The 268,669-nt window shown below is 42.0% G+C and overlaps 2 protein-coding genes across 2 annotated transcripts; both read right to left on the bottom strand.

Moving 5' to 3' along the window:
- Nucleotides 1-26,081: 26,081 nt before the first annotated feature.
- On the bottom strand, nt 26,082-161,637 carry EFCAB6 (EF-hand calcium binding domain 6). The gene is made up of 30 exons (XM_077807448.1): nt 161,496-161,637; nt 155,724-155,944; nt 154,153-154,241; nt 144,768-144,834; nt 131,366-131,502; nt 117,676-117,794; nt 112,743-112,915; nt 110,680-110,828; nt 102,744-102,854; nt 102,368-102,488; nt 95,790-95,960; nt 93,512-93,583; nt 93,205-93,365; nt 89,559-89,726; nt 86,948-87,119; nt 83,413-83,527; nt 78,048-78,181; nt 75,283-75,518; nt 73,461-73,557; nt 72,312-72,430; nt 70,193-70,420; nt 64,435-64,590; nt 60,822-61,017; nt 54,805-54,993; nt 45,397-45,609; nt 36,952-37,179; nt 34,244-34,421; nt 33,225-33,409; nt 30,019-30,168; nt 26,082-26,204 (listed from the first exon to the last, which is right to left on the bottom strand). The coding sequence occupies exons 1-30, from the start codon at nt 161,635-161,637 to the stop codon at nt 26,082-26,084; spliced, it is 4,620 nt and encodes a 1,539-aa protein (XP_077663574.1).
- A 35,853-nt stretch (nt 161,638-197,490) lies between these two features.
- SULT4A1 (sulfotransferase family 4A member 1) lies at nt 197,491-236,494 on the bottom strand. The gene is made up of 7 exons (XM_077807447.1): nt 236,326-236,494; nt 212,569-212,699; nt 209,411-209,491; nt 209,175-209,301; nt 206,074-206,168; nt 205,346-205,484; nt 197,491-197,603 (listed from the first exon to the last, which is right to left on the bottom strand). Exons 1-7 carry the CDS (start codon nt 236,492-236,494, stop codon nt 197,491-197,493), a joined length of 855 nt encoding a protein of 284 aa, XP_077663573.1.
- Between the last annotated feature and the right edge of the window lie 32,175 nt (nt 236,495-268,669).

Here is a 268,669-nt window from a genome sequence, read left to right as displayed (position 1 = left end):
CCTAATCACTGTTCTGTAATGCAATCGCAACACATCTGGCATTACAGATGGAAGGGGAAATGGTGCATACTGCCAGTGTGTGGGAAACAGCTGAACGTTCTAGAAAGGAGATGGTGTTAAAGGCAGTACAAACTCAGGCATTTGTAAGCTCTGAAAAATGTCATTTCCCATTTTTTCTTTAAAAAGATCCATGTGGTTTAACATGAGAGCTGATGTGTGATTGGATTTAAAGTAAAATAGGAAACCTGTGATGTTCAGATGTGGTTTTAAAAGGTAGCCTAGCGGGACTGTTCGGTTTAAAGAACTGATAAAGGGATGGACAGCGTATCATAAGGCCACTGCTTTGAATCTGGCCCAGATTGGGAATGATTAACAGTCTGAGCTAATTCATCCCTGGGTTAATGCCCCTGACTTTGATGGAGTTACCCCAAGGATGAGTTTTATCGAATATCAGGGTTGGAAGGGACCTCAGGAGGTCATCTAGTCCAACCCCCTGCTCAAAGCAGGACCGATCCCCAACTAAATCATCCCAGCCAGGGCTTTGTCAAGCCTGACCTTAAAAACTTCTAAGGAAGGAGATTCCACCACCTCCCTAGGTAACGCATTCCAGTGCTTCACTACCCTCCTAGTGAAAAAGTTTTTCCTAATATCCAACCTCCCCCACTGCAACTTGAGACCATTACTCCTTGGCCCTTTACCTTCTAATAGTTGTTCAGTAGCACAGGTGAAATGAGTGACGAGCTCACTGCAGTTCGTCTAGCACAGGTGTCCACATCACAAGCCCCATCATGGCTATTTGCCCCCTTGTGGACAGTGGTAGTAGAGACCAAGGACTAAATGAGCCCAGGAGACTGAAATCTTTTCTAACCCCCTATACACAGCCTATCCAGTTGTGAGAACTAGCACTGCTCATGCTCCGCATCCATGGATTCACAGAGGAGTTGAGTCGGCAGAGTTTTCATTCCAGCACTTTACACTAGCCTGAAAATTCACTTTAAAAAGCAAACCATGAAGTATTTTAACCTCCAAAATATGCCCTAAAGGAAAAGGGGCCTCTGTCCTGCCCTAACCCAATTTCTCCAACTTCCAAGAAAGCAAAAGGAGACCTCTTGCCTTAACTGCCATTATCTAGGTACAATACTTTGGATATGGATTTTCAGAATTGTGGTACTAACAGGATCTATGTGTTAAATAACCTTCACACACATTAGGCAAAGCTCATGGGTGAGACATTCAGACACTGATGCTAGAGAAAAAAAAAAACATGCATGTACCCAGTGCATTTGCAGAGCCCACATTTTCACACACAGATTATGTAATTGTGCATGTTAGTGCCCTTTTGCACACACACTTGCTCAATATGAAGACATAAATGTGAGCTTTGGATGTAGCAGCTGTATGTGCTATATTTGCATGCACAACTAGGGCCGCTATTTCTGAAAGCTTGCGCCTCAAAATCAAATCTGGGAGGGACACTAGGTTCATTTCCAATGCTTCACATGTGCAAAAACTCTTCCCCCACCTGGTGCTGGGAAGCATTAAGTTTGAGCCTAGTAACTTCATCCAAACTGGTATATCCAAAAACATGACATGCCACAAATCTCTCATTTCTTGTAAGCTGTTTGGTGAATTAGGACCTAAAATGGTTTGCTGCTCTTTGCTGAAACTAAAAAGCAAACAGTGGGCCCCATCCTGTAACCCGGTCTTATGTGAATGGTTTATGTGCACATGAGCGGGCTGCAGTAGATTTACATGGGACTATTTTTGCAAGAACTATTTGTGGAAGGGTTGTAGGATCAGGCCACATCAGCGAGGCTGGAAGTTAATAACCTATTACTGATTTCCACCATCATTGGGAAGAAAAATGATACTGTGTCGTTAGACTACAAGTGTCTTAACCAGTCACAATTCAAGTGTTTTATGAAACAAGGGTGGCAGGAAACTGGCTGTATGTTAAAGAAGTCTGAAATGTTTACATTCACTCTCAGCACTTGTTACTAGAATGTTAAGGGGGGGAGCTTTTATTAGCTGCAACAACATTTCTATTCAGAATTCTATTCAACATTCAGAAAATATGCTCTTAAAAACTAATTTTTCCTAAGGTATCTTCAAAATACTGTGTATTTTATGTGAAAAAATTATTTGAAAGCAGCTGTTACTTTAAAAGTTATCATTAAAAGACTTGCGGTATGAAAGCTTAAAGGTTATTTAATCATTTTGGCATAACTTGATGTTGTAATTTTTTTGTCAAGCATGTTAGACAAATAAAATCTTAAAAAAACAAATTCTGTTTACATCTATCAGACATTCCATTTGGCATGGTAGTAAAATATTTACTGTAAAATACAACACATCTGCCCTTTATTTTAGGTGCCAAAGCGCTCCGTACTGTGGATCAGTTACCATACAAACCTAAAAGCTACTGGTGGGATATCAGCTGGACTTGAAGGTGTTAAGCCTTGTGCATAATTGTGTACCAAACAATCTTGCAATAGCTGCCATTGCAAGGATGTCTGTGCATACTGGCTTAGCAAAAGATGCACTCTTTACTGCCTCCAGTTTAATAGAGACTTCCTTGCCTTACGGCAAAAAATAAAGAATGAGTTGGAACCAATGGTTGCAACAACAGAAAAATAACTGTTTCATGTAATTAAAGATCCCCATGGATGGAATATATGAAATGGTTCTATGACCCAATATGGTGTTTTAGGAAAAGCTAATGTGGCTAATTTAGCAAAAATAGCTTTGGAAACTTTTGATTGTGGGGCCCATAACGAGGATGTGGGTAAAATCTTTTGAGGAATGTATGAGTGTTGGAGATATTTGAGTATATCGTCAGTATGGCCCTCAAAGAGGAGATTAAGAAAGGTGCGCTCCCCTTTTTTTTAACTCCATTCCAAAGTATTAATTACTTAGGAAAGATTCTACATAGCTCCAGTTTTGAGAATGCATGAGGGTTTTTTTTAAAAAAGAAGTTAAGAATGTTTAGCACCTCTGTCAAGGCAATGGTTTGTGCTCCCTTTGTTAACTTACACTGGTAGTTAATCAGCTAACATCACTCCCAGAGCTGTGCTGATGTCTCTTCATACTTTGTGAAGGAATGCATGCTTTACCATAAGTCGGCAGAGTTGTTAAATACTGTGGTTAATTTCAGTTCCTTTCCAAATGTGGAAAGGGTATGGGGGAAAATATCACTATGGGCTAATGGATAAGGACAAAAGCGATGTAAAGACTCGCTCATCCCCAGGATTATGAGAGTGTTTTAACAACTAATGACTTGGGAGAACAGGAAGGGTTTGGCTGCCAGGAAAGAAAGTTAGTTGAGACTCTGCGACCAGGCCCAGTGTGACCTGCTTTCCCCCATCCCCAGCCTCCCTAGGAATACACCTTCCTTCTGTCACCCACTTATCCTTGATGCTCGTTCTTGACATGTATCAAGCCTGGGAACCAGATGTAAGAAGATGGTTCTCAACAGAAATTGAAGCCGAAGACCCGGAGAAACTGTTGCAGACCCCAAACTACTGTTTGGAGAAGTGAGGCTGATGTCAAGAAATGGTAGCTAGAGCAGTGATGCTCTAGACCTGCTGGGTTGGGCCTTGAAGGTGTCAGACAATTTTGGGACTCAGTGGAATGGGCAGGAAAGCAGGAAGGACTAGCCAGATAGCAGTGGGCTTGTTTGACTCAAGGGAAAATGAAGGAGGCAGAGGTATAGAACGTGAAGAAACATTGGAATTGTGCAGAACAATGGTCCAGCCCATCCAGGATCCTATCTCTGGCAATTGCCATTAGCAAATGGTTCAGAAGCACATGCAAGAAACCCCTTAGTGAGCAATTCTGGAATAACCTGCTGATGGGGAAGTTTCTTCATTACCCTTCATTATCAATTAGTGGTTGGTCTGAGGGTTTAGTATTTCTTCTGAAAAATATATGAAGCCTTATGTACCCATGGCTGATCTTAACATCTAGACAAATGCCTAGTCTGTCCCTGAAGCCTACTAAGATCCTAGACTCAAAGAGATCTTGGAGCAGTGAGTTGCTGTCACGGAGTCACAGGCTCAGTGCTCTAGAACTCTCTGAATGAAGTCAGGCAGGACTCTAGGGTAGTCTCTCCCCCTGCAGGGCACACTCACCAGGGCAAGCTGCCTTGGCTCCAGCACCTCCTGGGTCTGACCTCTGAGCATTTAGCACCCCTGTTTGCACCATGAGCTCCCTGCAGTGAGTCCACTGGGATGGGACACCTGGGGAAGCCTTACACACTCCCCGAAAGGGGCCCTGCACCCCACCTCTGCAGTTAGCGGTGACTCTTCGCCAGCTTGGCAAACAGATGGGTTTAGTAGTTGTCAGGAACACAGTGTAGAACAGACCTTGTTAGCACAGAAATTAGGAACATTCAGCAAAATCCATCTTGGGGAGATCCAGAGCCCAGGGCTCCCCTGGCCCCGAATCCCAAACCAGGAGACTGACTTGCTTCTAACCACCCAGCCTCAGTAACGCCCAGCTGCCCCTCCTACATGCTTTGTCTCTTTCCCGGGCAAACCGGTCACCTGTTCTCCCCCCTCTTTGTTCTCCAATACCTTTGGCTGGCTGGCTGGCTCCTTGCAGAGGACGGGCTCTGGCCATCAGCTGCCAGCATACAGAGTGTCAGCCATTCTCTGTGTCCAGGCAGCCAGTCAGCAGTCACACCTGCCCACTAGGAGTCTCTGCAATTGTCACACAGCCTTACCTCACCACCTAGATACTTGTGCAACACATACGGGAAACTGAGGCGCACACATAGTATTTAGAGAAAACATTACGAACATTCCCACTTTGTCACAATTCCATGGGCTAATTATACACTGGGTGTTTTAAAAAGAAAAAGAGTATTACCTTGTATCCATTTAAATTAGCTGCCCCCTCAGTTTCATTGAATGTCCTCTTGTTCTTGTATGAAGAGCGAGCATAAACAGCAGCACTGATTTACCTTCTTTATGCAATTCATTATTTCACATGCCTGGATCATGTCATCTCTTATTCATCTAGTATATAAATTATACAAGTTACAATCTATTCAATCTTTTTCTATAAGGAAGTGTCTCTCTCTACCAGTACACATTTTTGTTGTCCACCTCTGAACCCCTCTATTCCTGGTATATCCTGAGAGTGAAGTAGGTAGGCAGATTGCTGTATTTCAGATTAGGGTGTACCATTCATTTATATCATGAAATTAGAATATTTTCCATATGATTTTCTATCCTGTTTTTATACACTTTAACATTTTGTTTGATATTTTTAACTGCTGCTGCTCGCTGAGCAGAGGGTTTCATTTAACTGTCTATAATGATTTCCAGGTCTTTTTGTTTGAGAGGTGACATTTAATCTAGAATCCAGCAAAGTGCACAAGTATTTCAAATTACTTCTTTCAGTGTGAATTTTTTAGCATTTGTCAACATGAAATTCCCTTTGCCATCATGCTGCATATTTCATGTACCATGTGCTAGGTGAAAATATGAAAGCAGGGCTGGATTTAGGGGCCAGGGGGTGCTGGGCTTGGGGTGTTGTTTTTGTTGTTAGCAACAAAAATGAAAATAGAATGTTTGAAGTAACGTTACAGGTATTACGTATTCATTTCACCCCATCCTCCTAGAATGTTCTGGACCTTTGTAGAATCTTGTGGAACCTTCCTGACTTTCTGAGAACTACATTTTCCTCCAATCTTCTGGAATGTTGTCAGCCATGCCCTTGCCAGTATATGAGACACTGACACATGGTGAGTGTTCGGACATCAAAGACCTCTGTCAAATTGGACAAAATCAGTCATATTTTGCCACACAGGAAGCAGTCTCCACTCCAAGTTCTCCAATTCGTTCCTGATGAAGAGCTGAAGGAGACTTTTCCTAATGTGTGGGTAGCTTTGATGAATCTGCTCACGCTGCTGGTCGCAGTCACGATTGGTGAGCACAGCTTTTCAAAGTTCAGGCTCATTAGAATGTATCTTCGATCAACAATGGCAAACAAGAGACCGACATCGCTTTCTATTTTATCACTTGAAAATGCCATTGGCCAGTCTTTGGATCTCTGACGCTGTGCTTTGGTTTGTGAGGGAAAAGGCAAGCAAAGCGACCTTTTGAACTACAGGACTAGGGTTAACAGTCTAAGGCTGTCACCTACGGTAACACTGTTTAATACTGGTCCACCCAATGTTGGTGCACAGTTCAATTTGTTGATGTTACAACATTTCAGTTATTCTTCAAATTAAAAAGTTTCTATAAGCTTAGCGGAAACAATTTTTTAAATTTGCTTATAAATGAATACATGAATAAATACCTATTTACAGAGGCTAGCATGCAAATTTATCATCTTATACGACAGAGATAAATCATGCATTCAAATCGTTCATCAAAGTCATGAAGTGGGCTACAAATGGCATAAAAAATAAGGTATTCAGAAGTTTAACAAATGGGAGGGAGTACCATTTGCTCTAGGGTGGTCCTGCATGAAAGGACTCCATGCTTGTAAAATTAAGCTGGCTCTTTTATCAGAAGAACTATTGACAGAGATGCTGCAACTATAGGTAGCATTCTAGCCTTGTGCACACAGACTGACTTCCTACCTCCAAATTCTTTTTTCCTGCAACCTGTGCTCCTCCCTACAAGTTCCATGTACATTACTGTATCTCTCCTTTTACCATCTTTTGCTGTTGTACTTTTTTGTGCTAGCATTTGCTGACATGCTGGGACTGGAGATTACTAGTACAAAGCCCGCTATAGGGACATGGCCTTTACCACCAGCCTATTGCAGCCTATTGGCCTCATATTCCTTCAAGTGTGCATGTCTTTGAAACAGTCTCCTATTTCTTGTTTGTGTTGGTGGTGGTGGAGGACTTGCTTCCATCCTATTGCTGCCTTCATTCTGTTGGGTGGCATCCTGTAGTTCATAGACCTTTTTCTTCTGACAATCCTACACCAGGACATCTGATGGCTGAGGCTTTTGCTATGTCTTCCTGGGTCCTGACCTTGGCCCCATCTCTCTGAGTGTGTCAGCTGCCTGCTACGACTCTGCGGTTTTCTTCAGTTATGTCTCTAACACCGTCCTGAGTCTGTAGCTGCCTCACCTGGCCTGTGCCCCACTGCAGCTTAGATTGTTGCCTTTTGCCATTGCTTTGTATGTCTATTTGATGGCTGGACCCAGACCTGCTCCCCTGTGTGTGTAGTGGCCTCAGGTCCTTGGCTCCTTTGCCGCTTAGCTTGGTATTATCTTCACTGTCTCTGTGTTCTGTCCATCATTCCTCTAGCTGGACTGCAGCAGACCCTCAGGGAAGCGGAGTCTTGAGACTCTGGCCCATCTTTCCCTGTGCTGGGCCCTTGGGAGGGTGTATTGCAGTGGTTCAATATTGCCAGCTAGTGATCCCTTCCTGTCTGTTTTACCTTTGCAATTAGTCTTCTTGGCTGTCTTTACTGCCAACTCTGCCTTCCTGTTGCTTTGTGGGCACTCAGAGGAAGCTGCCTTGTTCCCAGATTCCCATTTGGTCCTAAATCATTTGAATCTTGCTGCAGTGTTTTGTGGCCCATTGTCTGAGCATAGCCTGTCGGTTACGTTGGACCTTGCAAAATTTGCCTTCACTTTTCCTGAGCATAGTTCTTGCCTCTAGCTAGTCAACCTCCCAGAAACCGGAGTAGAAATCTACTAAGCAAAAGCTATTTTGAAGCAGCACGAAGAAGCCATTCTTGAGTGCATCCAAATGACTACAACACTTGTTGAGACTCCAGAGCTATGACGTGCAGATGAGCTCCTGCGCAGGAAAGTCACTTCAGCAGGGCCTGCCTTCCAGCCTATAACATGGGTGGCTCTGTAGAACAAGAGTTAGAGTCTATCAGCATGTCTGCAATAGCTCCGTATCACTCACGGGAGGCTCCGGGGAAGCCAACGCGCGCTGAGCAGGATGAGGGGCTTACAGGCACCAAAATACTCCAGGTTTGGCCACATCACAAGGAGCAAATGGCCAGGCGCAAAAGCCCAGTTGAGCACAGACATGGGTCAGCATGAGCGTAGTGCCCAACAACAGAGACTCTTTACAAGCTCATGAAATCCCAACCCGGCTCAGGAGAAGGTTTTCTTCACCTTTATGATGGGAACTACGTGATCACATCCACCTTGTGCCCAAGGGAGAACTGATGGAATTATTCCGTTCCAAAGATCACAGCTCCGGCTCGCTCCTTTTCTATCTGAGCCAATCCCCTTTCTGTGTCCGTCAGGGATCTAGTAGCACATGCTATGGGCTGCTGGCTTTGCATCAGTGCTGCTTCTTCTGAGGCTTCACTCTGTAGCTGCACCACAGGGTTGTAAACCGTTAGGACTGGTGCTGCACTGTGTTTCCTGTAAGCTGCGCGGATGGGCGGCTGCCTAAGAGAGATTCAAGTGCCATGCAGTTGATTAGCAGAGCGCACACAGTCATCTGGAAGCATGTGTTCAGGTGCCCCTCCCCCTGCTGCTTTGCAGCCACATTGCTCCTGCAGCTGCTCCCAGGACCCTCCTGCTGGCTGTGCAGAGCAGGGAGATCGGGGGGGCTGATGTCAGGGTGTCCCCGTCCCCCCGCCCCTGTACCCCATCTCCACAGAGCAGGGGAGAGGGAACAGCCTGGCTCAGGACTCAGAGCTGCTGCGGTCTGAGGGCTGAACGACTTGGGGGTGGTGAGTGAGTGCCTTTCTTAAAAGAGACAGTGCATAGTCTCTGAGACTTCCCTAGCAGCCAGCTCACACAGTCTGTGTCTCACACTCTCTCTCTTTTTCTCCCTCCCCGACAGGGCTCAGGACGGAGCAGGAGAGCTTTCAGTGAGTGTGTACAGCATCACTCAGAAACTTCCCCAGCAGCCAGCACACACACTGTCTCTGTGTCTCTCTCACATACACACGCTGTTTGGGTCACACACACACACAGAGTCTCTTTCACACTCACCTCCCAACACATACTTGAAATAACTGTTGTTGTTACTTCCTGCAATGCACATATATTCTCTGTAATTTTATTCTTTCAAAGTGTGTTATTTTAGCGCTTTGACTGGTCTATGCATTTCATAATTTTTATTTCTCTTACACTTAAATTTAATTTTTTGAGTAGGGAGTTCTAAAATGCCTAACCTTTCCTGGCTGGAGTAATTATCCTTATGGTAACTTTTAAAAAATATATATTATAGCTAGGTTTTTTGTTTCTACTGGTGGTGCACATCCGCACGCACCTCGGTGCACGTAACAAAATGTATTCCACGCATGGATGGAAAAAACTAGAGGGAACACCGGTGCTGCACTTATATTCTTTACTCTTTCAAATGCCTTTTCTTGGGTGTCTGACTATTCCTAGTCAGTGTTACTGGGTGTGAACTGTTCCGAGGGTTCGCAGGTGTCTGATTAGAGTGTTCAGAATCTGGAACGAGAGTTGGCCATCCCTATAAATTGCTGAACTCCCTTCGCGTCTTTGTTCTGGGCATTTCCCTAAAGACTCAATTTCTCAGGGTCCAGCTGGAGTCCCTCAGAAGTCAACAGATTTCTGAGGCAGTGGACTTCAGTTCACCTCTACTTCAGATTGTCTACATTCAGACTAATATTCTGCTCACAGCTCCCATTTAAGAGTTGCCCCAGCTTGGTATCATGGTCCTGTATTGCTTCTTTTTTGACATCTCTTTCTCCTACAATAAGTATGTTCTCAGCTACAGTTCTGATGCCTGGAAATCCCTCTTGTGCCCACTGGAACACCTCTGGGGCTGGACTGATGCTCAGAGACATTCATATCCAGTTGTTCTGCCAGAAGATGTGACAAAGGTTGTCAAATGGCTGGATAGCTCATCTTGCTCAATATGCCAGACCCCATTCTTGACATCACAAACAGTGACCACTTTTGCCCTGGATAAATTGGGTAGTATGTTCTTAATCACTGGTAATGACTTCTTTTCAATGCTCTGTTCAGTGCCTTTTGGTCTATGAGGATTGTTCATGTTATCGGCAGGTTTTCCCAGTACTATTAGGCTTCTAATCCATTCTGCACTAGTTTCTATGGTTGTAATGATGTCTCTTCTTTGCAGACTCGCCAGTTCCTTCTTCAGTGGTTCCAGCAGGGCTAATGGAACTCTACGTTCTGGTAGGCTCACAGGCTGGGGGGGGGGGGGGAGGAGGGGCTACTTCTAACTTCACTTGCCCTCTAGGTGTCAATCTCCTCAAAATATGTCCTTATATTCTGGACATGGCCCATGGTGACTGTTCTCCCTTCTCTCACGTTCAGGATATTGTGGTACTATACTACTATCAAATGCATAGCTTGCATTGGCCCTGCTGCCTACTATAAACTCCAGGTGATAATGTCTCTTGTTTCATGGGTTTCTTACTGACAGCTTGCATTTGCCCACTGGCCTCAGAATGGTTTTATCGTACATCACCAGCACCTGGTCATATTTCTCCAGTCTAATATTGCTAATTATCATTGTTTGCTGGGATTGCATTGCAGCTGACTCCACAATCCATCTGGGACTGAACTGGCTGTTGATATAATAGCATCGTTGCAAATATACTATTTGAATGGCTGGCAGCCTTCATTTAGCAGTGCATGTATATTAAGCATCTCCAGATCTGACAGCTCACTGCAGATATCCTGGTCTTCATTGGAAATCTTCACATCCTCAGTCATTGTGTGAACTGCTGCTTGTTTTTTTGAGGGGTAGCTGCACCACTGGAACATAAAATACTGCTACCCATAAGATGGGCATTCCTTTTTCTGCCTTTAGTGTTGCTTTCCACAGAGCATACACCGTACCATAATGCCTGTATTCTCACTCAGTCTCTGCCCTGCTTCTTGGATTCCTTTAGCTTGAGCCTATGTTCTTGTTCTGCATTATCAGCTGTTATGGTTTTGATCCAGTTCAGCTGCCCTTGCCATTTGGAGGCATTTCTCCAGGGCGAGCTCTGTTCCTCTCAACCATCTCTTCTGTAAGATAAAAATCCTCTCTCTAATAAGGGAATCTTTAATGTTTCCAATGTTACATGTAGATGGAAGAGTCCTCAGCTCTGTAATGAAAGTATCTCTTCTTCGGCTTTTTGGTTTGGGGTAAGAATACCAGTTTTCTGTTTACAGTCTCATTCTGTCTGGGGGGACAGAACTCATGAAATACTTTTATCAGCCATTCCATTGTTTTGGGCATTATTCCTGGTAACAGAGTCTCACTTATTGTCCTTCGTTTTCTCTTATCTCCCATGGTCAGCTCTGTATATCGATTCAATTCTTGCTTCCATGCATGTGCAAGGTGTTTTGTCTGAAAATCCAGCATTCCCAGTGTCTGTCTCTCTCCATGCTGCTTTTTTGCTCTCTTTCTAGGTGTTTTGTTTGTTACTACACTGTCCCTTGCTGTAGATCTCACTAGACTGACAGCCACCACCTTCCATAGTACTATATGCTAGGTAATAACATGAAAGGACTCGTAAAATAGTTCTTTATTAAGAGAACTATTTTCAGAGCTGTTGTATCTGAAGTAGCATTCTAGCCATGTACACAAAGACTGACTTCCTGGTGCCTCCTCCAAACTCTTCCCTCCTGCAACCTGTGCTCCTCCCTTCAGGTTCCATGGTGGTTGGCACATTGCCCATTCATCTAGTTTTGTTTGGACCCTCTGAAGTCTTCACTAACATCAAACATTTTATGTCACCTTCAGGTTTAGCCAACTATCCATTCATCTCCTTTAATACCTGTATTAAACAACTCCTGGGCCCAGTATAGAAAGTTGGGAGGCATTCCAGTGTTAGCCTTTGGCTGTGTTCTAAGTTGACCATTTACTTCTACTCTTTGTTTTCTGTATCTTTGCCAATCTCTAACTGATGACAGTACTTTGGCCTCTCCCCTCATGAATTGCCCCTTTTGCAAGGGACTTTGTCAAAACCTTTGCAAATGTCCACATAATTATATAAACCAGGCCTCTCTTACCCACTACTTTTTGGACATGCTCAAAAAAATTGAGTAGATTGAAAAGGCAGGATTTTCCTTTACGGAAACTATGCAGCCCTGGGAGGGTTAAACCTGTGCACATGGTAGTTAACCCCACTTAATATCAGCTAAGCTAATGGAACACTGTTTCCATGCACCAAACCATTTTGCACTAATCCAATGCAATCGTGCCTGCTTAACGTTAACTGACAAGCTGGTTCCTGTCAGCTGAAAATAACAGATTTCTTGCTCACAGAGAACTTAGTGTCAGTTATTGCATGCGGTGATGCAATGGCTTTTTTCCCAGCCTAATTGCATGGTTCATGTAGAACAATGATGGGAATTAATGACATGGGCAGGTCGGGGTGGGTATTTCACTTACTAGCATTACAGAGGGTTTTTTTAAAAATGCTTTCTGCTTTGTTGATATTACTGTGCAGCTTGGGGAAGGTGAGCTCACTTATGGGAAAATCCTGGAGAATATAAAAATGCTGCAACAAACTTAATATTAACATTAAGCTGATGCCTGTATCAAAAGGAAAGGAATAATTAAAAAATAAAAAGAAGTAAGGCTCTGATCCTCAGGAACAGCCAAGCACCAGTCAGTGCTGGACCAAAGGAGAAGAAAGCCAAACATGCCTTATGTCACCTTTACACCAGTTCAGCTCCAGCACACTTAGAGCAGCCTCAGGGCTACTCAGATGGGGGGTTGTTTGGCCAAGTGGGAATCAGCCATTGTGCAGCAGCAGCCTGGCAAGCCTCGTGCTTGTGACCACCCCCTCAACAGACCTCCTACCCCAGGGGCTGTAAATGGAAACAGTGAAGCACTACAACAGAGGTCCACCACCACAGTGTAGACGGGTCATAGCGGGGACTAGGATCTATCCACTAGAAATGGAAATGTGTCATCTTAGATTACAATGGGAACATGTAGGCGGGCCTGTGTGGGTATGCTGGAGCCTAAATTTTCCCGCAGTTGCACTGGGGTAAATGTGGGATCAATCCATTGGCCACCCTAGGTTTATAGCTGGGTTACCTGAATGTGCACTTGGGTCCTGTGATTAAAAAAAACAAAAAACAAAACAATCCAGCATATGACCAAACAGATAAATTACTACATCACTTCCATTTTCCATTTCAGCTAAATAGCAGCGTCTCCACAGATACAAGCAATGAACACAACAAATTGGTAGGCTCCAGCCTTGCCTTGCCTTCCAGCTGCACGGCATTAAGTCTTGCCTTTTATGTGCGGATTGAAAAGTCAGTTTAAAAGAATATTCTAATCTAAAGCACATAATATGCCACCCCAGTAGGTTGATGCTGTTGTAACTCAGGGTTTCATAGACTTTGCAAACTTTACCTCCCACCAAAACACCTTGGGCCAGATTCCTCAGAACCAGTGAAGTTAACCAGCATAAAGCAGTCTAACTGCAGTAGGGAATCACACCCATGTTTGTATTTATTGCATTGTTTTGTAGCACATTTGCATAGCACAGTCACTGTGACTGACATCTGCTGCCTGATTTTAAACCAAATGAACAGCTACTTTTAAAGACTGTCAGAGGCAGACTGTTTTCCTTTTGTCACAGACTTCTCTGCTCAGCACATCCCAGGCCTTCTTGTCACTGTCCGTCACCTTGTACAGCTACCAGCATGACTCACACTGCATTGCAGAGAGTGCAATAATGCAGTGACCTGCCCTCTCCATTACTGGCCATTCAACAGCTTTGAGCGATGGAACCTGAATCGTTCACAACCCATGGCTCAAGTTCCTCCTTGGTGTATCTCCATTGACGTCACACCTCTGACAAATTCAGGCCTCCACTTCAGAGTATGTCACAAGCTAATGCAGGCAGTACGTGCTGCAGGTTTACGAAAACTTCTGGTTGAACTAAAACCACAAAGCACCTCTCCTAGGCAATGAGAAGTTACAAAGCAAAGGCCACAAAGACGACTGAATGTACTCACAACCTGCAGGATCATGAACGCGTTCACCAGTGGGTCTTACCACACGGGCTGTAGGCACGTGGCCAGAGCCACACGGGGAAAGAGAATCTGGTATTTATGCAGACAAAAGCTTCAGTCTCAAACCCTCCCATGAGGCATCACGGCCAGTTCACTCAGGAGCCGCCTCCCCCAGTGTCAGCACAAACGGCACTGCCCAAACTGGCCCCTACAATCAGCAGATTGCACACCTGTGACGGCAGCTCCCCAACTCCTTAGCACTGCTGGAGCACACAAAGTGAGGGACCACACATCATTCCTGTTGCCAAGACATTGCCTTTTTCGCTGCTAAGGTCTCCAGACAGCTACCCCCAGTGTGTAATTTCCCCATGTTTGGCTTTCTTGGAAAAATACACATTTATTTTAATGACACTGGGCATATTAAGCATAATCATTTCAATACGATTGTACTCCTACAGCTCATTCATTTCAAAATGTCAGAATTTACATCAGGCTCGACTTGTGGAAAGAAGCAGGGATTTGTGGTGGGTTATTCCCGGCTGCACAGCTATAGGTGCCATGCTCTGTGAAATGTGTTCAGGATGAAATGACACTGAGAAACACTAGCTAGTGGAAGGATGTAACTAAGATCATGGGTAATGGTTTGCGAAAATGGCTCCGTGGGGCTGAATAACAATATTTCATGTCACATGCTTACTCTTAAAGTTAGGTTTAGTGTGTTTAAAAAGTCCAATTTACTTCTTTGGCAATCAGTTGAAAAGCTCTTGGTAACTTAATTATGGTATCGGTCATCATTTAAAACAGGAAAGCTGTTATTACGTTACACTCATGAACAGTGCCAAGGAGATTTTTAGAAAAATACCTGCCTTCTAAAAAGGTTACTGACTGTTTAAATAGGAGGTGTGGTGTCTAGAAAGCATGGGAGCTGTATTGTCCCCAAAACACTGCACATGAATGCAAATCTATATTTTTTGTAAACATTTAAAAAGAATTATAGGCCAGATGCCCCAGTCATAATGATGGGGAAGAAAACTACGTCTAAGTTTCAGGCCTGCTCTCAGACAGCTACAACAGACTGCCAGTTGGAGATCCTTGGAGGGCTGTGCTCTCTATCCATGCCCCTCCATCTTCTGGCCATGCCACTAGCCTAGCCAGGAAGTTCCCCTACCCCTGGAATGCGGGGAGGTGGCATAGAGTGGCACCGATTCTTACCTTCCAGCACACAGAGGATTCCCCAGTGTCAGCGGACCACCCAGCTGCTGTCCATAAAGCCGGACAGCTGGCAGTGGTGTGCTACGCACCCTCATAGATTTCCTGGGACCGCTACCTCGGAAAAGGATGATCATGGGAAAACCTGGCCAGATAGCAACCTTAAGTGAGGGGCAAGCATGTGGGATTGGTTTGGAGTGCAATTTATACCTATACAGGGCAAGCACAAGGCTATGTCCACTTTAGTCACACTTAAGCCATGTTTGACCAGTACAATTGATGCAGTTATTTAAAAGACAATTTGGGTTCTTTGTGGATGGGATGAAAGACGGTGCTCCGCTATTAGTCACTATCATTTGTTCTCTTTCTGCTGTCCCAAAATACAGAGCCTGACCACTTGGGGAGGGTGCAAAGGACTGGCACAGGGGCAAAGAGATGCGGACAGACCAGAATCTTGGTTTGCTTTTCTTTTCTTTTAATCACTAGCTGTTATGGTTGCAAACCAAACCCTCAAGATGAGTGTAGTCAATGCAGCAATGTATACCTGAGTTTACAGAGAGCCTGAACCAAGGCCTCCAAGTTGTGAACTGCCTCCCTTCATTTCAATGCATGCTAACTCAGATGCCAATGTGATTCATCCTATGTGTAACAGTAGTGCCTCTGGACCAACCAAGATCCAGGATCGAACTGTACAAACAGAAACTAGTAGATAGTCGCTGCCCTGAAAAATGTCAGTCCTGTGAGCCATTTCACTGCTCATCAACAGCATGTACAAATGGAGAGGAAGTGTCACATTATCAAGATCTTCACCATCTATTCTGGACCTACATCAATAAGCTCATCCATCCTACTAACAGACTGCGGGTCACAATAATGTAGCCACTTACCCATTACAACAAATCACTTTCCAAAGTTACAGTAGGATTATAGAACACGGGCGTTTTGTTTCAGTTTTAAACAATAACATTGCATGTCTCCAACAATTCTTAACTCGCAAACATTTAAGGACAAATTTTATTATGATGCTAAGGTCTGGGTAGGCCTTTAGTGAAAGGTTTGCAAGGGTTGTGCAATGGTTTCATATTTTAAGGTGGGGGAGGGGTCAGTTTTCTAAAGTCTGAGCAGCAGCAAAAGCTAATGATGCTGTTCCCACAGTTATGCTGAGGTGAGTCACCGATCCAGTGGTGCAAGCAAGCAGATTGTGCTAGGGCTAAAGCCATGGAAAGTTTTTGTTACGTCAAAGCAGCCATATTAAATCCAGCTCAAAATCAATATTCGCTTGATGGAAAAATTGACAAAACTGGTGGGATAAAAAAAAAAAAAAGGAAATTCCAAACTTGGGTTTCATATAATAGTAGTAATAATAAAAAAAAATCACAAATCCAAGACTAACAAAGTGTATAAACCAAATGACTTGACAGAACTGGCTGTTACATTGTTTTCTGCTTTTTGGCTCCATTTCTGTTTCTAAGCTAAAAATGATAGTGTCCTTTTAAGTGCACTATTGTCTTGATAGTCACCACATCCACATTATTAACAGTGGTTGTGGTCTATAATTGTGTGGTGTTAACCTCTAAAATTGTCTAACTCAGTTCATCAGAGAAATCACAGCCCACACACAGTCAAAAATAAGAAAGAGAAGTGTTTTTTTGTTAGTAAGGAAAATAAGGCAATTTTCCTGAAAATAGTTCTTTTTAGCTTCAAAGGCACCCACTTTTCTAGACATCACATAGTGTAAACCAGTATTTAGCATCAGTTTCTAGTCCTGTGTCCTGCACTCACAAGTAGTCCTGCTGAAGACTGTGGAACTATTCCCATGAGTAAGGGCTACTCCTGTCAGTGAAGCTGCAAGGTTTGGCTCTTGGTGATTGCCGGTTTTATGGCCCAAGTTTGCACAAATGCTAACACAACCTAAAGGCTCCCTCTATACTTAGTAAACCACTGAGCCTGCTTATAACTCCTTATAACTTGTAACTCCATGGACTTCAATGGAGAGTTTTTTCAGTATACATAAGGTATGCGAAAGCAGAATCAAACCTATTGTGAAGAAAAATACATTGTGTGACATCTTGGTCCCACTGAAGTCAATGGAAGTTTTGCCATTGAGTTCAGTGATGCCAGGATTTCACCCAAGGACTTTGGCCCAGATCCTCAGAGATATCTAGGCACTTAGCTTCCATTGATTTAATGGGAGTCAAGTGCCTAAATACATTTAAGAATGTGGTCTTTTAAGCCCAGAGTGTAATAAACTGTACATACTCAGCCACTGTGTTGGCTTTTCCGACTGGAGGTTAAGCAACTTTTAGGAACTTTTTCAATAATAGCTCCGTTTCTCTCTGCAAACTTTCGTTTTCTAATTGTGGTTGGATAACTCGAGAACTATTTGACATGCTGGAGCATTGCTTCTCCTGGCAAAGCAGGGAAATGGCATTCTTTCTAGAAGAAAATACTCTGATCATTTTTTAATGAAAGACTATGTCTCATTATGCCTGAAGATACGCTACCTGCTAGTTTTATTTTTGTTGCTGTTTTCCAGAAGGCATTTTAGCCGTCCAAAGGAACAGATCTTCAAAGTGAAAAATCAACTCTGCAGCATGGCCCAGATGAGCACCCTCATGTTAATCAAGGAGATGAGGTTTTATGTTTGTAAGAGAGTCAGACAGGTGAGGTGTTGGTTTTTGTTTGGTTAAACAGTGGCATTTTGATTTAGCCTTTGATGGAAAACAAGTGACATCAACAGCTGGATACTAGCTGTATAACAAGGAAAAAGATTCATTCTATTGAGCAGAATTCTGTTTTAGAAGTTATTCAGTGATTCCTTAAAGTAGTCGATGGCCTTTGATAAGTAATATGGTACCTCAATCTGCACTATTCCCTATGGACACTATGTATAGGAAATATTGTATTCTGAAATAAACTTAGTAAGGGTCTGATTTAAAGCCCTTTAAAGTTAATTGGCATCTCTCAACTTATTTCACTGGGTTTTGCATCAGGCACTTACTTACCAAAAACAAAACTGGAAAGTTTTTAAGGGTGACCATTGTAGATCAATCTATTCCCCTACCCAAACCCCAGGGTACTTCAAACCACTAAGCAAAATGTTCTCTTACCTAACCATGTCATTTTACACCCTGACAGGCAATTAAAATGCAAATTAAAAATGGTAATTAGAACAGTTTCAACATCTAGTCTAATGTCTGAGATTAAAAAGATGGGAACTGAGTATAGGGTACAGAGAAAGATGCATTGTTCCTGAGGTAAAATCAGCTTTCCCTTCTTGTGCTAGATTGAGCAGAAAGAGCAGCTACTTTCTGAGAAACGGATTTCAACAGAAAGAAAATCAAATTTGTGGGCCTGATTCCAATCTCAGATGTATTGGGGTAAACCCACTGAAGTCAATGGAGTTACAGTACATTGATGTTTTAATGAGATCAGAATCAAGCCCCATAAACATATTTTCACTGAAAGTGGGTGTGAAAGCATATTTACAGCACAACTGCATATTGTGTTATCTTATTTTTTCATAGTTTATTTTTTATTGTAACCAATCTCTAAGTGTGGTAATAAGACAGATACTAGATAAAGCAAAACTCAAAACACCTTGGACTGCGGCCACTGGACACATGATCCATATAACTGAAGGAGCAAGGTATAGAAATCCTGCCAGACCTTAACCTCCAGAATTGACAATGCTACATCTAAACAAGAAAGGAAGAGACCACTGACAGCTATCAAGCAATGACAAGATAAGACTGAAATGCAAGGTCAAGACAGAGTGTTAGACTTTAAAAGCACTAGGAACCAGGGACTAGATCTCTGTCAAAATCTCAAAGTGGAGGTCCTTGACACATATGGCTGAATTCAGCTTTGATGTACCTAACACTACTGAGTTCAAAAGAGTCATGTCAGGGATGAATTTGGCCAGCCTGGTGGTAAGCAGTGAATCTCTCTCTCTGGATGTATTTTTCACACCAAAGTGAGATGGCCAGTGTTGTCAGTCATCAGAGGAGGTGCCACTTCCTCAAGTAATAGCAATGAAAAATAGGCATTTCCGACTGCTTGTTTTGAGTAGCCTTATGGCAGCTCATCCCTTAAAAGGGAACACCCTAATGGCATAATCTCCACCTGGTCTCACATGAGGCTGTTCCCTGTCACCCTTTACTCAGTGCTGTGATCACTACACACAAGCTAGCTCTCTGTTGCTCTACAGAAAGGGAAGCGGCGCCTGGGAAGGCAGTAGCAAGAGATGCAAGAAAGATACCAAAAATCCCCTGCTTTCCCTTAACCTGAGGCAGATTAACTAATCCTGGCTGTAGAACCCAGACACTCCCTTTACAGGCAAATAGTTTTCCATGTAGAAATATAATTTTCTTACGGCATTGCCAGCCTCTCTATACACGGAGGTGTGCACACTCAGGGCACACTCAGCAACATGAATTAATGCTTAAAAAAGGAGAAAGTATTTGCCTTTTACATTGTAAAAGTAAGCTGTCTGGTTCACTCCCTCGCAAACCTGGCTTTAAAAACCAGAGAGCTCTGCAATGGGCCAGCCAAGGCTGCAGTACCATAGTGCTGGCTGGCAGGAAATCAAGGAGTGCAGCACTCTCTGTCCCTGGTATGCTTTCTGCAAGTTTCTTGTTCTTTTCGGGAATCAAGGCTGCTGTCATTGGTCCCATGATGAACATTGCTGGGATGGGCAGGGGCGTGCACTGGGAGCAGGTTGTGTGTATATTTCAGGTTGGAAATAATAAATCTTGTGTGTTTATCTTGATTTCTCTTCTGATTTTTGATCTCTGGGTTTAACAACACTGCCATTAGCCAACGGGGCATCAGTGCTATGGATCCATCCCCAGCCAGCCGCCTAATTGGCTGATGCTGCAAACAGGCTCACTAATTGGCAAATTCAGACCCAATCAATCTAGTATCCACTTGGCTCCTGCTACATAGCATTTAAAACGCACCCAGTACCTTGCAAAGAAACCATAACACTGCAAGAGGATTTCACCAGCTAGCTGAGCCATCCACTTAAATTCTGAACTAACGATAATCCATTATGGGACAATGAAGACTCAAGCTCTTTGATGGTTCTGTATATATACACACGTTAGCAGCTTGCTTTCTAAATCAGGTTAAATATGCAGCAGTTCCACTAAAAGCTGACCTCAATACTTGTTGATATTAACTGGGTTTTGTTTTTGTTGTCCCTGTCTTTCTATTCCTATTTAAAACTACCTGCATCCAAAGATGAAATCTGCTTGAACAGTGCTAACAGTAAATGGATGCTTCTGGAACTGTGATGAGGTTGTTTTTACAGCTGCTTGAGCAACATGTTATACCTGCTTATTTGAAGATGATGATATTTGTATTGTTGCTACGAATTCATGCCAAGCATAATTTTGGGGCGTTGTGAAGACATCATATTTGCATATTTTAAGTATTGATATAATACAACATTCCTTTTATGTCTTTTTTCACAGCATAATAATGCTAATTCTATTGCATGACAGCTTTTGGCATAGAAAAATTTAGAAACTCAAAGATTTTCTTTAAAAAATTTTTTTTATTTGATTTTCAGTCTGCAGCATTTGGAGCTTTCTTTACAACTTGTGACCCAATGTAGATCAGTCAGCTAAAAACAGTAATTGTGTATATATTAGCTCACCTCAGTACTTTAATCAAACAGAATTGAAATGGCGGTGTTCCAGCTACAAGATTTTAACATGCTGTATCTCCTTCTCTGTCCTTATAAGGCAGGCTTCAGGCTAAGCCTTTAGAATTAAAATTAAATAAAAGCTAATGCGGTAAGAGAAAAATGGGTGATCAGCATGGATTGTGTGAATTCCCTTCTCCTGCTTTTTCCCCATCCCCAATTTCCTATTTCCCTTCTATCAGCCCAGAAAACCATCCTTGCTTGCCTATATTTTCCTTCAGGTAGCCTTCCTATCTTTCACTAAGGTACTGGTCTAAAAGAAGGACGCAGAAGCCCCATATCCATCTAAAAACAATAGCCATTAAAACTATTCCCTTGCTGCTCAGGCCCCTATTTATAATAGCAGCAACCTGGCCTGAGGTCAGGGTTTATAAAGAAGCAGAGCCGTGCAGGTAAACTTGAGGAAGTGCTAATGAGGAACAGATGTTTACAGTTAAAATTCTTGATTTAAAGGCTCCCTTGAGTCAGGAAAAGCAAAAGGCAGGGGAATGCAAAGCTCAGCTTGGCAGGCTAGTTAGGAAACCTGGCTGAGGGTGATACTGCACCGCTGGACTCTTACTGTGTGTGAAATTCACTACTGGGCAGGATGATGGCTATGTTCCCACTTAGAGCTGCATAGGCCTTAAAAATGCTTAGTTTGTGTAAACTGATGTAATTCCATTGGCTTTAACAGAGCAATAGTGATATACACTTGCTGAGAATCTGACTCCTTGTGCTGTCTGCTAACAGAGGGGTGAATTTTCCCTTGTGAGAGCAGATGACTATTGAGCACACTCAGCCCTTGAATCTATATTTGGGGTTTGGTTTATTGAAGTATATCTAAATACATTTTCCTCCTCTGTAGTAGTCTTGAATAAGCAGAGACCAATCCCCTTCAGATGCTCCAATGCATGAGTCTTTTCTCTGCATTTGATGCCTCAGCCTATATTTAGCTGATAGCAGAACCCATCGGGAGGTATCTGGTGATGGATGAGTAGTTTAACAATGGTCTGACTACTCTCCTTTGCACTGGTTATGATTTCAGTCACTTCAGCCTCCTTCAGATAATTTGTGAAATCAAAATGAGGAAAAATTAAAACCCACATTGATATTAAAACTGTATTAAAACTGATATTAAAACAAGTCGTCTTGGATGGTCTAGGAAGGGACTCAGTGTGGAAGAGTCAAACTCTGTGCATAGGGCCTGGAAATTTTAAAATCTTCTATTTGCTTTAAACCTGAATTGCAGCTTCATGTTCTGCCTGGACAAGCCTCAAAGGCTCTGTCCACCCAAGCCTTTCCTTTTTTGAAAGTCTCCTGCCCTTGGACCAGCAGCGGTGCAGTATTAGTACAGACTGGTGCCATGTTAGCTAGGCCTGTCTGAGCAAGGCTAGACATCATGGGAGTGAAAACACCAGCAGCTGCCTGAGCTTGGGCTACACTGACAATCGCAGATTTGCTGCCAGGTGGAGCTGCACCTGCAACGGTGGGAGATTTCCAAAAAGATCCTGGAGTACACAAGTCCGAAAGGGGCTGTCAAAGTGCACATCAGCCCCACTAACTGAAATGGGCATCGTTGACTTACCTTAAGCACTTCAGAGCACTTAGCGCATCATGGTTTCTTCATCCAATCAGATGCTGGATGGCCATCCATTGCAAGGTAAATATTACAGGCTAGACTGTGACTTGGACCATGTGCCCAAGCAAGTATGAGTAAGAACCCTACCATTCCTATGCAGATTACCTGGGTGGGTGCAAATGCAGCTACTCACCTGCTTATTCCCTCACTAGAGAAGGAAAACTGGGAGGGAAGGGGAAGGGAATGGGTGGAGCCTTTGCTCCTTACCTTCCAATCACTCATGAGAGTGAGTGGTGCAACACAGAGAGCAGGGCAGGAGGTGGTAGTTGACTATTGGTATAGGCCATCACAAGTTCCTATCCACCGAAGAGCAAGGGAGGAACAGAGGGAATTGTGCCTTAGATGCTCTTCTAAGGCACAGCTACAGTCAGACTCAAGCCCTAAAACTTCAGCCTACAAACTGGTTTGTATTTTATAGAGGAGTATACTTAAAAAAACTCATTACAATGGACAAGCTACTCTGGCTGGCTGAAACATACCTCGGTAAGTCAATACGGCAGGTCCGTAACAGCACTGGGAGCAATTGGTGTAGCATTATCAGGCCAGTACTGGTGCTGTTAGAGTGACAGCCGATGGCCTAAAAGAAGTAAAGCTATTGTAACAGGCACAGGATCAATGTCCTTCTGCTTTGAAAATAAATTTCTGAGCTTCGCCTTGACATTTATTTTCATAACTGCTTCAGCTTTGCCTCAGCATTTACATGTAGCAGCAGGAGACCATCACAGGATAGTGTTCAATTTAATTGACATTATCTATCTCTTAGCGAAAACAAATGGAATCAGTGCCAGCCAATCATTGCTGAATGACTGACCATTGTTTACTGATAACAGTTGCAAAAAAACATCAAAGAAAGCAAACCCTCTTCTATCGCAAAGTTTATGTATGTAGCAGTTTACCCAGATTATTTCAAAATGCTGGCAGTGGAAATTCAGTTTGTTTTTGAGGTTGGATAAACAGTTGGCAAATGCCATCCATGCCTTTAAGAACTCACTAAAAAAAACAGCATGATTTGATTTGTTTTTACAGCAAAAAGATTGTTCTTTAATCCCTTTGGAGTTGTTGAGTCTGATTTTCCTGCCAGTAGCACTAATGAAAAATATACTGGCATAAAGTGTCAAGAAATCCTAAGACGCCCCCTCCCGGAGCCATTTCTCCCAAAGACAACACAGATCCTGAGATGATTGGAAGCAAGGAGATGAATCCTGTCTCCGACATGAATCACAGTAGCTGCGCTGCATGCCATAATGTAGCAAAGAGATGGAGATGTTCGTATTGCTTTTGATCTAAAATCGGACCAAATTATCACACTCCCATCATAGGAACTCGAAAGAAAATTTACTGAACTTCTAGGTTTTTTTCTTTTCTTATTAGTAAGTAATATATCAATAAAGAAACATCCCTACTTCCAAAAGAATTATGTCAAGTTTTGATTTTTATTATATTTTGTTTAGGTATATTCCAAATAGTAAATTTGGTGAAAATTAATTCTTTTACAACTGCAAACAGCATAGAAATAACAGAACTCAGTATGGGTATATTGCATTTGAATTTCATTGACTGATGTACATTAAGTGTGGAAAATATTCATAAAAAAGGAATGTCTTGAGCAGTTTTCAGAATAAAATTAAACATAAAAAGGTGAAATGGATTTTAGATTCTTTTATTTATGTGAATCCGTATAAATTACCTGTAAATGGAACTTGGAACTTTTGCACATTGGGTTGGTAGAAGAGAACCCCTTACATCATTCTAGTCATATACCTAAGCACTAAATGCAGTTCTGATGTATGGATTTATATGTGGCAAATACTTTTCAAAGAAAATGTAACAAAGCATCCTTTGTGTTACTATTTCAAGTGTATCAATTTTCAAGTATAATTCCTTGTGTATATATAACAAGTGTTCCTGAAGTGTGTATGATAAACAAAATACAGGTCATATTGATATTAGAGATCAAGAACCAAAATCACCAAAGCCCAACAACCCCAAGTCTCATTAACACTTTTTATTTAAAATCCACCAAACATCTTCTTTGAAGTTTCAAATGAGAGTATTTCCTCAGATAAGGCCTGTTTCAAAGCCCATTAAAGTCAATGGGAATCTTTCAGCTGACTTCAACAGTCTTCGGATCAGACCCATAGTAATGGCTGGCAAGTTCACCAGCAATAAAAAAGAGAAATTGTTTGGATGTGCATTCCCAGTTAGTAGTTACTCTGCTTTGTATTGAAGTCTTTGATGCTACTTTACCACCTTCTTTTAAGATGTTGCTATAAATGCATGAAAAATGTTAGGTATAGAACATGTTTGCACCTTTTATGCCTTCATTCAAACATCCTACCACAGATCACTTTCTAGACAATGACTGTGAAGAGACTCACTTATAAATGTAGAACTTGTTCTTTGAGATGTTTCTTTCCCTTTTTTAAAAAATTATTTTTGATTTGAAGGAAAGCAAAGAAACATGGAAAGCAACCACATATCGTGGTGACATAGAGCTCTTCAGTAAATCAGTGAAAAGGACTGGGCGGCAGAGAACACATCCAAGATGCCACAAAGAGATGTACTGACCTAATGGTTACTGAGAGAATGTACCCATTTGAGTCTTGATAGAAGCCCAGAAAACAGAACCTGCTTATCATAAGTTCATTGCTTACCAAAGAGATTGGCAGTCAAAATAATTATCTTTTAATTTCGCTTTTAAAATCTACATATACCATAGACACACTAGCTGTGTCTTGGCATGTTATCCTTTTTCCATTTAAACCTTTTCCCATAATTTTCTAATAGGTGCTCAAACTATTCACTTTTGCAAAACCAATAAATCTAACTGGATTTTTTACTTTTAGTGCACTATATATTATAAAAAATAGTTTATCCATAAAAATAAACCTCAAGGTTAATATGAGGAGACACACGTTAGTGGTAATACACTTCCACATTTGCAGTGACAAATACAATAGTGAATAGCGAATTAGCTTTTTCTAATTTTATTTTTAACTTCCATGTGTATGTTATAATATGGGAAAATTATGGAGAAAGGTTTCAGTGAAAAAGATGACATGTTAAGGCACAGCTAGTGTATCTGTTCAGAGTAGAGTAGCTGTTCCATGTCAACATATAAAGCTACTGGAGAGATAAATATGTCACTGCATAATCAAGTGGGGAGGGGGGGGAAGACAGATTGTAAAGCAGACAATTTTCTAATAATGAAGGATAATATAATTTTCCAAATGTATTATTTCTATTATCTTATAAAAGTGAATAGTAGGCCTTTCAAACCTTTTTACTGAAATTAAAAAAGGGGTTTTAATTAATAAAACTCTTTAATTAGAAAAAAGATTTTTCTTAAATGTATTTCTTTTGCAGATGCCTGTAAGGTCTTAAGAATCATTACTATAACAACTTTAAGTGGTATCATTTTTCTCAGATAAATGGATTATGTGACTATTAATAGTTCTGCCATGTAGATTTCCTCTACAACCTGTGGCCACTGTATTTGTCAGAATTGTAAGTATTTTGAGATTGCTGATGCAAGAAAGGCTGTAGTTGGTTAATTTATTAATTAGAAATCAGAAATTATAAATCAGTCCTTAGCTCTGTTATCTGTAGTTTCTTGCATTTGATGACACCTTCCATTTCCTACTGCAGGAATGCCCGGAGGAAATCATTATAGGAAATTTTTGAAGATAATGTTTTATCATAAAATTCCAAAATGTGAAAAAACTCTTCCTCAGTCAGGTTGATGTGATACTGACGCAGCACCTGCAAAATACACAGAATGTCATAAAGTCATAGAGAGGCAGGGCTGGAAGGAACCTCAAGAAGTCATCTACTCCATCTCCCTGGGCTCAGGGAGGATTAAGTTTGCCTAGACCATCCCTGACAGGTGTTTGTCTGCACTTAAAAACCTCCAGCGATGGGGATTCTACAATTTCCTAACACCCACATTGCTCACGTGAAGTTAGGAGCCAAGGGTGAAATTCAGTGCTGGGCACAGGGCTCGCACAGGCTAATGCACCACGTAAGTCTCTCTCATAAACCCTTTGCAAAACTGCCTGAGGGTTCAGCCCCACGGTCTCGAATTTCATAAAAATCTGTGAAGACCAGAATCTTCCTGTTGCCTCCCAGCTTTCCTGTGCCAGCATAGCTACCCTGGCGGCTGCTCCTGAATCCTCCCTTGGGTAGTGATTTATTGTACGTTGGCCCAAGCAGCAATTGCTCTCAGAAGCTCTGCAGGGATCCAGGTGATGGTGCCATTGAGAATAGCTAGCAGCCTACCCACTTTCTCACCACAGGTGGAGATTGAATTACATAATACACCCACGAGAGGGCTTCCACATGAGCAGATGATGCTAACCACTGTGGCTTCTCCCTTTGCACCCTCCTTAGGGGATCAGGGTCCCCCAAACCTGAAGAAGCAGAAGGAACAATCCAGTCCAATAGATCTACTCGCTCCACCTGTGAGAACCCTTATGTATGTGGTGATATGCATTTCTAAAGGGGCACTGAGTGCCGTAATTCTCCTAAGAGCAACATTAAGAGTTCTTTCCTTAAACTTTAATGAGAGCACTACTGACCAGGTGGTACCTGATGTGACAGACATTAAGGGCCAGATTTTTAAAGGTATGGAGGTGCCTAAAGCGCAGACAGGTGTACAGTGGGATTTTCAGAAGAACTTAAGTGCCCAATTCCCATTGAGTTCGATGATTGTTAGGTGCCTAGGTGATTTGAAAATCCAACTAGGCATCTATCTGCATCTTTAGACACCTAAATACTTTTAAAAAACTGGCCCTTAATGCCTTTGACACCAAGGCTAAAGAGAGGTTTATTTCTTAGTATTACTTTTAGTTTAAGGTGCTTCTAAAGCATACATCCTGCAGGGTACCTGTAGGTGCTGTCCACTGGCTCTGCAATAGGTTGTTTTCCAGCAGGATCTCCCCCAGCACCTGACATCTTCTGATCTGGGTAACTCCTTTTGTACTTTACTGGTTGCCACTGATTTTATGTGAAACTCAGATAAGTCTGAGCCAAGCCAGTATCTGAAATCACTAGACTGCTGGTGTTAGAGTAGCCACATATACGTATGTGTGTTACTTCAGTGCTTATGCGGAGCACTGGTATCAAAAGTGGTCAGCCTGTTCGCTCCTCCCTTTCATATATCTCCCAGCCTTGATAACTACGAGAGTGCTGATAGCAGAGAGCTTTTCCCTCCTGTAAGTTATCCACATATCTCTCTGCTCAGTTCTTTTATCTTACATCATCGCACTTCAATCACTCCTCACTGCAACCCCATTTCTGATTTCTCCCTTCTTTGGGGGGTAATTTGACTGTCTTAGCAAAACATTGCCTGGCTCAATGCGTATCGTTTAATACATATAAATGCACTTCTATTGCTTATGCTGCAGTTAATTCTTGACCTCATGAAATCAACTGTCATCTAAGGAGCCGCTGAAGCCAAATACTTGCCGAGCACAGTCTGTTATGCAACACATTTATTTTTTGTCTGTAATACCTTAAGGAAAACTTTTTAAGAGTAGCACTTACGTATTGCAGGGGGAAAATCAACTTCCCTAGTAGATCCTATCACAGAAATGGGGTGGTTTCATTTTTCTCTTAATGTAAATAAATTGTTTGAGATAGAGCGGCCTGAGTTAAAAAATTATTACCAAATGCTTGACAAACTTGACATTACACAACATTTTTAAAAAATACAGTGGGCCAGATCCTCACCCCTAATGCAGTAGCTATACACTCCTGAGATAGTACAAAGCAACCAGAAAGCTACTCTCATATAGGGGAAACCTCAGGCCTAAAGCTGACATAGCTCTATGTATCTTGCTCCCCAACCTTCATGTAGTGGCATGTCTGAAGAACATATATGTGGTAAGGCTGGACCACACCTTGCTCTAACTGAGCCCAGCCCATTAGAGCAATTTCTATGGGACCTCTGCCCTTAGGTCTTCAGTTTGCTTTAAGTTACACCTGGGGATGTTTTGGCTCCTGGCAGCCTCAGGAAGTGGGGAGCTGAATGATGGCTAACTACCTGGTGCAGTTGAGGACTGACCCATTATTTACCAAATGTTTTAAGTGGCAAAGACAGCAGGTGGAGAAGGTCAGTGGTATCTCATTTGGACTCAAGGTTAATTAAACAGCTTCATGCATCTTTTTTTTTTATCCTTGCAACATGACTGGTGAATGGAGGTAGTTCCCATAGTTCATATTATGAGTTTGATTTCTATTTACAGAAATGTCAAGGATCTTGAAACAAGAAGTAAAATGTATGCTAAGCAGCAATCAAACTCCCCAGCAGTGTGAATCCAGGAGTACAGCACTAATCCCTGGCCTCACAGTGCTATAAGGCACTGAAGGTGGGGAGCAGCCTTGAAGACACTGAAATTGGTGTGGTTCTGCTGTTTGGCAAGGTGCTGGATCTAAGAAGCCCATGCAGAGGATACATATCCCTATGTAGCACAGATCTGTGTTCCACTGGCAAGCACAGGGGCAGAAAGAGAGGATAGAGTCATTCCACCTATACAAGGGTGTTTGGCCCCTGTAAGCGAAGCAGATCCAGTGGCCTTGTGCCAGAACAGGTGCTCCCAGTTTGGCCAATTAAAGGGCTGTGGCAGCACCCGGGAGCAATAAAAGATCAGTGAGAAAGAGGTAGATAGGAGAAGTCAGGAGAGTGGTAGTTTCTAGAAAAGCTCTAGTGAATAGAAGACTCTCAGTAGGCCCTCTTGGGAAGGAGGAAGGAATTATTAGGAAGCTACTGGAGAGGCTAACCTGCTGACTCTCAAGACAGGCAGAGCCAGTGCTAGGAGACCTGACCAGGGCTGAGGTCTAGGAAGCCAGTGGAGGGGCTACCTAGCTGTCTGTCCTGAGCCAGGGAAGGCTGGAGGGGGATGAAGGCTAAGAGCAGTAGAGGGTGATACTTAAAGGCTCTTGGAGCCAGAGAACTGAAGCCCCAGGGCCAGAGAGGGCTGTGCTGGAGAGCGCTGAGGGGTCCTGGTGCCGTATTTAATGTATAGCCTGGATTACTGTGTTGGGATTATGTGTGTGGAGTTTTCTTCTGTAATAAACTAACCCACAAGGGCTATTTGCACTAAAAAAGACTCTCTGGACTGTTTGCGGGGGACTTGAAGGGGAAACTGAGACAGGTGTACCTGTCAAACTGTGGCCTGCAACAGGATGGTACTCTAGCTGGGCTGTCTTATGATAAGGAGGAATACACAAGGCTACTCCCCTCCTCATAAGTGAACATACCAGCTCATCCTGAGGCTGTAGTAGTGGCTGCAGAGAGGCGTGGTAGAAAGGATTTCTCCTCATCAGCCTGCTTCCCTCTCTCCCTCTTGAGCTTGTAAAGAACTCTTTTCTCAGTTCTGGTGTGAAAGAAGTCATGCACTTGCATATGCATTGGAAAGAGGGTGATTGCCATTATTATTAGTACTCAGTATTAATGTCACAGCAAATAAATCTGCAAATGTATAGTTGACAAGATTTTGGAAACTGTTTCAGTAAGGTTATTTAGAGACTTTTTGGTTTTCAGTTTGTTAGTTTTAGATTAGTAAATGCAATTTACCTGCCTGAAATCCTGAACACTTAACAGCCCGCTCCCACTTTCATCATAGGATTTAAACGTTCGTCTCATCGGTCTCCAGCAGTGCAAGATCTGGGGTTGAATTCTTAGCATTGCATTGAAGAATGTCAGGCTCTGTGGTCCAGGACTCCTCTAGCAAAGTGGGGTGGGTGGGGGAGAAAGATGGGCATTTGTTAATATAAAGAGCATGGTAGAGGAGTGCAGGCATATGCTGAAATGTAAAGGTGTTACAGTGAAATTCTGATTGTACCAAAGACTGACTGTACCCTTGAGTGGTGCAGAATAAATGCTATTAGATTCTCTTCACCTTCTAATATTCTTCAGCAAGTGAAGTCGAAACACTTAAGCACTGTTAAAGCCCAAAATTTGTGTGTGTTTGTAAAATTAATGTAATTCTTTATCAGATTATATATATATATTTAAACAAAGGCCTCTGCTTTTATACACATTACAGAGAAGCCGCAATTAAAGTCACGCAACTGCTCCCCTTCCAAGCCTCTGTTTTCAGTTACTTATAACTCTTTGGAAAATTCACTGTTCAGGTTGCAAGTTTTCATACTCAAATTTTGCCTGAAGGTAGCTAAATTCATCAGCCAAGCACAGCAGGAGGGTAAAAAAGAATACTTGCCCCATTATATAATATTTCTTGTAACCAGGTTCTGAACAGTTCTAGAGTTGGGGCAGGACAGTCAAAATCTAGTATGGGAATAACTGGGAGAGAATTTATTGCCTCTTGTTGTTTTTCACTTTGGTAGGGGCTGCTGTTTGCCCTCCACCCAGCTGTTATTCCAGCCAGTGTGCAGGGTTGGAGACCACAGTTGCTTTATGCAGGCTGCACAGGGTACTGGAAACTCCAGTTCTACCACAGCATGCAGTAAGTGCACAGACAGCACTGTACACTGTGCTGTGCTGGTGCAATGCCCTGAGCACTGAGGGTGAAATTCACCTTAATCTCAGGAAGTCTAAAGCTAAGGAAGGATTTGCTGTCCCATCACGACTAACTCAGCTGCCTAATGTAAATTTACGTCAACTATCGTGAGGGCCCCTGTGGACCGTTTACAGTATAAATAGAGCCCTTCACCCTGGCGGTGGGACCCAGACTGTTCTCTATAGCTCAGCGTCTGCATGTCTCCACAGAAGCTAAAGGCCCAGCTTCTCATAGATTCCAAGGCCAGAAGGGACCATGGTGATCATCAGTCTGATCTCCTGTATAACAGGCAATAGATAATAATTCCTTTTGAACTAGACCATATTTTATTTTCATTTTTAAATCCACTGTTGATTTTAAAATGGCCAGTGATGCAGTATCCACCACAACTGTTGGTAAATTGTGCCAATGGCTAATGTGGGGTTAATGTGGGGTTAACCTTGCTGTTGAAACTGACCCCTCCCATTCTGTGGCAAAATCTGTGCATTATCCTCGCTTAAAAATGTACACCTTCTTTCCAGTCTGAAGTGTCTAGCTTCAACTTGCAGCCATTGGATGGTGTCATACCTTTCGCAGCTAGACTGACGAGCCTATTATCAAATATTTATTCCTCATGTAGGTTCTTCTTTGTTAAGCTAAATAAAGTGAACTCCTTGAATCTATCATTATAAGGCATGTTTCCGAGTCCTTTAATCATTCTCATGGCTTTTCTCTGAACCCTCTCCAATGTATCAATATGCTTCTTGAATTGTGAACACCACACCTGGACACGGTATTCTAGCAGTGGTCACACCAGTGCCAAATGCAAGGTCATTTTACCTCTTTTACTCCTACTTGATATTCCCCAGTGTATACATCCAAGGATTGCATTAGTCCTTTTGGCCATAGCATTGCACTGAGAGCTCATTTTCAACTGATTATCCACCCCCCTCACCCCAAAACTTTTTCAGAATAACTGCTTTTGAGGACAGTGTCCCCCATCTTGAAAATATGACCTACATTCTTAAATTGTTCCTCAATGTATACTTTTACATTTAGCCATATTAAAAAACTCAGATTGTTTGCTTAAGCCCAGTTTACCAACCAATTCAGGTCACTCTATTATTGACCTGTCCTCTTCATTATTTATAATTCCTGAGTCTCTGTGTTGCCTGCAAACTTTATTTGGCTTTTGAGAAAAGGAAGGGGTTGAGAGCCACAGGGTATTTTTATTATTGCTCCTGTCATGCAAAGGGTTTTATTTTATTTTTATTATGCCTATTGGTATGAATTTGTATACAGTGGAGCAATCTCTTATAAAAATGTTATTGTGAAAATTACTGCATGTAAAGGTGTCCAGAACATGGGATGGGCACTTCATTATACTTTATAAACTTAAATGAATAAATAGAAAATGATACTAGACAAGAGCTCAAATTATGGCTCTTTCCATCCCAAGCTCTGAGACAGAATTTCACAGTATCAAATCTGTGCATAAAGGGAACTTCATGTGAAAAATCTGAAATTGTCTGAAGCAAAATCTGATAGTTTTGCCTTAATTTCCATACTGATAATGAATGATTGATAGTTCCTATGAAGCCAGATATGCCAGGGGGTGCCATTGCAGGTTAAACTGCCTGTAACTTTCCTGCTGGGGATGCCCAGCTGGGAACAGCTAGGTTCTATGCATCTCTCTTCCCTGTATCTGGTACAAGGGGCACGCTGGAAGCATGTGTGCTGGTGCTGGGGATGCAGGGTCATGAAGAGTAGACAGAGTACAATGCACACTGGCTATCCCCAGTTGGCAGATTGTCCTTAAAAGACCATTGACAAGAGGCACAGATTACAGCTGCTCTCTGGCTGGGCTGGGGCTGAAGCAGAGACTCTGGGAGTAACCAGCTTCCTGACAGTCCACCCCCCCTACTTTCTGTTGCCTTCAGACAGAATCTAACCCTGAAACTCATCAGCCCAGACTGTCTTCCTCTAGGCCTTTCTTATACCTCTCAACACATTTTTTAAAGTTTATAGATATGGTCAATTGCTGATAATTAATCAAACTGTATCTAGATTGTACTATGAACCAGACACATAGGGCCTGATTCTGCAGATGCTCCGACTAAAGTAAATACCACATGAATAAAATAAGTCAACTGAAGTCACTGGACTCCATGGAAAGTCACTGGGATTCTATGCATACAATGACTACAGGCTCAGGCTCTAAAATACTCTGTTTCTGCATCAGAAACTGTCCACAAATAGCTAGACAAACCCATGAATGTACCGATATTCGTGGCTTCTGAATGATCATCCTTTGTAGCAATGAACTTTCTTGTGGTTTCATTAATAGGACACAACTTTGGAGAAAGTCGCAGTATGCAAATTTGTCATTGTTCTTAATGTCATATTTTGTTGCTATTTGGCTAATCTCTTCTTTACTTAAATCCAAACTGAACTTCTCTGCAATGGCTGAAAGAAACACAGAAATAACAAATGATAGTCAATTTGCCATCCTTGCAAATAGGTGACTTTTGTTTTAAAATAAAATTTGGATTGACTAGTTATTAGGTATATGTTGACAGGCCACCAGTTCCAGTGACTGTCACATAAATGCATTATCTGGATCCTGCTATACATAGGGGTGGAGGAAACAATTCACATTTAGCAGGATAACAGGTAAGTGATAAAAACTTTAAAGACAATGCAAGAAATAAGTCCAATATTCGTTGAGCTGTAACTGTTCCTATACAAATGGTATACGAATCTATATGCTATTATTTAGGACAAAAGTCTGTCCTGTCCATGCAGATACCCTGATTGGGGAAAGAGGGCACAGAGAATTGTCCTCCCACGACTCCATAGCAGAAGAGCAGCATACCTATCTAAGAATGAAATTCTGCTCCCATTGAAATATATAAAAGTCTTGTCATTGACTTCAAGAGGACCACTTGAGGGAGCGCTAGGAAAAACATCCGGGGCCTGTACTTACTATCGCTCCCCGCTCCACAAGGGAATATTCTGCTGGGGAGTGTGGCCAGTCTTCCAGTACATATGCTATGCTGTGTTACAAACACCACCTAAAACCATGCTCTCCCTTTCAAATGAGCAGCAAAGTCTGCCGAGCAGTGCATTCCCCCAAACCTCACTTGAGCAATTCTGCATTACAATAGCATAATAGAACCTGGATCACTCATGCAGCTGATACCACTTGCTAAGGGCAGGGTTATCCCATAGATTGACACCTAGAAAAAAACTGGAGCACATTTTAACATGAGGTAACACAATTTTCAGATGGCAACAAACCTAAGAAATCGGATGTTGAGATTTCTCCTAGCCGGTCAACATCCTTCTCTCTACAGTCTTTCAGTATTTCTCTCCAGGAATGTTGAATGATCTTTCTTATTTTATTTTCTATTGGTTCGCAGTTCAGTAAAGGTGGGGACCATGCCATTGCAGTACGAGGCCGGCTGGACACTGGAGTCTAAAGTAATAGACAAATTTGAATATTTATGTAGACAAAACACTAAAAGAAATCCCAGTTCTAGTGCTTCATAACTTTAGCATACCTCACTGTTTGCAGCATCCTTATTTATGATCTGATTTGTGTCAGCATTAAAGTAAAAATGCTTCTACTTTGAGGAACATATTAGTAGGCTGGAAATTGATTTACCTTGAATCTACCGAGTGTTTTTCTGTCTGTAATTTCTTGAGTCTGCTTAACTCATAGCTCAGTTGTATATATTCCCCCCTTGAACCCATTGTTCCTTAACTGGCAGATATATTTGTTTTAAAAATGTCATTTGATGTCAATCTCACAATAAATAGATCGATGCACAAGTTCTTGGATAGTGACAATTTAAAGCAAGTATACTAATTTGCTTACTATAAATTTTAACAGTAAGTGAAAGAACCTTATAATTAGGCTTGAAAGTATTCGATTTTTATCAGTAAATGTCAGTAAACAACGATTTCATCATATACACATAACCCAACAAAAATATTTTATAGATTATAGCTGAAATTTACAGACAGGCAAAGTAAGAAAAATACTGCTTAAGAATTTAATACAGTTTGATATAAGAATATTTATTTTGTAGATTTCGACATGTAGTTTTTGTGTTTTAATGGTTATAAAACTAACTTTTAAAATCTCAATATCTACTGTTATTAAATAACTGCTGTCTGCCCCACCTTGTATGTTCTCCCTGTAATTTCCTGTAACTATGAAAACCTAAATTAATAGATGTCAAAAATGCTTAAACATAAACATCAATATTATGTCAAAATTATAAAAAAAAACCCCTGAATTCTGCCAAGCCTACCTAAAATATGGTCATATATTCCCCTCCCTTTAGGCAGCATGGAGAGGAACAGTAAAACCCCATTACAAGAGAAAAGGATTGGAAGGGTGCAGAGTATGTTCCCTGTATATTCTCCAACCATCTCTTTCCCTTCACAGATCACCACAGGGGAGTTCTCCTCAGAAGCAGAAGAGGGAGAAGGGGAACAATTATTCTTTGTAGTAGGTTCCTTACTCAGTAGAATTTATGATTCATTCTGAGAATAAGGAGGGATTAAGCATGGGCTTGTGAGCCCTCAGCCTTTAGCAGTATAGTGTGTGCTGCACTGACATTTGTGAAGGGAGCCAGAGTATAATGCAATATTCACTGGGTCTTTGCTGTGTATTCTTGCAGATCTCAGGCTTACATCATAAATCTTGGCCATGATCCCCACACCGATTTTATGCACAGCCACGATGGCACTTCTAGGGAGATGAGTGGTGATAAGGTTGACCTGGGGATGTTCAAGAGATGTGCATTTTGGGGGGCCTCTGCTCCTCTTCTATGATCTTTCTGGGTCCAGCTCATAAGCTAATGAGGAAAGTTCCGTTGACTTCAGTGAGAATTGGATCAATCCCTTGGTCATAAATGAAGCATGTGACCAACTGTCAGGCCTCTCCGATGGAACGACTTACAGATAGTACAATAATCAAGTTCACAACTGGCCAATGCTTTTAGACTTACCAACTGTGGGAAATTTGTTGCATCTTTAAGTCTATTCAATTGGCTAGTGTTTTTTCAACAGCTAACCATCTAAGTATAGTCAGCAGTAATATGAATATTTTTTTCCAAGCACTGAAGAATTTATAAGTGCTGACTAGAAGAATATACAGCCAAGAGATTCAAACTGTCAGGACGAATATTGGCTAACTCTTTCATTCTTTCTCCTTTTAAGATTTTCATAATCTTCTATGAAAGTTAGTGCTTGGGAGAGATGCCAGAGAGATATTCCGGGAGACTGCAGTCCTGGAAAGCTGGAAAAACTCGCCTACACTGCCCTGTCAAGGTGCTTCTAACCAAAATGGGAGATGGGGCCTGGTTAGTCCCTCAGTCCATTCAGTCTTTGGCCTCTGTGCTGAGTCTGAAGAGAAGGCTGCCAATTATGATGGTAGATTTTGTGACCCAGGTAAACATGTACCAAAAACTGGACTCAGACCACCAATACATTTCCTAGAGACTGCCTAGCAGCTATCAGAGGGTAATAACTTTTGGTCAATACTAGCTTGGGCTGGTAACCTATGGTAAAAATCTTACATTTTTTATGTTGCTTTTTCAGCAGCTGAGCTTTTATGGCTGGGCCTATTCACTTTGTTCCCACAAAGGTGACTGTCCTATCTTAAATAACAGGTATTTATTTACAATATGACTCATTTGTGAGTTCGTAAGACAATGGCCAAGATCCTCAGCAGGTATAAACAGCATAACGCCATTGGTTTCAGTTGAGCTACACAGTTTATACCTACAGAGGATCAAGTCCATTTTTTTTATCATCCCAAATTCTCTGCAAAGTGCCAAAGCTTTTCTCAACAGACATTTGGGCCTGATCTGATGCCCAGTGAAGTCATTTTCATTTTTCATATTTTCATTTACTTCTATTGGTATTGGATCAGGCCCTTAATAAACCTAGAAAAGTGAAAACCTAGAAAAGTCCTTAAGTGATCAAACACCTACTTTTACTTGACCTAAAGGAGAAGATGCTGTCTTGGGACGTGAAGGCTGAGAAGGTAACCGTGACCCAGGCTCAGCAGGGGTAGCGGGCTTGGAAGAAAATGCAGCATTGTTCGCGGCTGGAGTATCTGATGGCATTGTCACTACTTCAGAGTTGAACTTCTTCAAAAAATCACAGTACTTCAGTTTTCCATTGGCATCAGCAGGCACTGTTTTCCAGAGGTTTTCAAACTAATGGAGAAGCAAAAGACCATTTTTGTAAACACTAGCTGGAAAAGTATATTGCATACTCAGACTGTTACAGAGAATGTTGAAAGGAAAATGAGAAAGTGACTTGGAATGACAGGAATCCTAGGGCCCAATTTAATAAAAAAATTACAGCTTCTCTGTAGAAGTCAGTGTAAGTCTGGGAAAACAATGAAAAAGGGATTTTGTAGGACATTTTTTAATTGAACTGGACCCTTAGTGAGCTGTTTAAGACCATTAAACCTTCTGATTAGACACAGTGACTGTGCTACAGTATATAAGAATGCTTTAACAGAAAATGTAGATCAAATGCATGGTGCACCTGCATCCTGTCTAAGTACCATAAAGCAAGTTTCTCATTCTACCAGGTGCACCTCAATTCTACTAACATCTCAACAGGCTGTTCAGATTTTTCAGTTATTGTATTTGCATCAACAATTTGTTTCACTCTGAGGGCAAAAATGTCTCCTCGCAAAACTTAAATGAATGCTGTAGGAAAACTTTACAGCAGTTTACAGCCTTATATAGGTAAAATACAGTGTCATGAACTGCATCGGTATAATACACACTATTATTTCAGAAGAGATGGGGCCAGATTATGGTACCCTTATCATAGGTCCTGGAACTAGGGGTGCTGGGGGTGCTGTTGCACCTCCCAGCTTGAAGTGGTTTCCATCATATACAGGGTTTACAATTTGGTTCAGTGGCTCTCAGCACCACCACTATACCAATTATTCCAGCACCCCTGAGCCTTATTATTCATTCTGAATAGCACGTCACTGCATGAATGGTCCCATTGATTCCAATGGGATTACTAGTAGAGTAAGTTAGTTGAACTACCTCACTATTCCAGACTTGTCTATTTCTGTCAAAACTAAAATTTCAGCCTGTCTTTCTCTCATGAATGTCTAGCCATAGCTCATGAGCCATCATCCTCATAGACTCACCCATCTCCTTTCCTGATCACCATGGATAACACCATTATCCTGACAGTCACTGAGGCCCACAACCTGGGTGCCATCTTTGACTTGGACCTCTCTCTAGATCCTTACATCCAGGCTATATCTACATCTTGCAGATTCTCTCTGCATATCATCTCTAACAGATAGTCTTTCCTATCCATCCACACACACTCTTGTCCATCTCACCCCTTGATTACTGCAACAAACTTCTCCCTGGCATTGACCAATGAAATCTTGCCCTGCTCATATTCATTCAGAATGCTGCTGCAAAGGTCATGTTCCTAGCCTGTCACTTTGCGTCTTCCCACTGGTTCTGTCTTTTCTACCATACCAAACAAAAGCTATTTGTCTTCACTTTGAAGGCCCTTCACCCCACCCATCTTCTCTCACTCACTATCGAGACATCACACCTGCCTTTGATAGACCCATTATGTCAACATCCATGGTCCACTTGTTAAATTTTCAAACAGGCACCTTGTGGTTTCTCCCGTGCTGCCCCATATATTAAGTGGAGCTCCCCATAAACAGCTGCAAAACTATCCTTAAAACTTTCCATTTCTGTGATGCTGACCAAAAAAAAATAAATAACGGGCTGCTGGTATGCTGATACCACTGCCTTGCATGCTGACCAATACCATCTCATGGTTTCCTTGTATTCTCTGGTCTATCTGCATTCATCTGTTGTCTCTTGTCTTATACTCAGATTGCAAGCTCTTTGCGGCAGGGCTCTTTTTGTTCTCTGATCAGACCCCAAGCTATGAGCCCAATGGGATCTGATCCATGACTAAGGCTCCTAGGTACTACCACAATCAAATAATAATAAAGAATCTGGCCCAATGGCAACATACAGAATTCTAAGGACCAGACTGCAATAAACTTATCCACACTGAATAGTACTTTATGCCACAAGTAGTTCTGTTAACTTAAATGGGACTACTCATGGTATAAAAACTAAACAATGTAAGTAAGGGTATCACACTTCACAGTCAAATGAGTCACACTAAACCATGCTTCAGTAGGCAGTAACACTCCTTTTAAGGCCTTCATTTCTGATTTTTTTTCTAAATATAATCAAATTGTGAACCTTAAACTGCTCTTGACTTAAATCTTTTTTTCAGCAGTGCTTTACAAACATTAAATATTACAGCCACTTTTGGGATGGCATATAGCAACAGTTGAGTTCAAGAAGAGAAGAAGAATGTTCATACAATGGAAACTGCAGAAAAGGAGGGAGAGAGTTTTAGGTAGGTACACTATAAATACTTGACTGGAATTTGGCAAGAGCACCATGGCTAACCCCTCTACTTTTACAAAAAGGTCCATGACAACAGAGTCTTGATTTTTCCATTGCCTCATGAAGAATGACCAGACCACGTGAAACTTATTTTTAATATGAAATACTCCATCTATAGTGTTACGCGGATTCCAGCTGAGCCTTTCTAATAGTAATTAAAAATTGGGCATCATCCAGAAAGGGATAAAGGTACCTTCCTTCGTGTCCCTATCCTGGCTATGACCATTAGTAACACTTGAGTAAAGACTTTGAGCAATAACAGCCTTAACAGCAGGGTCTTGTGTTAAGAGCAGAGATTGCTGTATACAGATTGGAAAAATCTGCCATGGCAATGTCATATAGATATATATAAGCATGCCTTTGCAGTGCCTTTCAATATTAAAATATCACCTGGAGAGACAGAGCTTGATTCTTTCTTACATAATATCTGGCAGTATAAAGGGGCCTTTGTATAAATGAGAATCAGGCCCATTCTGCTAGTTGTTTTAGGGGTGGCAGAATTTCCATCCCAATATTTTTATTTTGTCATCTGCTTATTGAGCCTTTTTAGCTGTAAAACACTCCCACTCCCCCTTGACTACTTTTTTACTCTAAAGACTATGGAAGCCAAGCTGGAGGTTTCTTCAGCTGGAGAGGGGAGGGTTTTTGCTCCGAAAAAGGGAAAGTGAAATACTTCATACCTTGATACTGGGCACTGCCCATTCTCCCTCCCAACCTAGGGTCTGGTTTTAGGCCCATTCTTTAACTGTCATGTTGAGTGTTTTACTTGGAATGAAGAAGTGTTTGGGGTTTTCTGTCAGGACTTTCCTCTGGGGTTGATGTTCCAGGCTCATTTCATAAGTCATATTAATTTTATATCGTTCTAGTTTTTTTAAATCAAAATGTAGTCCAGGGCTCAGTCAAATGCCTCGTCAAAATCTAAGTATTACATCAACACTATTACTTTTGTCATCCAAACTTGATATTACAAGTTGTTTCACAGAATGTATTTCCCATAAACTCATGTTGATTGGCATTAATTATATTACCCTCCTTTAATTCTTTATTAATTCAATCTTGTATCAGCTGCTCCATTATCTTGCCCAGAATCAATGTCAGACTGACAGGCCTATAATTAATGCTAATGTTTTGTCACAGATATTTTTAGTAAAAGTCACGGACAGGTCAGGGCAATAAAGAAAAATTCACAGAAGCTGTGATCTGTCCATGACTTTTACTAAAAATATCTGTGACAAAATGGAGATCTGCAGGGCAGCTGCACAGCAGCTAGGAGCTATGGGGGGTCCCCACCGCCTGCAGCAGCTGGGGGCTGAAGGGTACCTCTACTGCCCGCAGCTCCAAGGGGTCCCCCCACCAGCTGCGGCGGCCAGGAGCTTCTGGGTACCTCCTACAGCTCTGGGGGCCCGCAGTGGCCGGGAACGAGGTGGTTCTCCTACCATCTGTGGCTTCAGGGAGCTTGTGGTACCCTGCAGCTCCCTGCCCCCATGGGCAGCAGGGAACCCCCGGGCTCCTGACCATCACAGGCTGAAGTCACAGAGGTTGTTGGAAGTCACGGATTCCGTGACTTCCACAACCTCTGTGACTAAACTGTAGCCTTACCTATAATTACCCAGGTCATCCCATTTATACCTTTTAAATACTGGCAGAATATTAGGTTTCTTCCAGTCTTCCCCATTGTTCCATTGATTGTTATCTGGATGATAGTTACCTGCTGATTCAAACATGTCTAACGTTAGTAAATGCTGTTTAACATCCTCCTGAGATGGAATGAAAAGTGTTCTCATATGATATGACTACATCATCTGTTTTTTTTCTCATATACAGAAGAGAAATATTTATTCAACACTTCTGCCTTTTCTGCATTATTATTGATCATTCTACCATTTCCATCTATTAAGGACTGATACCATAGTTGGGATTCTTTTTGTCCCTAATATACTTAAAAACCGTCTTAGTGTCATCAACTCTGTATTAGCCATAGATATCTCCTTGTGTCCCTTTGCTTTCCTTTTCAATTTTCTATAATTCCTAGCTTCTGATTTATGTTCATTACTATCAAGTTCCCCTTTCTTTCATTTATAAGATATTATTTCCTCCACTGTTGGATTGTGGCTTTTGGAGCATCTAGTAAAGTGTCCTTAAACAATTCCCTCTTATCATTCACATTTTTCTGCTTAAATTCTTCCTCCCAGCTGATTTGGCTCACGATTGTTTTCAGCTTTGTGAAATTGGACCCTTTAAAGCACCAAGTAGAGATAGTTCTGATCTGGACTTTATTCTGTTTGCACATAAGTATGATCAAGTCATGATCACTCATACTTAACCTACCATTAATTTTTAGTTCTGTGATCAGTTCCTCTTTATCTGTCAAGACAAGGTTTAATACAGAATCCCCCCTTTTTGAGTTAGGAAATTGTCATCTATAACATTTAGAAACTCCAAGGATGTTTTAGTACAGGAGGCCTGAAACCTCCAGCATATGTTACTCTACCTGAAGTCCCTCAAGTTCACACAGCTTTTTTCACTATACATTATAGATAAGTGTATGAGAAGTCAGTTATCCTGTTTCCTAGTGTCATCTGGTGGTCTGTAGCAGACACCAACTCATAGCCATCTTGTGCTTTATCTGTAGGACATTAATCCATAAGCATTTAAGACACTTTCTTCTGAGTTACGAGTGACATGGAAACAGGTAATGCCATTGTTGACATAAAGAGCCACTCCTCCTCCCATTTTGCCCACTCAATCCTTCCTAAATAGGTTATAATCATTATTTTAACATTCCAATCATCCAAGTCATCCCACTAGACTTCAATAGTACCAACTAGATCAAATTTATGCCATAGGGCCACAGTCTTGGCCACAGTTTGTAGTCCAGCCTTGAAATGCAGGGACTTGGAAATCCACAGATGTATCTGCTATGAAAAAAGTCAATCAGGACATTTTGTAGAAAGCAGTGAGGAATTCTTTATAGTTTGGAGGATCCACATTTTTTCAGGGTGTCGCATCATGACATGGCTGCTCTTGTGAAGCAGGAAGGTTGGACAGCTGCTGAGCTGCTGAAATCTCAGCTCAGGCTGCCTTCTATTTTTCTATCCACCCTGCCTTTGGAGCAGAAATCCCATTCTGACAGAATAACAATAACTCCAGCCAAGGAAGCTGCAGCACTATCCACATTTGGTTTAGCAGATACAGAATCTGGGAGGAGGGCGAGGGGCTGGATTCCATTGTCTCAGCACTGCAGGCTAATCAGAGTCATTCTTGCCAAATTCAAGCTGCAGTCAGGGCATAAAAAGCTCCACTGAGGCTGCAGCTGATCCAGTGGGAACTTTAGAAATGTAGCTGAGCAGTGGAAGAAATTTCCTAGAGAGAAGCCCCAAACCACTGTCACTTCCTTAGCCCCAGGAGGATGAGAGAGCAAACAGCTGCTGAGAAAGAAGATTAGTTGCTTAGCAACCAGCCAGCAACTAACTCTTACGCCTGCCTCTGTTGTTATTTATTATTTGTGTTATTGTAATGCCTGGGAGCTCCAGTTGTGGCTCAGGATCCCATTGTGCTAGGCACTGGACAAACACAGAACAAAAAGACAGTCCCTGTCCCAAAGAATTTACAATCTAAAGTCTATGACAAGAGATAACAGATGGATACAGATAGATCAACAGTACAAGAAAACAATCAGTCTGAAAGAAGCAGCAACAGAAAACTGCAAGTACCTGCAGTACCTTCATGCTGCATGACAGCAGGATAAAGAGCACCAGTTTCAACTTCAGAGAACCAAGGAACCAAGGGCACCCCAAGCAGAAGGAACCCAGAGCAAAACGTCACACTACCTCCCAGCCAATGCACCTCAGCTGAGGGGACTGAAGATCAGACATAGCAGCATACCCTATCTGCAAGGAACCCTTGACCAGATGTCACTGAAAACACAGGCTCAGGGACCTGTATGACCAGGAAAATGGCCAGTAACTGGACAGTTTTCTGTTTACAAATCACTTATTTCATGGGGAACATCAGTACAATCCAAAGAAGAATCTGCAGCAGTGTCCATCCAGAAGAGGTTAGAATGGAGCTGCTGAACTGTGCCAATAAGTCTTGGTATTCGAAGACTTTCAACTTTTATTTGCCTTCCCCCTGATTGTTAGTTTTCCCCCTGCTTTGAATTTGTTTTTAGAATGCTAAGGGGAGCATGGAAACCAAAGCCACCAGCTTGCTGACTGATGCTGGTGAAGCCTCCTCTGGAAGCTCAGTCAGACAGTAACGTTATTAACACAAGTAAATGACAGAAGACACTTATGAAGACTCCAATAAAGAAAATGAAGGAGTCCTTGTGTACCACTGCCAGACATCATGGATGAATTCCCACAGTTCCCTCTAGGAGCTGATCTCTTAGCCAGTGCCTACAGAAGTAATCTGAATACTCTTGAGTCATTCTCAAGAACAAGAAATATGGTTATTCAACATATGTGAATATGAAGAGTCAGAGAACTGAAAAATTGCAAGGAACGCAGCTGTCTATGAAGTGGGTGAACTATAGTTACCTTGGCAACAGTAAGTCAGTGCAGCACATGGTCCTATGGAATATATTTCTGAATCAGGGGCTATCGAAAGCACATCTTGCACCTGAAAAAATATTCACTGAAGCAGTCAAGCAAATGTTGGAAAATACAGTGGCCAAGAGGGTATCTGTCCAAGAGAAAAACACCTGATGGCAAACAAAAATCACAAATGATAAAAGGACTTTTACAGATTTCTCTGTTGATATGGAAGTACAGGAATTTAATGGAATCAAGATGGGATAAGCTCTTCAGTCAAATTGTCTGCAGATTTTGCTAGGGAGCAGGGCAGAAACTTGCCACTCGAGCAGAAACTCCTGGAGTCCTTGTGGCTCAGACAGATACAATGTATTCAGTGTCCCTTGGAAAGCAAGGCCGTTATGCCAGCCTTGCAGAGGATGTAATCTCTGTCTCTGCATGACAAAGTCAACTCAGCTGACCTGTATGATGGCTGATGTGGGAACAGCAGTACACCTGGACTTGAGAAGTCCTTGGCTCAGGGAGATATAAAGACTACTACTGTATCCAGACACTGCACAGGGCACAAGGATGGAGGACTTGCATCCTCTCCCATCTTGTGCACCAGTGTACAGTGCAGACCTAATAAAGTCCTTTGAATAAAACACTTACAGCCAGATCCTCAGCTGGTATAAAATGATCTAGCTCCATTGACTTAACTGGAGCTATGCCTCTTTACATCAGCTGAGAACCTGACCCTTAGACCAAGCTGTTTTGACTTCCAACCTGGCTTGCAGGATCTGGCACATAGAAAGCTTTACAAATAGTCAGAAGATGCAAAAGAAAAAAGTAGACTTGGAGCTCAATTTTCCCTTCATATAAATGGGTGTAACTTCCACTTAAGTCAATAGGAGTTGTGACCATATATTTTAGGGCAAAATTGGACCCCTGGGACCAAGTTCTGCTTTCAGCTACATGTGTGCAATTCCATGACTTCAATGAAAGCTGCACTGTGTATCTGAGAACAGAATTTAACCAGTAGAGATCCTGTTGAGGCACCAGAAATGAATGGTTATGCAACAAAGACAGAGAGAATCCTCATCAGGACTGTAGGCCTAAGAGTGTGGCTAAAGATTTTTGCAACTGAAATGTGAATGTATTCTGCTGGTACACTAGTGTAGGACGTACTACATACTGCTTACCTTTAGAGAGCTTGCAATTATTGTAGTTCACACACATACTCAGATAATATTGAAAAAGCAATCCCTCATACTTGCAGCAATAAATATTCATGAAATAATGTTCTCCAATTCTTTTTGTTTTGCACCGAAAATATCAGGTTACTTGCATATACACACTAGCATGTGTACGCACATCCCTATACTCTATGCCAATTTAGTTAGCTGTACACTTAAGTAATCAATACTTTTCGTACTTGTTTGTCTGTCAGAAGCAGAAAGTGACGGTTGCAAATACCCCGGAAGTCCTCTTTTGATACTGTATTAACTTTCTCACAATCGATATCTTTGAACTCTTGTGCAATGGTATTAAAGCGAGCAGTCACTACTTCTTGTATACGCGTAAGGATTTCTTTCTTTGACAGCTCCTGAGAAGATTTAGGCTGAGCGACTTTCTGCCCTTCCTCAGTCTAGACAGAACATACACACAAAATCAGTGATGGATTCACAGAATAAATTATAAATCGTGGTGTGGCCTTCAGCCAGTCATAGTGGGGAAAGTCGATGGAGAAGGCAGCCTTATAGTTCAATCTATTCCAAGTAATGCCGGCATATACCATGAAAGAGAAAAAGGGTCATGTTAAAAAGAAAAAAATCTAAATTGACATAACATAAAGGGTGAAACTTAAGCCAATAAAAGCAAAGAAATTCATTTGCTTTTACAGAGGTCTAAAAAATGTCTGAGCTTAAGGTAGCATGTCCCTCAACCTCTGATGGAGGTGCCACTGGCTACAAATTACTACATCCCATTATGAATTCTAAACATTCTTAATAATACTTTATCTTGGAAAAAGTAATCTATAAACTTGAAACCATGTCTGCTGTAAAAAACTGGTCAAAAAATGGTATATTGCAAAATAACCTTCAATAGAGTTTTCATCTTGTATTTATCATTGTATTTATTACTGTATGCTTTTGTGGGCAAACTATGGCTCAGATCCTTAGTTAATGGAGCTATACTGGTTGACATCAGCTGAGGATCTGGCCCCCACTGAAATCGAGTGATAAAATACAAGCTTAAAACTTTTTATGTAACCATGGAATCTTTTAAACATAGTCCTAAAATCAAAATTTGCTATCAGATGAGCTGCAGAATGCTTTGCTGGTCATTTGAGCACTAGGACACAAGCATTTTCATCCATTACAAGCCTAGACAGCAATCTCAGCCACTCCCACATATCTTATTGAAAAGTATTCTTCCCACAAAATAATAGAACAATGTCTTTTGTTGTAGTAACTGACAGACCAATCTTGACCCCAATTGTCATGGATCTCTAGGGCACGTAAGACCCCCAAACTGTGTAAACTGTACAATGGGATGCTCGATGTTAGTAAAAGTTAGCTCAATGTGCAAAGTTCATTGCCTCATTGGTTAGGGTTAGGGTGAAAACCGATGAAGTGAGCTGTAGCTCACAAAAGCTTATGCTCAAATAAATTTGTTAGTCTCTAAGGTGCCACAAGTACTCCTTTTTGTTTTGGTGAAAAGACACTGTCTTTGGCCCATACAGATCCTTTAAGGTTCCCCCAGATTCCTTTAAGAAAGACAGTGAAGAGCCCATGTCTTTCCGGATGTCAGAGAGGTATTGTGCATGCTCAGCACCTTCCTAGCATCTGATAGCCATTTGAGACTCTCATGTGGGCCCTGCTACTCCAGTATCTAGGAAAGAATTTGGAGCCCATGTAAGTGCTTCATGGGTGCCCTAGAGAGGTGCTTCCTCCTTAGGAGTTTCTGTGGCTGTAGAATCCATGCAATCTGCAGAGCTCCTAGGTCCAGGCTTGGGCTCTGAAATCCTAGAGGAGGTCCGTGAAGCAAACTGCCATTAATACTGGCAAATCAGTATAAAAAATAGTACTTGTTCCTATCTAGCACTTTTCATGAATGATCCAAAAGCATATAACTGATATGAACTACGCTGCACAGCTGCTCTCTGAGGCAGATTAATAGCTGTTGTTATCCCCTTTTATACAACTGGGTAAACTCCGTTACAGAAAGGTTAAGAGACTTACTGAAATCACACAAGTTAGTGGCAGAGCTAGGAAAAGTATCCAGGACTCCTGACTCCCAGTCCAATTTTTTAAGCATTGGACCACAACTCCACTGTATAAAGCTTTTAGAGGTGTTCAAGGTGGGACAATGAGATGTATATTGTAGATTGTCACAGCTGGTGCATTAAGGTGTAACTTTTTCAGATTTTCCAGTTGTCAGAGGGAGCTTTGCAAACAGATCTAGTAGCCATCTTTTTTGTTGCTGTTATTCTAATTTTCCTTAACATTAAGATGGATCAAGTCTTATGTAAAACAAAATTAAATGAAAGTTCTTGAAATAAATAAGGAAAGCTAGACCTCCAAAAAGTGTCATTCTCTCAAACACTCCCGAGCAGTTAGATTTTTATTAATAATGTCCTTTGCCTTATTACAATAATTAAAAACAGAAGTGCAGTGCTTTGCAGTTTTCAGAATGTTTTCGAAACCTAGAAAGATCTATTGTACAATGCCTGGCAGTCTTCATTCCGTAACTGCAGCATGGGCTCGATTCAGTGTCTGCATGCATAATTCCACTTCTCATATTTCTTCTCTTAATAATGCAGCTGTAATTCTTATCCTGCAGGTACATTTTATGTAAAGTGTGGTTAATACTGAAAAGTGTTATTTGCAGTTGAAGATAGTGGTGTCTTTTCTGATTAGGTGACAGGTTTCTTGTAGTTATGGAAGAAACATATTTTCTGTTCCATTCAGTTATAATGATCATGTGAGAAGTGACAAGGAAACTAGAGCACAAGACCAAAAGCCATCTGTTTCTTTTTTTGGTATTTAGTATTGCTTAGAGTAGCAAAACTTGTTCTTTTAAACTTATAAATGTATAAAATAAAATACTTACATTTAACATATTTTTAAGAAATGTCCTTGAATTAAAAATGGAAGTGTTCATAATAGCTTTTTTATATATTAACAGTACTTGCTAGCATAGCTATAGTAAAGACAGTTGCCATTTGTGTTATGAAAATCCTGCTTTCAAGAGTTTAGAAATTGCACTGGGTTGAAGCTTAGCATGTAATCCTGAAAACAAAGTATTTCCTTTTCAAAAATAATTTAATTATTTTAAATATAACTCCATATTTTGTAGTCGCTGAAACTGAATTTATAAAGAGGACTTGGCTTCATTAAAAACTGAAGTTTTCTGCTGCTTTTTAGAGGTAAAATTTGAAAGCGTTGAATATGCTTTTAGCTGCACAGTTTTAATTAATTTTAACTTTTTGAAAACGTAACTCTTTGGCAGCAAAATGGACTTCTGTATTCTGTTGTTCATAAATAAATAACAAAACACAGCAGTTATTTACTCTGAAAACTGGCTACTCCAAATACACAATGTTTGGTGGGTTTTATTACTATGCATTAGTCTTCCACTATATCTACCACACAGTGTAGATTTTCAGCTTGCAGAATGCTACTGATCTGAATAGGAGTTTAGATATAGTAATATGTACCAGGGTTAAGAGTGTGTCAGATTTGAAAATGATACACTGAAAACGAAAGTTTTGTGCGTCTCATACACTTGTTTTGAACACAGTTGCACTGACACGCACCCACGCATTCCATCTCAGCAATGTTTAGATGCAGTATTATTAGTATGGAAGATCAGATCAAAAAGAAACACAACCATTATACAAGAGACTTTAAAATAGGGGAAATATTTTACTATGGGCCCAATTCTGCCCTCCATTACAGTAAATGTCTACAATTGCTTTTTAAATTAATGAGATTTACACACAATCAGCTGAGTGCCTAAAATGTTTTTACAAAAGAAGAACATATTAATAGATTTGGACTGATCAGCCCTTACCTCATTCCTCATCCTCTGATGGAGGTGTCACTGAATACCTCTCTCACCTGAGGTCAGAGAACCCCAAGTTCTTATAAGTTTAACTAAAATAACTATGGAATTAAATAACAATATTAGTCAAATTCTACTTGTAATCAATTTTCAAAGCATTTACTGTGGGCTAGATCATGTCACAATGATCTGCATCTGTAAAAGGAGGGGGATCAGCAACCTCCATTATGTTTTTGACCACTAAGGGTTATCTAGAGGTTCAGGTTAAGAATATGGAGGTTTTGGGCAGACAGGGGGTGAAGTTGTAGGTAGGGGGAAGATGAGCTTTGCCTCACTTAGCAGCTTGTAGGAATGCCACAGGAATGTTAATGCAGCCTGAGATTGTACTAACTCTCCTACAGTGGCCTCTCAGCACTGGAGAACCCCCTGGCTCTTCAAGGAGGTCTGGGGGAGTGGAGACTGCCACAATGAAGATAAACCTTGTGAGTGTTAATGTTGCCAGGAAAGGAAGCCCAGAGCCAGTGGAGCAGCTAATTGCAGAAGCCCTGGCCTGTTGGGGGTAGCAGGGAAGAATTCTGTCTTCCTAAGCACTACACAGGTCCTCTGAACAAGGGCTATTGCCTAGGGCTTTGCACAGAGGTCAAGGTCCTTTGGTCACAAAATAATATCAGAACTAACATGACAGATGAGATGGTTCTCAAATCTCATACATTTGTGTTTATGTATGCATAGGATTAATATACCTGTTTCACCACTCCATTAACCTCTTGTTATACTGGTGTAACTACCAAATTACACCAACATAAAACCACTTTAAAAAAGTAACTTTTTGGGTTTGTCCAGAGACAGTTTTTATAGCTGTGCAACTCTTCCCTCCGGATCCTCCCTCTCTTCTCCGGCATTTCTCTGTCTCCCCTCTCTGACTGTTGTGAACCCTGATTGTTGCCCCTGAATCTCCCTTTCTAGCTTTTTCATAACCTCTCTCGTCTTCTTTAAGTTTTCCTGCCTTCTGGGTAGTGAAATCTCTTATGCAGACCCTGTCAGTCACCTCCACCTGTCCTGGAATCCTCAAGGCCCAACATTCTGCTGGCCAACTTTAAAAGGGCCATCAAGGTAAGAGAGGTGAACTTTTAGAAATCTTCCATACAGGTAAAAACACTGAATGAGATGAAGGCTAGATGGACCTTTGATCTGATCCAGTATGGCCGTTCTTATGTATGTTTTCACTTTTCCTCCCTGAAAATCACTTTACTAGTTTAGCAGATCCTTGTATATTTTATCCAAGGCTTGATCTTGGTCAAATGCAGCTCCCATAAGCTAAATCCTGAGTGGTGCATTACTCCCTTCTTCTAATGTAGGGGAGCTCCAGCCTGGCCCTATTAGCCCTGAGGCTGGCAGGCCCTAACCCTATCCTCAGCTGCTCCATGGTTTAGACTAGTGGTTCTCAACCCACTGCCTACAGGCGGCCCAATCAGCACACAGCTGTGGCCCGTGTGTCATCCTCAGGGCTGTAACTAGGGTGGGGTGGAAGGGGCACTTGCCCCAGGCACAGAGCCAGCATGAGGGTGCAAAAATTGGGTGATGCAGGATTGGACCCCGCATCAGCGCCCTCCCCTAGCAGGATCAGGCCCACCAACATCAGCCCTCCCCCAGCAGCATTGGCAGGAGGCCAGCGTGCTCAGTGCCCCCACACCCTGCTGGTCCAGTGACCCCGGCTGGAGCAGGCTCCCGGCACTAGGACTGCAGCAGCAGGGGAGCAGGGTGGGCTGCAGCCAAGGTAGGGGACCAGCGCGCGAGGGGAGGGAGGTACAGAGGGCTAGGGCCATAGGGGGTCAGGGAGGGGGGCAGGTGACTGGGATCGCAGGGAGATGGGAGTAGCCGGTGCATGTGGGACAGATTCAGGGCCGGGGGGGGACGGGACTGGTGGCAGTCTCTGGATGGGGGAATTAGATACTGGGGCAAAGTTCCTGGATGGATGGGTTGAGTGCTGGGAGGCAGTCCTTGGGAGGGCAGTTGCTGGGGGGCAGTCCCTGGGTGGGGGGACTGGATCCTAGATGGGGCAGTCCCGAGGTGGGCTGTTCTGCCATGGATAAGGTACCCTGTCTCTGCAGGGCAGGCATGTGTGCCAGTCCAGTGTTGGGGGGTCTGGATGCTGGGGGGACAATCCCAGAGGGGTTGGGTGATACGGGGCATTCCCTGGCTAGGGGGTCATTCTGAGGAAGGGCTGGGAGACAGTTTCTGGCTGGGGGGGTTGGAGGGGCTGAGTGCCTGGGGGCAGTCTCTGGCTGGGGAGATGGCACACCACACTGTGCAGGGCTCCCATCTTTGTGGGCAGACTCTGCAGCCATGCTCTCCGGGCGCTCAGCCCAGCCGCTCCACCAGCAGCAGTGCGGAAGTGAGGGTGGCAATACACCATGCCCTGCCACCCTGGCAGCAAATTAATTAATTTTAAATGTTTTTGGTAGACATTTGCCAGTGTTGAAATCAAAGGTACTATATCGATTTGAATCATGTTGCTGTCATATAACAAATACTAAACCTTTTTTTTTTTGGTAGATGTACAGGTAATATACATATTGTGTGGATACAGCTCACATAACACATAGAGAGCTACGTATGTGCCCACAGTGGTAAATAGTCCAGTGGTCTGGGCACTTTACTAAAGGCCCTAAGATGTGTTCTTCATGGGTTAGCAGTATCACAACATAAAATGTGGTCCCTTTCTCAGCTATTACTGTACCACCAGCTCACTTTTAGATCGCTGCTTTGTAATATCAGAGGTAAATGACCCAACCAGAATTCTTTCTCACCTCCTTATCTTTATCCCACTCCAGTCATAGTGCTTAAAATGCTTTACATTTCTTTAATCTTATTTTTGACAGTATACTCATGCACCTCTACAGAAAACTCTGATTCAGTTGACATCTCATTCATCTAAATCAGATCAGACCTACTGTAGTTTGTATTATAGAGAATTAATCAGAATATAAGTCTCATTAGCTTACATCAAAACCATCCAAAGACCCTAACGATGAATACAATTTTGAAATAATTTCCCCAGGATGTTCTCACCTCCTCTTATTCAGCAGTTTTCTAAGCATAAGATATAGTTTAAACCTGTATAGCTGCTGGGCTTGTAAATATTTGCCTTTGTGGTTGAGGGTTTTATTTATGAGGTGCCATTTGAGACAAAAGTCATCCCAGGCCCATATTTTACTAGTTCAGTAAATTTTCCATACTCTAATGATCAAGCTAAATACTTCACTAGTTACTTTTGCATATGTTTCAGTGATCAAGCTGTATAACATAATGATCAGACTTCATAATGTGATTGAATGAGTTGCAAACCTCATTAATTTAGCTAAATACTTTACAAGTCAAAATTATTGCATATTTGGAAGAGGTGAATAGTTTAATGACCAGCCTCCCCTTGCAACTTGTGCTCCAGCCCAGATATGAGTGTGGGCCCACAACGGGATGAAATTGCAAAGGAATAGAATTTTCATTTGAACTCAAATTGAAAACATCAGATTTGATGGGATCTAGAAGCTGACCTGATACTATGGATCTGGTTCATATTTTTTTTAAACAAAATTCTCCCATCTGGCGAGATTTGGAATTTTACTGATGGTTTTATCTCATCTATCCCACACACAGCACATTCAAGAGCCAGGAGAGTATTGATTCACTGAGAAAAAAATGCTGTTCAAACAGAAGCAATTTAAGGTTCAATCTTGTGAAATACCAAGCACCTCCAGCAAGATATTGAGCATCTTATTTCCTGCTGAAGTAAGTGGCTTAGCAACTTCCAGGAGTTACTCAGCATCTTGAAAGATTCAGCACTAAAGAAGTTTCTGATGCAGTCTTCTTATGGGCCTGATCCTGTGAGGTCCTGAGCTTTTTCAACATGACTTAAGGAGTGTGGCACCTTGGAGGCTCAAGATATACCAGAAACAACACTAGGTATCAAAAATAGTTATCTAACGTTAAAGCTTGCTAAAGGATGATTATTGCTGCATACGAACACACTCATAAAACAAATACATTATTGGGTCTGGACTAATGGAGTTGTGAATAAGGTATTTTAATTCTATGCATACATGAACACAAATGTAACAAATCTGAGAACCAAATAGTCTATCATGTTAGTTAGGATATCATTATGATGAAAATGTAAATATTTAAAAATCTTATTTTTTTAAAGAACTGTAATTAAAACTACTTTTACTCTACCAGTACTTAACTAGGCTTTTCCTGCTATTATGAACAGTGTAACAGACACAGTACTATAAATGTAAATGCTAAATTTACAGACAGTAAATGTATTTCAAGCCATCCTATTAAACTATGGACACAGTTGCACTTATAATAAACCCTAGAGTGAATCTAAATATTCCTATTGATAAGTGACATATACATATTACAAACATTTTGAAGCTGTTTGTGGGTTCTCCTTTGTTTGAAAATTGCAGTCCTTTTCTTCCTCTTAAGAAAGAACCTAATCCTGCTATTCTTTAATGCCTAACAGACTTTTTGATTTGGAATATAAACAGACACGAAGTAGAAATCTCATTGGTTTTTCAGTTGCTACATTATGACATAATATTTAATTACCATATAGTTCTGTGTGGATTTGTTTTGCACAACATTCTATTATTGCCATGGTAATAAAATAAAAGGCTTTTTATATGGTTTTCCATTGGATGACAATTTTTTTTCATTCTATTGTCCTGCAAGCATATATTTTGCCAATGAAACAGTCGCTGCTTTTTAAGGCATAAGATGCAAGTTATTCTATTTTTTTCAAGGACTACTATATTAACTGATACAAATAGTTTTTGATTCTCTTGGCCAAATTTAGAAGTGAACTGCAAGGGGGCATAATTTAGCCTCCCTTGCACTCAGTTAGATTTATTTACACCCATTTATCATTGTGTAAGGGAGTCTATGGTAGGACATGCAAAGCAACTGGAAGAAGGTGTAGGAATGTGTAAATTAAATAGAATGGAAACCTCTGTATACCGTCTTACCTGCTCTTACTTCCTACATCTGGGTGGGGGCAGGGAGGTTCCAAATTGTTAAGTGGGTGTGAGTGTAAATCTAAGGTCCTCATCCTACGTCTGTGTAGAGTCCCATCAACTTCAGTGGGAGTCCAAGTGGGTGTAAGTATCAGATAACACAACTGGGCCACAATTAAATGTAAGTGAATCTTAAGTAAGCCTAGAGTGAGGCTAAGTTTGTGTAACACACTCTTTGAGGGTGTTGGAAGAAGTAGTAAATTTCACCAATTGAGACTTCCTCTGTACTTAATCAAACTCACCTCTGAATTTGGCCCTCTGTGGTGTATACATACCACTCCCATTTTAATACGTTTGTTCAGAGCAGAACATTGGATTAATGACTGAAAAAATGAATGAATTAAATAAGCCTGTTCAAGATCCAAAATCAGTCATCTTTCTGTAGTTCCCTATCCTTACTAGTTACCCTATTCTAGCAAAGTCCTCTGTTCCCATGGAGTAATTTGCAGAATCAGTGCCATAATTTGCTAATTCTAATGAATGTTCTTTCTTATGAGAGACCCTATTCACTTGTCCTTACTCATTGCTTACTCAACAGAAATTCCCAACATCCCATTGACTGCAAGAGACATTCAAAGGGAGAAGTTGCACCTTACGATTTATTTAGAATTAGCATGCTTATTGAATTCATTCATTTTAAGGCATTTGAGTTCATTTTTAAAAGAAACAGCTTACAGCTTGGTAGCTAGACTTACCTCTAAGAGGAGATTAATATTTTTCATGAAAAATTTCCAGTCTACTGTATGATTTTCATAAATCCTTAGCTTCTTGAGTAGGTGCCTGAATTGCCTATCCGATAGTTTAAAGCAGAAATGGTCAAGTACCTGGCGGAATTCCAGTGCTTTAACTGTCCCAGTGCCTTCTTTATCAAACAGAGAAAATGCCTGAGAAAGCAAAAAGGAATGTTTCTTAAAAAACACTGACTCTTTCAGAAGTGATTTCTCTTTAGCATGGCCATTACTGGGTGGCTACATAGATAAAGATATATGTATAGATAAAGGCATATGTGACATGTATTCCTCTTTTAGCTACAGGTATTTTAGATTTGAAGAAATGAAAGAAGTTTACTGAAGCCCCACTGGAAATGAAAAGTTTATCATTGTCTTGAAATCCAACAAGTTTAAAAATCAACCAAATTTATCCTATATTTTTGTGTATTAAATAAATAATTGTTTCTCCAATCAATAGAATCTTCCAAAAAATAAGCATTCAGTGAGAACAGATAGACATTTTATATTTGATTGCTTGGATGCCCAAATATACAGACCAGGTACAGGTTAATATGAATTCCCCTAAGCCAAACAAGAAAGGATACAAACAAAAATGTTTGAGACATCCACCCCCTGTAGAGTGCCCCCATAGAGAAAATTTGAGTTGGCTATGCATACTAGTTTGTTTTCTTTCTCCCAGCAGATGGAAACTTTTGACTAGATAAGCTAATGTTGCTTTTTTCCCATTCTCCCCCCTCCAAAGCACTCTGTGGGAAAGATCTCCATTCTCAGTATCTCTTGGAGATGCAGAGGTCAACCTGTGAGCAAATAACCTCTCATCTTGGTTCCCACATTCTTGCTCTTCCAGGTATTAGGGTTGCCATCTGTCAAGGTTTTCCTAAGTTCATTCCTTTTTTGAAGGTAACTGTCCTGGGAAATCTGGAAGGGTGCTCATTACACACTGCCATCTGTCCAGTTTTATGGGCACAGGATCTTCTCGGATGTTCCAGTTTTTTGTACTTCAGAGGTGGCAATCACGAGTTCCCGAAGATTCTTTCCACAGGAAATGTATTAGACTGAATTCTGCTTCTGGAGCGGACACTGAAGAGAGTGCAAAGGACCAGAAGAGGTATCGAATTCTGTAAGCAACTGGTGCAGTGAGAGTGAATACTGGAGTGCAGGGGAGCCACTGTGTGTGGCAGGGTATGCCCACTGTGACTCCACCCAACTAACAACCACTTAACCAACTTTATCTCTGCCCCCTTGTTTTGTTTTACAATAAAAATATGCAGTTGAATATATAAACAGTGATTTTACATATGTACATATTTTGTACAAATTTGACAAGAATACAGTCCGAGTCAAAGTTCTATAGGTTCTTTCAGGATGTGATGTTTTGGTTTAGTAAAATAATTTTATGAATAGAATTTCATAAAATGACTTTACAAGATGGTGTTTTTAACTGGACTGTATTGTGTAGCAAATAACAGGTTTTTTTTATAAAATCATGCTGTAATATATTTTAATGTTAGAATACACTGGAAATAGATCCCTTGAATAGGAAATGGGATTCTATGAATTCCTAGCAACTTATTTTGATCTTTGCCTATACTTATGAGAAATTTTAGGGGCAAAAATAAAGTTGGGTTGGGCAGAGTGAGCCAGGTAAGCCAAAAGTGATTGGGGAATGATTACATGGCAATGAGGACTCCGCTGACACCCTTCTGTATTCATTTTCAGATTTTTCAATGGTTGTGTTTTGTTGGCGATGTAGAATTTTTTTGAAAACTGTATGATAATTTTGGAAAGTTAGCTAAATTCTGCTGAACCACACTTTTGACCTCCCCTCTTTCTAATGAAGGTTTTCCTTTTGAGGCCAGGTGGATTAGTATCTCTTATTACACATGCAGCAGCAACCCTGACTTTGAAAGTGACTGCACTAAAAGCAGAAGCAAAGGAAGACTATTCTATTCTTCCACATCAAAGGAAATGGGAAAAGATTTTGCCTCTCCACAAGTCCACCTAGGACATGTTGGACAAGGGGTGATTCTCCAAGGATAAAAAGTCTCAATCCCTTAAATTATTTTAGCTGTCCTGTAGCATCCTAAAAGACAAAACAGATGCCTTATTCAAACCCAAAATGTAGATTCTCAAATCACAAAATCGAAACATTACATTCTCAGTAGACAGAACAATGACACCCAAAGACCTCATGGATTAAAAAGTGGATATTGCCCTTAACAGGACACATAGTGGGAATCATTAAAAAGTTAACAAATTCTATACCAGGCTATTGAAACTACTGCAATACTTCCTATATTAATAATGTTCAGTGCAGTAAGGCATTTATACCTTACCATGGGAAATGCTTACTACTTAAATGTGACCATTGTATGAGAGCCCTGGTTTGCTAAACAGTATATAGGATCTACAGTAATGAGGGCTGCCCCTACAAAAAATTAAAGGGTCCAGGCAGACCTAAATGGAACTCACCTTTAAGGAAACTGTGCCCCTTTTGATACTGGATCTCACTTTTCCTCTATGACATCACCAGTGCTGTCCTCTTTAGAAGCATGTGTCATCAAGGGTGATGTCGTGGTGGGAGTCTGCTATAGACCACCAGACTAGGGGGATGAGGTGGACAAGGCTTTCTTCCGGCGACTAACAGAAGTTACTAGATCACAGGCCCTGGTTCTCATGGGAGACATCAATCACCCTGATATCTGCTGGGAGAGCAATACAGCGGTGCACAGACAATCCAAGATGTTTTTGGAAAGTATAGGGGACAATTTCCTGGAGGAACCAACTAGGGGCAGAGCTCTTCTTGACCTGCTGCTTACAAACCGGGAAGAATTAGTAGGGGAAGCAAAAGTGGATGGGAACCCCAGAGGCAGTGACCATGAGATGGTCGAGTTCAGGATCCTGACACAAGGAAGAAAGGAGAGCAGCAGAATATGGACCCTGGACTTCAGAAAAACAGACTTTGACTCCCTTAGGGAACTGACGGGCAGGATCCCCTGGGAGAATAACATGAGGGGTAAAGGAGTCCAGGAGAGCTGGCTGTATTTTAAAAAATCCTTATTGAGGTTACGGGAACAAACCATCCCAATGTGTAGAAAGAATAGTAAATATGGCAGACGACCAGGTTGGCTTAACAGTGAAATCCTTGCTGATCTTAAACACAAAAAAGAAGCTTACAGGAAGTAGAAGATTGGACAAATGACCAGGGAGGAGTATAAAAATATTGCTCAGGCATGCAGGCGTGAAATTAGGAAGGCCAAATCACACCTGGAGTTGCAGCTAGCAAGAGATGTTAAGAGTAACAAGAAGGGTTTCTTCAGGTATGTTGGCAACAAGAAGAAAGTCAAGGAAAGTATGGGCCCCTTATTGAATGAGGGAGGCAATCTAGTACCAGAGAATGTGGAAAAAGCTAATGTACTCAATGCTTTTTTTGCCTCTGTCTTCACGAACAAGGTCAGCTCCCAGACTACTGCACTGGGCAGCACAGCATGGGGAGGAGGTGACCAGCCCTCTGTGGAAAAAGAAGTGGTTTGAGACTATTTAGAAAAGCTGGATGAGCACAAGTCCGTGGGGGCCGGATGCACTGCATCCGAGAGTGCTAAAGGAGTTGGCGGATGTGATTGCAGAGCCATTGGACATTATCTTTGAAAACTCATGACGATTGGGGAAGGTCCTGGACGACTGGAAAAAGGCTAATGTAGTGCCCATCTTTAAAAAACGGAAGAATGAGGATCCGGGGAATTACAAGCCAGTCAGCTTCACCTCAGTCCCTGGAAAAATCATGGAGCAGGTCCTCAAGGAATCCGTTCTGAAGCACTTAGAGGAGAGGAAAGTGATCAGGAACTGTCAGCATGGATTCACCAAGGGCAAGTCATGCCTGACTAATCTAATTGCCTTCGATGATGAGATAACTGGCTCTGTGGAGGCGGGGAAAGCAGTGGACATGTTATTCCTTGACTTTAGCAAAGCTTTTGATACGGTCTCCCACAGTATTCTTGCCAGAAAGTTAAAGAAGTATGGGCGGGATGAATGGACTATACGGTGGATAGAAAGCTGGGTAGATCATCGAGCTCAACAGGTAGTGATCAATGGCTCCATTTCTAGATGGCAGCTGGTATCAAGTGGAGTGCCCCAAGGGTCAGTCCTGGGGCCAGTTTTGTTCAATATCTTCATTAATGATCTGGAGGATGGCGTGGACTGCACCCTTAGCAAGTTTGCAGATGACACTAAACTGGGAGGAGTGGTAGATACGCTGGAGGGTAGGGATAGGATACAGAGGGACCTAGACAAATTAGAAGATTGGGCCAAAAGAAATCTGATGAGGTTCAACAAGGACAACTACAGAGTCCTGCACTTAGGAGGAAGAATCCCATGCACCGCTACAGACTAATGACTGAATGGCTAGGCAGCAGTTCTGCAGAAAAGGACCTAAGGGCTACAGTGGACGAGAAGCTGGATATGAGTCAATTGTGTGCTCTTGTTGCCAAGAAGGCTTAACGGCATTTTGGGCTGTATTAGTAGGGGCATTGCCAGCAGAACAAGGGACGTGATCGTTCCCCTCTATTCGACATTGGTGAGACTTCATCTGGAGTACTGTGTCCAGTTTTGGGCCCCACACTACAAGAAGAATGTGGAAAAACTGGAAAGCGTCCAGCGGAGGGCAACAAAAATGATTAGGGGACTGGAACACATGACATACGAGGAGAGGCTGAGGGAACAGGGATTGTTTAGTCTGCAGAAGAGAAGAATGAGGAGGGATTTGATAGCTGCTTTCAACTACCTGAACGGGGGTTCCAAAGAGGATGGATCTAGACTGTTCTCAGTGGTAGCAAATGACAGAACAAGGAGTAATGGTCTCAAGTTGCAGTGGGGGAGGTTTAGGTTGGATATTAGGAAAAACTTTTTCACTAGGAGGGTGGTGAAGCACTGGAATGGGTTACCTAGGGAGGTGGTGGAATCTCCTTCCTTTGAGGTTTTTAAGGTCAGGCTTGACAAAGCCCTGGCTGGGATGATTTAGTTGGGGATTGGTCCTGCTTTGAGAAGGGGGTTGGACTAGATGACCTCCTGAGGTCCCTTCCAACCCTGATCTTCTATGATTTCTCACAGCATATCAGTGTCCATTAGCCCTGTGGTTGTGGGTTGGGATAGGCAAGTTTCCTCCAAAGTCTGTCTGATTGTTCTTGCCTATGCTTAAGACTGATTCTAGCATGATCCCATTGGACACTAAGAACTTTGAGAGAGAATCCATTTGGCTGCAGGTTTTTGGTAGATTCAGGCATAATTATAATAATTATACAATAACGTATGCACTTTTCATCCACAGAATCTCAAAATGCTATATAATGGTGGGTAGTGATTATTAATGGGAAAATTGAAGCACAATCGGTTTAAGTGATTTGTCCAAAGTCTCACAGACAGTCAAGAGCAGAGCTGTCAACAGAACTCCTCTGGATTCTTTGTCAAGTGTTCAACCCTGCCTCCCTGGGATGACCTGCATAACTCAAGTGTAGCATGGCCCATCTCAACTCATGCTGGTAAAACCAAAATGCTCCACCACAGCATCGTGTATTCCCTATATGTAATAACTCACAACTTGGGGAAACCATGCACTATGCACTCTCCTCCCAGTTATTTGGAAGAGTTTTGCTCCAAAGATGTCTAACACACAATTTACATGCACCTAATTAATTTGGTGGGGGCTCTAAGATCCTGTTTTCCCCTTTTACTCACCAACTTCTATTCTCACACGGCCATACGCTGCAGTGACTTGTCACTGCTATGTCATGTAACCACCACAGGTTGATGCTGCAAAGTGCTTTCTCTGGTGGGGGCCGACCATGCTACTTTTATACTTATCCCTGCTCTTGCTGGCCTGGCATTGGGGAACCCTATTTAGCAGCAGAAATGCTTCTAGACAGCTAGGCTAGCCCCAGCCAGGCATAAAGAAATTAAATGAAATGTTATGTCCACATGTAACCTACCTTGTATAACAAATCATAAGAAGATGTAACTATTTCTTTTATCTTAATTAGGGTCTTTTCTAAGCTGAGCATTGCAAAGCTTGCAGGTGGTGCAGCATGCTTTTGTCTCTGCTGGTATTTAGATGCTCTGCCATCATCAATCGCTCTCAGGAAATCAAAATAAGAGAGCTTGCTGTCATGAATACTGATTCCTAAGCTAAGAGAAAAAGCAGAATAGTATATCAACATTTTGTAAAAAAGTATATCTGCTACTACAATTGCTACTAAATAATAATTATTATTTGTCTTGTGGTAGTGCCTAGGAGACCCAGGTATGGGTCAGGACCCCATTGTGGTAGGTGCTATATGAACCCAGACCAAAAAAGATAGTCCCTGCCCCCATTTTGCACTTTGCATAGTGCCTTTCATTCCAGGATCTAAAAGAGCTGTTAAAGTATAACATGAATCTCACAATATCCAAGGAAGTTTTGCTATTACAGATAAGGAAACTGAGGCAAAGAGAGATTACTGGACTGACTTTTAAAAGTGCTGAGTCCCTGAAGTTCCTGTGGGCTTCCGTGAGAGTTGTGGCTGCTCAGCATCTCTGAAAATCAAAGCCTAAGGTATGTCTACACTGCCGGTGGGAGGGAGCCTCCCAGTCTAGGTACACAGACTTGTGCTAGCTCAGCTCAAGCTGGGGCGCTAAAGATAGCACTGTGGGCACTGAGCCTCTAGCAAAGACTCGGGATAGCCACCCAAACTCGGACAAAGGGGGTCAGGTGGGCTTGAGAGCCTGAACCACTTCCCAAGCCACAAAGTCCACACTGCTGCTTTTAGTATGCTAGCTTGCTGCCAGCTGCTGTGTAGACATATCCTAAGTGACTTCCCCAAAATCACAGTGTGCCAGCTGCAGATGGAACCCAGAGTTCTGACTCCAGGTCTCCTGCTATAACCAGTGGATAAACTGCCTTCTATCACATGGTAGGAAACAAAATCAATTTCCATACAAAGCTTTTCTTGAGTTTATAATTGAAGGGCTCGACTGACCCCTGCATTTGAGCTCCACTGGGCACAGGGTGGCAGGCTATCAGGGAACAATTGTACAGCTCCTGATCCTGCACCAGCCTGGCTTTGGTATCCATGAGAGCAACATAATGGCTGCTCTAACCTAAGCCACGAGCATAAGGTGTCTGGGGGATGTGGACGACTCGTGTAATGAAGTTCCCCTTCACTATGCCTCTGATACATGCCCTTCCTCCCTTGGCGCATCCACTGAGTTGAAGGGTGGTATGTCTGACCCAGCAGATGCCATCTCCAACCAGTGAAGAGTTCCCCTCCACAAGGGGAATTTGCTGCTAAGCTTTCATTGTCAGGTTACACTGGAGAGTCTGGCCTGAAGTCTCTCAAATCTCCTCTCAGACCTTTTAAATATCTGCTTGCCAAGTGTAATATCTGGTAGATCACAGAGACTATGGAGTTTTGTACTTCATCATATAAGAAATTCAATGAGCTGCACATCTAAATGTAGATAGCTCCAGGTATAAACAGTGAATACATTTTTGCGTCAAATATCAGCCTGGGGAAAAAGGAGTTCTAACATACGATTTTGAGGTTTTTTTGCAGAGGACTTTGTTACAAAACCAAATTCATTTTTACTCAAGGATGTTTCACCACATAAGATGAGAATTAAGTCATGATTTACATACGGAGAGAAACTGCAAAAATAAGGGTTGTTAGTACAGGAAGTAGAAGAGTCAGAGGGGGGAGGACTGAAATTAATTATTAATTATTAATTATTTATTTATTCCACTGCCCCATCAGACAAGAACATTTAATTAAATGATGTCAAGTAGATTTAAAACAATCAGAGAAAAGACTTCAGACTTGTGTGGTCAACCTGTGGAATTCATTACCACAGTAAACCATAGCATCAAAGGGCAGATTCTGCTCACAGCTACCCCAGTGGAAATTCAGTGCAGTCAGCTTATGGAATTACCATCAAAAGTCAGTCAGAGAGACTCTGATAATTTAACCTGGTGCAATCCATTGGCTCCATTGGAATTATTCCAGATTTACACTGGGGTAATTGAGATCAGGATCTGGCTCAGAGACTGTACATGGAGTTTTAATAGGCCAAGATAATTTTATGACCAGTAATCACATTTGTAGACACTGAATGCATGCTTTGATAGAGGTAAGCAAATCTCATACCACAGGGGCCAGGGAGGACTTTTTCTGTCCTGCATTCAGCATTGCACACTTGGCTAAGGATATGATGCTAAAATGTGCTCTGAAGCATCAAGAACTTGCCAATGCCAGAGTGGATTGCCCTATGGTCTGACCCAGCATGGCAAATCTTATATTCCGTATGTGAAAGTGAATTACTGTAATGTACTTTTGTCATCTTTTTTCACAGTAAATCACTGAGGACCACTGCCTATGCCACCAATCACCAGAATATCCACTTACTAGAATGTCTAATTAATGAGGAGAGCCAGTTAAACAAAAAGGAAGCTTTATGAAAAGAGACTGGAACAGAAATTAACCATAGACCCAATATCCGTTACTAAGAAAAATACATTCAAGAGTCCTGATTTTGTGTCTTGCAGCTGCACAGCACTCCCACAGATTACCAATGTCAAGCTGGCTCCAATACTGGAGACACCGTGGAAAAGGAAATAATCAACACCATTTCAGCAGAGAAATAAATTGCCAAGTTGGTATTAAAATTTTAGTAATAAAACCAAATGCAAATGCTAATCTACTCTGTATTATTTAGAAAAGTCTATTTTGGATCTAGAAGGGAACAATCTGCACAAAATTACAATGAATGGAGGTGTTTATCATCAAGAGGTCTTTGAAGAAGAAACAAGCAGAAGATTCTTATTAGGGTTTCCATTCATAAAAAGTTGATCACTCAACAAAAGGTGAACTGAGAAAAGATTTTGTAAATTCTTTTTAAAGAGTCTGGTCTAATAGTGTTATGAGAACATAAAGCAGTGCCACATAGGGATGTCACTTCTGGGGCTTGTGAAGTGCAGAAAACTATGGATATTTTCTACTAGATTAGGTCCTTTGTGTTCTATAGACCTTATAAAAGAGATTCTATTTCTTGATATTACTTGATGATATTAAGACACAACACAGAATGTATGCCTTTGCATAGCAGTAGCATTTGAAAATTAATACTTTTTAGCCTGATATGATTCAATTTCTGCTTTTGCAGGGGTTCCCTCCCCCTCCCCGCATTCTTTTTTGTTTAATTAAATAAAACTAATAATTTAAATACAAATTTTAACATACACTAAAAAAACTGACCTATTTTCAGATCTGCTTAATTTCCTCAAATAATCAGCTTGATTTCAAAAGCATTTAAGTTGTTACAACACTAATGTTATGAGGAAGACAGAATAAATTAATCTGTTTTTAATTTTATCTAAAAAGCAATTTCCATCTTACTTATCCTCAGAACCAACCCTGATCAAGCATAGCGCTTCAGCACATGGGCACCTTTAAGCATGTGTGTAATTGCATAGGTTTTAATAAGACTACTTATTTTCTCAAAGTGAAGCGCATATTTAAGTCCTTTATTGGCTTGGGACAAAAGAGAGACCTATGACACAATCATAAAAACCTGTTTAGAAGATTGTTGAACTGTTCATCATCAAGATAATAGTTGAATTCTTGCAGCATCCTACATAGGTCATCTACTGTTATATAGCCATCTTTATTTTTATCCAGTTTATAAAAGGCCTTGTTGAAGTCTTGGAAGTAATCCCTAAATTTATCCCTGAAAGAGAGCAGATGTTTGTTTTAGTTCTCCTGTTAAATATTAGAAAAAGATAAATACAAATATACAAAAATAAAAGGCAGAGCAAGAATCTCGGTTTACTTGCATTTGTTAACTTGGTATCATTTGTCCAAAGAATGAAACAAAAATTATTAGGATGTCTAATTTTCCAAAACCACTTTTAAATTTTCTCAAGCAATTGCAGAGATAAGCCACCCAGATATATGTGTACAAATGACATTTGGATTTGTAAATCAATTAGTTAGAAGGTTTAACTACCTGCTTTTGACCATTCAAAATTAAAGATACAAAATCTAGATCCCTCTTTGAAAACTTGGCCCTATAGAAGATATACAATGTTTAATATAGCTGTTATGACAATTGACTTCCAACAAATTACCCTCTGCAATATTGGGCTGATAAAACTTTAACAAGAACAGAAAGTCTTGCTGTTTAATTGAAATTATTATATCAGAGCAAGAACTATACTATTTGAGGGCCAGATCGAAAACTGACGGAAGTCAATGGAAAAATTCCCAGTGATTTCAGTGGGCTTTGGATGAATCCATTAGAGCTGCTATCAGGTATTTAAAACATCATCTGTTTCTTCACAGATTAATTAATTCAGACCCAAGACTCTTTTCTCCAGCCCCCATTTATTTTGTCATTTTTATCCCAGAGAAGTTGGGGATCTTTTGAATACCTTTTGGAGCCCCAGGCATCACCCCTTGCTTTCCCTTTACTCTTAGTTTAACACCAACCTGTCCATACTTTACTGCTGCCTCCACAACCTATCACTGCAACTCAGCTGGCTGGAGGAGTCACTAAAGATTAATGCAAGGTTTAAAATAAATGAGAATTATGATCAGATGTAGATTATGAAACACGGATCAGGCATGTAGGGTCAGAAAGTGATGGGCTCTTACACAGATGCATGGAACGAGAGCACAAGGAGCCGTTCCCCTCTTGCTTGACACTTCTTAAGGGCCAGCCACAACTGCAGGCTGGATGAAGGAGGTGGGGGCATGGTCTACTTCTCCATACTGGTCTTCAAAGCAAGACAGGTGCATCAGAGAATCCTTTAGGCTGTTGCCACCTGCTAATATGGCCTACACACTCTCAAAAGCACCAGGGTGCTCAGTGAGGAATCCCTCCCCATGAGACAGTGCGGCTCCACACTGCCCACAAGGAAAGGCTGTGCTTTAAAGGCACCATGAGGCCCTTAATCTATCACAGCAGCACCATTATTTTAGAATCCTTCACAGGGGTATGTTACATTCCGACCCATGCTGCTAAATGATAGCTCTTCATCACCACTATTATCTTCCACTTAAACCTTCAAAATGAAAGTAAAGGAAGACGTAAAATCAAAACAGCTTTTGAGATTCATATTTTTAGAAAATTGAGGCATTCATCATTTCTTGGACTGAGTAATGGTTTCCAAGCAGTAATTATTCCACTTGCAGCAGTAAATATGTGCACTGAGTAAATGAGGATTTAAACTATGGATTCGGCTATGCTGCCAAAAAATAATCTTGTCTTGCAAATGTTTTGTATTTCTCTTGAAGAGCTGGAGAGCTGCTGCTCAATGTCTGTTTCTAATTTGGGGTATTTGTTCCTGTGAGTTAAAACAAAACCAAAAAAATTATATATCCAGCCTATATTTTGAATGTTAAGATGCTCAGAGTCACAGTTTTACTGTGTCTAATCACAGGGCATAAAACTGCTACAAAGAATTTAGGGTGAAATTCCCAACACTTGAGGAAAGCCAGAGTAAATGGGCTGTGTAAACTAGCCTGAGCCAGACTTGGACAGATGGAAGGAATGCATTTCCCAACTCCCAGGGAGTGAAGTAAGGGCCAGGACCATTGTATACCATCTGTGTTGGATTTTGTAGCCACTGGAACCACTAAATCCTGTAGCCATTGGATCTGGCCTCCCTCCATCTTCAAACGTCTTTATGCTGACCAACATGGTGGAATGGGCATGGTACCCAGCTCTGCTGCTCATGACCCTCTCATGAAGGGAAACATTGGTGGTTCTGCTGGATCACTGCCTTCCATTGTGTCTATGCACACAATGGACTTAATTCTTAAAGCCATGACTCCAACCTCTGGCTCAAAAGACACTTACAGCCTTCCTATGTAAAACTTGAGGAGTCCAAGGGTCTGGGTTCAACTCCTCTTGTACTGCTTGCTTTCAGACAGAGCAAACTGAATGTGAAGGACCAGTGGGTGTGCAGAGCAAACAGACTGGAATTGCCACTGGAGGATAACTCCTGGCAGTCAGGAAGTGGGCAAGGAAAGAGACAGCGAATAAGGTCATGGTCAATGAAATTAACAGGTGTGAAATTCAAGGCTGACAAAGGAAATACTTTTTCACACTGCTTGTGATTGAACTGTGGAACTCATTGCACATAGGGAGTCACTGAGGCCAAGAACATAACAAGATTCAAAACGCAATTGGACATTTATATGGGTATCAAGAATATCCAGAGTTATAATAATTAATAACAAAAATTGTAGAAGGGATATTACACCTCATGCTTCAGGTCTTAAGCCAATCTCTAACTATTAGAGACTGGGATAAAATCTAATGAGGGAGGGGCCACTATCATCTTCCTCTGAAGCATCTGGACCCAGATCCACGAAGATATTTAGCTGCCAAAACTCCAGATTTAGGCACCACTGCAACCCCCAAAACTGGCGTTTGGCTGCTGCCTGACCCAGTGGACAGCTAAACTCGCTCAGCACCTAAAAGTTTGCAGTAAAGGTTCCCCAGGAGCCTATGTTTCTGCCTCTAGACGTGCATACTGTTGCCTCACACTAGGCATCTGGATGCCTATCTCCTGCCTAAGCTCCACAGCAATCCATGAACTGGGGAGAAATAGATGAGATAACCAGAGGAGCACCTGTGGGCCCAAACAAATAGGTGTGCTCAGAGGCTGCCCGCCAGATCAGAAAATCTGGCTTGATGATGAAGTGGTCCCCACCTTACAACTTTGATCTCGGAGGTTAGAGCATTCATGCAGGATGTGGGAGACCCAGGTTCAATCCACCCTCTGCCTAAAAAGAGAAAGGATTTAAGCACTAACCACAAGGCTATAGGATATAGCCCTCAGTCTCTCCTGTTGAAGCTGTTCCACTGTGTATGAATAATTAAAGAGTCACTGGACAAGGGGAGTGGACTCTAAGGGCATGTCTACACTACGAAATTAGGTTGTTTTTACAGAAGTCGATCTTTAGTAAGCAATTTTATACAGTTGATCATGTGTGTCCTCACTAAGCGCATTAGGTCGGCAGAGTGTGTCCTCAATACCGTGGCTAGCATCCACTCACAGGGTGGTGCACTCTGGGTAGCTATCTCACAGTCCCCGCTGCCCTTTGGAATTCTGGGTTAAGCTCCCAATGCCTGATGAGGCAAAAACATTGTCGCAGCTGGGTTTGGGTACATGTTGTCAGTCTCCCCTCACTCCCTCCTTGAAAGCAACGGCAAACAATCATTTCACGCCTTTTTTCCTGGGTTACCCATGCAGACGCCATAGCATGGCAAGCATGGAGCCCGGTCAGCTGCACACTGCTTTCGTGAACACTGTAAATATGTCGTGCATTATCCTGCAGTATGTGCAGAACTTAGCTAGGAGCCACCAGCACGAGGAAGATTGTGGGGAGGACATGGACACGGACACAGATGTTCCTGAAAGTACGGGATGTGGTAATTGGGATATCATGGCGGCATTGGGGCAGGTTGATACAGTGGAACACCGATTCTGGGCATAGCAAACAAGCACAGATTGGTGGGACCGCATAGTGTTGTAGTATGGGATGATTCCCAGTGGCTGCAAAACTTTCACATGCGTAAGGCCACTTTCATGAAACTTTGTGAGTCCCACCCTGAAGGGCAGGAATACGAAGATGAGATCTGCCCTGACAGTTGAGAAGTGAATGGCGATAGCCCTGTGCAAGCTTGCAACGCCTGACTGCTACCGGTCAGTCGGGAATCAATTCGGAGTGGGCAAATCTACCATGGGGGCTGCTGTGATCCAAGTAGCCAAGGCAATCAATAACCTTCTGGAACTGTAAGAGGGCAACAGGATTCTCCTGTTGCCTCACTCTGTTAACGGTACTGGAACTCTACAGGGAGCTGCAGGTTAATTACTTCAGACTCACTGGGGCAAATGGGGATCATTAGAGTCTCCTCTGAGTCCAAGGGAGATGGGAATAGCCTCCTCTAGTAGAGAGAGCTAAAACCTGAGATGGTCTTGTCCTGAGAGAAGGAGTCCGGAGAAGACTTTGGTGGCACGAAAGGAAGCTTAGGCTATGGCTACGCTAAAGAGCTTGCAGCAGCACAGTGCACTGATGCAGCCGCACCGCTGTAGCAAAACTAGTGCAGATGCTCTAAGCCGACAGGAGAGAACTCTCCCATCACTTAATTACCTCAGCCCCTGCAAGCAGCGGTAACTCTCCCGCCAACGTAGCACTGTCCAGACCGGCACTGAGGTCAATGTAACTTACGTCGTTCGGAGGGTGGCTTATTTACACCCCTGAGCGACATAACTTATACCGATGTAAGCTGCAGTGTGTCCAGAGCCTTAGGAGCAGCAGCCCAGAGGAAAAGACTTAGTTGGCAGTAAGGGAATCCTCTGAGCAGTCAAACCAGGGAAGATGGCATTCATTTACTTTACCTTTTTGTTTGTCAGCCAGATCTCCCAGGACAGATGTCTTATCTCTGAGGACGTAGAGTTTGTTTGAAATTACGTGGGGACTCCACCAGTTTAGAGACAAGATGTTTGTTGTTTGCTTCTCTTATATAGGACCAGATTTTGGACTCTGCTAGGGCAGTTTTGTGTGGCTGCTCCAGAGACACAACCCTGCCATAATTTTACTTTAACAAATGTATAGATTCCAAGGCCAGAAAGGACGAGTGTGATCATCCTCCTGTGTAACACAGGCCATAGAACATCCCTAGAATAATTGCTAGAGCAGATCTTCTAGGAAAACATCTAATCTTGATTTTAAAATTGCCAGGGGTGGAGGATTCCCAGTAGCATAGCAGCTCTTATGCTTTCCACCCACCTCCATGCACTGGGCATGGTAATCAGAAAGGGTTTGTGACTAAGGTGTCCTCATGCCCCACTGATCCCAGGTACCAGAAATGCCCCTTTGGGTCAGAAACAGCTGGGTGTACATTAAATCTGCCCTGAGGCTGCTCTAATTTTTACTGGGACAGGCCTACTCCCAGTCACCTCTATGATCAGAGAACTGCAAAGGAGGCTTGGCTTAAAGCTACCTTTGCTCTTCTCCCCCAGTTTATGTCAATAGTAGTTCTGACACAGCCCAGGATTGGGGCCATAAACTCTACAAAATGAATGACATACTTCCAGGGAGAATATTTTAGAATTGCCTCAAACAACTCAATGAGTCAAACTTATCCCCACTGAAATCAATTGAGTTACACTGGGTATAAATTTGGCCCAGTATCTAGTAGGATTTATCTTCAGAGAAGGTTTGTAAATACATATATGTATGCTTAGCATTACTTTTTACCACAGTAACGATAAACACAGCATGAAAGTTATTCACTTCACTGATAAATAACTTACTTGATCTGCTTTTTAATCTCACTGACATGTAGGGCTTTAGTTTGCTGTTTCTGCTGCTCTTCCATCTCCAAATGCTTCTTTTGCTGATTACTGTAATGCTCCATTAAACTTGCATAATTGTCTTCCACAATATGTCTGCTTAGTCCAGTGTGAGCGGGTGCAAACTCTAACCCCAATTTCTGTAGAAATTCTTGATGAGTAAGGTAGCCTTTTCCAACTGTATCATACCTTTTAAAAGAAATATTCTTTTAAAATGAAATATTCATATATTCATCACTGCAAGGCATTACCATAAATTTTTCAAAATGCCTAAGTCACTTAGCCGCTAAAGTCTCATTGACTTTCAGCCCTTATAGATGACATGCCAAAAGCGTGTAAGAGTGACTTTCAATGGGACTTGGGGTACATCTACACACTGCAAAAAATCTCCTACAACAGTGAGTCTCAGAGCCTGGGTCAACTGCCTCGGGCTTACACTACAGGACTGAAAATGGCAGTGCAGACAATCCCGCTGAGCAGTGAAATCCAGAAAGTGGGGTGTGTCTCAGAACCCAGTCTCCAGCCCAAGAGGTGAGAATGTTTACACTGCTATTTTTAGCCCTGTAGCGCGAGCCCCATGAGCATGAGTCGGTTGACCCTGGCTCAGAGACTGAGTGCTGCAGGGCTTTTTTTCCAGTGTAGACATACCCTTAGGCACTTTTGAAAATTCTACCCTAAGGAGAAAGTTGACTGAAATATTATCTACCTCATAGTGCCTTATTTTTAGGTGCCTGACTTGAGATACAGAAAGGCTGACTTTCAAGAGGTGCTGACCACTGATTTCAATAGGAGTTGTGACACTTCTAAAAATCAGGCCCTAAATGTTAAGCCACTCTTAAAAAATCTGGGCCTCACTGTATTAAAACTGTTTATGTCTTTTTAGATAGAGACCTTGCTTTAGGTGTGCTCCGTGCAACCCCTTCTTTCTCGAGTGCACCCATGCAGGGAAAAGCCTAATTTAGGCTTAGTTGTTATTCCAATTCCTTTATTCTACATACAGTCACAGAAGGTAAATAAAAGATTTTATATCCTATAAATGCGTGGTGGCTGGGAATGAAGTTATGCAGCAGATGACTGAATGGAAGGGACATATTGTAGTGTGGCATGACATCCATAAGGAATAAGAATAGAAAGTAAAATGTAATGAAGTAGAAAATAGTTCAGAGATGAATCAGTGCTAGGAAATAAACCATATAGTTAATGCAGTTTGAAACCAAGACACCATACACCTGAGCCTTATACCATAGAGAGTCTGAGTTTTTAAAGACTTATAATGAAGGTGGATTTTATACAATGTCACATGCATCTGACATTCTTCTGTTTCAGACACAATTTACAGCACTACTACTCTCAGCTGAAATAGGGCTAGTGTTTTTCCCCCCTTCACAACAAATTACTTGTCTATAAAAATGTATCATGGTATTACTCACAATTTTTACACCGCATGAAACAATCTTACTTTTCCTTGTTATGTGTTTGCTACATATCATATTTCTTTCCAGTGAATCATTTTTATTTCAGCTGAAAATTTTGTGAGTGAATTTAATCTCATGAAAAGAAGCAGCTGATAGCATTGACTTCAGACACACCTATAGTACAGACAAGCTTCCTTCAAAGAGCTCTGCCAATGCACCTCCAGTCTGACCTGAAACACTCCTGCTGTTCCAGTCCTAAGCCTCCCTGCAACTGACTGCCAACTAGGAAGAACTGGTGGGCATCTGTGTATATAAATAAGGTCCTAGCAGAAAACCAAATTACTTCACTTGCAATCCAAGTCATCATCAGAGATGAAAGGGTAGCTCAAATTAAAGGGGGCAGGCAATACCATTAAACCCAATAGAAGTTAGACTCACTGACTTCATTGAGAACTGATTAGGCATTTACCTTATTTTGTTAGTGATCTTAGTGTGATAAAAGGCTGTATTTTGGAACACGGCATCATGATGAGCTGATATCAACATAATAAAATAAGTCTCCCTTAGAAAGTAAACAATTGTAATTCACTGTCCTCGATAAGATTCCTGTGTCAGGTTAAATACATATGTTGTTGCTGAAGAACTAATATTTAGAGCCACCTTACCTTGCCCAAAGCTTTTCAAATTCTTTTGGGGTGATTGGAATGGCGAATCTGAACAAGACAGCTCTCAAATCCTCTGGCTGCACAATTCCATTGCCTTCACTATCAAACTCACGGAAAGTCTAGAATTTAAGAAACTTTTAATAACAAGAGCCAACAGGCTTTACAAAATACTTGATCTCTTCATACGCAATAATAGGAATTAGGGAAGAATGAAAAAACATACGAAGATGAATTCCATTTTTAACGAGTTTTTGGGCCTGATTATCAGCCTTCACTGTGTGCATGGATCTCTTGGTGAAGTAACACATATGTATGCTGGCGATGTGTTTTGCATATGAAACTTCTATCACCTGTGTACACTGGGGTTTGAGCATTAAAAGTGTGCATACAGCTGTGGGTATGCCGAACCTTGATGCATAGAGGTGGAAAGTACAGACTGAAAATCCACACTGAGGTGTCCAATTCTGCAGATGCTGGCTCCAGCCTGTTGTGCTATAAACTAATATAAAGCATTCTTTAGTTGCAGCTGTGCATGCTCATCTTGCAAATTTTAAGTAGCAGCAGTATGGACTCATTTACTGAAATTTTATAACAATGTAATGAAATAACAAAGTTTATTCTCCCCATTCATCTTTTTCTCAATCCACGACTATCTGCCCTTCACTATCCTCAGAGTATACAATAATTGGTTCAGATACATGAAATTTTAATTATTTAGTTTTTATTAAGATTGTTTATAAGTTTCTCTTTATATAATTATTGGTATTTTGGCACAGACTAATTGCCTTAATGAGGACTGTATTGTGAGTGCAATTTTCTGTGTGCATGTACAGTGCCTAGATCCCGTGATCCATCATTGGGGCCTCTCGATACTATTACAATACACATATTTAATAATAAAGAATAAGAAATAACAGTAGTAATATAAAGAAAATTTTAGAAACAATTCTAATAGCAACTACTAAATAATTAAAATTTTAAAAATCAAATGCTCCAGCACTTTAGTTTTATACATATAAGTTTTTATCATTAATGAGCTATTTTACAAATGCCTTTTTTGAATATTTATATAATCTGAAGATCGAGATTGCATAATGTTCTAAAATCCATTAGTGCAGCTTATTTATTTAATGAAAATGTTTTTCTTACCCTTGCTAGGTCATGCCATCTGGTCTGTGCTTTGATAACAAGATAGTAATGAGCCTGATCACAAGCTAGTTCTGCATCCGGTATTGTCTGTTTTGGTCTCAGAAAGAAAAATAAAATAATAACTAACAGTGTTCTACATTTAATAGAATCTTTAATCTCTCACAAGTTTGTGGAGGTTTTTTTTATTTTTTGTTTTAGTTTCTAAGAAACCCTTAAAGACTATTATTTCACATCTGTGTAAACTTAATTCTTTAAATACTGCCTTATTTCCCCAGCTGCAAGTTAGGGAAGACATCTTAAATTTTGTAATTCCCTGTTTATTTTCAGATCAGTGTTGTTCAACTTGCCTCCAGACTTAATAGCAAACACGGATCATTTATCCAGCTAGAAGGAAATGTTAACTATCTTAGAAACAAAAACAATTTAGTCACATATCACAAGACCTGGAGTGACTCCAATAAAGGTATTCCTGATTTACTTCAGTAATTTAGATCAGACCCCACTGAATCTACAAAGTTGGTAACTTTAGAGCAGGGGTGAGCAAACTTTTTGGCCCAAGGGCCACATCGATGTTGAGAAACTGTATGGAGGGCTAGGTAGGGAAGGCTGTGCCTCCCCAAACAGCCTGGACCCCACCCCCTATCCGCCCCTACCACTTCCTGCCCCCTGACTGCCCCCCTCAGAACCCCTGACCCATCCAATGCCCCTCCCACTCCTTGTGCCCTGACTGCTCCCTCCCAGGACCCCCCACCTCTAACTGCCCCACCAGGACCCCACCCCATCCAACCCCCACTGCTCCATGTCCCCTGACCGCCCCCCCCCAGAACCTCTGCCCCATCTAACCGCTCCCCGTCCCCTGACTGCCCCCTGGAACTCCCCCCCCCGCCCCCTTACCATGCCACTCAGAGCGGCAGGACCGACTTATTGGAAAGCCTGGGAGGTGGGTGGGCGCAAGCCCGTGTGGCGGCGTACCTATGGGGAAGGGGGGACAGCAGGGGAGGGGCTGGGGGCGAGCCTCCCCAGCTGGGAACTCAGGGGCCGGGCAGGATGGGCTGGATGTGGTCCACGGGCCATAGTTTGCCCACCTCTGCTTTAGAGAGACAGACTTATATAACATTCTACTTCATACCACTGGTAATTGGATTTCCATTATGCGAAACTACTGACCAATTAAATGATATAAAGAGTTAACTGGAAAGTTTCAACGTATTTTCACCTCCTCTCCAATGAGGGTCCAGTTTTGGGTGCCACACTTTCAAAAACATATAGACAAATTGGAGAAAATCCAAAGGACAGCAACCAAAATGATAAAGGTTTAGAAAACCTGACCTATGAGGACAGGTTAAAAAATGGGTATATTTCGTTGTGAGAAAAGAAGACTTGCATGGGGGGAACCAGATAACAGTCTGGAAATATGTTAAGAGCTGTTATAAAGAGGACAGTGACCAGTTGTTCTCCATTCTTATTGAAGGTCGGACAAGAAATAATTAACTTAATCTGCAGCAAAGGACATTTAAGTTAGATATTAGGAAAAACTTTCTAACTATATGGATATTTAAGAACCGGAATAGGTTCCCAAGGGAGATTGTGAAATCCCCATTATTTTTAAGAACAGGTTAGGCAAACACTAAACAAACTGTTTTAAAGAAAAGGTTACTTAAATGCCTGTCAGGGATGGTCTAGGTATATTTGGCCCTGCCTCAGCACATAGGGAGAACTAGATGACCTCTTAAGGTCCCTTCCAGCCCTACATTTCTATGATTTTAACTTCTATAAATGTATACGATCAGTATAGATACTATAACATTGCTGTCCTTCTTACTTGTGAGATGGATTCAGCCAAGGATGTGCCTCTTTTGTTTCTTGGGTCTGGAAAAGTTGAAGGAATTCCTGGTAATTTAATGTAGAGTTCAGGTTCATGCCCAATATACCAAGCAGGCGTGAGTACTCCTCATCTCTAAGGATGAACACAAAGCTCTCCAGGAGGCGTCGAAAATCAAGCATGTTGATGATACCATCACGGTTACTATCTGTTTTATGGAAGGCAGAGTAGGTGTCCTAACAAAGAATATTTAACTGAATGTCAATGCTTGAACTTTCAGATAAAACACATTAGTTACACATTTCAAAATACAAACACTGAATTCATTATGGATTTATTTTGACAACAGGCAAAATATGGCAAGGCAGTTTGATGGTATACAACACCTATAACACCTCCTTACTAGACTCTACATTGTCAACCTACTTCACATATAAAGCTAATGTAAAATCTTCTATCATTGTCCCTAAATGAACTGAAGTCCTATCCCCCCTCATTACAAACAAGTACTGAACTGATGCAAAACCACTTGGCAGCCAATCTGCAAGCCTTCTACACATATGGCCAATTGGATCCTGGCTCCCATCAACTCTATAATGATAAAACACCTTACTTCTATGTTTTTTGTTACATACTTAGATGAAACCATTATGAGAAGAGACCTTTCAAAAATGAATGTCCCTCCAGAACGGTTTCCCTCCGTTAAAATGCGAAAAAAAAATCAGAGTGAATTTAGAAGTGATACGTTTTCAGAAATAATTTATTATAGAATGGCCAGCTTTGCCACAGAGCGCTTTAGTTGGTCTAAACAAGGATCTCTGAATATTGGTGTATTTATTGGTGTATTAGTCATGCCAGGAACATAGATAGAACTGAATTCAGCCAAAGGATAATGATTAAATATTCTTTTGTTTTGCAAATACTAAAAAAATGATAATTTCTCTTATTCTATACATGTCTATGTTAGGATTTCAACTGATAAATGTTAATGATAATCATTTAACAAAATGTAGAAAAGTAATGACAGGTTTCAGAGTAACAGCCGTGTTAGTCTGTCTTTGCAAAAAGAAAAGGAATACTTGTGGCACCTTAGAGACTAACCAATTTATTTGAGCATTGTGCTGGAAATGGCCCAACTTAATGATCACTTTAGATAAGCTATTACCAGCAGGAGAGTGAGTTTGTGTGTGTATGGGGGTGGGGGGGTGAGAAAACCTGGATTTGTGCTGGAAATGGCCCACCTTGATTATCATGCATATTGTAGGGAGAGTGGTCACTTTTGATAAGCTATTACCAGCAGGAGAGTGAGTTTGTGTGTGTGGTTTTTTGGAGGGGGGTGAGGGAGTGAGAGAACCTGGATTTGTGCTGGAAATGACCCACCTTGATTATCATACACATTGTGAAGAGAGTGGTCACTTTGGATGGGCTATTACTAGCAGGAGAGTGAGTTTGTGTGTGGGGGGCGGAGGGTGAGAAAACCTGGATTTGTGCTGGAAATGGCCCAACTTGATGATCACTTTAGATAAGCTATTACCAGCAGGACAGTGGGGTGGGAGGGGGTATTGTTTCATGGTCTCTGTGTGTATATAATGTCTACAGCAGTTTCCACGGTATGCATCCGATGAAGTGAGCTGTAGCTCACGAAAGCTCATGCTCAAATAAATTGGTTAGTCTCTAAGGTGCCACAAGTACTCCTTTTCTTTTTGTAGAAAAGTAAGTAATTCTTACCGCAATAATACCATGACGGTGGGACAGACGCTAGGCTGGTATAAATGAGCACAGCTCCATTGTTTGTTGCCTATATACACATCAACAGAAAATCTGATTTGGCCCAGTAGTTCTGTGCTGTTGTCACAATACCTTGTCTATATTCAGTGGCTGGCCATGAGAATAGCCCTACATTCCTATCATGGCAGCAGCCAGCTCTTGATTGCATCAAGTCCTATCAAGAGGATACAATGCTGTGTTGCCATTGGTCAGTGCACCAGCCAATCATGGTGGGCTCCTATCCCTCAGGGGCACTTTTCACCAATTCACCTTTGTATTTTAATGTTATTTTAATAATAAGCTGTATTATTTCAATTCCTTTTGAGACCAGTGCTTTCTTCCAGGACCTCTAGATTTTTACTGGTGCCATCTCTGGAAAAATCTGCTTTCTTGCTTAAGGGCACTGCATTGCTCATTGAAATCTTTAGGCATCATGGGTCTGATCTTGCAAATCTTTTCTTCTGTTAGCAATCACACTAATGGGGCTACTCAAGTGTTTAAGAAGTGCAGAAGAGCTGTTTACTTTTGTTGAAATGTAAATAAATATTTTCTTAAACTGTGGCTATAGCTGAAAAAGAGGGTATGTAAAAAACTGCTTTTATTTTCCCAACAAAAAAGTTTTTTTATTTGTAGCAGTGCTAACTCAATATAGATATGGAAGATTCATCTGGACTTTGTTCTTTGTGGACCATCAACATGTCAGTTCTGATTCTGGTTGCACAGTCTTTACTACTAGTGACAATAAAAGAATTGGAAAAAATATTTTGGATTTCAGATCCCAGGAAGAGTTTGCAGGGATAGCAATTAGAAAATCAGCTTTTGAATTGTAAACTGAGTATGTTTGCTCGGAAGTCACTGAAAGAGAATAAACATTGAACCCCAATATCTTTTTTATAGAGTCTCTTTTCTGACAACTCCACTTAAAAATACCTTTTAACAAATATTTTTAACATAACTAGCTATATTGTCAAAAGCAATCAACAGTTGCATTTATTTACCCCATATCCTTCCATCAGCTTATCATTAAATTGACTTAGACATTCTTCAGCAGTCATGTAGTGAAATTTAGTGCTATTTACTAGGTGGTTTGGACTGCAATATAATGTAGCTCCTGGTCCATTCAATCTGGGATCTGAAATAATTAAATCAGAGTAAAGCAATCTGTGACTTGAATATCTTTTTCTATGGTATTAAACATACTGGACCAATGGAGTTGTCTTATTTATTTATCATATACATTGTTTTAAAAAATCCTATCACATTCTTTAGGCTTCACACATTACATACTTCGATAGTTGAATACAGTATTAGTAAATGTCCCTCTGATTTACAGAAATTGCCTCAGCTCCTGCTTTGCACCATGTGAAAGCAAAAACAAAAACAAAAGCAAAAAACTCCAGGCCCCTGTGGGTAAGCTCTAGTGCAGAAGGCACAGTTGAGGTGGAACTTTTTGTTATCGTTGTTTTTTGCTTTTACTTTAGCCTTCTCTGGTTCCTGAGTGTTGCGCCGAATGAGGATGGTATGAGACTGGAGAAGGAGAGGATGGAGTCCAGGAGAGCTGTGACTGGTCTAGACGGGCACTGGAAGGTGTAGGTTCCATCTCGGGTTGACAGAGTCATACGACCTGGCATTGAGCTAGCACGCTAAAAACAGCAGTAGAGCTGTGGCAGTGCAAGTGTCGGGAAGGGCTACCTGCCTCAAGTACATACTTAGGGGTTGCATTCAGGGCGGCTAGCCTGTCTAGTTGCTCCTGCTCCAATGGCTACACTTCTGTTTTTAGCAGCATGCTAGCTCGATTGGAACTAGCATGGGTATGTTTACCTGAGCTGGAAATTACACCTTCCAGGTCCAGTCTACACATACTCTGACATACCCTGCGTGAGAAGGAACACAGATTCTGCATTGCTGCAGACAGTGCCACAGAAATGCGTTACAGGTTTCAGAGTAGCAGCCGTGTTAGTCTGTATCTGCAAAAAGAAAAGGAGGACTTGTGGCACCTTAGAGACTAACACATTTGTTTGAGCATAAGCTTTCGTGAGCTACAGCTCACTTCATCGGATGCATTCAGGGGCCTGAACATCTCCACTGAATGTCCACTGAATGCATCCGATGAAGTGACCTGTAGCTCACAAAAGCTTATGCTCAAATAGATTTGTTAGTCTCTAAGGTGCCACAAGTCCTCCTTTTCTTTTTGAGAAATGTATTAGTGACCCACTTTCAACTGCACCACCACTGCCCACTCACTGCACACTAACCCAACTCCTTTGAAGTCATTCTAACATACCCAAACCTTCAGTAGCTTCAAACAGCCACCAGCAACTAAATAAATCTGCCAGCAAAATATTTCTTCCGTCTCAGCCCAACTGTGGAATTTCACCCCCAAAATTACCCCACCTGAGGACCAGGGCAGGTGAGATTCAATCCTGCACAAGTGCCAGTTTTTCTCTGTTTATAATCTCACAGACCTGCAAGATCACGAACAGGAGATTGCTAGCTTCCTGGGGGGGACACTATATTTGCTTCTAGTCCTGGAAGGGCCATGATATTTTTAGGCAATAGAAAATCTATTTTGAGTCACTGTTACAGGTTATTACAGCTCCTTCTGTTCCCTGTGCAGCTGGACTCATGGTAACTAAGGTATCTGGTTTATGAGAGAGAGAGAAATGAAAAATAGTTTAAATAACATGTTTTAACTCTCTAAAGCATTTTAAAAATAGTTTTCCTGGAACATTAGTGGCATATACAGAATAGATGGCAGTGCAGTGAAGTGGAAAGGTTTTATTGGCACTTGTTTTGGAGAACAAACTCTTGTTAATTAAACCTTCCCATACCATGCTGTCATGTATTCTCTCTCTCTAGATATAGATACACACTGTCATCATAAATACACTATGTATAACTGAACATATATTTATATAATTTAATTTTGCAATATTTTTTTCCTCATGTTGATAGGCATAAATGTGTGTGTGTAAGGGACTGATCCTGTAACCCTTACTCATATGAATAAACCCATTAAAGTAAAAAGGATTGCACACAAGTGGGGTGTTGCAGGATCACAACCTATAGGTTTTGGCCTTTCAGAGTCATGAAACCAGAAGACCCAATGATACAAAGGTAGTTCACCCAGTAGATTAAATACTGTAGCAGATCTGTAGGTTCATCATCGTCCATATCTTCAACAAATTCCTCATGTTTTACAATTTCAAAGTATTTTTGTTTTACTTGAACTTTAAAAATGAGATAAACCTATACAGAAAAATGTACCTCCTGACATTTCTTCCCCTCAGAATTTTTCTTATTAATCAGTTAAATAAACAGAACCTCCCAACAGAGTACTTCTTTTCTTTTTAAAATATATTTGTACTTTAACCCACTGAGACACAGACATGAGGACAAAAATAACTCGGAAATATCAAAAACACAAACAAACAAAGAAACCATCAAAAGCCATCTACTGTGGGCCTTTCTGGTTCTTCAACTTGGACCTCTCAAGGTCCCTTCCAGCCCTACATTTAGATGATTCTCATTTTTATCCCCTACTTCCCCCTGCTTTATACACATCCAGTTTTTTTGGGATCTGATTCTGCACTGTTCATTCAGGCAACATTCCTATTGAAGTGATCATCTCACTAAAGTCAATGGGAGTTTTACTTACATAAAGGAAGTAGAATAATGCCAGATATCAACAGTATTTCTAACTGCAAGTGCTCAAAACCCAAGAATCTTCCCCCCCCCAAATTCATGAGATTGACTTAAAATCATATTTTAATAAAATAATAATTTCATTTTTTCTCTGCCTTCCGTTTTTTTAAATCTCTATGTCAAATCTGGGTAATTTTCCTCTGCAACTATGATGATTGGTAACTTTAAAAAAAATTGAAAGTAGAGACTCACAACTCCTAGGAACTGGGGCTTTAAGAAAAAGCCCAAATACCACAAAACTCCTGATTAAATCACTGCAACACTGCTCTCGAGAATATGTCCAGTTTTACTTTGATCGTATTGATGTTACCTTGCTTTCAGGCATATTTTACTAGGCTCTTTGAGACAGTATAAGATGTTTTGATGGACAGATGGTTGGTCAAGGTCAAAATTATGAATGTTAGGGCAGATACAAGGAATGCCTTAATACTGCATCGGCCAGCTACAAGTCAATTCTTCCCCTTCACCTATATCTAAAGCCAGGTGAAATAATGGCAACTGCTAGCAGTGCAGAAATCAGAACTGTACAACTTTGAGAAAAAAGATCAAAAGAGTCATAATACAGAAGGTGAAACAGACCCCACAGCAGTCAATGGCAAAACTCCCATTGACTTCAGTGGGGTTAGGATTTCACCCAGAAAATCTGGAACTAAAGTAGAAAAGGAACAGAAAAATATATAAAGGAAAGTTGGAATGAGTTATTGCCTATGACACTCACATTTCACCTATGGCTCCTGGATCTAACTGTTGCCTGGGAAAATGAACTATGATTGTTTCTTGCCTCTTAAGGACCAGATTCTGCTACCCTTGCTCACGTTGCCCTGAAATCAATCTGACTGCAGATGGAGTGAGGTTGGTACTACTCACCAAGAGTCAGGGTGACAGTATGTAGATATTCACCTTGCCTATCTCCCTAAGAAAAGCCAATTGCAAAGAATAGCAACAAAAATCAAGTTAAAAAATGGGAAGCTAGTGATCCTAGCAGGACACATCATAAGGTTATTGTAGGGGGGTCGCAGTATTGGCATCCTTACTTCTGCGCTGCCTTCAGAGCTGGGTGGCCAGAGAGCGGTGGCTGTTGGTGGAGGACCAAGGTCTGAAGGCAGCAGCGCAGAAGGGTGGCAATAGTGCGACCCCCCTACAATAACCCTGCAACTCCCCCAACCCTCTTTTAAGTCAGGACCCTTAGAGTTACAAGAGTGAAATTTCAGATTTAGACAGCTGAAATCATAAAATTTAAGATTTTTAAAATCCTCTGACTGTGAAATTGACCAAAATGGACTGTTAATTTGGTAGGGCCCTAATAATGAATGATTATTAATAATATTACTGATAAACACACTTTTTACATTAAATAATAAACTTTAAATTTGGACAGAACAAAAACTATACAAAACCAGTCCAAATACAGCATCACCCAGCTCCACTGCCTGTGTCAATTTAGATGAAAGTTTGTTAAAGTTTGTTCCTGAGCTGAGAACATTTATTATAGGTGAGGTACATTATAACCCCCAACAGGTAATACTGAAACCAATGACTGATATAATCCTCGCCTACACTTTACTGATTTATTGAGATGCGCATGAAAAATAAGAAGAGTTGCCTCTCCAAGGTTCAGGGCACCCCTACAATAAAACAAATGAAATTAAACTCCTGCAGAATCCGCATTCTGCTTCCTACTACAATTCTGATTTCCCTCAACGGTCCACTTCTGCAGCAGCTTCTGCGTATACATGTGCCTTGCAGCATGCACTGAAGGTGAACAGATTTCGGCTATCACAGATCAGGGGGAAGCCTGTTCAAGAGTGGAGTGTTTTTCATGGAGCACCCTCTACTTCCAATCTCCTTTCGTTTAAATGAAGGGGGATCCAGCTGAAGCACCTCTGCTGATCACAACAGTGGCACTATGGCAGGAGAGGAGAGGAAGTCTCTCAAGTAGCAAAGTCCCAAGCCATTTATGTCTTTATAAATTAAAAGCAATACCTTCAATTCAATCCACAAACCAAAAGATAGCAGTGCAAGATCATGGAGCACCAGGGATATGTGCTGTCACTGAGAAGCACCACTTAATATGCAAGCCACTATATTTTGCACCAGTTTACGTTTTCAGGTTGACCTGAAGTGTACCTCCACGTAGAGCAGATTGCAGTAATCCAGTCTTGAAGTGACAAAGGAATGGATCATGGTACAAAATTCCATATCTGAAAGAATTGGTTGCAATCTTTTGGCCAGGCTCAAGTGGTAAAAAAGACTTCTTGGACCATGCTTCTGTAAAATCATCCAGCAGCAACTGGGTTGCCAATACTACAGCTCTTAGGATTCAGAGCTCAACTAATGGATACTGGGACCCACCCTCAATCAAAGGGGGAGAGATCAGCCTCATCTGGGGTTGCTGTCCACACCCGACAATTATCATCTCAGTCCTATCTGTACTGAACTTTAACCAGCTCACCCTCATTCATGTTCCAGTCTCACTCACATACTGGGTTAGATGATCAACAGCTTGGCTGGATCAGGAGTGACAGGGATATGTAGCATCCTGACAACAACACAGCCTATATCTTCTCAATTACCCTCCTAATGACCCTATACAACATTGAGAGAGAAAAGTCAATGAAAGGTTTGTTTTATGTAAGATTGTCATTAATGTTCATCTACCTTCAAATACTGCTACAAAATCAAGATAACTCAGCCCTCCATTTGGGAATGCTAATTTCTCAGTCAGTAAATTAAACTGGCTATCATCCATTGGCATCCCAAGATCTTCCAACACCTGTCAAAGTGAAAAAACAAAACAAAAGGGAAATAAGAAAATGTTTGTTCCTTACATGCCATCCTTTCAAATAAAATGTCTGGGCTCCTAGGTGTACATTTTCAAAGGACTGCATGGGGTTTTGATTATATAGCTAAACCTCGATAGCTCTGAAAATTTACCTATTCTCTTCATATGTATGGTAACCATGGCTTATATAGAATTGAAATTATAGTGATTAGATATAAATTTAATAAGAGGAACCACATTCTTCAGCAAGTGAGAGTTCCCAGACCATATACCATCCAAGTACTCGTGAAGCCTGAACCTGCCTAGCTTATGAGATCTGATAGTAGCACAAATGGCTGCAGTTATATGATTATTTTTGTTCTTTATTCTTTGTGTACTAGCAACCCTTAAAAGAGCCATCCATAGTCTGTAGGGTGTCAGAAGAACAGTGAGGTTAGTAAAACAGTCAATTAAGGGCTTTCAGTGTTATACCAAAACCTTAAATCCAACTTTCACACAGACAGCTAATGCAAAGAAAAAAGCAGCAGGTAGGTGGAGTTCCCTCTGCCTACCACTAATGTTAATCATGCTGTTGCATTAGCTGCAGGCAACAAAACAAAACACATTGCAGTAATCCAAAGCCAATGTCCCAAAGGTATGTTGCACAGATCAGCATGTGGGAGGTAAGGCTTCAATTTTATTCTTAATTCATGTATTAATTATTATTATTAACAATAAGACAAAAAAATAACATTTTACAATTACTTAGCACCTCTCATTTCAGAGCACTTCTGCAATGCACACACAGAATCCACCTCTCAGAAGAGGAGAGCAGCCCGATGAAGAAGTGCACAGCATTCTGCACACTGATGAGAGATGAAATTTCTACTGGCAAACCAAGGAAAACCTAGTCTTATAAGAAGTCCTAAGGGAGCTACACTGCCATTTTTTAAAGGTCTCATTGCCATGGTAAATCCTGTTTTCACCACAGCTGTCTCCCCCTGCTCTTCCGAATCAGCATCTGGATAAAGACAATGTGCAGACTCTGCCCACACTAGCAGTCGGAAGCACCTCCTCTTCTAATTGTAGGAGGCCCAAGGAAATTCCCCCAACACAGGCACTGCATGTGCATGTCTCAGAGCAGGGACATGCTAGGGCAAAGTCAGGAGCAGGAGGGAGTAGGGCCACAGAACTATGAGGGTTCCAGGCAGCAATGCTGACAAGGGGCAGTTCAGGACAGGCTGTTAGAGCAACCCACTGGCTGGCTGTTGTGCTGGCAGCTGTTTTGTCTCCCAAGCCAGCCCTGCACGTGAAGAGTTCAAAGGTGGCATAAAGCCATCTTGGTCCGCCCTCCCTAAGGCTTCTCAGTGGTACAGCACAAAATTTCACCCTACATTTTTATTCACATTAATAATCAGTACATTACTGTATGTGTATGGTGTTTATCCATTAAGCCTCATTGCAGCACAGTATTTTAGAATCTGCATACACAGCACTAATACTTGGAGTATTATGATCTGGAATGGAATAGCATGGGAAGCAACAGTGCAAGATTCCCTGGATCACTTCATCAATGTACTTCAAAATCTGACCTGAAGATGAGAAGGGACTTCAGCTTCTATAACCATAAAATTGTTTTTATGTGCTTAATGTACTTATACAATGACACATAGCAGTGGCCTGAATGACCAGCAGCCAGCTTGGTCTTCACTTCAGAGAGGGTTAAAATTTTAACAAGCAGGACCAGCACTGGAATTTTTGGTTTGCCTACAATGTTTTGCTGCCTTTCTCCACCCAAAGGTACTCAGTTTCTCTCAACTATGATGTGATCACACCATAATGCATGGGGCATAAGGATTTTGGAGACGGCTAACTAAAAAAAAATTTTGGGAAGCACCTCAGATGCAACTAACTCATTTTACAGAGAAGGTGTGTAGTAGGTTGGAGTCTGGTTCTATAAATTCCCCAGCCACCTGCTGCAGAGATGGAGTCTAGCAGCATGTTCTTTTTGACATTAGAAATCAGTTTGGTTTCCAGGCAATCTCTGCAAGAAAAGTTTCAGAGTAACAGCCGCGTTAGTCTGTATTCGCAAAAAGAAAAGGAGTACTTGTGGCACCTTAGAGACTAACCAATTTATCTGAGCATAAGCTTTCATGAGCTACAGCTCACTTCATCGGATCCACAGCATGCATCCGATAAAGTGAGCTGTAGCTCACGAAAGCTTATGCTCAAATAAATTGGTTAGTCTCTAAGGTGCCACAAGTACTCCTTCTGCAAGAAAAGAGACTAGAAATTGACTTTTTTTTTCGTTTGAAATTGTCATAAATATAAAGGGAAGGGTAAACCCCTTTGAAATCCCTCCTGGCCAGGGGAAAGCTCCTCTCACCTGTAAAGGGTTAAGAAGCTAAAGGTAACCTCGCTGGCACCTGACCAAAATGACCAATGAGGAGACAAGATACTTTCAAAAGCTGGGAGGAGGGAGAGAAACAAAGAGTCTGTGTGTCTGTCTATATTCTGTCTTTGCCAGGGATAGACCAGGAATGGAGTCTTAGAACTTTTAGTAAGTAATCTAGCTAGGTACATGTTAGATTATGATTTCTTTAAATGGCTGAGAAAAGAACTGTGCTGAATAGAATAACTATTTCTGTCTGTGTATCTTTTTTGTAACTTAAGGTTTTGCCTAGAGGGGTTCTCTATGTTTTGAATCTAATTACCGTGTAAGGTATCTACCATCCTGATTTTACAGGGGGGATTTCTTTATTTCTATTTACTTCTATTTTTATTAAAATTCTTCTTGTAAGAAAACTGAATGCTTTTTCATTGTTCTCAGATCCAAGGGTTTGGGTCTGTGGTCACCTATGCAAATTGGTGAGGCATTTTATCCAACATTTCCCAGGAAAGGGAGGGTGCAAGTGTTGGGAGGATTGTTCATTGTTCTTAAGATCCAAGGGTCTGGGTCTGTAGTCACCTAGGCAAATTGGTGAGGCTTTTTACCAAACCTTGTCCAGGAAGTGGGGTGCAAGGTTTTGGGAAGTATTTTGGGGGGAAAGACATATCCAAACAGCTCTTCCCCAGTAACCAGTATTAGTTTGGTGGTGGTAGTAGCCAATCCAAGGACAAAGGGTGGAATATTTTGTACCTTGGGGAAGTTTTGACCTAAGCTGGTAAAGATAAGCTTAGGAGGTTTTTCATGCAGGTCCCCACATCTGTACCCTAGAGTTCAGAGTGGGGGAGGAACCTTGACAGAAATGAAAGCTGATTCTTCCTTATGCTATTAACAAGCAGCTCATGTGAGCATGCTCCAGCTCATTCATAACTGAAACAGCCCTGGAGACTTGGCTGTAGGTGTGTGAATAGGCACCACTATAAAACGATAAATCACCTTCCAGGAAAAACAAAAAGATAAATAAAAACACCAAGCATTTCTCCTACCTTCCGGAAAACATCTTTACTAATTTTTCCATTTGGTTGCTTGTTGTAGGCAAGAAAGCTGTCTTTAATAGTTGCTTCCTGTTGTATCACACTGTCCTGGAGCCTTTCAATTACTTCATCAACAGTTCTATTCTTGGTATGCTTATTGGCCTGATCTTCAATCTGTTTCATTCTAAAATTGAAAGACCTGCGCATGAAAACAAGTCATTTGTGTTTTCTACTTTAAAACTTTTGATTCAATAATTAACTGGATTATTTTAACAATAAACAGGACAATAACACCAGAAATATTCTTTTTGTGCCTACACAAAGTTATAGTTAGCACAAATTAAGGCCCATGCAGATTCCAAGGGCCATACTGTGCAATCGGGTGTTAAGTAGAAACCTGATGTTTGTAAAAACTGATTGCATGATATTGCCACAGGCTATTTATTTTTGAAGTGGAGACCATTCACATCCAAATGTGGGAGCTGATTACCAGTTCATTTTGGATCTTCAGATTTCCCAGCCTCTGGGGAGCCACTTTTACCCATTAACATTTTTAACCACCATCATGGGACCCAATCCAATCCCCCAAAAAGTCAATGGGAGTCTTTCTGATTGACTTTAAAGAGAGATGAATCAGGCTAATGTTGTCTTACCACCTGCTGGAAAGGTGTAACAATTGGCGGCCTTTGGAAATGGCATCAGCGATATTCTGTATATCTGCCCATAGTATGTGGTCATATAACATCATGATTCACAGCTTCCCACTCCTAGTAACCCAAATAAGCCACCTCCACTATTTTTCCTTTACATGCAAAGAATGGATTAGCATATCCTTTCTCAATCCTTAAAAGAAAAATCCCCAGACATAGACTATATAACCCTCCCTTTGAAATACTACAATCTTCATCAGCAAACTATTAAAATAACTCGTGATTAAATATGCAATAACTTTTGAAGATAGAGAAGATGTACAATAAAAGTGTGTGTAATATGTCCCGGTTGCATCCATTTCACATTTGTTATGGATTTACTATTGTCCATGAAAAAGTAAGTTAACACAATTATTTTTGTTAAGTCTGAAAGCATATATTTCTGTATGAGCAAAATGCAGAATATTCAGCAGTCTAATTTTTTACAGATTTATTAAGTATATTTTAGAGTACTCCCTTAACTTGATAATAACCTTAAAATTTTAACTTCTAGCACTAAAATATTTTAATGAAACACTTTCATTAACTGCTTTTAAATAAAGTATCAGTAGTAGTTCACATAGAAAATTAACTCTAACATGTCTGAAATTCTGAAATGCATAATGGTGAAAGTAAAGATGAGTGACTTTGCTGATAAGCAAGGCTCTCTGATGATGTACTCTATAATCTTTGACAGGTTTCAGAGTAGCAGCCGTGTTAGTCTGTATTCGCAAAAAGAAAAGGAGGACTTGTGGCACCTTAGAGACTAACCAATTTATTTGAGCAATGCATCCGATGAAGTGAGCTGTAGCTCACGAAAGCTTATGCTCAAATAAATTCGTTAGTCTCCAAGGTGCCACAAGTACTCCTTTTCTTTCTATAATCTTTGCTTTTCATCTACCACCAGGACTAGAATCCAGCTCTCCTAAATTCCAGGTGTGTGCCTTTTCCACAGAGCCACACTGCTTCAAGCATGTCTTGTTATCCCCAAACCCTAGGAATGGCTCACTGTACTTAGCAGACAGGGCTGGAGAGAAGCAAGTATTGTCCCCACTAACACACAATTGAATAGCCACAATCTGAATTAACTTTCCCATAGTCCTTCCTTACTGGTGAACCCCCTTTAAGGGATGTAGCCCAGGGATTAGCAACATTTAGGGAGCCCATTGGAGTTGTGCTGTAAGTGAGTAGCTGCAGAGCCACTGAAGGCTCAGAGCCAGTGTGGAAACCAAGGATCCTGGAGATCCATGCAAGATCTCAGAAGATTCATAGTTTTTAGGCTGAACTCACATTTTTTGTGGAGAAATATACCCCACCCCATTATGGAAGATTTTACTGGCTCTTGTACAGGTATTTCCACATAGACCAAAGCTTCAAGTAACTGAAGAGAAGTTGAATCGATGATTCAAATATCCTCATAGCTTGAGTGCAAAAAGGCATGCACTAATGCTATAGACTGAGAAGCCTTGCACACAGAAGCTACAACCATCAGAATCAAATCAGTCTTGATTTGTGGAGCTCTGAGAATGCTCAACCCCAAAAGATGAAGTCTCAACGATTCCCTGGAGATTCATAGTCTATACTTTAGATGCTGTGTAGAAAAAACAAACCCCGAAAGCCTTGCATATCAGCAAAGTCACTGATGACTTGGTGGGATGTACCCCTTTTGTAACATGTGAAGTTAGCTCAGCAGTTCTTACTTGAGTCCAAAAGATTTTGATAAATAAACCATACATTTGCTCTTCTGATACAATACTTTGGAGGTCAGATTACTTAGGGATTATGCATAGATCCCGAGCTCTGCATAAGATAACACTTAGCATTTCACATATAGAGCAAATGTTCAGTCTTTTTGGAAATTTCCTTTATAATGGTATCAATATTTTTAAAATTTAATAGAGAATCATCCGTATTAATAAAGCATTGCTCAGTACCTTTCTGAAAGATCTGTTTGTCTTTTTTCTTCTCTCTGTTGACTTCCCTTTGAGATCTGTGTGCTAATACCAGTTAAGTCACCAGGTAAAACAGCAACTCCTAAACTCTCCAAAAGCATTCTGTAAAGGATCCCATCAGAAGAAATATCCTGAAATTTATGGCATAGCCTAGATAAAATAAAGAACTGAAATTAATGTGCACAGATGGGAATAAGGCACAATATGCATATTTTAAGGCAAAGATTACCAAAATAATGAACTTCCTTCCCAGAGCGAGACAGTGTGTGTCCAGTCGTTAGAGAAGGAGACTGGGGTCACTCTACCATTGACTCACGGGGTGATCTCTCTGTTTTACTCATCTGTGAAATAGGGAAACTAAGATCCAGCTCACAGAGCTCAGTTTAGCTTTATGAGACAACTCATGTCTGTAAAGCTTTTGGGGATTCTTAGATGAAAGAATGGAAGGGAATGGAAGTGCATTATACTGTGAATCTGCAGCACTCTGTTTAGTCTACAAAATCATTATTTTTCCCCATTTAGACTTTTATTTAAAAACAAAAACAAACAAACATGTGATACAAAATGACTTGTAACTTAAGATATAACACCCCCTCAAGCAAGCACCCTCCTTGTGATAAATCCACATCAAAACTTTCTTTTATTTTAATAAATCTAATCTGCTACCCTAAATCAATAACAGGAGTGGAGGGGAGGGGGCAGTGGGAGAGGATTGTGGAGAGAAAAGGGAGTCACCATGCTGTAACACCATCCAACCAGCTCCATTCAAAGAAGTTTATCCTGCACATAGAAAATGAAACTCAGACACAAACACTAAGGAACAACATCTGCCTTGGAAATGTAATCTAAAAAAGGCTTCCAAATGTCCTTTAAAATTGTCCCTTCTCTTCCTCAGTCTGAATGTCATCTCCCAGGAAGCCATCTGGGACAGGCATGCCAACCATTCTGCCTCAATAAAAGCAGCATTGTCCTCAAGTGCCTCAGGATGAGTCACATCAGTGCCAAAAGCCCAATTATAACTGAAGCCCCCAACAGCAGGAGTATCATTTAAAATCAATAAGACTGATGTGGACGAAACACTGGAATTCAGAATGTAATTTATTCTCTTCATCACCCTTGCTCAAAAACCTAGTGTAATGCAACATCCCCAAAGCATCTGAGTTAAATCCCCAGCCTGGTTATGACAACTTCGACACAGATTTGACAGTCATATGTCCAATTTGTGCATGTTTAAAGGAGTCAATTATATTTTACTTATTATTTTAAAATACTGCATCCCTAACCACTTTAGAGCTGTGAATGAACAGTGCCATCCACTGTTTCTCTGCGTAATCTTTTCCCACAATATTTTCCCAGGATGGTCTTAAATAACATATAACATATAAATCTCCATTTGAAAAATGAGTGTATTGGTGGCCTGATGTGAGTAAAAGCATCTTTTTTAAAAGAATAAGGCCCAAGTCTGGTAGAATATAAGGTGAACAGCAAATCATTTGCCAAGCAAGTTTTTATCCATGGATTTCAAATTTAATCAATCCCCATTTCTTATTTAGCCCTTAAAACAAAACAAAACAAATAAAACCAATCAAATAAGTCTTCAATAGCAATAATACCTTGTTGAATATAAAACCTGCATTCATTTTAACCTCAGAATTGAATTTCATCTTTGGAGTGATGAGATGCTCCTGGATATATATATATATCTTAGCAAAGGCCCGGATTCAGGATAGCCCTCAAGCACGTGCTTAAGTGCTGTCCTGAAAAGAGATGCTTTCCAGAACCAGGAACAAAGTGTGGGCTGAGTGAGAGTTCATACTCCATGCCTGTGTTTGCTGCACAAATATATTTAAACTATCCATAGCTAGCAAAACTGGATATCCTTAGAAAGTGGAATTTATGCAGCTTGTACAAAGGCCTCATGAATGCCCTCCACAATGGAAGTCAAACACTGTTGTCAGGTATACATTGCGTCGTGTTGTGTCAGGTCCTATCAGGTCATTGCAAAATCATCCCATCTAATGCTTCTAAAAAGTCTGATCTTGCAAAGCTCTGAGCTTTTCAGCCCCAATCCAACAAGCACATAAGCATGTGCTCAATTTAGGCCCTGTTAGCAGCCCCATCCTCTAAGTATGTAAGTAGTCCCCTTGAATGGGACTGGTACCATACTAAAACACTTTTTATGTTCATTGTTGGATCACAGTCATAGTGCTCAGCACCTTTCAGGATGAATCATTCAGGGCTTAGTCCTGTATCCACTGAAGACAATGGCAAAATATCCCTTGACTGCAATGGTGGTGGATTAGATCCTAATGATCATGTTTTTTCTGGTTTTCTTTTCTGAGCTTTCCCTCCCCAACATCTTTTTCTCACACAAGATATTGAAACTTCAAGTAGAAATCATTTTAGAATTTAAATTGGTTGTAATTCTGGACTCCACCCTAAGCACAGCTCTCTCATTGTCACAAATAATGGTTGAAAATAATGGTAAAAACATTATCTAGAGAAGTGTGTGAATGATGAGAACCAGTTATCCAATACTCAAAGGATAATTAATTGCTCACGATCAGTGATCAATGTGTATATATTATACAACACTGAGGCATAAAACTGACTGATGACAAAAAAGATATTTTTAATACAGTGTGCAGGAAATTAGGTGCCTGACTCCTATTAACCCCATGCATGGCACCCAGTTTTCTCTACAACATTCACAAAAAGGAAAACGGATACAGTGGAATTTTATCTCAGTGATCACACTTGTACTCGTTCATATTTCAAGATCAAAATTATTTTCTAAAAGCCATTTCCTATTGATGCTGTTGTGTTTGCTCCTCGCTTATACAGATCATCAGGACACTGGGTGACAAGGTTCAGGCTGGCATGGATTTCTTTGATTTTCCTATGATGTTTTGAAAGGTAGGAAAGAATCCCACATCTTTTGGAGAATCACAGGGCTGCAGATAAAGAATGTTACAGCTTGTAGGAGAGCAAATTAGAGCCAATTAGAGCCTGACTGACATGCCATGGCAATAAAATGCCTAATACAATCCTCTCCTCTTTTACAAGATATAGATTTTGATTCCATACACATATGTGATTTGGGATGTTCATTGTTTTTTAGATTGAGATGTAGTTAGCAATTGGCCAATGATCAAAATGAGAGTTGACTATGTCAGGTCCCAGTTTACAAGGGTTCTCCTAAAATCAAGGCACTCGTTGTTCATTACAACAAGATACTACTGTAGAAGGTTACAACAAGATAATATGGGCGGTTATAATCATTTCCATTTGGAAACAGTGAATACTTTTTTTAAAGATAAATTTTCCATCACACCAATTTTCACTTTGAAGAATGGGCTTGTTTTACCTTTTTAAATTATCCTTTGAACCGTACGACCCCAATCTTGCCAGTGTTTCATTAATGGAACTTCCACAGAAATAAAGAGGAGATCTGCAAGTTGATCACTTGCAGAATAGGGGTCACTGACTGGCCTGGTGGCATTTTATTTTCTCTAAAGCTTAAGGCAAATTGAAGTATCCCGGGATTCAAAACACTACTTTTTTAGAAAAATATGGAGAGAAAGTTAATAAAGTTACGTAAATTAATAGTCAGATGCCAGCAGCTTACTTTGTAAATTGTTCATCGGACAAAGAGGGACAATATATCTGTACAATTTTTCTTAGCTGATTTCTGCTAATAATGCCTGTACATTTAGGGTCACAGGTCTGCAAAGCTCTGTGGAAGTCTTTCCAATTTTCCATGATTTTATCCGAAAGAATGTCTTCCACCTAAAATGCAAGTATATCAATCATTGAAATAAGAAGTGTCCGTGAGGTTACATTGCCATATGTCAGTAATCAGATAGTAAAAATTAAATAAATCCCTTAATTACAGAAAATCAACACTTACTGAAGATAAACTCATTATTACTTACAGTATCCCAAGCTAGAACAAGAGAAGGTGACTTCTTAATTTCCTTTGTTCCATTAAGCCATTTATGAACCATCTAATTTAAAAAAAATGTTATTTGTATTAAAACTTTTTAGCACACTGTTTCCTAAATAGTGTACAATGTCAGCCAATGCATATATTCTCAAGGGTCTGTTTGAAAGTGTGGCTCTAATCTGAAAAGTGACTATGCAAAAATGGCACTTTACTACACTCATCTGCTCCTTTTGTGAATTAAAAGTCACAGCTACTGACTTTGATAACAAAACAACCTAGTACTGCTGGTTACCCTCCAAAGTAAAAGTCACTAAGACTGACAGCTGTAAGTTGGGTAGCTGTCTCTGAGGGGATAATTTGAAGACAATGGGATGGCACAGGTGAATGTGAGTGCAAAATCTGGTTCACAGAACGTAGATCAGGTTCAGTTTGTGGCACTGGCAGTTAGAATAAAAGCATCTTTTTTCTTATAAGCCGAGTTCATTTAATGCGAGAACTACTGAGTTGCAACAGACACATGGAATCTTATTTTTCCAGAGTAATTGGGGTCAATACTCAGATCCAGCTGAGCTCTGTTCAGTGCAAAATCCAAGGGGAGACAAAGGTGCCTTTATGCCATTTTCAGATGCCCCAGTCCTGGGGGCAGCGAGGAGCTGGTTTGGCTTGTTGGGGCCCAGCTTGGTTCCCAGCACTACTAGCATCTGCCTCAGAGCTGCTTTGACTTACATCTGGCTGCAAGAGTTGCCATGGGGCCATTCCCTCAGTCAGAGAATGATAGAGCACCGCAGCATTCTAGAAAACCTCCCCTTCCTCTGGGCGTGCCCCAAAGAATTCCCCTATGCCACAGAGTGGGCAGGAGAGAGTGTTACAGAGCCGGCTATGCCAGCTTTACACCACCAAGGGAATGTGTGGGTGGAGCCTTTGTATTTGGCTAGGCTGGCTTTGCAGCTGCTTTGCACCAACAGATTGGCCCAACAGAGGCCAGAATCTGGCCCACTCTTCCGAGCAGAATCACACTTCAAGTGTGAAATCCTAGCTAGCATGATTATCTCTGGTTATCAGCTGGTATCTTATCCCAGGGTGGCCATGATCCCTGTTGCTCTGTGTTTCTCTAGCCTGCCCTTCTTTGTGCTAAAATTTATTTTATTTAGAACACTAAGTAGGCAGTAGAATATCAACTCTAAAATGAACCCAAATAAGTTAACTTGAGCATCCAAATTCATTTGCGTAACGCATTAGTATTTGCACTTTGACAGTGTTTGTACTTTTCCCCTCTGACATGTCAGTTTTATAATTATCAAAATGTGTCCCAGACTCTCAGCGTGACCATTATTCAATTCAAGAATAGGTAGAAGGGACATGAACTGATGAATCAAATGTAACTATTGTTGGAGCCATCAGAACAGGATGCAGCCTATTTCAGTTCTACATCAAAGCTTTTCTCAAAGCAATACACACCATTCAAGAGTATTCAGTAGGAATCTCTTTTTGTGCATCTAGTGCATCTCTTGACACTGCCGGGTCCTTTGATTCTTTCCAACTACACTAACTACACCAGCTTAAGACAAAAACTAAATAAAGATTTATTCAGATGACACACTAATGTGAACCTAAAAGTGATCTAATAAAAATATTATGAACAGCTCCAATATAATAAAGCAGTTATGAAAACTATAGATTAGACTAGTTCTGAGTATAATTCAGCAAGCAAAAAAAGAAACTGACATACTGACTAGATATTCCGGTCAAAAGATACAGGATATAACCTCACTATATGTATGGTAGTGGTTCTAAAGGAAGATATTAAAAGATGACTACAAAACTCCAAAAATTTCTAAGTCATATTTATGAAAACACACGATCAATGGGTATTGTAAGTCTCAGAACCTATGTTTTATTATCTAGTATAAATAGATAGAGCTCTTCTGGAAAATATCTGCAAAACAGTTTTGATGATTGAAAGCTGGAAAGAGATACTTCCATCCCACACCTGCTACACACATGTACATGAACTTGCGATTACATTCCAGAGGGAGTTTCCAGAAACATGAGGTAACTGTGAAATTTGTTCTCAACCCCTGCTTCAGAGGCAAAAGAATCCAAGAGTGTGAATTATGTAGGAGTTTTACACTGCTGAAAAGCATATGCATTCACTAACTTAGATGAAGATTGTTCAGAGCTTAGGGTTTTATTAAGAATTGTCCTGACACCTTGCTATAGACATTACAAAAAAGAAAATCCTTAGAAAAGTATTGATAAACACTTACTAGAGATTCCTTTTCTTCAAACAAGTCTAAAAATTTATGGTAGCTGAGGTACCCAGTGTGTTCTGGATCAATTATCTTGATTAGGTCTTGGAAGTCCTTGTCACTTATTCGAAATAGGATGCAGTCCAAAATGCGACGAAGCTCATTTCTTGTGATCTTTCCATCTTGTTTCTAAAACAAATGTTCATGTATGTGTAAAACAGAGTGAACAAATTTACTAAAAGACAATGTCTATTTTAAACCACTGTTCTGAACCTCTAGGTCACACAACCCATAGTGACTGAAAGCTTTTACTATTGGTTAGCTTTTTGATAGTCTAATCAGTGGTTCTCAACCTATTTACTACTGTGGGCCGCATATGCAGCTCTCTGTGTGTTATGTGGGCTGCATCCACACAATATGTATACTACCTGTATGGTCCTGAAGATGTCACATGGGCCACAGCTGTGTGCTGATTGGGCTGCCAGCATCCCGCAGCCCACGGGTTGAGAACCCCCAGTTTACATAATGTGAATCTGGTGGTCTCAGTCCAGTTCCCAGTGGACAAGAGGATACACCACAAATGAGCCCTTGTTGGCAGTCACAGCAGAGGGACTAAGGTTATAGAAATTGAACGATCCTCTTACACTAAAAGTCGTACCCTAAGTTCAGGTTTGTAGTATGTTGGTGGAGCAGTATTAGGAAGCTTACGCTACAGCTGCCTGTCTGGGACCTGTTCTGTGGAGAAACAGACAAAAGTCTTTGGTCTCCAAGATTGTTAATTCAGCACCTTTCTGCAAAAATTAAATTGATGATTTATGTTATGTAAGCATATATAAACATAAACACACACATACGGAGAATTTTTTTAAATAAAAAGGATGTTTTTGTTACTTCCCACCAGCTCTGTTATCCTACAGTGACTTGATGCTACCACTGGCCCCATCCATTGCCTTGGTGAAGAAGGGGAGTCCTTTAAAGGCTATTTGTGACTGGAATGAATTCCCACACTGCTCTCAGCACAGAACATACATATACACACACCCTGGGTTAGTGTCCCAAATTCACCCCTATCAGGGGATTTCTTTTATTCTTAATATCAGAACAATAAAATACAAACTCCAACCTAAGCTTTTTTCTTGAGCTTATCTTTTCCTAGGGTTTTTTCCTCCTTGATCTCTCTGTCTTTGCACCTAGGTCTCTCTGCCTTGCCTGAGTGCTAGGCCTCTCACATGCCTGAGAGTAATGCTAAGTCTTTTATATTCCTGGGTTGGAGCTAATAGGAACCATTGGGTCTGACAGTGAGAGTGACTTAGTAGAAATAATTCCGCATTTCTATACAGAGTCCCAGCATGTGGCACTCTTCATGTGCACTTTTTAAAGCATCTTATGCAATAAACAATGGAATAGGTTTATACAACAGTACTATTATATTTGTGTTGTTACATTTAAGGCATGATTTTTGTTTCAGTCCCCATGACATATCTCCATAAGGTTTGAGGGAGAGTTTTAAATAGAGGTTAGTCTGTTTTTATCACAGTCTGTTAGATCTTAGAATTTTATATTTTTGCTTGGACTTTTATTTTATTTTTATACTTTGCTTCCCTTAAAAAAAACTGGTGGAAAAAAGAAGAAATGTAAGGAATAAATGCCTGGGAACAATAAAAAAAAAATTAATGGTAAACAGTTTCTCCAGTGATTCATTCCTGCCTAAGCACAAGACAAATATTTTGCTGCTCATAAACCTCACACCAAGAAAAATTCTGTTTCCCTTTAGTCCCCTATAGAGATCCAGGTTGGCAGTAGTAATATACAGGATGAGCAATTATTTACTTTATCAGTTGGTTTGGGAAACACTTTGAAGTTTTGTAATCAAAAGATAATGGTCTTGTGAAACTGCTTTTCTGCCATCTGAATTTTCTTTAGAGACTGTTGTCAGTGCATTAAATCATATGGAAAAGAAACTTGATAATATATCTCCCTTAGTGAATGAGTTAAGAAATTTGGTACAGGAGCTACAAAAATTAGTTCTACTTTACATAAAAATATGTACCATATCAGTGGAAGCATTTTCTCCACAAAGCTTAAACACATACTGTGGTTAAAGATATCTTGTTTTTTAGTCATTGCTTTAATAATATTGAAAAAATAATATAAATTATATTAGCCTTCAATCAGTGAACTTTTTGATTGTTTATTTGACACCTAAAATCTCTAAAATGTTTTCATTTATGAGCTAGATTGTCAGCTGGTGTAAATTAGCATAGCTCCACTGACCTCACTGGGGCTGCACTGATTTATACCAGCTGAAAATCTGTATGTATCTCTATATGTGTAACAGTTTTGGATGTTAGGGATGAAGCTGTTCCTCCTGCAACCAGAGTTCTCTTTCTGTTTTCTCAACCATCGGTATCTGTGTAAATAATTTTATTCATTGATGACCAGTACAACAAAGTGCATAAGCATGTGCTTGAGTTCATGGTTAAGTGCTTTGCTGAATCAGGGCCCTAATGCTAGTATGTGTTATTATTATCTACTGCAATGGAGGAAACTAAACTCTCTTCTTTGTAAATTGCTAGGTGAATTCTTTCTTTTGTAGTGATTGTGTGTGTATATATACAAAATCACTACAAAAGAAAGAATTCGCCTAGCAATATATACACACACAAACGAATATATACGCACACAAACATATATGTAAAAACAACGAGGAGTACTTGTGGCACCTTAGAGACTAACAAATTTATTTGGGCATAAGCTTTTGTGGGCTAAAACCCACTTCATCAGATGCATGGAGTGGAAAATACAGTAGGCAAATATATATACACAGTAGATGAAAAGATGGGAGTTGCCTTACCAAGTTGGGGGGTCAGTGCTAACAAGACAATTCCATTCAAGTGGAAGTGGGTTATTCTCAACAGCAGAATACCAAGTGAGGAAAAATCACTTTTGCAGTGGTGCAGGTGAACGAGCCCCTGATGGTGTGGCTGATGTGGTTAGGTCCTATGATGATGTTCCTTGAATAGATATGCGGACAGAGTTGACAACAAACCCAATGGGGCTTGTTCACCTGCACATCTACCAATGTGATATATGCCATCATGTGCCAGCAATGCCCCTCTGCCATGTACATTGGCCAAACCAGACAGTTTCTACGCAAAAGAATAAATGGACACAAATCAGATGTCAAGAATTATAACATTCAAAAACCAGTCAGAGAACACTTCAATCTCCCTGGACACTCAATAACAGACTTAAAAGTGGCAATTCTTCAACAACAAAGACTTCAAAAACAGACTCCAATGAGAAACTGCAGAACTGGAATTAATTTGCAAACTGGACACCATCAAATTAGGCCCGAATAAAGACTAGGAGTGCATGGGTCACTACAAAAACTAATTTCACCCTCCTGTTACTCAAACCTTCTTGTCAACTGTTTGAAATGGGCCACCCTGACTACTTTAGCCTCATTACCACTACAAAACTGATTTTTTCCTCCCTTGGTATTCTGCTGTTGAGAATAGCCCACTTCCACTTTAATTGAATTGTCTCATTAGCACTGACCCCCCACCTGGTAAGGCAACTCCCATCTTTTCATCTATTGTGTATATATACTTGCCTACTGTATTTTCCACTCCATGCATCTGATGAAGTGGGTTTTAGCCCATGAAAGCTTATGCCCAAATAAATTTGTTAGTCTCTAAGGTGCCACAAGTACTCCTCGTTGTTTTTGCTGATACAGACTAACACAGTTACCACTCTGAAACAAATGTGTGTGTGTGTGTAATTTATACTGCAGAGTGGGAAAGAGCAATTTTTATGTAATTATATTGGAAAAGAATTGTGATATATCATCTGTATAAAAATTTGTAATAAAAAATGCCAGCAGTACCTCTGAAGATATGCCCAGTGCTCATTTTGCTTGTGTCAACCAGACTGAAAGCTTTAATTTTTTCAGTCTATTATTTGCTCATCCAATCCAAAAATATAGACTGTACAATTTAAGAAGAGCAATCTGTAGCAAATCAAAGTATTAAAAAATTCCATCTGTCCACTAAAGGAATGATCACACAGCCCAGTGTATGGATCATATATATCATGACATTCCATCAAAAATGACAAGAATGCTTTTTTTAACATAGTTCAGTACATCATGAAAGCCATAGAATAGAATAGACTGACAGTTCTTTATTAAGAGTGCATTCATTCTAGAGCTAGACATAAAAAGAATGCCCAAATTCTGTGCAAAAAATCAGATTAAAATATTGCTGCAAATAAAGTGAGTGATGCAATGGAGTGATCCTGGTCAATCTCACAGGTCTGACATTATACATCTGTCAGATTATAGACCACAAACAAATTTTTTGCAAGTTCCACATTTTCTATTTATATTGTATAGCATGGTGCTGTGACAATGACTCCGTAGTTGCGGTTCTATCTTACTTTACATTATCATACTGATTTTAATCCCTTCCCTCACTTCACTAAAATACAATAATTCTGCCTATAATTTCTCATGTGTGGTCATGTGCCAAGGTGTATTTATTTATTTAAGTTTGGGAATAACTGGATAAGGCAGTTGAGAAATTTGAGAAGTTGCATATTTGCATTTGTTAAATTTTCCAAACTTCTTTGAAACATTTTCCAGAATGGCTTGGTATAGAATTTGAGTCTGCAAACAATTATGCATGTCTTTAATGTCAATTACAGTCTAATGGGTGTAATATTAAGCATGTGCATAAATCTTTGCAGGATCAGCAAGTAATTTTGGAGCTAGCTACCGTTCTTTTGAACCTATGACAACTTCAGGAGCACCCTGAGATGTTTATAAATTCCATAGGCTGTCTGGTTTCATGGGTAGCTGGAAAACACTTTAGTTTCTTTTCTTGGGCCTTGATGTCTTCAGGGGACTTCATTTAGGAGACTTCTACACACAGCTTGCACTGCTTGCCCAGAGATGCATCACATTCTATCCTTTTTAAAAGGGTTTTACAAATAAAAGTAATGCTCTTGAAAGATCCCAGACTGAATTTCTAAATTTATCCACACAACAGGAAATGCAGCAACATGGAACTCTGGAAGTCTGAGATGGACTTCTTAAGTTTGCACTTTAGCAATCCTTTAAGCAACTGGGACACAACAGACAATCAATACTAAAAACTAACATAAACAATGTGGAGATTAACAAAAACAGTACAGCAACATACTAAAATTGTTCTAACAATAGAAATGCACTACCATTTGTGGAACTTAATTGCACATAAGTTTACAAGATGAAAAAAGAACAACAAAATAAAATATAATTAACTCAACTGAAAGCTTAAAAACTATATAGAGTATATGGAATAAGTGTACGGAGAGTTTCCAACCCCAAATATAAAAAAAAATGAATGATACTAAAAAAAAAAAAAAAAAATCAAAACATTTCCACCTCTGGCTTTTCATGGGGAAGGGGACAATTTAGCCTCATGTATGTAATATTCCCCTCCTATTTATAGGACTTGATTAATAAAGAATTGAAGTAGGGTAATATAATTAATGCCAGGCAAGATGGGTGTTTGGAAAAAATAGATCTTGTCAAGTGAATTTGATATCTTTTTAATGACATTTTGATTAAGAGACAAGAATGATACAAAATTGAATATGGCACACATTAAATGGATTAAAAATTGGCTAACTAACAGGTTTTAAAGTGTAATTGTAAATAGGGAATCACTATCAAGGGTCTGTGTTTCCAGTAGGGTCCTGCGAGAAATTGGTTGCTGGCCCCAAGTTACAAAAAAATTTTTATCAATAACCTAGAAGAAAAGAAAATCATCACTGATAAGTTTGTAAATGACACAAAGATTGGGGGAGTGGTAAATTACTGATACAGAGAGATCTGAATCGCTTGGTAAACTAGGCACCAGCAAACAATGTGTTTCAATACAGCCAAATGTCAAGTCATTCATGTAGGAACAAAAAATGCAGGCCGTACAAACAAGATGGGGCTTTGCCATGAGCCCTGTGTATGGGGCAGCATGTTGTTGTGTTGCCCCCAGGAGTAGCCTAGGAAGCAGATTGTGTCTCAGCCACAATCTACCTCCCAGTTTCCTCCTTCTCTGGTGGGAACATGGCCTTGTATCTGGCATAGCATACATCCTTTGGCACGCTTTCAAAGCTGCGCTGCCTGGCATATTGTGAGGATGGATTGTTAGGAGTTGAGGGAGGGGCAAAGTCAGATTTATGACAAGAGGGTAGCAAGAGGGAAGTGGCAGCTGGATCAGGGCTTGAGTCTTGGTGAAGCACATTTGTTCCAGCACTTGCTATGAGTGTAAGTGGTCATGGCTTTTTTTATTAGGGTGGAGAACAGAAGGCAAGGGAAGGCAGCAACACCTGAAAGCAAGTGATTCATTGACGGAAGGTATAGGATGTTTGGGAGAAGGTTAGGAAACCAGATGAAGGGAAAGACTTGCTTGGCAGGAGGGTTAAGATCTGAGAGGTTGCTGGGTACTTGTCAAGAGGGTAGCTTGAGAGGTTAAAAACTCCATCAATCTCTGAATGTGTTAACTCATCCACAGAATCTCAGCATTGTAAGAGTTAAAAATAAGGTCTCTTACTGTATCAATCATGAGAAATGCCTGCTTCAGTGATGGATATGCATTTTGGATGTGTCTGTGCAGCTTTAGAAGGACACTGTCACTTGAGAAAACTTCATCCATTCCTCTGATTGGGTTTACTCTACAACAGGAAAACATGGTTGACACAATGTTCTCATCTCTCATCCTCTTACTCTTCAGGGTAGGGAGAAAATGTAAACTCATTAAGGCCAAAATCTTAGTAGGACTCAAAAATATGCTTAGACATTTATATGGATAATAAGAATATCCCCAAAAGATTACTTGAAGTAAATTTAATCAACGATTATTTCAGTGGACATAATTTCCCATCAAGTTCAAGTACACCTTGAACAAAAAAATGTAATCTCCTACTTACCTGTGTTTTTTTCTTATAGGAAGTGTCTGTCCATTTTCATATGTCACAGGGTCCTGAAATTTCTCTAAAAATTGATGCCAAGCAATTTTACCTGTGGCTTTAAATCCAAATCTGGTCAAACAAAAATGTAAGAACTGTTTTAAAAGACTTCCTTTTGTAAACACTGCTATAACTACATTTTCCAGAGAGAATTTTGGCTTGTGACAGAAATTTATGCAATCTTGTCTGAGTTTGCATAGCTTAAAATTTTACAAAAAGTATGTGGCAAATTTCAATGATAAAACAAGTTGGGCCAAATTCCCTTCTGAGTTTCACCAGTCTAACTGAAGAAAGAACTAGACCTGATCAGATGGTTCCGGTTTTATCCAAACTGAAAACCCTTAAATTTAGAAGTGTTAGAATGCATTTATAAGGCATTAACGGCCAGATTCTGTCAACTTCACTCATGTTGAGTAGTATTTTACTCTGTGAATAGTCCCTTTGAAATCAACGAGGGCTTGATTTTTCTCCCATTCAAGTCAGTGGCATAGTTCCCATTTAACTTCAATGGTGCAGGATGAAGCCCTAAGTAAGTGTGGCAAAACACGTTCCTAAATTAGATGGTGTCTTTTAAGCACTGTTACAAACTTATTTTGCAAAAATGTGATGACTCACTGCCTTACTCATTTCAGCAAACTTTTAAATATCTATTCCTGAAGCCTCTTAGAATGGTGTTATGTTGTGTTTAGAGCATGACTATCAGGGTGAGGTTTAAACAACAATAAAATGTAATAAGGAGTTAACAGGACAACAAATGGTGGAAAGACTTTTGTGGAGCTCCCACAAAAAACTCCATCCTCAGAAGTTCATTAAGTTTATCAAGCTCAGCCAGTGAAATTCCAAGTTGGAAGAATTACACCATCAAAACAATCATTCATTGGCTGATCAAAACCTGAGGGTAGAACAGTTTTTCTATGAGGTTCTTCTTAAAGCTGACTTTTTTCAAAATTAACCCACTTACAGGTGACATACACACCACAGCTCACTGGCTTGAGGGAAAGTTTATTAAAAAAACTGGGGGAAATAGTTTCATAATCATAATATTTGTCTGAAACCAATAATCACATATGAAATAACAGATAAATAATATCTTTAAATAAAGATAAATAAATAAAGATAAATAATATCTTTAAAATTAAGACCCAGACAACTGATATTTTCAACCCCTAACTGAGATCTTTCCCACATGAAATTTCTGTGGTTCTACTAAACTCAAAAGTACACTGTAGGGAACAATTCTGCATTGGAAACAAGCAAACAGATTGATCTTGGTCTGCATCATTGTCCCCGAGATCCTCACAAACAGAGGCCCTTTCCATGTGTGTGACTACCCCCTTCTTCAGCTACCTCAACAGCACCTCAGAGGGTAACTGCCATGGTGCCAGGGAGCTGGGGAGAGCACAGCATGGCTACTAGGGGCCAGAGCTGATGCAGCAGTACAGGGCATCAGCATGGATCCCTGAGGATCCACACAGTTTGTCGGCAGACTCCATTTCTGCAGAATTTCCACCCCAATTAGATGATGTAGTAGAATCATTACAAAATGATCATCACTAAGATTGTCTCCCACAAAGCCTCCTCCCTTGGGTTTTATCATGGGAGGGGATGAATAAGATCCAAGACATACTTAGCACCTGGAACTCCCACGCACCTCAATGGGAACTACACATGCTCAGCACTTCTCAGTACTGGGCTCTGCCTGACAACACCTGTCTTTTCCATCCTTAATTTTCATGGGTCAAATCCAGAAATCTTACATATGCAAAACACTCATTGAATTCACTGGGAATAAAACCTGAGTGAAGGCTTCAGGATTTTGTATTCCAAAGCAATTCTATGTTTAGTAGGAAATAGTTAGTTCTTATATAGCACTTTTCATCCACAGGTCTCAAAGTGCTTTACAAAGAAGGTAAGGGGAAGTTACTCATCTTTGAGATGTGTTACCCTAAGGGTGCTCTGTTGTAGGTGTGTCTGCGCCCCTGTACCTCTAATTGGAGATGTAGATAGCAGTGTCCATTCAGCCATTTGAGCTATCCACTACCCTCTTAGAAAGGTCTTGAAAGTATCTAAAATCATCAGCTGGTGATAGAGGAGGGGGCATCGTAGTCTCATCTGGTGATGATGAGGAAATGTTTGCCTCCATTTTGAGCCTTTCCCCCTGTCCCTCAAAAGTTTTCTCCTCTGATTCTGGGGTTCTGGACACCGAAGCTGTAGGAGAAAGTCTGGTGGACTCTCTATGAGAGACACTGGATGCTTGAGAAGTGTAGGGTCTGTATATTGCACAAGGATCCCAATATGGCCACTGGGGGGGGGAAGGGTATGCTTGGGGGCCCTGTTGATATTGGGCGCCATAAGGAGCCTGGGAGGAGTACTGTGATGCCACATCCTGCAGTTTGCTATCCCAGGCCTCACTAGAGAGCCGGGGGTGTGGTAGGGCAACGGGGAAGACTCCCGTGCCGGGCGAAGACTCAGTGAGGCGGTCCCAGTACCAAAAAGAGGAGCCTCCAGTGCATCAAGTACATGGAGGTCTCTTGAGTGCCAGAATTCCAGCAGTACCAACCGATTCGGTGCCATTGGCGGTACCAGCGGGGGAGGGGGATCTCGCCCATACCGGTCATTTTGGTGCTGGATGAGGTGTTGATGATGGTACTGATGGAGCACTGCATACTCAGCAGAATGCCTTCTCAGCAGAGTGCTTACTCCTGTCCTTGTCCCTCGGTGCCATTGACTTGGTGCCCAGGACCATTGGATACGTATGATATTGTCAATGATACCTGAGCTGAGACTGTCTTGGTGCCAATGGTACCGAGGACATCACGCATGCTGGAGATCATTTGCAGCTATCTTGGGGCTCACTGTGGGGAGTTCCCACTACCTTTTATGACAATTTATGAGAGGGGTCAGTGGTTTGTTTCTTCAACCCACAGTCTTTGGATATTGAGGGCTGTGGGGAAGACTCTGGTCTGCCAAGTGACTTGTGGTGCAGATCCAGAGAGGGTTGGAGAGCTACCTCCATGAAGATGACCTTCTGCCTGAGCTCTCTATCCTTATGGGATCTGGAACGGAGTTGCTGGCAAAGATCATACTTTTGTTGAATGTGGCCTTACCCGAGGCAGTGTGTGCACTGGAAGTGCTTGTCTGCAACGGGGATCACCTCTTTGCAAGAGAGGCACTTCCTGAAGTCTGGTGAACTGGGCATAACCTGTTGGGGGAAGGGTCCCCAACGAGGAAAAAACAGGAGGAAAAGATAAAGTTTCTCTCTCTCTTTTTTTTTTTTAGGGAGAAAAGATAAGAAAAGAGAAAAAAAATCTTACAACTAGAACTACAACTAAGTACTAGTAGGCTAACTAACTACAGAAATGCAAAATCAAAAGTAATGGCCCTCAGAGACTGCGAATAGCTCTGTCTCTAGCTAGGGGCAGCGGAGAAGAAACTGCGGCGCAGCACAACGAGCGAGAGAGCGCGCGTGTGCGGTCCTAACGGACACTGATCCGATCAGCAGCACAGGGATGTCAGCACAGCTACACTGCATCACCCACAGGGACACGACTCAAAGAAAAAGAAGAAGTTTATGTTACAGATGGGAAACTGAAGCACAGAGAGGTAAAGCAACTTGCCCAAGGTCACCCAGCAGGCCAGTGGCAGAGCTAGGAACAGAACCCAGGTCTCCAGAGTCCCAGTATAGTGTTCTATCCAGTGGACCTTATATATTAAACTAATTTTGTTTTTAAAGTGTTCATAATTTTACAGGACTTTCAGAAATTCATCTTCCATTATATCCTCTTTTAATTACCTAGAATATAAATATTATAAAAAGAGGGACATTGTTTGATGAAGATTGTAATAGCATGCGTATTGGGCAAAACCAGATGATTTATGGTCTGTTAGTCATCTAGTACAAAATGCCATATATTTAAGAGTGTTTAAGAATTTTTAAGCACCATTGCCTAGCATCTGGGATCTTTACAAAAATATTAAATCATGGAAATCAGACACTAAGCTAACCAAAAAGGATAGCTTAAAACTACAATCACTGTTGTCAGGACCAGGAAATATCGGCAACCAAATTGCCCTGACTCTTTCAAACAGATATTAAGTTCACTGAAAGCCTGACCAAGTAAGCATGGTTTCCATCATGACTTAAGTGAAGGCTGCCAAATGGGGGTCTGGCATCTCACAAGAGGAGCAAGTTGCATAAGAGAAGGCCTCACATTGGGAAACTGCTCACTCTAGTCATGGAACGTTTGGTTTTTGGAACAGACAACAAGAGTATCCTTCACTCATACTTCTCCGCCTGTCAAGGAACATGCATGGCAAAGACCCAAAATAAACCTAAGACAAAAAAATATTACTCATGCAGGAAAGTTAAAATGTGGTGGGATTCCTTTGTTCAGCATAAATAGCTCTGCCTGTAATCTTGGTTCCATTCATTTTTATTTCTGATGCAAAGGAGTTTCAAAAGGAAAAATGATGGGACACCGAATTTGTGTGAAATGGAGAGAATTTGGGACTAACATTACTGATATCCTTTGAAATTAAGTAAATATGAATGGTGTATCTACAATATATTTGATCTGGCTTCAAGGGGACATATTGTGAGAGATGAGTTCTTAGGTAACAGGGTCCTTTACTGTTCAGGGGTGAAATTCTAGCCCCATTAAAGTCAATAACAAAAACACCATTGAAATCAATTGACTCAGGATTTCACTCCTGAGGTTTAAGACTTGCAGATATCTAGAACAATCATAAAACACTGTCATGTGTTCTTACCTATAAATAGTTCCCTGCCCCATCTAATGTGGGCAATAGTGATGGGGTGTCCACCCCACAAAAGGCCTGAGCAGATTAAAAAGGGACAATTAAATGTATATGCTTCACCAAAAGAGCCAGGGACAGATAAAGTCTAACTGAAGATGAAGCCCAGCTGGGCAGGGGCAAGCTGGGCTTGTACAAAGCCAGGAAGTTGAGAGCAAGAGGCAGGTCAGGGATGAGCTCTGTGGTCACTCTCTAGAGAGAAAGGGAATTGGCCAGGGACGAGGAGGAATTCTGGGAGGAAAGTAAGCCCTGAGATCCTGCCCTGAACTACAGAGTCAGGCAAGAAACCAAGTGTGATGGAGTAGCCACTGGGAGGAAAGGAAGCTCAAGTTGGCAAATCCAGAAATGAGCCAGGAGATACAGAAGTGAGGTAGGAAGGAGCCCAGGAAAATATCAACAGGGTCTGAGATTGACTAGACCGTGGTTGCGAGGCATAGGGTCCCCCAGCTGGAATCCGGAGTAATGAGTGGGCCTGGGTTACCCAGCCAGCCACTGGGAAAATGGCCCTGGACCTGGACTTAGACCAGAAAACTGCCTGGCAGGGCATATGGATAGCTTGCCCACTGGGACTTTAACCCCCAAAAGGGGAAGCCTAAATAGTGACTTAGTCCTCTGGCCAGGTCATGAAGAGCGAGCAACCCACAAAGAGAGAAAGCCCATGAAGTGAGCAACCAATAGAATGGGGGGCTAGACCAGGCAAGAGCTGATCCCCAGACCTAGTCACAAGTTGTCCCAGTAGTGAGTGAACCATGTTACAACGATATTTAAATATCATTTTAATCTTTACGTCATACAACATTCCCTATTAGTTATTGTTGTATTCATTATCAGCCTACATGAAGCCATATGTACATTAGTACAGCCACATAACTACGAGAAAGCTCTGTGGTTGTTTTCACACTGGTGCATCTTTTGAATTACTTTATCTGAGAAATATCACCTGAAAGATATGGTATATGTAGGGTGGAATATTTCTGTTTATAGCATCATTAAAGTGACACTATATTTTGTCAATGTCTAGAGAAAACTCCAATGAAAAAATGCATGTAGAAATCTTTCCATTATGTGCTTATGTTTAAGAGCAAGATTTACTTTAAGATTTAAAACTCGTGAGTGACATGAACTGAAGAAAGTATGATAGCAATATTTTTTGACAAAGTAATAGTTGATCATTGTTATATCACATTGTGAATGACTAGAAGCAAATCAGATTTATCTGTTGAATGCACAAAATAATGTAGTTACTGCAGATGATACTCTCATACAGCACCTGCTGATATAAAATGTATATCTGCAGTGAGACCTTTAAAGTTAACTAGTGCATTCAAGAAAAAAAAAATCCAACTAATTATTTTCATGGATGATCTTACTTTCACACAAATGAGTTTAAATATATAAACTATGTTATGGAATCTTTAAATAGTAACACATGATCTGGTTCCTGCTTTGCTCACATGGTAAGAACTGACTTGTGTGCCTTGTGTGCCTATTTAAGACTCTCGCAATCTCTGTCTTTGTTAAAGAGCTCGTTAAAAAGTTAAGTTTTTGTTCTCCCCTTCCTCTTTGATTTGTCCATATGCTCTTAGTATTGCTGCCTGTGAATATAGGCTATCTTCTGCCTATTTTCCTCTTGCGGGTTTGGTCTCTGTGTATAAGGGTGGGTCCAGATTGAACCAAAATACCGAAGAATGTCCATATTCTGGCTTTAAATGGGAAATGTGGGTTTGGGGAGTTGGCTAGCAACATTTGAACTCAAATCAGGTCCAAAGAAATTAGATTTTGAAAAATTTCCTTTAACTTAACTCAGGTGCCTAAGGGCAGGCTGTGTCCCAAAAATCCTTTTCTATCCAAATATCACTGCTATATCATGCTTATCACAGTATCTGAATTCTGGCCATAATGCTGCAGTGTCTGGTTAACCTGAACTAGTACCTGGGTTTTAATCTAGGAGCTGGCCTGATTTGCCCTTCTCTCAGTCCAGTTCAGGTTCTAGTTTTGCAATGCCCCTCCAAATTCAGAAGAGTTTTATCTTAATTTAATTTAAATTCAGTTGTCCAGAAGTGACATCACTACATCATCTAGCTCCCCAGTGTTCCTATAGTTAATCCTATAGTGATTACTGGTGACCACTACATAGTCAAAGTGGTTAGCATTAGTAAGTTTCATTGAAGGTATGCTGTACTTCATACTTTCATTTAACCCTTTAAACAGAAGTACCTTTAAAAAGTGCAAGCTTGAAGCACACAAACATGGTAATAAAGTGGTAATACTGGTCAAATTGCTCTTCCAGTAATTCATCCCATCCCTTGTTTCTGGGGTAAAGTAAGTAGCACATTAGTTTTACATTTAAAAGTAAGTTTCAAATGCCTTTTGCCAAGTTGTAGCCCAGCCAAGATCAAAATCTTTCTCAGGAACCAGCAGTCACCAGCCCCTCAGTCAACACAGGTAACTGCCATTGGTGTCAAGGTACTATCATACTGCCCTCAATCCACAGTGGTTGTCCTAAATTTGACTAAGACCTATAAGTAAAATGTATGCTCTTCAGGGCAGAGACTGTCTTCAGTTGTTTTCTTATATAAGGCTGACCACATAGTTAATGTTTAACAAAGAAATAATTAATAAAAATAATAATAATATTTAGTAATAATTATCTGAATCTAAAAGGCATTTTGGAAAAAAAGAAATTTTGAAATTTGAGTATTAGGTTTTGAACATGCCAAGGATTAAACTTTAGTTATTTTTTAGTTATGATGATTTTTATGCAGTAAATTCCTCTTAAAGTACCAGTATTTACTTCAATGAAAGCGCGTACCCTTCCCACTAGGAAACTAAATATAAAATGACATACAAATAGAAGTAAGGCAATTCTGAGTGAAGGCTATCACTCTATTGTGCCTGGCTAGCTAACTGCTGCAAACATGGCCCTCTAGCTAGTTCAATCAGATTTTACATTATGTTCCATACATGCTGCAACACAGGCACAAATGAGGCAAATTAACAAAGGAAGTCACAAAAAGCAATAATCAAGTTATGAAGTTGCAATGTTAAAAAATGTCTCTAAAGAAAACAATATGACGCTTACCTACTCATTAGCTCTTGAAAAGTTCCATTTGGTAATGGAAATATAAAGCCATTTATGACTGACTTTAAGTAATCCAAAGACACAAATCCACTCTGACTAACATCAAATGCTCTGAAGGCTTTTTCAATGTCCTGATAGGCTGAGTGCAGCTGAAATGAATACAATTTATAGTGTTTTGTTCAGAAAAATCAAGCTCATGAAGTTTTAAAAACAATAATGTATTTTTACAAGACCTTTTTAAGTGTTCTTCTCTGTAAACTGATCAAATAGGTTACCATGGCAAGCTCTGACTGTCAGATGTTTAATTAATAGGCTCACTACAAAACAGTATTTCCCAATCACAGAGACTCAAGTGACAAGGCAGACAAGTTTCTCACAGAAATATAGCACATATAATACCAGGGTTGGAAGGGACCCTCAGGAGGTCATCTAGTCCAACCCCCTGCTCAAAGCAGGACCTATCCCCAATTTTTGCCCCATATGGTCCCCTCAAGGATTGAGCTCACAACCCTGGGTTTAGCAAGCCAATGCTCAAACCACTGAGCTATCCCTCCCCCAGGGATAATAACTCTACCTCAAAATTCAGGGCTAAAAATATTGGTGGATCTGCCTGTTTGAGACATCTGTTTTAATATACTTTTAAAGACATCCCTAGTGTAACTTAGTAGCAAGCTCCTCTTTATTAAAATGGATCATAATGAATGCTAGAAAAAATGTTAGAAGAAACAGAATGGTTAATATACCTGTTATATAAACATATTGCCCATTTCTTTGGTTATTCTTTTAGTTCATGGGCTGTTACAAAGAAACTAGGGGAGTGCGGTTTTGCTTATGGGACTTACTGCAAATTTCAGTAAAGATAATAGAACAGCAGGAAGATTGGTTTCATTCACCAAAAGTTCAGTCAGTACTGTTTGTTGAATAATACAAACATTCCTTGGGCTTTCCATCACCCTTTTTGGTGCTTTACACTACCTTTTTCTAACCTGTTTACTGCTAAATGAAAACTGCAGACATCACAGGGCAGAGATAATGTATGGCGAGACCTCAGAAGTCCAAAACAAATATCATGGGCTGATAGGGTTTACAGGGTGATGAGATGTACCCAGCCACCAACCCAGGCCTCAATCTGTGTGGCTCTGGAGGACCTACCCTGACTTCAGAATCAAGAACTAAAGGGGAAAGAAGGTCAGGTGATGTCCCTGCAGCCTTAGTGCCTGCTGACCTCCAGCCTACTAGAACTCTCCAATCACTTCAAGGCTGAGGAAGTACAGTTATAGGATTGTACGGCTAGATTTGTACTAAAACACTAACTCTGGTCCATAATCCCGTCCCCTTACTTTCTCTATAGCCTTCTGAGAAAGGAGGGAGGTTCTTGAGGTTAAAGGACAGAACCGACTGTCAGGAGATTTGGATTCTATTCCTCTATCCACAAAATAGGTAGAACATACATATGGAATTGGCGGTGCAAGATCCTCCATGTTGTCCCTCTACCGTGCTCTAGAAGGATCCCCTCAAGGCATAAGGAGTTAACTCCTTCTCCATGCCCCTTCTCCATGCCCTTAACCTCTGTTCAAACTTCCAGCATGGGTGCCATTTATGAGCTTCACACATATCGAACAAGGGACTGCACTTAGGCCACTAGCTTATTTCATGAGCCTCATGAAATAATTGCCAAATGATGACAACTTTTAAACATTACTGAGCTGGGTTGGGATTCAGTCAAGTGATCTAACAGTGAGAAGTGATAGATTCACATACGATTTGCCTGACCCATCGAGTTTCAATATTTTTATTTTGTTTTAGTCTAGAAAAATGGTGCTTTCCTAGGTATTTATATATATTTTTAAAGCTATGAGCCTGGCAAACAAGATATGAAACCTTTAGAAAGTGCAATGAAAAACAAACTGTCATTTCTATTAAGGGCTTTTTAAAAAACAGCACAAATATTATTAATTTATATGTTGAACACCAAAACTTTCTGTGTAATCTCCTCTCTGTGTGATGCCTGGCTCAACCTCTCCATATTTCAGAGCATTCAGACACATTAAGGACTCCCTTACCTTTTTCCTAAAAGCCATCTCAATGTCATCTAGTGTGCATTCTATCACACTACACTCAGCTGGTGAAGTCTGTAGTGACAGCTTATTCTGTTTTGGCATCTTCTCTTGTGTCTCCTGCCAGTTCGGTGCTGGTAACGAAAACTTCATTTTAGCAAAGTCACTGCTATTGTCACCTTCAAAGAAATAAAAGTAACTGGATTTCTTTTTGAAGACCATTTCTTGTTAAATCATGAGAGAAGTCTTTATGGAAAACATTAAAATAAGCCCAAAATACAATTGATTTGTATTTCTCAGACTGGATTTCTAGGGAAGAATAATAGGTACAAAGCTTAGCATTTATAATAGTGCTTTTTATCTTCACTTTTCTTTAGGAGAATTAATTCATGTAGCTTACAATCTTAACAAATACTCTTATTAGCATGTAATATCACAGAGTATTCTGATAGTTTTATCTCTTTACCAATATTGTTACAGAGTAATTAGGCCCCTAAAAACACATTTTCAGTATATGTATGACAACCCACCCACCAATCTCGGACAGCTAACCTTGAAAGACACTGGTTTCTCTTGACTGCTCCCTTTGTTTCTTTCACATATTCCTAAATTTGTGCTCTTTCATATTGCCCACAGCCCTTGAAAGAGCCTTTAGTTAATATATGCCAAGTGCCCTCCCCATCAAAAAACTTTCCTGTGAAGCATTCAAGCTAGAATAATCACCATCCCACTTTCTGCTTTCTCTGAACTATATTGTGCTCTATATTATCCACACTGTGCTTTTAGAATGTAAATTCTTCAAGGCAAGAGCTCTGGTATACGTCTGGCATAATTTGATCATTGTATAGAATCCAAGCGTGATCACTGTGCTAGACCGGATCCAGATTTTAACACCCTTTCTCACACTGAGTAGCATCTTACTTCTGGAGTACTCCATTTCAATAGGACAACTCATGAAGTAAGGTGCTATTCAACATCAGCAAAAAAAGTATCAGAATCTGGCCATAAATAAATAAAAGTGACAACTGTTAATACTCGTGTAATGCTTTTCATCGGTAGGCCTGGTCAACTCACAAAGTCGCACCTGATTGATCAAGGGCATGTTTTTAAATTGATTTAATTAAACTGGTGCAAAAAGCTATGTGGACCCTCTTAATTCAATTTAAAACAGGTTTATAGCAGTTTTTCTTGTGAGGTCGGTGATATAAATCAGTTTTGAACCAGTGGAAGTGCCCACAAGGCTTAACTAAATTTTTTTTAAAACCTTTTCAAACTGGTTTAGCCAAATCAGTTTTTACATCATTTGTATGTAGACAAGACCTTGAGCCTCAAAGCACATTACAAAGGGGGTAAGTATATTTATCCACATGTTATAGATGGGGAACCTGACAAACAGAAGTTAAGATCCTTGTCAAAGATCACCCAGTGAGTCAGTGTGGTAAAAAGGTGTTTAAGGAACAGGTTAAAAGGGAGACTATGACAGGTCATACTGAAAGTTGAACTGTTAGGCTGGAGGGAGGTTACTAGTGGAGTTCCTCAGGGATCTGTCTTGGGACCAATCTTATTGAACATTTTCCTTAATTACCTGGGTACAATAAGTGGGAGTGTTTTAATAAAATTTGAAGATGACACAAAGTTGGGAGGTTTTCTCAATACAGAGGAGGACCAAAATATCACACAAGAAAATCTGGATGACCCTGAAAACTGGAATAACAGAAACAGATGAAATTTAATAGTGCAAAGCGCAAGGTCATGCACTTAGGAACTAATAATAAGAACTTTTGCTGTCAGCTGGGGATGCATCGGTTGGAAGAGACAGAGGAGGAGAAAGGCTTGGATGTATTGGTCAATCACAGAATGACTATGAGTTGCCAACATGATGCAGCAGTGAAAAAGATTAATGCAATCTGAGGCTGCATCAGGCGAGGTATTTCCAGTAGAGACAGGGAAGTGTTATTATCATTGTATGAGGCACTGGTGAGACCTCATTTGTAATAGTGTGTGCAATTCTGATCTCCCATATTTAAGAAAGATGAATCCAAACTGGAACATGCGCAAAGGAGGGCTACTAGGAAGATCAGTGGAATGGAGACGCTACCTTACAAGAGGAGACTTAAGGAGCTTGACTTGTTTAGCCTAACAAAACAAAGACTGGGGGGAGATATGATTGCTGTCCATAAAGACATCAGAAGGAGAAACACCAGGGAAGGAGAGGACTTATTTAACTTAAGGCCAATTTGGACACAAGAACAAATGGATACAAACTGACCATCAATAAATTTAGGCTTGAAGTTAGACAAAGGTTTCTAACGATTGGAGGAGTGAAGTCCTGGAACAGCCTTCCAAGGAGAGTAGGGGAGGCAAAAACCCAACCTGTTTCAAGGCTGAGCTTGATAAGTTTATGGAGGGGATGGTTTGATGAGTTTATCTACAATGGGATATGGCCCATCTGTGACTGTTAGTAGCAAATATCTCCATTGGCCAGAGATGGGATGCTAGATGGGGAGTTACTACAGAGAACTTTCCCAGGTGTCCGGTTGGTGCATCTTGCCCACATGCCCAGGGTCTAAATGATCACATTTGAGGTTGGGAAGGAATTTTTCCCCAGCTCAGATTAGCTGGTGGGGGGGTTTCACTTTCCTCTGCAGCATGGGGCACGGATCACTTGCTGATTTGAACTAGAGTAAATGGTGCATTCTCTGTAACTTCAAGTCTTTAAATCAAGATTTGAGAACTTCAGTAACTCAGTCAGCGGTGACTGACCTATTACAGGAATGGGTGGGTGAGGTTCTGTGGCCTGCAGTGTGCAGGCGGTCAGACTAGATGATCATGATAGTCCCTTCTCCCTTAAAGTCTGTGAATGACAGAGTGGGAGGTGAAAACCCAGGTCTCCTGACTCACAGACTTGTGCTTTATCCATTGACCCATCTTCTTCCCTAATAAAAGTAGGATTCTGTGAGCTTGCCCATTCGAGTTCCCCTGTTGCTGAATAAAAACATTATATAATAGGAGGAGCTGTGGAACAAACAGCCTGATGACACTGGCCATCAGAATTTCAATTTGGAGGTGAACTGTAATCCTATATCAGTATAGAGCTAAATAGACCAGAGGAATTTCTGCCTTATTAAGAAAAGGAGTACTTGTGACACCTTAGAGACTAACAAAGAAGTGAGCTGTAGCTCACGAAAGCTTATGCTCAAATAAATTTGTTAATCTCTAAGGTGCCACAAGTACTCCTTTTCTTTTTGCAAATACAGACTAATGCGGCTGCTACTCTGAAACCTGCCTTATTAAGAGTACTACATATTTTTCAGGCTTCAGATATAGATACGTATTATAACATTACCACGTGTGATAATAATTCTGATTCTACTGAGAGCCTCTTGCAAGGTGTTTGATATGCTCAGCTGACGTCAGTGGGAGTTGACGGTGTTCAGCTACTTTCAGCACCAGGCCCAATTTAATTAACCACTCCAGTGCACCATCTTCAATGTCTCTTCTCCCACTACATCCACCCTTCTCCTCCTTTTATCTTTCTAGTTTACCCATTCTGATCTCTACCCTAAATACTGCCCTATGTTTACTAGGTGAATGGGTTTATCTAAGATAATGTTCACCTTTACAACTGCTTTGTTGATCAAAGCAGAGTGGGATTTGACTTTGGAGCACCAGCTTTGGTTATGATGTCAGTTGGCCACACTATGTAAAAAACCAAGCGCTTAGCAGCTGTGGTTATTTTACCAATTATTTTCTAAGCTATTTTATTTTGTAATATTTCATAAACTTTACATCATTCTGTGTACACACAACCCTGTTTCAGAATGAAGAGGGGGAAAGTACAATTAAATAAAAAAAGATTCTAATGGTATGATTTTCAGAAGTGCTGAGCATCCACTGAAGTCAATAGGAACAGCCTGTACTCAGCACCTTTGAAAATCAGGCTATCCATTTAATGTTGGTTTAAAAATAAGTCCCACTACCCAATGGAAGACTTTTTGTCAGGCAGTGGATCAGTTCAGTACTATGACTGTTGGCTGGGCTTTTCTAGACAACTGTGAAAGGTTAATTTGTTCTTTTGTGACTCTTTGTGAAGTATTAAGTCTGAATAGTAGAAATGAAAGGCGCAATGTTTCAAGTTGGTAGGCTCAAAATTTAGCTTACGGTCTTTTCTTCAGGTTGCAAAGTCTGTGTAATTCTTTATTGGCTTTTTTTCCTCTGATATTATGTTTAAATACTATTTTTTTTAAACAAAGAGAAATGAAAACTCACTTGGCAGAAAGACCAGCACTTGCAAGTAACCCTACAACAACAAACCCAGCTGCATACATCAAGTAGAAAAATAGGTTTTTAAAGAAACAGATTTTAGTTCCAAGCTTCTAAGGGTTTAATGCAAACATAATTATTATTTTTAAATTATAAAAAAAACATATTGACAGTGTCCTTTTCTTAAAATGCATTCAAAAGTCCGTAGACTCTGATATACATTATGGGACATATTTTCAAAAATGAAGGCCAGAAGGTGATGCACAAAAAACATGACTGAGTGTGCAGCCCTTTGATTGTACATACAACCACATTAAGCACAGTACTCCAATAGCTATTTGTACATGAACTCTTAAAATCTAAAGGCATAATTGCAGCAAATAAGCTTCAACTGTGACTATACTTTTTACACATGCACTTGGGTGTCACTTTTTGAACCCTTGGCCCTATGAGCAGTGTTGATACACTGTGGATGAGCTTTTCAAACCACTCTAAGAGAGACCATCCCCTAAATGGCACATAGTTGTCTTGGGCTTCTTTGAAAATTTCAGACTAAAGTTGCCATGTAAGGGCCCGATCTAACTCCCATTGATTTCAGCAGGAGTAGAATCAGGCCCCAAGTGAAAACTTCGCTTTCCCAAAGCCTACACTATACATTCTCCTTATGAGCACCTACCTAGGCATTGGTTTTCTGTTGCATTTTTCTTAATTGTACCCATATGTATACCAAGGTTCTTCAGAAATTCTTTATAATCCAATGTATTCGTTTTACCAACACAGGAATGATTCCACAGTCTGGAAAAAAAAGCAACTCCTTTCAGTGAACAACATTATTCTCTGTCAAATCTGTAGTGAAACATTGGAAAATAAACATATATGATCTTTACAGAATATTATGTAAAAATTAAGAGAGGGAAGGTGGTATTTTTTGCATATACACATTGTATTATTTCCCCCCAGAATTTATATATGTGGTGTGTGAGTCATCTGCATACTATTACTCAATGCCACACTACCATGTGATTTGGCTGACCAGATACCTGATACAAATGTTAATAGATGTGCACAGAAATTAGTTCAATTACATAAGAAAACTATGGAAATTCTTAATCAAAGCCTAGTGTAATCTATGGCAAATGGAACCTAAATTCTATTACAATGTGCCTGGGTTTTGCAGCAGTCAGATCCAATGGGCTGGATATTCTGCAGCAGCTTTATTTGAATTAAAATTTTGAATTTTTTATTGAATTAAATGTGGAAATGAATGTTACAATTAGAACCATATCCCCGGTGTAATTTATTTTTATATTAAATTTTCCAGTCTGAGAAACAATTTGGGATTGGGATGAACATATTTGCTAAATATTTGTGCTAATCAATGGTGAAATAGTTAATAGAATGAACAGTTAGGTTGTCCTCTTTAGATTTAAGTCAACCCATTGAAATCAATGGGTAGTTCACACCTTTCGAACTATGGTTTCAGGTTGGCTGAAGGTTTGTGTGAGACAACACACACTTGATGTTTCCAAGTTTATCTTCCTAATCACTAAAAATATGTAATTTTTTTAAATGAAAGCGGAGATTTTTGTAGTACAATTCAGAGATGCATAGAGTTTAAGGCCTAACTATACCACTAGATCATCTAGTCTGACCTAGTGTATATCACAGGCCAGTTGTCCCTGTATTGAGACCAATAACTTGTGGTACACTAAAGCATATCTTCCCAAAAGGCATCCAGTCTTGATCTGAAGACAACAAAAAATGACAAATCCACCACTTTGCTTGGTAGTTTGTTCCCATGGTTAATCACACTCATGGTTAAAACTTTGTGCCTAATTTCTCATTTGAATTCCTCCGGCTTCAGCTTCCAGTCACTGGTTCTTGTTATGCCCTTCTCCATTAAATTAAAGAGCCTGTACTATTCTCTCCCTGTGGAGAGAGACTCTAAATGAAGCCACCCCTCAATCTCCTTTTCGATAAGCAACTTGGGCAAGTCACTTAACCTCCTTTTACCTCAGTTTCCCCATCTATAAAAGTGGGATATAGTGCCTACATACCCAAAGGAATAACTAGTTAATATTTGTACAGTGGTTCAAAATCTGTAAAGCATGACAGAAAAACTTATTAATAATAACATGGATAGACCATCTTCCAATTTGAAGCAAACTTCCCTGTACAAATTCAAAATAAAGGAAATACTTCACAAACATTGTGTGACTGGCTTATTTGAACACTGACAGTCCAATCATGACAAAAAAAGCCATGTTAAAGATCAGGTTAATGCTATATCTTGGTATAAATGACATGTCACTCATGATATATCTGTTTGCAATTCATACTTTTTTGGAGCTCAGTTTTTGTAACATTCAAATACTGTTAAACCCAGATATACACACAAATTATCAAAAATGAACACTTCACTCATTATCTACCACTAAAAACAAAAGTGACAGTTTTCATCAACACATGGATGCTCCAATTGCTAACACCTGAAAAGCTCCATCCCCCATAAGCTGTATTGTTACTGATATCAGGCAGTGTCTGGTGATTGAACAAGAAGGCTTTTTCTGGATTTTCATATGTCAAAGTTAAAAAATCAATTCCGTCAACCCAAAAATGGAACAACACCACTAATTATTTGTTCAGAACATCATTATGCATTACAAGCTGCTCTTAGCATTGAACCATTAAAAGGGAACCAAAAAACCCAAGCCGTAAGTGTGGATCAGAATCATATGCTGCATGCTTTATCACTACCTTAGGTTACTATGAAAAGGACATGGTGCAGCTTGAAGATATAGTAAATGGAGAGTGAGCTTTTCTTTACAGCATCCACAAACAATGGTGCAAATCCTGCTCCCACTGAAATCAACAGGACTTTTGCCATTGGCTTCACTGGAAGTAGAACTGATCCTTGTATTTACTGAAGGAATTAAATAATGAAACATTCATTCCTGGGGCGGGGGAAACCATGTTTATAGGCTTTAAAACAAGAATTCTTGAGCAGAATCATCCTGATGGATAGACTGCTTTTAAAATTGAAATCACTAAGTGGCATTCCTTTTTATTCCAGTCTCCATGTGGAAAAGTAATAAATAGCCTCACTGATGTTTACCGTATTGTGATATTTATAGTACAGTACTCAGAATTATTTACATAACTTCTTTGATCCTAAAGGTACTATGAATTATACTGGTTACTCATAACTGCAGTGGTGGTGATGCTGGAAATGAAAAAAATAGATTAGATTAGAATGGATAGATAAAATAGGGTGGCAATCCACTGATGCACAGCACAATGAACATACTGTACTCAGAAATGTTGTCCAAGGACACAAGGGCAAACCCATACTTAAACAAAAAGTGCCATCTTTAAAGGCAGGAGTTCTCAAACTGGGGGTTGGGACCCCTCGGGGGTTGCGAGGTTATTACATGGGGGGTCGTGAGCTGTCAGCCTCCACCTTAAACCCTGCTTTGCATCCAGCATTTATAATGGTATTAAATATACTAAAAAGTGTTTTTAATGTATAAGGAGGGTCACACTCAGAGGTTTGCTATGTGAAAGGGGTCAACAGTACAAAAGTTTGAGAACTACTGTTTAAAGGGATGTTTGCTGTGCCTTGTATGTAGTAATATTTCAGGTTACTACGACTGAAAGATGTCAGCTGACAAATAAAACACCTGTATTATTTGTGTGTTTACTTTGTATATTTGACAGTACCATGTGTAGTCACTTTCACTGTTTCCCCTGTATTCTCAGTAATCCAAAGCCAGTTAAAGTCAATGGAAAGTCATTGTCTTAAATGGGCTTTGGATCAGACCCCTAATTAAATCCTGATGTTGCAAACACACATGTGCTTAATTTTGAGCAAATAAATCCCAAATCAGGAAAGTACTAAGGCCCTGACCCTTAAACATTTATGCACATGCATAACTTTAATACTATCATTGATTTAATGGGATTTAAGCATGTGTTTAAGCATCCTTCCTGAATATAAATGCTTTTTCTGAATCAGAGCCATGAGTAGTCCCATTGAAATCAACAGGACTACTGACTTCCTTAAAGGTAAGCCTGTTCCTAAGGGTTACTAAGGGTCTGGGCTGGAGTTATTTTTCCACTATTGAAAAGACCTTTACACAAACATGAACAAGGGAGCAAAAATATCCTTGTACACATTTTAAAGTGTGCATTTTTTTAAAATTTCAGCACATTATTTAAAGAACACCCAATCACTCCCTACCCTTTTAAAAAAATTAGCCAGTTACAGAAGATTCAAATTAAATGTAATGTGGACATAAGGCAGTGCTGATTTTCTAAATATCAAAATTTTGTCATTACTAGAATTATTTTGTTATTTTTCTACTTTCTATTTTTAACAAATATGAATGCTATTTTGTCATTATAATTAAAAAAAAACAAATGTACCCATTATTCTTTCCAGCCCATTGTTTAAGAACATTTCACTTTTTACATAAAGATTTGCTCTGAAATGCTGACAAGGAAAATAACCTTGAGTTATTTGCTGCATAACTGCCAGATGAGTACACTAAAAGTGCCAGGGGACAACTTCATCTTGAGCATCTGACTCTTAAGAAAAATCTTCTATGTGTGGTATTTAAGAATTGGTACTGTATCTGCCCACTACCCTTCCTACAATATCTGAGCACCCCTTCCACAATATAGGAGAAGAGATTGCCTTGTTCTCAGACAAATCCAGGATACCAATGAGAGAGTCAAGGTCCATTGCTTTTTGTTAAAATAGCCATTCCAAAACAGGGAAGTGTCAGCACTGATGAGAGGCTTGGATGAGTTTAAAGTCCACTAGGACCATTGGACTGTATAACTGTGAAAGCCTGAAGGTCTAAGTACTGGGTACAGGAGAATGGTATTTGTCAGGTAGGCATAAAGATCTATGGATGGGAGGGAGAAAGCTAGGGACCATTCTTTCCAGGCAAGATTGTGCCGGCACAGATCAACTGGGAGCTGGTTTGCCTTTTTTTGTGAGAGGACAAGACTTCAGAGCTGCCAGACTTTTTCTCTCATTGACAGGTACTTAGTATCATTTCAACTATACTACAAACTACTGACTTGTCTATCTAGAGTAGGTCTGGCCTATCTGAGAGAAAGTTCCTGAGGCTAAATAGTGTCCTTCACACGGCTCTTGGATCTCATGCATTTATATGGAGCCTGATCATTGACTATGACCATTTTCCCAAAAGCACACAGCTCCTTTTGTGTCTCCCACCCTAAAGACTGACATTTGTGGTCAGAGAAAGCCCTCTTTATAATTATAGTCCTGATCCAAAGACCCTTAAAGTCAAGGGAGAGATTCAACACGGTCCCAGAACACCACAAGAGAAGTTTTGTCTTGGGCAGAAACATTTATCAATCACTCCAAGCCAAATATTCAATGGGCTTGGGCTTGAATCAGAAACAGCTGCAGAGTTCTGAGCACAGAGTAGACATGAACACAGGAAACTACCTTGAAGGAGAACACCAGAAGGCAAAGTAGCAGTAGACTCCAGTAGAAGGGACAACACTGAAGACACAGAAACACCTGTATAGCCGTCTTTTCATTCTAAGTTGGTCTGGAAGTTATCTCTCCGGTTGACTAGGCTCTGCTGTAGTTTAGAACAAATTCCAGAGACAAAAAGGATGGTAAGAGCCAGGAGCCTGTTAACTGGGAGGATTGGAAAAAGTTTCAGGTCCTCCAAAGCAAAACTTCAGAACTAGTCTGTTCTGACAAATGCAGCCTTCATCTGAAAAACCCATGCCATTTAAATCTATATTGCCCAGAGCTATTAAAGCGATACAGTATACCAGCCAATTGAGAATCTAATGGTTTAGTTCCTCTATGGGTTCATGTCACTGAAAGTGAGGCTCCTAATATCTAAGGAAACATCACTGGGAACCTCAGGAACAGAAGCCAATTTAAACTAGACTAGCAGTACAGAGGATACTGGTTTCTTTTTAATGCAGCTGGCTTTTTAGGCTCTTTAGTGAGGCAGGATCTTCCATCTAGGCTCTGGCTTTAACAAATTAGGAATGAAAAACAGGAAGAAGAGAGGGAGGAATGATAATATTCTTAAAGAAAAGAAGACCTCTCGGCCTACCTGATCTCAGACCCTGGAATGCTAAAGAAGAGTGAAAGTTGCCCATGGACTTTAGTTAGGGGGTGGCTGTGGATTTTTGGTGGGGACCTCCACAGATAATTGCTCTGAGACTTGGACTGTTAGGCAAAGAAGTATAGGAAGTGCAGCTTTTGGTGTCTTGCCACAAGAGTTACATTTGCTCAGTTTCCTGCTAGCCTTTTCTAGTTTCTCAGCTGTTATCATCTCTCACGGAAAAACCTTTTTAGTTTTTTATTTTATTTTTTTGGAGCAGCCTAGCTAGTCATTGAAATTTCTGGAATGTGAAAGTGGAGGCATTTCACTTGTGCTGATCACTCCTGGGAAGTCAGAAAATGACTAAGGCACTCAGGAGATACATGAGAACACCTGGACTTTGCCATTTTATTTGTTGCCCTTTCCTATTTACCTATGATGTTATACGCAAAAGCCCATTAATAAGTGAACTAAGTTTATGCACTTGGATAATATTCACTTAAGACATGCTGGGTCAGGGGAAGGGTGATTTATGAGGATGGAGTATTGTGGAGGAGGGCCAAATCAGGAGGGCCAAATCGCACCTGGAGCTGCAGCTAGCGAGAGATGTCAAGAGTAACAAGAAGGGTTTCTTCAGGTATGTTGGCAACAAGAAGAAAGCCAAGGAAAGTGTGGGCCCCTTAATGAATGAGGGAGGCAACCTAGTGACAGAGGATGTGGAAAAAGCTAATGTACTCAATGCTTTTTTTGCCTCTGTTTTCACTAACAAGGTCAGCTCCCAGACTGCTACGCTGGGCATCACAAAATGGGGAAGAGATGGCCAGCCCTCTGTGGAGATAGAGGTGGTTAGGGACTATTTAGAAAAGCTGGACGTGCACAAGTCCATGGGGCCGGACGAGTTGCATCCGAGAGTGCTGAAGGAATTGGCGGCTGAGATTGCAGAGCCATTGGCCATTATCTTTGAAAACTCGTGGCGAACCGGGGAAGTCCCGGATGACTGGAAAAAGGCTAATGTAGTGCCAATCTTTAAAAAAGGGAAGAAGGAGGATCCTGGGAACTACAGGCCAGTCAGCCTCACCTCAGTCCCTGGAAAAATCATGGAGCAGGTCCTCAAAGAATCAATCTTGAAGTACTTGCATGAAAGGAAAGTGATCAGGAACAGCCAGCATGGATTCACCAAGGGAAGGTCATGCCTGACTAATCTAATCGCCTTTTAACATGAGATTACTGGTTCTGTGGATGAAGGGAAAGCAGTGGATGTATTGTTTCTTGACTTTAGCAAAGCTTTTGACACGGTCTCCCACAGTATTCTTGTCAGCAAGTTAAGGAAGTATGGGCTGGATGAATGCACTATAGGGTGGGTAGAAAGCTGGCTAGATTGTCGGGCTCAACGGGTAGTGATCAATGGCTCCATGTCTAGCTGGCAGCCGGTGTCAAGTGGAGTGCCCCAGGGGTCGGTCCTGGGGCCGGTTTTGTTCAATATCTTCATAAATGATCTGGAGGATGGTGTGGATTGCACTCTCAGCAAATTTGCGGACGATACTAAACTGGGAGGAGTGGTAGATACGCTGGAGGGGAGGGATAGGATACAGAAGGACCTAGACAAATTGGAGGATTGGGCCAAAAGAAATCTGATGAGGTTCAATAAGGATAAGTGCAGGGTCCTGCACTTAGGACGGAAGAATCCAATGCACCGCTACAGACTAGGGACCGAATGGCTAGGCAGCAGTTCTGCGGAAAAGGACCTAGGGGTGACAGTGGACGAGAAGCTGGATATGAGTCAGCAGTGTGCCCTTGTTGCCAAGAAGGCCAATGGCATTTTGGGATGTATACGTAGGGGCATAGCGAGCAGATCGAGGGACGTGATCGTCCCCCTCTATTCGACATTGGTGAGGCCTCATCTGGAGTACTGTGTCCAGTTTTGGGCCCCACACTACAAGAAGGATGTGGATAAATTGGAGAGAGTCCAGCGAAGGGCAACAAAAATGATTAGGGGTCTAGAACACATGACTTATGAGGAGAGGCTGAGGGAGCTGGGATTGTTTAGCCTGCAGAAGAGAAGAATGAGGGGGGATTTGATAGCTGCTTTCAACTACCTGAAAGGGGGTTCCAAAGAGGATGGCTCTAGACTGTTCTCAATGGTAGCAGATGACAGAACGAGGAGTAATGGCCTCAAGTTGCAGTGGGGGAGGTTTAGATATTAGGAAAAACTTTTTCACTAAGAGGGTGGTGAAACACTGGAATGCGTTGCCTAGGGAGGTGGTGGAATCTCCTTCCTTGGAAGTTTTTAAGGTCAGGCTTGACAAAGCCCTGGCTGGGATGATTTAACTGGGAATTGGTCCTGCTTCGAGCAGGGGGTTGGACTAGATGACCTTCAGGGGTCCCTTCCAACCCTGATATTCTATGATTCTATGATGGAGATAGAGAACCAGATTTACTGGCATGTCTATTCCTTTGTGCTGCAAACAACCATAAACCCATCTTAACTAGAGCAGTACAAAACTGCTGGTGTAGCAGTGAATCTGGCCCATGATTTTAATTGCCCTCAAAAAGTTAAAGCTTTCTCATCCCTGGAACAGGGCACTAATAGCTTTCCCTCAATGCACTATCATCATTAATGATGTCACCCATGTACTTTCAGTGGAGAATAGACTCCAAGATGCTTAATGGTCCATCCTAATAAGGAATTCAGGTACAGTTTGGTTACATATAAAATCTCTCAAGTTTAACAGGCTTCTTTAGGAGAACGTAACTGTAGTTTTGTGATTTTTACTAAGCAAGATAGGATGAAAGCAATTTTTAAAAGAAGTAATTCATTATTTCTGATCTTCTGTTCTCCAATATAAAGGTGAATCTGTATCATTATTTTATATGTTAAGCTTCAGAAGTTTTATCTGAAACATCGTCATTGTTGAACATTTAAAGAAAAACCCAAATAAAAATCTGTGATCTTTTTTATTATTCAGTACTTATGGAGATCTAGTAACATTTTTTATAGATTTACTACCTTTCAGATTTCAGTGCCAAACACAAGCTTTATTGTCAAATAAAGCATTGTTTTGTTTGTTGATTGCTGGCTTTAGAAGAGTATTGCTTCTGTTCTATAATTGCATGTACAAAATTATTTAATTGGTTTTGTTGGGATGTAATTCTGGAGAATGTCCCAGTCAGAAAAGATATAAAAATTGAAACAGTAAGCCCAACCAGCAAAGACAGGCTAAAAATTATTTTGGAGGTTGCTTGTGGTGGGGACAGGGGGACCAACAACAAAAGAACGGCCCATCCTAATTTGTTTAATTTTCCTTTAGGCCCTTATCCAACAGAAAACAGCCTCCAAGATTGCTGCTGACAAAAGCTCCATGGACCTTATGGCGTATGCATCCGTGAAAGCAGTTCCAAATTCCAAGAGGATATATTGGAAACTGCCATGTGGTAAACACACAGCTAGATTCTCCTCTGTTCGTGGTGTTAATTATACCTACCTCCACCAGCTGATATTCCTGAATTCCAGGGGCAATTCACCTGCCCTCTTTCAAAATTTCCACCGAAGAGGAGCAGCTTTAAATCACAGCCAGGGCTCCACAGGAATCCACAAGCAAAGAATGGTAAAGAGATGCACGGAATTAGTGTATCCTCCAGTTGCCTTGGATGCCCATCCTCCTGGGGCAGTTTAGCCCACCTTAGGACTGCAGGCACTGCCTTTTGAAGACCCCCAGTAGAATAGAGGCAGTGGCCACTTTTCACTTCCACACCTGCCCTCTGACAGAGGTACCTCTGCTAGGGTTTATGACAGTAAAAGCTGGCAGGGACCCTGGAATCATAATGCCAAAAGTATCAAGTGGACACTTAATTAATACTTAGCACTTACAGGGCAGAGCGTATTATATTTTAAACTCCTGTACAATCATTAATTAATCAATCCTCATATCACCCCAGTGAGGTAAGTATAATTATCCCCTTATACAGGCGGGGAAACTAAGCACAGAAAGGTTAAGTGATTTGCCTGAGGTTACCAAGCAAATCAGTGCTGATCTGGGATTACTCAGTGTTCCTGAATCAAAGACCCACGCTCTGTCTGCTGACTCATATTCCCTTTCTAACTACCCCCTTCCCAGAGACAGAATCTGTGTTTCCAGCTCACTTAATTACCATGCTTGGCAATCAGGCTTAGGGCATGATATCAAAGCTCCAAGCTTTCCCTGACATCCCAATGGGGAGAGTATGTTCTACCCTGCTTGAATAACCTTCTGAAGAGGACTCATAGTTCAAATATCTCCCAGGACTCAGCCAAGGAAAGCAAGAGGATTGAGCAAAAGATTGTTTTTTTCACCTTCAGTGACTGGAGCAAAGAAGGCCACTCCATTGCTCATCTCTTCTCTCCCTAGAACAGGTTCAGATGGGTCTCACTGTTATCACCATTCAGCATGTAATCAGGGTGGGGTGGGAAGGCACCAGCAGTACCATTCCTGGAACTGGTGTGAAGGGGGGAAGGAATGTCTCGTCAGACAATCTTTTGGAGATCAAGACAAAGAGGTTCTACCCCAAAAACACCAATCTCCTTAAAAAAAAAAAAAAAAAAGGAGTACTTGTGGCACCTTAGAGACTAACAAATCTATTTGAGCATAAGCTTTCGTGAGCTACAGCTCACTTCATCAGATGCATGCAGTGAAAAATACAGTGGGGAGATTTTATAGGCACAGAGAACATGAAACAATGGGTGTTACCATACACACTATAACAAGAGTGATCAGGTAAGGTGAGCTATTACCTGCAGGAGAGGAAAAACAAACAAACAAAAAAAAACCTTTTGTAGTGATAATCAAGGTAGGCCATTTCTAGCAGTTGACAAGAACATGTGAGGAACAGTTGGGGGAAGGGGAATAAACAAGGGGAAATAGTTTTACTTTGTGTAATGACACATCCACTCCCAGTCTTTATTCAAGCCTAATGTAATGGTATCCAGTTTGCACATTTAATTCCAATTCAGCAGTCTCTCACTGGAGTCTGTTTTTGAGGCTTTTTTGTTGAAGAATTGCAACTTTTAGGTCTCTAATCAAGTGACCAGAGAGATTGAAGTGTTCTCTGACTGGTTTTTGAATGTTATAATGCCTGACATCTGATTTGTGTCCATTTATTCTTTTACGTAGAGACTGTTCGGTTTGGCCAATGTACATGGCAGAGGGGTATTGCTGGCACGTGATGGCATATATCACATTGGTAGATGTGCAGGTGAATGAGCCTCTGATAGTGTGGCTGATGTGATTAGGCCCTATGATGGTGTCCCCTGAATAGATATGTGGACACAGTTGGCAACAGGCTTTGTTGCAAGAATAGGTTCCTGGGTTAGTGGTTTTGTTGTGTGGTTGCTGGTGAGAATTTGCTTCAGGTTGGGGGGCTGTCTGTAAGCAAGGACTGGCCTGTCTCCCAAGATCTGATGAGTTGTCCTTCAGGATAGGTTGTAGATTCTTGATTATGCATTGGAGAGGTTTTAGTTGGGGGCTGAAGGTGATGGCTAGTGGCGTTCTGTTATTTTCTTTGTTGGGCCTGTCCTGTAGGTAACTTCTGGGTATTCTTCTGGCTCTGTCAATCTGTTTCTTCACTTCAGCAGGTGGGTATTGTAGTTGTAAGAACACTTGATAGAGATCTTGTAGGTGTTTGTCTCTGTCTGAGGGTTGGAGCAAATGCGGTTATATCATAGAGCTTGGCTATAGACAATGGATCGTGTGGTGTTGTCTGGATGAAAGCTGGAGGCATGTAGGTAAGTATAGCGGTCAGTAGGTTTCCGGTATAGGGTGGCATTTATGTGGCCATCACTTATTAGCGCCGTAGTGTCCAGGAAGTGGATCTCTTGTGTGGACTGGTCCAGGCTGAGGTTGATGGTGGGATGGAAATTGTTGAAATCATGGTGGAATTCCTCAAGGGCTTCTTTTCCATGGGTCCATATCATTAAGATGTCATCAATGCTGTTCAGAGGTGTGTTGGAAATACTCCTTGAGTCGGAGACGTCGAAAATAGGATTCTAGGTCACCACAGAACTGTATCATGTTCATGGGGGTGAAGGGGCAGAAGGAGAGGTCCCGAGATAGGACAGATTCTTCTGCGGGGCTAAGAGTATGGCTGGATAGATTAACAATATTGCTGGGTGGATTAAGGGAACCACTGTTGTGGCCCCTTGTGGCATGTAGTAGTTTAGATAGTTTAGTGTCCTTTTTCTTTTGTAGAGAAGCAAAGTGTGTGTTGTAAATGGCTTGTCTAGTTTTAGTAAAGTCCAGCCACGAGGAAGTTTGTGTGGAGGGTTGGCTTTTTATGAGAGTATCCAGTTTTGAGAGCTCATTCTTAATCTTTCCTGGTTTGCTGTATAGGATGTTGATCAGGTGGTACTGCAGTTTCTTTGAGAGTGTGTGGCACAATCTGTCAGCATAGTCTGTGTGGTATGTAGATTGTAATGGATTTTTTACCTTCAGTCCTTTTGGTATGATGTCCATCTGTTTGCATTTGGAAAGGAAGATGATGTCTGTCTGTATCTGTACGAGTTTTTTCATGAAGTTGATGGATTTCCGCTCCATACGGCTAAATTCAGTGCCTTGCATAATGACAGGTTTCAGAGTAGCAGCCACGTTAGTCTGTATCCGCAAAAAGAAAAGGAGGACTTGTGGCACTTTAGCGACTAACCAATTTATTTGAGCATAAGCTTTTGTGAGCTACAGCTCACTTCATCGGATGCATGCAGTGGAAAATACAGTGGGGAGATTTTACAGACACAGAGAACATGAAACAATGGGTATTACCATACACACTGTAACGAGAGTGATCAGGTAAGGTGAGCTATTACCAGCAGGAGAGGGGGAAAAAGAACAAAACCTTTTGTAGTGATCATCAAGGTGGGCCATTTCCAGCAGTTGACAAGAACATGTGAGGAACAGTAGCGGGGGGAAAATAAACATGGGGAAATAGTTTTACTTTGTGTAATGACACATCCACTCCCAGTCTTTATACAAGCCTAATGTAATGGTGTCCAGTTTGCACATTTAATTCCAATTCAGCAGTCTCTCGTTGGAGTCTGTTTTTGAAGTTTTTTTGTTGAAGAATTGCAACTTTTGCGTCTGTAATCGAGTGACCAGAGAGATTGCCAACTGTGTCTACATATCTATTCAGGGGACACCATCATAGGGTCTAATCACATCAGCCACACTATCAGAGGCTCGTTCACCTGCACATCCACCTTTGTGATATATGCCAGCATGTGCCAGCAATGTCCTCTGCCATGTACATTGGCCAAACCGGACAGTCTCTTCGTAAAAGAATAAATGGACACAAATCAGATGTCAGGAACTATAACATTCAAAAACCAGTTGGACAATACTTCAGTCTCTCTGGTCACTCGATTACAGACCCAAAAGTTGCAATTCTTCAACAAAAGAACTTCAAAAACAGACTCCAGTGAGAGACTGCTGAATTGGAATTAAATGTGCAAACTGGACACCATTACATTAGGCTTGAATAAAGACTGGGAGTGGATGTGTCATTACACAAAGTAAAACTATTTCCCCTTGTTTATTCCCTCCAACCCTGCACTGTTCCTCACACGTTCTTGTCAACTGCTGGAAATGGCCCACCTTGATTATCATTACAAAAAGCGTTTGATTTTTTTTTCTCTCCTGCTGGTAATAGCTCACCTTACCTGATCACTCTCGTTACAGTGTGTATGGTAACTCCCATTGTTTCATGTTCTCTGTGTCTATAAAATCTCCCCACTGTATTTTCCACTGCATGCATCTGATGAAGTGAGCTGTAGCTCACAAAAGCTTATGCTCAAATACATTTGTTAGTCTCTAAGATGCCACAAGTACTCCCTTTCTTTTTGCAGATACAGACTAACACAGCTGCGACTCTGAAACCAATCTCTTTGAGACTGTGTGGATGAGACCCCCATTCCCACCCACAACAATCAAGCTGCTTGAAGCTAGGAGGAGTTCAGATGCTATGACCCATTCCTTTAGGAACCAGACAATGGAATTACTACCTCCCTCAGAGTATAGGAAGTTTCGGAGGCTGCAGTGTGCATCTGGGTGATTAAAGGGATAGGTCCATAATATGGAGCAAGGCTCTTGGCAGCCAGTCAGCTTTTATCCTAATAAGTCAGCCTATTGCCAAGCCACTCTCCAGAATCTGACAGCCTGTGCAGTTCAGAATGCCACATAGGCCCCTTAACTTATTAATTTCAAGAAACATACAGAAATCTTTGACTATTTCCTTACTTACTTTTCATACTCTGCATCCTTCATCTTGAAACAACTGATCTCAAGAATCCGTCTTAGCTCATGCCGCTGTATTTGTCCTGTTCGGTTATAGTCAAAAAGTCTACAGGTCTTGAGGATGCTTTTCAAATTCTTTGAAATCTATAAATGACAAATGATCAAATTAACAAGAAACAAACACTGATGCAACCTGAAACACAGGCACTGGACAGCTTTGCTAATATAAAAAATGACATTTTATACCTTTTCCAACAATGCAAAAAAACCAACTTTTTGAGCACAGTGTTACAAAATGACTAGAAGACATGAACACTGTGCAGTTATTGAATGTTTTAAAGGCAATTTCCTCAGTAAATGGTGTTGGTAAAGTTAAAAAACTTTTAGGCAAAGTAATGAGTTTCAAATACAACTCATTCCTTTTAAGCAGTAGATAAAAGACATCTTCCTCCAATGACTGAAACCTAGAGATTTGCCAGAAACCAAATACTGCATGATTGTGGCAGATCTGCTTGACACTGGTATTTATGTTTATTAGAAATCAACAAATGATTACTGTTCTTCATAAAGTGGAGTGAATCTCTTTTTTATTCACTTCAAATATTTACCAAAAATAAGGGGGTATGTTTGAGGGTGAAAAAAGAAAACATGGGGTTTTGCTAGTGAAGGTGGTGACATTTGCAATTGCAGCCCTTTCCTCTGTCCCTGCTGAAAATCTGTGCAAATTCTGAACCTGAAAATGTAGTCATATATTAAAACATGACATTGTGGGGTGCCAAGCTTACTGTTTTTCAATTACTTCTATGTCGAATTTTGCTCAGTTTACAAGTAAGAAAGTTTTCTTAAAAATACTGCTTTTTTTAACTACTGTTCCTAAAAATTCAAGCTGGGAAATGAAAGTCAAGTTGTGTACTTTCTGGTTCACACAACAGGAGCAACAATATAGATTCTACAACTGGAACTAAGTTGCTTGTTCTGATGATGGTACATGAGCCAGAATAGAATCCTATAGGCTATGCAGTGCTAGCAGGAATATAAAGTAGCAAAACCTTGGGTGAAATCCTGCTCCCACTGAAATCAATAGGAGCTTTGCCATTGTGAACTCCTTATTCCCATTGCTGAGCAGTTAATCCCATGAGTACTTTCTTTGACTGCAATGGCACAATCTATGGTTATACCTGCCCACCAATGTAAGTAATGGGCCCACAATCTAATCCAAAGTAAGCAGAATTGAGGCAAACAGTCAGGTTATCACTGGTCCTTGGCACAGGCCAGGATGATGGAAGGGGGCAATTTTTTGTTTTGGATGGAGACAAGGAGGAGGGAAAGCTGGTTTTATTCATAAAAATTGCCTTTTGCTACTATGAACAGTTAAGACAACACAATAAAGTTATAATATAAACAGGATTGGCAAAAATCCAGAAATTTCCCAGTTTCACTGGACTGGGAAAACATTTCCACACATCTAGTCCCACACAACCACAAGGTTTTCATGAGAAAGGCTGTTTATTAACATTTGATATCTTTTGGTAATCAGATTTTGTTAAAGAGGGTCACTGTATGGTCAAAGAATCAAGCTTTAAATACTTCAATTCCCCCAGAATCAGAGATTCATTTCCCAGAATGTTGAACTTAACCCTACATTCTTATAAGTCAAATTGAGTGCCATGCAGTTACTACTGTGGCACTCTGTACCTCCAAGCAGCACCCTAGAACCGCCATATCCACCACTGTCATACAATCATGATATGTTTTGTACAGTGTATGCCTTGTGAGGTATCATTTTAAAGGTCATGATCTGCTGAAACCTGTTCTGTCAAAATATGTATATCATTAGGGTTTATGAAGTGATGAGATTTTGCTGTATGGTTGTTATTGAAATATGTTGTAAATTTGGGAGTCATACATTGTTAGTTCTCCAGTGACAACAAAGCTGGTGATCCACACCCAGGCTGCCATCAAACCACCATTAATCAGCAGGTGAGTTGTAAACAAGGAATTTACAATTCTGTAAGAGAAACACCACACAATGGGAATTGCTCAACCCTGTGACTCAGGAAGCCCAACCAGGCATGCCTGGGTTAGTTTCTTTCCAGGGACATGGATTAAGAGTATAAAATAAGGGTCAGTGGCATCATGAGGGCACCTTTCTCCTCCCCACCTACACTGAAAGCAAAAGAATGCTGGGAAAACAAAGACCTGAACTGAGGAGACTGGTCCCAGGCTTAAAGGGAAAGCCTGTGTATTAAGGACTGTAACCTACCTGCAACATCCAGTAGGGTGAGAAAAACTGCTTGATACAAATATTGTTCAGCCTAATAAAGTCTAGGATTTAGACTGCATGCTTACCTTTTATTTTCTTTGGTAACTATCTCTGACTTCTTGTGCCTACCACTTATAATCACTTAAAATTGATCTTTCTGTAGTTAATAAACCTGTTTTATATTTTATCTAAACCAGAGCGTTTTGGCTGAAGTGCTTGGGAAATCTCAGCTCAGGTTACAAAGGCTAGCGTGTATCCTCTCCACATTGAGGGAGGGGCAGATTGGGTAATGAACATGTACAGGTCAGGCTTCTGACTAGGGCAAGACAGTTACTGTTCTGGGCTGCAAGGCTGGGGGCTTGGGAGATTTGCTGGTGCCTTTCTCTGTGTGATTCGTGAGTGGCTCAGGGAGCATTCATGCAATTTAGCTGGATGTGGGGCTGTTGTACTGAGTGATAACAGCACCTGGGGGGTTTGCTGCTTGTCACTAGCAAAGCATTGCGAGAGAGAGCCTGTGCTCGAGAAAGAGCCTGGGCTGGAGAGATAAGAGCATAACAGTTCCCCAGTACCCCAGGGATCCTGTCACAACTACATAAAGATATTTCAGCTGATCATTGAACATGATCAGCTTCTTTCAACATTAGAAACGTTAGTCCTGTTTATTCTCAATAGACATTAATGAGCCAATCACACTTTACATTACAGTAGGACCTTGTCTTGGTGCCTGGCCATATTGTCCTCTCTTACTACTGTTGCGTATCAGTTGGCTACTACATTCCACCCCAGAAGTAACTGCATTTCAGCAGTGTTACAAGAAGGTAGTTTGTGTAGCACTGGTGGATCCCTCAGGATCAAAAGGCAGTTATTGGAGTTGTCATAAATATAAAGGGAAGGGTAAACGCCTTTAAAAACCCTCCTGGCCAGAGGAAAAATCCTCTCACCTGTAAAGGGTTAAGAAGTTAAAGGTAACCTCGCTGGCACCTGACCAAAATGACCAATGAGGAGACAAGATACTTTCAAAAGCTGGGAGGAGGGAGAGAAACAAAGGGTCTGTGTCTGTCTATATGCTGCTTTTGCCGGGGATAGAACAGGAATGGAGTCTTAGAACTTTTAGTAAGTAATCTAGCTAGGTATGCGTTAGATTATGATTTCTTTAAATGGCTAAGAAAAGAACTGTGCTGAATAGAATGACTATTTCTGTCTGTGTGTCTTTTTTGTAACTTAAGGTTTTGCCTAGAGGGATTCTCTATGTTTTGAATCTAATTACCCTGTAAGGTATCTACCATCCTGATTTTACAGGGGTGATTCCTTTACTTCTATTTACTTCTATTTCTATTAAAAGTCTTCTTGTAAGAAAACTGAATGCTTTTTCATTGTTCTCAGATCCAAGGGTTTGGGTCTGTGGTCACCTATGCAAATTGATGAGGATTTTTACCAAACCTTTCCCAGGAAGTGGGGTGCAAGGGTTGGGAGGATTTTGCGGGGTAAGACGTGTCCAAACTACGTTTCCCAGTAAACCCAGTTAGAGTTTGGTGGTGGCAGTGGATATTCCAAGGACAAAGGATAAAATTAATTTGTACCTTGGGGAAGTTTTAACCTAAGCTGGTAAAAGTAAGCTTAGGAGGTTTTCATGCAGGTCCCCACATCTGTACCCTAGAGTTCAGAGTGGGGGAGGAACCTTGACAGGAGTACTAGGTGTTTAAAGTATTTTCTTACACTTTGATGTGTAAAGAAAATTCAGTACAAATCACATCCAGCACCAGACACAGGGAGTTCTAAATACAGTTTTTATGCAGACCACAGATTACCCTGCAAAGACTGAAGTACTCTACCTCCAAATACAAGGCTACCCATCTAACAGTATTTTGCTAGCAACATAATTATTAATGATCCCCATACTTCCTTCAACATATGCATTCCAAAGAGAGCCTGCACCCATGGATCTGAACTTGGGGGATACCACCTGCATAATATTCTCCTTCCTGCTCCCTTATTCTGTGGAATCCTCTCTGCATGGAGAACACAGTTTCACTTCTGAATGTTTGACAGGGCAAGCAGAGGAAGGTGGAGAGGGTTCACTGGTTTGCACTGCATCACTGCATTCTCCCCACCCCAAACCCTCCGATTCTGTCTATACTAACTTACACAGTCTTCCCCCCTGTGTGGTGTAGAACAACCCTTAAAGGGGTTTCAGGGGAATCCACAGGACAAGTGAGTCCCTTGTAGCACAATTCATAGAGAGATCATGTTGTTCAAGGGAGGCAAAGTGCTGGAGTGAGGAGGCAAGAGACCTCTGTGCAGATTTGCTGAGATTCCCTTGCATAGCTTGGGGGATATAGGGAGGGAAGAGTCTGAAACCCATGGCTTCTGCAGGTAGCAAAAGCTGCTCCCCGCTTGTAAGAGAATCTGAAGGAAATTCTGCAAGTGCAAACTAACAGTTGCTGCTCCTCTTTAGAGCAAACACCCTAGTAATGTAGGGAGTACAGCAAGTACTGAAATATTTATTTGAAGTAAAAATGGCAAAAATTTAAGGGTTGCAACTGTTCATTCTACAGAACTCTATGCTGAGGAATGAGGCAATGGCAGGACTGGGATGTAAATCCAAGTCTCCTGATTGCCAGCCCACTGTTCAAACCAGCAGAACATTCCACCTCTCTCATTTTAGTGAAAATGTGTCAAACATCCCACCGCCACGTTGTCATTCCTGGGGGCAAAAGAATGAGAAGTCACTTGTGCCTTTAAGGCACGGCCTGCAGCAGGGAATAGCTTGGAAGTACACTGCCTCTGCAGCAGTCACCAGAGAAGCACAGCTTGTGCATCATACATTTACAGGATGCAAGATGTGCTTTCCTTCACAAAAGGCAAAGTCTGCTGGTCTGTACAGGGCAAGAAAGGGAGAAAGGCCATAACCCGTCCATTTCCACAGCCCTTCTGGGGAAGCTACCATTGCTGGACTGAAGCACTCCTGGCTCCTGGCATCCTCTTTCCCTCAGCCTCCACACACAGGCAGAAATTCTCACATTCTACCCTGGAATGGGCTTGGAGAATGAACCACCTTCTCATCCCTAACGGGTGGCTTCTCCAGAGCAGGGTACCAGGAAAGGCAGGGTGAGCAAGCTTTCACAGCCAGAGCTCAATATGGTGCCTGTACTGCAGACAAACAGAAAACTTCAGCCTGCAAGGCCGTCAATCCAGCACATTTCATGCATACTTTTTTTTTTGCTTTGTTTAAAGAAAAAGGAAAAATAAATGCATGAAAAAATATTCCTTGTGCAATAAACACATCAATGCTCATTTTCCATATATTCTACTTTGGGCCATTTTGTGTAAAATCTTTAATTAAAGTTTTTCTTTGAAATTGTCATCATCAAACCAGAAGAAAGAAAGTAAAAAACAGAAGGACACAGCTGTGCATATATGAAGTGCTATTCAGTACCAAATGAATTGGAACAAAATAAGTATCGTGACTGTTATGCTCTTAGTTTTGGCTCTGTATTCTCAGTAGCACAGTCTAACTTGTCACTTTATATTGATTCCATCTGTTTACACTCTGCAGAGTATTGGCTTCCTATGGTGAACATTTCCTATTTACCAGCTGGTAGAGATAGGCCAAATCAGATAGAAAAGAATTAGACTATTTTCAGAGCCTCATAAACATAAAATCAAAAATTTGTGGGGGAAGGGAAGTAGGAAAGTGGGGAGTGAGGAAGAGATACTGGGCCTAATTCTCATTTTACACTAAGGCCCTTTATACATTCTAGCTATTTAGAGGGCCCTTAAAATTGGTGTAATATATTTATGCGCACTTTAAGGCCTTTTTACACCACCACATTTTACGGGAGTGTAAAGGCGGCTTAGTGTAAATGAGAAACAGGCTCAGTATGTTGCTTACCTTTAAAAAGACACTAGCAGTTTAGGTCCAGAACTAAGGATTAGTTAGTATGAATACTTATGCACAAACATCTCCATACAACAGCTAGAAGTGAAATGCCGAAATGTAAACCCTGATGCATAAGTGCATTATGGAGCCATCATTGTATCCTCACAACCCTTCTTACAAATTTGCTTTTCCTAGTGGTTGATTCTCTTCTTTTTCTGCTTTTCCGAGGTGGTTTCAACCCCATAGCCGATAACTCCTTGTTGGATCAACCAGGCAAGGTACTAACAAGCTTCAACAGGACTTTATTTTCAAAGTGGAAACCTCTTTACCAAGCTGCTGCTGCACCCTCTGTAGCTTTCTCCCAGCCTCTCAACTCTTCCCCCCTCCTTCCTGTTTCCTGTCCTTTCAGACTCCCAACAGCCAGTGCTCCCAATTCTAATAATTACAAGAAACATCTAAACACCACATTCCCTCCTCTCTTAAGAAACTCTCCCAATTAAAATAAACATTATTGTTCTAACCACAGGAACAAATATGAAACAAGACACTATACTGTTGGCAGAAATATTACACTGAAAACACTGTAGGTACTACATAACATAGTCTCTAGTCCACACAGGTGGTCATCTGGGTTTGACAGGCCATCTCTCAAGCCCCAGTTCCAATGCAATGTCTTGTTGTGTTGGTACTACGGTGAAGTCATCCAATGCAGACTGGGTGTTGGCATAATCTCCTCTTGGTGCATATGCAGGTGCAAGATAAGAAGCATTCCATACCCGCCCATCAGAAAGTCGATAGGTGTAAGATCCCTTCTTCTCTATGATTTTAAGAGGAGCTGTGAATTTATGGTCCCCTTTGCGTAAAATTCCAGGTTTTCATATTCTAACAAAGGAACCACACTCAAACTTTGGTTCCTTAGCACCCCGCCGCTTGTCTGTGAAAGCCTTAGACTTTGCTTGGTTCTGTTCAACTGTTTTTCTCACATCATCCTCTGCCTTTAACAATCCAGCAATGTTCAGTTTAGTATTCATCTGTTTGCCATGCAGTAACTCTGCGGGTGATCTTTGCATAGTGGCATGTTGTGTAGCCTGGTATGCTTGCAAGAAATCAGTAGTGAAGGGTATCCACAATCGCCCTTCCAGTTTAGCCATTTGCAAACTCTTTCAAACTTCTGTTAAACCATTCAATTTCCCCATTGGCTTGAGGGTAATATTGGGATGACCTTCTGTGTAAAATGTTCCTCTGTGCTCGAAAAGTTTCAATTTCCAGGGAACTAAATTGACTACCATTATCTGAAACCAGTTCTTTGGGGTTACCTTCCTTGCTAAAAACTGAAGAGAGCAGCTTAATTACTGTAGCAGAAGAGATTTGCGATGTAAACGCTACCTCAGGCCATTTACTGAAATAGTCTATTAAAGTGATGGCATAACGGCAGTCAATTGGAGCAGTATCAAAGGATCCTACAATGTCAATCACCACTTTTTCCCATGCAGATTCAGGAAGAGAAACAGGCTGTAATGGAGGGGTACATGTCACTGCTGTCTTATCATGCATTTGGCAAGTGACACAGGATTTTATGAGTGCTTCAGTTTGAGAGTCCATCCCTGGCCACCAATACAGATCCCATAGTCATTGTTTGGTTCGGACAATTCCTTGATGAGTATCGTGTGCCAGGTTATGAGTTTTGACTGTAATTCTTCTGGCACAAGGAGCGGGTGTGTACCTCGTCGCAAACGGCCATCAAACAAAGAAAGTTCACCCCAAACTCTAAAATAAGGCAGCAAAACTGGGTCAAGGTTTTCAGGGTGACTGGGTCATTTCTTTGTCAAAAATTCCCATAGTTTTTGTTGAATTGGACACGCTGAACAAGCAGCTTGAAATTGTTCTCTTGTAACTGCAGTGAGAGTGCTTGTAATAAGTGCAACCACTACATCCTCATCCTCCGGTGGACCATCTGGTGAAGGCAAAGGCAGGCGAGAAAGGCAATCAGCGACCATATTTTGGTTTCCAGGCTTACATTCCAGTTCATAATTGAAAGAGAGTAGTCTGCAGACCATCGAGCAATATGATATCCTGCTCTTCCCAGTCCTTTCGTGGTGAGCAACGTCGTCAAAGGGCTGTGGTCTGTGCGCAACTTGAACGTGTGGCCCAACAGGTAAGTTCCCCATTTTCCAGTAGCCCAGACACAAGCAAGTGCTTCTTTTTCGACTGTAGAATATTTTCTCTCAGCATTACTTAGTGTCCTTGAAGCAAATGCAACAGTCCTCTCTGTGTTGTCCTCATGCAGTTGTGGGAGAACAGCCCCAAGTCCATAATCAGAAGCATTAGTAGTTACAATTGTGGGCAATGCAGGACTGAATAGTGCAAGTATTGCACTATGTACAATAAGTCTTTCTGGTGCATCCGTTGTCCACACTAAGGTTGAACTTCTCCATAGTAATTCCCGTAACAGTTCAATGACAGAAGCATAATTGGGAATGAATTTTGCATACCAGGAGATAAGACCCAAGAAGGAACATAAGGTTTGCAAATCTGTTGGAGGAGGAGCATTTGAAATTGCCAGGATATGATCTGGATCAGGTTTTAGTCCAGCCTGTGAAATTGTATGCCCCAGAAAGGATAGTTCAGTTTGTCTAAATTTGCATTTGGACCTATTGCGCTGGATGCCTGGTGTGCTGATGCAGTTTAGTACAGGCTGCAGGTTATTGTCATGCTCCTCAGAAGTATTTCCAAACACGATAATATCATCCAGATAGCACTGAACTCCATGTTGATTCTTCAGAATCAATTACATCATTTTTTAAAAGGCACTTGGGGCAGATGCGAGACAGTATGGAACATATTTAAAACAAAATAGTCCCTCATGTGTAATAAATGCTGTGAAGTCTCTGCTATCTTCATGCAACATAACCTGGTGGTATGCGCTCTGCAAATCAAGAGTGGAAAACATCTTTGCTCCACGGAGTTCTGCAAATATTTCTTCTATGTGAGGAAGAGGATGACTGTCAATCACAATTGCTTTATTTGGCTCCCTTAAGTCCACACAAAGGCAAATGCCTCCACCCTTCTTCTGCGTCACTACTATGGGTGAAACTCATTCCGAGGAGTTGATCTCTTCAATAATGTCCTTTCAATAAAGTTTGCTAAGTTCCTCTGAAACAGCTTCCCTGACTGAAAATGGTAAGCACCGTAACTTCTGTCATACAGGCATCACATTATTCTGCATTTTAACTTTATGCAGAAACCCATAAGCACAGCCGAGTTTCTCCTCAACCTGGTGTTGGGTCCCAGCTGAAACTGGTGAGTGTACCGCAAGAGTGCTTTGCTGAGGAAGATCAACTCGTCCATTAATTACCCTGAGATTTAAAGCAGCCAATAAATCTCTGCCAAAGATAGGAGTGCCTTTGTGGACAATGTAGAACTCTGCAGTTATACAGCAATCGCCAAAAGTAACTCTTACTGGCAGGGAGCCATGTACTGGAATATGGTTTTTCAAATAGCACACCAAGTGAAGTTTGGGTTCAGTAAGAGGCACATCTTTAAAGTAATGCAGATACATGGAATCAGGTAGTATAGATACTGCTGAGCCAGTGTCCAACATCAGCTGAATAGAGTGTGGTTTGCCTGAGGGTATGGCAGAAACGTTTACAGTGTACTTTATCTGTTCTGGAATATGTGCAGTAGTGATTTTGTCCACGCTCAGCACAGTAACATCTGGTATTGTAACTGCATGCACCTGTTGATTAAACTGGCTACTGCGACATACTTTAGCAAAATGTCCAATCTTTTTACAATGATTGCACTGAGCTACTTTTGCCGGACATCCTGTATAGCTTACAAGGTGTTGTGGGGATCCACAGCGAAAACATGCTTTTACTGTATTTTGAATTTGCTGATTCGGTGGTTTTTCATTAGTTTTCCTCTTGCAATTGTGTGTCTGCAGTGGTAGTGAACTTTTCTGCAAAGCAGTCACAGTCTGGACTGTGCCTCCTGTATCTATACTCCTTATTTTGGCTTCAGCTGTAGCTGACTCAATCTGAGTAGCAATGGTTATTGTTTTTTCTAGTGTAAGTTGTGGTTCTAAAAGTAAGCGTTCTCTTACATGAAGCATGGTTGTTTTCTCAATGAGCTGGTCTCTAATCATCTCATCTGCCACATTCCCAAAGTCACAAATTACAATCAGACTCCTCAGTGAAGCAATATGCTGCATTAAAGTTTCCCCTGGTTTCTGCTCACACTGCAAAATCTATAGTGATTAGCTACTACATTCACTTTTGGCACAAAAAAATTCTTTAATGCAGTCTCATATTTATCATCTGCAAGGGGAAAAGTGTAAAATATACGCTGCCCTTCTGCTCCAAAGCAGTGGATTAGCAGAGCACGCTTTCTTACTTCAGAAATCTCTGTAGCACTGATTGCAAGCAGATAAGTCTCAGACATATGGATCCAGGTAGTAAAAGCAATTGGAGGCTCACCTGGGCTTTGCAGAAAGGGTGCAGGTGGGTTCAGAGGCAGAAGATCCATCCTCATTGCCAAAATGTTGTATCAACCAGACAAGGTACTAACAAGCTTCAACAGGACTTTATTTTCAAAGTGGAAACCTCTTTACCAAGCTGCTGCTGCACCCTCTGTAGCTTTCTCCCAGCCTCTCAACTCCCCCCCGCTCCTTCCTGTTTCTTGTCCTTTCAGACTCCCAACAACCAGTGCTCCCAAATCTAATAATTATAAGCAACATCTAAACACCACACTCCTCAGGTGAGTATTTTTGCTGCTTTTGTTAAAAGCTGTTTCAGGTGGCCAGTCTTACCTGAATCTAACTTTTTTTTTAATGTTTGGAGACACTTCACTGTTTGAATCAATATTTCCTTCCTTGCTTTTTTGTGCTTTTGTATAAAGTAATCAAGGAGAAAATCCTGCCCCTGACTCTGAGACTACGGAGGCTCTCTTAGCAGCAAACCCACTGAACTTCCATTGTGCAAAGGAACCACTTTCCCTTTGAGCAGTGCTTTGACCCTCTGTATTCTCAGGATTTGGGTACAAGGGATGAGCACCCCTGTGGGGCACAGAGCCCTGCTCTGCTGGAGCACTCAGTGCAGTAGCATGCAGGCAGTGCACCCTCTAGACTTCCCCTTCCCATAGTGAGGGGAGTACAGAAAGGACTACACAGGCTGCTCCAGCCATTGGGCTGTCTTAACTTCTTCAGATTGGCTCTTAAGCCACTCACTAAGTAGACGGAGATGATTCATTTTGTTCATCTTCATATACATCTGCTTAGCATCTGGCCAGCTTCTTGCACTGAGTGCTGTATTTAGGATGTGCCACAAAAAATCCAGAATGTAATGGCCATTCTCCCCATACAGTATTACTTCCCTCCCATGTTTTCACCAGCTCTTCTGATAGTGGTCTACTGGAAAACTGTTATTGCAAGTGGCTAGAAAGAAAATAATCCCATATTCAGATCTAGCTTCATAGCTTTGATCTTGCATTTGAAATATTCCAAATCTTTTCCTAGCTTTTCTTTGCATTTCTAAATATTTAAGAATTATTATGAAGGTGACTAGGCTTACTTATGGAAAATAAAAGTGGTGATTGTTATGTCACAAAATCACTTGGACTAGACGGGACATCAAGTGGGTCATGTAGTCCATCCTCTTGCACTGTAGCTGCATGTATTTCATTATAACAACACTCTTCACTTCTATAGAACCTTCCATCTGAATATCTCAAACTGTTTTACAAGCATGAATGAGTTCAACCCTTGTGAGGTGAGAATTATTATCCTCTCTTTTACAGTTAAAGAAAAAATGGCATTAAGACCCAATTTTTAGAAATGTGTGTGCACAAATTCCCACACAATCACAGTAATTGATACAAACATGTCCCTGTTAAATGGATGAAGGGCATATATGGAGGAGCAGAGTGAAGTTTGGTTTGGGAATAATCAATGTGCCATTTTATAGGTGAATATTTATTTAAGAGATTGTATGAATACTAAATCTGAACATTTATTTATTTCGCTGGTTAATTTCCATACATTGAAATGCTTGGTGGTTTTAACTAAAATTTTCCTGGAATATATATGTAGCAGTAACCTTACTTTTAAATTGATAGCAGTTTCTATTAATGTACTTGAATATACATATCACCTCTGTTTCAGAATTCCTTAAAAAAAAAACACAGAACCTGGGAAATTAAGTGTACCAGAACCCTAATTAGGACTTTGGGGGATATTTTCAATTAATAAATTCCATAATAAGAAGATATCTAAGCTGATTCTTTTGTGATATGACATACTCAACATGAAAATGTAAATGTTACTCTCCAGTTAGTTGCATATAGCCAAATGAATAAAAGCTATGACATTAATAATAAACTATATTCAGCTATGATTGATAGGCTTTTCTGCAGTGAGGAAAGATTGTCTTGGGTACAATCTGTCCTAACAGCTCTGCGATATGTTAATATTTTACTCAGACTAGAGAAAAGATATATTCAGATGTCCACCATATAAGAGGGGTACATGGGCTGAGGATGTTACTGCAGCCTTGAGGTTGCAACAGAAGCTGTAAAATAGGAAGGATTTTATTGTCTCCTCCCAATATATGTGCCAAGCCTGTGCCAATCAGTGTAGGGAGCAGGATTTGCACGAGGTTATGTCCTAGGATGCTTTTTTGCTTACATGAAAATCTTGGGGTGAGGTGGGACATGATACATAATGCTCCAGAGGGCATAGAACATTCTTCTGGTGAGCTCTGTGCCATGGCAAATATTTTCTATGATACGGTATCTCTGGTTGGCTTAACTGATGTCCAAGTATAAAAAAAGGTTACTACATTGATGTTGGATATTTTTTACTCCATCAGAGAAAAATGTATCTTACACATAGCCATTCCTCTATTACCTGAATCATCAGAAGAAGGTACTAGAGTTTTTTCCACACAACATGGAGTCCAGAGATCTTAGGCTGGATAGTTCATAGCCTGTCCCCTTGTGTCGCTGTTTACTTTCATGCAAAGTGAATGGCCTAAAATGCTGTTTTTCTGACTTGGTATCTTTTTTTTTACAACTCTGCACAAATTTTACTGATTACCCAAGATGCACTAAAGTGAAGAATCAGGCCCCTTAAATGAATCCAGCCCTGTTATTCAAGCCAGCAACATCTAGAACTGAGAGTACCAGTACCATTTATGTAATGCCAGAACTTAACTTATAAAGTAAATAACCATTTTAGCAATCAGTTTCTGGTACTATCCACCCCTACGGTACCTTTTCCTTTAAGAGGGACTCCAGCTGACTTAATGTCATGGTTTGGCTGTCTTGGCTATCATTCCATCTAAAAATAAACAATATTAGCAAAAGGATTAGACATAAGGCAAATGCATTACATTACTGTTGTAGACCAACAATGGCCCAATTATTGATATCAGTGAGAGTTTTACCTAAGTATGGAATGAGTAAAGACTGCAGGAATGGGCCTCCACACTGATCCTGCACAGGGCTCTGGGCCTGACTGCATTGCACTGCTCCACTGGCACAAAGTAGCACTGAATCTGGTGGATCAAGCTCCCAGATGATCTCCCCGTGCAAGTGGATTCTTGAGCAATGTAGAGACATTGTAGCTCCTACACCTTGCACCTGACAATGTGGAGGAAGAGGCTGGAGGACAATAGCATAGCTTCCCAGTGCCTAAGCAATCCCCAGCTGTTATAACAGCCCATTGGGACCATTGGCAGCTGATACTGATACGTGGCTGGGGCAGGGAACAAGACTGACACACACAGGAGTCCTAGAATCAGGTGAGCACAAAGGACATCTCTGTACCTCAATGCCCAGCTGCATTGAGTGCTCCTCAGCCATAAATGAGGATCTAGCCCTTTGCATTTATATAATCATTGTCAATGATCTTTTAACATGTGAGGTCTTTTAGAAAAAGAATGGCCAAACTTTCACCCATTTACTTACATCAAAATCACAGACCAAGTCATTTTCACAGTTAACAATTAACAAATTTTATTTTTCTCAATGGATCCAACAGATTCTAAATTCCTGTTTTCCCACGCTCTTCCCCTAACTAAGGGCTTGACCCTGCAAATACTTATGCAAGAAAGTACTCAGGTGTGTATTTGCAGGATCGAGTGCTAAAGACCAAATTCTGCCCTGACTTACAGCCTACTGGGTTCATTGAGATTGTGTGGGCTTTAAATCAAGGCAGGAACCAGCTCTAAGATCCCTCTTACAAAATTTTTCTCTGGAAAAACAGCACCTGCAGTGCCCTCCTATGGAAAACTCCTGTAAGTGAAGCTACAGCTATCCCACATTTAGTTTTCTTCACAACATTTTCTGATTTACATTGCATGTAGTTTTAATACAAATCTACAAGTATTTGGCCGGTCAAAATGCAGCATTTTCTAATTATAGGTTTGATTCTGTTCCCTTTCACCAGTATAAACCAAGAGTTTATGAACTAAACTCATTCAGATTCCATGCGGAAGTGAGAGGAAAATCAGGCCCCACATGTTTAACCTATTCATTATTTTTTCCATGATATAAAAAGGGATTAATCTTTCATTTTGAGCATGAGCCTTCATTCTCTATTTAATTAGTTTTTGCTAATTAATCACAATCCCTTGTTTCTTTGGAAGAAAGCAGCCTTAAATTCCCTCCTCCCATTTTCTGCCTCCCTTCCTCTCCTCCTCTCCCTTCCTCCTGCTTCCTTTCAGTGGACTACTCCCACTGTTGTTTCCCCTTCATTCTCTGGGAGGTTAGTTAACTTTACACTTGACGGTAAAAGAGCTGGGTCAGAATCTGTAGAATAATTTCTAAGGCAACTGTCTGTCAGAGCCTGGATCATCTGCTCCCACAGTCAAACCTGCAGGAGAGGGAATCTATGAAAGGAAATCTCCATGAGGATCCCATTGCAGAGACCTTACCCTGTCATCCCAAAAGGGAGGGGGAATGAGGGGGGAAGGGGAGGAGGTTAAATTATATCATGCTTTTGGAGCAAAGTTACTTGGTAAATGTAGGATTCGTTTTACAGTATAATGTACAGTATGGTACTCAGAGAATGCTTTGCATTATACAGTACCTCTCAGATGTCCCTCATGTGACGGGAAGGCACCCATTTTAATCCCAAAGTTACCTACCTACCACACAAAATTGGTACCTCCACACTTTTATTGCTGAAAGTGATTTACATCAGAAGTAAAGAAGGATTTAAAAGTGAAGCTCCAGAGAGGAGAAAGTTACTCACCTTGTGCAGTAACTGAGGTTCTTCAAGAGTTGTCCCTGTGAATGCTCCACGCCAGGTGAAGGTATGTCCCTGTGCCTTTGCTCGGAGAGTTTTGCAGCATGTCCATATAGGTCATGCACACATGGTGCCTATTTTGCATGCCGTTGGCACCTCAGTAGTGCACGCATGACCCAGACTCCTCAGTTCCTTCTCTACCACGGAGCCTACTCCAAACTCCAAAGTAGAGGGGAGGAGGGTGGGCAGTGGAGCACCCACAGGGACACTCATCTAGAAGAACCTCAGTTACTGTACAAGGTGAGTAACTGTCTCTTCAAGAGAGAGAGATGTCCCTGTAGGTGCTCCACTCTAGGTGACTGAAGAGCAGTGCCCACCTAGGATGGTAGTGGCTTCGGAGTTGGTAAAATAGCTGTTGATAGTACAGCTCAGCCAAGTCGAGTATCCACCTGAGGACCTTGCATAACAGCATAATGTTTAGCAAAGGTGTGTTCAGAGGCCCAGGTGGCAGCTTTGCAAATGTCTATACGAGGAACATTGCTTAGAAATGCCACTGATGTCAATATTGATATGGAAGAGTGCATCTTGATTCCCATTGGAGGTTGTGTGCCTCTTAATTGATGACACAGTTGAATGCAGCCAGATATCCATTTAGATGTTCTTTGAGTGGATATAGAGTTACCCTTAGAGCATTCGGCAATAGAGATAAAAGGTTTCTGTGAGACTCTAAATGGCTTGGTCCTATCGAGGTAAAAAGACAATACTCTCCGAACATCAATGTGTGCATTGTGGCTTCAAAAGTGTTGGCGTGTGGTTTAGGAAAGAAAGTTGGTAGTTGACTGGTTAATTGATGTGAAGGATGAATGTACTTTGGGAAGGAATTTGGGATGGGTTGGCAAAGTGACTCTATCTTTAAAAAAGATAGTATATGGTAGGTCTGCCATCAGTGCCCTGATTTCTCCCACACATCTAGATGATGTGATTGCTATCAGAAATGCCACTTTCATGGACAGGTGTAGTAGGGAGCAGGTTGCTAAAGGTTTGAACGGTTTATGCATCAGGACCAAGCTTTTTGTTAGGACCAAGCTTAAGTCCCATGGTTGCTTGGGTGGTCTCACGTCCAGACAGAGAGTTTGGATACCCTTAAAGAATTGCTTTGTGATAGGATGAGCAAAGATTGTAGTGTCACCAATTTTTTGGTGGAAGGTAGCAATAGCTGTAAGATGCACCTTTACTGAGCTGAGGGAAACACCAGATTGTTTCAGTTTCAGGAGGTAGTCCAATATCATTGGAAGAGGTGCAAATGTTGCAATGGTTTGTCTGGTGGAACACCATGTCGTAAATCTCCTTCATTTGTGGAGATAGATGCTATGTCTAGTATGTTTGCTACTTTGTAGCAGCACTCTCTGGACCTACTCAGAGCAATTTAACTCATCATTAGAGAACCATGCCTTGAGATGTAGCATCTTTATGTTGGGTTAATACATCTGTCTGTAGAGGGAGTGTGATTGGGGTATGTCCAGACATCTGTGTTACGTACAAATACCACGCTTGTCTCGGCTATGTGGGGGCTATTAAGATTACCGTGGCCCTCTTGATCCTTCTCTTCAGCACCACTCTGGTTAGTAATGGTATCGGTGGGAACGTGTATAGAAGGTCTGAGTTCCAATTGATCATGAACGCATTCCCCCATCGATTCCTCAGACTGGACCTGGAGCTGAATTTGGGGCATTTCATGTTGTGTGCTGTCGTGAATAGGTCCATTTGTGGGTAACCCCAAGTTCGGAATATGTCTTCCAAGATGGCATTGTTTAACTCCCATTCGTGATTGAGGAGAAAACATCTTCTGGGTTCATCTGCCATGGTGTTATGGCATCCAGGTAGGTAGGAAGCTGAGATAGGGATATTGTGCTGGATGCACCAATTCCAGAGTCTCATAGCCTCAGCACATAGTGAATGCAATCGGGCTCCCCCTTGTCTGTTAATGTAAAACATACAGGCGATGTTGCCACTCATTACTCTGATGTTTGGGTTTCTTATGAGTGGCAGGAAGTGGAGGCAGGCATTGCGAAGTTCTGGCAGGTTTATGTGTAGCCTTGTCTCTGTTGTGGACCATAGTCCCTGAACTGTGTGATGTTGGATGTGTGCTCCCCATCTGATAAGGGATGCAGCCATTGTGATCATAAGCGATGGAGAATCTTGTGTGAATGGGATACCCGAGAACAGATTGTGTGATGGAGTCCACCAGGTTAGTGAATCCTTGACCTTGGGGGCATACTTAATCGTATGTTAACCTGTGTTTGGTTGGTCTGTAAATGGTTGCTAGCCAGCCTTGTAGGCAGGGCATGTAGGCAGCCTTGTAGGCAGCGCTACAAACATGAATGCCGCCACGTGGCCCAGTAGTTGTAGGCATTTGTGGTCAGTGATCTGTGGACTGTTCCGAACTGTGGATCGGAGTGTCTTTATAGTGTTGAATCTGTCTTATGGAAGTGATGCCATTGCCACCCTCGAATCAAAGTGAGTGCCAATGAACTCCAGTCGTTGAGTTGGTTTTATTGTAGATTTGTTTATGTTTATTTATAGGCCAAGACTCTGGAAACAGTGTATGGTCGTTTGAGTGAATTGAATGGTGTCCGATGGGGTGCGTGACTTTAGGAGACAGTCGTCCAGGTAAGGAAAAATTATTATTTCTTGTTTTCTCAGGTGCGCCATTACTACCATGAGAATCTCTGAGAAAACATGAGGCTCTGTTGACAGGCCAAAAGGTAGAACCTTGTACTGGTAGTGGTCTGTGCCCAAAGTAAACCTCAGAAAATGTCTGTGGGCAGGGTGTACAGTGACATGAAAATAAGCATCCTGCAGGTGAAGGGCTGAAAACCAGTCCCTCTGCTCCAGTGCTGGTATTACTATTGTTAAGGTAACCGTCCTGAATCTTTGCTTTTTCACGAACGTGTTCAATTGCCTGAGATCAAGGATGGGTTACCACCCCACACTTTTCTTTTGTGTTAAAAAACAGTGGGAGTAAAACCCCTTCCCTCTGTGTTGAGCAGGACAGTCTCCACTGCCCCTCTTCTACCTCTTGGCGAAGCAATTTATCGTGAGAGAGGTCCCTGAAGAGGGACAAGGAGGGGGTGGGAAAGGAGTATAGACAGGAAAGGAATGGTATAGCCAATCGGATGACTTCTAGGGCCCATTTGTTTTTGGTGCTTGCCACCCAATTGGCATCGAAGGGGAGCAAATGGTCTCCAAAGAGCTGGATGGTTGGTGGAAGCTCTGGAATGGGTGAAAGGTCTTCTAGACCCTCGACCAAGACTTCAGATTTGCTTATTTGAGGAAGGTGGTTGGGACGTTGCTGGTAGTGGAGGGCGTTGTCGTTGTGGTCTCTGTCTCTGTCATTGTTACTGCTGTTCATTGTATAACCTTTGATGTTGCTGTGTGTATGCCAGCTATCTAGGGTACTGATACGGTTGATACGTGTATTGTTTCCTTCTTGTGGCAGGTGTATGGACACCAAGGGACCGAACGGTGGCCTGTGAATCCTTCATGGTGTGCAGCACTTCATTTGTTTTGGCTGAAAACAATTTTTCTCCATCAAAAGGGACATCTTTGACAGTATTTTGTGGCTCCCGGGGGAATGACGAAGAACTGAAGCAGGAGGCTCAGCGCATGACTACGTCTGTAGTGGTGGACCTGGCGGCCATGTCAGCGGTATCCAGTGAGGACTATAGAGCCATGTGTGAGATCACCTGCCCTTCAGAGACCAGAGCTTTGAATTGTTATCTCTTTTCCTCATGAATGTCATTAATAAATTCCATAAATTTACCATAATTCTTGTGGTCATACTTGGGAAGTAATGCTGCATAATTCACCACTCTGAATTGTGGCGTAGATGAAGAGTATACTTTGCAGCTGAATAGGTCCAATCTCTTACTCTCCTTATTGGAGGGAGTGGACCGAAAATGTTGTTTACTCCTTTGGTTGGCCATTTCCACTACCAGCGAATTGGGTGCTGGGTGTGTGAAAAGAAATTCAGATCCCTTGGAGGGAAAGTAATATTTTCGGTCTGCCCTTTTGCAGATTGGGGGTATTGTGGCTGAAATTTACAACACCGTCTAGGCAGGTTCCATGATAGCTCCGTTGATTGGTAATGCTATCTTGGAGGAGGCCGATGTCTGTAAGATATCAGTTAACTCATGCTGAGTTTCCGGCACTTCCACCAGAGCGATCTTAAGCTCGTTAGCCTCTCTTTTGAAGAAGTCCTGAAAGTGGGTAAAATAGTCTGCTGTGGTTGGTGGTGGAGGCAAAATAGCCTCGTCTCATGAGAAAGATGAGTTGTTATTGGTTGGCGAGGTGTCACGAGCAGTGTCCTCTATCTGTTGTACCATGGGCTCCTCTCATGTTTCCAATGCTACAGACCATGAAGGTGGAGGTGGAGATCTGGTGTCATCCCTACGTGGACTGGGGCAGCTGCTATGGTGTCTTCTATAAGACTTCCAGGGACTCCAGTATGGCCAATGACCTGGGAAGGGCATGGTGGTCCCATCCATGGGTGGCCATACCAAGGTGGTACATCATGAGAATATGAGGACCGTGATCTTAATAGTCCGGCAGCAATAAGTGTCTTAATCAGGGAAGAATGGTGTTGGGAGAATGCCTCTTCAATCTCAACATCTTCATGTCTGGAAAACTGTGATGGTATCAGAGACAGCTGACGATGCAGTACTGACGGTCCCAGTGAGACATTCGGTGCCCAATAAAGGAGATTCTGGAGTTGGGGAGACCAACAGATCTTTCTGATGCATGAAAAGCCACTGTGCCGAGAGCATCGGTGCCAAGGGGCAGGGTGCCAATTGTACCAGTACTCAAGTAACTCGTGCCAGCACCGTCACACTGAGCACATTAGTCTGCAGCACAGGAATAGGAGCGGTTGTCAGTACCATCTCCTTTGGCGCTATTGACGGTGCCATGGTGGAGGTAGGCAGTTTAAAGCTATTAGCCTTGGCACTGGAGCAGGGGGTACTGACGGCGGCCGCTGCATGGACCGTGCCAGAGGTGCCTGGAGCATTATAGGTGCTGAGCTGTGGAGCAGTCGGCACCGATTTGGTCGGTGACCATTTTGAGGTGATGTCCTCTCTATGAGGCGAGGAAGCTGGCTGCTATTTTGCCATTTTTTTGTCCCTAGGGAACAATGGTGTTGAGGAGACTGGTGACCTCTGCCGAGAAAAGGGTTCCTGCCCAGGGTTGGAGGCTGGTCTGAGGGCCTTTTCCATGAGGATGAGTTTAAGCCTCAGGTCCCCATCTTTTCGTGCCCTAGCCTTCAGTTTATTACAATGGGCACATTTCTGGAGAATGTGGGATTCCCCCAGGCAACAGACACATTGAGAGTGTCCATCTGAGATAGGCATCGCCTCTTTGTGCATCTTTTAAAACCCGGTGCACCAGGCATTTTCTAACTACTACTAACTGCACTATGGGATGTAAAATAATTTCTTTGTTTACAGGGGCTGTAAGTCTAACAACTGAAACTTATCTGACTAAAACTAACCCAATTTATTAATTTATATAATCTGTCTAATTGGAAAATGAAGGTTTTCAACAGGACTGCTGAGCTCCATCTCAGGCCGGGGACAGTAGAGAAGGAACTGAGGCGTCTGGGTCATTCACGTGCTATTGAGATGCCAATGGCACGTGAGGCAGGCACCACGCATGCATGACCCATACAGGCACTGCTGCAAAACTCTCCAAACAAAGACGCAGGGATGCATCTTCACCTGGAGTGAAGGACCCACAGCTACATCTCTCAAAGAAGAACGTTATTTACATTGAAGGAATGAATCCCACAGCATTTTAACTTTCCTGCCGGAATAATGTTTGTGAGTCCCTCAGATTGTGTCTTTGTAAGACACGGCATCCTGCAAGTTGAGTGATATGTTTTGAGTATCCCTAAAAAATGTTAGCCTCCGCTCACATCTAACTTCTCATATACTCACTTACACTTACTACTAGTTCACAGAATATACCAATTAGGCTTGAAGCTCTATATGTTTACATTACAAGATCAATGGCCTGACAGACACCTCCCCAGAGACAAACACCTACAAGATCTCTATCAAGCATTCTTACAACTACAGTACCCACCTGCTGAAGTGAAGAAACAGACTGACAGAGCCAGAAGAGTACCCAGAAGTCACCTACTACAGGACAGGCCCGACAAAGAAAACAACAGAACGTCACTAGCCATCACCTTCAGCCCCCAACTAAAACCTCTCCAACGCATCATCAAGGATCTACAACCTATCCTGAAGGATGACCCATCACTCTCACAGATCTTGGGAGACAGGACAGTCCTTGCTTACAGACAGCCCTTCAACCTGTAGCAAATACTCACCAGCAACCACATACCACACAACAGAACCACTAACCCGGGAACCTATCCTTGCTACAAAGCCCGTTGCCAAGTGTGTCCACATATCTATTCAGGGGACACCATCATAGGGCCTAATCACATCAGCCACACTATCAGAGGCTCGTTCACCTGCACATCTACCAATGTGATATATGCCATCATATGCCAGCAATTCCCCTCTGCCATGTACATTGGTCAAACTGGACAGTCTCTACGTAAAAGAATAAATGGACACAAATCAGATGTCAAGAATTATAACATTCATAAACCAGTCGGAGAACACTTCAATCTCTCTGGTCACTCAATTACAGACCTAAAAGTCGCACTATTACAACAAAAAGACTTCAAAAACAGACTCCAATGAGAGACTGCTGAATTGGAATTAATTTGCAAATTGGATACAATTAAAACTTAGGCTTGAATAGAGACTGGGAGTGGATGGGTCATCGCACAAAGTAAAACTATTTCCCCATGTTTATTCCCACCCCCCACTATTCCTCAGACGTTCTTGTCAACTGCTGGAAATGGCCCACCTTGATTATCACTACAAAAGGTTTTGTTGTCCGTCCCCCCCTCTCCTGCTGGTATTAGCTCATCTTAAGTGATCACTCTCATTACATTGTGTATGGTAACACCCATTGCTTCATGTTCTCTGTGTATATAAATCTCCCCACTGTATTTTCTACTGAATGCATCCAATGAAGTGAGCTGTAGCTTACGAAAGCCAATGCTCAAATAAATTTGTTAGTCTCTAAGGTGCCACAAGTACTCCTTTCCCTTCAGTGATCATATAAGATCCAATGGCAACTACACCAATTGTTTATATGGAAAAGCGACATTGGAAAAGTACTTAATGTATCTGGAGCCATTTGTAACACAATGTAACAGCTGGAAACAAAGAGAGCTAGAACCATTTAACCAGCCTGCTCTCTGCAGACTGTTAGCAAGTGATCCATTAGTACAGTTGGGAACAATGGGATTATGTAATAAGAAGCTCTTACCTTCTTTGCATATTGGTACTTTTGGCAACCCTAGTGAACTTTGCCAGGAAGTCAAGATATGGTACAGTAACTTTGCTAGTCATCGGAATCTATATTTCAATAAAAAGAGTGTTAGATAAATGGATTTCTAGATAAATCCTGTAATGAAATCTCATGGGACTAAAAAAAACCATTCACTTCCATTATTAGTTAATTACTTTATTAAAACACAAAAATAATCTCCTCTAATAACCTCTCTTTTGTTGCATGTACTGCATGTCATTTCTTCTCACCTTTGTTTAGGCTCGAGTATAGTATCAATGTATATCTGATAAATCCTCCAGCAAGAGGCTATATCCTACACTTACAAGTGACAAGGATCCCTAACCCTATGATCTTCTGTGTCCATGTGTAAAAATATATCTCATCTAATCTAACCTGTGAGACAATCTTTCCCTGTGTACCACATTCATATGTAAGGTATTTCCACATATTGATGCACATATTGCTTGTGGATCCACATATTTCTTATTTGAAAATTCAGCACTGTTTTCAGTTAAAATGTAAGTAATTAGGGTCCTTGATTATACCAGAGACCAATATTTTTAAAATGTGAAGATAACACCTTGTAACAGCTCAACATACATGAAAATCAAACATCAAGCATGTTGGAAAGGATATAAAACCTAAAATCTGTGAAACCTTTGGACAGAAAGTCACGGCCGCAGGGGCCAGAACTGGAACTCCAGAGGGCCAAAAATCTGTCTTCCCTTACTCATTAGCATAATAAACAGTGGGGGAGAAGGGTAAGTATGTTGAAAGCAACTAGAAACAATGGCTTGGAGGTGTGTGGTATAACTCTTTGCAGTTCCCCTTCATTTTTAAATGTTGTTGTACCACAGTTAAGTTACTAAACTGAAAAAATGAGAACTTTACAGAGCTGATACCAGAAAGCAGACCCCATGGACAAAGAAGTTAAGATTTTCAAAGTTGCCTAGAGGAGTTAGCCACACAATTCCATTTGAAGTTAATGGACATTGTATAGCTATCCCCTGGTGGGTTTTGAAAATCTCAACCAGTGTATACAACTAGTGGTCTTTAAAGAATATATTCCACCCTAGCTATGGCTTAAAGGTGGTGAACAGACAACAATCCTTCCTCCCAATTACTGATTATTTTACAGTGCTCAAAAGTGTGCTAAGCTCCTTACAATATAAATGAGAACATGTTCCACCATTACTCAAAGGGTTTTCAATCTGATCTTTCTCCAGGAATAAGACTGCATAATTTGATTAATTATCACAAAAGCTACTTATGCATTGTAACTTCTTCAGACACTGGGAGAAATAATGCAGACAGAATCCTTTAAAAGAAATACTAATGGCCAAATCTAGTTCATTTTACTTGCATAAGTAATTCTACTGTCTTCACTAGAACTACTCAAATAAGGCAAGAAGGATTTGGCCCCATCTATCATCATTTTGGTAAAACAAGACCTGCTCCTGCTCCCACTGAAATCGAGAGGAAATTCTGCCATTGACGTGGATAAAAACAGCCCCCAAGTGATTATACACATCTATAACATAGCATACCTGTGCCAGCACAGAATCAAACTGTGCTTGTGTCAGAGGAAAAAGAAAGATTTCAATCACTCTCCTGAATTCACCTTTTGTGACTGTTAGGGTGTGATCAATGTCAATTGTCTGAAATGCTTTTTTAAGTTCACCTTCTTTTTCAGCTGTCCTTTTAAGTAAAATCTGCTCAATGTCTGAGGAGGACAGTGTGGGATCTGGGACAGAGCGCACAGATGCAGCTGTAAAACATATCAGACAGTTACCATACACTCTTAAACCTGGCAAAATCAAATGTGAGGGTTTTTTGCTGAGAATTCAACATAAATCAATCCATCTTCAGAGATATCACTGTAAATTAATTAACATTTGTGCAGCACTTTGAAGATCAAAAGCAATATAAAAGTGCTAAGTAGTATTAAGAAAATTCCCAACTCTTTCTTTATAACATTATAGCCAAGACACAGGTTAACTTGGAAGATACTCTAAAAGAGCAGTTAAAGTTACAAAGTAAAACATATGTAAAGTAACTCACAATATATTTGTCCATCCCATCCCCACTAGCACTCTCCCTTCAGACTATAGCAGGAACAAAAAGACCTTGAATGTCTTTGGTTTGTATCATTTAAATGCTTTATTCAGTTATCAAACTCCTTAGTGAAGTCATCTGCCAATGATGTGTCAGCACCAACTGTTTGTGTGCAGACTCCTTTGCAGATAAGCATGTTACCATACAACAGCCAGCTTGCTGTAAAAACACCCATGGAAAAGGAGGGCTGGAGAACTGGACAGCATGGTGACAAATCGTGTAATCCCTACTCAAGCAAATTCCCCTTGACTTCAATTAGAGCTTTGACTGAGTAAGAACTGAATAAGGACCACAAGATTTGGCCTGCTATTTCTCCTGCATTTATAGGGCCAAATTCAGGCATTGATACTAATGTAATACTTCCTTTGAAGACAATAGGAGCTGAGCACCCTAATCTAAACATTGAAGTTAGTTGTGCATTTACATTTTTCCGTATTTTTGAGGCAAGTCCTGCCATCAATTTGTACACAATATTTCAGTTGTCTACAATGGCAGAATATGGCCCTTTATATTATTTGCACTTTACTGCAGTTTCTCCTCCACACATCTCCTCTGTGACAGAGTGCTGAGAACCAGCAGCTGAACTAGCACTCTGGTCACTATAAATCTAATTAGTTCCCCTGAAGAGGGCCTGATTGAGGGAAGGGATGGCTAATTACCAGATCAGCCTGCACTGGGAAAGACCTAAGGAGCTAATTTGCCCATTAACTGAAAGAGTAGAAAAGAAGCACAGGAAAGCCATGCAAGGGAAAAGATGAGAGAGAGGGAAAGAAAAGTTAGCTAACCAACCAGGCCAGAGTAAAGGGAGATCTCTGCATGGGGAGATCTTTTCCCCCTCTCATGTTTGTAAAATACTGTAAATAAGAATTTCTGCACTGGACTGTAAGAGGATGGTGGTTAATAAAACACAAATAAAGTACACAGCAGGGGTTACAGACCAGGGGTGTGAGAGCCATTTATATGAGAAGACAAGAACTGAGGGTTGTGCCCTGTCTCAAGTGGGGACTTGTCCTGGAGCTGCCTTATCTGTACTGAGAGAGAACCTGATGGGGGAGCCAGTGCAAAGGTTCAGCAGTCCAGGCAATGGAAGAGACATTGCAATGGCTCGTAGAACAGCAGAAGGAGATACAGAAGACCCTATAGAGAAGACCCTCCATCACCTGGAGAAACAGTGCATGCTTGCTTGCCTGGCAAGCTGAGCAACAGAAAAGCCTACAGAACTTTATTCGAGACCAAGCCCATGTGCAGCAGCAGCAGATAATGTTGTGAGTCCTGCAGCGGGGAACAGTAACCAGACACAGGTGATAGGTGTCTGTAAGATGGGCCCTGCAAATGATCCTGATGCATTCTTGGTCAAGTTCAGACAACCTATATGGCTGTAAGGCCAGGTCTACACTACAGACCTGTATCAGTATAACTACCTCACTCAGGGGTGTGAAAAATCCACTCCCCTGAGCAACAGAGTTATACCAACCTAACGCCTTATGTAGCCAGCTCTATGTCTGTAGGAGAGCTTCTTCTGTCAACAAAGCTCCTGCCTCTTGGGGAGGTGGATTAACTATGCTGATGGGAGAAGCTCTCTCATGGGGGTAGCAGCATCTTCACTTAAATACTATAGTGGCCCATCAGTGCAGCTGCGTCAATGCAGTGTTTTAAGTGTAGACCTGCCCTAAGTAATGAGCAAGCATGGGACTATGATGTGATTAAGGCAGTCATCCTAGATCAGGTGGACTTATCCACAAAAAAGTTCCCTGCAAAAGTTTTGGGCCACTAGATCAGTGGTTCTCAAACATTTGTACTGGCAACCCTTTTCACATAGCAAGCCTTTGAGTGTGATCCCCCTTAAAAATTAAAAACACATTTTTATATATTTACCACCATTATAAATGCTGGAGGCAAGGTGGGGTTGGGGTGAAGGCTGACAGCTCACGACCCCCAATATAATAACCTTGCAACCCCCTGAGGGGTCCTGACCCCCAGTTTGAGAATCCCTGCACTAGATGGACCTGGGGGAGGTTACAAGCCTAGGCATTTCCCCAGAAACTGACAGACTGGCTACCAGCTGGTCAAGGCCAGACACTCAGATTGCAGGTGACATCATGGATGCAGTAATTCTAAAACAGTTAGAAATCACAGAATCATAGAATATCAGGGTTGGAAGGGACCTCAGGAGGTCATCTAGTCCAACCCCCTGCTCAAAGCAGGACCAATCCTCAACTAAATCATCCCAGCCAGGGCTTTGTCAAGCCTGACCTTAAAAACCTCAAAGGAAGGAGATTCCACCACCTCCCTAGGTAACCCATTCCAGTGCTTCACCACCCTCCTAGTGAAAAAGTTTTTCCTAATATCCAACCTAAACCTCCCCCACTGCAACTTGAGACCATTACTCCTTGTTCTGTCATCCGCTACCCCGAGAACGGTCTAGATCCATCCTCTTTGGAACCCCCTTTCAGGTAGTTGAAAACAGCTATCAAATCCACCCTCATTCTTCTCTTCTGCAGACTAAACAATCCCAGTTCCCTCAACCTCTCCTCATAAGTCATATGTTCCAGTCCCCTAATCATTTTTGTTGCCCTCTGCTGGACGCTTTCCAATTTTTCCACATTCTTCTTGTAGTGTGGGGCCCAAAACTGGACACAGTATTCCAGATGAGGCCTCACCAATGTCAAATAGAGGGGAATGATCACATCCCTCAATCTGCTGTCAGTGCTCTTACTTATACAGTGCAAAATGCCATTAGCCTTCTGGGGAACAAGGGCACACTGTTGACTCATATCCGGCTTCTCATCCACTGTAACCTTTTCTACAGAACTGCTGCCTAGCCATTCGGTCCCTAGTCTGTAGCGGTGCATGGGATTCTTCCGTCCTAAGTGCAGGACTCTGCACTTGTCCTTGTTGAACCACTGTAACCCCTGAAGAGAATCCCTGAGATCACCTGATTATGGGTCAGGAGGCATCTGCTGGTCACTTTAGATTTTGTGGTCAAGCTCATGGAAGAGTACATGAAGGTGGACATTCCCAGGAAAAAGGGTTGGCAGTTTAAGGGACCAGATCTGGGGAGGAGGGTTGGAGAAACCCAATCTGGAAAGGTCACAGAGAAGAAAAGGGAAGAACCTAGGGGGACTCCAGCTGGGACTTGGGGTATTGTCTGTTATCTGTGTGGACACCAAGGACACATAAAAAGAGACTGCCCTTATACACAATGGGGGTTTTCAGAGTTCTGCAGTTGGACAGGGACTCTTGGACATGGAAGGAAAAAGAAACTATCTATGGTTTCTGTAAAGGTGGGGAGAAGGTGTCAAAGGGGTCCAAAGTGGACACTGCCTCAGACTGTTCACTGGTAAAACAGGAATTGGTGAAGCCTCACTGGATGCTCCTGGGAGCAAGGCTGTGGCTTGAATGCGTCCATGGTGATACGACACTTTGCCTTACGGCTGATGGACCCCTGGAGGTGCAGGGAAAGCTTAGATGGAAACGGGCTGGGGTAGTGCACTTGCTGTCCCACCCCAACATAGGAGCCACGGAGTGCAGCTCCTCCCACTAGGGAGGAGAAAGAATATAACATTTGGGGAAGCAAAAGGAGAAGCTAGACTTAGAGGGGTTGGAAAACACTAGACAAGGGAACACAAACCATGGGGACAGCAAAGAAAAGGGAGGCCTCCTAAAGAAAGAGGGGGAGAAAGAAGAAAACACAGAATTAGCCTTGTGCAGTTAGGAGAACCCGAACTTACTGACAGGGGTTGGGTAGTTATTGGAATCCCCCTCACCCGAACGTCAGGAGAAGGGACCCCAGGAGCCATTCGGAGGTGTTGGAGAATTAGAGACTCTGGGTAACCAGAAGGGTGAGGGGTGCCAATGGGTCCTGCCACAAAACAAAGGGGGCAAGAGTGGGGAGAGTATTCCACAAGGTTGCCCCTGATGTGAAGACCTCTGGGCCAAGACAGAATTATGGGGGCATCCCCCACCCAAGAAATGTGATTTTTCAGGTAGAGAATGGCTGGACTCCATAAAGGGACCCGGGAGGAACACCCTGGGGGTGAAAGACTCCAGGAGAGTAGCACCTCCAGTAAAGGAGGGAGAGCCCATGGAAGGAAAAACTTTTCCACCAATCAAGGGGGAAAGGTGTGACAGAGTGCTGAGAACCAGCAGCTGAATCAGCACTCTGGTCACTGTAAATCCAATTAGTTCCCCAGGAGAGGGCCTGATTAAGGGGTTTCTTGCACATATCATTAACAGTAATCAGTTCTGACAAAGGAAAGTTGAGCATACAAATTCACAGTGCGACTCCACTGAAATCAGTGGAGCTGTGTCAATTTATGCCAAGAGTGAATTTACCCCTTAAATTAAAACTTCATGGCAAGGAAGAAGGAAAAAAGGCATGAACTGTGAATCAGGAAGCCTTAAACACCAGTAACGCTCAATGTTTAATTCTTGCAAATGAGATATTCACATCTGTATTATCAATTTTTATTTCATTAAGTGATTCATAAATCTTACCAGTATAAAATATGCATATGCTCTTTCAGGGGTAAGCATATAATAATTTCAAGTGAGTTCCTATGGCATAACAGGATATACATGAAATCTCTGACATTGTCAATAGTACATACCTAGCAGCTTTAAGATCAAGGGCTAGATGGTTGCCCAGAGTAGTGGGGAGAAAGACCCTGTTCCCCAAGTGCCTGTGCAACTGCAATAAACCTGCATGGACTGCAGCTCTGGGTGCAGGGATGGGGAAGAAAGCAGGAGCTGTGCTCCTAATACCCCTTTCCCTCTCTACACGTAAGTGGGTAGGGAGGGGATTGGACAAGAAAGGGCCATGGTTCCATCCCTCCTATGCATCACCCAGTACAGCTGGATAGATGCATCCTGTGTGTGTGTCTGTGTGAGTATAGGGAATGGGTAGGGGGAGTACGATGCACCCTGTAAAAGGCTGTAGCAAATTACTCCCCTAAGAGTGTAAGAGGGGAACACTGGAGACAGTGTGCATCAGACAACCCTCTGAGGCACTGTGCATCTTGGAGCAGTGCAGCTTGCTCTGGACTGTGTCAAACAGCACAGTCTAGGCCTAAGTGAATAACACAACTGAGGTGGCCAAGAAGGCAATGCCAGATTCAGGCTGCATTTGTCTTGTGGACAATACGGGGATTTCAGTTTAAAATCCTGTTGCTTATAAAAACTAGAACTCGACAATCTCTACGTACATGAGGCCGATTTCATTGCGCTTTGCCTGCTTCTGCATGATGATGCTCTGCCTGGTATAGACTGTGGTCTTGCAGTAAATCTGATTCCATGAGAGTAGGGGCGTAAGCCACTGAAGTCTTCTGCACTCACCACTCTGGCCATGGTCCCTTGGGAATTTAAAAACACAATTATGACACTACTTTAGAACCTATGACACAAAAGGAAACAATTTGACTGGTGGCAGTATCAAGAAGCATAAAAGTTGACTTAATGAAAAGAGGCCCAAGTTGCTGTTCAAGATTCTGACTGACAGAGAATCAAATCGGACCACACAGATGTGGGACTCTTTTAAATTGTGCATTGGAAGTTAATTAAAGTTTGTCCTATGTGGGCACTTTCAAATTTGTGTTTCAGAGCAGAAAATATAAATAGACTAAATCATGTCTCAAATAATAAATAATTAGCTATCTGAATTTTTTAAATGGCATTAAGTTATCTTAAAGGTTATGTTTATTAAAAGACTAAAAATAAAAACATTTGCTTGCCTCTTTTTAGCTTTTTTCTACAAGCAATAATATACTTCAAGATGAACAGTTTTAAATAATTACAGTTCTTGGGGGTTTGATATATATTATTGCTAAAGGAGAATGCAAAAACTGTGCATTATACAGTACATTAATGACTGCTTTATTTACAAGTGTTAGATTTTCTGGTGAGGAAACTTGAGGCAAACTACACAACAAGCAAAAACAGCAGGGTGGACTTCTGAAAAAAAATGGTGCTTTTGTCTCCTAGACAGTGCTCAAACTGTGATGGTATAATGTGACATATTATATGTATTTCTCTAAAGCATACTGGGACATTTGGCTCCATCCATCTGAAATAGCTGTATGTTTTCACTGCCAATAGAATCAAAGATTCTAAAACAACACCACTGTTCAACCCTTTCAGCACTGTTCCTTGATCATTATTTATAAAACTTCAGCTATTTTTCCCATAGACATTGGATCACATTTATCTTTAGTGGAATTCTATTGGTATCAGTGAAGTTACACCAAGGATGAACTTGACCCCAGGTTACATTTTCAAAGACCCTGTCTCCCTTTTTTTTTTTTTTTTTTTTTTTGTTCAGGAGTAGTTTGCACCCAGAAAGTTTGCACTCTACTCAAATGAATGACAGGAACAAGTTAGAACACTCGTGCCTCTAGCTTCCTGATCTCTGCCCATGATCAGCTATTTAGAGGCAAAAATACTCCTTGTTGTGTCTGCAAATGAATTGCAAATGGCCCCTGAATTTCAATTACAGGTGCAAAATGAAGGTACAAATTTTGGAAATGCAAATAGCATTCACAGTAAAGGAGGCTGCCTTTTTGAAAATGTGGCCCATTTAGAAAAAATAACTGTGGGCATATTCCTAAATCTAGGCTAAGCCATCCTTATGCACAACCAAGCAGAAGTGACAGAACAAGCACAAGACATTACTCCTATAGGGAAAAAAAAAGTACTGTACATCATTTCACTAAATAGATAGGGGAATTGGAAGTAACACAAAAGGGTTGAGGCTTGAATGGCCTACAGGCTAGGATTATTCAAAGAAAAGATAATTTGATAATTAGGTGAATTTATTTCCATGTTTCAGAGCAGGAATTAAACACATCTTTTCCTGAGCAGACCATCCCCACCATTTCCCAGACAGCAAACTAATTGTCCAAACTGTACAGAAGCAGTTTTTGGCTAGTATCCTGCCTCTATAGCCATCAACAAAAGAAAAATTAGCTCCAAGCAAAATGTTGCTTCTTTCTTCACCCTTCAGGTGGAAAATATCTTTCTTCTCCACTTGCTCCAAGACCTAACATCACCACCTGAGCAACCAAATGTCTGACACACTTCCAGCAGCTGCCATGAAATCTCCACTCCTTTAAACTGTAGATAAGTAGGGTCTGGTTCCCAGGAGGTCATGGAGCTCAATACACACATCCCTAAATTGCAAGATCTATTTTGCCACAAATACTAGCAGGCAATGAAAGTACTTGGAACAAACAAATGTGAACCCACTTTAGGACTGCCAACTTGAGTTGGATGAATTCCTGGAGATTTCATCACATGACAGAATCTTTACTCTTTAATTAAAGGTTACTCTTTAATTCCTGGAGACTCCAGGATAATCCTGGATGGTTGGCAACCCTAACCCACTCATATTTCTGTCTCAGCCACCATCAAGACCTACCTCTGGCATGTGGGATGTGATGATAAAAAGAGTATGACAGCTATTTGTAATCTGCCCAAGACAGAGGGAAATTTGTGGACCCAGCAATACTGCTCTGCCCTTTTGCCTTGTTGCCAAAGATATATATCAATCAATTTGCTAGCAAATGGACTGTTCAAGCAACTGTGGCATAAATAACTGCATGTGCTACTATCTAGGTTAAGACAAAGAAGTGGTAACTATTGGCACAATTCTGTTCCCAGCTAAGTCAATGGCAAAACTTCCTTTGACTTCAGTAGACCAGGATCGAGCCCTGTGTTAGTCCAGCAGAAAACAAAAACAAAGAACCTCTTAATCTGAGGTCCTGATTCACTTCTCACTTTCACCAGTTTTATATCTGAATAACTCCAGTGAATAAATCAGGATTAATTCAACTGAGTTCAATGGAATAACTCCTTGGAGCTATTCCTGATTTAATGGAGTTCTTCCTGGTCTATACTGGTGCATATGATTAGACTCAACTGAGGATTTTTTAAATACACTATCAATAGTCTCCAGGCCAGATCCTCAGGTGGTATAGATCAGCATAGATCCATTGACTTTGATGACTTCAGTGGAGCTACAGCAATTTGCATCAACTGAGGATCTTGCCCTCTATTTGTTCCAATTTAAATATATTTATTGGCATGACAATGTTTATGAATGTGTTCCCTAAGTCCATACATCAAGTTTCTGTGTAATGGGTACTTTTCACAGTGGTTATGGGACAGATGGGTTTTACACAATCATTCCATTTTGTATTCCATTTCTGGTTTGGTGGCAGATTGCAGAAACAGCTTGATATGTGGCAGTCTTTTTCTTTTCTCCAAATACAAACTGATTTCCTGGCTTGTTAGGTTGTTGTACTGCTGATACTTCTTCACACTATCTTTTTTGTACTTATTATATTGTTTATGGTGAGATAGAGAAAATGCAGCAAAGACGTTTTCTATGTTTTTAAAAATCCAAGTCCTCTTATAATATCTAATTCAAAGGAAGGGGATCAGAGTCCTGTATACTTATTTACACATTGTTTTATCCTCCCTCTTGCTTGCTTGATAGAGCCTTTTGTCGCTGTAATCGACAAAGAACAAGTAAGGACACAAACTACATCTCATAACTGAGGTTTTCACAATCTTTCTTTGCTTATCTGCATCTCTGAATTTAATCATGAAGCCTTGAATTAACATACTGCTACTCTATGTCTGTTACCCCACCTCGTTCTCTTTCCATGACTTGATGGGGAGAGGTTGATTCTTGAAAGCTTGCATATTTAAAGCTGGATTTTGCTTTATCCTTATGCTGGGTGAACTGAAGTGAGAGTTTAAGAACCATCTTTCCAACATTGTGAGGTATTGTAAAAGCCAGGCAAAATAGTAGCTTCGGCTCTTTGCATAATGCAGCAGCTGCACCTTTCCTACTCCTAGCAGGGGAACACAGCACCCCAAAGAAAAAGGCTTACTGCAATAATTCAACAACTGTATTAAGGTCATGCCTGGTAAACAAGAACAGTGTGAGGGGCAGACTGGCTGTGGCCTGAGTTTGGAGAGGGGCTGGCTGGGGTGGAGTCAGGCTTAGTGCTGGTGTCTGGCTGATGGTAGTGAGGCTGGGGTGCAGGAGCAGGCTGGATGGAGGACTGTGGCAAGCCCTGCCCCGCCCCAGCTGAAAGGTGACTGAACACTGAAACTGACAATGGAAGCAAGTGGGGAAAGAGAAAGTTGTCTTGGAGCATGAAGGAGAAGCAGCAGGGGATCAGGAATGGTCTCAGGTCAGGAAAAAGCAGGGGTCGGGGGGAAGACCAGCTATATCAGGATTTGAAGAAGGAATGCATAGAAATGAGAAACAAAAACAGGACAAAAGTCAGCATTTCATAACTGTTGAATCAGTGTCAGAAGATGTGAACACAGGAAATATTAACCCTCTGAAAATGGTGGAACGGCGAAAGTAAAGTGATGATGCAAATCTATTGATAGAATGTACACATAAGGAGCAAGCTGAAAAACTTCTTAAAACTATATCCTTAGGGAAAATGGAAGTTACTTGTGAACTGCCTCTATTCCTGATAGAAGCCAGAGAGGCTATATATGGAGTGCCAATAAGATTCTCTGTGGATGACAGTAAGAAGAATATAGATGAAGATAAAGTATTGTTTGTTAAACAGCTACTTATAGAAGAGAGGGCGAAAACTAGCCATCTATGGTGGTAGGCATATCACTTAAAAGTGGGACACTTCTGGATAGGATCCAAATAGGGTATCAATTCTTTCTGGGTTAAAACATATATTCCCTGCTCTGCCACCCTCCTGTGAGTGCTATAATTGTCAAAGGTTTGGACACATGGCAGTCATTTGTAAGGGAATAATGAGGTGCAGTAAATGTGGAGGAAATCACTCACATGAGAACTGTGTAGAAGGAACAGCACCTAAATGCAGCAATTGTGGGGGAAAGCACAGGCAACATATAAATGACGTGCAGCAGCAGAACGAGTTACAGAAATACAAAAGATTAAAATAATTTAAAAAGCATCAGACATGGAGGCTATCAAATGGTATCCACTGCAGAAAATAGAAAAATATTCAAGATGTACGGGGGCAGCAGAACATATCTCCGGTCAGGGAGGAGAATATGAGAGGATTACTTGTAGGTAAAGAGAAATTTATAGTGTTCATTACAGAAATAATTGACTGCAGTTTGCAGATGGGGAAAAAAATGAAAGGATTAAAATCATAGCAAAAGCAGCAGAAAAATATCTAAAAATAGACAACCTCTTGATACTTGAACCTCTTGACAGACTGTATTCATGTGATTTTACATGAAGGCAATAATACAGCTTAAATAACATGGTCTTAACTATCCTTAGCTGGAATATGCATAGTTTAATATTGCAGGGACAGGAATTTAAGAAAGCCATCATTGAAATGGGAAAAAAGCCTGATATGTATGTATGCAAGAAACATGGCTAATAAGTAAATTTGAGTCTATCTACAAGGATCTGATCTCCAGAGGGATCAAGAGGCTACCAGAGAAGGGGGGGGTTCTTTATATTTACAAATGAGGGACTCCATTACATAGAAATGAATGTGCATAAACTAAATTTTGAATATAATGCTATTGAGATTCCCATGCAGAACAAAAACTCTGAAATACAGATTTATAATGTTTATAATCCATGTAAAAATTAGTTATTTTGGAATTAGAAAAACTAGTTAATAATGTCAAAAACCCATTCATAATTTGAAGAGACTTTATTAGTCTTAATGAGCTATGGAGAAGTAAGAAAACTGACCTAAATGGTAAATGCGCAAAACAATGTATTGGTTTGCATAACTTGGTGATATTGAATACAGGAGCACCTACTAGATTTAATTCAGTGGATGGATCCTTTTCTGTTTTGGAATGGTTAATTGCAACAAATTAATATAGCCAGTAAATGCAACTGGAAATTCATAAAGACGACAGAATGGGAAGTGATAACTTCCCTATGCGGATTGAGTACCAAGGAAGAGGAAATATTGAAAACACATAAGGAGTTCCTAGATGGAATTTTCAAAAAGCTGACTTTCAAAAAGCTGGGGCCTTTTCAAGATTGAATGTGATGAATATTTATGTAGTAACTGTACAAGTGACAACCTAGGAGAATTCTACAACTATGTAATAAACGGAATTACAGCAGAAGCTGATCTGGCCATCTACAAAACATCAAATTGCCCCTGACTTAGAAATCCAGTTCCCTGGTGGAATGAAGTTTGCAAATTAGCAATTAAGGAAACAAATAAGGCATACAAGCAAGCACAACACAATGAATAGTAAAGACTTAACAAATTATAAATAAATTGTAAGGCAGTGGCACAAAGGATTGTCAAAAATGAAAAAAAAGAAAGTTGGAGAAATTTCTGTGTGAAATTCAACATAGATTTAAAGCTTTCAAAAATCTGTAAGTAAATTCAAAAAAATGAATGGAATTTGAAGTAAAAGTAAATGTATACCTGGTCCCATTGTAAACAATTAAATTGAGGTCTCAAGCTTAGGAAAGGAAGGCAGACATTTTAGCAAAAGAATTCCAAAAGGTCAGTAATGATACAAATCAAAACAATGAGTTTCGTGAGAAAAAAGGAGGTTTATTGAGGAAAACTATGAACTAATAAATGGCTGGAGAGAATATACTGATGATGTGTGAAACAAAAAATTTAGTATGCAGGAGCTTATTGCAGTCATTAGAAAAATGAAAACTTACAGCTCCAGGCAAAGATAATATATGTAATGAAATGCTTCAACACTTGTCAGAAGGGAGTCCAAAGATTCTATTGAGGTTATATAATGGTATATGGGAGAAAGGACTGCTACGAATAGAATAGAAACAAACATTGATGATACCAATTAGGAAACCAAGCAAGGTAGTGGAATATTTGGAGAAAAATAATATTATAACTGAGGTACAAAGTGGTTTCAGAAAAGGAAGGTGCACAGTTGACCATGGAGTGAGACTAGAAATGGAGATACAAATAAGCATAAGGACTAAAATCTTCATGATAACAGTCTTCCGGAAAATTGAAAGAGCGTCGGATATGCTGTGGAGGGAAGGGACTCCTATACAAACTAGCCAAAATTGGAATAAAAGGGAGAATTTTCTGGTGGATAGGGGACTTTTTAAGTGAAAGAGCTATACAGGTCAAAGTGGGAATAAATGTATCAAATACCTACAAGCTTACAAATGGAACTCCACAAGGGAGTTTTATCAGCTCTACTTTGTTTTCCATTACGATAAATGACCTCCTGGAAAGTGTACAGATAGGAATAGGTATTTCCCTTTTCACAGATGATTGTGCTATATGGACTAAGCACAAAAGACCTAAAGTAGTCATGGAAAAGAGAAATGAGGCACTGTAGAGAATTTCCAAGTGGGGAAATGAGTGGGGATTTAAATTCTGTCAATAATAGAATACAGTATCATTTATATAAATATTTTGGATGTTTTCTACATTTTCAAATATATTGATTTCAATTACAAACAGAATACGAAGTGTACAGTGCTCACTTTATATTTATTTTTGATTACAAATATTTGCACTGTAAAAAAACCAAAAGAAATGGTATTTTTCAATTCACCTCATACAAGTACTGTAGTGCAATCTCTTTATCATGAAAGGTGAACTTACACATATAGAATTCTGTACAAAAAACCTGCATTCAAAAATAAAACAATGTGAAATTTTAGAACCTACAAGTTCACTCAGTCCTGCTTCTTGTTCAGCAAATTCCTCAGACAAACAAGTTTGTTTATATTTGCAGGAGATAATGCTGCCTGCTTCTTGTTTACAATGTCACCTGAAAGTGAGAACAGGCATTCTTATGGCACTGTTGTAGCCAGCATCGCAAGATATTTATGTGCCAGATGTGCTGAAGATTTATATGTCCGTTCATGCTTCAACCACCATTCCAGGGGACATGTGTCCATGCTGATGACGGGATCCGCACGATAACAATCCAAAGCAGTGTAGGCCAACACATGTTCATTTTCATTATCTGAGTCAGATGCCACCAGCAGAAGGTTGATTTTCTTTTTTGGTGGTTCAGGTTCTGTAGTTTCCCCATCGGACCGTTGCTCTTTTAAGACTTCTGAAAGCATGTTCCACACCTCGTCCCTCTCAGATTTTGGAAGGCACTTCAGATTCTTAAACCTTAGGTTGAGTGCTGTAGCTATCTTTAGAAATCTCACATTGGTACCTTCTTTGCATTTTGTCAGATCTGCAGTGAAAGTGTTCTTAAAATGAACAACATGCATTGGGTCATCATCCGAGACTGCTATAACATGAAATATACGGCAGAATGCTGGTAAAACAGCAGGAGACATACAATTCTCCCCCAAGAAGTTCAGTCACAAATTTAACTAACACATTATTTTTTTAACAAGTGTCATCAGCATGGAAGCATGTCCTCTGGAATGGTGGCCAAAGCATGAAGGGGCATACGAATGTTTAGCATACCTGGCACATAAATACCTTGCAATGCCGGCTACAAAAGTGCCATGCAAATGTCTGTTCTCGCTTTCTGGTGACATTGTAAATCAGAAGAGGGCAGCATTATCTCCTGTAAATATAAACAAACTTGTTTGTCTTAGCAATTGGCTGAACAAGAAGTAGGACTGAGTGGACTTGTAGGCTCTGAAGTTTTATATTGTTTTTTGAGTGCAGGTCTGTCACAAAAAAATCTATATTTGTAAGTTGCAATTTCACAACAAAGAGACTGCACTACAGTACTTGTATGAGGTGAACTGAAAAATACTGTTTTTGTTTATCATTTTTACAGTGCAAATATTTGTCATCAAAAATAATATACACTTTGATTTCAATTACAACACAGAACACAATATATATGAAAATGTAGAAAAACATCCAAAATATTTAATACATTTCAATTGGTATTCTATTGTTTAACAGTGCGATTAAAACTGCAATTAACCGTGATTAATTTTTTTATCATGATTAATATTTTTGAGTTAATTGCGTGAGTTAACTGCAATTAATTGACAGCCCTAATTATGACCAATGAAATATCTGAATTTATTTAGAAAAATGGGGACAGCTTTGTCAAGTCTATACAGATGGGTCAAAAGATGACAGCACAGGTAGATGGGAACAGCATTCTATGTTCCTAGGAATCCAGAAATCTAAAAGGCTATTGAATTATGTGACTGTTCTGATGGCTGAATTAATGGGGATAATATTGGCAATAACCTGGATGTGAGATGTACATCTGGCTGCAGTTGTAATTTTATCTGATTCCTTGTCTGGCATTATGATAATTAGAACAGGGACTTTGGAAAGCATAATCAGTGAAATAATGTTCCTAACTACAGAAATAATGCAAGCAGGTATCTGTGTAACAATACAGGTAGCATGAATTCTGGTGCATAGTGGCATACCTGGAAATGGATGACAAAGCAGCACAACAAGCTCAAAAAAATACCCTTAACTTGACAAGAATTTTAAAGTGCGGTCACAACGGAGCTTGCGAAGGAATGGCAAGAACTATGGACCAAGGAAACAAAAGAACCAATGTTTTATGAAGTATGCTCAAAAATCAAAGATAATACTATACTCCACAGTCATGCTAGAAAAAGTGAAGTAGTCATTTACAGAGTGTAACAGTTCATTGTACCATAAATGATAAGTTAAACTTATTAAAAAGACATAAAGATGGGCTGTGTAATGTGTTCCAAACCAAAGAAGCTGTTGATCATGTCTATGCCATTGTGGACAATATTCTATGGGAAGAAAGTTTCTTTATGAACAACTGAGTTGGCTTGGAATCAAAGATTTTTCCCTAAAGGGACTGGTGAGAATGTCAGAGAAATGGAATAGTGCAAAAAAAAAAAAATATCCTGGCTGTGTTTCTTTCAGGATGCTACACTGAGTGAAAGGATATTTTTAAAAACCACTTGGCTAAAATGAATCAAGAAAGTGGCGATCATAGCCTCGCATGATGAGGCTGCTGCACCAAAAAACAAAGACAAAGAACAGAGTGGGATCAGAAATCAGTTAATCTTGTAATTAGACTTAACTGAGGGACAAAATAACTAGAGGATGGGCTATACTGTCCATCGCTCCCTTTTGGGGTCCTCAAAAAGAGGCTCTGAAAGGAAAATTGACGGACGAACAGACTGAGGCTACCGCGATGCTGGGTTGACTGAAAGATTAGAGAAGGGAAAGGAGCAAGCTTCACCATCATGGCTGCCACCCCCACTGTCTCCTAGGACCCCAGACCTTCTTTATCCTAATCCTAAGAGATATCCTGACTAGACTGGGCTAGAGAGAGGGACCCAGATAAAAACTGCCATCTCCACTGGCTCCAGCTGAATCCCAGGTATTACCTGGGATGTGAGACATAATGTGTTCCCCCCACCTGCTATGTTTCCTTTCCTTTCCCCACCTTATTTCTTCTCTTTCCTATCTCTCTCCTCTTTCCTTCCATCTGATACATTTATCCAAGACTATACATTTTCCAATACTGGTGTAAGCCTGTGACCAGGAAGAGGCAGCAAAAAGCAATGCCCTAGAGAGCCTGATGGTGGTACGTTTGTTAGGTCTTGGAATGGGCCCTATAAGACCATGTGCTGTGCCTGTGTTTCTCCCGCTGTGAGGTTCCAAGTGAGAGTCAACACCAGAAACAGAAGCTACACTTTTTTCTGTCTTTGCTGTTCCTTTCATTCATCTTTGTATATGTTTGCTCTGTTTTGTCTTCTAATAAATGGGGTTGGACTTTAACAAACAATAACAGCTCCACCCATCTCAACTAGCTTCTACTCTTTTCCCCAAACGGACACTAGTTATCATCTGAGACTGAGAGATTTTTTAGAAGGAAAAAAAATCCCTTGTCTGACAATCTAAAGAAAAAGGGAACAGGGGATAATGTTAAAATGAAAACCTTACTTAATATTTTACAGTTCAACTGTTTTTTCCTTTATCTTTAATAAAGGGTTAAAAGGATTTTTTAAAGTATGTTTTCCATGATACTAAGCACACTAAAGTCTCTGTATACCAAACCCCAAACCTGGTTTAAAACTGTTTAATATTGAACAGTAATTGGATTATGTTAACATCTTTTACTCTTTGGGCCCACATATTCCAGCTAAAATAATACAACAAAGCTTCCCAGGGAAAGAATGGACAGTTGTGGAATAACCTGCACATAGGGAAAGTTTCTTCCTAATCCAGGGTAACTAGAAGATGCTTTATTTCCTGAAGTATGAGGGTTTATATCCGTTTGTAAAAAAATAATTTTCAGTCCTATCCAATGCAATTGTGGATGCTCTCATTAGCCATATAAATGTCTACTTTTTTTTTCAGTCCTGCTAAACTCTTGGAGCCAGATCCTCAGCTCCAGTGGTTGGGGAGCAGACAGCTAAAAGCTACCTTTCTTTCCTACTTTGCTTAACTGTTACTCCTGGGGGGAATCTGCACCAAAAAAAAAGAAACATTCTGCACAAAAAATTCAGTACACAATATTTTAAAATTCTGCAAAATTGTGCATATTTTATTTGTCAAAATAACAAAATATAGATCACGCCAGTTTCACTTACTTTGGCAATTTATTTCAAAATACCTGTCAGCAAGTATGTTTGTTACAATATAGACAACAAAAAAGATTCAGGAAATGTTTTTTTGACATATTCCTTAGTAGGCTTATTAATACAGAACGTTGAGTAATAATTCATTTAAACACAATACAGAAATGTATTTTCCACACCCCTCAGAAGCAGTGCAAAGGCTTGGGATAGTCAGAGGTAATGGAGGAGCTAAGGGAAAGGGAAGTAATTGCTGTGAGTAAACCTGGAGGGTTGTTGGGTGTGGACAGGAGAAGAATAAAACAGGTTGGGGGGGAGGGGTTTGCTAGGGAGCCTTCCCCATGCAGATCTTGGCTGACCCCTAGTCTCTCCCATTCAGTCAGGCACATCTGCCCCTGTCCCCATGTGTCCCTGCACTCTTCCCTCCCCCCTTATCCCCATGTGTCCCTGCACCCCCACTCAGCCTCCCCTCCACCCTGTCCCCATGTGTCATTGCACCCCTCGCCCCGTCTCTATGTGGCAAAGCACTCCCACTCCAATTCAGCCCCTGGCTCAGTGCTGTCATCCCACTAGCTCCTGTGCGCCTGGCACACTCTGTCCCCTCAATCCACTGGCCCTTCTCAACCCTCCCAGCAGCCCTGTATGCCTTGCATTGTCCATGTCCCACCACCCCATATCCCATACCTCCTCACTTGGCCCCGCAGGCAAGGTGCTATGAGGAAGGCAACCACTGCCCCCTCCCTCTCCACAGCCTGCTGCCCCCACCAGTGAACTGGCTGACCTCTCTTCTGCTGCCACAGCAGCCCCTGGTGGGCAAAAGGTATGATTTCAGCACCAACTCGCAGAATCTATTTTCTGAGGGGGGAAAAAAATCTGTGAGTGACATAAATTCTGCCTGTGCACAGTGGTACAGAATTCCCTCAAGAGTAAATTGTATTGAGTTTAAACTCAGCACAACTGAGGATCTGGCCCTGGGCCTTAATGATATCTAGTGAAAATGAATTGCACAGGCAATTATATGTTGTGCATAGAAAGTGTTTGCAGAATTAGAGCATTAGGCACCTAAATAAGAGGCCTGAAGTCCGTGCCAGATGTCTCTTTTCTTGTTATAATTAAAGAACAAAAGTGCAAAAAATCGCTGATATAATTATATAACCACAATCCACTTTAACCTACTAAAAGCTGCTTTCCTTTCCAAAAACATCCCCAATCCAGCACTCCTTGCTTATCATTCCTCCATGAGAAAACAGTGGGAGGTCCCAAGAATGATGCCGCCAGCTTTTGACAGGGGTTAAAATGGGGCAAATCAGACGGCGGGGGGTGGCCAGGGTCTGAGCAGGGGCAGAAATTGACTGGCTGGGGGGGTCAAGGAGCTGGAGGCAGGGTTAGGATAGGGGCTGAAGGGCAAAATCAGGGATGGGGGGGAATAGGAGCCAAGGTTAAGCCCAGGGGTGAGGTGCTGCCAGAAGGCAAAACCCTGGCACAGGCAGGGGTAGAGGGGTAATAGTTACCCCCGTGGACTGAGACACCAATATTTGCAAAAGTAGGGTGGGATGGGCAGAGCGGCCTTTTTATTTCCCCTCTCACAAGACAGTATGTCTCAGCATGGACTTCCCAGGGCTGGGTTCTTAAAGGCACAGGCATCCCAGTGCCTTCCCTTAAAGCAGGGATGGGGAAACTTTTTCTATCAGGGACCACTGACCCACAGGAAAAAACAGTTGTGGGCCTGACACAGCCCTGTGGGGGAGGGCTCAGGGTGTCCTCCCGCAGCAGGGCGAGCCAGTGCTTGTGGCTCCAGCCCAGCAGGGGGTGGGGAGGTTTGGGGCTTGCTCTAGGTTCCAGGATGGTGCCAGAAATGTGGGGTTCAGGGTATGGGAGGGGGCTCCAGACTGGGGCAGAGGGTTAGGGTGCAGAAGGAGGTGAGGGCTCCAGCTGGGGTCTGGTGTGGGGCTGGGGATGAGTGGTTCGGAGTGCAGGATGGGGCTCGGGGCTGGGGCAGGGAGTTGGGATGCAGGTCAGGGTGCAGGGTCTGGGAGGGAGTTAAGGTGTGGGAGAGGGTTCCGACCTGGGGCAGGGGGTTTGGGGTGCAGGCTCCAGCCAGGTGGCGCTTACTTCAGGTGGTTCCCAGTTGGTGGCGCAGCAGGGCTAAGGCAGGCTACGTGCCTGCCGGGGCTCCACACTGTTCCCAGAAACAGCCGCCATGTCCAGCTCCTCGGCGGAGGGGCTCAGGGGTCTCCGTGGTGCATGCTGCTCATGCCCACAGGTACCACCCCCACAGCTCCCATTGACCGTAGTGCCCGGCCAATGGGAGCTGCAGAGCCAGCGCTGGGGACAGTGCGTGGAGCTTCCCTGATCACCCCTGTTCCTAGGGGCTGCAGAGACATGCCAGGAGCCGCGCAGAGCAGACCAGGCTTCTGGCAACCCAGCAAGCCAGCGCTTGTGGCTCCAGCCCCATGGGGGGGGGGGGGCGCCGAGGCTCGGGGCTTCCAGCCTGCGGCCAGATGAAATTAAAAAGCAGGCCAGATCCAGTGGGAACCTATGGATTCTGGCTGTAGGTTCCCCACCCCTGTCTTAAAGGCACAGGCATCCCAATGCCTAGTCACCGCAGCTCCTCTCTGTCTGATGTAACCTACCTAGGTGCTGCAGAGGCTTGATTCAGTGAAGTATTTTACATATACCTCCTCAGAAACAAAGAATCCCTTATCAGTGTATCTGTCTGCATAAAGTCTCAGAGCAGTTCACAAATCTGTCTTATCTGTTGCTTGGATCTTAGCACTTCATCATGTACCTTTGTTATTGTGCAGATGCATGTCATTGTGCTATTTAATTTATATTTTAATAAATACTCATTGAAAATATGTATAAGTAAGTACTTGCTAGTAGTTTTAGCAATGACATCTGTGTTTCTACTACTGCACTTGCTCTGTTTTTTACTGTGATTTCTAATTTGGAATTTTTAATTCTAACTTTTTCTTCTTGTTTTTAGAACAGAAGTTTATTCTCTTGGATCAGCTGACTTCCAGTCTGACTGAATTTCTGGCCTGGTCTCAAAACTTTGTTTTCATTCAATCCACTAATGGCGATTGCTTTTTGCAAGTGTTATTTTGCCTCTCAATGCAGCCCTTAGTGTTTTTCTGCATGCCATTGCGGAAATTAGGACAAGTCAGCAAATCAGAACAACTTTACGTATCAGTATCTGCAACTGGTTACAATTCGCTACCCTTGCACCAGAAGATGGGAAAGGCAAGAGGTAGCAAATTAGGACAAATCCACAAATAAGATCGGTTTCAGAGTAGCAGCCGTGTTAGTCTGTATTCGTAAAAAGAAAAGGAGTACTTGTGGCACGTTAGAGACTAGCAAATTTATTTGAGCATAAGCTTTCGTGAAGCTTATGCTCAAATAAATTTGCTACTCTCTAAGGTGCCACAAGTACTCCTTTTCTTTTTACAAATAAGATCAACCTTCTGTGTCAGTAACTACTACTGGTTACAATTTGCTACCCCTGTTCCAGGAGCAGGTTAGGTCCGATAGCAGTACTCCTGTTCTTTTTGTGGATACAGACTAACATGGCTGCTACTCTGAAACCTGCCATTATGCAAGAAACTGAATTGAGCCGTATCGAATGGAAATCCATCAACTTAATGAAAAAACTCATCTTACGAAACGTTCCATTCTGTGCATCCAATGAAGTGGGCTGTAGCCCACGAAAGCTTCCGCTCTAATAAATGTCAGGTTTCAGAGAAGCAGCCGTGTTAGTCTGTATTCACAAAAAGAAAAGGAGGACTTGTGGCACCTTAGAGACTAACCAATTTATTTGAGTATAAGCTTTCATGAGCTACAGCTGTGCATCCGATGAAGCGAGCTGTAGCTCACGAAAGTTTATGCTCAAATAAATTGGTTAGTCTCTAATAAATGTGTTAGTCTCTAAGGTGCCACAAGTCCTCCTGTTCTTTTTGCAGCTACAGACTAACATGGCTGCTATTCTGAAACCAGTTTAATATCAGTAACTGCTACTAGTAGCAAATGAAGACAGGTAGCAGCAAGTTTTCACAGGGCTCTGGCGGAACAGCTCACCTCCCTCGTTGTCTCCACGCTCCAGTCTCACCACAGACCAGCCCCACTCCCCTGGAACTGCTTCTGCAGCGTCGCTGGAACAGCTCAGGGCGGTGGCTCCTGAACCACCCCCCGCCCCCGTCATCAACCACCCACCTCCAGGCGCCAGCAGCTCTTGGGGTCTCTGCCCTCACCCCGGCCCCCCCTTGCAGGGGTGCGAGGGGAAGACGCTCTCCCAGGCGTGAGTTACCTGCTCGGCCCGCGCCGCTCGCCCCGCTGTGGGCTGGGGGACAGGCTGGGCCCCGGGAGTGCGTGGGGGGAGGCACGTTCCGCTTCCCCCAAACTTCTCTCCTGCTCTCGCCTGTTTCTAAGACGCTGTTGCTATAGCAACGGGTTTCGCTTCTGATTGGCCGGGAGGCCGGGGCTACATGGCAACAGTAAGCCAGGCGCCTATTGGATGTCCGCTTGGCGGAGGGCGCGGCGCACGCGAGGCAGGCGGGGGCGGGGGTTACACACCTGGGGCGGGACCGCGCCGCGTGGTTCGAATGCGCGTGGCTGGAAAGCCGCCCGCGCGTGAATGGGGCGGGCGGGCGCTGGAGGAGCGTTGGCTACCCGGGGTTCCTGTGGTTCCGCCTCTCAGTGCCTCTTGCAGTGGAAGGGGGCCGGGCCGACCTGCCTGCCGCCCTCCGACCCGATGCACGAGGTGTTGCAGTGAAATGCAAGAAAGGGGAAAAAAAAAAAAAGGTTGTGCAAATGAGAGAGCGGCGGGGACGCGCTTCAAAATGAATCCAGCCTGACTGAGGGACTCTAGAGAGGCGTGGCACGTGTGGGCTTTATCATTCATCGAGCCTGATTTCAGTCAGTCGGACTGTGCATAGGTGCAGGAACTGGGGGTGCTGCAATACCCCCGGCTTGAAGTGGTTTCCGTATGCAGGGTTTGGTTCAATGGCTTTCCGCACCCCCCCTATACAAATTGCTCCAGCACCCCTGGTCCTGTGTTCTGGGCTCTCTTGCAAAAATTATAGCAGTTATTGTTAACATGTCCATAATATACGCTCACTACTGAGAGGTGTGTATTTTGCCCACCACCAGTAATTGTTGTCATAAAAACAACCCCCTCGCTAGTTTGGGGGTTCAGGTGCAATGGTGATGGGGCAGTATAACAGCCTGGACAGAGTAGATAGCATTTTGTAAACATAAAGTGCAAGAGCCTCTGTTTTTAATAGATGGGAAATATAAACATCTTTTGAATCCAACAACAAACAGGAAAAAAGGGCTTTTACAAATGGGTTCTGTCCCCCACCTTAGCCCCTGTGCACTGCTCTGATGGCATATAAAGGCTGCTAATCCACAGAGGATGGTTAGAGGCGAATTTCCCCAGCACTGGCACAGTTTAAGGCCACTGTAAGTGGCCCTTCACTGCCCCGCTCACAAGCCCTGGGATGGGCTAGTATAAATTAGAGCAGTCCCCAGCTACTCTCAGTTATGTAGCTCCTGCAGAACAACATATAGGATTCACAGCAGGGCTCAGGATATGGCCACTGCTTGGCTTTTTACACACCCACTACCATGCTAAAATATCCTGGAAGACATCTCAGGGCTGAGCTGCTCTTCCTAATGGCACTGTTATTAACCAGACTGCAGGCTCAGTCCCTACATCACTCTATGGTACACGTGGGTGCCTTCGGGAACAGGGATAGGGCTCACCATAATATATTCTGGTAAGGACTTGATTTAAAGCTCATTGAAGTGACGGTTAACTTCAGTGAACCTTGGATCACGCATATAATCTGGAATTCCACTTAATTCTGACAAATTAATTCTAATTCTGCATTCTAATGTATTGCAAACAACGGTGAGTCACAGACCATGGACTACATGTGTTGGGGAGTATGTAGTAGGAGCTGATAATTAAAATCCCTTTTTACTAAGGAAGAATGAAGGCAGCAGTGTTTGTTTTAAATAGAAATCTCCCCCCTCCTCCCCCCAAGAGCTTATTAACAAGAGCAAGTAAGTACAGTACAATAGTGAAGACTACTAAATAGTATGGTACTTTCCATACGTAGGTACATACAGTCCTGCTACCCTGATGGGAATGGTCCCTTTGGCTTCAGGGGGACTATTGGTGTGAGTAAAGACTACTCCCAAGAGTAAGCTTTGCACAATGGAGCCCTAAAAGACAAATTCAGTTTTAAGTCAGCAAGCCACCAACCTGGTCCTTTCGTATATACAAAAAGATAAAATGTGTGTCACCAGCACTTCTGCAGAAGCAAAGAACAGTTTCTATTAAAACCTAACACTGCATGAAATTAATGCTGTAGGCAAACAAATATTTCAATACCCAGTTTCATCACTAAAGTGATATTTTGTTAATAGGATATAGTTTTGGAGCCTGATCCTGCAAGCCACTGTTTGAATACCCTTTTATTTATGTCAAGCAAGCTTTTTGCCATGAGTACAAATTGTAAGATAGACAGAATCCTAAATCTATCCTAAGGCTAATACGAAGTGTCCAGTTTTCACATTGTGGAAACCTACATAAGACAAAGGAAGCATCAGAGGGGTATTTTTTTCCTCCATTTATTGAGCCAGACTTCATTTCTGTTCAGACTAATAGGAGGACATAAATTTCTCCACACTGACATAATAGAAATCCATTTTCTGTGACCTTGCACAAACCTGGATTTTTATATATATATATTTATATTTATATATATATTTATTTATATAAATTGAACCACATCTTTTGACAGTTGCATTGCAGCAATTGTGTCTTGCAGAAATAAATCTAGGCACATGCACACCTAATTAAGGGGTTAATGTTCTTTATTTTCAGAATTCCAGCAATCTACTCAACATTCCAATAGTTCATGGTCTAGAAGCTAACTTCCAGCAGTGCTGCAGTTACAGCCTAAGGCCCTGATCCTGCAAATACTCGAGTAACTTTACATATACTTGAAATCCCTTGAAGTTCAATGGGACTGCTCATATGTGTGGAATTACTCATATCCATGTTTGCAGGATTGCAGCCGTACGGTGGCCTTAAAGGGATGTAACATCCCAGTTATCCTTTCGAAAATAAAGACAGTTGAAAAACATGGCCTGAAGATGAACAAAGGCTTCAGATTACTAGGTATACTCAAAAGCTGGCGCAGAAGGGGCCACTTCACCTCGAATGGTTCCTTGAACAGGGCCGTCCCTAGGATTTATGGGGCCCTACGCAAGTTCCCTGAGGGGGGATATTGAGGGACGGGGGAGGGGAAGGCGGGTGCTCCACTGAAGGTGGTCACCAGCCGGTGCACTGACCCCTGTGTACTGAGGGGGCACAGCCACCACCCCTCCCCGCGGACCCCCAGAACTACCTAGCACCCGGGCTGCCCTTCCTTCTACTGCCTGCCGGACGTGGCTTCTGCCAGGGCTGAGGGCTTCCCTCCGCCACGCCCTGCCCAGCCCAGCTTCTGCTGGGGCACCCAGGCGAGCTCGGGGCTTCTTCCACCCCGCAGTTTGGGCTGTATGCTTGGGTGCCCATTTTTCTGGGGGTCCCATATTGGCTGGGGGGCAGGCCTCTGGGCATGTACCCTGTTGGCCTATGTATTAATCTACATTGGGGGGGATGATGGAAGCTCTGGCCAGGGCCCCCCCAACGCACCCAGCTTTGAGAGGAGATTCCGCTCTCCGGTGCGCATGGCTCCCTTCTGGCACCCACAGTCCCATGCCAGCTCCTACCTTGTTGGTCTCCCAGGGGATGGAGAGAAGCCCTCCGGCCATCAGACAGGCTGAAGGGAGTGAGCAGCTGGCAAGGGGGAGAAGCCAGGGGAGAGGATCCCCTTTTTTTTTTAAATTTCCCATCCGAGCTGCTGATTGGTTGTCCTGATTCACTCTGCACATGTGGAGCAAGGAAGACGCCGGGTGCAAACTGCACACAGCCCCAGCCAGCCTGCTCATGGGTCAGGACAGCAGAGTCAGAGCGCAGCACAAGCGGAACAGGCCGGGGACCCACAGCCTGGTGGTGCCCCACATTTTCAGGTGCCCTACACAGCCGCGTATGCTGCGTATGCCTAAGGACGGCCGTGCCCTTGAAATATGTGTTCACAACTTATGCTAAGCAATCTGTACCATGTTGTATTTAGCTCTGACACTCTTGGGCTATGGCTACGCTACGAGGCTTTTAGCAACACGGCTATACTGCTACTGCTGTGCTGCTAAAAGGCGCACAGTGTATCTGCTGTTCGTCGGCGGGAGAGAGCTCTCCCGCTGACAAAAAACTTCCACCCCCCCAGGAGTGGCAGCGGCTTTGTCAGCAGGAGAGCACTCCTACTGACAAAGCGCTGTTCACACCAGTGCTTTTGTCGTTCGGGGGGGTGGGGGGGGCGTTTTTTTAACACCTCTGAATGACAAAACTTTTGCCGACTAAGTGCCAGTGTAGACAAACCCTTGGTGAGTTTTCCAGACCTGAAAAAGAGCTCTGGGTAAGCTCGAAAGCTTGTCTCTCTCACCAACAGAAGTTGGTCCGATAAAAGACATTATCTCACCCACCTTGTCTCTCTATATTCAAACCCCCCCACCGCCTTGCAAGATTAAAGAACTAGCAAAAGTATTCGGTTCATTCATTTCAGAATAACATTTGGAACTTTCATTGGCCTTTATCTGGGTTTTTAAAAATGGATCTTTTCCCCCATCATTTTGAGGAGGTTTGTGTATTCTAACTTGCATCCATGTGTAAGGTCCTTAATAGGGAAGGTTGAGTTTCAAAGGGGTCTAATCTTAGGCCTGTGCAGTACCTGCTGAACACTTCTCACACTCAAGCCCAAAGGGTGAAGGTTTGAGTAGGTATAAATGTTTAGCTAAACTAACTGAAGACTTGCAAGCTTGCAGAATTGGGCTGGTGATGTCCTGGAAGTCTCTCATGACATTTCTAATACATCCATTTCCAACAAAGGTAGAACAGCCTTTCATCGTTTTGCAGCAACAGACCTAAAGAGAACCAGGAACTAGTAGTCGTGCAAGAATATATTTTTTAAAAGAATGATCTGGAAAAAGTTAAATTCTGTTTCCGTTCAAGTTTTGGGTAGAGGTTGTTCATTGTTGTTATATAATTTAATATATTTTCATGTATTTCTTAAGTACCAGTGGGTTTGGCCTTATGCAGACACAAATAAAATAAAGTCTGTCTCCGTAAGAGCTCATACACTAAAAGCTTTTGGTTGGTTCTTATTTTAGCCCAGCTGGTTCACGCACAGGGAGTTCTTAGCTTTCACATATATTATGGATGACTCTTTTTCACCGTTATGAGGAAGCAGCTGTAAGGACCATGAGGCCTGCAGTCTTAGCACACTGTTATGCCAACTGGGTTATGATTATCCAAGTGTGGGTATTATGTTCAGAATTGGCAAGGCACAGTATGTCACAGAGATGGTGACTGTGGATTCAGCCTGTCTGCAGAAAATGCTTTAGTACCACCTCCATCAGACAGACCAATGGGATGGAGGTGCTGCTGCTAGGGAATTTGCTTGCCTGCCTCATTATATGCATCTGCATTTAATTTTTTTTTAAGTATATGACGATGCCATTAGATACAGCCATTTGGCTCCTGGCTATAGCCACTTTGGCCCTCATTGTCACAAAGCTTGAGTAACCCTATTCTTGCCTATCACTACTGCATTACAATTGCTTCTGCACCTTGCATGCTATCACAAATAATTTCTTTCTACAGCAGGGACCGAATCCCATTTTACAAGGACAGTTTTTACCCTATTCCCTTCCCTACAGCACATGAACCTGTCTCTCCCCCTATCCTCTCTACTATCCAAGGTCTCCTAGACAAGAAGACCTCATTCCCTCTGTATCCATACACGTTGACCATCCTCCTCTACAAGTGGATCTCACAACTCTTGGTTGGGCATTTTCCGCAGAGCAACTTCTGCCAGTCTCAGGCTCCACCAAAAAACTGTTGCTGCATACCATCAAGGTCTCCCGCTTGGTGGGTTAGCACAACCTGCTAGAACCCACACGATAACAACAAGCTCAGTTTAACAGCAGAGCCGTACCGATTGATTGCATTGGCAGCAGGTACAGGGGCAGCTCTCCTCTTGCTGCTGTGTTGTTGGCACAAACACTTTCACTGTCTCCCCCAAGGCAGATCGCACACATCGCAACTTCATTACAGTTACTTCCCGAGACTAGGTCCTGCCCAGCTGGGAGGAGCTGCACACCGCACCTTTAGTGGTTAGCTGTCCTTGCCTCAAAACACACCCACACACCCAGCCAAAACAGTAACTTTTTACAAAATAATATAACCCGTTCTCAGGCCGTCTCCACCCAGTGAAATCCTCCTTCCTGGGGGGATTGGCTGCAGCTACTTAGGAGTGAAGTCCAGGCAGCACAGCTCCAATGTTACTGCACTCTGAGGAGTGGCGAGGGTTGAAGCGGGACTCAGGGTGGTACACAGCTCTCTGCACCAGCATGAATTTCACCTGTCAGGGGGAGCCAGAGCCATATGCTCCCTTTTTACTACAAAAGGTGGGGGGAGGGTAATTCTACTCCAAAAGCAAGCTGTGAGAAGTAATATATACCACGCTACATGGGCAGGAGAAAAACAAAAGTTGTGGTACCTTACACTGAGATTAGGTCTTGAATGCGTGGTTCTAGCCAAAGCAAGTACTATTTCTGGGGCAGATTAGGAGCCGTGCAGTGCTAGACAGTGGTGGTATCTGTACTTCAGGGTCACAGAATCTGGACAATTACAGTGGGGTTTTTTTTTAACCTCTTGCATTCTTAGATGAAGACCACACCCCCTAACTATTTCCAGATGGGTGCTGTAGATCTTAGGTGTCCATGGAAGTGATTATAAATGGCCACAGGGGGGTGATAGGGATTTCTATCATCAGAGTTTGTTTTGTTTTTTTATAGGTTTCTAAGTTATTTTTCCAGGACAGAACATGAAGTATTTTGGCTTTCCTTTGATTCTTCTTTCCTGAAACCAGAGCCCATTTTTTGCAGTTTCACCTTTATGCTTTAAGATGGTACGTCATCTTAGTCAGAGATTGGGGCTATCAAGAAGGCCAGGACTTTCTAAAGCAGTGAGCAAGCGACCAGGGACCTTTGCGAACAGGGGCCGCTAACAGGGAGTTTCGAGAGGGAGTTGGAGTGGGAAGGAGGCGAGGTACACTTGCCATTCTTTAAAACATTTAAACTAAACTATAATCAAAACTTCTTAATTTAAACAAAAACCCTATCATTAACTTAGGTAGCTGTGGAAGAAAATGCAGGCAGAAGCCCAGCAGCAGAGTAGTGGCTATCCTGTTTATCGCACTCAGTGTAGCATGTATGATTACCTGCCCTGTGGGCGGGTGGCATATGTGTGCATTCGGTTCAAGGAGCCCCTGGCCCTCAGAGACCGTGTATGGGCTTTGGAGGCCAGGGTGGCGGAACTGGAGGAGCTAAGGGAGGCAGAGAGGTATGTTGATGAGGCTTTCCGGGATACTGTAGATTTGTCCCATCTCCGGTCAGACAGCCCCCGCGCTGTTAGGGAGGATGAAAGGCCCAGAGAAGGAGAGCAGTCAACGGGAACGTAGGGAAACCTTCCCATAGTTGGGACCCTCCTTCCAGATGATGATGGGGTATCCTCTCGCACTGAGGTTACCTCTCTGTGGGAGGGAACTCCAGTCATTAGGAAAAGACAGGTGTTAGTAATGGGAGATTCGATCATTAGAAACATAGATAGCTGGTTTCAGAGTAGCAGCTGGTATCTGCAAACAGAAAAGGAGGACTTGTGGCACCTTAGAGACTAACACATTTATTTGAGCATAAGCTTTCATGAGCTACAGCTCACTTCATCGGATGCTGTATCTCACGAAAGCTTATGCTCAAATAAATTTGTTAGTCTTTAAGGTGCCACAAGTCCTCCTTTTCTTTTTATAGATAGCTGGGTTTGTGATGACCGGGAGAACCATATGGTGACTTGCCTGCCTGGTGTGAAGGTTGTGGATCTCTTGAGGCATCTAGATAGATTTATGTGTAGTGCTGGGGAGGAGCCGGTGATCATGGTACATCTAGGTACCACTGACATAGGGAAGGGTAGGAGAGACGTCCTGGAGGCCAAATTTAGGCTGCTAGGAAAGAGACTGAAATCCAGGACTGCTATGGTGGCATTCTCAGAAATGCTTTCAGTTCCACGCGCAGGGCCAGGTAGGCAGGCAGAGCTTCAGAGTCTCAATGCGTGGATGAGATGATGGTGTAGAGAGGAGGGGTTTAGATTTATTAGGAACTGGGGAAACTTTTGGGATAGGGAGAGGTGATACAGGAAGGATGGGCTCCACCTAAACCAAAGTGGGTCCAGACTGCTGGCACTTAACATTAAAAAGGTTGCAGAGCAGTTTTTAAACTAAGAGATGGGGGAAAGCCAATTGCTGCAGAGGCACACGTGGATTGGACAGAGACTTCTCTTAGAGGAGAGTCTATTGATAGAGATTCTCTAGGTTTTAGTCAGGAGGAGGGGATGGAAGAGGATAAAGTATGAGCCAGATCAGATGAGAAACATTCACATAAAGAATCTGGCACATCAGAAAAGGGCAGACAAATAAACAGTGACAAGTTTTTAAAGTGCTTGTACACAAATGCTAGAAGTCTAAATAATAAGATGGGTGAACTAGAGTGCCTCATGTTAAAGGAGGATATTGATATAATAGGCATCACAGAAACCTGGTGGACTGAGGACAATCAATGGGACACAATCATTCCGGGGTACAAAATATATCAGAAGGACAGAACAGGTCATGCGGGGGCGGGGGGGCGGGGGGGCGAGGGTTGAGTGGCACTATATGTGAAAGAAAATGTAGAATCAAATGAAATAAAAATCTTAAATGAATCCATATGTTCCATAGAATCTCTATGGATAGTAATTCCATGCTCTAATAAGAATATAACAGTATGGATCTATTATCGACCACCTGACCAGGATAGTGATAGTGACGATGAAATGCTAAGGGAGATTAGAAAGGCTATCAAAATAAAGAACTCAATAATAGTGGGGGATTTCAATTATCCCTATATTGACTGGGCACATATCACCTCAGGACGAAATGCAGAGACGAAATTTCTTGATACTTTAAATGATTGCTTCTTGGAGCAGCTGGTACAGGAACCCACAAGAGGAGAGGCAACTCTCAATCTAGTCCGGAGTGGAGTGCAGGATCTGGTCCAAGAGGTAACTATAACAGCACCGCTTGGAAATAGTGACCATAATATAATAACATTCCTATGGTGGGGAGAACACCTCAGCAGCCCAACACTGTGGCATTTAATTTCAGAAAGGGGAACTATGCAAAAATGAGGAGGTTAGTTAAACAAATTAAAAGGTACAGTGACTCGAGAGAAATCCCTGCAAGCTGCATGGACACTTTTCAAAGACACCATAATAGAGGCTCAACTTCAATGTATACCCCAAATTAAAAAACACAGTAAAAGAACTAAAAAAGAGCCACTGTGACTTAACAACCATGTAAAAGAAGCAGTGAGAGATGAAAAGGCATCTTTTAAAAAGTGGAAGTCAAATCCTAGTGAGGTAAATAGAAAGGAGCATAAACACTGCCAAATTAAGTGTAAAAATGTAATAAGAAAAGCCAAAAAGTAGTTTGAAGAACAACTAGCCAAAAACTCAAAAGGTAATAACAAAATGTTTTTTAAGTACATCAGAAGCAGGAAGCCTGCTAAACAACCAGTGGGGCCCCTGGACATCGAGATACAAAAGGGGCACTTAAAGATGATAAAGTCATCATAGAGAAACTAAATGAATTCTTTGCTTCAGTCTTCACGGCTGAGGATGTTAGGGAGATTCCCAAATCTGAGCTGTCCTTTGTAGGTGACAAATCTGAGGAATTGTCACAGATTGAAGTGTCACTAGAGGAGGTTTTGGAATTAATTGAGAAACTTAACAGTAACATGGCACCGGGACCAGATGGCATTCACTCAAGAGTTCTGAAAGAACTCAAATGTGAAATTGCGGAACTATTAACTATGGTTTGTAGCCTGTCCTTTAAATCAGCTACTGTACTCAATGACTGGAAGATAACTAAATGTAATGCCAATATTTAAGAAGGGCTCTAGAGGTGATCCTAGCAATTACAGACTGGTAAATCTAACGTCAGTGCTGGGCAAATTAGTTGAAACAATAGTAAAGAATAAAATTGTCAGACACATAGAAGAACATAAATTGATGGGCAAAAGTCAACATGGTTTCTGTAAAGGGAGATCATATCTTACTAATCTATTAGAGTTTTTTGAGGAGATCAACAAACATGTGGACAAGGGGGATCCAGTGGACATAGTGTACTTAGATTTCCAGAAAGCCTTTGACAAGGTCCCTCACCAAAGGCTCTTACGTAAATTAAGTTGTCATGGGCTAAGAGGGAAGATCCTTTCATGGATTGAGAACTGGTTAAAAGACAGGGAATAGGTAGGAATAAATGGTAAATTTTCAGAATGGAGAGATATAACTAGTGGTGTTCCCCAAGGGTCAGTCCTCAGACCAGTCCTATTCAACTTATTCATAAATGATCTGGAGAAAGGGGTAAACAGTGAGGTGGCAAAGTTTGCAGACGATACTAAACTGCTCAAGGTAGTTAAGACCAAAGCAGACTGTGAAGAACTTCAAAAAGATCTCACAAAACTAAGTGATTGAGCAACAAAATGGCAAATGAAATTTAATGTGGATAAATGTAAAGTAATGCACATTGGAAAAAATAATCCCAAGTATACATACAATATGATGGCGTCTAATTTAGCTACAACTAATCAGGAGAAAGATCTTGGAGTCATCGTGGATAGTTCTCTGAAGATGTCCACGCAGTGTGCAGCGGCAGTCAAAAAGCAAACAGGATGTTAGGAATCATTAAAAAAGGGATCAAGAATGAAACAGAGAATATCTTCTTGCCCTTGTATAAATCCATGGTATGCCCACATCTTGAATACTCTGAACAGATGTGGTCTCCTCATCTCAAAAAAGATATACTGGCATTAGAAAAGGTTCAGAAAAGGGCAACTAAAATGATTAGGGGTTGGAAACAGGTTTTATATGAGGAGAGATTAAAGAGGGTAGGACTTTTCAGCTTGGAAAGAGGAGACTAAGGGGGGATATGATAGAGGTATATAAAATCATGAGTGGTGTGGAGAAAGTGAATAAGGGAAAGTTATTTACTTGTTCCCATAATATAAGAAGTAGGGGCCACCAAATGAAATTAATGGGCAGCAGGTTTAAAACAAATAAAAGGAAGTTCTTCTTCACTTAGCGCACAGTCGACCTGTGGAACTTCTTGCCTGAGGAGGTTGTGAAGGCTAGGACTATAACAGGGTTTTAAAAAAGAACTGGATAAATTCATGGAGGTTAAGTCCATTCATAGAATCATTGAATATCAGGGTTGGAAGGGACCTCAGGAGGTCATCTAGTCCAATCCCCTGCTCAAAGCAGGACCAATCCCCAATTAAATCATCCCAGCCAGGGCTTTGTCAAGCCTGACCTTAAAAACTTCTAAGGAAGGAGATTCTACCACCTCCCTAGGTAATGCATTCCAGTGTTTCACCACCTTGCTAGTGAAAAAGTTTTTCCTAATATCCAACCTAAACCTCCCCGACTGCAACTTGAGACCATTACTCCTTGTCCTGTCATCCGCTACCACTGAGAATAGTCTAGAACCATCCTCTCTGGAACCACCTCTCAGGTAGTTGAAAGCAGCTATCAAATCCCCCCTCATTCTTCTCTTCTGCAGACTAAACAATCCCAGTTCCCTCAGCCTCTCCACGGTATGCATCCGATGAAGTGAGCTGTAGCTCACGAAAGCTCATGCTCAAATAAATTGGTTAGTCTCTAAGGTGCCACAAGTACTCCTTTTCTTTTTGCGAATACAGACTAACACGGCTGTTACTCTGAAACCTGTCATAAGTCATGTGTTCCAGACCCCTAATCATTTTTGTTGCCCTTCGCTGGACTCTTTCCAATTTATCCACATCCTTCTTGTAGTGTGGGGCCCAAAACTGGACACAGTACTCCAGATGAGGCCTCACCAATGTCGAATAGAGGGGGATGATCACGTCCCTCGATCTGCTCGCTATGCCCCTACTTATACATCCCAAAATGCCATTGGCCTTCTTGGCAACAAGGGCACACTGCTGACTCATATCCAGCTTCTCGTCCACTGTCACCCCTAGGTCCTTTTCCGCAGAACTGCTGCCTAGCCATTCGGTCCCTAGTCTGTAGCTGTGCATTGGGTTCTTCCGTCCTAAGTGCAGGACCCTGCACTTATCCTTATTGAACCTCATCAGATTTCTTTTGGCCCAATCCTCCAATTTGTCTAGGTCCCTCTGTATCCTATCCCTGCCCTCCAGCATATCTACCGCTCCTCCCAGTTTAGTATCATCTGCAAATTTGCTGAGAGTGCAATCCACACCATCCTCCAGATCATTTATGAAGATATTGAACAAAACCGGCCCCAGGACCGACCCCTGGGGCAATCCACTTGATACCGGCTGCCAACTAGACATGGAGCCATTGGTCACTACCCGTTGAGCCCGACAATCTAGCCAACTTTCTACCCACCTTATAGTGCATTCATCCAGCCCATACTTCTTTAACTTGCTGACAAGAATACTGTGGGAGACCGTGTCAAAAGCTTTGCTAAAGTCAAGAAACAATACATCCACTGCTTTCCCTTCATCCACAGAACCAGTAATCTCATCATAGAAGGCGATTAGATTAGTCAGGCATGACCTTCCCTTGGTGAATCCATGCTGACTGTTCCTGATCACTTTCCTCTCATGTAAGTGCTTCAGGATTGATTCTTTGAGGACCTGCTCCATGATTTTTCCAGGGACTGAGGTGAGGCTGACTGGCCTGTAGTTCCCAGGATCCTCCTTCTTCCCTTTTCTAAAGATTGGCACTACATTAGCCTTTTTCTAGTCGTCCGGGACTTCCCTGGATTGCCATGAGTTTTCAAAGATAATGGCCAATGGCTCTGCAATCACATCCGCCAATTCCTTTAGCACTCTCGGATGCAACTCGTCCGGCCCCATGGACTTGTGCACGTCCAGCTTTTCTAAATAGTCCCTAACCACCTCTTTCTCCACAGAGGGCTGGCCATCTATTCCCCATGTTGTGATGCCCAGCGCAGCAGTCTGGGAGCTGACCTTGTTCGTGAAGACAGAGGCAAAAAAAGCATTGAGTACATTAGCTTTTTCCACATCCTCTGTCACTAGGTTGCCTCCCTCATTCATTAAGGGGCCCACACTTTCCTTGGCTTTCTTCTTATTGCCAACATACCTGAAGAAACCCTTCTTGTTACTCTTAACATCTCTCGCTAGCTGCAGCTCCAGGTGCGATTTGGCCCTCCTGATTTCATTCCTACATGCCCGAGCAATATTTTTATACTCTTCCCTGGTCATATGTCCAACCTTCCACTTCTTGTAAGCTTCATTAATGGCTATTAGCCAGGATGAGTAAGGAATGGTGTCCCTAGCCTCTGTTTGTCAGAGTGTGGAGATGGATGGCAGGAGAGAGATCACTAGAACATTATCTGTTAGGTTCACTCCCTCTGGGGCTCCTGGCATTGGCCACTGTCAGTAGACAGGATACTGGACTGGATGGACCTTTGGTCTGACCCAGTATGGCCATTCTTGTGTTCTTATGTCATCACATGGTTTCACAGAGGAGGTTTTGGCTTACGTGCTTAGAGCAACTTTTACAATAAGTATCTTTTCCCACATAAATCATTGTAGTCCTAGGCCTTGTTTGGGGGAAAGGGTACTTGTATAAGTAAGCAGAAGATGTTTTTCAGTTTGAATGCAGAACTTATCTTAGTACATTAACAGTTTAAAAAAAAGACTTTGAAGATAGCATAGATAGAGCCCTGCAAATCTACGAATATCTGCTTTATATCCGTGGATCATTTTTGCGGATTGCGGATCAGATGCAGATACAAATTCTGTATCCACGCAAAGCTCTAAGCATAGACAGACTGGAGAATCAGGATTGCTGTCTCTTCCCCTATTGGAAAAAAGATTAGGTGAGTATCCTGACAGCCCCTTCTCACTGTTGGTAAAATGAACATTACCCTGTGACCCTCTGCACCCCATATTCACCATAGTAAATATGATTATGGTATGATTAGGATATAATTATGTTGCATCTTGTACTAGACATGTCATGTGAGGTACTTATGGAAAAGTTATGGTTTTCTGAATATGATTATCCTATTTGTATGAATGTATAATTTTTGTATCTAGAGTTATGAATATTGACTAGGTACCTGCATTTCAAATTTGTTTACTCCTGGGTAACACCCAAAAATTCGTTTGCATTCAGGCTAGCCAGCACATCATGAATGGCCTATGCAAGTTGAATGGACCATCAGCAAAGACAGTGGGCCATGGAAAAGGCTTGTCCTCACCTGGGGAAGCTTCAGACAGCCTATGGATAATGGCTATCATGACTCATCAAGCATGCTGCGGGGGCATGTGACCAGACTACATGATACTGAGCTCCATTTTTCCATAAACTGGGCTGGGAGCTTGGCTTGAAACAAAGGGGTTCCTGCCATATGGAAGAAACTATAATAGGGGAAAGTGACATTACCAAGGGGCCTCACTCCCTCTACAACTCACCACCTTAGGAAGTGCTGGTTCCAGGCTGGAAAAGAGGATTCTTGCCTGTATATAAAACATCTACAAACTGCTTGTACCATCTAACAGGGCGAGACACTGTTTGATTCAAATCCTATGTACTATATTAGGCTTATATTGTGTTTTGTGTATTTGCTAGGTAATCTACTGTGATCTATTTGCTATCACTTCTAATCACTTCAAATGTAACTTTCTGTAGTTAATAAATCTATTTTATATTTTTTCCTAAAACAGTGTGTTTTGAGTGAAGTGTTGGGGGGAAAATCTCAGTTCAGTTAACAAAGGCTTTGTGCATATTCCTCTCCACATTGAGGGAAGGGCAATAACTGGGTAATAAATTCATACTAATAGAGCTTTTGACTGGGGCAGGACGGTACAGCTCTGGGGTGTTAGGCTGGGGGTATTTTGGCTGGAGCCTCTTTATTGTTGGTTCATGCAGTGGCTGGCAGAACATTCATGAATACAGCTGGGTGGGTCCCTGCCTGTGGATGTTGGTATGAGTGCAAGCTTGGAGGGCTTTGCAGCTTTTCACAATGTCACACTGTGAGAGGGAACCCAGATTGGTAAAACAGAGGGCTCAGCTGTACCCCAGTTACAGATGGCACCCCTGGGGGGACCCATCACATACTCCTCACTTTAAATGTGGCCAAACCTTGCACACCTGAGGACACAATTCTGCAGGAGTGTCATCCTGTGGGCCCACCCAGAGCACCTTCCTGCAGCCAGCTATGATACACCAGGTGCACCTGCCTCAGTTTTCCCACTGAGGTAACCCAAGGTCTCTACGTCAGACTCTCGCCTCCACAGTATGCCGCCTTGGGGCTGTTTTATTACAGAAACATTCCACAAGTGGTTCAAAATGTAAGTCCCAACACATAGTCCATTTCTCACTCTCAACATAAGTAGTCATTAAAATTGCAAGATATTTCATCCCTCAACACCCCACAAATCACACACTGGCACCTTCTGCCACACGCAGACTTTTTGTCCGTCTTCTGCCAGGATAGCTACCCCAGCCCTTCCAGCTGGAGTGCAGCACCTTTCTTCCCAGCCTCTCTGCTAAGAGATCATCCTCACTAGGGGCGCATCCCTCTCTCCTCCTTGCCCCCTCAGTGTTCCCCTGGTTCTAGTTTGCCGGTGTGAAGTCAGAAGATAAACCCCTCCACTGCTCCCCTGCCTTCAGCCATCTCCAGCCCTGGGCTCTGGCTTAAAAATCAGCAGGCAATTCCCCCTGTCCAGGCCTGGCACTCTGGCTTAGGGATACCTGACACTAAATTCCTCTTGCTGTTCTCCTGTCTTCCCCCTTCCCCCATTAATCAGATACTATCTCCTGGCTCTGGTAATGGTCAGTCACCCATGCACCTGCCCCCTCCCTTTTCAACGCTTACTCATGCAGATGATTTATCAGGTCTCTCTCCCTCTCAGACGCCCTGCCCTCTTAGTTGGCTGAATGAGAGCTCTTGGTCTGGTACAGTGGCACTGGATCTGCTTCATTTACAGGGGCCAAGCACGCTGTGATATAGAGATTCTCTCATTCTTAAATGAAAGAGCCTCCTTTCATAAACTCCCTCTTCCTTGTCCGCTAATATACCACCAGCATATCCAGATGTCCTTTCTTCCAGTATGTGAAGTTAGTTGTGTGCCTTTTGCTTTGCATCATCTACGTTGCATCAAGTGAACAGTACCTTACATCTGTGTACACTTGTGATTTGACCACTAGAGGTCACCAGTCTATGCAGTCTACATTAAAGCAATTGGGTGGATTATTGAGTAGGAGAAAGTACAAGAGTGAAGAGTGCAGTACTACTATTTATAACATCTCTGCTCTGTGTCCCCCAGCAACAGCGGACGTCTCATGATATCTGAGCACTTCCTTTTACATTAATGGTCACTGTTGGGTTTTTTGTTTGAAACGCTGATGTGTCTTTTTTTAGCCTTTCCCCTTTCAGCAGAGAGGGTAGGGCTATTATTTAAAGCCTTTCCTCCAAAATCTTTACTTATGGCTACTAAGTGGAGCTATTTTTAACATTGGTGCGGATGAGGGAAGCATCTGAGTGGTTGATGATAATAATGAGCCAAGCATATAAATCTTTATCATTATAGTCTGAACTATTGAGCTCCCGTAACCTCGCGCATATTATTAGCCCACAAAAAAGGCTGCGGATCATTAGAGTTAAGAATATTTAGTGATTTCTCACTAGCTTCCTTTTCTGTCTTCCTACTACTGAACAAAGTGCACTCCCTGGCCCTGTAAGCCTTTCCTACACAAGGAACATTTTGCCAAATTTCTCACCAGTGCTAATATGCTCTCGGATCCAGGATGTTAGCACTGTTGGGTGCTCTAGTTTAGGCAGGCTGCTGGCAGTTTAAACACCCTATTGATTAAACCTGTTGTGAGCAGGGTTAGATGAAGAGGGCTGGATCCTCAGGTGTGCTGGAGCAGCACAGCCCCTGGCAGCTCTCTGGGGGCTGCCTCAATCCCTGCCAGAAGTTAAAGCTGCCTCAGGGTGGCTCCAAGTTCCATCCGTTTGTCATGGCCCCCTGCGACAGCTGGGAATGGAACCCAGAGCCTTCACCCCCACTAACCATGAATCCATGCTTGTCGTGCTTTCTCTTCTACTTGAGCCTTCTCTCTTTGAGAACTATATCTGGATGAATCAAGGCCTGTGGGAGTAATACCTAATGCATGTCTGCACATCAAGGGACTGGTTCTATGAAATGTGGAGTGCCTTCAGTTCTCATTGTGTTCAGCACCTCATAGGGCATGGGTCACAAGCACAGTAGCCTCTGTGTGTGTTAACAGCCCATTTTTAATTTCATTGCAATTAACAGTGTGTGCCATCCAGCTCTTCCTCTTGTATTCTGCAGAATCCTGGCATTAAATGGCATCTGAGCTGAGTAATTAGCTACAACAAAACTCATCAAAACTGAGTTCCAATTGCTATTCCATGCTAGTAAAATGTTATTTCAACAGAAAAAGATAAAATTTTAATTATTTAGTGATTGTCAAGAACATTTCATATGAATTTTCTAATGTCCCCTCCTCCTTCCTTCTCTCTGTTCTGTTTTCAGTGATTTTTATTATAGTCATCTCAGTAAGACATTCTCTATGGGGAAAAATTCAGAGGGCCACCACAAGGCCTATGTAATGTACCCATTTGGATCAGGTCTGACCCACAGAAGGACTCTGGGGTGAATCTGTCTCTAACTGTCATGCTGAAGCTGTTCCATGGATATCAATAATTAAATATGCATCGGGCCGGAGAGTGAGTCTCACTCTACAGTCCAGGGGTCAGGGTATTCACCTGAGAGGTGGGAAACCCAAGTTCGAATTACTTCCTTACATAAGGCAGAAGGGGGAATTGAACACTAGTCTTCTGTAGCCCAGCTGAGAGCAAAAACCATAGGGCTAACAGTTAGAAGGGGTTAGGAAGTGGCACCTCCAGTCTGTCACCATTTTATATGGCATTAGATTAAGATTTTGGCATTTTATTTGGCATTAGCTTAAGACTGACAGCTCTAGCCCCTGCTGTCTGTGATGGTTCAGAGCTCAGGGACCAGTGGCTCGGAGCTCCAGGGCCCCACAGCCCCCAGTGGCTGACAACTCCAGCCCCGCCACCCCAGGGCATGGGGTTGAAGCTGAAAATGTGATGGAGGTCTTGGAAAGTCACTGAATCCATCATCTCCATGACAAAATCTTAACCTTAGCCATTAGGCATGTGCTGCTGCATTTCTTGCAAGAAATGCTTTAGGTGCCTAACTCCAAGAGAGGGTTTGTGGCTGAGAATCCCAAATGGTGACAGGTGCCTCCATCCAGCCCAAACTTAGATGCCTACATCCCTGAGAAGGGTGAAGTTTAGCCCCCACCCCTCTCAGTATTCGCTATTGGCTAGTTCCGGCACAGCTTGCTGGCTTTTGTGTTTCCCATTCTCAGGTGCATGTTTCATCACATGAATTGTACACCTAACTCAGGGCTGTGAATTCCACTATGTGGCAAGGTGCCTTACTGTTAGGCATTGCAACACTGAGCAATGTAATGCCTAAGTCCCTTTGTGGATTTAGCCCCAATTCCTTAAACCAGAGCTTAGGTGAGACTTAGGTGGGCATGAGCCTTGAACTAGCTCTCTGCACAAGGAAGAATTTCAACCAATAAGGGGAGAAAGGGTCATGATGTAGGCAAGAGTAGGTGTAGTCATGAGTGACTCACCTTGTTCCCAGTCCTGAAGGCAAAACTATAACATGCAGGAGCTATTTTGTGTGCGCATCTGGCCTTTTGATACTTGACAAGGACAAAATGAACTCAAAAAGAAGACACTTTTCAGCCTGCATATGTTAATGAAACAAATGACCAAACCTCCATGCATGGAACATGTCTTTATTAAATAGGCAAGCAAGCACAGAAGTATAATGTGTAGTGCTTAATAGTCATACAGTACTAAAAATATAAAAATAGAAATAAAATTTCACTGAAAGCTGTTTCACTCACAAATATACAAGGAAAGGTGCTGTCAAGCCACATCATGCCACACCACTTGCCAATTCCTGCATTGACAGGTTATTTTCCGACAGAAGCAAAATACTAAAATCTGCTAGTCCTTCCTCACAGCTTTTGGTGAGATATACTATAGGGCTAGCAAAACGGGCCTCCTGCAGCTGAGAACCTAAAAATATAGATGTAATTAACTGAAGGATCAAAGGTACAATAATTCTGTAGAATCTCATTGTTATGGTAGCCTGCACCAGGTTAAGTATGTAACTACCCACAGGCAAATCAGGAAAATAAAAAGACTTAGAAAAACTAAACTCGAATCCTGCTTATAAATCAGACTATTAATGGCTGACAGTCAATTACTGCAACTGTATTCTGCATAAATACCATCGCTTGTGTAATACTCCCATCTGCTGGAGCATCCTTAAAATCTCTTCTTCAAGACCTGCTAGTTCATTTATGTATTTGTACCAGCATGTACATCCATCTTCAGCTTATGTCTGAACGGCTGTAAAAGTGCCAAAAATACTAAGTTCCCTCAACATCCGTGATTTCAGTGAAACTTGAAGGTGCTCACAATCCAGCAGAAAGCGCTCGTTACCAAAGAGGATCATTCTCAATGGGTGAAACTCAGACCTGTGCGGAAGACCAGCTCGTATCACAGAAACCTTGGGAGAAACTGACTCCTAACCATAGGCCCAGCACAACCCCTGTGCACCACTTACAACTCACTTACACCCTATGCTGAGGGCTTGACTGAGACTTATGTGAGTGAACAGGCCCTTGCGATAGCCCATCCTCTTCACAGGGATGAATTTCATTCACTCTGAATACAGCCACCTCTTATCAGACATAAGAGCATGTGTGCGCGGAGTGACAACCACAGTTATGTTTGTCTTGCAAAGTATGCCAGCGAACGGTATCCACTCAGAAATTATACAAATAATGGAAGTGCGGAAATTAAAGGAAACCCCCATCTTTATCCTTATTAATTTGGGATACGATTGTTTTGTTCTTGACATTCCAACTATAAAAATAAATGTGACAGCTAACCCCTGAGATCATTCTAGCATACAGTTTGGTTTGGCTTTTTACTGATTTCCTTCTGAAATAATTTTTTATTTGGTTTACTGAATTTTATTTAGGTTTCCAGTGAAAAGCTTCTATAAAATACATTAAATAATCAATGTGGGGCTGAAAAAGTGTACATTCTAGTTGCATATATGATACATACCTTATACTTATATAATACATTCCATAACAGCTGAGTATTCTTGTATTATCTATGAAATTCTTGCATGTTGACAAAAGATTAAAATGTTGAAGGATAAACAGCTGTTTAGGATCAAGAATAATAGTGTTTCCTATGGTTTACTTAGATTTTGTTTGTTTTTAAGTCATGTTACACATAATAACTACAGCAGTTTGTCCAGCAGGTAATAAACGAATGCATAAAGCACTTCTAGCTAATATTTGGATATTGTATGCATGCATTTTTTTATAAATAAAAGTCAAATGTGAGGTCACACTTTCCCATCTTCTGCTTATAAACTAAATCAAATTTCTCATTCATTGACACAGTGAAGATGTCTTTCCATAGCCCAACTCGTCCTGAAATACAGAGAAAGAGCACAAGTCAGACTGGTGACATGACAGAACACTGACTTTTCTAAAATTATGTGTCTGATCAGATGGGGTACCAGGCACCTCCTGTCAACTGCAGATCAACCTCTACTCACTTTTACTTCAATGAGACTTGGGGTGCTTAGCCTCTGCAGGAGGTATGATTCATTTATACACCCCAATAAATCCCTTTGAAGCCCTCAAAATAGGTGCCACATTCCTTGTGCTGGTCATCTGCACAGGGATGAATTTCATTCCAGAAGCAGTCATCCCCTTGAAGGAGTTGGCCCTATATCTTTAAATAATAATAATAGGTACCACATTTGTTTTGAATATTATTACATTAGAACCCCAATTTTAAGAACTAATTGGAGATTGAAGAGTTCATAATTGAACATCTCAAAATTACAGTAGGTCCGGTGCACACATTGCAGTAATGTTCACGGCCTCACTTTCTCTTTGTCCTTTAAACCACTACAAAGGGATTTCCAATGCACTGAAGACAGTGAAATGTGAAAGGATGTTCACTGTTTTTCATCAACACCACTTTTATTACGTGATTTTTTTTCCCTGTCAGGAAAAATGGTTCTTATAATCGGTAGTTCATAAGATTGGTGTTCATAAAATAGAGGTTCTACTGTAACTTAATTTTGTGGATTTCAGATCTCACTGCAAACGATGGTAGTTTAATTATCCCCTTTTGAGTCAGGGATGTATTTACATGGTTGTTGAAACTTCATCACGCATTGGTGGAAGGATACACCCAAAGAGAATAAAATAACACTAAAGATCATTGAATGCCTTTATTTTATGTTCAGGAGATGTATAAAAGGTGTTTATGATTGTACAAATATAATGAGGCAATTTCTAAATTATGCCTACAAAAAAGTTGCATTCAGGTACTCAGTTTGTGCATATAAACATGAATCGTACATGCATAATGAGTACATGCACATTTTCTGTGGGTATAATTTAGCCATCCATGTTTGAAAATTTGGCTCCTTGTATAAAATATTTTTACTTTCCTACTGAAACCAACTAATAAAAAGACCCGAAAACAACGTCAAAGTTGCCAGTAAAACACTCTGGGCCTCATTCACCACTGTGTCCTTCTGGTTTTATGCCACTTTAACTGAGTCAAAATCAACTGGAGGAACACCATGTTGAAATATTAATTATATAATTATATGTATTATATAATTAATCCACTGTGTTGGGCCTTAGATTAATTCTCCTCTCACTTACAGAGTTTTAAGTGAAGATTAGCTCTATTAAAATCAAGGGCGTTACACTGCTGTAACAGGGAGGAGAGTCAGGACTATGCTATCACAGAACTTAATCATATTAACAAGACCAAAAATTACACACAGGAGACCAGATTATGCATTTGATGCATATGAGAAACTCCTGGTTAATGTAATGAAAGTTGCTCATATATGGTAGCTACATAATTGGGTCCAAGGACATAATTATATGTGAGTGCTGTCAAAAAGTTTGCAATGTGTGTCCCACCAACTGCACAGTGACTTGAAGTTAAATTAGTTATTACACATGACAAGTGTCATTCTGCGAAATAATAATTTTCCCAGTACCCCGGAAGATATAATTAACTACTAGAGGGTTTTTTTAAAAATCCCCAAAGATGAAGGCTTTGAAATTGACTGAAAATGCTTAATCTGACAGTTTTTGACAAATAAATCCTGGTACTGGCTTTCCTGTGTCAAACAGGGTAGTGAGTACTATTAATAAAAAAATTCTTGCAGCCACAAAAGTCAGGTATTGATTTCAGTTGTGCTCTAGCAACAGATATGGGACAAATACAGTACACTGTGCAACATAAAATCGTACATTATCCTTTAGGTAATAAAAAAGGATTCTTCCTTTGTCTCAAAAAGAAAATTGAAGAACCTTGTTATTCCTGAATCTCTCTAATGATACCTTAGATACAAATTACAAGTTTTATAAATGGAATGTACTATAGTGTGTTTTACTAGCATCTGTTTCTCAACCATATAGACTGATAGCTTGTCAAAAAGTTACCCACCTGGTTTATCATTTGAATCATGCAACTGTGTAATTTATGATGTGATATGAAGCAAAAATAAGTAATATAGCTAATCAAAATGCTCTGCTTTCACAGCAGCTCAGGGCTTCTTCAGAGTAAAGATCAATGTGCTAAAAGAAAAAAAATTAAAGAACCAAAATAAAGCAAAATAATAAGGTAAACATAGTTGATAAATTAAAAATATTTGGAACAAATTACAGTAAACTGTGGTTACTCCTGGGGGAATTCTGCAACACACACAGGAGACTTGATGTGGTTACTCTCCTGGCGGGGGGGGGGGGGGGGGCAGGGGGGTAGGGGAGGGGGAGGAGGAGGACAGGCGTGTCTAGAGGGTTCCTGGCAGATGCAGTTTCCAGCACGCCTTGAGGGAAGGAGACAGCGGTGCGCAGGAAACTTCACACAAGCCTGGGACCGAGAATCAGGCTGTTTCTCCTTCTGGATCCCTGGGCTCTGAAGGGTAGGAGGGTAGGTGTCTGGGCTGGAGGGGGGGAAAGCCTCTGGGCAAGGGGGTGCCCCAAAGCTGGGCTCAGTGGGGGAGGAAGTGCGGGTATCTGAGCTCTGGCAGGGAGGGGGTGCGGTTATCTGGGCTGTAGTACCCTGTGGCTGGGCTCTGGGGGGTAGGGGGTTCAGGTTTATTGGCTGGGGGGGCCACAGCTGGTCTCTAAGGGGGCAGGGGGTTGGGCTGAGCTGGGGCGGGGTGCAGAGAAACAGGTACTGGGTTATCATAGGGGTTTCTTTAACTCTATTCCTGGGGGAATTTTTGTGTGTGTCTGTATTGTTACAGACATACTTACAGGCAGGTATTTTAAAATAAATTACCAAAATAATAGAAACTGGCATGATTATGCAGTGTTATTTTGACAAATAAAATTTGCAGAATTTTAAAATATTGTGCACAGAATTTTTATTTTTTGGTGCAGAATTCCCCCATGAGCATGTGATGTTATTGCTACCATGCTAGATCACATAAATGAACAGAGGACAAAACTGCCATTAATGAAGTTGCATTTTGAAGGAACAAAAAACATTGCAAAAGCCAAAAACAGCAATCAAAATGAATTCAAAATAAGGAATTTCAATAAAAAGCAGACAGCAAATAAATGAACAGGTATTTAGTTGACTACTGTAGCTCCCTCCTCTACCACAAAATAAAAGCTTATGTACAGTACCTAGCATAAATGGGTACTGATCCCTGACTGGGGCTTCTAGGCTGTAATGTAAAGCAATAGATAATAATAACAGCAACAGAGTAGGAACACAAAAGACAGACCATCACCCTACACCTGTTCTGGATGCCATGCAGACAGGCTGGTTTACAGAGAAGCTACTGTGCCTTCCAACTGAGGAGTGCCAGGTCGTGGTGTTCTCACCACAGCCCGTCTCTCTTTCCTCACAACTGCCATTCAAAAGGCCAGCAAAATCACTCTCCATAAGAGCTAGTCAGGGAGTGAGGAAGCAGCAGCACCAATGCCATGGACCCATCCCTTGCCCCTGCTGAGCAGTTGAGCCATCGATTGGGATTAAAAGGAAGGTACCGCTGCCTTTGTCTCTCTCTCCCCTCCCCCCCCGGGAAAACTGAATGGCCAGGCCAAATTCTAACTTAACTATCCTATTGTACTAAAAGGCAGTACATGAACTGGCAGAGGAATTGATGGTATCTCCGCTGTGTTTTCCCTCCAGGAGAGAGGTCACAGCTGTAAATCCCAAGCGGAAGTTAGGCTCCTAACTCCCTTTGAGGAGCAGGGTTTAGACCACACCCTTCTTTTGCCATTTCCTATTGGCTAGTTTAGGTGGCTCCTCACAATACGCTGGCTTTTGTGACTCCCATTCTTAGGCACCTAACAGTCCCCATGCACTGTATAGGGAGCCTGTGTGCCTATGTCAGGGATAAGGATTGCATTAGGTGGCAGGGTGACTAAAGTAAGGCATAGCAATGCTAAGCTGAAGTCTCTTTCGTGGATCTAGCCCTGTGTATTTTTTGCAGTGAGCTATACTGCTGACAAAGACAGAAACTGGGAGTGAGGGGGTGGGGGGAATCCTTTAACTCGACCTGCTAACTCATGTGAAAACTACGAACTGCTTTGTTTTCACTAGGATTTTACCTTGTTACTTAAGCTTGATACTTAATACTTGAGCTAAGAATGCCCCTTTTTTGCCAGTGAACACACAGTCTATGAGGTTAGTGAAAATTATTATTATACCTGTTTTCAGATAGGTGAACGGAGGCACACAAAGGCTCAAACTCACTGAGCAAGTTAAATACAAAGTAGGGAATGGATCTCAGGAACTCTGATTCCCAGTCTGCTACTCAAATAACTGCACTGCCTCTCTAAAGTATATAGGGTGTCTTTCCATGCCAGGCTTGCAGAGTAACAGATTTTTCAGATGAAAATAAGGAGCTGCCTTATGAAGATTGATCACGTGCTAATGTCATGCTAATATTCAAAAAAGGCCAGTGGGATGATCCAGGTGATTGTAGTTAGCCTGATGTCAGTCCTGAGCAAAATCATGGAAAAAGCTGATACAGGATTCAGTCAATACAGAACTAAAGGAGGGGAATTAATGCCAGTCAGCATGAATTTATGGAAAACAGATCCTGTCAGACAAGCCTGTTTTCATTCTATGATGAGACTACATGTTTGGTTGATAAAGGTAACCATGTAGATGTAATATATTTACACTTTTGTAAGGCATTTGACTTAGTATGACACAACATTCTGGTAAAAAAAATAGCACTATGCACTATCCATAGGGCGTACAAGAAATGGACTAAGAACAGGCTAACTGACAGAGCTCAAAAAGTCATTGTCAATGGCAAACCATTATTGAATAGGGATGCTTCTAGTGAGATTCTGCAGGGATCATACTAAGCCCAATGCTGTTCAGTATTTTTATCAATGATTGGGAAGTAAAAATATAATCACTGCTTATAAAAATTGTGGCTGATACGAAGATTGCAGAGTGGTAAATAATGATGAGGACAGATAATTGTACAGAGTAATCTGTATCACTTGGTAACCTGGGCCCATTCAAACAAAATGCAAGATCACACATCCAGGAACAAGGAATGCAGGCCGTACCTACAGAATGGAGATCGGTATCCTGGGAAGCAGCAACTCTGAAAAGTATTTAGGAGTCATAATGGATAAATACCGTGAGTTCCCCGTGTGCTGTTGTGGCAAAAAGGGCTAATGCTATCCTTGGATGTATAAACAGGGGAGTGGTGAGTAGGAGTAAGAAGGTGAGACCAATATTGGGATCCTGTTTACAGTTCTGGTGTCCATGTTTTTTCAAGGATGTTGAAAGATTGTAAAGGGTGAAGAAAGCGCCACAAAAGTGGTTTGAGGGCTGGAGAAAATACTTACAGAGATTTAAAGAACTCAATCTCTTTAGCTTCTCAAAAAGAAGATTGAAAGGTAAATTGATTTGTGTGTGTAAGTACTGTCACAGGGAGAAAACACCAGGTACTACAGAGCAGTTTAATCTAGCACAGTGGTCTCCAACCTTTTTATGCTCAAGATCACTTTTTGAATTTAAGGGCAACTGAGGATTTACCCTGCCCCTTCCCCAAAGCCCCACCCTGCTCACTCTGTCTCCCCCCCCCCCCCCGTCAATCACGCTCTCCCCCCTCACTCACTTTCACCAGGCTGGGACAGGGGGTTGACGTTCGGGAGGGGGTGTGGGCTCTGGGCTGGGGCGTTCGCAGTGTGGAAGGGGGCTCTGGGCTGAGCCTAGGGCAGGGGGTTGGGGTGCAGAGGGGGTGAGGGGTGCAAGCTCTAGGAGGGGGGTCAGGGCTGGGGCAGGGGTTTGGGGTTCAGGAGCAGGTATGGGGTGCTGGCTCTGGGAGGGGGCTCTGGGCTGGGGTAGAGTGTTGGGGTGCAGGAGGGGGCTCCAGGCTGGGGCAGAGTGTTGGGGTTCAGGAGGGGGTATAGGGTGCTTGCTCTGGGAGGGGGGTCAGGGCTGGGCCTTGGGGTGCAGGAGGAGATTCAGGGTGCAGAAGGAGGTATGGGGTGCTGGCTCTGGGAGGGGGCTCAGGCCTTGGAGTTGGAGTGCAGGAGGGGGCTTGGGGTCCTGGCTCTGGAAAGGGGCGCAGGGTGGGGCTTGGGGTGCAGGAGGGGGTTCAGGCTGCAGGAGGAGGTATGGGGTGCTGGCTTTGGGAGGGGGCTGGGGTGCGGCCTCACACTGGGCAGCACTTACCTCTGGCAGCTCCCGGTCGATGGCGGGTGCAGCGAGGCTAAGGCAGCCCCACACTGCTCCAGGAAGGGGCCAACGCACCCCTGCAGCCCCTGGGGGAGGCATGTGGCTCCACACGCTGCCTCTCCCTGCAAGCACCGCTCCCGCAGCTCTCCTGGCCAATGGGAGGTGTGGGCGTGGTGCCTGCAGGCAGGAGCAGCACATGGAGGGAGAGCCCTGCCCTCCCCCGGGGGCTGCGGGACTGCACTGGCTGCTTCCGAGAGTGGCATGAAGCTGGGGTAGGCAGGGAGTCTGCCTTAGCGGCAGCCACACTGTGCCACCGGAGATCACGATCGACTGGGAGACCCTCTAGGATCGACCAGTCGATCGCCATCAACCGGTTGGTGACCACTGATCTAGCAGATAAAGTTATAACAAGAACCAATGGTTGGAAGCTGAAGCCTGACAAATTCAAATTAGAAATTTTTTACAGGGAGGGTGATTACCCATTGGAATAAACTACCAAGGAAAACGATAGATTCTCCATCTCTTGTTGTCTTCAAATCAAGATGTCATGCCATTCTGGAAGAGATGCTTTAGTCCAAGGGTAGGCAACCTATGGCACGCGTGCCAAAGGTGGCACGCAAGCTGATTTTCAGTGACACTCACACTGCCCGGGTCCTGGCCACCGGTCCGGGGGGCTCTGCATTTTAATTTTATTTTAAATGAAGCTTCTTAAACATTTTAAAAAACTTATTTACTTTACATACAACAATAGTTTAGTTATATATTATAGACTTATAGAAAGAGACCTTCTAAAAACGTTAAAATGTATTACTGGCATGCAAAACCTTAAATTAGAGTGAATAATTGAAGACTCAGCACATCACTTCTGAAAGGTTGCCGACCCCTGCTTTAGTCAAACACTAGTTATTGGGCTCAATGCAGCAGTAACTGAGTGAAATTCTATGGCCTGTGTTATACCAGAGGTCAGACTAGATGATCTAATCTAATGGTCCCTTCTGGCCTTAAAATGTAGTGGTTATCTTTGCTGATGCTAGATATTCACCTTCTTCTTACAACCAGGTTGTTTTGGTTGTTGGGTTTTTTTTCAATCAAATACCTCTTTTAGGGCCAAATTTATCACTTACATAAGCAGAGACAACACATTTAAAGTCAGTGGTGTTGCACCCACTTGCACCAATGCTGAAGTTGGCCCAATACCGTTAAAATATTTGTAAATATGCAATGTTCATCCTGGATGTTTTTATTTTCTTTTAAATCATTCACATTCACTCCTTCTTTGTCCCAATACTAAACAGCCAAAGTTCCTATCAGACTAATGATAATTTTCCCTCTGATGTTTCAATAACATTTTAGTGTAGATTGAATTTAAGACAATAATTTGCTAACACATCCTGTACGTTATCAGTCCATCACTTATCCTTTTGCGACACCCACTTGAAGAAGTTGCTGTGTATATGACACATACCCCTGCCAACTGGAAGGGCTTCTGCATTACAGCACTGATCAATGAGTTGGTGGCAATGTTCCACCATGGATTCCAGCTGTGCTTTGTCATAAGAAACTCCCAAGAATCTCACCAACTGCTCAACCATTGTTGCAAGGTCCTGTAAGAAAATATTTAAAAACAAGTAAAAGTCAATAGACTTCAAGATTAAATATACGAATGCAAAAAATGTGTTGAAGTGGAGTTAAGGCTGCAACCGCAAAATAGCATCCTGTGCGGCTTGTTTGCCCTTCCTGAGTGTGAAAGTTGAATCCCCCAGACTCAAATGTTGGAAAACCAGCAAATGCCAGGGGAAGAAACATAGATGCCTAGGAAACCTGAGGTGCCTGCAAGGCCTGGTGTGAGTTTTGTGGATCGAAATGGAGCCCAAACTGAGACTTTGGTGCCTAAACCCGTGACTTAGATATCTACATCTGGTATTTAAGCACATAAGTAGCTTTGTGGATCTGGCCTTAAATCCTTATTAAGGCTCTTAAATAAATTACCTGATTTTCAAAAAGTGCTGAGAAACTTCACAGCTTACATGAAAGTCGGTGGATGCTGCTGGTGATCAATGGTTTGAAAAATTAGGCCACACGTTTGGGAGTTCAAGTATGGACTCAGGAGTCTGACTTTAGACTCCCAATTTGATGAATCTGAGTCACGAGCAATATCAGGCAATAGAAAATTCTTTATAATATCTGGTTTACCTTGTGCATATCTTCATACTTGAGGAAAAGAACATTGGAGTCCGTGTGATGTTCCCAGAATTCTTGCACATGCTCAAACCATGAACCATATCCTACTGCAGAGACAGAGAACATTATAACTGACGAGGAATATGATCAATATTCTTATGAGTCCCTCTTGAACAGGAACTGAGGAAAATAAGTACCTTTGAATGGCTGAAGCACTTTATACTTCCAAGGGAATTTTGTTTGTTTCTGCACTGTTTCTATTCCTAATAAGGAACATCACTGAAATAGAGCATAGTCTCCATCAGTGTTGATGAGATCTTAACACCTTCACAGAGAGCTGATTTGCCTTAAAGGCATGTTATTATGGCTCTGCATTCAATGCAAAAGGCCACCGTGTTGCATGATGAGCACTCTTTTGAGATCAAGAATACTGATGCATTGCTCATGAGTAGAAAGGGAGCCAGCAGAAAAAATGTGCCTGCAGATTCCCAATCACTATGCATATTACTGAATGGGAATGAGAGGACATTCCTGCAGTTTACATGTCACACTGCAGTCCACTTTCCTTTCGCTTGGCTACACTCTGCAGAACATAGCTTCGAGGGAGAGTAGTGTAGATGGTCTTAGAAACCATTATCCACATTTGATAAAAGATTCCTCCTCACTGCATTCCTATGTGCAATGCAATTTCTAGGGTCAACATTTTCTTTCTTACTTAAGAAAGTAGTGAGGAAATGGCCCTATACATCCAAATGTTGTTCTGGAAACAAAAGTGAAAATCAAAAATAAAAATCTATAACCAGGAAATTCTACATACAGTTAAACCTTTCCCCTCACCAGTGCCCCAAAATCTAAATTTACTGTCTTGTTTCTGTTGCTTTTAAATTGTCTAGGAGCACTTCTGCTCATCCAAAAGAATATCAGTACTTAGGCCCAGAACTTTATCTCACTTACACTGGTGTAAATCCAGAATACATCCATTGACTTCAGTCAGTGTACACCAATGTAATAAAGATCAGACACTGGTCCCTACAATCTGAGAAAAAAATGTCTTTTGCTGCAAATTTTATCAGAAGAAAATATATTTGGGTACACCATCCAGACAAAAATACATTCTGAAAATTTGTTAATTTATCAGTTTGTCATCTATCATAATTTCTAATGAGTATTTCAAATCATCAAGAAGTAGGATTTGTGCAAAACAGGTAAACATTTTTCCACTTTTTGCACAAAACGTCTTGTCATCTGACTAGGGGCAATTTTCTTTTCAAATTATGTTATTCCATGAATTCAACAAAGTAGCTATACAAAATAAGAAAATATTCCACTTCTGAACTTCGCATTTTTAATTTAATAATGGGCTCATTTTTACTTCACAAAGGGGCCTGTTTTCATGTGAAAATTCACAAAACACAGGTCATTTTCCAGCAAAACACACCCATTTTCAATGTATATAACAGTATGTGAAAAATTGGCATTTTGAGCTCTTTCTGTTGTTATGACTATTTCACATGCCTCTAAATATGTGTTTATATTAGGTCTACAAATTGGTGAAGCAAAAAATGTCACACAGGATAGCTCAATACCGGCTGCTCCTAACCCAAGCCGGGTGGATTTGATGGTACAGAGCAGCAAGCATTTAAGATAGTGTTGACAGGTTACCATTATCTTATATGAGGAAAGCCTCTCAAATCTTCAGGGGATGATGCTACAGAATGAGGCGGTTCTCTGACTTCATCCCCATGCCCTGAAACTAAAGAGCCACCATGAAGAGAAGGTGTGCGGAAGGGTTTCTACAGGGCCAGGATGGGAGAGGGATGGAGGGAGAATGATGTCATGTTGGCTCAGTCCTCTTCCTCCAGAAAAACTTTGGCCAAAGGAGCAGGTTTTCTTCTCCTTTCATTCCCTCCCAGGGAAAAAAACTGAGGGCATGACATGGTCCTTAGTTAAATGTATTACACTATAAAAGGCCCCATTTGCACAGTTATAGGAACATAGAAAGTGTTATAATGTTTTACTGACTCTGTGATGTTGGGTTAAATCACATACCTGGGGCAAGATAACTGAACTAGCTTGAGTTTAAAGCACTCAGGGCTTGTCTATACTGGCAATTTACAGCGCTGCAACTTTCTCATTATGGGGTGTGAAAAAACATCCCCCCTGAGCGCAGCAAGTTTCAGCGCTGAAAAGCGCCAGTGTAGACAGTGCCCCAGCGCTGGGAGCTGCGCACCTCATGGAGGTGGTTTTTTTAGAGCGCTGGGAGAGCTCTCTCCCAGCACTCTGGCATGACCACACAAGCCACATTAAAGTGCCACTGTGGCAGCACTTTAGCGATGCCAGTGTAGACTAGCCCTAACTGCCTGGAGCTAGAGATTTTTGTGTGTGGATGGGAGTCAGGTTTGGGGCAATACTCAAGTCATACTTTGAGCTAACAATGCAGTATAGACAAGCCCATAGAAACTGCCATCGTGAAACAAGCCAATAGTCCATCTTGTCTGGGTATATTGTTTCCTACAGTGGCCAGAACCAGATATTTCAGAGGAAGGCATAAAACCTCCATAATACCCTTAATTTTACGATAGCACAATGTAGCTACGGTGTGCTCCACTGCAGATAGGCTGAAGGGTATTCCCACATAGTGCCTGATCCCTTCTTCTTGACTATGACAAAAACTTTCACTCTTAGCTTGGTCCAATTCTGTGAGGAGCAGAGTGACTCCCAAGAGGTGATGAGTGCCATCAACATCCACTGAAATCAACAGGAGCTGAGGATGCTTGGTAATTCCCACAAGGCACCTGGCACATTGCAGGATTAGGCCCTGATTGACCTCACTGAGAGTTTTGCCTGAGTAAGCTGCTGCAGGACTGAATCCATAGTGCCCAATACTGCAGTCTGTGCAATTGTTTAGATAACATGATGACAGTTTGCATCTACATGGAGAACTTCTACAGTCTGAATCCATCCATTAAAAATCAGTTGGCAGTGCCCATGAAGCAACTAAAATATCACCAGAAATATAGTCATATACCAGTATTATAATAATAATATATAGAATGCAGAGGTAAAAATAAATGGATAATAGATTGCATCATGCACAGAGAAAAGTTCCTTACACTTGTCATTCATAAACCTTCGACAGAATTCTTGAAATGTTCCTCTGTAGCTCATGGTTCTTAGGGAGCGGTGAAACTGGTAATAGGACACTACCAGGTCTTTGGGGTTGCGAGCCATGTATATTACCTACGAAAGTGAAAACAATTCATGTTATTAAAAGCATATTTCCTTCACTTTACAAACCATGCAAGCACCAGTGGGTGGTACAGCTAATCAAATACCAATTCATTTTTACCTTGGAATCGCCATTATGGAGGTCTGAAGGCAAAAACCGATATGGTAGGTGGCTTTTTATGAGGCGAGGAGATGTGAGCTCCTAAAAGAAAATGGAAGCAGAAAACATTTCTCACTGCAGATAAGTTGGCTGGCATTTCTTTCTAAATTGTCAAATGTAAAGTATCCTTACTGCACTGCTTTACATTGACAAACTCACTGCTCAAACTAATGAGGATTCGGGGCGAAGAATTTGATTATGGTTTTCCATTTGTTTCCAAACGTCAAAAGTTAAGATAATGAGACTTTGCAGCAATTGGTCATTTCCAAATCTCTTACCTTCTTTTTACCAACAGATTTTTCAAGATGAGGAGTGGGATTTTCTGAAGCATTTTGGGTCTGGCTAATTCTGCTGCCATTTAAGTTAATATCAATGAGAGCAGAGTTAGCTGGACATGGAGCACTTTTGCAAATCCCACCCTAAATTTCTTCACCAACATTTTTCTTTATTTCACTCATGCACTTTAAAGTACATTCAGAATTAGGCCCAGGCAAAGCACTCAATCAAATGATTTATCAGTGTTGGGTCAATATTTTAAAAACAGAACTTTTTAAACTTTGAGACAGTTACTGTATTGTTACTTGAATAAGCTACTGGCAGTTAAAATCATAGGGATTTATATTTTATAGAGGTGTTACCTGCAATGTAGCTCTCTGTATGCAGTCTAACACTAAGCTCATTCACTATTATTATTTGTATTGTGGTAGCTCCTAGGAACCCTGTTCATGGACCAAGACCCCATTTTGCTAGGTGCTGTACAAACATAACAAAAAGATGGTCCCTGCCCTAAAGAGCTTACATTCTAAGGCCACATCTACACCACAGGTGCTAATGGTGTAGCTACAGCACCAGCTATGCCACTGTAACCCCACAGTGCAGACTGAGACTACAGCGATAGAAGGGGGTTTCCCTAATGGTGTAGGAACTCCACCTTCCTGAGTGATGGTAGCTAGGTTGACAGAAGCATTCTTCCATTGACCTAGCTGCATCTACACTGAGGGTTAGATCAGCATAGCTACTGCATTGAGTGGATTGAATTTTTCACACCCTTGAGCACCACAACTATGTTAACCTAAGTTTTAAGCGTAGACCCCTAGACTTTAAGGTCAGAAGGGACCATCATGATTGTGTAGTCTGACCTTCTGCACATTACAGGCCACAGAACCTTGCCTACCCACTCCTGCAATAGACCCATAAGCTCTGACTGAGTTACTGAAGTCCTCAACTCACGATTTAAAGACTTCAAGTTACAGAGAATCTGCCATTTACACTAGTTTAAACCTGCAAGTGACCCGTGCCCCATGCTGCAGAGGAATGTGAACACCCCCCTCTCCCTGGCGAGAGACTCTGCTAATCTGAGCTGGGGGAAAAATCCTTCCCAACTTCAAATATGGTGATCAGTTAGATCATGAGCATTTGGGCAAGCCCCATTAGCCAGACACCTGGGAAAGAATCCCCTGTAGTAACTCAGAGCCCTCACCAGCTTCTGTCCCATCATCGACTGTTGGAGATAGTCGCAGATTGGCTACATGCTGTTGTAGACAGTCCCATCATACCATCCCCTCCATAAAATTTATCATGCTCAGTCTTGAAGCCAGTTAGGTTTTTTGTTTCCCTTGGAAGGCTGTTCCAGAACTTTACTCCTTTGATAGTGAGAAACCTTAATCTAATTTCAAGTCTAAACTTGCTGATGGCCAGTTTATATCCATTTGTTCTTGAGTCCACATTGGCGCTTAACTTAAATAACTCCTCTCCCTCCCTGGTATTTATCCCTCTGATGTATTTATAGAGAGCAATTGTATCTCCCCCCCAACCTTCTTTTGGTTAGGCTAAACAAGCCAAGCTCTTTGATTCTCCTCTCATAAGGTATATTTTCCATTTCTCTGATCATCCTTCTCTGCACCTGTTCCAGTTTGAATTAATCTTTCTTAAACATGGGAGACCAGAATTTCAGTCAGTATTCCAGATGAGTCTGAACATATTGGCAATAACACTTCCCTATCTCTACTGGAAATATCTCACCTGATGCATCCTAGAACTGCATTAACCTTTTTCACGGCCAAATCACATTGGCAGCTCATAGTTATCCTGCAATCAACCAATACACTCAGGTCTTTCTTCTTCTCTGCTGCTTCCAAGTGAGAAGTCCCCAGTTTACAACAAAAATTCTTTTTGTTAGTCACTAAGTGCATGACCTTGTACTTTGCACTATTAAGTTTCATCCTATTTCTATTACTCCAGTTTTCAAGGTAGTACAAATCTTCTTTTATGATATTCCTGGCCTCCTCTGTATTGGCAATATCTCCCAGCTTCGTATTGCCCAACATCCGCAAATTCTATTAGCACATTCCCACTTTTTGCGCCAAGGTCATCAATAAAAACGTTAAATAAGATTGGTCCCAAGACTGATCTCTGAGGAACTAGTAACCTACCCCCAGCCTGATAGTTCATCTTTCAGTATGACCTGTTGTAGTCTTCTCTTTAACCAGTTCCTTATCTACCTTTCAATTCCCAAATTAATTCCCATCTTCTCTAATCTAACTAATAATTTCCATGTGGAACTGTATCAAATTCCTTACTGAAATCCAGGTATGTTAGGTCTACTGCATTTCCTTTGTCTAACAGACCAACCCCAAGTCACTAGTCCTCATAACCACTTCTCAAAGGTGCAGATGGCATTTCGTGCAAAATATTCTGTACTCCCCAAACCACCGTAGAGACATCCAGGTGTTTGTCTCTCACCCACTCCTGGCAGAAACTTTTATGCAGATCCAGCAAGGGGAAGGAGAAGCTAGGGAACAAACCAGAGCTACCTGATTTGAGTCACCTTTACTTACATAAGCAAAGGGAAGAACTGGGCCTTTTATATTCAGGGCACCCGCATCAAAGGCATTTAGGTCACCAAGTAACATATTTAAAAACATAACGAAGTACAATAAAACATTACAATAAAATATTTTTAAAAATAATAAACCAATAAAATTCTGAATCATTAAAATAAATTGAGCAGGACAAGTGACAAAAAGGACAAAAAAATGGGATGGGAGGGAATGGTAATAAATATGGGGATAAGAAAAAGCACCTGAATGCGGAAAGACTTTCAGTGAAGTCAACTGTACCTTGATGATGTCCAGACCAGGCTGAGGATACTCTAGCACTGGAAGCTGTTCATCTATATTCATTAATCCAATCTCATCAGGGTCAGCTCCCTGACTCACTAGATATACCACTTCCTGTAGCAAGCCTGTGCCTCCAAAGATAAACCAAACAACAAAAGAGAAGATATTGTATTATAATCCTTATTTAAACAGAAACACCTGAAAGCAAAGACCTAAACATACAAATAATAATAACAATGTCCTGGAAAGTTTTCTGAAAACTAATATCTAGAGCTACTGTAAGTGCTAATGATATTGGATCTATCCCTCCAGCTGCGTTTTAAACATAAGATCTTCTTCCCTGTAAAATGTCCAAATTATTTCCTTGAGTAGTTTAAATGTAAATATTTAAATATAAATAGAGTTTCCCAGCATCTTTAATCTCATAACATTTTACCCACATTAGTGAAAATCCACAGCATAAATGTGAGGTAGGTAAATATTATATCCATTTTAGAGATGAAGAATTGAGGTACACAGAGATTGTCCAGGGTCACACATCAGTAATGGGAACAGACACCCTTTCCAGTTCTAAATATTAGGTAACACTACCACTTTGTATGCACACTGCAGTCTTAAGTAGAGTAGAGTTTTTTATCTTGTTGTAACTTGAGAATTTACTGATTCTCAGTTAACTCATATTAACTATACAGGAACAACTTGTTCCTGGACAGAAAGGTTTGTTGCTGGTGGTGGTTCACCCTCGTCAATTAATTTGAGTACAATAGGACCAAAAACTCTAATCTAGACAAGGGTTGAAAGCATTGGCCCTTCCTCTTGCAGAGAAGATGCTCTCTGACATTAGAACTGAAATGGTGGCTGGAAAGGTGCAAAATTGGACGCCCTTAAACCTTATCTTCTGGTTGGCAATCAGTGCAATGTTCTATCAAATGGAATGGAACAGGTCATTTTCAAAATATCAGGAAACTTAGTGAATTCTCAATTAGGATTTCTTAATCCCAAATTAGGTGAAAAAAAAATCTCAACCCCACCACTGCTGCACTTTAAGAGGTTGTTCAGTAAATGCGTGAGTGCAGCTGGTATGAAATCACAGCCTGGGAGGCACATTTCTGGGAGTTGCTTTCCAGAGTGAGCCCTGTAAATGTTAAGACTGATGAGACCCATTTCACCGATTTACCTGCCAGCTGAGTACAAGGTAATTAGAATGACTCAGAAGAAGTTCCTTTATATTATAACACCTCTGTCAGTGACCCGACTTGTGCTCCATTTACATCATCCCTTCAAGCTCTTCACTCCGCTCCGCATTCTAAAGCGCAGCAGGTATTTTTATACATTAAAATTAATGTACATACGGCACTTCGTTATTAGTCCTTGTTACTCCGTGAGCACCTCACTTTTCCTCATTAAACATTTCGGACACAAGACATCCTGATCTTCTGTAATTTATTTCTGCTTTCTAAATTCCACTTGCAAAGAAAGATGCTGTTACAGCAACCTCAGTCCATAAGGAGAAAATGTATACCTGTTCAGGGATCAACATTAGCACTGGAGCTTTGTATACGACTATCATCTCCAGCTCAGCTGCTCTCCATACAAACAAGAAGTCACATTCATAGTACTCAGGTGTGTTTGGATTGCTGGCGTTAGTGGCAGGGACGGATGGAAGCTTGAACTCTGCTGCAGGCTCCCTGTTTACCTCGTGGTTAGCCAATCAGATAACTAAGGAGAGATAACTTCCATATGGTACCCTCTGTGGCTGCTGGTGTAGAGCCACTCCTGAAGGAGCCAGACTGCTAGGGGAGAAGATGACCAGCAAGCCACTCTGCCACCATGGCACTCTCAAGTTCTACATAGATCTTGCACCATCCACTGGTGTGGGAGGTTATGCTTCCTGCCTCTTCCCTGATGGGGTGGGTCAGCAAGCCACACTCTCCCCTGGAACAATGAAAAGGGAAATCTGAATTTTAAAAAAATCAGTGTTTTCTGCCCCATATATTATATGGGTTTTTTCCCCCCACATAGGAGAAAATATGCTCTTAGCAACTCACATGTCCTCAAATTGTCTGCTAGGCGTCTGCAAGAAATGTATCAGAAGTAGTTAGCTGTTTAGAAAGATTATTCTGGATACCACAGGGAGGGAAGTCTGGTGATTGTGTGCAGTGCAGACACTCAACAGTGCTTAGGCTTGCACATAAAAGTGAGAGGGTGGATCAAATTGGTGAATTTCAATAATAATAATCAGCACTTCTGCAGTGCTATACAACTTCACACCACCCTTCACACACCAACTGTCCTCATGACATACCTATCCCTGTCTTACAGATGAAAAAATCGAGACAGAGAGGTCAAGTAGTTTGCCTCCAGCTAAGCATAGAACTCAGAAGTCCCTGGCCCCCAGGCTTACATTCAGGACATTGAACCATGCTTCTTCCTGTCATGAACATTCTGCTGTTTTTCATCTTATCTTTCCAGGTGCTGGGCCTGAGTCTCATTCACACCAACACTCACTTACACTGCTCTCGTCTTTCAGGACCTCAGGGTTAATGAGAATTAGGTCCCTTTTATTTAAGGGAAAACTTGCTGCTAACTCTGAGGTCTTCCTCTTCCTTGGCCCTAATCCAGCACTACCTCTGCTCACACCCAAAACCCTCATGCATTTATACATGCTTTATTCTATGTTTGGTGTGGTTGTTTGTGGGGTTAAAAAAAATATTAAGGGCAATTACCTCAATAAAAATATTTATTTAAAAACAAAAACATCCTTACATTTTTATAATTTATTGTTAAACAAAACCTAAAATGATGGATTTAAACAAAGTCGACAGTGCACCTTTAAATACAATAGAACCTCAGAGTTACAAACACTTTGGGAATGGAGGCTGTTTCTAATTCTGAAATGTTTGGTTTCAGAGTAACAGCCGTGTTAGAGCTCACGAAAGCTCATGCTCAAATAAATTGGTTAGTCTCTAAGGTGCCACAAGTACTCCTTTTCTTTCTGAAATGTTTGTAACTCTGAACAAAACATTATGGCCGTTCTTTCAAAAGTTTACAACTGAACACTGACTTAATACAGCTTTGAAACTTTACTATGAAGAAGAAAAATGCTGCTTTCCCTTTATTATTTTAGTAGTTTACATTTAACACAGTAGTGTACTGTATTCCCGCCCCCCCATTTTTTTTTTTTTGGTCTCTGCTGCTGCCTGATTGTGTGTTTCTGGTTCCAAATGAGGTGTGTGGCTGACTGGTCAGTTTGTAACTCTGAGGTTTTAATATACTTTTAGTATAGAATTTAGGGTTTAATCAGCTGTGTGTGCAGATGTATGAGGAGAATCATCTGATCTAGGAGGAGTTAGAGTAATAATCTGCTGGAGTTCCAGAAAGTAACAGTGGAACCTGGGATTTTCAAAGGAGACTAAGGGAATTAGGTAAATGGGTCCCATTGAATTTCAGTTTCCTTTGACAATCCCAATCTATAAGAAAACTCAGCTGGATCTTTTGGTAGAGGGGCCAGATCTTTGGCTATGGGCAAGGAGCATCCAATGAGATTTTTTTAGGGAGGAGGAGGTGAGCTGGAGGGGGGGAAAGCAATTGCAAAGATGATACAAAGCTCACCTTTGCACTATGTAGTCCTGAGCCCCTGCTGCATGGAGGGCCAATCCTCTGCCATAAATTAGAGCAACTTGAGTATTACTCACATCCTTCCATCGGTGCAACTGAAGGACAGAGGCAGTTGCAAAGCTAACGTGCACGCACAACAGAGCTTTACTTAGGTGCAACTGGAAGGACCTCGTGCATCTTTTGGGTTATACAACATCTTCTATGCAAAATGCTTCCCTGTAACATTTTTTTGTGTTTCACTCATGGTGTTGCACAGAAAGAAAATACTCAGTGACAGAAGGGATTAGGCTCTTAACCTTTGGGAATGAGACACTAGATGCACCAAACATTAGTACCCGTTCCATCCATCCTTCCCCCATCCAGCAAAGACTGTCAGCCCTCTCAGCTGCAAGATCATATGCCACAATGGACTCACACTGCATTTATATTTATTCAACACCAATTAAATCAAAGCTAACAGAGTCAGCCAGCATCTGGGGTATTGAAGCACACTGTGTTCTTTAAATAGCTCCCACTGACCATCTTTCTTTAGTGTCAATGTACATTCCAAGGGAAAAGATGCCACAGCCAGGAACTGCGATTTTCTGGGAGGCTCATACAAATTATATTGAAACCTATGTTCTCCTCCTGCATAACCACACAGTAAGAGGTACAAAATAATCCACAATCACAGCAGTTTTAAAGTTTGGCAGTTGGCCTGTATTCTCCCTTCTGGTTGCTGTCTGTGGGTTACAGGGTTTCAGAGCCCGTGCTCCAGCCTAAGCCTGAACATCTACACTGCAATTTTCAGCGCTGCAGCCCGAGCCCTGTGCACCTGAGTCAGCTGACCTGGGTAGAGTTGCAATTAAAAAGAGACCCTGGCAGCTCTGGTCGGCCGTTAAAAATCTGGTCAGCGGCACAGTGGGGGCCCCAGGGCCGGCTCCGCAGCTCCCATTCGCTGGGAAACACGACCAATGCGAGCTGTGGGAGCGGCGCCTATGGGCGCGAGGGCAGCGCATGGAGCCTCCCTGGCTGTCTATGCATCTAGGGGCTACAGGGTCTTAGCGGCCAATTCCCAGGAGCCGCGGTAAGTACTGCTGGGACCCCGCACTCTGAACCCTCTCCCGCACCCAAACCTCCTGCCCCAGCCCAGAGCCCCCTCCCACAACCAAACTCCCTCCTGGAGCTTGCACCCCCCTCAACACCCCAACCCCCTGCCCCAGTCCCCTCCTGCATCCCAAACCCCTCATCCCTGGCCCCACCCCAGAGCCCACACCCCCAGTGGGAGCCTCACCCCCCTGCACCCCAGCCCCCTGCCCCAGCCCAGTGTCCCCTCCCACAACAAAACTCCCTCCGGGAGCTTGCACCCCCCTGAACACACCAACCCTCTGCCCCAGTCCCCTCCTGCATCCCAAACCCCTCATCCGCAGCCCCACACCCCCAGCAGGAGCCCTCACCCCCCTGCACCCCAACCCCTGCCCCATCCTGGAGCCTCCTCCTGCACCTCAAACTGCTCATCACCAGCCCCATCCCAGAGCCCACACACTTTCCCACACTCCGAACCCCTTGGTCCCAGCCTGAGCCCTCTCGTCCACCCCAAACTCTTCATCCCTGGCCCCACCCCAGAATCTGCACCCCCAGCCAGAGTCCTCACCCCCCCCCCACACCAACCCCCTGCCCCAGCCCAGAGCCGTCTCCTGCACCCTGAACCCCTCTTTTCTGGCTCCACCCCAGAGCCTGCACCCCCAGCCCAGAGCCCATACCCACCACCCCACCCCAACCCAATCCCCTGCCCCAGCTCGATGAAAGTGAGTGAGGGTGGGGAAGAGCGAGCGACGGAGGGAGGGGGAATAGAGTGACCACGGGCGGGTCACACCCTAGAACCAGGCCAGCCGACCAGAGACCAGAAATGTACAAGAGACCCTAGCCGTGGCTTCCCAAGGCACGCATGAGAAGGAACTCACCTAGCCATGTACCAACACCCCAGAAATAGTAGTACAAACTAGTTTATAGCCATGCTGCCAATTAACAGTGTGCACTCTGTGAACTACTCCAGAGGAAGTCACAGAACACTAAAGAGTAGTTAATGATGCTTCAAGAATGCTCAATGCTACTTCTTTTTTTTAAAAAAGATAGAATTTAATCTGTGTAAGAGGGTGAAAATATATTTTAAAGCAGCTGTTCTCTGGCTCCTCCCACTGTTCTCTAGCCAATCTCCCCTTTTCCCATATGGCCATCTGGCTACATACATTTTCTGTGGAAGGGAAAAATGGCAGCTGTAAAGTAAGAAACATCCTATGATATCTTCTTTCCTCCCCATGTGGTCAACTGTAACTTGTCCAGAACTGTGTTTTTCTCCAAGTCACATAACAGGGGACAAAGCTGACCTGAGCCCTTTCATATATTCCTTTCTTAACCCCCTGTTTTTGAAAGTGTTATGGAAAAATATAATAAAGGTAGGCATATTTTTTCTAGGTATTCATATTAACACTAGCAGTTTTCCAGTGCAGCCCGTTAGTCTCGCCTCTATTGATCCATCAGTGCTTGGTCAAATTTCAGCTAATACAATACAATGGTACCATTAAGACTCATATTTCTTTTATAGCTTCAGTAAATGCAAGTGCTTATTAAAATGAGGGATGCTAAAACTACGATAGACTGACTGAGCAAATGCTGTCAACAAATTCTCTACCTAGTTCGGTTAATTGCTTGCAAGGTGATTTTCCCTTTCCCTTCAAATGCTCAATCAATAGGAATTTGCCTGAGAAGGACAGAGGTAACACTGCATAAGGACTTAAGGATCTGGTACTGTGTGTTTAATAATTTGGCCTAACAATAAAATAAAGCTGTACTGGATGCCATATTTCCCTAGTTCTTCTGCTATGAATCACCTACTTAGGACCCACGATTCACATTTTGATTTGAATGGGAGTTTTCCTGAGTAAGAACTAAGGCCTACATTTTTCAAAGCAATTAGTGATTTTACCTCCATTTTTGGGTGCCCACCATCAGACACATTAGAGGGCCTGATTTGAAACAAGTGCTGAGCACTCACCGTCTGAAAACAAGGCTCATTTAAAGTGACATAACTTGGGCACTCCTGCATAGAAACTACATCTCCTGCAGCCAAGTCTAGTGTCTTAACCATCAGACCAACTTTAAGGCATAAGATAAATGCTTCATTTACAGATCCAAGGTTGGTAAGAGAATATCTGCTGGTGACAGAGACAAGATTTCAAGCTTCCACAGACCTCTTCTTCAAGTCTGGGAAAGACACTCAAGAGTGTCACAGCTAATACAAGGTAGAACAAATTGTTAAACATGAGGGATTAACACATGTTGCAAGAGACCATTCAAGGTGAAATGAAGAGTTAACACCTCTTCAGTTGTGAGACAAAGGAGAGTTAGTGTGTTACAGCCTGTGTAATGAGCCGTAAAATCCAGTGTCTTGATTTTTAGCGTCTAGCAAAGTTATGAACTTATGCTCCCAGACTCATCTTTTGAAGGTGTTGTGCAGGTTTCCTTTAGGAGGAGGACAGAGAGGTCAGATATGGAGTGATCATTTTGTGAAAAGTGTTCACCCACAGGTGATATGGAGTTTTTGTCTTTTATTGTTTTTCTGTGTGCATTCATTAGTGTGTGTAGTGATTGTCTCATTTCACCGACAAAGTTGTTACTGGGACATTTAGTGCACTGGATGAGGTACACCACATGTTGTGATAAGCCTGTGTAGGACCCATAGATCTTGACAGGTGTATTGTGGGGAATATTGATCATCGTAGAAGTGGAGATATGTCTGCAGGTTTTGCATCTGTTGTTATAGCAGGGTCTGGTGCCACTTTGAGTTGGTGTGTCCTGGTCTGTGGGGAGCTTGCTTCTGATGACCTTGGCGAGATTGGGGGGTTGTTTGAAGGCCAAAAAAGGGGGTTTGGGAAAGATTTCTTTCAGGATGAGGTCCCCATTGAGTATGGGTTGTAACTGTTTATTGCAGGTGTTCTCAAACTTCATTGCACTGAGACTCCCTTCTGACAACAAAAATTACTACATGACCCCAGGAGGAGGGACTGAAGCCTGATTCCGCCTGATTCCCACTGCCCTGGGTTGGGGAGCCAAATCCCGAGCTCCACTGCCTTGGGCGGAGAAGGGATCAAAGTTGAAGCCCCAGGGCTTCAGCCCCAACCCAGGGGGTCTGTAAGCAGAGCCCCGCCACCCACGGCTGAATCCCCCAGGCTTCAGCTTTGGCCCTGGGCGGTGGGGCTCAGGCTTCACCCCGATCCCCAGCAAGTCTAAGCCAGACCTGGCGACCCCATTAAAATGGAGTCACGACCCACTTTGGGGTCCCAACCCACAGTTTGAGAACTGCTGGTTTAATGACACCACATGTGGGTTCCAGCGTGGGGTGGCAGGTGACAACTAGGAGTGTGCGGTCAGTGGTGTGGGGTTTTTTCTGTACTGAAGCAGGTTCTCTCAGTGGCCCTTTCATGATGCGATCTGCTTCACTGGTGTAGTGTCCTTGTTTGGTGAAGGCAGTTTTAAATGATCCATGTAAACTGATTTCAGTTATTTTACTTCCATTTTAAAAAGAAAGCCAATGAGCCAGATTCTGTTTTCCAATGGAGATACTCCAGATTTACATCAGTGTAACTGAGGGCTTGTGTCCCTGGAGACTTAACCCTGGTCTACACCGTGGGGGGAGGGATCTATCTAAGTTACGCAACTTCAGCTACGTGAATAACATAGCTGAAGTCGACGTACTTAGATTGACTTACCGTGGTGTCTCCACCGCAGTGAGTTGACTGCTGCTGCTCCCCTGTCGACTCTGCCTGTGCCTCTTGCGTCGCTGGAGTACAGGAGTCAACGGGAGAGCGCTCGGGGGTCGATTTATCGTGTCTAGACTAGTGAAGGTAGTGAAGGCATACCCTTAGTGCACGTGAGGGTGTGAATGTACATCACACTAGCTTGCTACACACTAAGCCACCATGTGGATCCTGCTACTGCGCACTAAAGTTCTGCAGTGCGCTTTAATGTACTGCTGTTTGAATAGATCAAAGTGCACTACAGAAGTGTTAGTGTGCAGTAGCAGGGTTCAGATGGCCAGCTAGTGTACCGCAGGCTAATGTGCTCTAGATGTGCACCCCAGCTTGTCATTCACTAAAACTCCGTGTAAACAAGCCCTGAGAGAATCAGTCCTGGTATGTCTTGTTGGGCTGCCTTTTAATTGTTTCCCCATAAGCTGCAAACAGCAATCTATCAAAACCACAGACTGGAATCCCTTTAGGCCAGTGATGTTTCCTCATTGACACAAAACTGTTACTGTACAGAGCTATTTACATACAAGTATTATTCATATAATTATTATTAGTCTCTTATAATATCATATCCTAAAGAAATACTTCAATAAACTGGTTATAACACCAATGACATTTTTAACTAATGTATTAAACTACTTTTACAAATCTTTAATGTTACAATGGTCTGAATCTTTATTCTCCTTTGTTTCTGCATGCAATTTCCATAGGAGAGAATGGAGAGGCATAGCACTAAGCCAAAATGCATCTCAGATAAGAGGCTGGCTGAAAAGGCTTTCCCAGTTTCATACAGCAATGCAGAGGTAGTGCTGAGTAGTACAACATGGAGGAACAGTGGAAGCTCAGAAAAGAGGACCCATCCACACGTGCGTTTTGCGCATGTTAGGAACACTCAGGGCCAGATCTTCTGGTCTGCTGATTTTAAACTCTTCACAGTGGGGGGCATTATTCCCTGATTTATTCCCTAATTATCTGTCCCCAGCCCTGATGCAGGTTAAAGCAGCAGCTGCTCTAACCTGCATCAGTAGGCAACAGTCCACACACTTCAGTCCTCTGGTTGAGGATAGCTGAAGCACAGTGTGTTTCAGCCACACCTCTTGCATGTCCCTTCCCAGCCTCATTACTCTCTCGGCACTAGGCATTTTGGGAAGTGGGGCAGAAGCAGTCTTGCTGACCCCATGCATTCAAAAACATAACCCAGTCCCCCCAAAACATAAGATTGCTTAAAAATTTTGAGATTTAAAAAACAACACATTTTGGTTTCTTTTAATTTGCCTCCTGAATTATGAGCCTCTGGGGATCATATTTTCGAGCTTTTCACCACAACCCTAAGGGCCAGAAAATTACTTTCTGAAAACGAAAGAAGAGATTCACCCAGAGTTCCCTGAGACCCAGAGCTTTAACAATAAATGCCATCTATCACATGACTTGTGATAAAATTATGAGCCCCAACTGTGGACTTCACTAATAACAGAAAATCCCCCACTGGAGAGATGTGGGTGATTTTCACTACTTTTTTGCTGCTGGACCAGAGCAGGGGAGAGAATCTGCCCCGGGCCCACACTCTTTAATAGTGTACAGTAATTCGAAACCAAGGTGAATAGTATTTTAGAAATTGGATGAAGAGAAGAAAATACCACAGATTAAACAGTTTGCTTGGTCAGTGTGGCCCAGGTAACATCACTGCCAAAAAAAGGATAGAAAATCATTTTCTAAACTAATCACTCCATCCAGATTAATCAGTCTTGAAAATAGTTGCCTCCTACTGGTTTTACACAGCTTTACCTGGTCCACCCTGAATGGGAAAGCCACATTAACCCATGTTTGAAGAAACCATTTTCAAACCGTTTCTTTACATGGGTAGAATTCTAGTGTAAAGGGACCCAAAGATGCAGTCAAGTAAGAAGGAAGTTAGGAAGTATGAACAGCACCATGATTACTTCTTCTAGGCATTTTAATATCAACAGTCACTCAGGTGTTCAGTTGTGTAGTTAACTGGGACTCAAAGAGGAACAGAGTATGGCAGTGTGCTTATCCCCTTAAATCTCGGCTATCTAAATGTAACACTCTACCATGGCATAGATATACACAAGACCTATGATGTCAGAATAACAAGCAAAAAAATAGTAAAAGGGCTCTGTAAAGAAAAAGAACAATATAAACCAGGTACATGACCATATCCACAGATAATCCAGTCCTATTACTTGCTTTTCCAGCCTTCCCTCCAGGGCTTCCCTTTGGTGAAGATTACCTCTGTGACTCTGAGTGATTCAGAGGTACTACCTAATATTAGAACCTGGAACAGGAACCAGTGTTGAGAATGCAGGAGACCTGCAGTCACAATGAGAGGAAGATCAACAGGACAGTAAGAAGCTTTGTGGGGGAAACATGTTCTTTATACACTATTCAGGGCAGGGTTTGCCTTCCTATGTATTTGAAAAACACCTGGAATATTCTGGGCATATAAAATAACAGTAATAATCCCAGTCAGTGTTTACACCCATGGCAGGATCTATAGAGCCTCAAATCTCAACTCCTCTACAGCACTGTTAGTGAGGTGAGGGCTCTTATACAACTGTCATCAACTGTGTCCTATATCCAGCTGCCTCTGGCAGTTTCAGTCCCATTCTCATTCTAGAGCCTATTCTAAAAAGATGCCAGAACTGTATCCTGGTGCGTTACCTTAGCAGCACCTAAACCATGCTTGGGCTGCAGTTCTGACTCCTCCCACACTGTTTAACTCCCCTGCATTTTCAGAAAGGTGACACAATGTTCTGTAGAGGGCAATGATGCAGAAAAGAATCTTGTCCTAATGCCAATTTTTTCACAATCCCTGTTTAGGATGCCATTTGCTTTAAATCAGTTAGTACCATTTAGTTATCTTCAGCACCATTGGTTTCAGGGGGCTGAAACCATTGTCTTTATCCTGGCATATAGAGACCCTTAATGTGGCCCCTTAATCTGTAGCCTCACAATGTGTGCTGGAACTGACAAGCAGGGGATGAGAAGGCAGGAGATGTTACCGCATCCAGCCTTTTCTATGAAACCAGTCATTTCCCATGTGCTAGTCACTGCTGGAAGCATGCTTGTCAGTTCTGAAAGTGCTCCCTTCGCATTCAAACTCATACAGCTTCCTTTTGTAGTCAGAAGGGAATTTCCATGGCCCAGTTTGAAATCTGCTTCAGGAAAGTCATCAGCAAAAACCTACCCACGCTGGTGTGCATTTGCATATATTTTTGAAGATGAATATCAAGAAGCCAGTCCACCCACAGTGCCATGTAAATGCGCTGCAGGCAAGAGCCATATGTGCAAAAAATAAGAAATAAGCACCTCAGTGTTTTAAACATTTTAACAAATGTTGCTCCCCCTCCAGGCATTGCGTTACTTCACAATCATCTAGCAATAAGGACGCTACTGTATTAATCATACACGGACAAAATGGTAAAACATTTTTGTATCAAACTGGGTTTTTTTTCAGAAAGAGTTATGATCATATGCCACAAGAGTTGCCCTTGTGATATCAATGTTTGCAAGATACCTGCGCCCCTATTCACATCAAAAATGTTTTCATTCTTTTTCATAAATGTAAAATCACAGCTTGAGGCAGGCAGCAATGTTTTTATCATTGTTCTAAATTAGGAGAGAATGTAGCCCTAATTTAATAAAATGAGCACAGAATGCATAGCAAGCTGATCTGCATGGTTACGTCTTGGTGCGTCTATGTGTGTGATTTCTGCAACGCAATCTTTTGCTCAGAGTTCTATATTCCTTATAATTAGAAGGCAATACTAATTCAATAGACTTTGAAGGGAACATCATTAAGGTAAGTTTGAGCAATATATACACAGAATGAGCCAATTTCAATGGTACACCACAGCTGCTTCTTGCCTCTCTGGCAACACAAAGCAGCAGTAAACATGGCTTTTAATTGGCTGGCTAGCCTGGGTTTATAGCTGCTCTGCGTCACCAGTACACTGCAAAACAGCCAGAGCATGCTGGTGAATCTGGACCACTGCATATATAGCTAATATGTATATATTGAGCTTGATTCTGATCTTACCTGTTTCAAACTGGTATCATTTCATTGGCTTAAATGGATTTACTACTCATTTACACCAGTGTAGCTAAGAGCTGAATCAGGACTATTGTCTATTAATCTAATTTCATTATATATTATCCAGAACCTTCGGCCTTTTAAATGATGAGTTCTGACATCACATTTGCTGCCCCTCTCTCCCACTGGGAATGGGGATGGCTACAGGGTCTGGAATTAGCTCCCACTTTCTAAATAATAGGTAGATTTGGGTGTGACTGGTGAAACCTCTAATCAGTTAGCTACCCAATTACCTTCCTCCCAGCTCCTTTCACCCCCTCTCTTTACCTTTCACCCCCTCTCAGTCACTGCCCCACTCCTTCCTAGTTAACTCCTCTTCCTCACACCTTCATCTCACAGACTTGCTTCCTTCCTGACACTTCCCAATGCTACCATCACTCCCCTCATAAAAAGTGTGTGGGGCTAGTGGATTGCCTCGGCCCATAATCCTTCAAGACTGACATATCGACAAGACTGGTGTGCTTCCCCAGCCTTACTCACTAGTGTATACACATACACACACTAGCCAGTGAAACACTTAGCAGTCATTGACTCCACAATTGTCTATAAAATTAGTAGTGTTTCTATCTAAACTATTTGATTTTATTTGCCTGTCAATGTACGAGGCTGTAAAGGACTCTTGCATACTAAGGAAGCCTTGGATACCTTCATTTATTCAGCATCTTCACACAATGGCATCAACTCTAATACCCAACCTCTGTGACTGTTCTGAAATGGCATAGAAAATTCAAATTAAAGTGATGGAGAACATCAGAAGTTTGCATTTTAATTTTTTTTGCTGGTTGTTCCCACCCAGCGTAAGAGAACACTTTGTTTAACTATTAGTATTTGTATTACTTGAATTAATGCCTAGACTCCCTCTCAAGTGAAGGGCAGTATTCTGCTAGAGGCTGTACGTAACAGTGTACAAGACAGTCCCTAGCCCAAAGAGTTTATCATCTACATAGACAAGACAAAGCATAGGTGGAAGAAAGTATAATTATCTTCATTTTACCGATGGAGAAGTGAGGCATAGAGCGATTAAATGACTTGGCCAAGGTCACACTGGAGGTCTATATTGCCTAGCTGGGAAGGAAACTCATGTCTACTGTGTCCCAGTCCAGTGCTTTCACTACAAGACCAATCTTCCTCTTGCATATGCAGAACTATTCTTTGAAGTGTCGAGTTTGACAGCACTTCTGAGGCAACTTATATGGGACAACACTGGAGGTAGTGTTTTGCTCCATGTATCATGTCTGTGAGGCAGTACTGAATTAATTACCATGAGACAGAGCATTTTAACAGAGAACTGCATAATGAGAATACTGAGTTGTGGCTACTTGATTCCTTTTAGCTCATCTTTAAAGCACTTGAACTCCTTTAATTTATATCTTTTATGAGGCAGATGAGCAACAAAATGAGATAGCAGTGATCAGCAACTGGTTTAGGACTGGTTTAAGACTTAATACATTTTTTTAAAATTCTTTAGTCTTCAGAGTCATTTCAGTTTGGTCAATACCAAATGTTGTACAAGTACTGTACAGGATGTCCATAAAAATCCTTATTACCTTTTTAATGAGGGAAACATTTTGCCTGAGCCTGTTTACAAAAAATAAATCACTTGGATTTTCTCTACATCTTTCTTAACAGGAAAGTCATTATTCTATAGTTCCTGGGTTACCCATGTGAAACCTCCAGATAGTAGTAGGTCTTTCCTCCTTTTGGACTATCTGCCCTCTCCCGCTCTTGTCACATCTCTTTGCTCCTTTGATGAGATGCGCTGAAGAGAGGTACTGCTACACTGAGACCAAGTGCATTGCTTCTTCATTTAATCTAGGTGGCAATGCTTCCTGCTCAGCCCACTTAGGGTCTGATCCTGCTCCCACGGAAATCAAGGGCAAAATTCCCAATGTCTATAATTAGTTTTTATTATTTATTGGTATTGTGGTAGTGCCTAGGAGCCCCAGTCATACACCAGGACCCCACTGTGCTAGAACAAACCAAAAAGATGGTCCCTGCTCTAAACAGCTTTTAGCTGCAAGCCCATCATGCAAACAGCCATTATAGGGAAAGCCTGGTTTCATTCTTGTAGCCCTGGGCTGGAGCATGCTCAGTGGCTCCATGGGAGACTGGTACATGCACAGTCCAAGCAAAGGTAGGAGCTGTGAGGGGATGCAGCATGCTCAGTTCCTCCATGGGGATGGTGCAATTGCAGGCTGCTCAGCACCAAGAGCTGTGAAAGGTTCCAGTGAGCTCAGTGAGGACAATTGTTGGAGATTTTAGCTGCTAAGTTCTAGCACAGTGGTTCTCAACCAGGGGTCCGGGGCTGCGTGGGGGGCTGCAAGCAGGTTTCAGGAGGGCCGCCAAGCAGGGCCAGTGTGAGACTTGCTGGGGCCCAGGGCAGAAAGCCGAAGCCCCATCGCATGGGACTGAAGCCCGGGGCCCTGAGTCCCACCACCCAGGGCTGAAGCTGAAGCCTGAGCAATGTTGCTTCACTGGGGCCCCAGGCAACTGCCCTGCTTGCTACCCCCCTAACGCCAGCCCTGGCTTTTATATGCAGAAAACCAGTTATTGTGTCACAGGTGGGCCGTGGAGTTTTTATAGCATGTTGGGGGGGACCTCCGAAAGAAAAAGGTTGAGAAACCCTGCTTTAGCAAGTCTCCAGTGAGCATATGAGGAATGCCATTTTCAGAGGCTTATGACTTGGCCAAGTCTGGGCATATTTTCATGGAACAGCAAAAACTCTAACATAAAGGCCAGCCCCTAACCAAATTTTTAAGACCCAGCTCCAAAACCTGGGAGGATTGGAGCATTCCAAAGGAAAGGTCACCAGATTTTTTTTAACATTAAAAAAATAATGTATTTTCCCTAGCTTCCTTCTCAGAAACACCTGAATTATTTTGGCTGAAATTATTTTTTCATTTAGTTATTATAAATAATAAATTATTATTTATTGATTTAATCAGCCTGCAGAAGCAGACACCCAGCTTGGAAAATTTCAGGTGGTTAAAGTCTGGCAAAGTATTAAGCAACTCAAAACAGGGTCTTATAATAGGAAGTGTCAAGGAACCTTAATAATAGCAGTGCTACCAGCCCTGCCTATAATAGGGTTAGATTGTCTCTCAACCTGTGTTCCTGTGCAGGGCCATAAATTGAAGTTCTAGCCCTTGTGCTTGTGAAGGAAAACCTAAAAACATGAACGCTAAAGCCTCAAAAAAACAGAAAGCAAATAAAAATAACCCTACATTTATTATTTTCATAGAAGTTCCTGGAGAAGAGAATGGGGAATTACAAAAGTCAGATCATGGCAAAAATGGGCTAATTATCTGGCAATGGAGTCCAGAGCAGCACAAGAGATAGTTGTTAGAAAAAAAAAAAATACCAGGTGACTGTCACTCTCACCACTGCAGAGACAATGGGAAGTCAGGAAGAGGGTCGAAAGGAAACAGACAGGTGAGACAGTTGGACATCACGTCTGTCTTTCTGACAGCATGTCTGATTTGTGGTCAGACCTTGGCCCGCTACTGCCACCACCAGGAACAAACACTGCAGTCCACTGCAGCCTTCAGCTGATTCATCCCACTTTGTTTGTCTGACACTGCTCCTGGCATGCAAACCAGCCAGCTTTGTGTATGCTGCCCAGCAGCCTCAGCAGCCTTTCAGCCTGACTCCTCTCATTTATGTCTGTGCAAATCAAGGCTGTCAGTAGGAGTTATACCAGTGTAAAGCTGATGTACATGAAAAAAGAATCATCCCATTGTGTTCATGCTTATCAATCAGTCATGTCATGCAAAGGCTGCTGGCATTACCAAGCAGCAACCAAGAGAATGTGTATGAGCACATAAGAAATAGAATCTATACCATGATCCACTCATACTGGAATAATAATACGTAATACCTTTTAAATCTGCACAAACATTAACCAATTAATCAGACAAAACTGTAGTTGAGTAATTCCAGGTGGTGTTTTAGCTGGTGAGTCAGGATGTGTATAGACCACAGAACCTCGGGAAGATTGGTCCTATGCAACTGTGCATTGTTACATGTGCAGTTATATCATTATTATTTAATATTTATATAATAGCACCCAGAGGCCCCACACAGAAACCGCCATTGTATTAAGTACTACAGGAATACCTGGTCTCTACCCCAAAGAGCTTACAATCCGAGAAGACACATGAAACATGGGGAAGAAGGGTACACACAAACGTACAATTTTTATTGGCCAAGCGAAGCAAGGTCTTACAATGAACTCGATGGCATTTCTATGTTTGTCTGTAACACGGTCACTTTTGAATACTGCATCCGATCAACCCCAGAATTTCAGAGATGGGAATGGAGGGTACACAGAGCCCATGCATGGTAGGGAAGGGGCAGGGAGAGATGGAGGAATGAGGAACAGAGCGCCTGGCATGTGGCAGAGGCAGAAATGGGGGACACAGAGAGTCCTTGGTATGGAGGAGGGAGTGGGGAGGTTGCAGGGAGTCCCTGAAATAGAGGGTGATGGTAGGGTAGCACCTGGAGGTTATGGGGAAGAATGGAGAAATCCAAAAAGTCCCTGGTCTGTGTGATGTGCTCATTCCAGAGAAGCAACAAAGTCTGGGACCCTCGAGTATACATTTGTAGGGTTTTGTTTTTTGATATTTGTAAATAAACTAAGTGGTAACTAAGCCATCTGTCCCTTCACTGGCTGATTTCTTTTTAAAGATACCATGCCAGAGACAATGAGAAAGGATTTGAAGGAGGAGAACATAGTGAACTTACAGGTCAGTTCAAGAAGGCTTTGCTATGTGTAAGCGTGCTGTCCTGTTGGTGCTTATTTAAACAGAGGGCCTAGGGCCAACCTTCATGTTTCTCGGGAATAAACTTAATTGTGTGGCTATGGGATTCCAGCGCTGGATTAAAAAAGCTCAAGACTTGGTAATAATACAGCTCCAGCTAGTAAAAGATGATGCAGGAAGTATCTGATAGTGACAGCAGCTGCCACTGGCATTTGACAGCATACCAATGCAGACAAGTAGGAGTTTGCATGGACCATTTGGGCAGTAACTTGATGCTGATATTTGCCCAATGCTGACATTTTCCCAGATAGAATTCTAGCTAATTATTTGGCAGAATAGCCAAGGTGGAAAGACAGCTTCATTATTCACTTGAATAACTCTGCTTTCTCAAGCTACCAATTTTGCAAAGTGAAGAAAATAAAGGGCATTAATTTGTAGGCTTTAACCCAAGAAATTGTAAAATACACATTCATTTGGAACAGGTGCAGTAACGATAACCATCAAGAAGGGCATTGTATATCAGCTTGAAAGTGAGGCAAATATATAGATTTAATATAGTTAGGGTGTATAGCGAACTAGCATCATAGGGGCATAGCATCTTGATGACTGAACCGGTGAGCTACACCATACTTCAGGGACCAGTTGCATCCCTGGTTTAACTCCATTGAAGTCCATGGAGTTTAAACAGGGATGTATGTGGCCCTAGGCATAGTGCCTGGAGAAGTATCTTACAAGAATCCCATTACTAATTTTGTAATAAAGTTTATTAAATTTATATATAGGAATTTTATTTTTTTTTAGATGGGCACATAAGAGTAAGCTCTATGAGTGAGTATACCACAACGAGTTTTGACAGGCTGTAGTATAACAATAGCCTTCCTGCAGAGTATTACATACCTTATCTCATCCGTAAAGCAATCTGCTGTGCAGGTTCCAATTATTTAATCATATACAGAATGGTATTCCATTTTACATTCACAACCAGTGCAAAACATAATGGTAATGGGTCACATTCCTCCCTGATGTACCTCCACTGAAGTCAATGGAGTTACACCAGGGAAGAAGTTATTGACCCCTTTTCTTTAATAAAGGTAGAAAGACAGACTGCAAGATGCCTGACTAGCATTAACGTTGCAGACATAACATATAGTTTCCTTATAATTACATGAAGCATATGTCTTTTGGGTTGCATGCATGAGTTCTTCCAAGATCAGGCATTCCCAAACTTTGTTAAGTCATTTATTGGAGGCAGATGTTAGGATTAATTAGGGATATAATGAGTATATTTATTTAGGCTGCTATCAGTAGCAATCACATTAAAGTAGGATCTTTTTCTCTTAAGTTTATTTCATTACTCCCAGCAGGACCAATGACATATTAAATTTTCCACTATGTTACAGCATCCTTTATCTTGGGTCACCCCCAATATATGTACCCACTACCAAACACTCTCACCAACACAGGTTCAGTAGTATTGTATTAGCCAGCCTGTGTGAGGTGAAATTGTCTCTGTACAAGTTAAATAATTTTTTGGTCTACCATTATGCATAGCCACACAGCACCGCCCTCATAGGAAATATGGATTTGTAGCCATTTGTTTCTTTTCTTGGCCAAATCAACAGCCATCCGAGGAATAACTAGGATAGATCCTTCTGTCATTTGACTGCAGCGTGGGACTGTGGAAGTATAACTGATAGAAGCACTGACCTCTGTCACTTGACTAATTCAGTTGTTGTTTATTTTCTCTTTTGAGTGATTACCACTAGACCTGGTCAAACAATAAAAACCTATTTTCACAATAAATAAATGGATAAATAAATAAGATTTTGAAAAAAAGACTGAAAATGACATTTTTCATGAAAAATTTTGACACTGTAATATTTTGTGTGAAATTGCTTTATTTTTAAAGGCTACATTTTTTACTTAAAAAGTCTGACTAGCTGTAGTTACCAGTGAGGTCCTTATCAATGTTTTTTTATTGCAAGAGGGAAGGTAATATTGTGGACTGGAACTCAGAAGAGCTGGGTTCTAGCCCCATTTCTGCTTCTGGGTAAGTTTGAGCAAGTCACTTTTTCATGGATGCATAGATTCCAATGCCAGAAGGGACCACTGTGATCATCTAGTCTGACCTCCTGCATTACACAAGCCATAGAACTTCCCCCAAAATAATTCCTAAGGCAGATATTTTAGAAAAACATCCAATCTTCAGTTTAAAATTGTCAGTGATGGAGAATCCACCATGACCCTTGGTAAATTGAGCCTATAATTAATTACTCTCACTGTTAAAAATGTATGCCTTATTTCCAGTCTGAATTTGTCCAGCCATTGGATTGTGTTATACCTTTCTCTGCTAGACTGAAGAGCCCATAATTAAATATTTGTTCCCCATGTAGGTTCTTACACACTTTAATCAAGTCACCCTTTAACCTTCTCTTTGTTAAGCTAAATAGATTGAGCTCCTTGCATTTATCACTATAATGCATGTTTTCTATTTCTTTAATCATTCTTGTGGCTCTTCTCTGAACCCTCTCCAATTTTTCTGCTTCCTTCTTGAATTGTGGACACCAGAACTAGACGCAGTATTCCTGTAGTTGTCACAGGAGGTAAAACAACCTCACAACTCCTACTCAAAATTGCCCTGTTTATGCATCCAAGGATTTCATTAGCCCTTTTGGCCAAGAGCTCCACAGCCACCTCTTATAAAACTCTTGGATGCAAGTTATCCAGAACTGCTAATTTAAAAATGCCTAACTGTAGAAGCTGCTGCATAATGTGCTCCTGAGATACCAGTAGAATGAAAAGAATGTACTCATCATACAATATGATTACATTATCTGTTTTTTCCAAATACAGAACAGAAATATTTCTTGAACACTTCTGCCTTTTCTGCATTATAACTCAAATTCTACTATTTCCATCTAGTAATGGACCAATACCACAGCTGGGATTCTTTTTGTTCCTAATATACTTTAAAAGCTCCTTCCTATTGTCCTTAAAGTGCTGGCCATGAATTTCTCTGTGTCCCTTTGCATCCCTTACCAATTTTCTACTATATATATATACACACACACACACAACAACAACAACAAATGGAAGAAAGGGAAAGTTTATCATTTTTTCTAGCTACCTTCACTTCCCTTGCAAAACCAGGTGAATTTTTTAACCTGTACAGCCTTCTTCCTCAGTTGTGGGTTTGTGGCTTTTTGGACACCTAATAAAGTGTTCTTAAACAACTTCCAATTACCATTCACATTTTTCTGATTATTTCTTCTCCACAGCTGATTTGGCTCATAATTGTTTTCAGCTTTGTGAAATTCACCATGTTAAAGCCACAAGTATATATATATATATATATATATATATATTTCTGGTTTGGACTTTACTCTGCCTGTACATTTTATGGCCTAACTTCATTATCATGCACATTGTGTAAAGAGTTGTCACTTTGGATGGGCTATCACCAGCAGGAGAGTGAATTTGTGTGGGGGGGTGGAGGGTGAGAAAACCTGGATTTGTGCTGGAAATGGCTTTTAGATAAGCTAATACCAGCAGGACAGTGGGGTGGGAGGAGGTATTGTTTCATATTCTCTGTGTATATATAAAGTCTGCTGCAGTTTCCACGGTATGCATCTGATGAAGTGAGCTGTAGCTCACGAAAGCTCATGCTCAAATAAATTCGTTAGTCTCTAAGGTGCCACAAGTACTCCTTTTCTTTTTACTTGTACCTAAGTTATCATTAATTTTTAGTTCTGTGATCTATTCCTCTTTATCTATCAAGATGAGATCTAATACAGAATTTCCCTGTATTGGACAAAACACTTTTTGAGTTAGAAAATTGCCATTTATAATATTTAGAAATTCCAAGGATGTTTTAGTACTGGCAGCATGAGATCTCCAATTTATGTCATTCAGATGGAAGGCCCCCACGATCGTGTAGCTTTTTCCCCTAAATCTTATAGATAGGTACATTAGGAGACAGTCATCGTATTCCCTAGTGTGATTTGGAGGTCTGTAGCAGACACCAGTTAATACTCTTATGCTTTATCTGTTAGGACATTGATCAATAAGCATTCAAGATCATTTTCTTCTGAATTATTGGTTACTCGGAAACAGGTAATGCCCTGTTGACAAAGAATGCCATTCCCCCTCCCCTTTTGCCCACTAAGTGCTTCCTAAATAGGTTATAACCATTGATTTTAACATTCCAATCATGGGAATCATCCCACCAGGTTTCAGTTATATCAACGAAATCGAATTTATACTCATAAATGAGCAATTCCAATTCCTTCACCACTCCGTGCCTCAGCTTCCCAATCTGTAAAATGAGGATAATGATACTGATCTCCTTTGTAAAGTGCTTTGAGATCTGAAGGTGAAACGCACTGCCTAAGAGCGAGGGCACCATTATTACAATGTGTGTATATATATAGTACTTAGCAAAATGGGGCCCCGATTTCACTGTGGCCTCTGTGCATTTATAATGTTACTACTACTACAACAATAACGATAATTGTGAGTTGGGTAACTATTCATAAGTACTTATGATTCAATGGTTGTAAAGTTATGGGAACTAAGCAGTTGCCTCTTGACACATATTGTTCTGATGTGCAATATGGAGGACACACAGGGTAGTAAGGCATATTTTATGGCTCACCAATATAAACCAATATGGGGTTCTCTAACAAACTGCTTTATATTCAAGAACAGTAACACAATACACAACTGAAACCTCAGTACACTGAAATAATAAAATAGAACTTTTAGTGCTTTCTGCATGTCATAGATTTTTAGAGAGACAGCTGAAAAAAGCAATAGCTATCAGGTTCTAATCCTAGCATTTTTGGTCCACTGGTCCATCTACACTGCAGACAACTGCCAAACACTGACCAGAATCATTAACATCATCATTATTAGTTAAGTATAAAGAAACAGCAGCTGCAATAAGTATTTAAAACTCCAGTGGACAATAACAGGATCTTTCATCATGGAAGACTGTGCACTTTCACACTGGTACATCAAGAGAAACTGGAGAAGCATATAACACTTTGATAAAATATACAGTCAAATGAAAGGAGTCAGTAAGTAATCTTTTTACCCATGATGTCAAACAACTCGATTTTGCCATTGTACTGAGAGAGCTAACATCTGTTATCTCAGTACAATGGACTTTGAATTTTCCAAAAAGAGATCATCTTATTACCAGGGGGAAAGTCATTCAACAATGTGTTTAAAAAGAAAGAGTCCATACATCTCTGTTTGTTTCCAGTTTTATCAGGTGGGTTATGAAGCTACCATATTGTCTGCCTCTTTGGCGGCAGCACTGTATCCATATTAATTCAGTCTAAGCACTTGTTTGAAAATGGAGAGAATAATAAATAAAATAATATGGTGTTAAAAGCATAGATACTACACTAATCCTCTCAAACTGTTTACTGCAGAAACACATACTTATTAATAGGGGCATTTCTTCTTATTCTATTTAACTGTTCCAAGCACATGTCCTCACTGAACACTCTGGCTTTCCTTTTCCTTAGAGACGGTAATGGGGGGGGGGGGGGGCAGGGGTGGAGTGCTGTCACTACACCTGCTTCAACATATATCTATCCTGCCTTTATATATTTATCTTGGGCCAGATTATGACAAAGTTACTCTCACGGACTAGTACCTTCCTCCTTCAGCAGTCCAGATGGAGTCAAGGGAGAAAGGTGCTCCAAAACCAGGGTAGCAGCAGCAGCAACTGGCCCTTTATTTTTTATGCAGTCGAAAATCCCTAAGAAAGGGATCTATATTCCCCACGCACCCAGCCCAACCCCGTAGTAAAGTGCCCTGGCCCCAGAACTCCCCCTTAACTTCAGTGGGTTTTGATGGATGTCAATGAACGTTTGAATGGAGCGCAATGCATCATCCCCGTATCTAATGTATTGCTTTCCAAAGCTCTTTCAGACCCCGGAGTACAAAAGGTCCTATCCTGAAGCAAATTCTTGTATCTACTAGGGAGACTGAACCCCATTGCCACCGTTAAAACAATTCGGTTTATAAGGCCATGTATCTCATTTCGGTTTTGTTGCATAAGTTTGGGCAACACTTTGACAATGTAAAATTCAATACAAGCCACGCACGTTATGTGTATGTGTGCCTAGGTCCTGCGATCCAGACCCGGCTGAGGAGAGGCGACCCCGACATAAAATAGCACGGCTGTTGCTCTGTACGCTTTCCGAAGTGCTGTGCAGACATTGCCACATAGACTGCGACTGTACAGACATAAGCCCAGCAGCACTCAGCCCAGCCGCTCCGGCGGCGCTATCCCCCGTATGTTACCGAGGTAAAGCAGCCATGGGGAGGGAGACAGAGCCTGGAACTTGTTCAAAACCCAAGCCCCGGGGCTCAGCTGGGAAAGAGGCAAACCCCAGGGGCAGCCGGTCCCTGGGCGGGGAGGAAAAGGCCGCGGCCCCCCGGCTCGGAGAGAATGAATCTGTACCTGATTTGGGATAGGTGACAATCCAGACATCACTGCCCCTCACCGGGAAATTGGCGATCTCCTCCATCTTCCCCCGGCAGAAGGGAGGGAGCCGCACTCCATTGTATTCAAAGTATTTGCTCTCAAACTCCCCGGGGGTGCTGGGGGTCTCGGCTTCACTCTCCGCCATCCTCCTTCCTGCCAGGGGCGGGCCAGGTGGGCAAGGGCCCCGGGGAGGGCTCAGCCTGGAGAGAGGAGACGCAGGCTCAGCAGCAGCCGCGGCAGCAGCAGCCCCCACGCGGCCACACGCCCCGGAGCAGGAGGCGGCGGGTGCCGGCCGGGGTGCGGTGGGCTGCGGGGGCCGGGGGAGCGGGGGGAGGAGCAGGCTGGCTGCGCGGGCAAGGCGGGCTGGGGAGAGGAGTCCGACCCGCAGCGAATGGGCTCTGGCGCTGGTGATGTCATGCAGCGCGGGGCCGGCGGGAGGATGCCGCAGCTCGGCTCCGAGCGGCGGCGGCGGCGGCAGCGGTAACCTCCTCGCCACTGCTGCTTAACCCGCGCCGCTCCCGCGTGGAGCGATGCTCTCCCCCTCCCCCCACACACAGCGGGGAGGTGGGGCCGTGGGCTGTGCCCGACGGGCGGCCGGCACGGGGCCCGAGTTGCAAGGGAAGTCGGGGGATGGAAGAAGGGGTTCGTGGTTTGATTTGCCTTCCCCACTCCAGTCCCCACCTCAGCCCAGGGGTAGCAGGGGGCACCGGCAACCCCTCCAGTTATACACGACCCCATGGAGAAGTCCGCTGAGCAGCCCCTTCAATGGAGGGTGACCCCAAGATATCATTTGGGTGGGGGTTGGAGGGGGTTGCGTGGTGTCTTCACAATCAGCCCCTCATCCTGCTTCCCCAGCGACCCGCCGAGGCATTGGGGGCCACCTCTGCGGGGTTGTGGGATGAGCTAAATGGGTCCTTCGCAGCATGGCTAGGGCTCGTCTTGGCAAAGGAGTGCGATGAAGTGAGGGCTCAGAGTCAGCAATTACTTATCAGGCAGCAGCAGTGACCCCTATAATATGTCTCAGGCCACAAACGTTACTTCAGGGGTGGTGCCACTCTGCAGACAATGCTTGTGGGAGGGAGGAGCTAGCCCAGGGGTCGGCCACCTTTCAGAAGTGGTGTGCCCCGTCTTCATTTATTCCCTCTCATGTAAGGTTTCGTGTGCCAATAATTCATTTTAACGTTTTTTAGAAGGTCTCTCGCTGTAAGTCTATGTATTATATAACTAAACTATTGTCGTTTGTAAACAAGGTTTTCAAAATGTTTAAGAAGCTTCATTTAAAATTAAATCAAAATGCTGATCTTACGCCGCCGGCCCGCTCAGCCCGCTGCCAGCCTGGGGTTCCGTTCACCTAGGCTGGCAGCGGGCTGAGCGGGGCCTGCGGCCGGGACCCCGGCTGGCAAGGGGCCGGCAGCCAGAACTCCAGACCGGCAGTGGGCTGAGAGGAGCCAGCTGCCGGTCTGGGGGTCCATCCACCGGCTCCTGCCAGCCAGGGTCTCAGCTGCCAGCCCCACTCAGCCCCGCTGCCGGTCTGGAGTCCTGGCCCTTTCCACATAGAGTAGGTACCTACCTTCTCCCTGGTTCTAGCCATTCTCGTCCTCTCTCTGCACTGAGATGAGGGTGGGAGTGCGCCATTTCACTGGGGGTGAAGGAGCAGGCTGGGGGTTGGGGTGCAGGATCTGGCCAGGAGCTAGAATGAGGGAGGGGGCTCAGGGTTGGGGCAGGAAGTTTGGGTGTGGAGCACTTACCTGGGAAGCTCCCATTTGGTGCGAGGCGTGCAGGTGGGAATGTGGGGGTGTGTGTGTGCAGGAGCTCCCGTTTGGTGCTCAGGGTGGAGGTGGGAATGTGGGGGGTGCAAGAGTCAGGGCATGGGGTGTGGGGGGGCTGGGTATGTGGGGGGGTGCAGGGGTCAGGGCACGGGGCTAGGGTGTGTGAGGGGTGCAGGGGTCAGGGCAGAGGGCTGGGTGTCTGTGAGGCAGGTTCAGGGGTCAGGGCAGAGGGCTAGGGTGTTTGAGGGGGGTGCAGGGGTCAGGGCAGAGGGCTGGGGGTGTGGGCTGGGGTCGTGGGGGTGCTCCCAGCCCCCTGCCCTGAGCGGCTCACGGCAGGGGGCTGGAGGGGATATGCCGATTCCACCCCCTTCCTCAAGGTCCCCGGAGGAGAGAGCGTGCTGCAGCTCCGCTTTCCCTCTCTCCCTCCATAGCAAGGGCTGTCAGCTGATCGGCAGCAGGGAGGGAGAGAAGGAGGGGCAGAAACCGAGCACGCTGAGGGAAGAGGCAGGGGGAGGGGGAAGCTTGCCTGCCCTGCAAGGAGAGAGCGGTGAACGGGAGGCGGGGAAGAGCGGGCTGGGCCGGGCACGATTTTTAATGGCATGCTGCTGTCCCCGGCAGGCAGGAGCCTGCCATTAAAAATTGGCTCACGTGCCGTCTTTGGCACGTGTGCCATAAGTTGCCAACCCCTGATCTAGCCCATCAAAACTGAACCTACCCGAGCAACTCATGGACGGGTGACAGCCAAAACTCCAGCTAACAGGCCCATTGTTGGAATGCTGGAGGCATCCAAAGGCAACCTCCCTGAGGTCTTGTCTAAACTGGAGACATCTGTAGTGATAACACCTGCTTGGATGCCCCAGCATCGCCAAAAACCAAAAATACAGATTAACAAAATTAGAGTGTGTGGCTCATTCTTGAGAGGTGAAGGCTAAAAGTGTTAATGGGGCTGAAGACAGCAAGATGGTGTTATAATTAGACTCCCAAAAAAGCCTCATAGCTACATGTAATTCTTCAAAAGGCCAGGTACAGAATAAAGGTCTAAGCAGCAAAATGTCTAGAAGCCTGAGGAAGGAGAGAAGCCTATAAAAGAGACTTGAGATGGCTATCCTTTCACAATGCTAATGACATATATTTCTCCATCTACCAATACACACACAACTATAAGAGAGACCCAAAATATAGAAATTTAGAGGAGGAACCTTAAAATTGAGTGGGATTAATTTCTTGAGAATGTATATGTTTATCTACAGCCACATGTTTATAACTGAGAATTTATAAAGTCAGCAATTCACTATAATGAAGTGATAACATCAGCTTAGTTAATTGTATTGTTGCTGACATTATTATGATGTAAAAACGGCAAAGAGTCCTGTGGCACCTTATAGACTAACAGACGTATTGGAGCATAAGCTTTTGTGGGTGAATACCCACTTTGTCGGATGCATGTGGGTTAGAAATAAATTTGAGTCAAACAATGAAGGATAGTCCTTCTAATCAGGTGCAGTTGAAAAGCACAGTAGCAACTGCATATTAAAAGCTTTGATATCTTTGCTGTGTTTAAAATTTTTCTGTAACACATGCTCTTCCCTTTGGCTGATGTATAAAATAAACACAAACTTAATAATTCTTATGGTTTTTCTTTCAGAACTACTCTTTTGACAGGGAATAATACTGTTGTTTTGGAGACCACAAAGACTGTCCTAATTGTGGTCAAATTATTAATATTATACCTAAAGCTCTAACTGAGGTTGAGTCCCTATTGTGCTAGGCTCAGTACAAACACAAAGTAAGAGACAATCTCTGTCCCAAAGCTTGCATTCTGAGACAGAAAGTATTATCCCCATTTTACAGATGGGGATTGAAAGCACAGGGATGTGAAGGCACTTACCCCAGGTCATCCAATGATAGAGCAAGGAATAGAACCCACGGATGATGAATCTGAGTCTATTGTACTATCTGCTGGGCCACACTACTTTGAAGAGAAGCTAGTGTAAAATCTTAAAACCTGAAAATCAATATCTTCTGATTGTTTCAAACCAGTTTCACAGTAACCCTTAACAAACATTATAAGATGCTACAACAGTTGCCCCAAACACTACAACTATGGCCTATTTTTAAATAAAGTTTACTATTTGTTATTCAAAATAGCTAAAAGCTGAAATTTTGTGTGGGTGGAGTGGAGTGCAATAGGAAATGTGCTGTTCATTAGTGCAAACTGCAACCACTGGAGAAAAATGTACATTATAGTTAGCTCAGTTATGCAAGGCATGGCATGCAGTCTTCGTCGATAGAAAAGTAATTGTGTAATTCTAGGGGAAATTACAAATGCAAGGCTGTTCTCTTCCCCATTTTATATATAGGGAACTGAGGCACACAGAGACTTAATGACTTGCCTAAGTTAACACAGGAATTCTGTAGCAGAGCTGGGAAGTTAACCAAGATCTCCTGGCCCTAGTCGAGTGCCTTAACCAAAAGACTATCTTTCCTCTCTAATATTAGATATGTATGGTCAATTGTATCAGAATCTGGCCCTATTTAAGTAAGTTAAATTTATGTTACTAATTTACAGGGTGTTTATCTCAAGTTTGGGAATTTTTAATTAACTTTTATTTTCGATTTTCTTTCTCTTTTGTAAACCACCAAGAAATACTTCTGCTTAATCTCACTAAACTGGGCTTTGGCTCTTAATTGTATCAGAATCTGGCCCTATTTAAGTTAAAGTTAAGTTAAATGTATGTTACTAATTTACAGGGTGTTTATCTCAAGTTTGGGAATTTTAAATTAACTTTTATTTTCACTTTTCTTTCTCTTTTGTAAACCACCAAGAAATACTTCTGCTTAATCTCGCTGAACTGGGCTTTGGCTCTTAATCAAATAAATTACTGATGGGCCTTCTGAAAGGAAAGGGATCTCTGTCCTTCTTAGGGGGACTGAGTAAGATGATTGTGATAAGACGAGTTGCTGGCAAGGACATGGGGAAATCTACGTTCTTCCTTCCATTGCAATGTCATAGAGGGGTTGGTAAGAACTAACAAAGCAGACAACTGAAGGCTGCAAGGCACTGTTTCCTGGTTGTATCATGATGTTGGCTGTGATGGGATAGCTGCAACATAAATATCACAGGTTGTGGAATCTCAGCTACCGGTGTGTTAGTTTATGTACTGTGCTGTCCATAGGTGCCAGCAGTTTCACATGTGAATCCTGTACTACCTGTGTTATTCCTTTGCTATTGCTCTATCCACCTCTGTTCATTGAGTAGGCCACTAGCTACTGTGATGTGCTTCATGTGCACCTTTTGTGACCCACACAAGACAGTCCATATTCTCCTTTCATTTACATGAATGCAACTCCCCATTGAGGTCAACTGGCTTGCGTAGATATAACTGAAAGGAGAATTTGATCCAAACAGTGCAATGTAAAGCTCTTCCTCTACTTTTCTGCATGTGATCTTCATGATAGGCAAAATGTCTTAATCTCAACAGTAGGAGAAAAATATCCTTGCTGCTTTGATATCGTAATTAAGGGCCAAATTCTGCTCTCACAACGTGCATTGAAATCAATCAGAGATGTCTACTTGTATCTAAAGGCAGAATTTGGCTCTAAAACTGTGCCAGGATCTTACTCCTTCATATTTCAAAACTGGAAAAGTGTCCCTGGTCTTATATCTGGTCTTATTGCATAGATTTTTGATTTAAGGTCCAACCCTACTTCCACCAAAGTAAATGGCAAAACTTCAGAGTAGGAGTGAGCCCTTAGTGGAAAAATCCCATGAAGGAGTAGATTGTACCAATATTTGACATTTGGCCATCAACATTTTTTAGACCTCAAGTCCTCATTTCCGTGGGCATTTGGGGCATACAGGAATGCAGGTTCAGTACTCTAATTTAGAATCCTTTTGTTACTAGCTGAGTCTTCTATCCTACTGCACAGAATCAATTTCCTCTGATGTCATTACTTCTCCTGAAATCAGATGTTTGAGGTATAACTGTTCTCACCAGTAAGAAAATGTTACAGACCCACAATTCAAACCACAGAGGTGATGGGTATCAAGACAAAAAAATTGTTACAGTGATTTCTGATCACTAAAACAATTGGCTGTGTCAGTAATAAATCAGAACAAAGAACAAACAAGGGGACAGAAGACCATATTCTATCTTTGGTTACTATTTATCTGCATTAATTTGCTTCTTAAAGCTTCTAACCAAGCCCAGAGGCATTTATACAAACATTAAAAAATGTGTAAAATGGGGATCAATAGCAAGACATTGACTCTGTATTACACTTTGTGGCTAATGGGAGTTGTACATGTATATCTGAGGGAGCAAATTGATTAAAGTCTGTAGATGACAAAACTGAACAAACAATATCCTGGGGAAAGAGCATTCCAATATTTTGAGCCATATCTTCAGCAACTGTAACAGGGAGTAAGGATGTTCAGTGTTCAGCTACCTTGTGGCACACTACCTGAGGAAGACTCAGTGTCAAAAGATGAATCCAACATCAAAGATAGTATTAATATAGATGAACCAGGCTGGAGTATTTCACTGATTCTCAGGCTCGCAGGTGACAAAAGGTGGGCTGCAGAACCATTTTCTGATGGTCATATTATTTTAGAGAATAAAGGGTTTCATGTGTATGTCATCTATAGCTATATTCAAGCTTATAGCTGAGTGTGTTTCTAGGGATTCTTGTTACACTTATTAATCTTCCAAATGTATAGCCTGATCCTATATCTCTTATTTGTTCAATAATCCCATTTACTAGCACTAACTTGTAGGGAGCAATGTTTGATCATGTGGATAAAATAAACTACATGGGTCTGTTTTTCCTCTCACTTATACTGATGTAAATCAGGACTAACTCCTTAGAAGTCAGCAGAGTTACACCTGTGCAAAACTGGTACTAGTGAAAAGAGAATCAGACCGTATGCCTACATATAGGGTGAAATCCTGACCTTATCGAAATTCATGAGAATTTTGCCATTGACTTCAGGGGGCCAGGATTTTAACTCTAGTATGTGTTAGTAGTTCCTATAGTATGTGGGTGTGACAATAGCTGAATTTTAGTCAAATTATTACTATTTCATCACTCTATCCTTCCAAAAAGCTCTCCTGCACCAGTAGATTCCAATGAAGTGGGAAGGTATTTCCCTGTTTTTCCCATCAAATTTCCCTATTTATAAGATGGAGATATTGTGAAGTATGACAGTCTTCAACTTTTTTTTTTTATCTAACATTCTATTTTTCTTGAAAAAACAACAAACTTGTCAAAGTTTAAGAAACACACGCAATCGTTTTACTCTTAATTGTGGAGAGCTTTGCTCATATTTTTACTCTGGACATATTTCAACCATTTCTACATTTTTAACTTAGTTTTTCATATATTTTCCCTGTGTGAACTGGGCTTCAAGTTTTATTGCTGCAAAATTGTTTGTTTTAGTTGTGTCGGTTCAATTTTGTTCCCAACATTTAGGTTGCTTCAGAGTATAAGTAAGTGATTTGCAGATGCAGTCCAGTTCTTCAGTGTCCAAGGCCCCGATCCTGCAATTGGATCCAGAAAGGTGTATCTTTGTACAAACATGGAGTAAAACTGAACTGTAAATGCAAGGGTTTGTCCATGTGGATCTGACTGCAGGCTTGGGGCCCCAGAAACTTAAACTGCAGGTGGAAAGTTGTGTCCACAGTTGGCAAACATAAAAATGGAAGCTGGGCTTTCAAAATCTGACTGTAAGAAAATACATAATAGAAGGATAAAAGAACAGGAGTACTTGTGGCACCTTAGAGACTAACAAATTTATCTGAGCATAAGCTTTCGTGGGCTACAGCCCACTTCATTGGATGCATAGAATGGAACATATAGTAAGAAGATATATATAAGTTAAGTATCCTGAATATATATATATACACATACAGAGAACATGAAAAGGTGGAAGTAGCCATACCAACTGTAAGAGGCTAATTAATTAAGCTATTATCAGCAGGAGAAAAAAATTGTAGTGATAATCAAGATGGCCCATTTAGACAGTTGACAAGAAGGTGTGAGGATACTTAACATGGGGAAATAGATTCAATGTGTGTAATGACCCAGTCACTCCCAGTCTCTATTCAAACCCAAGGTAATGGTATCTAGTTTGCATATTGATTCAAGCTCAGCAGTTTCTCGTTGGAGTCTGTTTTTGAAGCTTTTCTGTTGCAAAATTGCCACCTTTAAGTCTGTTACTGAGTGACCAGAGAGGTTGAAGTGTTCTCCTACTCATTTATGAATGTTATGATTCCTGATGTCAGATTTGTGTCCATTTATTCTTTTGCATAGAGACTGTCCGGTTTGGCCAATGTACATGGCAGAGGGGCATTGCTGGCACATGATGGCATATATCACATTGGTAGATATGCAGGTGAATGAGCCTCTCATGGTGTGGCTGATGTGATTAGGCCCTATGATAGTGTCCCTTGAATAGATATGTGGACACAGTTTGCATCAGGCTTTGTTGCAAGGATAGGTTCCTGGGTTAGTGGTTCTGTTGTGTGGTGTGTGGTTGCTGGTGAGAATTTGCTTCAGATTGGCGGGCTGTCTGTAAGCAAGGACTGGCCTGTCTCCCAAGATCTCTGAGAGTGATGGGTCGCCCTTCAGGATAGGTTGTAGATCCCTGATGATGCATTGGAGAGGTTTTAGTTGGGGGCTGAAGGTGATGGCTAGTGGCATTCTGTTATTTTCTTTGTTGGGCCTGTCCTGTAGTAGGTGACTTCTGGGTACTCTTCTGGCTCCGTCAATCTGTTTTTTCACTTCAGCAGGTGGGTATTGTAGTTTAAGAATGCTTGATAGAGTTCTTGTAGGTGTTTGTCTCTGTCTGAGGGATTGGAGCAAATGTGGTTGTATCGTAGAGCTTGGCTGTAGACAATGGATCGTGTGGTGTGTCATGGATGGAAGCTGGAGGCATGTAGGTAGGCATAGCGGTCAGTAAGTTTCCGGCATAGGGTGGTGTTTATGTGACCATCACTTATTAGCACAGTAGTGTCCAGCAAATGGACCCTTGTGTGGATTGGTCTAGGCTGAGGTTGATGGTGGGATGGAAATTGTTGAAATCAGGGTGGAATTCCTCAAGGACTTCTTTTCCATGGGTCAGATGATTAAGATGTCATCAATGTAGCGCAGATAGAGTAGGGGCGTTAGGGGACGAGAGCTAAGGAAGCGTTGTTCTAAGTCAGCCATAAAAATGTTGGCATACTGTGGGGCCATGTGGGTACCCATAGCAGTGCCGCTGACTTGAAGGTATATATTGTCCCCAAATGTGAAATAGTTATGGGTGAGAACAAAGTCACAAAGTTCAGCCACCAGGTTTTGACATTATCAGGGATACTGTTCCTGATAGCTTGTAGTCCATCTTTGTGTGGAATGTTGGTGTAGAGGGCTTCTACATCCATAGTGGCCAGGATGGTGTTTTCAGGAAGATCACCAATGGATTGTAGTTTCCTCAGGAAGTCAGTGGTGTCTCGAAGGTAGCTGAGAGTGCTGGTAGCGTAGGGCCTGAGGAGGGAGTCTACATAGCCAGACAGTCCTGCTGTCAGGGTGCCAATGCCTGAGATGATGGGGCGTCCAGGATTTCCAGGTTTATGGATTTTGGGTAGCAAATAGAATACTCCTGGTCGGGGTTATAGGCATGTGTCTGCACAGATCTGTTCCTGTATTTTTCAGGGAGTTTCTTGAGCAGATGGTATAGTTTTTTTTGGTAATCCTCAGTGGGATCAGAGGATAATGGCCTGTAGAATGTGGAGTTAGAGAGCTGCCGAGCAGCCTCTTGTTCATATTCCAACTTATTCATGATGACGACAGCACCTCCTTTGTCAGCCTTTTTGATTATGATGTCAGAGTTGTTTTTGAGGCTGTGGATGGCATTGTGTTCAGCAAGGCTGAGGTTATGGAGCAAGTGATGCTGCTTTTCCACAATTTGAGCCCGTGCACGTCGTCAGAAGCAATCTATGTAGAAGTCCAGTCTGTTGTTTTGACCTTCAGGAGGAGTCCATGCAGAATCTTTCTTTTTGTAGTGTTGGTTGGAAGGATTCAATGGGTTAGTATGATGTTCAGAGTTGTATTGGAAATATTCTTTGAGTCGGAGACGTTGAAAGTAGGATTCTAGATCACTGCAGAACTGTATCATGTTTGTGGGCCTGGAGGATAATAAGGATAATGTCTGTAATAACTGATCATTATTGCAGTCATAACCATATCCAAATAACTACATGCAGTATTGCATATATGCTGTCAAATACAGAGGACATGGTTGGGGATTGTAAGACATGGCCTGTGCTGGAAGATTCGTGGAAGGAACAATCTGCAGCATGAGCTCCCAGTAGAGCTGGTTGGGAATTTTCTGTTATTTTGCAACACAATATGCAGTTAATGCAAAATCAAAATTTGTGGGAAAATTTTGATTTTTCTGAAAATTGTTGATTTTCTGTTTGGAAAAGCAAATGAAATATGTCATTTCAGGCTGGTTCAACTTGACTTGGAATATTTCATTTTTTGAACTGACCCAAAAATTTTCATTTTGAATAAGTTCAACAAAACGTTAAACTTCAATTCCCTAACAGCACATTGCCTTATAGGAGCTGTAGTTCTGGTCCCCATTCTTTCCTATGGGATGGACTTCCTCAAGGATTACATCTTCCTACAGTGCAATGGGGATTTCCCTCTGACTGAGCTGCAAGGTGCTTCATGGAAGTGAGTGCAAGAATGCTCTGGGTGCATTATAGGACATGTAGCCTGGCCAGGCAGCCTGGCCTATAGGGGAGAATTGGGACATCAGGATCCTGAACTACAACTTCCACAATGCAATGCAGCGCTATAAAAAATGCAGTTTAATATTGAGCTGACTTGAAATAAAGATTTTTGGGTCTGTTCAATAAACCAAAATGAGCCATTTCAATTTCAAGAATGTCAGAATATTCCATTGTGATTGAAAATAATGAAATCATTTTCACATTTCCAAATTGATTTTTTTTAGATTTTCCATTCAGTGAAAAATTACAACTTTTTGTTCTGATTTGCTATTAAACAAATGTTGAAATTTTGCTGCACTCTAACTCCTAGGAATATTTCTTGCTGAGCCCACTAGAATTCCTCCTGAGGACAGCACACCAGAGTAGTGACTACATCACCTTTTCAAAGTTGCACCATGTGCGCTCAACACGGCTGCCCAGCTCTGTTGCCAGTGACAATGGGGATCAGACCATAGCCTCTCACTTACCTGCAGGGGTACTCGGGGTTAGAGTACTGATTGGTACTCAGGAGTTCCAGGGTCAATTCCCTGCTCTGCCAAAGACTTCCTGTGTGACCTTGAGCAAATCACCTAGTCTCTCTGGGCTGCAGTTCCCCGTCTGTAAAATGTGGATAATAGCACTTCTCTGCCTCAAAGGGATGTTGTAAGGATAAATATGTCGAAGATTTTGAAGTGCTCAGATGCTGTGGTGATGAGGGCTATACAAATACTTGAACAGCAGGGAGCAATGTTTGTGCCACCACTGGAAGTTACACAAGGGCAGAGGGGAGATTGTCTCCTTACAGAACCAGGCACAATCAAGCCTGACAATATCTTATCTTCACTGAATTTTGTAATACTTATACTCCTACAATATGTACTACTCCAAATTCAGCGCACATCAAGGACTATGCTGAGATTGTGGGTAAATTTAGCAGCCCTTTCATTCCCAGGACTACATTTTCCAGTAGGCTGTGCTGAGAAAGGCTTTCAGGACAAACGCAGCTCACCTCCACCGCACTCTCAGCAATATAAAGAAATACACCCACTTACTTCACTGACACATCCTGTGCATTAAGCATGCAACAAAGGCAGGCATGCAAAAGGCAGATGACTAAAAATAACCAGCATCCTGCAATATTTCCTTAAAAATTAAAAAGATATTATAAGGAAGCTAGGTTATAGATTGCAAGTGAGAAAGATGAGCAGCAAACAAATCAGAAACATAAGTTAATAATGTGGCTTTTCTGAAAAGGCCTGAATCACAACCTTGTACTTGTAATTTCCCCTAGAGTTATGTAATTCTGTTTCTATCAAAGAAGAGTGCACACCATGGCTTGCATAACTGAGCTAGCCACAATGTAAATTTTTCTCCCGTGGTTGCAGTTTGCATCAATGATCAACACATTTCCTATTGTACTCCAGCCATGTAGAATTTCAGCTTTTAACTATTTTTAATAACAAATAGGAACCTTTATTTAATAATAGGCCATGGCATTCAACAGTAATTTACCCAAACTGCTGCAATATCATTACTGTAAGTTGTAGTTTCTGGGACAGTTATTGTAGCATGCTATAGTCTTTGTTAAGAGAGATTGCTTTAGGTGAGAAACTATTTTAGACAAGGGTTTTAGCCTGTTAAAGTTAAGTGTAGACTCTAAAAGGCATGTTATATTTTTTGTTTTATATGTAACCATTTCTGTTTCGATTTGTGATCCTTGCTCACTATCTCTTAAATCTTAGCCTTTGGTAATAACTTATGATTGTTTTCACTAGAACTATATCTCAGTACTGTGATGTTATAACTGACCTGATCCTGAGTTGTACCAATCAAGTTGCGTATATACTGTTCTCTTAGACAGTGGTTCTCAACCAGGAGTATGCGTACCCCTGGGGGTATGCAGCCGTCTTCCAGGGGGTACATCAACTCATCTAGATATTTGCCTAGTTTTACAACAGGCTACAGAAAAAGCACTAGAGATGTCAGTACAAACTAAAATTTCATACAGACAATGACTTGTTTGTACTGCTCTATATACTATACCCTGAAATGTAAGTACAACATTTATATTCCAATTAGGGCTGTCAATTACTCGCAGTTAACTTACACGATTAACTCAAAAAAATTGTGATTAAAAAATTAATCACAATTAATTGCGGTTTTAATCACACTGTTAAACAATAAAATACCAATTGAAATTTATTAAATATTTTGGATGCTTTTCTACATTTTCACATATTTGATTTCAACTTACAACACAGAATACAAAGTGTATAGTGCTCACTTTATATTATTATTTTTATTATAAATATTTGCACTGTAAAAATGATAAACAAAAGAAATGGTATTTTTCAATTCACCTCATACAAGTACCGTAGTGCAATCTCTATTTTGAAAGTGCAGCTTACAAATGTAGATTTTTTTTTCTTTCATAACTGCACTCAAAAACAAAACAATGAAAAACTTTAGAGCCTACAAGTCCGTGCAGTCCTACTTCTTGTTCAGCCAATCACTAAGACAAACAAGTATGTTTATATTTGCGGGAGATAATGCTGCCCACTTCTTATTTACAGTGTCACCTGAAAATGAGAAAAGGTGTTCGCATGGCAGTTTTGTAGCGAGCATTACTAGTTATTTACGTTCCAGATATGTTAAACATTCGTATGCACCTTCATGCTTTGGCCACCATTCCAGAGGACATGCTTCCATGCCGATGATGCTCATTAAAAAAAAAATGCATTAATTAAATGTGTGACTGAACTCCTTCGGGGAGAATTGTATGTCTTCTGCTGTTTAACCTGCATTCTGCCATATATTTCATGTTATGGCAGTCTTGGATTACAACCCAGCACAAGTTGTTCGATTTAAGAACACTTTCACTGCAGATTTGACAAAATGTAAAGAAGGTACCTATGTGAGTTTTCTAAAGATAGCTACAGCACTTAATCCAAGGTTTAAGAATCTGACGTGCCTTCCAAAATCTGAGAGAGATGACATGTGGAGCCTGCTTTCAGAAGTCTTAAAAGATCAACACTCCGATGCAGAAACTACAGAATCCGAACCACCAAAAAAGAAAATCAACTTTTTGTTGGTGGCATCTGACTCAGATGATAAAAATGAACATGCGTTGGTCCACACTCCTTTAGATTGTTATTGAGTAGAACCCTTCATCAGCATGGAAGCATGCATTCTGGAATGGTGGCAAAGCATGAAGGGATATATGAATCTTTACCGCATCTGGCACGTAAATATCTTGCGACGCTGGCTACAACAGTGCCATGAGAACAGCTGTTCTCACTTTCTGGTGATGTAAACAAGAAGTGGGCAGCATTATCTCCTGCAAATGTAAACAAACTTGTTTGTCTGAGCGATTGGCTGAACAAGAAATAGGACTGAGTAGACTTGTAGGCTCTAAAGTTTTATATTTTGTTTTGTTTTTGAGTGGTTATTTTTTTGTACATAATTCTACATTTGTAAATTCAACTTTCCTGATAAAGAGATTGCACTACAGTATTTGTATTAGGTGAATTGAAAAATACTATTTATTTTTTCTTTTTTACAGTGCAAATATTTGTGTTAAAAAAATAAAGTGAGCACTGTACACTTTGTATTCTGTGTTGGAACTGAAATCAGTATATTTGAAAATGTAGAAAACATCCAAAAATATTTTAATAAATGGTATTCTATTATTGTTTAACAGAGCGATTAATTGCGTGATTTATTGCGATTAATTTTTTAATTGCGTGATTAATCGTGATTAATTTTTTAATCATATGATTAATCACAATTACTTTTTTTAATCACTTGACAGCCCTAATTCCAATTGATTTATTTTATAATTATATGGTAAAAATGAGAAAATAAGCCATTTTTCAATAACAGTGTGCTGTGACACTTTTGTATTTTTGTCTGATTTTGTAAGCAAGTAGTTTTTAAGTGAGGTGAAACATGGTGTAAACAAGACAAATCAGACTCCTGAAGGGGGTACAGTAGTCTGGAAAGGTTGAGAGCCACTGCTCTTGGAGACAGCCAACCTGGTAATTTCTGTGAATGTCCAGTGACAGGGACTAGATACTATGGGGGATGCTTTCAGAGGGGCTCAGGTACACCTATTGTTAAACTGCAAGATCCAGTAAGGGCTGCAGAACACTGCGGGGATTATTTAGGTGGGCTCACAGACTGATGGTGTCTGGGAGATGACACCTCAGTAAGTACCACCACATCTCTCGATTATGACTCACAGTCCTGGGCATCCTGAGAAATATCACATTGTCCAACATTAAACAATGTTAAACAAGGTTTGGTATACAGAGACCTCAGTCTGCTTAATACCATGGCAAACACATTATTGGAAATCTTTTTAACCTTTGATTAAAGGTACAGAAAAGAAGAGGGTGAGGTTAAAGCATTTGAACAGTAAAAAGCATTAAGTAAGGCTTTCATTTCACAAGGTCCTTTGTTCCCTTCCCCTTTAGCTGGAGAAAGTTTTTAGAAGGAAAAATAACCTGTCTTTGATAGTCCCTTAGGTGGTGTAAAGATGGTAATTACTATCATAGAATATCAGGGTTGGAAGGGACCTCAGGAGGTCATCTAGTCCAACCCACTGCTCAAAGCAGGACCAATCCCCAATTTTTGCCCCAGATCCCTAACTGGCCCCCTCAAGGATTGAACTCACAACCCTGGGTTTAGCAGGCCAGTGCTCAAACCACTGAGTTATCCCTCCCCCCTTCCTTTAGGGGAAAAGAGAAGATGTTAGTTGAGATGGACTGGAGCTGTTGTTGTTAGAGTCTGATCCCATTTCCTAGATGACAAACATACACAAGAACGGAGAGAAAAGAACAGCAAAGGGAGAAAATGCAGCTTCTGTCTCTGGTGTTGTCTGTCACTTACAACCTTGCTGCTGGAATAAACAGACACAGTGCATGGTCTTATCAGCCACTCCAAGACCTGGCAAACTTGTACCAGCATTGCGCTGTTTAGGGCATTGCTTTTAGTTGCCTCTTTCTGGTCACAGGCTCACAATAGTGTTGCAAAATATGCAGTCTTGCCTGGCTAAGCCAGACTCTTATCAGGCAGAAGGAGAAAGGAGAGAGATAGGAAAGAGAAGAATAAAGTAGGGAAGGAAAATAACATGAGGTAGGGAGTGGGTGAGACAGGCTCTCATCCCACATTGTGTTCAGACCTATGGAGGTGATGATGTCATTTGGGTCCCTCTCTTGGCCTTGTCTGGTCAAGACATTAGAATCAGGAAGGCCCAATGATGTCATGCGGACAGGACCGGCTCTAGGCACCAGGAAAGCAAGCACGTGCTTGGGGCGGCACAATTCCAGGGGCGGCATTCTGGCCATCCTCTTTTTTTTGCTTGGGGTGGCAAATTTTTTCCGTGGGGCAGCAAAAAACCTAGAACTGGCCCTGCCTGTGGATCCCAGGAGATAATGGGGTGACAGCCATGATGGGGAAGTTAGATCCTCCTTTCACTTGTACTCGCTTCACCTCTAGCCATCTGTATTTTCCCCCAAAAAAGTATTTTCTTTTTAAGAACCCCTCAAAGGGGGAGACGGATAGAATAGCCCATGCTTCACTATTTTGTCCACTGGTTAGGCCTAATTTCTGACACACCAGTTTTGGTCCACTGATTTCCAGTCCCATACTTTTTTTATTTACCAGGCATTATTTAATACAGTCCTTGAGTTATATCAGTAGCTTTTTTGTTTGGACTAATTCAGTCTTTCTGTCTTCCTTTTTCCCACCAACATTTGTTGTCCAAGGTTAATGTGACATTTATAAACTTTCACTTACTTTTTACCATTGAGCTCACAATTAGGACCAGTTATCATAATAGTGATTATATTATGACAAGGACCCTAAGTGGAAGTGAGGGAAGCGTCGGCTGCAGTGCTGAAGCCCATTGACAAACCTAGAAGTTGCTTGCTGGAACACGTTTTGTGTCAAGATGCTTCTAGCCATACTCAGGAGACTATCTGAATGGTTTGGGTTATGAACCTGAATAGCTATCTTGGCTATTAGCTATCATGTCTCTCAACATCTGCAAAAGAGACAGGCCCTCCAACTAGACACTGTCTTCTCTCCTCCAGGAGCCCTCAACATCATCCTCACTTTCCTCTGACTGGTTGTGATGAAAAGGGAAGTTAAGGTCTTGCCCTATTTTCTCTATCTTCTTCTTCTGCTCCATCCTCTGCTACATCTAGACAGGGATGGTGCAAAGGGAAACCCGTTATGCAGAAACTTAGTGCTGGCCATAGATGAGCTGACAGAAAGCAAGGGCCCACATATGGGATGGAGGTGTTTTGTGAATGGCTTCCTCGTGGAACAGCATCTCTGGGCTCCAATGTGGGTGTGGGAAGAGCAGTCAACTTGGAGGCAGATGGCATGGAGGGAAGCCTTAAACATCCACATTCTGTCCCTGGATAGCTGGCTGATGAGCAGATGTGCCTGCTGGAGCAAGAGATAAGAGGGAAAAATCAGGAAACAGGCAGACATCACTCTAATTCCCTCATCACTCTACAAGCACGCAAATAGCAATGGTGATTTGGAGGCGTTGTGGAGCTTGGATTGTTGGGGGGGAGGGTATCTGTCTGTCCACCTGGTGGGAATCTGAACAGGTGAGGTAAGTGGGTGGACAGTGCCCAATGTAACCCCCTCTTACCTTGTGCAATTTCCTCATGCACAGCTACTTGAAGGCTCTCAATAGTTGAGTCTCCTAAGTGCTGTAATATTTTGATCTAATTTTGGATGTTGGGTTTAGTGCACAGTTGCTGGGTGTTGACAGTGGCTTGTGATATACGGGAGGTCAAACTTAATGATCTGGTGGTCCCTTCTGGAACTCTAACTCTTTGGGTACATGTACATTTGAGCTGGGGGTGTGATTCCCAGCTAATGTAGATGTTTCTGCACTAGCTTTGCTGAAACTAATGTGCTTGTGATCCAAAGGACCCCTCTGGTAAAGGATTCACTGTTCTGTAACAGCAACTCCTATCAGGCCTGATAAACTTATTACACCCAACACTCTGCTTTCACAGAATTTATCCAAAAAGGGTCATTAAGGTGTCTAATGAAAGTTTATATCATACTGATTGTCTTAATTATTGAGAGACGTATATATGGATGATATTAAGAAGTTGTGTATATGTATTAAACTTATACGTTAAAACCTATGTTGCAGGCAGAGCTGACAAACAGTTTTCTTCCAGATTGGAGACAAGATGTGTCTCTTTCTGTCACATGCAAATTAAACACTGCTAGTCAACACTATGGAAGTCCATTTGCGTACAGAACAAACAGGAGTATGGGAAAGACAGCTGGGAGCCTGCCCCCCGCCTCCTCAGGAAAGAAACCACAGGGTCATCCTGATTTAGGGGACAAAATCAATGGACTTCAGGGTATAAGCAGAAGGCAAAAAGGACACAATTTTATCCTTCACTGGGGATACAAAAAGGACACAGCTTTTTGCATTCTTGAAAGTTGGAACCTGGCCGTGTGCGCTAGTGATGCTGGCAGGTTGCTTTAGGTGAGCAACTGCTTTAGACAAGGATTTTGGCCTGTTAAAGTTAAGTTTAGACTTTAAGAAGCATGTTATACTTTTTGTTTTATATGTAACCATTTCTGTTTCCTATTATCCTGACTCAGTATCTCTTAAATCGTAACTTTTGATAATAAACTTATGATTGTTTCATTCAAACAGCCAAGCTGTTTGTTCATTGTTCCTTTGGGAACAGCTTACCTATTCATTTCTCTGAATGTCCAGTGACAGGGGCTGGATACTGCAGGGTGATGCTTCAGAGGAGCTGAAGTGGCAGAGGTTCACTTAATGTTAACCCACAAGTTGAATTTAGGGCTGACATAAACATAGAGCTTGAGCGATTGAAGGACTGGCAGTGTCAGGGAGATGACATTCAGCTACCACAAGAACAATTCCTTCTCACTAGGGGCAGGTGCTAACAATGGTCCTGGGCTCCCCGAGCAAGTGCCACAGTGTTAAATAGAGCAGTATAGCCAGGCTAGCATGGGCAGTGACATGGTCTAGCTGCCCAAGTATGTACCCACCTGAACCCCCAGGGTACATACTTGGGTGGCTGACCTGAGCCACCACCCATGCTACCCCTGCTACACTGCTATTTTTAGCATGCTTCCTTGAGCAGAGCTAGCACGAGGACATCTTTGTGAGTGGGGAATCACACCTCCCAGCTCAAATACAGACATACTCTTTGACTCCATATGTTCTTCCCCTTACCAATGCTGTGCCACAGAGTTCCTAGAGGAGGGAATTACAGGTAAGTCTCAAATCACAATCCCATTGGGCAAGAGAGGGAAGGGAAGAAGAGGGTGCAAGGAGGGTTCCCTCTGCTGTGTGTATCCCACCATCCAGTATTAACTCATAAGGTAGCAGCAGCAAAGAGAGGAAGAAAGAAAGGAACAAACAGGTAGTGATTGTGTCTGCCTTAGGATGGGCTACAAGCTAATATATTTATTCACGGCTTTACAGCAGAACCTCTATTTGACAAACTAATGGGGGATTGAGGAGTTCGTAAAATTGAAAAGTTCATAAAATGGAACAAGTCAAAATTACAGTAGACCCAGTGAATACTTTGCAGTCTGGTGCACTGCATCACTTTCTTCTTGTCCTTTAAACTACTGAAAAGCTAGTTCCAGTGCACTGAAGCCATCGGAATGGGAAGGGATGTCAGCTTGTTCTGCATCAACTTTTTTCCTGATGGAAAACTGGGTTATATAACTCATAAGATTAGTGTTCTTAACATTGAGGTTCTGCTGTACGATTTTTCTAGTCTATCACTGTAGTGAGGCTGAGTGGCCTCCCACAGACCGAGAGGGGGAGGAACCCCTCACTGAGCCCTGGTGGGCGGAGCCAGGCCATGTTCACCCCTCCCACCAGAAGTCAGTAGGCGGGACAGGAAGTATAAAGGCAGGGCTGGAAGGTCAGTTGGGCTGTGGCTGTCAGAGGAACCAGACATCTCCTGCTTGCTCCCGAGTTGGGAGATTGCTGCCAGTCCCTCACAGCTGTCCTTAGGCAAACACAGCATACACGGCTGCGTAGGGCACTGGAAAATTTGGGGCACACCTGGGTCTTAGTGTCCACCATCTTCCTATTCCTGTTCTGACCCTTCCTGCAGGCTCCCACAGCTAGATGCTGCAGCCTAGTGACTCCTACTCCAGAGGGGATCTATTAACTTAAAAGTGAAAAAGCCTGCCAGACCTATTAGCACAACATTGAAACTGTTAAAGAGCCATTCAAGTGGTAATGAAGCCATTTAACAGGCATCTGCCAACCCTCAGGTATATACTGACAGGTTTCAGAGTAACAGCCGTGTTAGTCTGTATTTGCAAAAAGAAAAGGAGTACTTGTGGCTCAAATAAATTGGTTAGTCTCTAAGGTGCCACAAGTACTCCTTTTCTTTTTTCAGGTATATACTGTCAGTTTCTGAATTTACTGACAAAAACAGTTGTACATTACTGTAATATTTACTCAGAACATGTTAAGTCTACAGGACCTTAGTTTAAAATTTGCTTTAAAATTATTTCCTTAGTGTGTTGCTGAAGATGATAAAATCACATCTCTAAAAAATCCTTGCATAGATTTTTAGATGCACAATCACCTTTAACCCTAAATGCTTGGATCTTCAGACATATCATATTTTTTAAATAAATCGATCAAAGGACCACCCTTATCTAAAATACACATTTTAATTTTAATTACTATAGTACAAAAAACTTGCTTCCAAAGTCTTCCTATCTTTTCTGTCCATCCCTTTCTTCCTTTACCCCCGTGTTGAAGACAGCCCTTAAAGGGACAACACCCCTTTCCTGCCATATAGCTGGACAAACGATTTTCCCTTTCTTTACTTCTGACTATTTGATGAACTAGTTTTAAGAGAACCCTCTAGCAAAATCAGTACCTTAGTAAGATATAAAATCCTTTGTTATGCCTAAAATCTTTGGAAACATATTTTTTAAAGTTGGTGAAATTTCATAAACATGTCTATTGTTATGGAGATCACACAAAGTAAATTAGTGTTCCCTTTTTCTAAAAGCAATGAACATTGTTATGAACACACTAAACCTCTGTGACTGATTAATTTAAAATAATGTCTCTGTTTCAGTAACTTAAATACTCTCATAAAAAATCAACCTTCCACACAAACTTCCTCGTGGCTGGACTTTACTAAAACTAGACAAGCCATTTACAACACACACTTTGCTTCTCTACAAAAGAAAAAGGACACTAAACTTTCTAAACTACTACATGCCACAAGGGGCCACAGCAATGGTTCCCTCAACCCACCCAGCAATATTGTTAACCTATCCAACTATACTCTTAGCCCAGCAGAAGCATCTGTCCTATCTCGGGGCCTCTCGTTCTGCCCCTCCACCCCCACGAACATGATACAGTTCTGTGGTGACCTAGAATCCTATTTTCGATGTCTCCGACTCAAGGAATATTTCCAACACATCTCTGAATAACATACTAATCCACAGAGACTTCCCTACCAACACTACAAAAAGAAGGATTCTAGGTGGACTCCTCCTGAAGGTTGAGACAGCAGAGTGGACTTCTACATAGAGTTCTTCCGCCGACGTGCACGGGCTGAAATTGTGGAAAAGCAGCATCACTTGCCCCACAACCTCAGCCATGCAGAACACAATGCCATCCACAGCCTCAGAAACAACTCTGACATCATAATCAAAAAGGCTGACAAAGGAGGTGCTGTTGTCATCATGAATAAGTCGGAATATGAACAAGAGGCTGCTCGGCAGCCCTCCAACACCACTTTCTACAAGCCATTACCCTCTGATCCCACTGAGAGTTACCAAAAGAAACTACAGCATTTGCTCAAGAAACTCCCTGAAAAAGCACAAGATCAAATCCGCACAGACACACCCCTGGAACCCCAATTTGGGATATTCTATCTACTACCCAAGATCCATAAACCTGGAAATCCTGGACGCCCAATCATCTCAGGCATTGGCACCCTGACAGCAGGATTGTCTGGCTATGTAGACTCCCTCCTCAGGCCCTACGCTACCAGCACTCTCAGCTACCTTCGAGACACCACTGACTTCCTGAGGAAACTACAATCCATCGGTGATCTTCCTGATAACATCATCCTGGCCACTATGGAAGCCCTCTTCACCAACATTCCACACAAAGATGGACTACAAGCCGTCAAGAACACTATCCCCGATAATGTCACGGCTAACCTGGTGGCTGAACTTTGTGGCTTTGTCCTTACCCATAACTGTTTTACATTTGGGGACAATGTATACCTTCAAATCAGCGGCACTGCTATGGGTACCTGCATGCCCTCACAGTATGCCAACATTTTTATGGCTGACTTAGAACAACGCTTCCTTAGCTCTTGTCCCCTAACACCCCTACTCTACTTGCGCTATATTGATGACACCTTCATCATCTGGACCTATGGAAAAGAAGCTCTTGAGGAATTCCACCATGATTTCAACAATTTCCATCCCACCATCAACCTCAGCCTGGTCCAGTCCACACAAGAGATCCACTTCCTGGACACTGCAGTGCTAATAAATGATGGTCACATAAACACCACCCTATACCGGAAACCTACTGACCACTATTCCTACCTATATGCCTCCAGCTTTCATCCAGACCACACCACACGATCCATTGTCTACAGCCAAGCTATACGATACAACCGCATTTGCTCCAACCCCTCAGACAGAAACAAACACCTACAAGATCTCTATCAAGCATTCTTACAACTACAATACCCACCTGTGGAAGTGAAGAAACAGATTGATAGAGCCAGAAGAGTTCCCAGAAGTCACCTACTACAGGACAGGCCTAACAAAATAAATAACAGAACGCCACTAGCCATCACCTTCAGCCCCCAACTAAAACCCCTCCAACGCATTATCAAGGATCTACAACCTATCCTGAAGGATGACCCAACGCTCTCACAAATCTTGGGAGACAGGCCAGTCCTTGCCTACAGACAGCCCCCCAACCTGAAGCGAATACTCACCAGCAACCACATACCACACAACAGAACCACTAACCCAGGAACCTATCCTTGCAACAAAGCCCGTTGCCAACTGTGCCCACATATCTATTCAGGGGACACCATCACAGGGCCTAATAACATCAGCCGCACTGTCAGAGGCTCGTTCACCTGCACATCTGTCAATGTGATATATGCCATCATGTACCAGCAATGCCCCTCTGCCATGTACATTGGCCAAACTGGACAGTCTCTACGTAAAAGAATAAATGGACACAAATCAGATGTCAAGAATTATAACATTCATAAACCAGTTGGAGAACACTTCAATCTCTCTGGTCACGCGATTACAGACATGAAAGTTGCGATATTACAACAAAAAAACTTCAAAACCAGACTCCAGCGAGAGATTGTTGAATTGGAATTCATTTGCAAATTGGATACAATTAACTTAGGCTTGAATAGAGACTGGGAGTGGCTAAGTCATTATGCAAGGTAACCTATTTCCCCTTGTTTTTTCCTACACACCCCCCCCCCCGACATTCTTGTTAAACCCTGGATTTGTGCTGGAAATGGCCCACCTTGATTATCATACACATTGTAAGCAGAGTGATCACTTTAGATAAGCTATTACCAACAGAAGAGTGGGTTTGTGTGTGTGTGTAGGGGGGGAACCTGGATTTGTGCTGGAAATGGCCCAACTTGATTATCATACACATTGTAAGGAGAGTGATCACTTTAGATAAGCTAAAAGAAAAGGAGTACTTGTGGCACCTTAGAGACTAACCAATTTATTTGAGCATAAGCTTTCGTGAGCTACGGCTCACTGAAGTGAGCTGTAGCTCATGAAAGCTTATGCTCAAATAAATTGGTTAGTCTCTAAGGTGCCACAAGTACTCCTTTTCTTTTTGCGAATACAGACTAACACGGCTGTTACTCCGAAACCTGTCTTTAGATAACCTATTACCAGCAGGAGAGTGGGGTGGGGAGAGAGAAAACCTTTTGTAGTGATAAACACCCATTTTTTCATGATTTGTGTGTCTAAAAACAAACATCTGTATTTTCCACAGTATGCATCCGATGAAGTGAGCTGTAGCTCACAAAAGCTTATGCTCAAATAAATTGGTTAGTCTCTAAGGTGCCACAAGTACTCCTTTTCTTGTTTCTTAAATATGTAGTAATCTGGAATGATTACTTTATGAAGTCTTAAGAGTACATTTAAAATATAAAAACAGCTAAGAAATACTGATTAAGAAAATGTAAAACAGAGAAGAGCTTCATCATGTATTCCATAATATTTAATGTTGTATTCAGCAGGACAGCTGACTTGTCCTTACTACAAAGTTTTTGCAAATAAATCTCTGACAAACTTCAGGGGATATCAAAAAGCCCATGACTGACATTTTTTATTGCCAAATTCAGTGCTTTTAATTTAGTGCTTACTAAGGTACTGATTCCCAAGTTTAGTGCTTTTAATTAGGTACCTTCTGCATGTTCAGTCTTCACCTTCTGGCATGCAGTAGAAAACATGTTCCATTTTCTTTAGAAAGAAATTGCAGAAGAGTGGTTTTTTCAAATGTCATTTGCTTCATTTGAGTTCAGGGATTTAGCTGGAAGGGGGTGATCAGGGAGGGGGAGGAAAGAGAGGAGGGAGACAGTGGGGAGAGGATGGGGCCAGGGAAGAGTGGGGGCGGGGTCTGGGGCAGAGCACGGGTGGAGTATGGGTGGGGCCACAGGTAGGCTGCAGTGCTAGCCACTTCACCCACTGCCCATGAGAGCAAGTAAGAGCAGGTCGGCTCCCGCACACCCAGTGCGCACTGCAGTCTCCTTAGGCTGGGGCCGTATTCGCGCATTCTGCGTGAGAGAGAGGGTACTGGGGTCTCTGTAGGGAACTGTGACTCTGCCGCCGTGAGGCGAGCCAGGTGTCTCGGTATCCTTTGCTGCCTTGTCCCTCCCCCCTGGGCTGCGAGCCCGGGCTGCCGTCCGGCAGAGGGGCACCAATTTAGTAATACTGCGTAGGGCCCCATAAATCCTAAGGACGGCCCTGCGGTCCCTGGGGAGTTGAGGACTGGCCAGAGCCGCCCACTGAGCCAACCGTGGAGGAGCTGCCAGCATTACCACAGGCCTTTTACCTGGACAATCTGGACAACCCTCTACAGGACCAGGTACAACCTGAGGTGGAGTTAGGAAGTGGCCCAGGGGCAGCTGACCTTAGTCTGGCTGCAGTACTGCTTAGGGTTAGGGTTAGGATCATGTTGCGGTCAGGATCCCCGCTGACCCAGTGGCAAATCTCGCTGCCACTGTTAGGGCCCTGGGCTGGGGTGCAGTGGAAGTGAGAGGGTCTGCGCCTCCCCTGCCTCCACAAGCCAGTCTCCCCCTGTCATAAACATAAAGGGAAGGGTAACCACCTTTCTGTATACAGAACTATAAAATCCCTCCTGACCAGAGGCAAAACCCTTTCATCTGTTAAGGGTTAAGGTGCTAAGGTAACCTCGCTAGCACCTGACCAAAATGACCAATGAGGAGACAAGATACTTTCAAAGCTGGAGGGGCGGGGGAGGGGAAACAAAGGGTCTGTCTGTCTGTGTGATGCTTTTGCCGGGAACAGATCAGGAATGCTCTACATAACTCCTTAAATTAGTAAGTAATCTAGCTAGAAATGCGTTAGATTTCCTTTTGTTTAATGGCTGATAAAATAAGCTGTGCTGAATGGAATGTATACTCCGGTTTTTGTGTCTTTTTGTAACTTAAGGTTTTGCCTAGAGGGATTCTCTATGTTTTGAATCTGATTACCCTGTAAGGTATTTACCATCCTGATTTTTACAGAGGTGATTCTTTTACTTTTTCTTTAGTTAAAAGTCTTCTTTTAAGAACCTGATTGCTTTTTTCATTGTTCTTAAGATCCAATGGTTTGGATCTGTGTTCACCTATACAAATTGGTGAGGATTTTTATCAAGCCTTCCCCAGGAAAGGGGGTGTAGGGCTTGGGCGGATATTTTGGAGGGAAGACGTCTCCAAGTGGGCTCTTTCCCTGTTCTTTGTTTAACATGCTTGGTGGTGGCAGCATAGGGTTCAAGGACAAGGCAAAGTTTGTGCCTTGAGGAAGTTTTAACCTAAGCTGGTAAGAATAAGCTTAGGGGGTCTTTCATGCAGGTCCCCACATCTGTACCCTAGAGTTCAGAGTGGGAAAGGAACCTTGACACCCCCTCTCTAGGCCAAGGAGCCAGTGTTTGTCAGCCATCTGCCAGAGGTAGGATGCCCAAACCCTTTGCTGCTCAGCCCTGACCACAGGCCCGAGCCCTCGACTCCTATTGCACCGCCCTGACTGAGGGCCGGTGCTCCTTAACTGGGTTTGCTGCTCAGCCCTGACCACAGGCCTGAGCTATAGACTCACTGTCCTGCCCTGCCTGAGGGCCTGGGCCATCTAACCGTGTTTGCTGCTCAGCCCTGAAGCAGGCCCAAGCTATAGACTGATTACCCTGCCCTGCCTGATTGCTTGGGCTATCTGACTACGTTTGTTGCTTGGCCCTGACCCCAGGCCTGTGATATAGACTCATTGCCCTGCCCTGATTGAGGGCCTGGGCTACCTGACTGCTTAATTGTGTTTGTTGCTTGGCCCCTGCCCACAGGCCTGAGCTACAGACTCTTGTCGCACTGCTATTTCCCCACGACAGGCGATGCCCAGAGACGTAGTGAGGCAGACTGGCCTCCCACAGACCTGGAGGGGAAGGAACCGGTCGCTGAACCACTACAATCACACAAAGGGCTTCATGCTGCCAACTTAATCGGGCCAAACTACCCATTGACATTAATGGGGGCTTGGGCTGCATGAAGACCACAGGATCAGGCCCTCATTATAGTTACAACAATGACACAACTCAACAGTTACTAAAAGATTAACAGGAGTCATAACCAGTTGATAAATAAGGTATGCCATCATCAAAACACATATTGAGAAATTACCCTGTTTTTCCAGCCCGGTGTCTTTCAAAGCTTCAGAGTGTAGTAATATACTCTACCCGGCCTGCAATGTCCTTAAGCCATCTATGGGCTGTGAGTCATGTTTCTTTTAGAAGACATAGCACTTGGTGGTTATCAGTTTTATCAAAGCTAAGAGAAATCATACTTCAGGAGCAGGGTCGTCCCTAGCCATTTTGGTGCCCTATGCAGCCCCCCCCCATGGGGGGGGAACCGTGTGGGGCCCCAGGCCTCTGGGGAGGGTGGGGGGCTGGCCCCAGGACTCCACAGGATGGGGGCTGGGCAGCAGAGGGGAAACCAGCCCCAGCCCGCTCCACTCCCCTGGCTTCTAGCCTTGGGGGGCAGGGGAGAACTGTCCCCCAGCACTCACTGGCAGTGCGGTTGGGAGCCAGGGGAGCAGAGCAGGCTGGGGCCGGGTTGCTCCACTTACTATGTGGTGAGTGCAGGCCCAACCCCTGCAGTAGTCCTCATGGGAGTAGGGGCAGGGCTGGGGTGGAGCAGGGGCGGGAAGAGGTGGGGCTGGGGCGGGGTCCATGGGGAAGAGGCAGAGCAGGGGCTGGAGCAGCATGCAACTGCGCAGGGCACCAGGAAATGTGGTGCCCCAAATTTCGTGGTGCCGTACGCAGCTGCGTACTTTGCATATGGGTAGGGACGGGCCTGTTCAGGAGTTACTAGAACAGTAAATTATTCTATTAAAAAAAGTAAATCCCTAAAAAAACCTGTATGAAAATTGGATGGTAAATATTGTTAGTCTTTTGCACAGATAGATGAGTAATATAATCTATTAGATACTTTGCAATCATTAGACACTGGAGTGGATTGCATTCATTCAATAGCATTAACATGATCCTCCTACTGTATTTTCCAGTGCATGCATCCGATGAAGTGAGCTGTAGCTCACGAAAGCTTATGCTCAAATAAATTGGTTAGTCTCTAAGGTGCCACAAGTCCTCCTTTTCTTTTTGCGGATACAGACTAACACGGCTGCTACTCTGTAACCTTATATTGTTTTATAATTATAATTCTGTACTTAGGAACTTGTACAGCTCCTCTGATTGTAGGGTTTAAGCATCTCACAATCTGTAATGTATTTATTATTGCAACACCCTTGTGAGGGCAGCACTATTATCCCCATTTTATAGATGGGAAAATGAGGCACAGAGAGATTAGGGGTGGGATCGATGAAAGGAGTTGTGTTGCAATGCTGAGCATCATAAAGTGCCTGACTTTTAGGCACCTAAGAAACCACACAAACAACACTAGTATCCACAAAGCTGAGTTAGATGCTTAGACTCTCTATACAGTGAATGGGGAAAGGTGGGCACCTTAGAATGTGATCTACAAAGCCCAGCATGTTAGGCAGGGAGCTGCCTAAGATAGCCAATGGGAGATGCTGACTAGAGGGGAGTGTGGTAAGCCTCACCCATTTCTCAGAGATAGATGCCTGTGATGGGATATATAAATCCCAGATTGGAACTGAAGGGGTTAAGGAACAGTTCTGGGCCCAGCTGACTCTGCCCTCCCCCCCGCCCCCACACCTGCAGAGCCTGCTCCAGTGGGAGGGGATCTTAAAAGGGAGCCAGACAGGTCAAAAGGAGGATTAGCTCTGTCCTGAGAGTGCCAGGACAAGGGCCTACAGAAGTCTTTGCTGCCAGGAAGGGGCTGAGCCCTGCTGGTCTGAAAGTTTAGTTATTCTCTTTTTGCTATCTTATTTAGGACTTTGACAGGGAGGTAAATGACAGCAAATGGCCAGGGAGGCAGCCTTGAGGTATTCCAGGGTGCTTGACACTGTTGCCTCTCACAGGGTTCTGGGTTGGAGCCTGGTTGGGTAGGACGGCCCAGGCTCCCCTACCAACCATGTGATTGCCAATTGTCTCTGAGTGCATCTGGATGGAGATATTGGCTTTGCCTTTGTCTGAAAAAAAAGTGTTTACCCACTCCCAAGACTTGTCAGGTTCAAATACATTTTAATACCACCCTACAGAGGGAATCCATAACTTCACATATAATGTTAACTCATGGATTTTACAATGATCAATAACCAGTGTGGTGGTGGTTTTCAGATGATACCTCACAAGGCATATTTTGTACATATGATTGCAGTAGGATGTGACTACAGGGGTGCCTAAGATCACAGAGGCCCATTGACCTAATCACTAGGTGATGCCACTAGTAAACTCAGTGCCTAAGTCCAGACTTCAGAGAAGTGCCTACCTCTGGTAGAGATCCACGAATGTGAACCAGCTGCCTAAGCTGCTTGCCGGAATGAGTTAGGTGCTGGCCTCACTCCATACAAAATGGCCAGAGGAGGCCACCTTATAATTTTGAGTCCAATGCTAGAGCATGGATCCCAGGTTGAATTCCCCTTCTCTTCCAGAGGGGGAGAAAGGATTTGAACAGGGATGTCTCACTTGTCAGCAGCGTACTCTGACCACTGAGCTAGGCGATATTCCGTGGGACTCCCTCCATATCTCCTGCTGAAGCTGCTGCACTGTGGATAAATAACAAGAGTGATTGGAGCTGGGGGGCTGGACCTGGGGTCTTCCACGTGGGTATCCTACTCATGGGACTACAGAGTCACTTGCTGTCTGGCCCAATGATTGTTCCACTGTGGATAAATACTTGAATAGGCATTGCCAAGTTATTTCAAAACTACCTGATAAAGTCTAATGAATTAGGCTTCACAACAGGCTTGTTAATAGGTATCATTATCCTCATTTTACAAATGGGGTAATGGAGGCACAAAAGTCTGAAGTTTGACCAACATCTGAAGCAGTCAGAATCAAATCTCCTCATTTCCAGTGGTGCCTTATCCACAAGACTGTCCTGCTTCTCCTACAACTGTTTATTCACCTATTCCCCTTCTGGTCCTCCGGCTTCTCTCACTTGGTCTATGTCAGTGCTTCTCAAGCTGTCTGATGTGGGGCACCAGCAATTTTTTTTTCCAATGTGCGCGCAGACCAGCAGCCGATGGCTCACAGACCGGCACCCGTCCACGGACCACCACGTTGAGTAGCACTGATCTAGGTGGTCACTTTTTCTCTTAGAGGCCCCAATCCTGCAAGCATCTATGCAACTAGTTTGATTTGAGCATGTGACTAGCCCTATTGACTACACCTCATGCTTAAACTAAAGCACATGCATAAGTGTGTGCAGGACTGGGGCCAAAATATTCCCATAAAATATTCCTCCAAGACCCCTGACTGTCACCTTGCAGTCTACTGACCTACTTTTAAGTATAGTTGACAAGAAAAATAATGAAAATAAATTGACCAATGAGGAATATTGAGGAACTTGCATTAATATTTATTTGAAAAAAATTAAGGAAATACTTCGAAAACTTTAGGATGTTTATCATCCAGATTTGCTGATGTAAATTCATGTGAAAACAACCAGCTATTTAATGTTTGTATTGAATTACTGTCAAGTTATTTTTATAAATATCATGATAAAATGGGGAGGTAGAAAAGGACTGGAGAAAAGCAGTTGTGTCACTAACTTTCAAAAACTGAATGAAAAGTGATTCTGGTCATTCTAAATTCAACCCATAAGATATATTGAAATGCCATTCTTCTGAAAAACGAGTATATAAAAAACAGTATCATCTTAATCAACAGATCTGCTTCCTGTGTGACTAAGTCGTATCTGTCAACATTAGTGCCAAATAAGGTGTTGTCTTTTGAGGGTAGAGAGTTATTGCATGTCATCAACGTAAGTGTTAATGAAGCTACAATTCCAAATTTCACCTTGAGTGATACCTGTGCTACAACTCTGAAGTTAAGTAGCTATGCCAGAGTGGCCTCGTTGATGATAATGGTATTGCCCAGTTGTAAATAAGAGCATACTCAGACAATGGGATTGCACAGATGAATTTATTCATTTGTTCTGCAATAGCAGCTAATGGCACAAGTCAAGGGTCCCCTTGTGCCACTCATTATACTGACCGACAGTAAAAAGAAAGTCACTGCCTCAAAGAATTTACAATCTAGATTATGGCAGATGCAACAATTTGACTGGACAAACAAAGGGGTGTGCAGGAGAGGGGAAAGATGAAGTAATGGAAAAGAAAGCAAATTATACTATAGGAAGAGGTATATCTGTGTCTATCTAAGGGTTTTTTTATAGCACTTATTACCACAGTAGCTAAACCTCACTTCTTAAGTAAATTAGATTGTCATTGCAAGGGTTTAGAGGATTTCATGGATTTTCTGCTCTTCTCCCATCCCAGACTCTGTGGTGGGGGAGAGATATTTAAAAAATCTTTCTGATTATGGTGGGAAAGCTTTATCAAAGAGGAAGACCTTGCATTGTGTCCTAAAGGTGCTTAGATTAATTCAGAATGTAATCTCCTCTAGAAGTTCATTCATTCCACAGCAGAATTCCTTTGACTGAAAGTGCTTGATCTCCAGGTCTCATGCTTTCTCCTGTACTTCATAAACTGTATTGTCCCAGAACAATGCAGCTTTCTTGGCAGGTCGTGAGTTGAGAGAAATCACTGATGTAGCTAAAACCTGCTCTATGAATGACTTTGTTGATCAAGACTAAGGCCACATGCTGGTAATGGAAGCAGGCACGAAGACAATCAAAGATAATTGCTATGTGTAACAGTAAGCTCTTTAGATCAGGGACTGTGCTTTTGTATGGGCCCAATTCTGCCACCCTTACCCAAGATGAGTAATCCCTGGCTCTGTAAATTCCATTGAAACTAATGTGTGTGAAATCTGAATTAGACCCCATAAATAATAAACTGCACAGGTTTATGAAGCACAGATCATTCCAGACTATCTCGACTGGCTGTTCTGCTGGAAAAAATGTTTCTGGTTCTCTTAAAAATTAGATGGGAAGCTGAGAGGGAAGGCTATAATCAGGAGCCTTCTGGAATGAGAATGTTCTTGGTACAATGAGAGTTAGGGGAAATGAGACTGCTGGTGCTGAGATGAAGTGAAGAGTAGTTAGGGGAGAAAAGATGGAGGCAGACAGTAGATAATAGAGAGAGAAGGTCTGATTACAACAAGAGAAGAGGTAAAAATAGAGGCATAGATCTTTCATGAAGAATTACTTCAGTTTGGAATAGACATAAGAGATGGTTGAGTTGTTAAGAACAGCACCAGACTCTAGTCTCATTTGTTATGCCAGTGTAAATCCACTGATTTGAGTTACTCCAGATTTACATTAGTAAAATCTCATATCAGACTCTGGTCCTGAGTTTATGGAAAGAATGAAGAGCCAGGGAACAGTTAGGGCAGTTAAAATGGAGAAACACTAAAATATTGCTGTAAATACGTCTGTTATAACATTCAGCTGCTATGTTGCTGGGGGAGATGCCTAGTTGCATCTTCAAAAAGCCAACATCCAACCCCAAAGAAACCAGGAGCAAAGCAGAAAAGAGCCAGGAGTAAGTTCTGTTGTTTCTTCCTTTTCTGCTGGCCACTTAGATGATTAGTCTGGAGGACAGTGTAAATCTAGTACTGACGTGTTAGCGACCAGCACTAGAAGAGGGAAGTAGGGTATTACATTCCCCACAAGGGCTGGTGGTAGGACTCTGCGACTTGGTAACTAATGCCTTCTGCCTCCAAAATACCAGCAATCAACTCAGGTAGTGAGAGCTGAGTCAAACAGAAATATGATCTAAACATTAACTGCGAAATTCTAACTTGGGTCTTAAGATCCAGGCACTTAAGCATGGGCTTAACCTCACTCCTGTGAGTAGTCCCATTGAAGTGAATGGGGCTAGTCACATGCTTAAAGTTAAAAACATGCCTAAATACCATACTGGGTTGATGCCTAATTATTTAAGTCCTTTGCAGTT

This window comes from Eretmochelys imbricata, chromosome 1, assembly GCF_965152235.1.
Source record: "Eretmochelys imbricata isolate rEreImb1 chromosome 1, rEreImb1.hap1, whole genome shotgun sequence".
Lineage (NCBI taxonomy): Eukaryota > Metazoa > Chordata > Testudines > Cheloniidae > Eretmochelys > Eretmochelys imbricata.
The sequence above is the reverse complement of the archived record's forward strand: the minus strand, read 5'-3'. Positions and strand labels throughout refer to the sequence as shown.

Excerpts from the sequence above, each read along its gene's own strand:
- EFCAB6 (XM_077807448.1), bottom strand. The coding sequence starts at position 161,637 with ATGGCCAGAGTGGTGAGTGCAGAAGACTTCAGTGGCTTACGCCCCTAC. Across the intron at positions 144,835-154,152 it reads AGTACCAATATGCAAAGAAG|ATGGAATGATAGCCAAGACA; the intron begins GTAAGAGCTTCT and ends GTTTATTTTTAG. Across the intron at positions 72,431-73,460 it reads GATGGCATGACCTAGCAAGG|ACTTTCCGTGAGTTTGATAG; the intron begins GTAAGAAAAACA and ends CTTAAATTCTAG.
- SULT4A1 (XM_077807447.1), bottom strand. The coding sequence starts at position 236,494 with ATGGCGGAGAGTGAAGCCGAGACCCCCAGCACCCCCGGGGAGTTTGAG. Across the intron at positions 212,700-236,325 it reads TGTCACCTATCCCAAATCAG|GCACAGGCTTGCTACAGGAA; the intron begins GTACAGATTCAT and ends TTATCTTTGGAG. Across the intron at positions 206,169-209,174 it reads AAGGTTTATGAATGACAAGT|TAGGATATGGTTCATGGTTT; the intron begins GTAAGGAACTTT and ends CTGTCTCTGCAG.